Below are 288,358 nucleotides of genomic sequence, written 5' to 3'. Positions count from 1 at the left end.
GCTGCTGCCGTTACCAAGATATCCCTCTTCAAAGAACCTACGTATATGTACAGGAGGCAGTCCATAAGTGGTTAAATGGCGGTGATCAGCGATTTTTATCATGACTGCGACACATCGGACATTTTTTACACATTTTTGGGACCATTGTCATTTATACAGCAATCAGTGCTATACAAATGCACTGATTCCTGTGTAAATGACACTGGCAGTGTAGGGGTTAACCACTAGGTGTCAGTGCAGGGGTTAAGTGTGTCCTAGGGATGTGTTTCTAACTGTGGAGGGGCGTGGCTACGTGTGACATGTCACTGAACTTTGCTCCAAACACAGGGAGGAGAGATCAGTGACACTGTCCCTCGGCAGAATGAGGAGATGCTTGTTTACATTAGCATTTCCCCGTTCTTCCTCCCTGTGAAGCGATCGTGGGTATCCCCGTGGCGATTGAGTCTGCGGGACCCGCGACCCGACTCACGGAGTTTGCCGCGGGTGCACGCCCGCTGGCTGCCTCTTAAAGGGCAACGTACAGGCACGCGATTCTGCCTGTACGAGCCCTTCTGCCAGTGTATATCGGCGTGAGGCGGTCGAGCAAGCGGTTAAGAACGTTCATTAGATTTTGTAATTGTTAGTGGGATCAAATTGACGTTTTTTTTGTTTTTTTAACCACAACGATCAGAAAATTAGAAGGAGCAGAATTGAATTTTTTCTCGAATGAAAGAATTTCTAACAGTATTGGTAGTTTTTATTTGGAAAAGTCTATTCATTCCAAAATCGAATGTTAAAAGCAAACAAGATTTTTAAGAACTTTAACGGAATTCAGCAAGTCATCAAATGCACTAAGAATTTTTGTGTGAATTTTCACACTAATGTTTGCAGGAATGTTCATTTGAAAATCTAGTAGTGTATGGCCAGCTTAATAGACAGGAATTTGGCTATTTTAGCTCACTTCTAGATCAACAGAGCTCACACTGACAAGATCTATTTATCACCATCTGTGAAAGGTCGGCTGGTGAACCAGACGTTAGTTTGGCTTAATGGTCCAAGCATTACCTTATAGTCCAAGTGGTTTGTTGACTTTCCATCTCATGTACAAATACCATTCTTCAAGACTAAAGCGATCCCACGCTTTGCCCATGCAGGAATGACCATTCTCTGTGACTCATGCCTTATCACACAACTCAAGCTGGCCATAGACAGGTAGAATTTCATTTTCAAAACGTTCAATTTTCTCATAGTTAATAGGGGTTACATTTACAATTATTTTCTACTGTAGTGATGAAGAACATTGAGGGAGCAGTAAGGAAACTTCTCAAGCCTCGTACACATGATCGGATTTTCCAATGGGAAATGTGTGATGACAGGCCGTTTGGCGGACAATCCAACCTTGCGTACGCTCCATAGGACAATTGTTGTCGGATTTTGCGCGGACAAATGTTGGATAGCAGGTTTTAAAATTTTCCACAGATAAATGTGTGTTGTCGGATTTTACAAGCGTGTGTACACAAGTCTGTCGGACAAAAGTACAAACAAGTATCGAAAGCAAGGACGAGCTAGAAGCGGTCGGTTTTGTAAACTAGCGTTCGTAATGGAGAATTAACATTCGTGAAATGGCAAATTATGAAATCTCAAAATGCAGCACACAATTCTCTTCTTCTTTAATGGGATAATAATGAAGCTGCTTTGCTGGTGACACTGATGGAGTTATTGCAAACAGATTTTCAAAGGATTTTTTTTTCTAGTGATATCAAGAATTATATATATATATATATATATATATATATATATATATATATATATATATACAGTGGTGTGAAAAAGGGTTTGCCCCCTTCCTCATTTCCTGTTCCTTTGCATGTTTGTCACACTTAAGTGTTTCGGAACATCAAACCAATTTAAACAATAGTCAAGGACAACACAAGTAAACACAAAATGCAATTTGTAAATGAAGGTGTTTATTATTAAAGGTGAAAAAAATCCAAACCATCATGGCCCTGTGTGAAAAAGTGATTGCCCCCCTTGTTAAAACATACTATAACTGTGGTTGTCCACACCTGAGTTAAATTTCTCTAGCCACACCCAGGCCTGATTATTGCCACACCTGTTCACAATCAAGGCATCACTTAAATAGGAGCTGCTTGACACAGTAAGGTCCACCAGAAGATCCTTAAAAGCTACACATCATGCCGAGACCCAAAGAAATTCAGGAACAATTGAGAAAGAAAGTAATTGAGATCTATCAGTCTGGAAAGGGTTATAAAGCCATTTCCAAAGCTTTGGGAATCCAGCGAACCACAGTGAGAGCCATTATCCACAAATGGCGAAGACATGGAACAGTGGTGAACCTTCCCAGGAGTGGCCGCCGCCCAAAATTACCCCAAGAGCGCAGCAACGACTCATTCAAGAGGTCACAAAAGACCCCACAACAACGTCCAAGGAACTGCAGGCCTCACTTGCCTCAGTTAAGGTCAGCGTTCATGCCTCCACCATCAGGAAAAGACTGGGCAAAAATGGCCTGCATGGCAGAGTTCCAAGGAGAAAACCACTGCTGAGCAAAAAGAACATCAAAGCTCCTCTCAATTTCTCCACAACACATCTTGATGATCCCCAAGACTTTTGGGACAACATTCTGTGGACCGATGAGACAAAAGTGGAACTCTTTGGAAGGTGTGTGTCCAAGTATATCTGGCGTAGAAGGAACACTGCATTTCATAAAAAGAACATTATACCAACAGTAAAATATGGTGGTGGTAGTGTGATGGTCTGGGGCTGTTTTGCTGCTTCAGGACCTGGAAGACTTGCCGTGATAAAAGGAACTATGAATTCTGCTGTCTACCAAGAGATCCTGAAGGAGAATGTCCGACCATCTGTTCGTGTACTCAAGCTGAAACGAACTTGGGTTCTGCAGCAGGACAATGATTCTAAACACACCAGCAAGTCCACCACCGAATGGCTGAAGAAAAACAAAATGAAGACTTTGGAGTGGCCTAGCCAAAGTCCTGACCTGAATCCTATTGAGATGTTGTGGTATGACCTTAAAAAGGCCGTTCATGCTCGAAAACCCTCTAATGTAACTGAATTAGGACAATTCTGCAAAGATGAGTGGGCCAAAATTCCTCCAGGACGCTGTAAAAGCCTCATTGCACGTTATCGCAAACGCTTGGTTGCAGTTGTTGCTGCTAAGGGTGGCCCAACCAGTTATTAGGTTTAGGGGGCAATCACTTTTTCACACAGGGCCATGATGGTTTGGATTTTTTTTCACCTTTAATAATAAACACCTTCATTTACAAATTGCATTTTGTGTTTACTTGTGTTGTCCTTGACTATTGTTTAAATTGGTTTGATGTTCCGAAACACTTAAGTGTGACAAACATGCAAAGGAACAGGAAATGAGGAAGGGGGCAAACACTTTTTCACACCACTGTATATATATATATATATATATATAATATTTATTTTTTATTTATTTTTTGGGCAAGTTACCACAACACCATTATCCTGTAGTTTTTAAGATTAAAGATACAACTATATTGGTGTCTCTTGTCAATTTTACATTGTATTTTTTTAAATGTAACTGCCTACTCCCAAAAAAGTAAACACATAGCCAAGTATTATTCTACACAATTTTTTTTGTGCATTAAAAAAGAAAACAAATAAAATTAGACATACTATCTGCCAATAGAACTTAACCAAAAAGTCCATTCTATGCATCCAAAAATAGAGAAAATATACCAAATCTAATTATTATTCAACCAAAAATAAAAATAAAAAATAATGCCAAAGCAATAACTCCAAGGCCAATAATAAATAACACGTTATCTCCTCCGATTCTGCAACATGTCGGGTTGACGAACAGCCATTCAGAAATGAACTGAAAAGCATGAAATGAAAAGAGCAAAATAGAAAGTGTGGATCAACACTCAAACTTCTACTAACACAAAATTAGCACAAGAAGCCGAAAGGGTGGCACTAAACAGCTGAAAAACTACATAGTACGTCACTAAGTTTGTGTTTGTTGGCCGACAATTGTATGTCGTGTGCATGCAAGACAAGTTTGGGCCAATGTCCTTTGGACATAAGTCTGCGGTCTTGTTGGCCAACAATCCGATCATGCGTACGAGGCTTAACACTGTATTTGGTCTTCGTTCAGGAAATTCCATTTATTGCAAAATCAAATGTTAAACATAATTTTACTTTTGAATGACATTTGTTAAGTCTCTGATGGCATTATCAAATGCACTGATAAGATTTTCTGTATAAACATTAGTATGAAATTCTACCAGTCTATGGTAGGCTTCAGTCTAAAGTTTCAGACAAATGTGTCTGTTGAATGGGCAAGAAATAACATATTTGTCAGGTTTTTATTTCCCTTATGTCATGACCCTGTGAAAAATATGCAAGAAATTAGACTACAATTGTCACCAGGACAGGAAAGCACGAACAAAAAAAAAAAAAAAAAGTAAAAAAAAATGACTTTGCTAAAAGAACTATCCATTTCCTACTATTTCCTACTGAAAATGTTTTTTTTTTTTGTGTCCCCAAGAAAGAGATCACATCACTTCTTGTCCTGACAGGAAGTGAAGAGAAAGTTAATCAATGAACACCATATAGAAAGTCTAACCTTCTATGCTCCATCCAAAATTAAATAAAGCATTTGGCTGGAGTTGGCGTTATAACAAAATGTGCCTACTACTGTATGCTGTCTCTTTAAAGTGATATTAAAGGCAATTTTTGTTTAAATAACAAACATGTTATACTTACCTGCTCTGTGCAGTAGTTTTGCAGAGAGGAGCCCCGATCCGCCTCTTTTTAGGTCCCCCACTGTCGCTCTTGACCCCACCCTCCTGCCGAGTGCCCCCAGAGCAAGCTGCTTGCTCTGGGGGCACCCACGTAGGCTTGGTCCTGAGCCGCTGCTCTGAGTCTCCATTCACACACAGAGCCATGGCTCGGCCCTGCCTCCTCCCTCCTCTTATTAGCTTACTAGCTGTGATTGACAGCAGCAGGAGCCAATGAGGAGGGAGAGTCCCCGGTGACCAGAGGCTCTCATGCACATAGCTGGATCAGGGCTCAGGTAAGTATTTATTTTTAGTCTGCTGCACAGAGAAGACTTTTTACCTTCATTCATAGAATGTATGAAGGCATAAAACTTTGAGCCGTTATAACCACTTTAAACCACAATATTAAAAATAGATATAAAATAACAAAACAATTAATTCAAAATTCTGAATTTCCAAGCCTGAAATCCCACTGAAGTTAATAAGAATTTAAAGCAAGTTTTAAACAAGTGCATATAGTATATTACACAGACCAGAAAATGCCGCAGGATTGGGTACAATGGTTTTGGAAGCTCCTGGCAGCCCCATAAAATGAGATGATGGGGTCAAAAATACAGTTGTGCTCATAAGTTTACATACCCTGGCAGAATTTATGATTTCTTGGCCATTTTTCATAGAATACAAATGATAACACAAAAACATTTCTTTCACTCGTGGTTAGTGTTTGGCTGAAACCATTTATTTTCAACCAACTGTGTTTACTCTTTAAATCATAATTGCAACAGAAACTACCCAAATGACCCTGATCAAGTTTACATACCCTCGTGATTTTGGCCTGATAACATGCACACAAGTTGAAATAAAGGGGTTTGAATGGCTATTAACCGCTTCCTGACCAACAGTTATACTGTGGCAGGTTGGCGAGAAGTAGCTGTACGTCGGCTCTTTAAAACGCTGTAGCAGGTGCGCGCACGCCACCGGAGGCACGTGTGTGCAGCATGTCCCCGGAGCCGATGCATGTGCCTGGCGGGCACGATGACCACTGCACACCCGCGATCACTCGTGACAGGGCAAGAACTGGGATCTATGTGTGTAAACACACAAATCTTGGTTCTGTTAGGGGAGAGGAGACAGATTGTGTGTTCCTACCAAGTAAGGTACTAAGGTAACGATCGGTCTCCTCTAGTCAGCCACATTCCCCCCCACAGTTAGAAACACACATAGGGAACAGACTTAACCCCTTGATCACCCCTAGTTTTAAAACCTTCCCTGCCAGTGACATTTATACAGTAATCAGTGGCTATTCTTAGCTCTGAACGCTGTATAAATGTCACTGGTCCCAAAAAAAGTCTCAAAAGTGTCCAATGTATCCGTCGCAATGTTGCAGTCCCGATAAAAATTGCAGACCACCAACATTACTAGTAAAAATTAAAATAAAATAAAAAATGATAAAAATACCATAAATCTATCCCCTCTTTTGTACATGCTATAACTTTTGCACAAACCAATCAATATACACTTATTGCAATTTTGTTTACCAAAAATATGTAGAAGACTACATATCGGCCTAAACTGATGAAGAAATTAGCTTTTTTTAAACAAAAAATGGGGATATTTATTATAGCAAAAAGTACAAAATATTGTGTTTTTTTCGAAATTGTCACTTTTTTTTGTTTATAGCGCAAAAAATAACGCAGAGGTGATCAAATACAACCAAAAGAAAGCTCTATTTGTGGGGAAAAGGGACATACATTTTGTTTGGGTACAACATCGCATGACCGCGCAATTGTCAGTTAAAGTGACGCAGTGCCATATCGCAAAAAATGGCCTGGTCAGGAAGACGGCAAATCCTTCCAGGGCTAAAGTGGTTAAAGGTAACCCTCCTCACCGGTGATCTGTTTGCTTGTAATTAGTGTGTGTGTATAAAAAGTCAATGCCTTTCTGGACTCCTGATAGACCCTTGTATCTTTCATCCAGTGCTGCACTGATGTTTCTTGATTCTGAGTCATGGGGAATGCGAAAGAATTGTCAAAGGATCTGTGGGAAAAGGTAGTTGAACTGTATAAAAACAGGAAAGGTATATAAAAAGATATCCAAGGAATTGAGAATGCCAATCAGCAAAAGATATCCAAGGAATTGAGAATGCCAATCAGCAGTGTTCACTAATCAAGAAATGAAAAATGAGGGGTTCTGTTGAATCCAAACCACGGTCAGGTAGACCAACTAAAATTCCAGCCACAACTGCCAGAAAAATTGTTCAGGATGCAAAGAAAAACCCACAAATAACTTCAGGTGAAATACATGCCTCTCTGAAAACATGTGGTGTGGCTGTTTCAAGATGCACAATAAGGAGGTACTTGAAGAAAGATGGGCTGCATGGTTGAGTCGCCAGGAGAAAGCCATTACTATGCCACAAAAATCCCACTTACAATACACCAAAGAGCACACAGACAAGCTTCAAACCTTCTGGCACAAAGTAATTTGGAGTGATGAGACCAAAATGTAGCTTTTTGGCCACAACCATAAACACTACATTTGGAGAGGAGTCAACCAAGGGAAAAAATGATAAGAGCTACTCATGAACCTTGCTACTCATTGATATCTGAGGGCCCCCTTATAATAAAGCACTTATTGTGTACATGCTTCTGGTGGTGTCAGTATAGTACTTGTATATCTGTAAATATGTTCTTGATGTGTCAATATGGTACTTATTGTATATGTGTGGACATGTTTCTGCGGTGTCAGTATGGTACTTATTGTATATGTGTGGACATGTTTCTGCGGTGTCAGTATGGTACTTATTGTATATGTGTGGACATGTTTCTGCGGTGTCAGTATGGTACTTATTGTATATGTGTGGACATGTTTCTGCGGTGTCAGTATGGTACTTATTGTATATGTGTGGACATGTTTCTGCGGTGTCAGTATGGTACTTATTGTATAAGTGTGGACATGTTTCTGCGGTGTCAGTATAGTACTTATTGTATATGTGTGGACATGTTTCTGCGGTGTCAGTATGGTACTTATTGTATATGTGTGGACATGTTTCTGCGGGGTCAGTATAGTACTTATTGTATATGTGTGGACATGTTTCTGCGGTGTCAGTATGGTACTTATTGTATATGTGTGGACATGTTTCTGCGGTGTCAGTATAGTACTTATTGTATATGTGTGGACATGTTTCTGCGGTGTCAGTATAGTACTTATTGTATATGTGTGGACATGTTTCTGCGGTGTCAGTATGGTACTTATTGTATATGTGTGGACATGTTTCTGCGGTGTCAGTATGGTACTTATTGTATATGTGTGGACATGTTTCTGCGGTGTCAGTATGGTACTTATTGTATATGTGTGGACATGTTTCTGCGGTGTCAGTATGGTACTTATTGTATATGTGTGGACATGTTTCTGCGGTGTCAGTATGGTACTTATTGTATATGTGTGGACATGTTTCTGCGGTGTCAGTATGGTACTTATTGTATAAGTGTGGACATGTTTCTGCGGTGTCAGTATAGTACTTATTGTATATGTGTGGACATGTTTCTGCGGTGTCAGTATGGTACTTATTGTATATGTGTGGACATGTTTCTGCGGGGTCAGTATAGTACTTATTGTATATGTGTGGACATGTTTCTGCGGTGTCAGTATGGTACTTATTGTATATGTGTGGACATGTTTCTGCGGTGTCAGTATAGTACTTATTGTATATGTGTGGACATGTTTCTGCGGTGTCAGTATAGTACTTATTGTATATGTGTGGACATGTTTCTGCGGTGTCAGTATGGTACTTATTGTATATGTGTGGACATGTTTCTGCGGTGTCAGTATGGTACTTATTGTATATGTGTGGACATGTTTCTGCGGTGTCAGTATGGTACTTATTGTATAAGTGTGGACATGTTTCTGCGGTGTCAGTATAGTACTTATTGTATATGTGTGGACATGTTTCTGCGGTGTCAGTATGGTACTTATTGTATATGTGTGGACATGTTTCTGCGGTGTCAGTATGGTACTTATTGTATATTTGTGGATATGTGTCTGTGGTGTCAGTATAGTAGTTATCCTGTGTGACTCATGGTGCTGCTGTTGGTGTGATTGGCTCCTCTGTATCCAGGCAGCCTTGGAAGGCTCTGGAAGAACATGAGTGACCCAAGCAGATCAGCACCATAAATATGAATGCCTTCCTAGGCAATTACACAGAGTGGTGCCTCTGTGCATGCTGGGTGATGGTATTTATATTTAGTGAGCACATGGGATCTGGGTCTTCCTCCTGAGAGGGAAGGTCCAGCTGGGAAGGGGGTTCTCCCCAGCAGAGCTCAGGTGGGCGACCTGAGGGCCTGAACACCGAATGCTGAAACCCAGGGTTCTCCTGAGCTTAGTGAGGGAGCATGTTCATGGATCCTGTCTGGTATCACTGAGGAAGGTGACCTGCGACCATGGCCTTGTGAGAACAGACCCCCTAAAGGAATCCTAGAGACTGGTGTTGCTAAAACCCCATCTGGGGCTGGTCAGTTGCTGGTGTAGGCTAAAGGGGACACTGGCTGGTCTCTTGAAGGGCAGGGTCCATTCAACTCCTTCTACTAAGAAAGGGACTTTGCTCCATTCTGTACAGTCTGATACGCAGTTCTACCGATAAAGTGGTCCTCAAGTGTGAATATTTTAATTGAAGTACCCCACAATGTCCCCTTCTCCTATCGAAGTTCCTATACTAAAATAAAACAAACAAAAAAAAAAAACACTACAACCCCTAGACTGATCATTGGAGTAGCAAGCGAAAGTTGTGCACCTGGTTGTGGGAAATACTGTGTGCCTGGCTGCGGGGCTTAAACCCTGGAATATTCCAGCAGCCCCTACTGGGGTAGCACTGCATATGCATGCTGTTATTATAGCCATATTTGTCTGCTGTAGTGATATTCACACATTATTTGCTTTTTCCCCCCCCCCAACATGATTTTCTATAAAACATTTGGATAAAGAAAAACCCTCACTGTCTCCATTTTATTCTGCCCATTTATTAGTATTCATTTAATTTCATGATTACTACTGATTTTTTTTATATATGTAGAGGAGTATAGGGTGTGTGTAAATAAAGAATCCATCCCGGGTGTCAACTATGCTAGGGACGCTGCTGCTGAATAATTAAATTATATATTTCATGGGGTTACATAATAGAAATCTGTGTGAAATCTACATGAAAAGAGAATCAACACATCATGAAAAATGCATATGATGCCTGCTCTTTACATGTATGAGAACATATCACAGATGAAAGGTATTACTTATTCATTTGCATATTTCAGTGACTGCACTTCTCTCTGAGTTTTTAGGACTTTGTGGCAGTCACTCACAGATAATTTCGGCAGTTAGAAAAAAAAAAGGCTTATGGAAGGGTCTGAGAAAACCTTTACGTTGTATGTATATGACATAGCTGCGTGACCGTTGGGACGGTATACTGTACATGTATAGACATGTCCTGAGCAATGTGCCATGTACAATCTAGCTTTCACCAAGCAGTAAGGAATAACACATACTACTACATTCAGACTAGGAACCATATACGTATGACCAGCTTTAAAGTGGTATTAAACCCAAAAGAAAAATGTTATATACTGGGCCTAGCTAACCCTTAAAGTGAAATTCAAGGCTATACCTAACTAATCTTAAAAATGCTCCCTCCCCTCTCCTCACACCTATGTTAACTCACCTACATAAGAGATGTATATATGTATATATATATATATATATATATATATAGATATATATATATATAGATATACATATACATACATACATACATACATACATACATACACAATATCTCACAAAGGTGTATACACCCCTAAGTGAAAATGTCCAGATTGGGCCCAAAATGTTCATATTTTGTGTGACCACCATTATTTTCCAGCACTGACTTAACCCTCTTGGGCATGGAGTTCACCAGAGCTTCACAGGTTGCCCCTGCTGTCCTCTTCCACTCCTCCATGATGACATCACAGAGCTGGTGGATGTTAGAGATCTTGCGCTTCTGTTTGAGGATGCCCCACAGATGCTCAGTAGGGTTTACGTCTGGAGACATGCTTGGCCGGTCCATCACCTTTACCCTCAGCTTCTTTAGGAAGGCAGTGGTCGTCTTGGAGGGGTGTTTGGGGTCGTTATCATGTTGCCCAACAGTGCATACTTACCTATTTTCAGGCTGCTCCAGTTCAATCATGTGATCTGGCTACCCTGTGTCAGCCAGAGGTGGGAGCACCAAAAATGGATGGGTCATAGTAAGCTTATGGGTGAAGTCACCGCTTCTAGGCATTACCAACTGTTCTTGGTGCACTCTCTCCTCTCCCCTGCAGCTACTCCTGGCTGAAACAGGGGAGGTCACTTGCCCAAAGCAGAGCAGCCTGAAAATACCCTGTTTCCCCTAAAATAAGACCTAGTGTGATTGTCGGTGATAGCTGCAATAAAAGCCCTACCCCCCAAATAAGCCCTAGTTAAAGTCCTTGTAGGTCTTCTTTTCAGGGTAGGGCTTATTTTTGAGGAAATAGAGTAGGGCTTATTTGGGTGGTAGGGCTTATATTGCAGCCAACACCGACAATCACGCTAGGGGAAATAGGGTAGGTGTAAATACAGTACATCTTTCTTACACAGGTTAGTGAACATACAGTCAAAAATATTGGCACCCCTGCATTCCTGATAATGCACCACTTTGCCCAGAAAAATAGTAGCAATTATAAATGTTTAGGCATTCTCATGCTCATTTCTTTTGTTTGTATTGGTATGACACAAAAGAGTGGAGAAACAAAAAGCCAAATCTCACAAATTCCATGCAAAATGCCAAAAATAGACTGGCCAAAATTATTGGCACCTTCTCAAAAATTGTAAGAAATAATTGCATTCCAAGTTTGTGATGCTCCTGTAATTTGTAATTAAACTCATCTGTATCAATTAACAGGTGCTGACAATATAGAAATCACACCGGCAACCAGTTAAAAGGGTGAGAAATGGACTCAACCTTTCTGTTGTGTGTCTCTGTGTGCCGCACGGAGCATAGAGAAGAGAAAGAGCAGCAAAGAATTATCTGAGGATTTGAGAACAAAAATTTGGGAAAGGAATGGACAATCTCAAGGTCCATCTTCAGAGATCTTAACGTTTCTGTGTCCACTGTGCACAACATTGTCAAGACGTTTACAGCCCAAGATACTGTAGCTAATCTCATTGTACATGGACTAAAGAGAAAAATTGATAAAAGATTGCACCGAAGGATTGTTCAAATGGTGGATAGAGAACCTTGTTCAACTTCCGGACAAATTCAAGCTGACATTCAGCCACAGGGTACAACTGTCAGCTCACACTATACCCCACCATCTAAATGAAAAGGGACCCTATGGTAAGAGACCCAGGAGGACCCCACTGCTGACACAGAAACATAAGGCAGATTGGAGTTTGCCAAAACTCACCTGAGGAAGCCAAGGTCCTTTTGGGAGAATGTGCTGTGGACAGACGAAACAAAATTACAGATTTTGGTAAAGCCCATCATTCTACTTGTTTCAGAAAAACAAATGAGGCCTTTAAAGAAAAAAATACAATCCCTACAGTCAAACATGGTGGAGGTTCACAGATGTTTTGGGGTTCCTTTACTGCTTTAGGCACTGGATGCCTTGACCATGTGCATGGCATTATGAAATCTGAAGGCTACCAAAGAATTCTGGGGTGCAATGTAGGGCCCAGTGTCAGAAAGTTGGGTCTCCGTCAGAGGTCATGGGTCTTACAGAAGGACAATGCCCTAAAGCACATGTCAAAAAACACCCAGAAATGGTTTAAGACAAAGCGCTGGAGAGTACTGAACTGGCCAGCATTGAGTCCACATCTAAATCCCATAGAGCACCTGTGGAGAGGTCTCAGAACAGCAGTTGGGAAAAGGAACCCTTTCAATCTGAGAAACCTGGAGCAGTTGGTGAAAGAGTGGTCCAAAATTCCAAAGGAGTGTGCTACTAATTGAGGGTGCCAATAATTTTGTCCAGTCCATTCTTGAAGTTTTGCATGGAATGTGTCAGATTTGACTTTTTGTTTCTCCACTTTTTTGTGTCATAAAAATACAAACAAAAGAAATAAAATGAGAATGCCTAATTTTTTGTAACTGCAACAGTATTCTGGGTGAAGTGGTGCATTATCTGACAGAAATTCAGGGGTGCCAATACTTTTGGCCATGACCGTAGGTGTTAGGAAGGGCGTTTTAAAGATTATTAGTATGGCCTGGTATTCCACTTTAAGTGTGGTGGCTGCATTTGTTTTCCACCTGGTGATCAGGCCATTACACCCTTCCTTTATTAGGGTGTCTCTACTTTGGGTGGAGAAGCAACAGAGACACCTTTGGACAGCAGCATTGTCAGTCTGGGGAGAGGGGAATGTTAGGTATACTAACAAAATTACATGGATTTGACTAACACTACCCTCTACCCAGATTCAAGTGTATGTTAACCCCACTTATTCATATTCTTGATATGGGCATGGTATACCATGTACTTGTGTTAAAAATTCTCTTTGTATTGCTTCCTATGTGTAAAACATCTGGTAAACCTGCCAGTCCCTCTGCGTTCCTATTAAAAACTGACCACACTAGGCATTAGAGCACATCCATCCCATCCTGGTCATTTTCTGTCTGTGCTGGGAACACAGCCTGACTGTCCTCCTTTGGTCAGACTTGTGCTGACACACCCCCCTGCACAGCCATTCACTCAGAATATTGGTGCACTGCTCTTTCGCCTCCTGCTGACATGGCACCTAAATTCTTGCCTTCAACTCTGCCATACAACCCAACTGGTGACACCACTTTCTCTGTTAAAGTTTGGAAATACATTGGTGTCACTCCCCCAATCGTGCAACAAATCTACATGCACACGGGCAGAAAAAAACAAACAAAAATTGCACTTTTAGAAGAACTATTTCATCTTTTTTTTTCTAAACCCAGCTCAGTATTAGCCAATGTGTCCATGTACATTTTAGCATTTATATTCATATTTTAGAGCAGCATTTAGGGGCATAAAAAATGCCCCAAACATGCATTCAGAGAAGTGCACAAGCGTAATTTATACAAATGCACACATAAACCGGCATGTACAGTCTGCACGTAATCTCATCCTAATGGCTAGAACAAATTCATGTTCTAGCCAATAGAATTACATACATATGCCTTGCACGCATTAATGCACATAAATGTGCCACATCATTTTTTACTCTGGAGTTTTCTGCCAACACCTGACAAAAAAATAAACATAAATGGGCATATTTTTTGGTGCATTTTTTGAGTGACATATCCATGTTTCACAGGTGCATGGTGGGAGTCAGGCACCCAGAAAACGCACTGGAAATGCATCAAAATTGTTTATGCATTTTTTCAATGGAGCAGTGTAAAAAGCAGCCCAATGCCTGGTACACATAAGATTATCGGAGAAATGATCGTTCGTTTTTTTTATTTTTTTTAGCATGATAGTATCCACATTGAAAATGAAGAGTTTACTAAGGTTACAAAAATTCTTATAAAACAGAATAAAATTTTGGAAGTGATGTATTCTATTGTATTGTATTGTAGTGTATTTGTATTGTATTTTAGAACGACAACTGTACTGATTAACTACTTTAATACAGGGCACTTCCCCCCTTCTTACCCAGGACAATTTTCAGCTTTCAGCGCTGTCACACTTTGAATGGCAATTGCGCGGTCATACAACACTGTACCCAAACTAATTTTGATCATTTTCTTCCCACAAATAGAGCTTTCTTTTGGTTGTATTTGATCACCACTGGGGTTTTTTATTTTTGCTAAATAAACTAAAAAAGACCAAATTTTGGGGAAAAAAAGTGCCGCCCATCAATGCCTCCTCATCAGTGCCCATTGATGGGCACTGATATGCAGCACTGACAGGCACTGATAGGCGGCACTGATGGGCACTGACAGGCGGCACTGATGGGCAGCACTGATGATGAGGTACTGATTGGCATCTGACATGGGCACTGGCAGGCGTTACCGAGGGGCACTGATTGGCATTTTGATAGGCACTGACTGTCAGCTGATGGGCACTTATTAGCAGCTGTGGCGGCACCTCTGATTTGGGGCTGAGCTGATAATCAATTCTCTGATCTTCAGCTCAGACCCCCCCCCCCCCGACAGGAGAGCCGCTGACTGGCTCTCCCTGTCAGCATGAACCGAGGAAAGCTGTTTACCAGCACTTCCTGGTTACACACTGTGATCAGCTGTGATTGGTCACAGCTGATCACGTGGTAAAGAGTGACACACCACAACACCGATTGTCGCACTGCGTGCCCCCGTAGTCGTGCCAAACAAAATTGACGTCTTTTTTTCCGCACAAATAGAGCTTTCTTTTGGTGGTATTTGATCACCCCTGTGGTTTTTATTTTTTGCGCTATAAACAAAAAAGAGCGACAATTTAGAAAAAAACAAAAAGTATAAAAAAAACATTTTTTTTTGTTTTGCGCAAAAGTTATAGCGTTTACAAAATAGGGGTTCATTTTATGGCATTTTTATTCATTTTTTTCTTTTTTAATATTAATGGCGGCGATCTGCAACTTTTATTGTGACTGCGACATTATGGCAGGCACATCGGACATTTTTGACACATTTTTGGGACCATTGTCATTTATACAGCAATCAGTGCTATACAAATGCACTGATTCCTGTGTAAATGACACTGGCAGTGAAGGGGTTAACCACTAGGGGGCATGGTAAGGATTAAGTGTGTCCTGGGGTGTGTTTCTAACTGTGGGGGGAGTGGCTACATGTGACACGTCACTGATCTCTGCTCCTGCTCACAGGAAGCAGAGATCAGTGACACTGTCACTAGGCAGAATGGGAAGATGCACATTTACATTAGCATCTCCCCATTCTTCCTCACCATGAGACGATTACGGGTATCCCCACGGCGATCGAGTCCACGGGACCCGCGACCCGACTCACAGAGGTCCTGGCCGGCAGGCATGTGATGGCACGGCAGCAAATTTAAAGGGATGTACCTGTACGACCATTTGCCTGTCCGTGCCATTCTGCCGACGTACATCGGGAACCGGTTAAAGGGGCTGTAAAGGTAGTGTTTTTTCACCTTTAGGCATTAAGGTGAACCCCCCCCCCCCATTTTACTTACCTGAACCCTCAAACTCGCCCCTTCTCTCTGCTAGGGGTTTCTCGGCTGTTGATTGGATAGATTGATAGCAGTGCAGTCATTGGCTCCCGTTGCTGTCAATCAAATCCAATGACGCAGCCGCCGGGGGGGGGGGGGTGAGTCCTGCATTTGGTATCTATGGACGCTGAATGCTGAACTTGGGAGCATGCCTGCAAGGTAACCCCCTTGGGAGAGCGCTTCTCCTAGGGGGTTATCTGATGCAGGGAGGAGCCGTGATAGCTGCCGGGGGACCCCAGAAGACCAGGATCAGGGCCACTGTGTGCAAAACAAGCTGCACAGTGGAGGTAAGTATGATATTTTGTTATTTCGAAAAAAATAATATATATATATATATATTTATATTTATCTTTAGTATCACTTTAATAGATGGAAAGATGAAAAAAATTATTGAAGGATCTTATCAATATAAAATCTGCTCACTCTGATCTCTCCTCCTGTCTGCATGGCAATCAGCAGGCAGAGCCCGATTGGCCCCTAGTGCTGCCCCTCCCTTTCCCGGTCTTATACAGGAGATGGCAGGAGGCTAATATAAGGAGAAATTCAGTTACTTATGCTAGTTCTGCTTAAAAATGTAATTTAATTTGTTTTAAAAGGAATAAAGGACTGCATTAAATTGTGTTGTTCTACCTTCCTGGAGTTCAGCTTTCAGTTGAATATAAGGAAAAAATATGATTGAAATGATAAAACAAGGCTATATTATTTGCAAACACATTCTTGCCATTAAAGAAATGTAATACCCCTAAGGAGACGGCACGTTTATTAGCAACATACATGCTGCAAACACACCTTTCATAAACATATACAATCGTATCATTGGAGGGTTTTAATGTGCAGTGCCAGAACACCAGAATGTAATATGTTTCTGCAGTGTACCTTAAACCCAAGCAGACTTCTTGGCTCCAGTATAACCTTCCTTATTCTCCTTGTTACACATGGCAGAACTTTGCAAAAAAAAAAAAGTTTGTACTGCTTACAAAATGTACACTTCACCGACCCTGAAATAAAAAAATAAAAAAAGTGATCTTTTGGTTTGCAGAATTCGTTTTTTATTTCAGGGATATAAATCACGAGGCCTTTTTTTTTTTTTTTTTTGAGGCCGGACAGAAAAGGCAGCTTGTTTGGAGTGTGCTTTTAACTCAGGGAATAACATTATAAAGTATTCCAGGGAACCATGCGTCTGGCTAAATTATGACAATTTATAGCCTGGTGCCTGGGCTAGAGTATGTGGCGAGGTGGGTGAAACATTTGTAGACGGCTTGGCTAAGTGTTAGCAGGACTGATTAATGTCAAGTAATACACAATCCTCCAGCGCTGGGCAGTGACAGAGTGCTTTTAATGTCCATGTCAAGTCAAAAGCACCAAAATCTATTTTTATTTTTTTTATTAAAGGAATTGAAATGAGTTTTTAAAGCCCGTCTCCAGGAAGAAAAAAAAAATCAACTAATTTGTTCAGCATTAGTGCAAAATAGAAAAGCAGTTCTTGCTGTAGTACTCACCCTCTTTCCAGCGCTGTCCCCTTGTAGATTTACCAATCTGAAGTCCAATGCTAATCCTTTTATACAGTAACTACCAAGGCCAGAAAAAGGTGGGGGGGGGGGGGGGGCAAGAGGGGCAGCCATCCGGGAATTATTATACAGGATTTATATAGTGCCAACAGTTTGTGCAGCGATTTACAATGTAGAGGGGGGGCAATACAGTTCAATACAGTAGAAATGGGAGGGCCCTGCTCATGGAGCTTACAGTCTAAAGGGAGGTGGAGGTGGTACAAAAGGTAATAGCTGTGGGGGATGATTTGATGGAGGTGACTCGAGTACAGTTCTTAGGTAGAGGTGGGGTAGGCTTCCCTAAATAAGTGAGTTTCCAGAGACCGCCTAAAAGGTGGACCCTGCAAGGGGGTGGGGGGTGCAAGGGGGCAGCGACCCCAGGGCATACAAGGTGGGGGGGCAGGAGAGGCAGCCCCCCTGGGTTTACAAGGTGGGGGGCAGGAAGGGCAGCCAACCCTGGGTGTACAAAGTGGGGGGTCAAGAGGGGCAGCCATCCCTGGGCATGCAAATTGAGGGGGCAAGAGAAGCAGTCACCCTCGCCGTACAGGGTGGGAGGGCAAGAGAGGTGGGGGGTGCAAGGGGGCAGCGACCCCAGGGCATACAAGGTGGGGGGTGCAAGAGGGGAAGCCACCCCTGGGTGTACAAAGTGGGGGGTCAAGAGGGGAAGCCACCCCTGGGCGTACAAAGTGGGGGTCAAGAGGGGCAGGCACCCCTGGGCATACAAAGTGGGGGGTCAAAAAAGGCAGCCACCCCTGAGCGTACAAGGTGGGGGAGCAAGAGGGGAAGCCACCCCTGAGCGTACAAGGTGGGGGAGCAAGAGGGGAAGCCACCCCTGATCGTACAAGGTGGGGGGGCAAGAGGGGAGGCCATCCCTGGGTGTACAAATTGGGGGGCAAGAGGGGAAGCCATCCCTGGGCATACACGGTGGAGGGGCAGCCATCCCTGGGTGTGCAAGGTGGGGGGGCAAGAAGGGAAGTCACCCCTGGGCATACAAAGTGGGGGGGCAGCCATCCCGGGCATACAAGGTGGAGGACATGATTTGTGGTGTATTATATTTATTATCACAGTGGCTAAGTGGTTATCACATCTGCCTAGCAGCATTAGGGTCGTCGGTTCGAACCCCGACACTACCTGCTTGGAGTTTGCATGTTCATCCTGTGCCAGCGTGAGTTTCCTCCGGGGTACTCTGGTTTCCTCCCACACTCCAAAGATATGCTGTTAGGTTAATTGGTCCTAGTATGAATGTGAGAACTTAGATTGTAAGTACTATGAGGGCAGGGACTGATGTGAATGTACAATACTGTACATATGTAAAGCGCTGAGTAAACTGACAGTGCCATACAAGTACCTGTAATAAAAATGCATTTATTGAGTGACCATAAGGTGGAGGACAGAGTGATTTGCTGTGAATTTTACATATCATCAAGGAAGAATGTTTATTTTCCAGCACAAAATAATTTTTTTCTGCTTGGTAGTATTTATATGCATGTAAAGGGAGCAGAAGGATGGATGGACATTTGAGAACGTGGTCATTTGCACAGTGAGATACTTGAAGTTATTTCAGTATTGGCAGGAAGTGTTGGATTTGTTAAGTTCTGTATATGATACTGTACTGACTCTGGATCCCGTTCCACGCCTTCTAGGATATTGTAAATTCGAATAGCCTGGATTATGATCAAGTGGTGGCTATTATGAGATCTCTTTTTATAGTACGTAAACTGATAGCCTTCCGTTGGGATTCACCCAACCCTCCTACCCCCGGGGACTGGATTCGGGAAATGGATAAACATGTAATGTTTGAAAAATATACTTATGTTCAACGTAATGCTGAAAATGGATAGATACCTTCTAATTTTAATTTCAATCCATAATAAAGGTTGGGTATGTTTTTACATATACTATCTGCGTCACAATATTCCAGAATACTTTAGAATATCTGTGAATATGTTTGGAAAACTAGATGATAATATCAGCATCAATACATTTGATGCATTCTTTAGAGTAGCAACTTGACCTTGGACTGAATGGGTTTTTTGGGGTTGTTTATTTGTTATAAAAACTTTAAGGATAAAATCAGAATTGAAAGAAAAGTTGCACAGCACGATTATTTTAGCACAAAAGAATTATATTTATCTTATCTTTGGTATTTTTATAAGATTTTGTTTGTAGCGCTGCACTTATTGATCTAATACCCCAGGCACAGCATTGTCACATGGGAGGGGGCACCACAGGGCAAGTCTCCCTCCCCTCACCATATGTATGCTCCACGTCAGTAGAACCATGGCCTTATGTCTGCTTTGACAACTACGGCTGTCATCATTCTCCACACACTCACTCTCTGCCCCAGCCACCTACTGCCGACATGATATTACCAAAAGTTTTGGGGCACCTGCCTTTACACACGCACATGGCATCCCAGTATTAGTCTGTATGGTTCAATATTGAGTCGGCCCGCCCTTCGCAGCTATAACAGCTTCAACTCTTCTGGGAAGGCTGTCCACAAGGTTTAGGAGTGCATCTATGGGAATGTGGGGCCGATCATGTGATCACTTTGACAGTCACTCACAGTGATCACATGGTTGTAAAGCCTGGGAAACACCTCTGGCCTTATGCCCCGTACATACGATCGGACTTTCTGACAACAAAACCATGTTTTTTTGGTTGGAGGGTGTTGGCTCCAACTTGTCTTGCATACACATGGTCACACAAATGTTGGCCAACAATTACGAAGAAGACGTACGTGATATCTCCATTGCGAACGCTAGTTATATCTCCAGCTCGTACTTGATTCCAAACATGCGTGGACTTTTGTACACACGATGGGAAAGTCCGACAACAAAACATTTGTTGGCAGAAAATTTAAAGAATTTGCTATCCAACATTTGTTGGTGGAAAGTCTGACAACAACTGTCCGATGGAGCATACACACAGTCGGACTTTCCGCCGACAAGCTCACATCCAACATTTGCTGTCAGAAAATCTGATCGTGTGTATGGGGCATTAGAGTGAAACTAAAGTCCCCAATACTTATTTCTTCAAAGTAAGTATTCTTCTGCTTCAAAGGTTTGACTCCTGCAGGGTCCCTCACTGGCATCTTCTCCCTGGCTTCTTCTGGGTGCCGGTCTTCAACTATCTCGATTGGCCAGATTGCAGCCGATCTGGTCCGGTCCCAGTATTAGCTGTCAGCAGCGGCTTCAGTGTGTAGGTGTATGCAGGAAAGGCAGCCAACCACAGAAGCCCCGTAGTAAGTCTATGGGTGATGTCACTTCCCAGCCATTGTCAGTCCTCTACTTCACACAGCTTCCGCCGCTGGAATCTGGCCCGGATCAGCTGCAGAATAGGTAAGCACAGCGATTTTTGCTTTAAAGGGTTAGATAGATTAGGTTTTGAATGTGGCAGAGAACAGATTTAGTGTTAGTTTTTGCCTGGATTTCCACTTTAATGGGCCATTGAGAGATAGCAATTAGGGGGCATTATCCATTTAAAACGACTCGTCCATCTAGTGCCGTGTACACACGACTGGACTTTCTGACAGACTAGGTCCAACGGAATCAGTCTGTCGGACAATCTGATCATGTGTGGGATAATCCAATCCTATCAGGAAAACCATTTGTCTGAATGCTAGTCTGATGGACCAAATACGACGCAAGGAAAGCTATTGGCTACTGGCTTTTGAACTTCCTTTTTTAAACCCATCGTACGTCATCACGTTAAAAACAAACAGACTTTCAAACGGACTTAGTCTGTTCGTGTGTGGGCAAGTCCATTCGTTCGAAACTCTGAACGTCCGTCTGGAAGACCATTGGCCCTAGTCTGCCGGAAAGTCCGGTCGTGTGTACGCGGCATAGGACTACCCTGTATAGGAAGACAATGGTGTTGTGTGATTTCACTGCAGAACAAACAGTGTTGTCAGCCTATTACAAAAAAGCACAAAAATAACAGGTCTACTGGCAGGATCAACAGCTGATCTTTATTAGAGTGAAGTCTGAAAAAACAAAACTGTGCTGTAAATGCTAATGACAGACTGCAGCATATATATCACATCTTATTTTTTCCCATAGACCCCACTGTACATGGAAATGGTAAGCGCAGAACTTATATAAGCCACCCAATATACAAAGCTGACCATCTGTGCTCCTATACCGTCCTCTGATCAGGAGACCTCTAGCCACTGGTGGGAATCAGAGCACAGAAGATGAAAGTGGATGCAGAGGGGAGTAAGAGGAATGAACTAGGCAGGGACCCTTTGACTCCACCACATTATGGAAGCCACATGGGGATCAGTGTAAAGTGAGAGGACTGGCTGGGCGGAGCTTTTGGAAACAAATTAAAGGCAAACACAATCTGTTTTTTGAGTCAACATTCTTCCTAACATGAAAAAAAAAAAAAAAAAAATCTTGTAAGTAGCCAATGTTGATAAACACAAACAATGTTACTTGTGGTTACATTGTAAAAGCCTAGAAAAATGTGTTATGGAAAAATAAGAGAAATGAACAATTAAAAATGCTGGATTCTCCTAAGACTTGCCTTTTTTAAATGGTTTACTTATTTCTTAACACTTATCTAAAACCTTTTTTTGTACCAGAAATCACCCCTCTACTACCATATCAATCTGATTCCAATGCTGGTAGGTTAATTGGCTCCTATCTAAATTGGTCCTAGTATGCATATCTATGAATGTCAATTGTGAGGAACCAAGCTAGGAGGTTCAACAGGAACCGCCTGAGATTTTAACCTTTAATGGGCAGGCTGAATTTACCAAGTTGATCAATTGAATCTCTTGCGATTATCATTACAATCACTGTCTTCTCATGGCAGGGATGGCTACCCCCCACCGGAAGAAGACAACTGCTCGGCAGGAGAGTCCCCCCTGCAGTACTGTCTGTGTTGCTGGGGGAATCGTTCAATCACACCATGTTTGGCCTACATTAGATTGTAATGTCCTTGGCAGTGACTGATTTGAATGTTCAATATATACTGTATGTGAGTTAAAACCCTGGGCCCTTAACTGTATCCAAAAGTTCACTTTGCATTGTACCATTGCTAGATAACTGGGAATAGGAACCTTTTTAAAGGACAATTTCCATTTTACTTAATTTGTCCTTTAGGAAAATCTCCTACCTACCTCAGTGAAGCCTGCATTTTGAAATATTTACCTGCCTCCTTCTTGATCTTTGCTATCCATCCCAGTAAGTATGTACCCAGTAGGGATGATCTCAGCCATGGTTATACACAAATCTGAACCCACCTGAACTGGAAGCTGTCAAAGACAATCATAGGTGGCAGATGCATTGCCTGCCCTGTAGCTTCACGTATTTATATATGCGGTTGTAGGGCAGGGAATGCCTACATCACCTATGACTGGCTATTGGCTTTGACAGCTTCCCGGCAGGATAGCTCAGGTGGGTTTGGACTCGTGTCTGAACACAACTGAGCTCAAAGCCACTGGGCAGGGTTGCATAGGGAAAAACTGGGAGCTGGGAAGGAGGTATTTCAACATGCAGGCTTCACTGAAGGGGTCAGGGTTTACTTACCCATTGGGCACTTAAACCCCCTTCCTAACCAGACCAATTATCAGCTTTCGGTGCTCTCACATTTTGAATGACAATTACTCAACAACACTGTACCTACAGTATATGACATTTTTGTAATTTTTTCCTCAAAAATATAGCTTTCTTTTGGTGGTATTTAAACACTGCTGGGTTTCTTTTATTTTTTTGTGCTATAAAAGAAAAAAAGACTGAAAAGCCTGTAAAAAAATGCATTTTCTTTGTTACTGTTAAAAAAATTGAAAATTAGTAATTTTTCTTCATAAATGTTGCCCAAATTTATACTGATACATATATTTGGTAAACAATAACCTGAATTTGTGTATATTGTTTGGTCTTTGTGAAAGTTATAGAGTCCACAAGCTATGGTGCCAATATCTGAAAACTGATCACACCTGAAGTACTGATGGCCTATCTCATTTCTTGAGACCCTAACATGCCAGGAAAGTACAAATAACCCCCAAATGTCCCCTTTTTGGAAAGTAGACATTCCAAGGTATTTAGAAAGAGGCACGGTGAGTGTTTTGAAGTTGTAATTTTTTCTCACAATTCTTTGCAAAATCAAGATTTTTTTTTTCTTTTTTCACAAAATTGTCATATCAGCAGGTTATTTCTCACACACAACATATGCATACCACAAATTACAACCCAAAACACATTCTACTATTCCTCCTGAGTATGGCGATACCACATGTGTGAGACTTTTACACAGCGTGGCCACATAGAGGCCCAATATGCAGGGAGCACCAACAGGGGTTCTAGGAGCATAAATTACACATCTAATTTCCTGACTACCTCTTGCAATTTTGAAGGCCCTGGAGCACCAGAACAATGGAAACACCCCAAAAATTACCCCATTTTGGAAAGTAAATACTCCAACGTATAATCTATGAAGCATAATGAGTCTTTTGAACATGTCATTTTATTCTACAAATTTTTGGAAAATGTGGAAAGAAAATGAAAACACATTTTTTTAACACAAAGTTGTCCATTTATACAATATTTCTAACACATACAGTAGCATGTACATACCAAAAATGATATACGAGTATGGCAGAGTATGCCTGGGGGTGATGGGATGGCTGAGCATGGATGGATGTGTATTGCTGAGCATGAACGGCTGGATAAGTATGACAGAGGGATGGCTGAGCATGGATGGATGAGTATGGATGGCTGAGCTTGGATGGCGGGATAGCTGAGCATAGATGGCGGGATGGCTGATTGTGGATGGCGGGATGGATGAGTGTGGATGGCGGGATGGCTTAGTGTAGATGGCGGGATGGCTGATTGTGGATGGCAGGATGGATGAGTGTGGATGGCGGGATGGATGAGCGTGGATGGCGGGATGGATGAGCGTGGATGGCGGGATGGATGAGTGTGGATGGCGGGATGGATGAGCGTGGATGGCTGTTACAGAGTAATGGATGGCAGAGGCTGCAGTGTGGATGGCCATTACAGAGGGGTGAATGGATGGCAGAGGCTGCAGTGTGGATGGCCATTACAGAGGGGTGAATGGATGGCAGAGGCTGCAGTGTGGATGGCTAATACAGAGGGATGGATGGCTGTTATGCTATTTGTTGCCATTCGATTCAACAAAAATGGTCCATCCTTGTCCTTCAACTTTTTTTTCTTGTCGAATTGCCCCCTTTAACTCTTATGCCGCGTACACACGATCGGAATTCTCCTCGGAAAAAGCTCTGATGGTTTTCCTGACGGAATTTAGACGGAATTCGGCTCAAGCTGTCTTGCCTACACACGGTCACATCAAATTTCGATCGTTTATAACACGGTGACGTACAACATGACTAGAAAAAGGAAATTCAATAGCCAGTAGCCAATAGCTTCTGTCTCGTAGCTGAATCTGAGCATGTGTGATTTTTGGCGTGTCGGAATTGCATACACACGATCGGAATTACCGATAGAAAGTTTCTCCGTCTGGAAAATTGATAACATGCTATGAATTTTTGGTTGGCGGAAATTCGGACAGCTAAATTCCGATGGAGTATACACACGGTCACATTTTCTGATGAAAAGCTCTCATCGGTCTTTTTCTGGCCGGAATTCCGATCGTGTGTACGCGGCATTAGATAATTGAACGGACGTTCTAAAAATTAAAATTGTTCGAACAAAATTCTACAGGTGAAGAGCTAGCATTAGAGACTTCTCCTTACTTCTCACTATGTCTGATTTTTGTCAGATGGACAGACAGTGACAGCAACAAAATCCTGAAAGAAGACACAAAGTTTACTCACTATATAGCAAAAAAAAAAAATATATATAATTATAATAATGTAATGAATTTACATATCTGCAAAATTTTGTAAAAGCAGAAGCTCATTAGCTAATTTTTCTGTCACTCTGCTCTCTCCTCCCATCAGCATACCCATGTACTGCAGCACAACTAAATGGCACCTTGTGCTGACTCTCCCTCCCTCTCTTTGAGCCATGCTGTAGAAGGACTACAAGAGGCTGATACCAAGTCAAATTCACTTAAATATGTACATTGCTTGCATCTAAAAATGTATGCTTTAATGATGTATGAATGATTACAGAGCTGCCTTAAAGGAGAAGTATAGCCAAAGCTATTTTGGATATACTTCTATGGATCACAGGACTGCAGTTTGTTCTGCTGTCACTCAGCCAGTCCAGGCACGAGAAAGATTCCAACTTTACAGTTGGGATCCACCTAAATTTCTGGACCGGCAGCTGGCTCAGGCTCTCAGCAAATGCTGCTGAGAGAACTGAGCCAGCCCCCCCCCCCCTGCCCCCTGCAGGGCTCAGCGCTCTAGTGAGTATTGGAGGGGCAGAGCAGAGAGCCGCTGACTGACAGTCACCTGCTCTCTGCAGGCTGACGACTGAGTGATCAGCAGTGTTTGATCGCTCAGTTCTGCGGGGTTAGAGCTGGTGGGAGACAGCTGCAGCCATCTAGGTAAGTATGATTTTTTTTTTTTTTTGCTTTTCCCGAACTTCTCCTTTAATTTTTGCCTTTTATATTGGCCTGGAGTTCAGCTTTAAATTTTGTTTCATTTCTGTCATTACCAGGAACCAAATTTCCTCATTTCTGATGTTTCTTGTTGTAACATGCTATTTCAACCAATGTAAAATAAAAGCCTAAGGCTACAGTCACATGACCGTGATAGTTTGCAGAGGCCACTAAGTACCTCTGGACGGAGCAACATTCCATGCTATGGCCACATACAAACTGCCCATTAGCTGCAGCCAGTTTGTGTGCGGCCAAAAAGTCTGCAGAAATCCCAGCCCTGGACACACACTGGCTGCCTCCAGGGTCGGTCAGAGAGAGGCTCTATTCTCATGAAGCCTCTCAGATAATAAATGTGAAGAGCGGTGACAATGGCCATTGATTTGTACAGTTTACAAATCTGACAGCCACTGCTGGTAGCACACAGTGTGTGCGGGCAGCGCTTAACCCTTTCGCTGCCAGAGCCATTCTTGTGCTTTTTGCACACACGTTTAAAAATAATTTTAGGCCTGAAGATCACACAAAATCCCCAAACATTATATATTTTCTGAAAGCAGACACCCTAGAAAATAAAATAGTGGCAGATCTATTTTTTTTATGTCTCATGTTTTTACTACAAAGGTCTAAGAAATGCAAAATTTCAGTAGAAAACAGACTAAAGTTAATTCTAGGGCAAACAAACGCAATAAACTTCCCAAATTTTTGGTGAAATATAAAAGTCAGGCCCCCTATAGGTATCAGTTTAGTGTTGAGGAGGAGATCTTGTATTAGAATTATTGCTCTCACTCCGGCGATATGTAACGTGTATCGCAATCAGCGTTTTCATGGTTAGGCGCCCAAACGCATGCATTTACGTTCATACGTGCGCATGGGTAGGGGTGGGGGGGCCTCAAAAACAAGAAAAAGCTGACCCGGAAATGTGACCTCATAGGGCGTCACTTTCCGGGTAAAGACAAGAATGGGAGGAGAGTGAACATGTCGCTCCTGGGCCTGCAGATGGGCAAGCTGATCGCAGAAAGCATGGTGGAGCACGGTGGGGCACATGGGGGGGCACTAGTACCAGGCATGTGTATGAGCAATCGGGGTGGCAGTGCCGCAGCCACCGGATTGTATATGAAACCCCCTGCTGTCAGGTCCATACGACATATGGGCCTGGTAGGGTTAAAACTGCTAGCAAGAATCTGCTGATTCTCCCCAGCGACCACCCCTAGCCACTGCTGTGCAACAGTGTGAATGTAGCCTAAGGCAACACAATGCTAAATACAGCCCTGAGAGGCAGTAAGTGACTCCAGCAGGGCCTGACATAGATATTTCCCGGCATTCTGAAAAATCTTGGTGACTAAGCATTCAGTTTTTCCCTTTTTTTCTAAGATTTAAAGGAACATTTTCCTCAACATTCATATTGTCAGCAAATGTTGCAGCTACATGATGGTATTATATGTTATATAACACTTTTCTCCCTGGGAACTCAAAGCAGTTTATAAGCTCTTTGGGCAGATGGTGAGGCAGCCATCTTGGACATGCTCAGTAGAATACTGTATATAGACATAAAGGTACATTGGAACCAACAGGTGATGTGGGTGGCGTGCATATCCCAAAACAGTCCAGGGAGGTGTCCCCACTGAATACTTAATTATAATATGTGTAGCTGGGTGCTCTTCAAGCTGTTTTCAGCTCCCCCCCCCCCCCAACTGTGACTGGAACTTCTGTGTGTTATGCAACAAGCTGTGTTCCTCTCACCCCTCACTTCCCTGCTGCTGCACTGAGACAGAGGGGTTGTAGGTGTGAAATCCCCACCCACTTGATGATGCTGCAGGGAGGAGGATCATGGGACATATAGTCCACAAAGGGCACAGTACAATGTAAATGGACAAGGCTGTGGAATTTACTACCCAGACTGCCATACACACATGCATGGAGAGCTGTTAGTGCAGTGGCCCATCCCCTCCCTCTGACTGATGCAACAGCGCATGGGACACTAGGATGTGTAGTCCTGAAAGGAATACTGCACAGTACCATGGATGGAGCTGTGGACTTCAATATTCACAATTCCCTGCCCACAGAGGAGGAGAAGACAGGACTTTTCTGAACCACTCTGAGACTGAATTGGGTCTTTTGCCAGAGGGAAGCAGAACGTGCAGACCTGTTGTCGGACCTGCCAGTGCCTTTTGAGAGACCACTAGAGAGGAAATAAAGCAGCAAATGAACCAGAGTGTGCAGACCTGCTGCTGTGTTCTGAGCATCCAGGGAGCTGAGCCACAGAGAGTGGATGTGTCTTGGGACCAGAGCTGGGGAGACCCATTGCTTTGTGGGCCTACTGCCAGTGAGGTTCTGATCGTGAGGACTGAGACTTCTGGGAGCGGACTTGTTGTATACCAGTAACAATGAAAAAACTGAGCTGAAACCCTTATCACCCAGAGTGAATACAATAGAGACTGCTCTTCACTTAGCAGCCATCAGCCATCCATTACACACTCTTAAAGACACAACTTCATATGCACCACATTACAGAAGGGCCCCAATGTCAGTTGGCTTAACAATTCACAATAGTTGCCAGGTATAACTACAGTGTGCACACAAGGACATTTATTTCTTTGGGTTAGTTAATTCCTATACCTTTACAGTTCAGCTGATTGCCATCTTATGGGTCAGCCTTCACATCCTCTAGTACAGCATCCTTAAACTTGTTCAATTTCATGTTTGTTGATTCATGCATTGTTTAACTGCACTGCTATAATACATCCTTTCAGTCTACCATCCAGTTGCTTTTGGCCTATTTTCTGTGCATTATTATAGAGTGATAGCATAGTATTGTTTAAGCTGCACCGGTCTGTCAGTGGGGAGCAAGCAGCTTAAAGAGTTGTGGCAGAACAGAGAACCATCATATCCAGTGGCTCCTGCAGGAGTAAGCACTTCTGCCTTTGTTTTGCTGGAGTCCTTCTTTCAAGTCCTGGTAAGGACACTATCTGCAGGGTGTAGATAAAAGATAAAAGAAAGCCAGCAGCCCAATCTTCCGCAATGAATACATTTATTAATCTAGATGTGGTACAGAATAATACAGAATAATACAGGGCTTACGCATTTCGGTGTGTAGTCTTAGCCATAGGCATGTCTATCCATGACTATCTGCAGGGGGGTTGCATGTTCAACCTGTGCTTGCATACTCTAGTTTCCTCCCAGACACCAAGGACATGCTGGCAGGTTTATTGGCTCCTGTCTAAAACCAATATGAGTAGGATATTCTACTGAGCATTATAAATTCTACAGAGTATTATATACATTAGAAGGAATTGTGGATGCGGACACCCCACAGAGCAACACACCTTACCCATAATTTGAAACATTAAAATTTTTAGATCCAAAAATGTAAACCATTACATGATTATATATATATATATATATATATATATATATATATATATATATATATATATATATATATATATATATATACACAAATAAACACAACTGCCCCCACTCCTTTAAAAATCAAAAGTTACAACGGAGAACATTGTTCAAATGGTAATGGGTTGGGGGATGAGTATGCTTTTTGTATATATATATAGGTTGCATGAAACTGGTTAATATTTTTTGGATATTTTTGTACCTAATAAATGTTGATGCTATAAATTTTGTGTAAGTTGTGTTTCTCTGTGTGATGTTCAAATTTATGATTCCTTCAGTTGTGTATATTTCTCAGTAGAATTTTGTATTCGGGCCAGTTTTAGATAGGAACCAATTAACCTGCCAGCATGTCTTTGGCATCTGGGAGGAAGCTGGAGTATACAAGCACAGAAGAAACATGCAAACCCCATGCAGCTAGTGCCCTTGTCCATGTAGGAATTGAATCAAGGATTCCGGTGCTGCAAGGCAGAAGTGCAAACTACTAAGCCACTGAGAACATGCAAACCTTTTAAATGTCTATGAAATCTAAAGCTCAATTCACCAAGCTATAATGATCGTTATATGTCATAACAACTGCCATTTTCACTAATGACAGCCAACGAGAGCTGAAACAGTGACACGGCTGAAAACAATGATCATTGTGGCAAATAGCACATGCATTGTAGCTTAGTCAACGGAGCCCCCAAGCTTTCTACAGATGCCAACCTTACCTAGAAAGACCTGATTTTAAACAAGCACATTCGATTTGTGTATGCAAATCGGGTAACAATGTTTCAGTGTGCATGGAAGGAGAATTTTATTATCTAACCGCAGCTGCATTGAGAACTGAAATATTTTCCTAACGTCTGAAGGATCAGAGGCAGAAAACCTGTTTGGGTGGATCTTATTTTGGATTTAATAAAACGGCACGGTGGTTTCTATTACCTATTTATAAAAGTGAATTGGTTTTCTGGCGGAGAAACAGGAGGGGGGGAGGGCAGTAAAACCGAATTAGAGAACACTATCATAAATTCCCCAGAGGTGGCCTAGAGGTTTTCAAGTCATGTTGTGGCTTTTGGATTGAAACCTGGAGATTCAGTCACCTCTCTCCTCGTCTTGGGGACAGGCTGCGGATTCCAACAACTCAGCATGACACCCAGTGGCTAGAAAAGGACACTTCAAAGAGATTCATGCATAGAAATAGGGCTCACATCAAGCGCGTCAATTGTCTCAAGTGTGTCTTAACGATTTGGCGGAATTATTTTATATGTGGCTATACTTCCATTTACATTAGGACTAATGTGGGCGCACAGATAAAGGAAATGTGATGTGTACTTAGTACAGATATGGATTTTATTTTTTAAACACATGCTTTACCCATATTCAAGTCAGAGTGATAGGAATCAAATCACACTCTGCTTAATTAAACACACACACACACACACATCTAAATCTTTTCAATAAAAGTTGTGTGTTGAATATACAATTAATATTATTATTATTATTAATATTATTATTATTATTATTATTATTAATATTATTCAAAGTCATCACACAACATTGCAAAAATCACCCTGCTACTCTGATCAAAAAATGACTGTATATAAAGCATTTTAAAGCTGATCATGAATGCATATCAATGTATTTTATTTTTATTATTATTATTTATTATTATTCAGGATTTATATAGTGCCAACAGTTTGCGCAGCGCTTTACAATATGAGGGCAGACAGTACACTTACAATACAAATCAATACAGGAGGGATCAGGTATTTATATAGGACCAATAATTTTACATATCATTGATTCACGTTAGTTCCTGTCCTCAAGGAGCTAATGATCTAAGGTCCTCATTTTACATGCATACACATACTAGGGCCGATTTAGACAGGAGTCAACTAAGTCACTGCACTGCCCCAGTTCTCCTAACCCATCTCAGGGTCCAGGGTACCCATGCATATGTGTGGCCAAACCTGTAAAATCTGTTCTTTACCCCGATGAACATCTGGACATGCCTGGCAATAGCCATAAACATAGTACCCAACTGGACATGTCTATGAGATCCTACATAGAGATTTTCTGGTCAGCCACATTGGACAGTCATGGTTTCCCCATGATAATTAAAGTGTGTCTTATCAATGCACAGATAGAAGAGGGGGTGCAAAACGGGTGGGAGTCTCAGTGTAAAGAGGAGAGGGTCTCTGCCCAGTACACAGATAGAAGACGGGTGCAAAAATGGGTGGGGGTCTAAGTGCACAGAGAAGGGGGTCTCTGCCCAATAAACAGACAGAGGAGAGGGTGTAAAAAATGAGTGGTGGTCTCAGTGCACAAAGTTGGGGGTCTCTGTCCAGTAATCAGACAGAGGAGGGAGTTCAAAAATGGGTGGGGGTCTCAAAGGAGTGCCTGCTCAGTGCACAGAAGGGGGTGGTGGTCAGGCGCTCGATTGGATTGAGATCTGAAGAATTTGGAGGCCAAGTCAACACCTCAAACTCACTGCTGTGCTCCTCAAACCTTTCTTGAACTATTTTTTCAGTGTGACAGGATGCACTATCCTCTTGCTGAAAGAGGCCACTGCCATCAGGGAATACTGTTTCAATGGAGGAGTGTACTTGGTCAACAATGTTTAGGTGCATCTCACGGTAACATAGACATGAATGGCAGGAGCCAAGATTTCCCAACAGAGCCTTTTCTCAAAAGAATCATATTGCCTCTGCCAGCTTGCCTTCTTCCCAAACTTCATCCTCATATCATCTCATCCCTTAGGTAAGCAACGCACATACATCCGGCCATCCACATGATGTTAAAGAAAACATGATTCATCAGACCAAGCAACCTTCCTTTGCTCTGTGGTCCAGTTCCGATGCTCACATGCCCATTGTAGGTGCTTTTGGCTGTGGACACGAGTCAACGTGGGCACCCTGACTGGCCTACAGCAACCCAGCCCCATACATAACAAACCACAATGCCAATTTTTTCTGCTCTCAACACATCAACTACAGGGACAACATGTCCATTTGCCGCCTAATATATTCTACCGAACTTAAGATGCCATTTAAGATGCCTAATATATTCTCCCGAATTTAAGATGCCATTGTAACAAGATAAACAATGTCATTCATTTAACCTGTCAGTGGTCACAAAGTTAAGGCTGATCAGTGTACAGCGCCAACCTCAACACTTTAATAAAAAAATTAAGCGAGTCAGTAAAAATATAACACAATTCAATCCAGGAGGGCTAGGAGGGCCCTGCTCATGAAAGCTTACAGAATTTGTTATAGGCAATATTTGCATAATAGAAGGTGTTCAAGCAAGCAACCGGAGATGCCTGCTCTATGGACCTAGGACCAACTTGCAAGCTACGGTTTACTTTAAGCTGTCCAAAAAATAGGAACATATAGAGGTATTGCAAGATTATTGCTTACATAGTGTACTTTCCCAAACGATCAGTGAGACCTGTTTTGAAATATTCAATAACAATACACATGTTGTTGTTCAAATTGCATCTTAGATGTCCAGTGGGATATCTGCACAATTCAACCCCAAGTATAACGATATGTACAACCTGAATATCCCATCCATGTTACATATTACCCTTAGACCCCTATTACCCTTAAACAAACACATTGTCAGATTTTAACTTTTCACCAGCTAAGATAATTTAGGACCATAAAAGATAATTACTGATTGGTTGCCTTGGGTGATGCACTTTAGTAAACACAGACATATGTTTAGATTTTTCTTAATTAAAAATAAAAAAAACAAAAAAAAGACAAGATTTCAGTTTACAATAATCTTCAATAAAGCCAATGTTTGAATCAATGACTTTCGTCAAATTGTTTTTGGTACATTTCACAAAATAATATCTTTTTTTTTCTAAGCCCTCCCCAATTTGTACCTTAGCCGGTCAACTTTTAAAAGGGAAAGAGGAAAAAAAAAGAAAAAGCTGCATCTCCTTAAATTACTAGCAGAGTGAATGGTAATCGTAAGCAGATGGCCCTTTATTTGTGGGTTAAGAATAATTACCCTTAGGACTGGCCTAAGCCTGCATCAGTCAGTTGCCTTTAACAGATGACTAGCCAGAGATTTTTTTTAGCAGACACTACATCAACCTTGGTTTCTTACAACATCCTGATTTAAGAGTCAAGAAAAAAACATGACTCTTAATAAGACTTTATTTTTATTTGCTGTTTACTTTTTTTTCCTTATTAAGAGAATCCCCTTAGGTTTTTTTTTTTTTTCCCCAAGTGCTTCTTCAATCATCTTTAACACATTTCAACTGATCCATAAGTAATTGTATAATTGCACAGTATTTCAGGCATACTTCGGCTTAATGTAGGCCTGATAAGATGTGTGATAGGAACTGTCAATTATTGGCCTCCGTTTTGGGAGAGGCTGGCCTAGCCTCTATATGTAAGGGAATATAGGGATGTATTGTATTTATATGTAATACATGAAAATCCCTAATTATGTCTTAAATCAGTTAATTAGGAACGTTCGGATTATGATACACACCTGGACGGCACATGTCCTGCAAGCTACCCGCAAGAATCAAAACAGAGGGGTTGATTTGCTAAGACTGGAAAGTGCGAAATCTGGTGCAGCTGTGCATGGTAGCCAATCAGCTTCTAACGTTAGCTTGTTCAATTAACCACTTCAGCCTCGGAAACTTTTACCCCCTTCCTGACCAGGCAATTTTTTGCGGTATGGCACTGCGTTGCTTTAACTGACAATTGCATGGTCGTGCACTTTATTTTTCCCCACAAAAAGAGTGCTATTTGATCACCTCTGTGGGGTTTTTTTTCGGGTTTTTTTTTGCATTATAAACAAAAAAAATTTCTGCCATAAAACACATCCAATAAAAATCTTTAAAAAAATCAAATCTGTTCATCAATTTAGGCCAATATGTATTCTGCTGCATGTTTTTGGTAAAGAAATATTTTTTTACTTTCTGTTTTTTGTTACATCCAATAAAAATCTGTAAAAAAAATTAATTTGTTCATCAATTTAGGCCAATATGCATTCTGCTGCATGTTTTTGGTAAAGAAAACATTTTTTTTACTTTCTGCTATAAAACACATCCAATAAAATATTTTTTACTTTCTGCTATAAAACACATCCAATAAAAATCTTTAAAAAATTACATTTGTTCATCAATTTAGGCCAATATGTATTCTGCTGCATGTTTTTGGTAAAGAAAATATTTTTTACTTTCTGCTATAAAACACATCCAATGAAAATCTTTAAAAAATCAAATCTGTTCATCAATTTAGGCCAATATGTATTCTGCTGCATGTTTTTGGTAAAGAAAATATTTTTTACATTCTGCTATAAAACACATCCAATAAAAATCTTTAAAAAAATCAAATCTGTTCATCAATTTAGTCCAATATGTATTCTGCTGCATGTTTTTGGTAAAGAAAATATTTTTTTTTACTTTCTGCTTTTTATTACATCCAAAAAAATCTGTAAAAAATCTAATTTGTTCATCAGTTTAGGCCAATGTGTATTCTGCTGCATGTTTTGGGTAAAGAAAAAATCCCAATAAGCGTATAGTGATTGCTTTGTGTAAAAGTTATAGCGTCTACAAACTATGGGATATTTTTTATTTACTTTTTATAGTATTTACTAGTAATGGCAGCGATCAGTGATTTTTAGCAGGACTGCGACATTGCGGCGGACAATTCTGACCACTAAGTGACACTTTTTTCAGGACTGGTGACACCAATTTAGTGATCAGTGCTAAAAAAAAATTGCACTGTGACTGTATAAATGACACTGGCAGGGAAGGGGTTAACATCATGGGCGATCAAAGGGTTGTGTGTGCTCCTAGGGCAGTGATGGCGAACCTTGGCACCCCAGATGTTTTGGAACTACATTTCCCATGATGCTCCACTACACTGCATAGTGCATAAGCACCATGGAAAATGTAGTTCCAAAACATCTGGGGTGCCAAGGTTCGCCATCACTGTCCTAGGGAGTGATTTCTAAAGCTGGCCATACACGGGTCGAATTTCGAAAGAACTTTCTTTCGAAAATCTTATCTAAGAATTTTCGTACGAATTTCGCACCATTAGTGGGCTGCAGTAATGGCCGATTTTCGTGCGGCCATCGAATTTTAATAATCGGACATGCTGGAAATTTTTTGAAAAAACAAACGATTTTCTAATCAATGATGGGAGAATCGTGCGAGAAATGGAGTCGAAAATGAAATGCGCTTGTGCAAGAAAAGAATATTCCCGGAAAGAAAAGAAGATTCCCAGACAGGAAAATTCTTTTCTGTAGGAACATGAGGTGAAATTGAAGGTTTGGTTGGTCGAATTTCGAAATCAATGGTGGCACCATCGAATCACAAAACAAACAAATTTTCTGATTTTCAAAAGAAAGTTCTTTCGAAATTCAACCCGTGTATGGCCAGCATCCCTCTGTTTAGCAGAAACACAAGATATCCATTTCCTCCTTCACAGAACGGCGGTCTGCCTTGTTTACAACCTCTGAACAATCATGGGTGGCTGACGGCCATCGAGGCTGATTGGCTCCCGCTGTGTCCATTTACTGGGTAAGCAGTTTGCCGTCGGCACGCGCACGTGCCTCAGGCCTCGTGCACAAAATCAAGTACTCGTACGTGATTTCATGCAGCCAGGCCACCCTTTATATATGCAGTTTGCAGTCTGACAAAAAAAAAAAAGCCTGGAAGCTGATTGGTTTTCTGCGCAGAGCTGCACCAGATTTTGCACTCTGCAGTTTTAGCAAATCAACCGCAGTGTTAGCTTATTATAATGTGAGAAGCAGTGAGCAGTAGATAATTATTAAAACGTTTCTAACCTGCATGACGAAAAAAGTTTTTGAGGCTCATATAGGGCCCAAACAAACAAAGATTTGGGGGGGGGGGGGACACCCTAAAAAATGCATAAAAGCTGGTGCAGCCATAAGACCATACAGGCAGAAAAAAAGATTACAGCGCACACATACAAAAATGCCATTCATCATATAAGGCCCATTCGCACTTGTGCGCTAAAAAACATGCATTTCTGCAAACCTTTTGTTGTGGTCCACGGTGTTGCCAAAAAATGATTATATGTATTTTTTTCATCTATTGTGGTGCTTTGTTAGACATTAAAACAACCCAGGTTAACGCGTGCCATCGCGCACGTGTGTTAACGCACCACAACAGACTGCTTAAGTGTGAATGGGCCCTTTGGGATTTCGTTCACCCCCATGTGTTATGGCAACACAAGTGTGTTTAAAGTGCGGTATCAAGCTTATTATTTTGTCATTTATTTTAAACGGGGCTGCCAAAGCTCTGCAGTCTACTCAAATCGGACTTCCAGCTTTTTTTGTTTTTCCCAACACAGTGAACCACAATGCACAGATGGATAACATCTGTGCATTGTGGTGCACTACAACACAAGTGCATTGCAATGTCTTTTGTAGATGCATTGGGATGATATTCAAAATAAATAGCACCACGCTTCCGTGCATGGCAGTAATGCATTTTGATGATGCACATTTTATCGCAAGCCACTGCAGTGCACTGGTGTGATGGCTGAACTATCCCAATTATTTGTTGTCCTTACACTAATCTATACATAATTCTGGGACCTTTGCTGTTTTCATTTGACCCAGTTTTTAGGAACTGGGGATGAGTGGATTGATTTATGAGAAATTGATTTTGCCACAAAATTAGAAAATTTTACATTTAGCGGAATTTCACTTAAACAGAAAACACTCAGTCCCACTCATCAAGCTGATTAGGCAAAACTAGCTTAAATATTATTATTATTATACAATAAATTAAAAATCGACCCCTTTTCTACCCTTTTATTTTTTATTAAAAAAAGGGGGCTGAGGGGTATATTTGCAGCATTGTATTTTTTTTTTTTTTTTCATTTAGTCTTTTTGTACATGTGTTATCTTCCTTTCTTTTTTGTGCATTTAATTATTTGTGTACTGTTGCTGTGGATGTTTAATTTCAATGTTTTTATTTAAGTATATTGCTTTCGTTCTGTGAAAATAATGTGAAATAAGAAGGCTAACAATGAGAAATGTTTGGCAAAAGTCCAGAATATGTGATAGGCACTTCTATAACCCTAGGAGCCCCCACTTACCACCAAAGCCCACCCTACTTATTACTACTTTTGCCTTCCCCATTGACTTCAATTCATTTTGTCAAAATGGCAAAATTTGAATTACACCTTATGATTTTTGCTGAGATTTCAGAGAAATATTTTTTTTTTTTATCACCCCTAGTAGAAAATGTTTGCCAAAATTGGGGAATATCTTTTCAAGAATTTAGCAAAAATATAGCCCATACATGATCTCCTATTTTCTTTGGTTCATCCTATGGGCTGAACAAGAGAAAATCATTTGATTCCCTCATAAACAGGGCAACTGCAGCTGTCTGAATCAGTGGAAATGCCCAAGAGTGACTAACTAAGATAGGATACAGTGATTGCATGGCCCATAATTTTCCGCCCAGCTCAATCAATTTTTAAAGTAACATTTGGGGAGCCAGGTGGTGCTTGCAGGACCACCCATGGCTCAAATGTTTGCTGATTCAGCAGGAATCAACCACAATGTCAGCCCTTTATGAGGGCCTTAACCCCCAGCTTGTTCTTTAAAGCTAACAAATCTGTGAGAATGTAAAAGATTAAAATAAAAAGACTTTTTTCATTCATTTCTTTTTTTTTTATTTCCAGCATTTACATAGCACCAACACATCATGCAGCACTTTACAGAGTACATAGATTTATTCACATCAGTTCCTGTCCTCAGAAGGAGCTTCAACTCTAATCTATTCCTTATATATCATATTTTATTCCCTGTAGAATACCATTTGGAGCCTAAAATACAAACAAAAAAAAAAAAATTGCTCTGGCCCCATGATTGCTGTCTCTACCACACACCCTCCTGCAATTTACCATTGATCCATCACTGTGATGGACAGCCTTTTTAACCAATAGTAAAGAGCAAGAGATTGGATGTGGGCAGAGCTGCCAGCCATGAAATTCGGTCATTATCTGCACATCGGTGTACATTGCATCCTTGACTTGTGGCCAAATCTATAGAGAATTACATACAATGCACAGGTACGTCAAGGTTCAGTTCAGAAATGATCTAGAACCACCTACAGAATCGCTAGAGGAAGCAAAATCCATTACTACAGTAACAAGACTTAAAATACTTGGCCTTCAAAATGGACGCTCCCAATTTATTCTGGAGCACCTCCTTCCTACTTGTACAACTAAGTGCTTCCTAAAAGGTGTTTAAGGCTGGAATCATACCCCATTTCTATCACGAGACACATGTGAACACCTGTTATAACATATGTGATGAGTATAAATGCACGTGATGGTGCAATAATGCAAAAAAATGCAGATGGGCTATTGTACCCCGACAGCGGTTGTCAGAATACCTAAAAAGAGGTTGCATCTGATTGGAGGCAGCCCTTGTTCAGCCAAACAAATTTCTGCCTGGCTTCTTCAATTTATGAAGGATGTTGGGCAGGAGGGGCCAAAGGAGCGCAGTATGGGGCCAGCTTAACCACTACTCTGGTTGGTGGGCAGTCCCTTGGCATCATCACATACTAAAAAAAGAGGAGACAGAAGTGCGGCCACTGCCAGGAGCATTTAGAGAAGAGGCTGTGGGTACTGCTGGAGTGAGGAATAAAAGTATTACTCCTTGTCCCACTATCCCTAGGCACAAACACACATTTACACCCTTGCAGTTTGCACCCTTTGCTCCACTGCAAAGGTAGGCTTTTCTTATGCCTGGAGTTGGGCTATAGTACATCTATTGGAAGGGACTCCAAACTTTCTACACAAAGGCCCAGTTTACTGATCTTCAGACTTTAGGGAGGCCGGAGTGTGGCAAGTGGGAGTAGAAAATATCTTGGCATCAGTGTACCCACTTTAATATTAGGGGGAGGAATAGTTCCCCATTAGTGTCAGGAGGAGGAATAGTGCCCCGTTGTTAGTGCCAGTGAGAGGAATCCTGCCACAGGGGCCGGATAAAGGCAAGCAAAGAGCGCATCCAGCACCCAGTTTGGAGACCCTTGATCAATCGCATTAAGCTGCATGTTTAAATAATTAGCTAGATATATTTTCAGTTCCTGTATCTTGTGATTGATACTGTATTACCAGAAGTGTTACCTGCCTGGTGAAGGCTGAAATGGTAGCCTTCTGGAAAACTTTGCAATTCGGACTATGTTACAATAAATACTGCAAACCTTTGATGTATCTAAATATCCTGGGCTTTTTGGGTCAGTACAGTGGTTCTCAACATCTGTCCTCAGGACCCAATAACAGGCCAGATTTTAAGTATTACCTTGGGGAGATGCAGACTAGAATACTGCAATCACTGAGCAGCAAATGATATCACCTGTGATGTATTTCAGTTATCTTGCAAACCTGACCTGTTAGTGGGCCCTGAGGATAGGAGTTGAGAACCACTGACCTAGTGTAATATATATATATATATATATATATATATATATATACATACACATATACACACACACACACACACACATACATACATACACACACACACATAGGGGTTGATTTACTAAATCTGGAGGGTGCAAAATCTGAAAGCTGTGCATGGTAGCCAATCAGCTTCTTACTTTTGCTTGTTCAATAAGCTTTTTTTTTAAATATATATGTATATAAATAATTGATAGCTGGTTGGTTGGTTTCTATGCAGATGTGCACCAGATTTTGCACTCTCCAGTTTTTAGTAAACCAACCCCACAGTCTCCCAGATGTTCCTCCTCTACCTGGCTGCAGACAGCCTTTCAGACTGAGACCGCCTGCGAGCCAATGTTGCAGAAAACAATTAAAGAATTCAAACCCTGAGGCTGCTTTCATTTCCAGATATGAAAGCTACAAAACGAGATGAGTTGATTTTCTGCACCCCCCACCCAGTAGCTCCCTGAGACTGCAAGCAGCCTCCCTACTGCCTCCATTAAAGTGTGACTTGTTTGCAAGCTATGTGAGGCCAGGGCTGATGAAGAATGTGCAGTGTTTCATAGATCCATCCTCTGAGTGCTGTGTGTAGGAAGCAGACACAGAGCTGTCTGGAGGGGGGAGGGGAGGGCTATTGATGGATGTTGTCTAACCACCTCCTGCGCCTGCTATAGGCACCACAAGCGGAAAGCCCCGAGGGTGCAGGCATTTGCTAAGGATTCCCCCCCACCCTCCCTCTCCAAGCAGATCTTCATTTGGTTTCTTTACAGACAGATGCTGTGTTTTATTGTAGCTGTCCAATAACGTTCTTTCGACCATCTGACCAACGCAGGGGCCATCCATCCTGCTGTTGGTTGACACAAGCCTTGGCCAGGAACTCTATTCATGAACAGATGCACTGTAATCCTTTTAAAAACCATGAATAGATTTATCGTTGAAAAAAAAAAAAAGTGTTAAATATAGCCTTGATTTCCCTAAAGCTTTTTTTTTTTTTTTTTTACATCTTTAAAAAAAAAACAAAGAAATTGTGTAAAGTTCCAGCAATGGGAGAATCTCTAGGAAAAGATATGAAAGATTTTTACAAAGAATAAAAAAAAAAAAAAAAGCCTTGACATATGGCACAGCCTTAATCTATTTTCTTACATCTTTGAAATGTTACAAAATAATGATACAAAGAGAGGAATCAATAAAAGATGTTGATGTTGCAAAGAAAAATAAACGTGCACACTGCAGCTCACATGTGTAGTGATAGAAGTAAGCAATGACATACTGTTAAGGGATTAGATGGTGATCCTTGGTTATATTATTCCATGCCAGTACACAATGATGTCATCTGAGCAGTCATATAGTCTTTACATGGAACAGCACCGCCGCTGCTTCTGCTGCCGCTCAGCGCCTTTGATATTCAAAGCTTCAAAGGGAACAGCAGCATTCCGATTAAGGAAGGTTCTTTTTTTTTTTTTGGCATTGAGAGGCGTGTATGGCCTTGGGGGTCACCTGGCTCAGGAGATCACCTTGGCAGTGTCATCTTTAAATATAAAACGTGGGAAGGGGATTTGATGAAATTAAGCTCACCACACACATTACAATCTGATTGTCCCATCTCCTAACAAGCACATGGAATATAGTGGGCGGGTTGATTTACTAAAACTGGAGAGCGCAAAATCTGGTGCTGCTCTGCATGGTAGCCTCTAACTTCAGCTTTTGATAAAAAATTTCCTTTTTTTGTTTTACATAGAGCTGCACCAGATTTAGTAAATCAACCCCAGTAGGTAGTTCTTCATAGAGGTTTACTGCACACATATCCTCTCATTTAGATCCACCAAAATAACGTAGTACAAAGGCCTGCCTCATTGATTAAATAAGGTAAGTGCTCATATTAAATCTAACATTGGTTGTACAAAGACTGTATGGTCAGATTGTAATGCGTATGGTGACCCTAAAGGTGTCCATACATTATAAAATTTTCTTAATCAATTTCCTTTAGATTTACCTTCGACTACGTAGTGCAAGGGCCTGCCTGCTTGCATACAATTGTAAAGAGTTTAGGTTTGACCTCATATAATACGGTTTTGGTAAATCTAAAGGAACGTTGTACAAAAGGATTGCATGTTTGGCCAGCCTAAAACAGTTTTGATAAATCTGAGCTCACCAACACATTACAATCTGATTGTCCAATCTCCTTTAGCTCTACCAACCCTTGTGTTGCAAGTGCCTTCCTGATTTGGTACAAGTTGATTGGATACAATAAGTAGATCCTCCCCTTACATATGTTTTGGTAAATGTTGATTGTACAAATATTGCACAGTCAGATTGTTAACGTGTGGGTGACTCTCAGATCTACCAACTATGTAGTGCAAGGGCCTGCCCAATTGGATAGATTAGGTAGGTTCTCAGATTACATTTAATACAGTTTTGGTAAGTCACCACGCTATAATCTGATTGTTCAAACTCCTTTAGATCTACCCACAATGAAGGGCAAGGGCCTGCTCAATTGGATAGATTAGGTAGGTCCTCATAATACAGTTTTGGTAAATGTAATGCTCACCACGTTACAATCCGATTATACAAGATCCTTTAGATCTACCACCAACTATATAGTGGCATTGAGCTCATTAGTTCCACTGTACTTCTGATACTATGTATCTTTATGCAAAACAAATAAACACCTTAAAAGTGTGTATAATATATATATATATATATATATATATATATATATATATATATATGCGCATGGGCTGAACTGGACATAGATAAATTGGATAGGTCCTCATATCTAACATGTATGGTAACCCTAATTGGCTTTGGTAACTAAAGCTCACCATGCATATTACAAAACGATTGTACAATTCTCTTTCGATCTACCAACATCTATGTGGAGCAAGGGTCTTCTTGATTGTATACATTAGGTGGGTCTTCATACTTTTGTAAAATCTAAAGCTCACCACATGCTAGTCTGATTGTATAATCTCCTTTAGATCCATCAACTATCTAGTGGCCTGAATGGACATAGGTTGGGTAGGTCCTGGTCTTACACACTTATGGTAAATCTAAAGATAAAATTGTACAAAGACTAGGTCAGATTTTAACATAAAAGAGATTAGGTAGGTCCTCATATAAAACACAGTTTTGGGAAATCTAAAAATTAATTGTAAAAAGACTGGATGGTCAGATTGCAACAAACATAGTGACCCTAAAAAGATTAGGTAGGTTTTTTGTAAATCTAAAATTAATTGTATAGGGATTGTAACATACATGGTAACCCTAAAGAGATTAGATAGGCACAAATTTTGGTAACTCTAAAATGAACTGTACGGTCAGATTGTAACATACATGGTGACCCTAAAGTGGATTATACATTTCCATTGTAACATGTATGGTGACCATGAAAGCCCAGGCACACAATGCATTTTCTACAAGGCACCAGCCCATCGCGTTCCTCCCCAACGTATGTAAATAATTAAAACCCTCCACTAAATATTAAAGCAGCTCCAATCTCCCTGCTTTTGTGTGTTTCAGCCATGGCAGATTTATAGGAGGACAGGTCTAGCAGTTTGATGGGGCCAGACAGCTTCATATAAGTGAAATGATGCAGATGTGTAGAGAGGAGGGAAAGGTGGAAGGAGGGAGGGAGGGGGAGTGTAGTACAAGACAGGATACCTACACTGGCTGCATACAAAGCACTAACCCCGGTGTCATGTTACTGGAGCACAAACCTACAAGTCATGCTTTGCACAGACTGGAGACTCAGCTCTTATCACTTAGACACGCCCAAAGCTCCCCCCCACCTTCTATCTACAGGGGTTGTACAGAACATGTCTGCATGGAGTCTGGCTGGCATGAACTGACGATGAACCAGCATGCTTGCAGATCATAAAAGCACCAGAACATACATTTTTCTCCTGATTATGCAACTGTATGTTCATATAGACATATAATATACATATGATGCAAGCATGTGTCTGCATATTTAATATTAGCATGTATTGTAGAATCAGCAGAAAAATATATGTACATGTATGATACACACAATCCTATCATGTGGCTACAGAATACATGCATGTCCTCAGTTCATCCAATGATCTGGATATAAGCCAGCATGCATCTATGTAAAGGATCATTATGCAGTAAGGTATATATGCTATACACACCCCCCTTACTATATATATATATATATATATATATATATATAATTTTTTTTTTTTAACATGCGATTGAATATTTCAGTGCACGCTGCACTCCCTGAGTATATTCAATAACAGTTTGGACTGATCTGTTGCACTGGATGAATAAGAAACCATGAAATAAAGGTGAAGAGGTGGTTAAATATGCACCCCTCTTATTGGAGAAGGTCTGCCATGTAAAGAGATGCGTGTATGTCACCAGTATCTAATTTGTAGACATGACAGGTCTGCACTGATTGAACAATGCATTCATTCACATTGAGGATCACAATGCAAGAAGCCACATGGACTTGAAGTATATACACATACATACACCATCTAAGTCTATTATAGAGCATGCATTTACTCAATATTACACAATTTAGATCCTAATAAGCATTTTGGAGAAGTGCAAAGAGCAACGATAGCATGCAAACCCATTAGTAGACAGCAGCCAGGACAAGATGATCTGTACCTGGTTGTCATGAGTTTCTGCACTTCTCTACTCTTTGTACTGCAAAGAGCCCTGTCTGCATCTCACATACATGCAAGAATTACATGTTTCATGTCACACCCCCCCTCCCTCCTGCCAAAAATCTGGTTAGCTGCAAGAACACAGGAGCCCAGCCCCACCCCCTTCCCATTCTAAGAGACACACTGACACCAATACCAGTTTCTATCAGTTCCAGCTGATTTATTAAAATCATCAAGATACAGCCTTTCAGCATTAGGAAAAAACAGGCAATGATGTAGACAGTGCACAAGTCTGTTATTCCATCATTTGCTACAAAATATGCAGATGGCCTGTAATCACTTTTTTTTTTGTCCTTTTTTTCAGATTATATTGCACATTTTTTTTTTTTACTTTAAGAAATCTTTTATTATGTGCCTTTTTTTTTTTTCCTTTTTTTGCTAAAAATCCAGCATCCAGTTTCATACTTGATCAGGCCCCATCCACATAATACAGCATATGATATACATAGAGTCCTACTATATTACAGTACATATACAATCTTTAAGCTACAGCTCCTCTGAGGTCTAGGTCACCAATTCAATAAATCTTTACCTACAAATATTGGACAAATCTGAACTATAGCTGTACAAAAAAAAAAAAAAAAAAATGTTTTTAAAACCACAAGGCCTTGAATTATCATTTTTTTTATGTTTTATTTTTAAGATGCAAGGATACCCTTCCCTCCCCCCTTTTTAAATTCCCAAATCAGGACAATTTTTTCCCTCCCCAACATACTTGCATGCTAAAAACAGAAATTAAAACAGAAGTGCCTAAACGTCTCACTGAAAACAGCAAAAACAAATGACAGCAGGAATGTTCCCTTTCAACTGTACAAAAATACGCCTGAAAATATTTTAATTTTTAAAAAAGACTGAGGTCTGTCATGTATCAAAAATGGTTCAATACCTTTTTTTTTTCTTTTTTTTTTTTTTTTGTACTGAGGTCTGGGTTGTTCTGAAATTCAAGGAGGTATAAGGGAACGAGTTTTACAAAAAAAGTTGGCAATTAAAATCACATTTTTTTTTTGTGAAACCATACATTTAAAGAGTTTTGATCTGTAAAAGTAAAAACTCTGATTACAATCAGTTCACAGTTAAGTGTAGCGGTTTTGTCCTGTCTTGCTTCAGCTCCCTGCAGCTTTTAAGAGATGCATAGAAGAGAATTGAATTTCTCCCTCCAAAAAACAGAAAATAAAAAGGGTTATAGTCCTTTTTTTCCAAGAAATTGCAAGTGTGTGTGTAGAAAAAGAAAAACACAAAATAAAAAATAAACAAACAAAACAAGGATGTCCTAGTCCTCTTTCCATGAGATTGCAAGTGGATGTAGAAAACAAAAACATAAGAAGAAACAAAAATAGAATAAATGTTGTCCTAGTTCTTTTTCCAAGAGACTGCAGGAAAAAAAAATAAAAATAAATAAAAATAAAAAGAAAGAAGAAGAAGAATACAGTAAGGCTGTCCATTCCCCCCCCAACAGATTGCAATAGTGTAGGAAAAAAACAAAAATATAAAATAGGAAAAACAGAAATATAAAAGAATAGGGTTGTCTCGTCTTAGTTTGTTTTCCAAGAATAGGTTGTCCTGGTCATTTTTGTTCGCCCCCAACAGATTGCAGGTGTGTATAGGGTAAGAAAAATAAAAAAGAAGAACACAATGACCCCCTTGAGAATCAGCTCAGCTGACAAGAAATAAAACATTTCTATTCAACATTTTCCAGACCGTTGATCAATCAGATTTTTTTTTTTTGAGAGTCCTTCTTCCTCCACATGTTCACTAATCTTTACAGTGAAATGCCAGAGATCACAGGCAGTGAAATCAAGCCCCCCCAAAAAAAACATTTCTGGATGAACTTAAAAAAAAAAAAAAAAAAAAAAAAAAAAAAAAAAAAAGGGATCCTTTGACCCATCTTTTACCCCGAACCCCACTTTGTTCAAATCCTGCCCTCCCCACCCGCCCCCTCCCCAAAAATACAAAAATTACAAAAAGAAAAGTCTGAGAAAAAAAATTGAGATCTTTTTTTTTTTTCTAGTAGGTGAAGACCAAGTCTGAAAAGTTGGCTTCTAGCCAGTCCCCTGCAATCATTTCGCTGAGCTCTGGGGTACAGTAATCTGGGAAGTCGAAGTGGGAGCCCAGGCTCCCCTCGCTGCAAGAGTCCAAGTCCTTGTCCACCAAGGAGAGGGAAAGGCTTCCTGAGTTGGAGTTGCCAAGCTCGGGTGCTGCCTGAGGGTTGTGTGTGAAGTTCAAGCTGAGATCAAAGAGGAGATCATCTTTGTCGGTGGAGGAGGATGAGGTAGAAGAAGAGGAGATGGAGGTGCGGGATGGGGCTAGGGTGATGGTGGGTTGTGCTGTGCTGGGTTTGGTGATGTTCTTGAAGTTGTAGTAGAGTCTGCTGTTGGCGCTGATGCTGGTGCTGTTGGTCCCACCACCGCCACCACCTACCTCCTCATACATGCTGGCCCCTTCTGTGGACTCCGCCGAGGAGCTCAAGGTGGGACTGGCCGGCACTTTGGCCACATTGTACTGCCCGAGCTGCTCCTCCTCATCCTCCTGCTTGATCCTCATCTGCAGCTCATCCTCCTCGTCGTCGTCCTCGTCCTCCTCTTCGTCCATGAAGACGCATTTAACCGCCTTGGTCACCTTGAGGCTCCCCAGCAGGCAGTCGTCCATGCCGGAGTAGCCCTGGGGAGATTTGGCTCCGCTCTTGGCGGCGGGCTTGAGTTTGGGGCACTTTTTGGCCGGGGTTTTGCTGCTTTTGCCCGCCCCCGCGGGGCTCTTCTCCGGGGATTGCCCGCCCCCCGCGGAAGCCGCCTGTTTGCTGCCATTGGCCTCCAGCTTGGGCTTTTTCCGGGGCCGGTACTTGTAGTCGGGGTAGTCCGCCATGTGTTTGAGCCGGAGGCGCTCGGCTTCCCGGATGAACGGGATCTTCTCGCTGTCATTCAGCATCTTCCATCGCTTTCCCAGGCGCTTGGAGATCTCGGCGTTGTGCATGTCCGGGGATTGCTCCATGATCTTCCGCCGCTCGATCTTGGACCACACCATGAAGGCGTTCATCGGGCGCTTGATGTGGCCGCTGGCGGTCTTGCACCAGTCCGGGTCGCTCTCGTCCAGCGGCGCCGGGCTGCCGGCCATGAAGTCGCCCTCCTCCTCGGTGGGGTGTCCGCCGTCCAGCTCCAGGCTGTCTATGTGCTGCACCATGGTGGTGGTGAGCTGTACTGTGTACGAGTGCCGGGGGTGAGAGTCGTGTGAGCCGCCAGCCCCGCACCTCCTCAGCTCCTTACTGAAAACTTCCAAACCCCCACAAGTCTACTAGTTATCATGGCCAGGGCTGGCATTACATCACTCCTGAGGGGGCCAATCGCCGAGCGACCGACACGCCCACCACAGCCAAGCCATGAGCCCCGGACACGCCCCTCACAGAGACCCAATTCCAGCGATGGGCGGGGCCGAAGAGCTAAAAAAAATATCAACCGCTGGAGATGGAGTGAGGGAGCAGCGGGCAGTGTGAGCGTACCATTAGATGGAGAAGGATGGGGGAACGGACTAGACACAGACTGTACCATGGAGGAGAGGGATGGGGGGACCAGACACTGACCCTACCATGGAGGAGAGGGATGGGGGGGACCAGACACTGACCCTACCATGGAGGAGAGGGATGGGGGGGACCAGACACTGACCCTACCATGGAGGAGAGGGATGGGGGGACCAGACACTGACCCTACCATGGAGGAGAGGGATGGGGGGGACCAGACACTGACCCTACCATGGAGGAGAGGGATGGGGGGACCAGACACTGACCCTACCATGGAGGAGAGGGATGGGGGGACCAGACACTGACCCTACCATGGAGGAGAGGGATGGGGGGACCAGACACTGACCCTACCATGGAGGAGAGGGATGGGGGGGACCAGACACTGACCCTACCATGGAGGAGAGGGATGGGGGGACCAGACACTGACCCTACCATGGAGGAGAGGGATGGGGGGGACCAGACACTGACCCTACCATGGAGGAGAGGGATGGGGGGGACCAGACACTGACCCTACCATGGAGGAGAGGGATGGGGGGGACCAGACATTGACCCTACCATGGAGGAGAGGGATGGGGGGGACCAGACACTGACCCTACCATGGAGGAGAGGGATGGGGGGGACCAGACACTGACCCTACCATGGAGGAGAGGGATGGGGGGGACCAGACACTGACCCTACCATGGAGGAGAGGGATGGGGGGGACCAGACACTGACCCTACCATGGAGGAGAGGGATGGGGGGACCAGACACTGACTATACCATGGAGGAGAGGGATGGGGGGGACCAGACACTGACTGTACCATGGAGGAGAGGGATGGGGGGACCAGACACTGACTATACCATGGAGGAGAGGGATGGGGGGGACCAGACACTGACTGTACCATGGAGGAGAGGGATGGGGGGACCAGACACTGACCGCACCATGGAGGAGAGGGATGGGGGGGACCAGACACTGACCCTACCATGGAGGGGACGGATGGGGGAACCAGACACTGACCGTACCATGGAGGAGAGGGATGGGGGGGACCAGACACTGACCTTACCATGGAGGAGAGGGATGGGGGGACCAGACACTGACTGTACCATGGAGGAGAGGGATGGGGGGACCAGACACCGACTGTACCATGGAGGAGAGGGATGGGGGGGACCAGACACTGACCGCACCATGGAGGAGAGGGATGGGGGGGACCAGACACTGACCCTACCATGGAGGGGACGGATGGGGGAACCAGACACTGACCGTACCATGGAGGAGAGGGATGGGGGGGACCAGACACTGACCTTACCATGGAGGAGAGGGATGGGGGGGGACCAGACACTGACTGTACCATGGAGGAGAGGGATGGGGGGACCAGACACTGATTGTACCATGGAGGAGAGGGATGGGGGGACCAGACACTGACTGTATCATGGAGGAGAGGGATGGGGGGACCAGACACTGACCGTACCATGAAGGAGAGGGATGGGGGGACCAGACACTGACCGTACCATGGAGGAGAGGGATGGGGGGGACCAGACACTGACCCGACCATGGAGGAGAGGGATGGGGGGGACCAGACACTGACCCTACCATGGAGGAGAGGGATGGGGGGGACCAGACACTGACCCTACCATGGAGGAGAGGGATGGGGGGGACCAGACACTGACCCTACCATGGAGGAGAGGGATGGGGGGGACCAGACACTGACCCTACCATGGAGGAGAGGGATGGCGGGGACCAGACACTGACCCTACCATGGAGGAGAGGGATGGGGGGGACCAGACACTGACCCTACCATGGAGGAGAGGGATGGGGGGACCAGACACTGACTATACCATGGAGGAGAGGGATGGGGGGGACCAGACACTGACCCTACCATGGAGGGGACGGATGGGGGAACCAGACACTGACCGTACCATGGAGGAGAGGGATGGGGGGGACCAGACACTGACCTTACCATGGAGGAGAGGGATGGGGGGGGGACCAGACACTGACTGTACCATGGAGGAGAGGGATGGGGGGACCAGACACTGACTGTACCATGGAGGAGAGGGATGGGGGGACCAGACACTGTACCATGGAGGAGAGGGATGGGGGGACCAGACACTGACCGTACCATGAAGGAGAGGGATGGGGGGACCAGACACTGACCGTACCATGGAGGAGAGGGATGGGGGGACCAGACACTGACCGTACCATGGAGGAGAGGGATGGGGGGACCAGACACTGACCCTACCATGGAGGAGAGGGATGGGGGGACCAGACACTGACCCTACCATGGAGGAGAGGGATGGGGGGACCAGACACTGACCCTACCATGGAGGAGGGGGATGGGGGGACCAGACACTGACCCTACCATGGAGGTGAGGGATGGGGGGACCAGACACTGACCCTACCATGGAGGAGAGGGATGGGGGGACCAGACACTGACCGTACCATGGAGGAGAGGGATGGGGGGACCAGACACTGACCTTACCATAGAGGACAGGGATGGGGGGACCAGACACTGACCCTACCATGGAGGGGACGGATGGGGGAACCAGACACTGACTGTACCATGGAGGAGAGGGATGGGCGGGACCAGACACTGTACCAATGAGGAGAGGGATGGGGGGACCAGACACTGACTGTACCATGGAGGAGAGGGATGGGCAGGACCAGACACTGTACCAATGAGTAGAGGAATGGTCGGACCAGACACTGACTATACCATGGAGGAGAGGGATGGGGGGACCAGACACTGACCTTACCATGGAGGAGAGGGATGGGGGGGGGGACCAGACACTGACTGTACCATGGAGCAGAGGGATGGGGGGACCAGACACTGACTGTACCATGGGGGAGAGGGATGGGGGGACCAGACACTGACTGTACCAATGAGGAGAGGGATGGGGGGACCAGACACTGACTGTACCATGGAGGAGAGGGATGGGCGGGACCAGACACTATACCAATGAGGAGAGGGATGGGGGGACCAGACACTGACTGTACCATGGAGGAGAGGGATGGGCAGGACCAGACACTATACCAATGAGGAGAGGGATGGGGGGACCAGACACTGACTGTACCATGGAGGAGAGGGATGAGGGGACCAGACACTGCCTGTACCAATGAGGAGAGGGATGGGGGGACCAGACACTGACTGTACCATGGAGGAGAGGGATGGGCAGGACCAGACACTATACCAATGAGGAGAGGGATGGCGGGACCAGACACTGCCTGTACCAATGAGGAGAGGGATGGGGGGACCAGACACTGACCGTACCATGGAGGAGAGGGATGGGGGGACCAGACACTGACCGTACCATGGAGGAGAGGGATGGGGGGGACCACGCACTGACCCTACCATGGAGGAGAGGGATGGGGGGACCAGACACTGACCCTACCATGGAGGAGAGGGATGGGGGGACCAGACACTGACCCTACCATGGAGGAGAGGGATGGGGGGACCAGACACTGACCCTACCATGGAGGAGAGGGATGGGGGGACCAGACACTGACCGTACCATGGAGGAGAGGGATGGGGGGACCAGACACTGACCGTACCATGGAGGAGAGGGATGGGGGGACCACGCACTGACCGTACCATGGAGGAGAGGGATGGGGGGACCAGACACTGACCCTACCATGGAGGAGAGGGATGGGGGGACCAGACACTGACCGTACCATGGAGGAGAGGGATGGGGGGGACCAGACACTGACTGTACCATGGAGGAGAGGGATGGGGGGGGACCAGGCACTGACCGTACCATGGAGGAGAGGGATGGGGGGAACCACGCACTGACCGTACCATGGAGGAGAGGGATGGGGGGGGACCCAGACACTGACCCTACCATGAAGTAGAGGGATGGGGGGACCAGACACTGACCGTACCATGGAGGAGAGGGATGGGGGGGACCAGACACTGACCCTACCATGGAGGAGAGGGATGGGGGGACCAGACACTGATCGTACCATGGAGGAGAGAGATGGGGGGGGGGGAGGGGACCAGAATCAGGCACTGACAGCAAGTGATGTGATCATATCATGGAGGAGGGGATCAGGCACTGACAGCAAGTGATGTGATCATATCATGGAGGAGGGGATCAGGCACTGACAGTAGGTCTACACCACGGAGGAGAGAGAGGGGGGGGGGACAAGACCAGGCACTAACAGTGTGATCGTACCATGGAAGAAAGGGGTATGGGAACCAGAACAGACACTGACGGCAAGTGATGTGATTATACCATGGAGGAGGGGGGGGGGGGGAGACCAGTGACAGCTCCAGGTCTTGTCATGCAGAAGTCCCAGGCTTCCTTATCAGGATGGGATCTGGTGCAGGAGGATGGGAAGTGCTGAGCTCCTAACAAAGATCAGCACAGGGAGGATCATCTACTGAAGCGGAACTCCAGGAGACTTAAAAATCCTCCCTGCACTGCAAGGGTTAAAGATGACTTTCAGGTATGGATGTTTTATACATAGTTACAATGGTCCATCCTGGAAACAATGTAACTATTTGTACATTGATCAGCCATAACATTATGACAGCTAAAGCGAATATTCATTATCTTGTTACAGTGGCACTTGAAAGTGGGTGGGATATATTGGGCAGCAAGTGAACATGTTGTCCCTGAAGTGAATACATTAAAAGCAGAAACAAATGGGCAAGCGTAAGGATGTGAGCGACTATGACAAGGTCCAAATTATAATGGCTAGATGACCGGGTCAGAGCAAGTCCAAAACTACAGCTTTTGTGGGATGTTCTCAGTCTACAGTGGTCAGGACCGACCCAAAGTGGACCAAGGGAGGAAAACCAGTGACAGGTTCATGGGTGGCCAAGGATCGTTGATTGATGCATGTGCAGCGTGAGCCCTGATCTGATCCAATAGGAGAGCTACTGTAGCTCAAATTGACTAGATGCCGGTTCCGACAGAAAGGTGTCAGAACACAAAGTACATTGCAAGTTGTTGTGTATGGGGTTGCATAGCTGAACACCAGTCAGGCTGACCATGTTGACCCGTGTCCACAGCCAGTAGTGCCTACAGCTGGACTACGGAGTAATGGAAGAAGGGGTGACCTGATCTGATGAATTCGCAACATGTTTATGGTGCTGACTTGGCCTCCAAATTCTCCTCGCAAGTCACAGGACATAAACTTCATTTTTTTTTACCCCCCCCCCCCCCCAATTCTCCTCTTTTTGTGTGCCGCCGCCAGCGCTCCTGGCTCCCCCTCTTCAGCCAGTGCCCCCCCAATAGCAAGCTGCTTGCTCTGGGGGCACTGGTGCCTGCTCGCTCCTGAGCCCCACTCTATGCATCTATAAGCCATACATGCCCAAACCCCTGCTCTGTCCTCATTGGCTCACTAGCTGCGAATGACTCCCACTGCTGGCTCAGTCAATGTGGAATGAGAGACCTGGGAGAAGCTCAGCTCCCATCATACACATCGCTGGATCGAGATGGGGCTCAGGTGAGTATTGGGGGGGGGGGGGGGCTGCTGCACACAGAAGTTTATTTTTTTTACCTTTATACATTAAATGAATAGAGCTAGAAAAAAACCTTCAGCTGTTAAAACCACTTGAAAGGATCTTCTAATGACATCTTATTGCCAGATACCACAACATACCTTCAGATCTAATGGAGTCCATGCCTGGACGGGTTATGATGGGGGGTCATAATGTTATGGCTGATTGGTGTATACCATGCCTGGCCGATGCCCCCGGAAGCTGGAAATCACTGAAGTAGACACCACTACTCCAGTGTCCATCAAAGACACCCGGGTTCCATGCTGAGTAGCCGGATGCATCCCGGACACAGGAGGTCAGCCGCTCAGCACAGGTGTCAAAAAATGCAAAGCATTCTGATTGGTCGAGGCAAAGAGGCAGGGTGGTGACATCGCACTCTCAACCTCATCCAATCAAAGAACTTACCATACATGTTACAATCTAATTGTCCAATCTCCTTTTAGATCTACAAATTATGTACCACAAGGGCCTGCCTGATTGGATTCACATGGATTGCAAGGTTTAGGTAGGTGCTTGCATTACGTTGTTTTGGTTACTCTAAGGTTGATTGTATAAAGATTGTACAGTCAGATCCTTATATGTATGGTGACCGTTACACTTGCAGTTGGGGAGCTTGAAAACGAGGTGGTTGAACTGCAGTTTTACTGCCTCCTATTTGCTGCCCTTAAAGCCCAACTCAAGGAAACATAAAAATGATTCCTGCACTGCAAGGGTTAACTGCTAGAGATTTACTTACCCGATTCTCCGGCCCTCCACACAGCAGCATCCCCCCACCACTCCAGCAGTCCTCCTCCAGACCAGGGTCTATAGATCTACATTGAACAGGATGACGCCAACTGGATCGTGGAGGAGCGCCATCTGCTGGGGTAGAGGAGAATCTTGTGAGTTAAAGTGCTTCTCTCCCCTAGACTAAATGTGCAGTTAACCCTTGCAGTGCTGGAGCATCCCCACTGTAAGGGGTCATTTTTTTTACATTTTTCACGAGTTGGGCTTCAAGCAGTGAATACAGCCAGAAGGGGCTGTACAAATCACCTCTGTCACATGCAATAGGCATTACCGCCACTGAATGTCATCCAATGCGAAAACAAAAAAGACATTCACCCCAGGTATGTGTGTTTGTTTTTTTTTTTGTTTTTTTGCAGAAACTCACTACAGTCCATTTAACATTGTTTCCTATGGATGTAGTTCACATCTGTGCATTTTGTGGCTCTGAGTTTTTTGGAAAGGGTCAGGAACTTTTTTTTTTTTTTTTTTCCCCCGCAGCAGATTGCGTTTTGCGTGTAATAGGCTTCAATGGCACCACACCAAAAAAGGCGATTGCTTTTTTTTATTTTTTGTTTTTTTTAATGTGTTTTTTTTTCTCTTTAACACACTGTGTATAGCTGGTTGCTAAGGAGCTGCGTCACTGCATCCTTAACAACCAATGAGTCATCAGCTGTCAGCAGGAGTCCCCCGCTGACAGCTGAATATATATATATAAAAAAAAGCGTTGCCGGCAAAAAAAGAAAAATAATGGGATTAAAAAATGATGTGGGGGTCCGTCGGGTCGGGTCTGGTATGGATTTGGAGGGGAACCCCCACCAATTTTTTTTTTTTTTTTAATGGCATGGGCCCCCCCCCCCCCAAATCCATACCAGACCCTTATCCGAGCATGCAGCCTGGCATGTCAAGGAAGGGACGAGCGAGTGCCCCCCGTTCCCCCCCCCCCTCCACTCTCCTGAACCATACCAAGCTCCATGCCCTCAACATGAGGGGGGCGCTCTGCCTAACCCACCCCAAAGCACCTTGTCCCCATGCAGTTGGGGACAAGGTCCTTTACCCCACAACCCTGGGCGGTGGTTTCGGTGGTCTGCAGGCAGGGGGGCTTATAGGAATTTGGAAGCCCCCTTTAAGCCCCCTTTAACAAGGGAGCCCTCTAGATCCTGCCCCCCCTCCCCCTCCGTGTGAATGAGTAGTAGCAAAAAAAGTGTCAAAAAAATAAATAAAACACAATCCCTTTATTAAAATAATGACGTGTTTTTTTACTATGCACTGGTCGGCAAGTGGTTAATGGTTCGTTCTACCTAAAAAATCCCCTTCCCCCAGTCCTTTCAACCTGGACCCTCCCCCACATTCCTTAGCATTATACAGTGAACCAAAGGAGGCTTACTGACAAGTCCCCAGGGGGTCTATCACTGACGCCTTGGGCTCACAGGAAGTGGGCTGAATGATGCAGGGTGTCAGTTAACCCACAAGAGGACAGGACTGGATTGTAGAGCAGTGAGTCTGGGGGGGGGGCACCACCGGAAAGGAGGTGAGTATTGCCGCATGAGAGTAATTTTATTATATTTATTTAGGGCTTGGTTCACTATTGTGCCTCTGCATTATCATGCATTTTTGGTTTGTTTTTGCTTTTTTATGCACTCCTTTGTGGTGCGTTTTTGTGCGTTCTGTATGTGCGACAACACTCAGCATTAAGACTCCCATTGTCTTCTGTTGTGGCTGATCTCTGCACTCGGGTCAATTAATTAGTCAATTAAATGATAAAAACACAGTAAAGTCGCACTTAATGAAGCACGGGCACTTTTTCCCATTAAGTGTGTTGCGTAGGTGTGAACAAGACAAGAATGGGTTTCCTCTTGTGGTTCATTCAGTCAATCTGGCTGTGCAACCTCGGTACACCCAACTTTAGATTTCTATCAGAACTATATTTAATACGTATGAAGAATATATGTAAAAAAATAAAATAAAATCATTGTGCTACTAATTTACGGTAACCCTTACTGTTAACACCACTACCACTTCTAACACAACTACCACAAACTGTGTCTTCACTAAATTCCAGAAGCAGCTACCACTCCTATGTGTAACCACAACGCATTGCAAGTATCTACTAAAAAAAAAAAATATGGTAAAACACTTCTCAAAAGGTTAAAAAAAAATAAAAAAGTAAGAAAACAGAAAACTTCTGTAATCTTTTGTTCAGTGCCAATATATGGAAACGGGCTACAAATCTGCAGTGTGAGTGTTGTGTAGAAGCCAAAGTTTGCATGTTTTATTAAAGTTTTTGTCTTGTTTGCTTTTAAAAAAGAAAAAAAAAAATAGGAAAAACCTAATAAATAAAAACTCATATCTATGAGCCCCAGTGCAATTTGTCATGCAGTTTGGCAGTTCCAAATCGCATGACAAGTCGCACCCTATTGTGAGCAATGGAACTATTCAAATCAATGCGACTCCAACTTTGCAGTGCCGCACTGATTTGGGGGGGGGGGGGGAGAAGGTTCCTGCAGCATTTTTTCCAGTCTGCTGCATTTTACTTGCAATCATCGCTAGCAGCTGCTATAGCTGCTACCGATGATCACTGTCTTCTCCTTGCAGGAAATGACATAAACTACAGAAAAAAATTCGGAAATGATGTTGTGGTGTATTTGTATTGTATTTTCTGATGACAAGTGTACTGACTAAACGAAAATCCATATAACCTGGTATCATACGAGGAAAATTGTTGTGCTTGTCCGATCGGATTATATTGCATGATCGGCTATTAAAAGCTTTGTACTAACGATCCGATTATCATACGATCGCTTTGAAAGTGTTATTTTTATGAACGATTTAAGGAGCGTGCGTACGGGCCTTTATGCTCCTTTCACACTTGTGCGACCTAAAAGTTGTGCGATTTTTTTTTTTTTTTTTTTTTTTTTTTTTTTTTTTTTTTTTTTTTTTTTTTTTTTTTTTTGCCACAATTTTGGCTGACTTGAAGGAATGCCTGTGTAATCTTGAGTGCCGGGTTCACACTGGGGCGACCTGTCAGGCGAGTTAGCCACCTGCTTGCATTGACTTCTATTAAAGAAGTTGTTTGCAAGCCATGCTGAAGTGGCACTGTGCGGGGCGACTTCATAGTCGGACGAACTTGAAGCCGCCCCAGTGTGAATCGGCATTATAGTCTATGGACCTCAAGTGGCATCAAAGTAGGACTACTTTAAAGGTGCTGCGATTTGAAGTCGCACAGATCTCAATGGTACTCATTGGAAATAATGGGGTATGACTTGTCATGCTACTTTGCAGCCCCAAATCGCAGAGACAAGTCACACAAGTGTGAAAGGGACCTTAGGCTGGCCATACATTATACAATTTTCTTGTCCATTTTTTCCTTTAGATTTACCAAAACCATAGAATATGAGGTCAAACCTAAACACTTTCAATTTGTATTCAATCAATCCTTTCACTACATAGTTGAGGGTAAATCTAAAGAAAATTGAACAAAACCATTGTATAATGTATGGCCAGCTTTAATGACCCCTAAAGCTGTCCATACACTATACAATCTACTTGTACAATCTCCTTTAGGCCCCTTTCACACGTGTGCGATTTGTCATGCGACTTGCGACAGCAAAGTTGCATGACAAGTCGAACCCCATGATTTCCAATGAGTACCGTTGAAAATCTGTGCGACTTCAAGTAGCACCTGTACTTCTTTGGTCCAACTTTGATACGAGTTACAAAGACATTCCCTGAAATCGCATGACTTTGAAGTCACGGTAGTGTGAAAGGAGCCTTAGACCACGTTCACATTGGGCCGTTTTGATATGTCAAATTGCATGCCAAATTGGAGCCTATTGCCGGCAGTGGCACCGCCCAAATCAAGTACGACGCCGACTTTGCAGAGCCGCAATAGACATCTGTGTATGAACCCGCACAGATGTCTCTCAAATCGCCCCCCAGAAGTCGGACTGAAATGGTGGTTTAAAATAATGCAAGTTCAGCCGAACTCTCACAATTCCAAACCCGCATTCAGTATGAAGGAGGGCTAAGGGTGAATTCACACATCCAGTCAGCGAATTGCCGCTCTGTCAGTTGCTGGCTGTGGTTGGGGGGCAATGTGGCGCATCACGTGTGTGTGTGTGTGTGTATGCATATGTGTGTGTATATAATATCATTTTTGTACAAACTTTATGTGAAGTGTACAAAACAAACACGTCATTTGTGGCAATGATGCGCTGCGATGCTGTACAGTGCCATGCGATTCGGTATGGTGCACTGCTAAAAAATGCAGCACGTTTGCATTTTTTTTCGCAGTAGTTTTCGCATTGTAGTGTAAATAAGACACATAGGTAAAAATAGTTTCCTGTGTGTCCTTGCGGTGGCAGGTGTTTTACAATACAGTAAAATGTCTGTCACCACAGTATATGTGAATCCAGCCTTAGATTTACAGACACTGTTATTTGAACTGGATGGACTTGTGTCTTTTTTCATCCAGATTAACTATGTAACTATATGTAACATGAGAACAGACCTAAACAACTCATGTAATTTGTATCCAATTGGACAGGCCCTTGCACTATATAGTCAATGTTAGATCTAAAGCAGGGGTAGGCAACCTCGGCCCTCCAGCTGTTTTGAAACTACAAGTCCCATGAGACATTGCAAGACCCTGACGATCACAAGCATGACTCTTAGAGGCATGATGGGTTTTGTAGTTTCACCACAGCTGGAGGGCCGATGTTTCGTCAAATTAGGCGACTCATCAGAATTTGTAACGGAAGCGACGTTTCGTCGCTGCCGTCTTCCAGCACCCCGCACTCCATCACAGTAAGGATACACTGAGAAGGGGGCAAGCGGTCATCTTGTTACACCCACCGGAGTTTTGCGTTTTACACTTTTTTTTTTTTCTTTTACTGTAACCTGAGCTTATATAGTGAAATACGGTACTTACAACTCCATGTGAATGTTTACATATTGAATTTTAAAAGCAGCGAACTTCTGTCCGATTAGCAAACCTGTGAGATCCGCACACTTGCTGCAACTTTCAAAATTCAACATGTAAACATTCAGACAGAGTTGTAAGGACTGTATTTCACAAAAAAAAAAGTGTAAAATGCAAAACTCCGGTGGGTGTAACAAGCTGTCCGCTTGCCCCCTTCTCAGTGTATCCTTGTCAGGTCACATTCGGCTACCCATCACATTTTGCTACCCGCTGGAGTGCGCAATGCGTGATGCCGCCATATGCGTTCCAAAGCTGTTGTAAGACACCACTTTGCCACAGGGCCCCTCACTGGCACGCTTCACTCGCCACACTTCGGGCACGGCCTCGATTCGCTTGCCATAATTATAATCTAACTCTATGTCCAATCGGATGGTGGGAATTGAACCTGGACTTGGGGGGGCACAAAATTCTGCGCAAGCGCAGATCACCACAGTGTTGGAATGCATATGGCGGCTTTGCTCATGCACTGTCCAGCGGGTAGCCAAATGTAATGGGTCGCCATATGTGAGGAAACATCCTAATGCCCCATACACACGGTCGGACATTCCGACCACAAAATCCGTCTGATTTTTTTCTGACGGATTTTGCCTGAAACTTGTGTTGCATACACGCGTCGCACAAAGTTGTCGGAAAATCCAATAGTTCGGAACGAGGTGACATACAAAACGTACAACGGGACTACGCAGAGGCCAGTAGCCAATAGTTTTCGTCTCCAAATATTTTGTGAGCATGCGTGGCACTTTGTGTGTCAGAATTCTCTACACACGATTGGAAAAAGTCTGATCGTATTTTGTTGTCGGAAAAGGTTTGAGAGCAGGATCTAAAATTTTCCGACGGAAAAAAGTCCGATAGAGCCCACACACAATCAGATTTTCCGACAACATAATCCGATTTTTTTCAGTCGGAATTTCCGACCGTGTGTATTGGGCATTACTGCGGAGGAGTGTGGGGTGTAGCAAGATTTCAGCGATGGAATGTCACTTCCATTACATGTTCTGATGGGTCGCCTAATCTGAGGTTGCCTACCCCTGTTCTAAAGGAAATATACAACCAGATTGTAAGGTGTGTGTGTGTGTGTGTGTGCCAGGCATTAGTCCTAGAAACAATTGGAATTGGGCTTTGACTGAACAAGTGATTGTCAGCTTCTGAGGAGAAATGGTATCAGCTGCAGCCCTTTTCTGAACGCAGTTAGTGGACTTTAATCATTCCATCCTTCTGGCCTCCCCAACCCCTCCGTCCCTCTCATATCTTCGCCTTGGAATATCCTAGACCTATAAACAATCCTGCTTTTGTTTGGTAGATTAATAGTACAATGCACACAACAGAAAAGTCGTTTATTGCCGAATAATATGCATTGTGTGATTGGATGCGTTGAGGGACGCCATCGCCGGACCTGGAGGCCTAAAGTAGATTTTCTGGGCACAGAACTGATGGCTTTCCTCCAAATGTTTGACACAGAGAGGTTCTTGAAATTCTGTCTACATGCCCTTTGTGACCTGCCTGATAACAATACATTGTGTGAGTAATTCACCTCCACTGAGGAGGGAGGGCGGCCCGGGCCACAATGCAGCTGAGCACCACAGAGGCCAGGGAAGGTTGCCCCACAAGCAGATTTGTCTAAAGCATCTGCCAATCAGAATCCCCGGCTTTGAAAAAGGAGCAGCTGGAGAGGGAAGGTGTGATAAAACCAAGCCGCACAACCATCCATCAATACATTCATAGGCCAGGCCTATTTAGCTGGGTGAATATATTACAGCGGGCTATGTCGCCTAAAGCAGCACAGCTTGTCACAGGCCCATAAAAATAGAAAAGTCATAAAAAATGGGGAGAATCCACTATTTAGTAATGTGTAGGAACACTTGAAATGTACAATGCTGCAGCACACGTAGGTGTAAATGGGCTCTTGTCATATAACGGAGACAACCAGAAGCATTATCTCTGTGGTTGGCTCTGGTCTATCTGAAGGGCCCATTTACACCTTTTGTGTGTGCGTTGCAGCAGGAATGGTAAGGTAGACACGTAGGTGTCAACAGACCCCTGTCATTTCCCTTTAAAACCACACTAAACTGCAGTGTATAGATACGAACCAGACACATGGGATTATGACTTAAAGCAGTGTTTCAGACTTTTTTTTTCTTTTAAAGTCAGCAACTACAAACACTGTAGCTGCTGACTTTTAATAAGGACACTTACCTGTCCAGCGAGCCAGCAATGTCGCCCCCCCGAGGCTGATCCGTCCATCAGATCGGGTGCCAGCACCGCCATCCTAACTAAGGAAACAGGCAGTGGAGCCTTGCAGCTTCACTGCCTGTTTCCTACTGTGCATGCGCGAGTCGCGCAGCGCTTTGTGAGTGGCCCTGTTGGTTTCTGGGACATGCACATGTCTCAGAAGACATCGGGGTAGCCCACCGAAGAGGAGGAAGCGACAGAACAGCGCAGCGGAATAGGAAGAGGCAGATTAGGAAGACTGCCTAGCAACAGGGGTTTCTGGTAAGTAAAAAATGTTTTATTTTATTTTTTTTATATATATTTTGGAGAATGTTAATGTCATTTTTATTTTATTTTAGTGTGAACCTCCGCTTTAAAGTGATTTTAAAGTCTTGTTTTTTTTTTTCCTATAAAAATAACAAACATGTCATACTTACCTGCTCCTGTTGCAGTGGATTTGCACTGAGCAGCCCGGATTCTCCACTTCTTGGGTCCCTCATCTGTACTCCTGGTCCCTCCTTCCTGTAGAGTGCCCCCACAGCAAGCAGCTTGCTATGGGGGCACCCGAGCCAAGCTGCAGCTCGGTGTATCTATTCAGACACAAAGCTGCGGTTTGGCACTGTCCCCTCTTTCCTTCCTGATTGTCTAACTGAGTTTGACAGCGGGAGCCAACAGTGCTGAAAGCTGAAAATAGGTCTGAGCAGAAAGGGGGTAAAAGTGCCTAGTAGGCAAGTGGTTAACTACTAGAGAGATATACACCACCACTCAAAGGCAGGTCCTGGGAACTCAAAGATAATTGCTCCAGGTGAAGGGATCCGGGTGCAAGCCACAGCATGGAGATAATGTGGATAATGACAGAACTCTGGACAGTGACACTCCAATGCTAAAACAATGCTTTATTCAAATAATATTTAGGACACAGCAAATGACATCACAGCGAAAGATGCTAACAGCTGACGCGCTTCGCACTAAGGCTAGTGCTTACTCATAGCTGGACCAGCTATGAGTAAGCACTAGCCTTAGTGCGAAACGTGTCAGTTGTTAGCATCTTTCGCTGTGATGTCATTTGCTGTGTCCTAAATATTATTTGAATAAAGCATTGTTTTAGCATTAGAGTGCGGCCGTCCAGAGTTCTGTCATTATCCACATTAAGTGGTTAACTACTGTTTTAGGCTGTGTCCACACTTATGTGAATTGGATGTAGGTCTCCCCGCATCCAATTTGCATCACAGGAGAATGTGCCCGGCTTGCAATGGGACCAGTCCACAGACCTCCAGGGCGGCCGCCGTCCGCATTTGGTTTGTGCGTCTTTGGTTAAAATTGCAAATTCAGGCAAAAATTTTGACCTGATTCGCACCTGAATTCACCCCCTGCGGTGAGCCGCGGCCGCAGCATGTGTAAACTCAGCCTCAAAGGGTCCGTGGGTGACAATGGCAAAGCACGAAACTGCACATTACAGAAGCATGTGAAGACATTTGATAAGATACTTTAAAATACATCCGTGCACAAAAAAGGTGTGACTACAGCATATTACCATACAAGAGCAATGGCCCTTTCTGCTTCTAGATTGTAAGCTCTTCTTCTGCAATCTCTTTATTCCTAACATTGTATTTACATCTTTTGTACCCAATGATAATGGGCTGTATGTTTTTATGCCATTATATTCTCTCCTACACCCAAAATGATTGTAGGTACATCCTCGCCCTGTTAACAGATCGGATCTCTAAAAACAGATCGGTGGTTATTTTTAATATTTATATAAATGATTTTTTTTTCTGTTGAGAATGAATGCAGTCTATTTTACTACCTGCTGTGTTTCTGCTGCTGGCAGATTCAGGCTCATTACGTCACTCTCTATGCTGCTGTTTCTTCACTGGCCACCAGCAGAGCAACATCAGAATTCAAGCCGGCTGGCGGAGGTAATGGCTTCAGGAGTGTCAGAGGGGAGAAAAAGACAGCGAGGAGCAAGTTTGTCAGGTGTCAGTTCTAGCAGTAGTGCATTGATAGTTCAAAACTAGGTAAAAATAGAGAAACAAAGCCAATGACAAAGCGTAAGTATAAAAATAGGAGATATATGGATTAAAGTGTTGGGCGACAAAATACTGAGCCGGGCACTGTCCGTGGTGTTGTCGTCCAGGGGGGTTTATACAGCTCTGAAGTGTACGTGGCAGGCCCCAGGCACACTGGGCATGTAGCTCTGGTTCATGGGGCTCTGGTATTTAGGTATGGGCAGAGGGCAGAAGTGCCTCATCCAGCCCAACTACCAGCAGTCTGTCAACTCTATGACCCCTTTCACACCACACCGCCCATTGCGTCGGCGGTAAAACACAGCTATTTTTAGCGGCGTTTTACCGCTGGATTTGGGGTGCATTTCGGGTATTTTCGGGTAAAAGCGCCCCGCTAGCGGCCGCGAAAGGGTTAAAACCGCCGGCAATACGCAGCAATAGCAGAATTTTGCCAGCGGTGATACAGCGCTGCGCCATTGATTTCAATGGGGAGCAGCGGTGGAGGAGCGGTAAACACACCGCTCCTTCACCGCTCCAAAGAAGCTGCTGGCAGGACTTTTTTCTGACGTCCTGCCAGCACACCGGTGTAGTGTGAAAGCCCTCGGGGCTTTCACACTACATATAATGGTGCAGCTTCTTTAGGGCGGATTGCAGTCTCTATTTCTAACGCTATAGCGCCTGCAAAACGCCCTGGTGTGAAAGGGGTGTATGAGCGGATGGAAGCTGCTGCAGGCCTAGTGGGTTCACCTAGCAGTGCAAGCGTTCCAGGCAGTTATCTCTGGGCGCAGATTGCCATAAACATTTGTACCGCTAGATGCACCATCCAGCCCTATCCAGCCACAGCATCTGTCAGCCTCTCATAGAAATTTTAAGGCTGCCACCAGTGGGGCTACAACTAAATGCCAGAACACCATGCACCAGGGCTAAACGCCCAGTGTGCAGGGGGCCTAAAAGTTCTGAAAATGATATACAGTAACTAGCATTAAAGGAACATAAGAAGGTCTTGTATCTCAGAAGCACTGTAAGGGCCAACTCACACTATAAGCAGGGCCGTCTTTAGCGCAGGGCAAACAGGGGACCTGCCCTGGGCCCAATGTTTGTAGGGGGGCCCGCACTGCTACCCGCGAAATGGGGCCCCAATGAAGGTTTTGCAGAGTGCGCAGAGGACACGGGACGGGAGGCTGTATTCCCGTGCTAGCCAGCTGAGAGGGGGCGGGGTTGGGAGCTCCACTGACGCTCTGACCCTGCCCCCGTACAGCCTGTATGCTCAGAACAGAGCGGCTGTAGTGAGAGCCAGTGATCGGAGTGGGAGCGTCAGTGGAGCTCCCGGCCCCGCCCCTGCCCCCGGACCTCTGTATTCCCCAGCCAGTATAGAGGGGGCGGGGCCGGGAGCTCCACTGATGCTCCCACTCCGATCACTGGCTCTCTCTACATCCGTTCTGTTCCGAACATACAGGCTGCACGGGGGCGGGGTCAGAGCGTCAGTGGAGCTCCTGGCCCCGCCCCTTCTCAGCTGACTAGCGCGGGAATACAGCCTCCCGTGTCCTCTGTGCACTCTGCAAAACCTTAATTTGGGGCCCCAATTCACGGGTAACGGGGCCCCCTACAAAGCATCAGTGGAGCTCCCGGCTGTTGTAGTGAGATCAGAGAATGGAAGCCCCGCCCACATACCTCTAAATGTATGTAGTGAGTTTGGCTGCCCAGGTATGTCCTTGCACCCATAAAATGCCTGACTGCTTAAACCCTGAGCTGTGTTATTCAACTGTCAAAGTGTGCGTTGCTGATAGTTCTCTGACCATCACCTGTAGCATGTCTGCAGTCTCTGATTGTCTCCTGCAGTATGTCTGCAGTCTCTGATTGTCTCCTGCGGTATGTCTGCAGTCTCTGATTGTCTCCTGCGGTATGTCTGCAGTCTCTGATTGTCTCCTGCGGTATGTCCGCAGTCTCTGATTGTCTCCTGCGGTATGTCCGCAGTCTCTGATTGTCTCCTGCGGTATGTCCGCAGTCTCTGAACCTCTCCTGTAGTATGTATGTTAATGTGCCCCTTTACTTGCTCAATTATTTAGGATTGCTCCACTGCTCAGTGAGAGGTAATGATGTTTATTAGCCTGTAGCAACCAATCAGTGAACAGTAGTGATCTGCTTTAATCTCTAGCAGCCAATCAGTAAGTGGTAATGATGTGCATTAACATTTAGCAACCAATCGGCAAGCAGGAATGATGTGTTGTAACCTCTAGCAACCACCCAGCGATCAGTAAGGATAGGCTGTAACCTCTGGCAAACAATTGCAATCACTGCGTGATCTGCTGCAGTAAACTGATTTTGAGTCTACCTGCTATTTTTTGTATGTCTCAGAATGGAGGGGGGCCCCAAGAAAATGTTTGCCCAGGGCCCAATCAAAATTAAAGAAGGCCCTGACTATAAGGCTTTATAACTTGCGTCATAACCTGCCTCATAACATGTCACCACAACACTTGGTAACAACTGTATTGTGCAATACATTATGTTACAGTGCAAAGTTGAAGTGGATGTCCGGCCAAAACTTTTTTATTTTGTTAGCTTTAGATCAGGGGTAGGCAACCTGGGGCCCTCCAGCTCTTGTGGAACGACATTTCCCATGAGGCATTGCAAGGCTGGCAGTTACAATTACTCCCAGAGGCATGATGGAACTTGTAGTTCTGCAGCAGCTGGAGAGCCCCAGGTTGTCTACCCCTGCTTTAGATAGTATGGGGAGGATTAAACCCCTGTATAGTTTAAAGTGGTCTCTGAGGCTCCATTAGAGGGATTTCTCTCAGTTCCTGTCCTTCTGACAGGCAACTGCTTACCAGATAGGAAGTAGGGGAGACTGGTCCAATAGCAACCCTGATAGAATAGTTTTTTGTTTTTTTAGAACAGGGAACAATTATTATTTCTTGAGTAGGTGTGCAAGAAGGAATGCAGCAAACGCATAACTCCAGGTTCGTTTTCTATAATTCTATGATTATTTATTTAAGGTACTTATGACTCTATAATAAAAATCCATGGGGTTTCGGGGGTTCATTGGGTCCTCTGTCATCAGAGCTACCAATACCACATACAAGATTATGATCAGTTATACCGTATTGATTGGTGTGCAAGTAGTATAGGATATTGATTGTAAATACCATACTCATAGCCATATATGTAGCCCTGATGAAGGATACCCCAAAAACATGTTGGCTTTTATGTAATAAGAGTCTGAATGCAATTGAATCTGGACTTTATTCATTTTGCTTTTGGGCCTTCCCTCCTTGCACACCCAGTCCCTACTGGATCTTAGAGATGACTTTCGACCACCACTTCTTGGAAAGCTGTCTAAAGAGAATAAATCCCTCTACACTGCTTAAGGCTTAACTAAGAACACCTACTGTTTTAAGAAATCCAGTGCCCCATGGCCTTTCTGCTTCCCAAGTTTCTTTCTGTCTCTCTTATGCAGATTTTCCTTCAGTTCCTGAGTTCTTTTTAAGCTTTATGCATTGGCATACCTCCATAGACCTAGTCTAGCCAGACAGTATAGTCACCTAATGACCTGGCACCAACCACAGGCTGCTTAAGTGGTTCTAAAGGCTTTAAGGTTTTTTTACCTTCATACATACTATGTATGAAGGTAAACCCCCCCCCCCCAATACTCATCTGAGCCCCATCTCAATCCAGCAATGTGCATGAGAGTCTCAGCTCTCCCGGCGGGACTCTCCCTCATTGTCTGAGACAGCAGCAGAACCTCGGAAGAGATCCTGCTCGGGTGCCCCCATAGCAAGCTGTTTGCTGTGTGGGCACTCGGCAGGAGGGAAGGGCCAGAAGCACCAGTGTGAGACCTGAGAAAGGAGGATTGGGGCTTCTCTTTGCAAAACCACTGCACAGAGCAAGTAAGTATAAGTTATTGAAAAAAAACAAAAAAAAAACAACTCAACTTTAAAGAGGAGCTACAATGTTTTTGTGTTTATTAAAAGTCAGCAGCTACAAAAACTTTAGCTGCTGACTTTTAATAAACAGCCACTCACCTGTCGCAGGATCCAGCGATGTGCTCACCTGAGCCGTCCCTTTTCTCCCTCTGCTTTTCCCAGCACCGGCATCTCAACTGTGGGCACCCAGCTGTGTCAACTCGCAATGGGCCTCCAGAATGGTCTGAGACCTGTGATGTGTCCCAAAAGACTGCATGGAAGGAGGGGGAGAGGAGAACTTCCGCTTGGATCACCTAGGCAAAACTAGGTACCCGCTCCCCCCCCCCCCCCCCAAAAAAAATAAATTGCATGCCAAATGTGACGGGGGGGGGGGGGGGTACTTAAAGTGGAACATCACCTTTTGGGTGGAGTTCCACTATAACATCACTATCTTTTCAATAAGACACAGATGTTGAATCCAAGACAATTTTACTTCATATAATTGGACCACCTTAACCACTGGACTGCTGACCACCTTAAAGAATAAGTTCACTTTAAACATGTGCATATTTTTTTTTTTTTTTGAGCCTGTAAAGCATTGCACCCACGATTAACAGATCGCTGATGTCATGCAGGTCTCCAGCAGATCTGTTAGTATATCTGTGCGCCCGTACATCCCGTAAGGGCAAGCAGGTACACTGAAGGGAAGAATCAGTAAACTACCATGGCGCTCCACAGCTCTGTGGTAGTTCCTTGAGAACTACATGGCAAAGGATGTTGGGGCTTGTAGTTTATTTATACACAGAGCTGTGTGAATGAATGATGGGGCCATGTGGGCGGAACACCACACAGCCGCGCTGCTTTCAGAAAGTGACAGCTATTATGGGGAACTTCTTCCTGTACTGCTGTCACAGGAAGAGGGGGTGATCGGGCAGAGGCTGAAGCTTTCCACCCTAAAGCTCCATACACACTATCAGATTTTCTACTGACTTTTATTTTTTTTTCTTTCCTTCAGATTTACCAAAACCATATAATATGTCAAACCTTAGGCGTTTCAATTTGTATGCAATCAGGCAGGCTCTTGCACTACATGGTTTTGTTAAATCTGAAGACAAAAATCAGCAGAGAATCTGATAGTGTGTATGGGGCTTAAGGCTCTACTTACACCTATGCATGTTGATTTTGAGCGTTTCTGCAGTGCTTTTTGCTGTGCTTTCTGCATTTTTAGACGCACGTTATTGATGTGCGTTTTTATCCTTTTTTTTTTTTTTTTTTTTTTTTTACTTGGCCAATTTGTTATTGGGCAGATTAAATAGTACAAAAAGGCGTAAAAAATAAATAAAAAAAAAAAAAAAAAAAGTCCCTAACCCTTTCCAAAAACGCAGAGGCACAAAAATACATCGATATGAGCGTGTTCCATAGGAACCTATGTTAAAAAACACGTTCTGTGTTTCTGCAAAAAGCATGGGGGAAAAAAAAAAGCATAAGTGTGAATGGGGCCCAGAAAACGGGTGGAACATGTAACATGTTCCCAAGGGTGCACTTATCCTTTAAAATGCATATAAGTTCCTGTCCTTTCTGACACCTTGTAATTTGGACAGAAAATTTGAGGAAATCTACCCAATGGGAATGCGCAAAAAAAAAAAAACCCTCAACAATAGACCCAAATAAAGAAGTAAAACCACATCAGAATATGATTTTTTTTATTTTTTTTGTAGCTAATAAACGTAATATTGTGAGCTCTACAAGTTTAAAATGCTAAACAGGTTCAGTTTATTGGTCATGGAACACTAGAAATTTTGCAGCAGCTACAAATCTCTCCTGATTTATTTTTTCTAGTGATTTGTAGCTGAATAGAAAGTTTCTGCCACATTACTATGAAGTTACACATCCCTGGCGTGCCTGATCCCTTTATCTTGCAGCTGCATCTGAGGAAAACATGCAGAAAAGAAAACTACTAACTGCCTTCAAATGCTACAAAAAACGAAACCATTCAGTGATACAAACAAAAATCACTGGAAATTCTGTGACCCAGACCTTGCATTGACCGTGATTCAGTTTTGCTATGCATGGATTCACACCTATGCGTCTTCCCCTGATGTAGTCTCCATTGAAATCAATGGAAATGCATCAACACACTTGTCCACACGTTAAGGTGCGTTGTCATGCATTTTTAATGTACATTGCAATACATAATATATTGAATGTCAAGATGCATCATAACGCACATTGTGTGAATTGAGCGTCATCCTAAGGCATACGTGTGTCATGACATGGGTTGAAGCATGCCCTGCATCATGCATTGAGTTGTGTTTTTAACATATTTCTATTTAATTGGCTCTAAAGCAGTGTTTCTCAAATCCAGTCCTCAGGCCCCCCCCCAACAGGTCATGTTTTCAGGTTTTCCATTATTTTTCACAGGTGATTTGATCAGTTTCACTGCCTTAGCAATTACCACAGCCGTTTCATCTGAGGGAAATCCTGAAAACATGACCTGTTGGGGGGGGGGGGGGGGCTAAGGACTGGATTTGAGAAACACTGCTCTAAAGGCAGAAGTTTTTTATTTATATTTTTTTTTTTCCTTTTTTTATGCATTAAGGTAAAATAACCTTTCCACTGTCTGTGCCTCACCTCCCCTTTCCCTGAACACTTACCTGACACCACTCTCAATCCAGTGCTGTTCCCGTCAGCAGCCCCACTCTCCTCTCTTTCTGCATTCACTACTAAGAGCAGCGGGGGCCATCGGCTCCTGCTGGTGTCAGTCAAATCCAGTGAGGAGGAAGTGGAGAGCAGAGCCAAGCCACTCTGTGTGTCTATGGACACACACAGCCCAGCTCAGGAGTGCACGTGCATGAGTGCCCTCGTAGTTAGCCGCTAGAGTACATGCACTCACAGCCCACCCAGGTGTGTTACAACAGCAAATTAATATTCACTATTGTAACAGTGATCCTCCTCCTGGCCAAACATCAAGCGGGTTATGACACCCGTTGTCCGATTAGCTGAAAGGACAGGTGATCCTTTAAGCTGCCTAGAAGAAGAGGAGGAGCCGCATGCTGAAAGCCGCCATGGATGGGAGGACATGAGCCGCTGCACACTGCCCCCTACAGGCCTATATGGGGTAAGTGGCAGATCAACCGGCAAACAGCAGGGGGGGAAGGTGCCGCCAGCCTCTTGGGGGGGCATGTTTGCCACCGCCCCCACCCAAAAAAAAAAAACTCAAGCCGCAGCTGCCTGAGAAATGCCATGCAACCATCGCTGGAGTACATATATGTATACAGGAGATGGATGTAAAAGGTTAAATGCCCTGAGAAATGTCATGCAATCATCGCTAGAGTACATGTATGTATACAGGAGATGGATACAAAGGGTTAAAAGTCCTGAAAAATGTCATGCAACCATTGCTGGAATACATGCATGTAGACAGGTAGTAGCTGTAAAGGGTTAAAAGTCCTGAGAAATGTCATGCAACCATTGCTAGGGTATATGTATGTATACAGGAAGATGCAAAGGGTTAAATGCCCTGAGAAATGTAATGTAGCCATCGCTGGAATACATGCATGTATACGGGAGATAGATGCAAAGGGTTAAAAGTCCTGAGAAATACCATGCAACCATCGCTGGAATACATGCATGTAGACAGGAAGTAGCTGAAAATGGTTAAAAGCCCTGCGAAATGCCATGCAACCATTGCTGGAGTACATGCACGTGTACAGGAGATGGATGCAAAGGGTTAAAAGTCCTGAGAAATGTCATGCAATCACTGCTGGAATATATGCATGTGTAGCACCGGCTCCTGAAGAGCACACGCTATATGTGTTTTTTTTTTTTTTTTTTTTTTCAATTTTAGTTTCACCTTTTAAACAGCAGTTTGGTTTGGGTTTAATTGTTCTAAATTTTGACCTCGACATCAGTCTGGCTGGACTGCAGGGTGTTCTGCCTGGCAATGGGTGGCGCTGTCACTTTTGGCAGGTATCGAACCACTGTCTAGTTGGGTGGATTAAGGTTACTTTTTCTCAGAACCAGCCCAGTGGGAGTGTCGCTCTTGCTGTGCCTGCTGGGAGAGGGTACTTAAAGTGGGGTACCCCCTAAAAAAAAAAAAAAAAAAAATTAAAAGTCAGCAGCTACAAATACTGCAGCTGCTGGCTTTTAATAATCGGACACTTACCTGCCCCAGGGTCCAGCGATGCGGGGGAACGAAGCCTCCCCCCTCGTTCCCTGCTCCGCTCACGGCGCCGTCATGCATACTGTGGGCATCCGGCTGTGGCTTCACAGCCGGGCACCCACTGCGCATGCGCGAGCGGTGCAGGGCGCCGTGATACGCCGTACAGTCACCTGGGACACGTGACAGGTCCCAGGTAAATGTGCGGCGCGAGGGGAAGTGATGTCACCAGCCCGGACAATGAAGAAGACAGACTACGAGGGACCCCCTAGCAACCGGTATTTAGAGGTGAGTAAAAAAAATGTGTTTTGCCAATTTTTTTTTTTTTTTTTTTTTTTATTTTTTTTTTACGAATTTTAAGCAGCTTTTAATTTTTTGGTGGCAACACCACTTTAAGGTAGGGATGTCATGTGTTTTGGGGTTCCGGTCCAGAAGTATGTTCTGACTGCATGGTCCTGGTCCTCCTGACCAGCCTCCAGGACTTCCATGGCCTGGGGTGCGGATCCACCCAAGTTTACGCCTCGGGGCTGGCTAGCCCGTGGCGAGGAAACTGAAGGAAGGATTTGGAGGTGGTCCGGTGCTGTCTCGGTTGGTGGAGAGGCCCAGTAACTGTAAAGGTATCCAGAAGAGGACTCTTTGGGAGAAGGCCACGCAAAGGTTGGCTTCTCAACAAGAGCCTGGACAAGCTGAAGGACCTAAGCGAATCCAATCTCGTGCGGTATCGCCGGACCGGCTGCAAGATACTGGTACCACACGAGTGTTCTACAACCTCCCAAGTTTCTCTCACATGTTCTATAGCAAAGTCGGTGGCAGAGATTTGTTCCTGACTCGAGCACCCTGTTGGCTGCTAGGCCTGGTGAGAGAAGGACTATCCAATTAGAGTGAGGATCCAGTTGTGAATGGCTATTCTCTGGATTTACTGAAGTGAGAGATTTTGTTTCATACTGAGTTTGACAATAAGAGTACCTGGACTTTCCACCTAAACCCTCTAATCCTATGCTGAAAGACTGTGTTGTTAACTACTTTTCGCAAAAAAAAATCCTTTAAGTGGATCTGGCTTCAGTCTCTGCAGTTCTTGGGCCAACTACCTCGGGAAACCCCTAGACGCATACGAGGTGAAGAAGGTAACGGTAAGCCCAACAAATTCAGCCGCTCCTTCGGGGGTCAGTGCTACATATGTATACAGGAGATGGATGCAAAGGGTTAAAAGTCCTGAGAAATGTCATGCAGCCATTGCTGGAATACATGCATGTGTACAGGAGATAGCTGTAAAGGATTAAAAGTCCTGAGAAATGCCACGCAACCATTGCTGGCGTACATGCATGTGTACAGGAGATAGCTGTAAAGGGTTAAATGCCCTGAGAAATGTCATGCAACCATCGCTGGCGTACATGCATGTGTACAGGAGATAGCTGTAAAGGGTTAAAAGTCCTGAAAAATGTCATGCAACCATCGCTGGCATACATGCATGTGTACAGGAGATAGCTGTAAAGGGTTAAAAGTCCTGAGAAATGTCATGCAACCATCACTAGGGTATATGTATGTATACAGGAAGGTGCAAAGGGTTAAATGCCCTGAGAAATGTCATGTAACCATTGCTGGAATACATGCATGTGTACAGGAGATAGATACAAAGGGGCTCCTGGACTTCAGCAGCATAGAGATGTAAAAAAATGATTAAAAAAAGAAGGTGAAAACAGAATGTTATTAAAAAAATGTAAATTCTGATCATAATGCTTTATCACAGCAAACATCATCCAGATTTACTAGAGATTTTAGTAGAAGGATCGTACCACCATAAATGTGCTGTGTGATAAGTGAAGGGGAGCTGAGAGCCGCATGAAACTCCTGAGCCACTGGCTGGTGACCCATAACCTGGAGCAATAGTAATGATTTCCTTTGTGCCTATGAAAATATGATAAATCGCACAGTAAAATGAAGAGGACGGAGTTTAATGCGACCTATCTGTTTCCCACTGATAATATTTAAAAGTGAAATAATGGCTAATTGCAGGAAGTCCGCGTCCCCACAGATACACAATGCATGGATGGCAGTTCTATTTCTTACATCTCATACCTGGAAACTCTCTTTAATTTACAGCGAGCCAGAGGTCTGATGAGGTAACACATGGAACGGCTGCAGATGCCTTAATGATATTCCTTTCTAATGATAACAACAAGTTTCCTACCACATCAGTACTTATGTCATTACTATCCCATTTACCACCCACACTTGGCTTTCTGTTACTGCTGCACTTGGGGCTTTGCTTTGTAGGCCATTTATTTTAGATTTTTTATTTTTTTTGCAGGCATCAGATTACTGCTCATTTCAAGACGATGCTTGGATTGCTTTATCCAGGCCTTCTCCAACGCCAGTGCCCCATGGATTTAATCCATATTCACAGTAACTAGAACACACTCTAGGCTTGTCAGACTTAATATGGCTCTGGTGACCACAATGGAAAATGTCAAGTTTCTCTCTGCAAAACATTATACTTGAATCATTCGGCGGCAGGCTGAAGCAATATCTATTTCTGGAGATAACGTCGTTTATTTACAGGTTGGCGTTCTAAAGTGAATCAGGGGGAAAATTCCCATGGATAGCTGTGACCTTAGTAGCGCTCGAGAAGAAACAATTAGGCTGGTTCTGGCGAGAATTTTCTTACCGTTTCCGAGTGTTGTCATCGGGATGAAATGCAAAGTGAACGCACATTGCCCTGTTAAGTGTGCAGGATTTATTGATTGCACTAACTAAAGCACTTAAAGTGGCTTCATCACTTTGCCTATTCAGCGAAAAATGACAGAGTCTCTTTAGAGGCCACACCATGACCCACATATATACCTATGCTGCACCCCCCTCCTCATCTCGTCGCTTCATGCTTCCAATGTTAAAGGGGAACTAAAGTCCTGCTGTAAAAAAAACGCTTTTATTACAATGTCTCTTCTGGCCCTACCTGACAAGTTTTCAGCAGGGCTGGCCCGATACGAAAACCCTCACAAATGCTCTTGCTAATGTCCTGGGAACACAGCACGGGGGTCGCGGTCATGCGGAGATCAGCATTAAAGTGGAAGTAAACCCTCCTATCGTTTTCAGGCAAGGAAGCTGCCATCTTGGCCTCTAATATTTCTTCAACTGCCAAAATGCTGTACATGTGATCAGTTATGACACCAGCCATTGGATGGTTTGAAAGTTTGGTTGAGAGCACAACCAATGTGAAAGTTAGCATTTCTAGCATGCCAGAAATTTAAGTGTTTTTTGAAACTGGGTTTACTCCCGCTTTAAGGCTGTACCCCAGCTCAGAAGCTAGCCATTTGCCTTTGCAAAGTTCCACTTGCTAGAATCAAACACTTACACCCTGTTGACACTTGTGTGACTTTTCCTGCGATTTTGGACATCAAAGTCACATGACAAGCTGTACCCTATGTTTTCCAATGATAACCATTCATATATGTGTGACTTCAAAGTAGTTTATGTGCTACTTTGGTCTGACTTTCATGCAAGCTGAGGGCCATAGACTTCAATGTTAACCCTCAAGTTGCATGGAAACCATACCTGAACGTTTTACATGCAACATTGGTGCAACAGTGGGTCCAATTTTGCGGAGAGAAAACAAGTCACATCCAAGTCTCACCCATCCAAAGTTGCATCTAAGTTGCACTCCAAAGTCGGGTGATTTTTGGAGTCGTACAAGGCACCTCTCCTCTGTCACTGTATACTTCCTCTTACAAATGGAGGAGTTCTGAGGGGACATTGTGGAGCCTGAATCCACTCGCCAGCACACCCATAGCTTGTCACCTCACTCTCAGTGACAATGAGAGCTCCTGCCAGACTTCACACAGAACTCTGTTGCTAGAGAGCCTTCCACTTGACTTGGATCCAATTCTTTGCTGTCTCTTAGGCTAGGACCCTCATGCCATAATGTCAGTCCCATGTATGGGGCACCGATTGCTAGGGAGGGGGAAAAAGTCGCCAACTCCCTCACTACCAGGGTGACCGTGTCGGATGTCAGGTACCGATCTCTTGCTGGCTGGTTGCTATAGCATTCTGCACCACTGTGCTGGTTCCCTGTGGCAATGCCAAAATAGCCGCATCTCCCACCAACTTAAAAAGGAGATCAACTCCAGTGATAAGGTGATAATTCTCCCACTCTACAAGACTTTGGTCCGGCCTCACTTGGAGTATGCTGCCTAGTTCTGAACACCAGTCCTCGGGAAGGATGTACTGGAAATGGAGCGAGTACAAAGAAGGGCAACAAAGCTAATAAAGGGTCTGGAGGATATTAGTTATGAGAGCACTGAACTTATTCTCTCTGGAGAAGAGACGCTTGAGAGCGGATATGATTTCAATTCACAAATAGTGATGGCCGAACGGTTCGCCCGGCGGTCGTTTCGCGGCGAATTTCCGACTTTCGCCGTCCGCGGGTTCGAACGCCTTTTTCCGTCGTTCGCCCCGGCGGACTTACGTGTTTAATGTATACAAGAACTTTAACCTTTCGTGACACGTTTATCATGTGTTACAGGACAACCAATTGAGACATGACAGCTCATGGACACTTGGACATTCCCCCTAACCTATAAATACACCCGATCCGGTGGCCATTTTACATTCTTTCTTCTGTCACTGTAGGGAAAGGATCCTGTGTGGAGTAGGGACAGAGAAAACGCTAGCTATTTGGTACACAAAAGTTCTTTTCAGGACTGGTATAGGTGTTAGGTCAGCAGCCTGAGTTTCTTTTGTCAGTTTAGATAAAGGGACAGAGCGCTGTATGCTGCTATTTTAGGGACAGCTCAGCCAGATTAGTCTTTCTTCATCATCATCATCATCATCATCATTAGCTGTTACTATCAGGTCCACAAAAGAGCTGTTCCAGCTAATCGTTCCAGCCTACTCTTTTTTGCCAATTTGTATAGGGACAGGCAGGAAGCAGTGTGTCAGGCAGTGAGGATAATTTTAAAGACTTGCTGTTACTATTAGTTCCACAAAGGTTCTTTTCAGGACTGGTATCAGTGGTACGGTAATAGGCTTGTACACGTATAATATTCTTTCTTCCAAATATAGAAAGAATATTATACTTGACTGCTGCCCTTCTGCTGCAGTCTGCTAATCATTCACAACTCACTTGTTCCACAAAAGTTCTTATAAGGACTGGTAACTTGGTCTGTCTAGGGTGCTACGGTACATAGGCTTGGGTGCGGTACAGTCTGCTGTTCTGTAAGGACCGCTATCGGTCCACAATAGATAGGGTTGCCGTGCACTACTGCTGACCGCTGCCCTATACTGCAGCAGTCCTTCAGCGGTATAGGGACTGACGCACAGTCTGCTAAACACTAATACACAACCTGCTTGGTCCACAAAAGTTCTTATAAGGACTGGTAACTTGGTATAGGGTGCTACGGTACATAGGCCTGAGTGCGTTACAGTCTGCTGTTCTGTAAGGACCGCTATCGGTCCACAATACATAGGGTTGACGTGCACTACTGCTGACCGCTGCCCTATACTGCAGCAGTCCTTCAGCGGTATAGGGACTGACGCACAGTCTGCTAAACACTAACACACAACCTGCTTGGTCCACAAAAGTTCTTATAAGGACTGGTAACTTGGTATAGGGTGCTACGGTACATAGGCCTGAGTGCGTTACAGTCTGCTGTTCTGTAAGGACCGCTATCGGTCCACAATACATAGGGTTGCCGTGCACTACTGCTGACCGCTGCCCTATACTGCAGCAGTCCTTCATTGGTATAGGGACTGACGTACAGTCTGCTAATCACTAACACACAACCTGCTTGGTCCACAAAAGTTCTTATAAGGACTGGTAACTTGGTATAGGGTGCTACGGTACATAGGCCTGAGTGCGTTACAGTCTGCTGTTCTGTAAGGACCGCTATCGGTCCACAATACATAGGGTTGCCGTGCACTACTGCTGACCGCTGCCCTATACTGCAGCAGTCCTTCAGCGGTATAGGGACTGACGCACAGTCTGCTAAACACTAACACACAACCTGCTTGGTCCACAAAAGTTCTTATAAGGACTGGTAACTTGGTATAGGGTGCTACGGTACATAGGCCTGAGTGCAGTACAGTCTGCTGTTCTGTAAGGACCGCTATCGGTCCACAATACATAGGGTTGCCGTGCACTACTGCTGACCGCTGCCCTATACTGCAGCAGTCCTTCAGCGGTATAGGGACTGACGCACAGTCTGCTAAACACTAACACACAACCTGCTTGGTCCACAAAAGTTCTTATAAGGACTGGTAACTTGGTATAGGGTGCTACGGTACATAGGCCTGAGTGCGTTACAGTCTGCTGTTCTGTAAGGACCGCTATCGGTCCACAATACATAGGGTTGACGTGCACTACTGCTGACCGCTGCCCTATACTGCAGCAGTCCTTCATTGGTATAGGGACTGACGTACAGTCTGCTAATCACTAACACACAACCTGCTTGGTCCACAAAAGTTCTTATAAGGACTGGTAACTTGGTATAGGGTGCTACGGTACATAGGCCTGAGTGCGTTACAGTCTGCTGTTCTGTAAGGACCGCTATCGGTCCACAATACATAGGGTTGCCGTGCACTACTGCTGACCGCTGCCCTATACTGCAGCAGTCCTTCATTGGTATAGGGACTGACGTACAGTCTGCTAATCACTAACACACAACCTGCTTGGTCCACAAAAGTTCTTATAAGGACTGGTAACTTGGTATAGGGTGCTACGGTACATAGGCCTGAGTGCGTTACAGTCTGCTGTTCTGTAAGGACCGCTATCGGTCCACAATACATAGGGTTGCCGTGCACTACTGCTGACCGCTGCCCTATACTGCAGCAGTCCTTCATTGGTATAGGGACTGACGTACAGTCTGCTAATCACTAACACACAACCTGCTTGGTCCACAAAAGTTCTTATAAGGACTGGTAACTTGGTATAGGGTGCTACGGTACATAGGCCTGAGTGCAGTACAGTCTGCTGTTCTGTAAGGACCGCTATCGGTCCACAATACATAGGGTTGCCGTGCACTACTGCTGACCGCTGCCCTATACTGCAGCAGTCCTTCATTGGTATAGGGACTGACGTACAGTCTGCTAATCACTAACACACAACCTGCTTGGTCCACAAAAGTTTTTATAAGGACTGGTAACTTGGTATAGGGTGCTACGGTACATAGGCCTGAGTGCAGTACAGTCTGCTGTTCTGTAAGGACCGCTATCGGTCCACAATACATAGGGTTGACGTGCACTACTGCTGACCGCTGCCCTATACTGCAGCAGTCCTTCATTGGTATAGGGACTGACGTACAGTCTGCTAATCACTAACACACAACCTGCTTGGTCCACAAAAGTTCTTATAAGGACTGGTAACTTGGTATAGGGTGCTACGGTACATAGGCCTGAGTGCAGTACAGTCTGCTGTTCTGTAAGGACCGCTATCGGTCCACAATACATAGGGTTGCTGTGCACTACTGCTGACCGCTGCCCTATACTGCAGCAGTCCTTCATTGGTATAGGGACTGACGTACAGTCTGCTAATCACTAACACACAACCTGCTTGGTCCACAAAAGTTTTTATAAGGACTGGTAACTTGGTATAGGGTGCTACGGTACATAGGCCTGAGTGCAGTACAGTCTGCTGTTCTGTAAGGACCGCTATCGGTCCACAATACATAGGGTTGACGTGCACTACTGCTGACCGCTGCCCTATACTGCAGCAGTCCTTCATTGGTATAGGGACTGACGTACAGTCTGCTAATCACTAACACACAACCTGCTTGGTCCACAAAAGTTCTTATAAGGACTGGTAACTTGGTATAGGGTGCTACGGTACATAGGCCTGAGTGCAGTACAGTCTGCTGTTCTGTAAGGACCGCTATCGGTCCACAATACATAGGGTTGCCGTGCACTACTGCTGACCGCTGCCCTATACTGCAGCAGTCCTTCATTGGTATAGGGACTGACGTACAGTCTGCTAATCACTAACACACAACCTGCTTGGTCCACAAAAGTTTTTATAAGGACTGGTAACTTGGTATAGGGTGCTACGGTACATAGGCCTGAGTGCAGTACAGTCTGCTGTTCTGTAAGGACCGCTATCGGTCCACAATACATAGGGTTGACGTGCACTACTGCTGACCGCTGCCCTATACTGCAGCAGTCCTTCATTGGTATAGGGACTGACGTACAGTCTGCTAATCACTAACACACAACCTGCTTGGTCCACAAAAGTTCTTATAAGGACTGGTAACTTGGTATAGGGTGCTACGGTACATAGGCCTGAGTGCAGTACAGTCTGCTGTTCTGTAAGGACCGCTATCGGTCCACAATACATAGGGTTGCCGTGCACTACTGCTGACCGCTGCCCTATACTGCAGCAGTCCTTCATTGGTATAGGGACTGACGTACAGTCTGCTAATCACTAACACACAACCTGCTTGGTCCACAAAAGTTTTTATAAGGACTGGTAACTTGGTATAGGGTGCTACGGTACATAGGCCTGAGTGCAGTACAGTCTGCTGTTCTGTAAGGACCGCTATCGGTCCACAATACATAGGGTTGACGTGCACTACTGCTGACCGCTGCCCTATACTGCAGCAGTCCTTCATTGGTATAGGGACTGACGTACAGTCTGCTAATCACTAACACACAACCTGCTTGGTCCACAAAAGTTCTTATAAGGACTGGTAACTTGGTATAGGGTGCTACGGTACATAGGCCTGAGTGCAGTACAGTCTGCTGTTCTGTAAGGACCGCTATCGGTCCACAATACATAGGGTTGCCGTGCACTACTGCTGACCGCTGCCCTATACTGCAGCAGTCCTTCATTGGTATAGGGACTGACGTACAGTCTGCTAATCACTAACACACAACCTGCTTGGTCCACAAAAGTTTTTATAAGGACTGGTAACTTGGTATAGGGTGCTACGGTACATAGGCCTGAGTGCAGTACAGTCTGCTGTTCTGTAAGGACCGCTATCGGTCCACAATACATAGGGTTGACGTGCACTACTGCTGACCGCTGCCCTATACTGCAGCAGTCCTTCAGCGGTATAGGGACTAAGAGTTTTGTCACAGGGTGATTTAAAAAATGACAGGCAGAGGAAGAGGCAGGCCCTTCCGCAGGGGTGGTAGGGGTAGGGCAGGAGCAACAGCCTTGAGCCAAAGTGGGAAGTTGCAGAAGGTGCGTTCAATTACTTTAAAGGACGCACCAGACTTGGTTGAGTGGCTCACTCAGCCTTATTCTTCTGCACCCTCCTCATCCTCTCGATCTGCACCCTCTTCTTCACTCTCTGCTATGTGCACCCCCAAAGACACTACCACCAACAACACCACCACCACCACATACCTTCCGCTTGAGTGCAAATGGGGGCCTTCATGCTCCAGTGTTTTAATAGGGACCCCCGTATAAAAAGCATGAGGGTCAAGGACCAGTACTGGGTGGCAACGTACTTAGATCCCCGGTACAAACACAAAATGGCGGAAATGTTACCGCCGTCGCAGAGGGCTGTCAGAATGCAGCACTTCCAGGCCTTGCTTCGAGAAATGCTGCATTCTGCTTTTGCGTGCGCTGGCAGAGGAGCAATTCCCACTCCCAGAGAAGGATTTGCGGGTACCAATCCAACAGCGCCTGCAAGAAGAGGCCGGTTTGAAGATGTGTTGGTGACTTCGGATATGAGGTCATTCTTTCAGCCGACCCATCGACAGGTGTCATCCGGATCCAGCATCAGGGAACGCCTAGACCGTCAGGTGTCCGACTACATTGGGTTAACGGCCGATGTGGACGCTCTGAGGAGTGATGAACCCCTAGACTACTGGGTGGGCAGGCTTGACCTCTGGCCAGAGCTTGCCCAATTTGCAATCGAACTGTTGGCTTGCCCCTCATCCAGTGTCCTGTCCGAAAGGACGTTCAGCGCAGCAGGGGGGATTGTGACCGATAAGCGTACTCGCCTAGCTCACGACAGTGTTAACTACCTCACATTTCTAAAAATGAATGAGGCATGGATCTCGGAGGAATTCAACACATGTGATCAGTAGACCATGTATATGTCTATAAACAATTTTTGGAATCAAGCACACAGACCTTCTTAATTCATTTGGCTCACTTCCCTGACCCAAAAAAGCACACCGTACTATATGCCCCTACCCTCCTCTTTGAAGAGGTTGAGCGGTGTCATATTTCTACTGGGGCTGCTTATTATGAGGGGTTCCCACCATCCCTGTGCTGTGCTGACTTCCTCCTGGGTGTTCTTATTATGAGGGGCTCCCACCATCCCTGTGCTGTGCTGACTTCCTCCTGGGGGTTCTTATTATGAGGGGCTCCCACCATCCCTGTGCTGTGCTGACTTCCTCCTGGGGGTTCTTATTATGAGGGGATCACACCATCCCTGTGCTGTGCTGACTTCCTCCTGGGGCTGCTTACGGTGCTGCTGTCAGCGCTGTATGTCACGGAGCTGCTGTCAGCGCTGTATGTCACGGAGCTGCTGTCAGCGCTGTATGTCACGGAGCTGCTGTCAGCGCTGTATGTCACGGAGCTGCTGTCAGCGCTGTATGTCACGGAGCTGCTGTCAGCGCTGTATGTCACGGAGCTGCTGTCAGCGCTGTATGTCACGGAGCTGCTGTCAGCGCTGTATGTCACGGTGCTGCTGTCAGCGCTGTATGTCACGGAGCTGCTGTCAGCGCTGTATGTCACGGAGCTGCTGTCAGCGCTGTATGTCACGGAGCTGCTGTCAGCGCTGTATGTCACGGAGCTGCTGTCAGCGCTGTATGTCACGGAGCTGCTGTCAGCGCTGTATGTCACGGTGCTGCTGTCAGCGCTGTATGTCACGGAGCTGCTGTCAGCGCTGTATGTCACGGAGCTGCTGTCAGTGCTGTATGTCACGGAGCTGCTGTCAGCGCTGTATGTCACGGAGCTGCTGTCAGCGCTGTATGTCACGGAGCTGCTGTCAGCGCTGTATGTCACGGTGCTGCTGTCAGCGCTGTATGTCACGGAGCTGCTGTCAGCGCTGTATGTCACGGAGCTGCTGTCAGCGCTGTATGTCACGGAGCTGCTGTCAGCGCTGTATGTCACGGAGCTGCTGTCAGCGCTGTATGTCACGGAGCTGCTGTCAGCGCTGTATGTCACGGTGCTGATGTCAGTGCTCTGTATTACGGTGCTGCTGTCAGTGCTCTGTATCTCCTGCACCCTCTTGTTTGCCTACCCTGGTCCCTGACCTTCCCTCTCCTCCATTGCCTTCATTAGCTCCATAGTCCTGAATTGTCAGAACAATTTCCCAAATAAAAAAAAAATGCTTGTAGTTATCGATCCCAAATTCACCTCATACATGTATTATGCTATTGTCCAGGTGGTGGGACTACGTGCTACCCCCTAATAATTACCCCGTGGCCGCAAATTCGACCTAAAGGTTTGCGAAATTCGCCTCCCATTGAAGTCAATGGAGCCCGCGGCGAACGGTCGTTTTCGCGAACGTTTGTGCCCGTTCGCGTTTCGCGTTCGCGAAACGTCCCGTCGGAAGTTCGTCCATCACTATTCACAAATGCCATACTGGTGACCCCACAATAGGGACAAAACTTTTTTGCGAAAGGGAGTTTAATAAGACACTCACTAAAATTAGAAGAAAAGAGGTTTAACCTTAAACTGCATAGAGGGTTCTTTACTGTAAGTGCGGCAAGGATGTGGAATTCCTTTCCACAGGCGGTGGTTTCAACGGGGGGCATTGATGGTGTCAAAAAACTATTAGATAAGCACCTGACGACCACAACATACAGGGAGATACAATGTAATACTGACGTATAATCACACACATAGGTTGGACTTGTGTCTTTTTTTTCAACCTCGCCTACTATGTAACCTCCACTCTTAAAAATCTCCCTCAATGGGCCCATATTTGCCTGGTAGCGCGTAGGACCATAATGCAAGCATGGATCAACCCTTCCCCACTAAAATTGTTGGCAGTAAAGCAAGCGCTTCGGACTTTGTTTTTTATGGAGAAGCTGGATGCTATCACCCAAAACTACAAACCCATGACTCGCTTCATCACCAGGTGGTGCCGCAACATGGAACGCTCCTTTTCTATTGAGGAGATTTCCACTCATATGAAGCCTCTCCGCTACACTGACTGGTATCTGCAAGCGGATCTGGGTAACTCACTGGGCATACTTAAAATACGAGACCCCCCCCCCCCCCCCCCCCGAGTCTCAGGCCCCCACTCATAGCCCCTCTTAGACATTCCAAACCTTCATATTGTGTTTATTAACTGTTTGTTTCATTTATCTGGTTGCCAACTTATCCGCTTTCACTCCTCGGGTCCTATTGGTAGATCCTGTTTCTTTGTATTTATCCTAGGATAGTTATTATTCTGTTGTGTGACATATTTTGGCCTAGGGTATGAAAATGTTTTCTTCTGCCTTTGTTTATTTTGTACGGCAAAGGCGTTATGCCTCACTCAGAAACCTTCGCTCAATCATTGTACTGTTGTCTTTTCTCATAAAAAAAATAAACATATTTAAAAACAAAAAAAAAGGTTACAGCCTGAGTCCTAAATCCCTCCTTTGGCAGCTCTAGAGTAGCACTTGCAAACCTGACCCTTACCACTCCTTAGTTCTATACCTGCTTGAAACCTGTTGTAGAGACTTTGCTGAAGGAGCTGCAGCCTACCACTGTTTGCATCGCTAAGTTGCTTTATAAATGTCCCCCTTGTGCAAAGAAGTCTCTACAATAAAACAAACAGAGAAAGGACCAAGTATTTCTGTAACTGTACCCTAGATCGGTGTGTCTTATCTAAACATTGTACTAGAAGCTTAATGGTCCTTGAGTCTCTCCAAAACCCTTCCCACTAGTCAGTGTGGTAAAAAAAAAAATGTTGGGGCCCAGGCTTCTGTTTTGGACCACTCAGGTATATTTCTAGCCCTCTGTAAAGGGCATTAGTCCACAGTTAAGCCCCATACACACTATCAGATTATCTGCTGACTTTTTCCTTCAGATTTACCAAAACCATATAATATGAGGACAAACCTTAGGAGTTTCAATGTGTATGCAATCAAGCAGGCCGTTCTACTACATGGTTTTGGTAAATCTGAAGGAAAAACTCAGCAGATAATCTGATAGTGTGTATGGGGCTTAAGAGTGCCACTGTCTGTTTGAGAGGAGGGTAATAGGATTGTGACCAGTGGCTTCTCACCACTAGGCAGCCTCGTTTGAAGCCTCCTCCTGCTCTCTGATAACTGTGACCTGTGGTGTTGGTGGTATCTTTGGACTCTGTAGAGGTGATCTGTTACAAAACCAGTGATGCCCCCTTTTTTCCAGCCCACTAGATCTCTCAGACAGCTTCAGCCTCCATGCAAATGCGGCAGCACAGTCCTCACTTTGACACCGCAGCCAACTTGCACAATAGCGGCATCTGCGATTTAGCGGCACCCTCTAACAGTTACCTCTCATTTCCTATTCCTCGATCCCTGGCTTCTCCTTCCGTTTCTACCTCTCTGTGCACACCATCCTCCTGGGACTTGTAGTCCCATACATTTCTCCACTTCATAAAAGATGTCATCCCCTCCAGTTCCAAGAGGCTTCCAGTAGTTTTTACCCTCTCCATGGATGGACTCTTCCTCTCCTCTGCAGTCAATCACTTTTGTCCTCTCATTGGTGGTGGGCAGGGCTATCCTCTGGTGGCCTGTGTCCTGTCTCTCCCCATTCTTCCTGTATGACCACATCTGTGCTGAGGGGTGGGCGGTTAGAGGTGACATCTTCTGTGTGAGGGAAGCATTGAGATCTGTCACAGCCTGGTCCAGGTGGCTGCAGCCCTGGCAGCGCTATGTACTGGGCTACATATTTAAAACCCTTAGCCCCTAAACAAGCCCAAGCTGAACCATTCCTTCTGTAGGTCCTTACCTTTTCTAAGGGCATCCAAGATTAATTACATTCCAGATGGTAAAATTCTTGTGCTGCCCATCCCTGCACTACTACCTCCCATAGACTTGTACAGGACAACATTTATTTTAGGCCTTTGACCCTTAATACAGATTACAACCAAAAACACACTGACTCCCTTACTAAGTCTAGACTAGGGTCTCTGGCACCCGTGTAGTCCCGTCTGGTTATATGTCACCGTATATTCATGTTGCAACTCCTATAAAAAGCAGCATGGAATGTTATTGCGACCTAAATTTGATCATAAACTTGGAATGGTGCTCTTTAAATAGTTTGTAAATTACAGATTAACAGTGATAATCTCCAACGTGCTAAGAATAAAGCAGATAAGAAATGAATCTCAGGAATATATTTACACAGCGTCTGCCTTTCTCTAGTCTTGGAAATGTAAAACTGCCAAGGAGATCTTGTCAAAACATAAAATGTTCTTCTCCGGGGAATATAATGAGAATGCAGAAGTTGCAAAAACAATTTTCAAACATGTTGGTCCTGACGGGGTATGGACTGCTTTTCAATATCTTATGTGTTTGATTCTCTGCTTTGGAAAAATAAACATTTTTTGATGAATGTTCGGTGCTGTTATTCTGTGTTTGTGACCTCAGATCACTTATTGCACGTTGTTTAGAATTAAACCAGAGTCTAGCGTGGGGAACGGCGAACATGATATTGCATAACCCTGTGAAAAGGACAACCTACCAAAATTAGACGCTTAAAAAAAAAAAAAATTTAAATGTTTAAAAAGACCCTGTCACCACACAATTAATTTCAACAATATTTCCCTATAAAATGATATGTGCATTGAATTTATTTTATGCATGTTATTTACCTGTAAAAAAGCCCTCCTTATGTAGACATCCAAAAGCCTTGATTCTGTTGCTGGGTACAGTCATCTTGGATGTGATGGCCACAGCCCCATTACACTCAATATGGTCAAGTGACCATATTCCTCTTTACTCCTCCAATGGCAACTAAATAAAAGCATATATAGGAAGGTAAGGGGATAGGCCGAGGAGCTGAACCAGCCCAAACAGTGATAAGACACACCCAATAGGGAAGGAAGCTCTACTAGGGAAGTGACTTTTCTTGGAGTGGTCAAATTCCTTAGCAAGTTTAGACTACGTACACATGGGCTTAAACGTTTTACTGATTTTATTACACTTTTTGTACTAGTACAAAAGTAATGATCAGTAAACATTTGTGTAAAATTGCCAATAGACACAGATCTTTGGATTCTGTGTTACTGATCTGAACGCAGCGCATGTTTATGCACTTGTGTGAATGTCTCCTTTTGAAAAAAATGAAGTTGCATTCAGATCCATAATTAAAAAAGGCTTGTAAATGCATTTTTTTTTAGCCCGTGTAATTGCGGCTTTAAAAGCATATTTCAAGTGAATCAAAAATTAGTTATGGATAAAATTTCTACGAGTAAGTGTTAAAAATACTTGATCTGTCCTTTTCATCTGCAATTGTTTAGGTTGGTGACAAGTTCTCTTTAGCAAGGTTTAGAAAGAGCACTAGAGCGTACATCAATTTAAATGAAACCAATGCTTGCCCATGTATTCACTTAGCTGACCTCCCCCACTCATCCTTCTTACTTTACCTGCGAAGAGAAGTACCCAATACTTCCCGGTATGGGGAAATATGTACATCTCTTCTTTCCATGATGCAGCATTGGGTTCCTATGTTGGATCTCCAGAATACAGTTCTGTTGCTTGGGGGGCATTCTTAGCCCTGTGTATTGTCCGGTTGTAATGACTTACTGATCTTTGCAGTATTACACTGATATCACAGGCTGAGTGATGATGCTAGGAGACTTTCAACACAACCAAGAAGCAGTGGTTAGCACTGTTGGCCACCGTAAGGTTAATCTGTGCTTTGCCCATGAAGATAAAATACTAGTTTTTTTATTCAACTGCTACCCTTTGCAGTTGCACATACTTACCAAAGCAGTGGTTAAGCAACCACTTCTGTGCTTTGTCTAGCACAGAAAAAGAATAGGTTCACTTTAAGGGCAAAGTAAAATAAGCAGTATCCCCAGACCCCAACAAAGGCCAGACCTACATATTTTTATATCATTGCTCTTTGACTAGAAGCTTGAAAATGTTAGTGTCGCCTGGCTGTAGTTTTAATGGCAATCACAAGACATCACATTCTCTGCAATCTTTAATCGGCACTGGATTTGGTTTCTTGAACAGCCATGATACATCATTAAGTTGAGGGCTTAGCAGCTATCTTTACACATTGTATTTAGGCTCCACATACAATATTTGCTTTAGGCTGCATTTTTTTTTTTTTTGATGGTCTCATTTTAAATAATAACCACTCCAAGTACAGAACAATCTTTAAATTTTTTCGCACATATGTTAAAATAGCCATTTTTTTCTAGAAAGTTACTTAAAATCCCCAAACAAATATATTTTACAGCAGAGACCCTGTAGAATAAAATGGCATCAGCTGTAATGTTTTAAGTTGCACAATATTTGCGCAACTGTATATTTTCAGGACAATATACACTAAAATAAATATTAATGCATGCAAATACAGTGTAATACTCAATTTTTAGGTAAAATAGAAAAGTTAGTGTTGCATCAAGAAAGTAAAATACCAAACACGCCAAGCCTTAAAAATACAAATGATTAAAAACAACAATTGCCCAAACAATCCATAGGCAACTCTTTTACAGCTCAATAATTAGAAATTAACTGTGAATTATAGCCCTAGACTTATTGCTTTTACTCTGATGTTCGCAGCGATGAATCACATTTGTGGCACAATTGCTATTTATATATGTAGTGCTACTCCCGTAGGAGCCACAGGGTTACTGTCCAGGTCTTCCTTACAGGCTTTGCCCTGCAGCCTGGCACACAGGCTCATTCACACGTTTCTTCAATAACCAGTTTAGGGGATATTTTTTTTATTCCAAAAAACGAGAACTATGTACAACTGAGGACTTAGGTATTCTTCAGGGCAAGCTATATTGAAGTCCAGGCAAGAAACAAACTGTAGCCTTCAGGTTAATAGTAGTAGTTAGAACAGAGTCCCTGTAAGTAGGAGATTAGGAAGACAAAGCTCTTCAGGACACCAGCTGGTGTGCCCTTTAAATAGGTCCATGAATGACTATATATTACAAGAGGGGTTGCAAAAGCACAAAGTCCCCAAGATCTCTCAAGTATCTGTACTCACAAGGCCCAAGGACAGCTGGTAGCCTCCATCCAACTTCAAAGCGAAACCTTCCTGACAGCCCCTCTCAGTAGCTCTCTTTAGCTCCCGAGTCTCAGCATTCAGACCGCTCAGGTCGCCCATCTGAGATCTCACCAACAGCAGCTTCAACCTGGAAGGGCAGTGTTCCCCCCTGGTTGGACTAATCCACTCTAGGAAAAGACCCAGAGCTCAGTGTGTTCACAGCATATATACAGTTCCCCAGCATGCTATCAGAGCCTGTCTCTCTGGGATAGGCCAGGGCTGTATTAATATTCATGTTGACATCTGCATAGCTCCACACCTATCATCCAGAAACTTCTCCAGTTCCCTGGATACACAGCAAGATATAAGACTGACAGTCACCTGCTCTCTGCTCAGAAAGGAGGGGGGGGGGGTAACTGAGCAATCAATGGTGTTTGAGACGGCGAGGGACAGTTGTAGATGGGATCAGTGCTGAAGCTATCTAGGTGAGTATGTTGTTTTTTTTTGTTTTTTTTTAAAGCCATACTTCTCTTTTAAGTATTTTGGATGTTAATGTGTAGATTTTTACTTTCTGGGACATAGTCAATGCATAAGCTTTCTGCTGTCAAAGAAGGTAAGTAAGCACCTGAAAGGCAATGCCTCAGATTAGCGTAGTTTGGGAGCTACTGCAGGAAGGGAGGCTGGGGGGCTTTACATACAGTATCTCACAAAAGTGAGTACACACCTCACATTTTTGTAAATATTTTATTATACCTACCAGTGTAAATTTGCTGTCCCCTCAAAATAACTTAACACACAGCCATTAATGTCTAAACCGCTTGCAACAAAAGTGAGTACACCCCTAAGTTAAAATGTCCAAATTGGGCCCAAAGTGTAAATATTTTGTGTGGCCACCACTATTTTCCAGCACTGCCTTAACCCTCTTGGGTATGGAGTTCACCAGAGCTTCACTGTTTGCCACTGGAGTCCTCTTCCACTCCTCCATGACAACATCCCAGAGCTGGTGGATGTTAGAGACCTTGCGCTCCTCCACTTTCCATTTGAGGATGCTCAATAGGGTTTAGGTCTGGAGACATACTTGGCCAGTCCATCACCTTTACCCTCAGCTTCTTTAGCAAGGCAGTGGTCATCTTGGAAGTTTGTTTGGGGTTGTTATCATGTTGGAATACTGTACTGTTGCCCAGTCTCTGAAGGGAGGGGATCATGCTCTGCTTCAGTATGTCACAGTATATTCATGGTTCCCTCAATGAACTGTAGCTCCTCAGTCCCGGCAGCACTCATGCTTGACTATAGGCAAGACACACTTGTCTTCGTACTCCATTGAGTTATTTTATGTTTCAATAATTTTTATTGAAGTTAGAGGTAATACAGGAAACAAAAAACAAAAATAAGTAAAACAAAAGAGAAATACAGCGCTGATATTGCATGTAGTAGCCTTATAGTCCACAGTAGATGCATTCAATAAGCAACAAATTGTAGGATTGAATATAATACTAAGACATAACAATAGATATAGGAAATATCAGGCCTCAGGGACTAACCTCATTCCAGACACCCCAAATGGGATCTCACTGTGTCTAGGGTTGAGGACAATCTCCTATCAACATGTATGTAGGAAAATAGTAGTAAGAATTATCCCTGAGGTTGTAACTAAACCGGTCAAATCACTTAAAACTGACTTTAAGAAGAAACAAATAATATATCCAATCGTCCAGACTGAAGCAAACATAACATCACATACCAATTAACATAAGTACGCCCGGATGCAGGTAAGCATAAAGCATAGGAAGCTATGAGCTTTGTACTGAAGAAGAATGCAAAGGTAAGTAAAGAAAAGGTAAAACAAAACACACAAAAGGGGGGGAAAAGAAAAGAAAAAGGGGGGGGGACTTGTCTTCCCTCCACACTCCCCGTCCCTCTCCCCCTCCCCCCTTCGTCGAGGGGGGGGGAGAGGTCCAGGAAGATGGTAGAGCAAGGGCAGAAAGAACGGGTAGGGAAGCCTTATCATGTTATAGTTTTCAGATAAGTAAGGGTTGGGAATTGTTGAACCACTCCGTCCACGCCCCCCAAAGTGTTGCTGTTTTGGGTAAATGTCCCTCTGCAGTGGCATACATACATTCATACATCCCATGCAGATGGGTGGTTCGTATAACGTCAGCACAGGAAAGTAGGGCCGAGGATTTCCAATTTCGGGTCACTGTTAATCTAGCGGCTAGGCAAATATGCGTTACTATGCATCTTAGCCTGTAAGGGTATTGTTCAATGCCAATGGTGAGTAAAGCCAGAGCAGGGTTTGGAGGGGTAGCAATGTGTGAGACTTCTGATATGAGATTAAATACATCTGTCCAGAAAGGGACCAATTTGGGACAGGACCAGAGGGTATGGTAAAGGGTTCCTGGGAGACCACAGTTTCTCCAACAGGTTGGGTCTGTATTTTTATAGTGGGTGTGAAGATGGGTTGGGGTGAGGTACCACCTGAGATTAATTTTATATGTGAGTTCCCAGAGGTTAGCAGATTTAGTCGCTGAATTAACAGCTTTTATGGCAAGTGACCATTGTTGCGATGAATATGTGGTGTCCATATCTTGTTCCCATTGTATCATGGGGGGCAGTTTGGCAAAGGACGTTTTTTCATTAAGTGTGGCGTAGAACAAAGAGATACCTTTGGTTGATGAATTATCATCTGTGAGATATTGCCAGGATGGTCGTGGAATATGTACGTGGAGATGGGGATTCCGTATTAGGCAATGAGTTATTTGGAAATATTTGAAATAGTCGCGGGGAGGTAGATTAAATTCCTGTTTCAAGGAGGAAAAGGATTTTAGGAGGCCATCTTTATAGAGAGCCGCTATGTGTGTGATCCCATTGGCTTTCCAAGAGTGCATATGCATGTCAGAGATCAGTAGACCAATGATATCTATCGGGAGAGGAACAGTGCAGTTGTTGGTATTCGTGCGTGTGTGTTTGACCAGATAGGCGAACGCCTTTACTGATGCTCTTACGGGGGGAGAGAGGAGTGTATCCCTCGCCCTCAATTTTGGTGCAGAGAGGAGCCACGTTTGTAAATTTTTACCAGGTATTTGGGAGGCTTCTATGGAGATCCAGTGATTGTTGAGGTCAGGAGTAAACCATTCTTTGAGTTGTGCCAGTATGGCTGTGTGGTAGTAGTCCCTAATATTGATATAACCCATACCTCCCACCGTTTTGTGCTTCAGTAGGGTAGTGTATGCTATTCTAGATTTTTTCCCTTGCCATACAAATTTCCTGAGTAACGTTTGGGTTTGTGTGAAGAAGGGTGCAGGTATGGGGATTGGTATTGCCCTAAACAGGTACAGTAACCGTGGAAGATGGATCATTTTGAATGTTGCTAGTCTACCTGAGCTTGTGAGCATCAATTTAGATAATTTGTTGAGTTCCAATGGGAGTTGGGTGAGAAAGGGGGTGAAATTGGCCTTGAACAAGTCGTTAGGATGAGAGGTGAGGGTGATACCTAGGTAGGTCAAAGAATCAGCGGCCTACGCGTAGTGGTAATAGTCTTTCAGGGACAGACATTGTTGTTCTGGTAGGACTAAGGGAAGTGCATAAGATTTAGAAACATTCACTTTGTAATATGAGACGAGACTAAATTCATCAAGTACTTGTTGTACCGAAGCCAGGGAAGAGGTGGGACGAGTCAGGGAAAAGATGACATCGTCGGCAAAAAGGCTGATCTTATGGTTTGTATTGCCAATGTTAATACCATAAATGGTGGGATGGGATCTGATTTTAGCTGCCAGGGGTTCGATCATTAGGTCAAATATCAAAGGCGAGAGGGGGCATCCTTGTCGGGTGCCGTTTGTGATATGAAATGAAGTCGATAACATTGAGGAACAGTAAACTTGGGCCGAACGGTTGGAGTAAAGGGCTAAAATAGATGAGAGGATGTGGTTTTGAAATCCAAATTTCTCTAAGGTTAACTTTAAGTAATGCCAGTGAACCCTATCAAATGCCTTCTCCGCATCCAATGAAAGAAGCAGAGAAGGCACTCGATGGGTCACTGCATGGTGGACAAGATTAATCATGCGCCGGGTGGCATCTGAGGTCTGACGACCTTTGACAAAGCCCGATTGGTCAGGGTGTATCAACAGTGGCAATATGTCATCTAATCTCTTTGCAATAACTTTAGCGTACAATTTTATATCATGGTTCAGTAGTGAGATGGGACGAAAATTTTGAGTGAGATTAGGTTCCTTCCCTGGCTTTGGTATTGTTACAATTAACGCTTTTAACATCTCTTGTGGAAAGGAAGCAGAGGAGGCAGCAGAATTAAACAGGGGTGTCATATGTGGAGTGAGGATTGTACTAAATTGTTTGTAGTACTCTCCTACAAAACCATCTGGACCAGGCGCTTTGCCATTAGGTAGAGTTTGGATAGCGGATTGAATTTCTAGTTGTGTGAAAGGGGCATTGAGTACCTCCAGTTGTTGTGTAGTCAGATGGGGGAGATTCACTGAGTCTAAGAAATCCTGTATCTGCGTGTGAGTGGGTTGGGTTTGGTTGGGATCAGCATTTAGATTATATAGTTTGCCATAATAAACGCTGAAGGCATTAGCGATGTCTTGTGGATTAGTCAGTTTGGAGTTGGAGTCAGGGTGATGAATATAAGGTATGGGAGATCTAGTAATATGGCCTTTAATTTGGTGGGAGAGTAGCTTACCAGATTTGTTACCTGCAGCGTAAAATGTCATTTTATGTCGCCTTTGGATTTTGTCATGGTTCTGTAGTAAAAGGGCCCTAAGCTCCAGTCTCAGTGATAATAATTCAGATTTAAGTGTCTGGGTAGGCTGGGCTTTGTTAAGCAGGTCAACTGTTTGTATACGTGTAAGAAGGGTGTTCATCCGCTGCCTCCTTTGCTTAGCATCTCTAGCCCCAAGTTGAATAAAAATTCCCCGCATAAATGCTTTATGCGAGGCCCATAAAATATGCGGGTCTGCAACAGAGTCTTTGTTACGAATGAAATATTCCTCCAATTCGTTTTTCAATATTTGAGCATAGGGTTCCGCTTGTAAAATTCTGGAATTCATTCTCCAAAGATACGCTGGTGAATGCTTGATTTTGTCTTCCAAGGTTATACTCACAGGGGAGTGGTCTGACCATGTAGTTAGATGTATAGTAGAAGAGGATACATTTTGAAGAGTCCAGGGGTCTGTTAAAAAAAGGTCAATTCGGGAGTAAGAATTATGGCCTGGGGAAAAGTATGTGTAGTCTCTCTCTTCTGCATGCTGACATCTCCAGATGTCTAGAAGGTGTAGATTGTTCAACAAAGGGTTGAGCGCTAGTCTGCGTCTCTTGGGCTGAAAGGTCGAATCTAGTTCCGGATCAGGAGTGCAGTTGAAATCTCCACACCAGATTGTAGCTCCTTGCTTCTGGGCTTCAACTTTCTTATGTAGCTTACGTAAAAAGCGAGATTGGTGTGTATTAGGCGCATACACGGTGACGAAAGTATAGGGAGCACCATTGATGGTGCAAGACAATATTATATAGCGACCATCAGGGTCTGTTGTGCACTGGACAAGATGAAATGCTAAAGTGTTTTTGAAGGCTATAAGTACCCCTTTCCATTTCTTTTCCACGTTAGCGGTGAAAATATTGCTGAATTCCCTGTTAGTGCATACCAGTGGGTTGCATGCTTGGAAGTGCGTTTCTTGTACGCATAGAACGTCACACTTAGTGTGTTTAGTTAACGACCACAAAGAACGTCTCTTGGCAGGGTGGTTAAGCCTCTTTGCATTGATTGTGACAATGGTGATTGGCATGTGGAGTACTTAATTGCCGAAAAAGAACAAAAAGGAACTGATAAGGTTGTTACCTTGGAGGGCGGTGGTCTAGAGGGGTCCAAAAGTTCAGTTAGCTGTGTTGGAAACCGGAGTAGATCAAGAATAGGCACGTCCAATCCAATGGGTGGAGGCTTCCGGGGTGCTGTGTAGGGTGGAGAGACAAGTAGGGAAGGAAGAGAGGTGGGAGAGGGGAGAGACACACAAACAAAACAAAACAAAAAGATAAAAAAAAAGGCACACAATTGTATCTAGGTAGACCAAAAAGCAATGAGATGTGCGGGTAGTTGTAGCTTAGAAAGCTTTAAGGTATTGAGAACCGTGAACTGTAAAAGGTGTTTCTGTTGAGGATACGCCTCAGCGCTACAGCGCCTAGAAACACAAAAACTGGGGTAACTAGTCTTAAGACCTGGCGTGAGCAGATGGCATCACCAAACGGTAAATAGAACGTATGGGCCCGTTCCTGAGTGTTAAAGGGAAGCGTTGTTTTGGCTCCTGGGAGGCAGAGGTTGGGCTGTTATGGAGCCTGTGTTGCTTTGATCCATAGGCGCCTCGCCAGGGGAGGCAGGGACGATGCCCCATTTCTGTAAAAGATGCAAACCTTGCTGCAGAGACGTTACAACATATTTCCTCCCGTCTCGGAGGACAGACAACTTGGCTGGTGCTATCCACTGGTATTGGAGCTGGTGGTTGCGGAGGGCTTTGGTGATCGTGTTAAGCTGCCTCCTTCTGCTCAGAGTATGCTGTGAGAGGTCAGCATAGATTTGGAGACGATTGTATGGTTCTGGTAAATTTTCTGACCCCCTCATCTTGTGCATGAACTGCTCCTTAATGTGGTAGAAATGCACTCTAAGGATGACATCTCTAGGTACAGCGTCAGGTAAAAACGCGTGTTTTGGCAGCCTGTGAATGCGGTCAATGACAAGTTCAATATTTTTTGCCTCAGGAAGCACAGCTTTAATAAGGCCTTTTGCATAGGCAGGCAATTCAGTGTTTTGGACAGATTCCGGGACTCCTCTGATTTTAAAGTTGTTACGTCTGGCTCTGTCCTCTAAATCCGCCATTTTGTCCTTTATCCATGTAATATCCTGAGTTTGCGCCTCCTGAGTATCAATAATGTCATTTACTGTGCCTGTAATGTCCCCTACAGTGACTTCCATTTGTGTGATCCTGTCATCCATTGCTCCTATTTTACTACCAAAACTGTGCATGAGAGAGAACATATCTGACTGCAGCGAGCTCCTTAGAGACATGAGCATGTCCTTTAAGGTGGTGTCTATGACAGCCTGACCGATGGTAGGAAAAGCTGCTATAGCGTCAGGTTGCTGGCTCTGCTGAGGGAAGGCCTGAGGCGTCCCATTAGTGGGGTCCCTGCATTGTGCTGTGCCTGTGTTGTCCACGCGCATCTTAGCTTTGGCTGGGCTTTGGGCTGTGGGTGTCCCTGGAGGTGAGAGGGAAGGGTCTCCCCTGCTTACCGGAGGATGTGTCGATACGTATGTTTCTCCCCCTCCGTTCGCGAGAGTTGCGGCCTCTGCCTGTATGCTCTGTAGGTCCGCGCCGGGGCCATTTTGGATCTTCCGCGCGGACGGCTGGTACATGAACGCCGTTAATTTTCGGGAAAGCCGATCGTCTTTTCGCTTCAGCGACATCGCTGTGAGGTGGAGCGGGAGTTCTCCCGGGATGTCAGAGGCTTGAAAGGCGGAATGGGTTCGCCTAGAGTCGCTTCGGATGCCGTCGGTGTGGAGAGCTCTCTCCTCAAGCTGCCATCTTAGTCACGCGCCGGCCACGCCCCCTCCCTCCATTGAGTTATTTTGAGGGGACAGAACATTTACACTGTTATACAAGCTGTACACTCACTAATTTACATTGTAGCAAAGTGTAATTTCTTCAGTGTTGTCACATGAAAAGATATAATAAAATATGTACAAAAATTTGAGGGGTGTACTCACTTTTGCGAGACACTGTAAATCCTGTATAATAATGATAAGTAATAAATATATGGGAACGTTTATTATTCTGTATTTACTTTATTTTAACCTTTTTTTAACATTTATTCAGCTACTTCCTGGTTTCCATGCCTAGGCAAATTATGTCATTCATCCCGGGAGCCTTCAGGAGGGGAGGAGAGGTTTTGTCAGCTAAGCACACTCCTGCCTGCCTGAACTAAGGGTGGATGGATTCCAGGAAGGAAATGCTACATTAATTATCTACCTTTACTCAAGAAATCCTAAAGGGGGGGGGGGGAATTCAAACTGACTACTCAGTAAAAATAAGCATGGAAACATGGATGGATGGGTAATTTTGCTTTAAATATTATAAACGAATTAAATAGCGTTTTTTAAAGTATCCTTTTTATTAAACGTACTGCATTAGGAAGTAGGAATGCATAGAGATATGCTTTCTACCTCTTGTTATGTATTTTTATTTTGTGAGTATTATCACAGATGCACTTAGTGGGCTAGAAGAAGTTAAAAATTATGTAAGGGGGACGAAGCGATGTGCTGCTTGAAGCATTCAGTTAGGTAAGTGAGAACGACGTGACAAGCCACACATCTATACTGGCAGACATTTATACCCAAGTGGGAAAATATGTTACACATCTAAATAAAGACTGATCTTGATTTTTCCAGCCAGTGGACAGTACATTTGGTACATGTGTGTGCAGAAAAGCAGAGGCAAATTTATCAGAAGTTCAGGATGGTGTATGTGCGCACAAGGATTCTCCAAATGTTCCATCTAGCTAGGAATTATATTTTATTATTTAAAGGACCAAGATAAGTAACAATATAGTTTGCAGCAACTCTTGAGAGGGTATCAGGTTTAATTGGGATAACTGGTTAACCCGCACATTCCCCATGTGATGTCTTTATCCACAGCTGGCTATATACACTATGCTATATTTGCAAGAAGAAAGGCTTTGGCATTTTTGGGGAATTTTACAGAGGTCATAGTGCACAGCTTAGGCTAGCCATACACACATAAAAGAATCTTGTTCAGCCTACAAGCTGAACAAGAAAAATATAATACATATCCCAATCTACACTAAACAGTGAGTATGAAGGAATCTGCTGCTGGCTGTTGCATTCAAGCAACTGTGACACCCGTGGCTGTCTAAATACTTGAACAGTAGCCACATCTGATAGGATGCAGCCACTGTTTGATCAACAGTTTTCCATTTTTATTGGAAACTTGCTGAGTCCCCCTTGCCTTACTCACCAGGAACCATTGGGAATTTGAGCACAAGATGGGTGTCCAACGTGCTGAACAATTTCTCTTAGCCCTTGTACACACGGTCGGAGAATCTGTCGGAATGTGTCCTATCGGACCGTGTTGTCGGATAATCCGACTGTGTGTGGTATGCATCGGACTGTTTCCGTCGGAATATCCGTCGGACCAAATTTTCAAACTTGCTGGAAATATTTTCCGACAAACTGGTCCGATGGGACATACTCCGATCATGTATAGAGAATTCCGATCGGACAAAGTGCCACGCATGCTCAGATCAAATTCCTACATCAAAGCTATTGGCTACTAGCCTGAACGTAGTCCCATCGTAACGAAATTACGGCATCACGTTCTGAATGATCGGATTTTTCGACAACTTTGTCCGACCGTGTTTATGCAACAGTTTCGGACAAGATCCGACGGATTTGGTTGTCGGAATCTAGGACCGTGTGTACAAGGGCTTAGAGCTGCCATAACCTAATGTAATTCTGTATAGCCAGTCATTTGATTCAGATGCCCCTGTCAGACAACATAACCAGTCCCCTGACCTCTACATTTAAGGTGTTGTCCAGGCATTACCCAACTGTACCCTCAAACCTTACCTCTCTAGAACATGCTCTAGCTATTTTTTTTTTCTTTTGCCTTCCTCCCTCAAGAACCAGCTTTTTATTACCCCCTTTGACATCATCACCAGGCTCCTTAAATTCTTGTAGGGTCATCTGCTGAGAAATCAGTTTCTATTAATGAAGGCATGCCCCCAGATCTACTTTTCCAAAAAGCCTTTGCCCTACAACACAGCGGGTGGGCATGTTTTTGTAAGTCAAGGCAGCAGTATTATTTCATTAGGAAAGAAATCTATTTATGGACTGGGACGGAGAGAAGTGGGTAGATAGGTAGAGCCCCATAATCCTGCAGGCAGGGCTAATAGCACTGGTATGTATTTCAGCCCAAACATAAAGTTAGGAGCAATTTAAAAATGGCAGCGCTAGAGTAGGAAATTTTAACAACATTCACCAGGCTGACCAAGTAAACACAATGCACTGTGAAAATAACCAAAATTATGCATTATCAGTCCCAAATGTGAAATCATTCAGAATGAATAGTCCACATGTAAGTACCCCAAATAATTGATTGTAGATAAGACCCTATTAAGGACATAAACAATCTTCAGCGTGTATCAGTGCGGAATGAAGAGCCCAGTAGAAACCTCACCAGAGTGCACCTTCACCAATTGATCCAAAATATGCTTACCAAAACTTTTTGACTCCTTAAGCCGCGTACACACGGGCGGACTGTCTGGCCAACTAAGTCCGTCAGACAATCCGACAGACAGTCCGTCCTACTTTCGAATGAACGGACTTGACCACACACGATGAACAGACAGTCCGCTGAAAGCTTGCGCGATGACGTGTACAGCACGTACGACGGGACTAGAAATACGACGTCCAATACACTGCAATGCAACCTTTCGCCGTGTAAATCCTTTCTGAGCATGCGCCATACTTAGTCCGTCGAACTAGCCTACTCACGAGCGGACTGTCCGCTGAAACCAAAGTTGGACGGACTGTATTACGGAAATTCCGAAAGACTTAGTCCGCCAGACTGTCCGCTGAAAAAGTCCGCTGAAGCCCACACACGAGCGGACTGTCCGCTGAAATGTGTTTCAGCGGACTAAGTTGGACAGACAGTCCGCCCGTGTGTACGCGGCCTTAAAGTTTAAAAAAAACACTTACATCTGAGAGATACAGCCTAATTAATACGTGGTTGTCATCATCCGGTTTGGGCTCCCGTCATTCAAGGATCACAGACTCTACCATAAAAGAAAACCAGGAGACCACATAATGTAAAACCATAAACTCCAAAATGTATTTAAATGGTAAAATACTCACAAGAATAAAAACAATAGTGCACATATAAATAAACACTTGGTCCTGGGATTTAGACGAGCCACTTCCGGGTTTGAGAATGCGTGATGACGTCACAATTGTTGGCTCATTCCTACGTGTTTTGTCACATTTTGCATAAAGCTTATATATTTGCCCGATCCACTGAAAACCAGCACTCCCCCACAGTCCAGTATTCAAGCCCACTGAACTGGTCTTGTGCTGGGAGGATTGGAGGATTAGGTAAGCATATCTCTACTCTCCTCTCCCCTAGAAAAAGAAAACAGGCAGTTAACCTGTGCAGTGCAAGCACAGTTGGGAAAGAAAATTTCCCAGAGATGGGGTTCAAAAATCACACCCAAATCTCACCCAGCTTGCTGATTATGAAAGAACAAACAGGACATTGAGGAGGTTATCCCTGTTCTTTCCCCTACTGCCAGGTTTAATTTAATTCAATTAAATTCAATAAGTTCAATTTCTGTGACTTTGGCCTAGTTAAGAATATTTGTCCTGTTGACAAATTAGTACATGATACTGAAAGAGTGGTGAGACACAGCATGCAATAAAAAGCTAATAGAGGTACTAGGGTTCTCCAACTCTACCAAACATGTATTTTTGTTGCTGTTGTGTCCCGTTAGCTTTCCTCTTGCTTCGTATTCTGATGATATTATCACTGGGACAGTAAGTGAGTATATCTCACCCAATGGGACTTCAGACAGCAATAAACATATGCAAGAGGTTCTGAGTCTTCCTAAATCTCTCCAAAATGAGAAACATTTCATTGTTGGTAATATTAATATTTGAATAATCGTAGAGTACATAACTATTTTTTTTTTTATCAACCTCCCTTTATTTCAGCTTTGGCCGGTCTTCAACAAAAAAAAGTTAACAATCCTATTGATGCCCACATGTAAAGTCACCACGAATAAACAGGTGTCATGATGACACTGAGGAGACAAACTGAAAAAGCTATTTAATTTATTTTTTATTATTCAAAGCAAACTCACTCTTCTATCCATGTCTCTATGCTTTATTTTGTTGAGAAATCATTTTGAAAAACACCCCCTAGCATTTCTAGCTGCAGCCATCTTGAGTAAGGGCAGATGATTCATGTAGCATTTATTTCCCGCAATCCATCTGCCCTTAGCTCAGGCATACAGGCAGAAAACTGTGCTTAGCTGAGGAAACCTCTCCTCCTCTCCTGTAGACTCCTGGGATGTATGACATCATTTGCCTAGAATCCAGAAAATAATTGAAGAAATTAAAAAAATAAGAAAAGATTGAAACAAGTAAATGTAAGATACCTTCCTATCTACCAATGCTGGCATGATAAGGATTAAAACAAGTTAATGCTGATTGAGAGAGTTTAGTTCCGCTTTAAGTTCTTTTCATATATGATGGCCATTATATTACTGGGTTCCAGTTGTCCTTTCTTTACATAAAGTATATGCTATTAATATATGTTTGCACCAACAACCAAAGCCTTTACCAGAATCAGGAATGTGTTGACATTACTCATGCTAGACTACATACATTTCTATGGCTAATGTCTAGCATTTCAGCTACACTGGTAATTCTGACCTATAATTGCTCACATATGATGCTGGGTCAAAAATGCATCTGGCCAGTTAGAAATATTGTCAGAGCCAACCACCACTGAAGGTCTTGCATATGTTGTCTCATCAGTCTGCTGGAAATATATGTGCATGAAGCAGGGATAACAAATATGTGCTCTTCTCTATCTCTGTTATCATTATAGAGTATAATATAAATAAATCATACCTCATTAAAATTCACATAAAAAATGATATTCTTGGCAAAAAATGTAATTTCTTACCACTACTTATTGTTTGTCACATCTGATAAGATGATCTAAGGTTGGCTACTAGGGATGAGCTGAACATCCCCCGATTCGGTTCTCACTGAAACATCTGAACATGCAAAAAAGTTTGAACATGCGAGCACCATTAAAGTCTATGGGACATGAATGTGAAAAATCAAAAGTGCTAATTTTAAAGGCTTATATGCAAGTTTTTGCCCTAAAGTGTTTGGGGACCTGGGTCCTGCCCCAGGAAACATGTGTCAATGCAAAAAAAAAGTTTTGAAAACGTCAGTTTTTTTGGGAGCAGTGATTATAAGAATGCTTAAAGTGAAACAATAAAAATTAAATTTCAAAAAGAAAAAACGTAATTTTAAAACTGCTTGCGGCTGTAATGTATTGTTGGGTCCCGGCAATATAGATGAAATTCATTTAGAAAAACGGCATGGGTCCCCCCCCCCCAGCCCATTACCAGGCTCTTTGAGTCTGGTATGGATATTAAGGGGAACCCCACGTCAAAATTAAAAAAAAATGTAGTGGGGGGGGGGGCAGGCACTATATACTCTGAACAGAAGTATATATACTATACGGCCTGCCCTATATACTCTGAAGAAAATTGGGCCTTAGTTGTTGGTGGTGTACTGTAACCCCTCACAATTACTCTTGTTGGGCGCAGGAACGGGCCCTGCTGTTAAATATTATTTCAAAAATTGTAATTGCATGCTCCTGTTAAACGGGCAGAAAAATTGGGACTTAGGCAGTGGTGGTGGTTTTGCCACAACACTGTAACCCCTCACAGATACTCTTGTTAGGCACAGGAACGGGCCCTGCTTTTAAATATTATATCAAAAATTTTAATTACATGCCCCTGTTAAACAGAGGCAGAAACATTGGGCCTTTGGTGGTGCCACAACACTGATATTGCCCTGTACACACGACCGGCCATTCTGACAACAAAATCCATCGGATTTTTTTCCGAGGGATGTTGGCTCAAACTTGTCTTGCATTAACATGGTTGCACAAAGTTGACGGAAATTCCGATCGTCACGAACGCGGTGATGTACCACACGTACAACGAGACTATAAAGAGGAAGTTCAGTAGCCAGTAGCCAATAGCTTCCATCTGGTAATTTATTCTCAGCATGGGTGGCACTTGGAATTGTCTGCACACGATCAGAATTTACGCAATTGGATTTTGTTGTCGGAAAATTTTAGATCCAGCTCTCAAACTTTGTGTGTTGGAAATTCTGATGGGAAAAGTCCGATGGAGCCTACACACGCTTGGAATTTCTGACAAAATGCTCCAATCGCACATTTTCCATCGGAAAATCCGACAGTGTGTACAGGGCATTAGCCCTCACAGTTACACTTGTTGTGCGCAAGAACAGGCTGTTAGGGTCCAGGTGTGGAAGCCGACTTGTAGGAGGAGACCTCTCTTACAACGCTGGTTCAGGAGCCGCTGGAATGGAGACAGCGGTCTCGAGAGCACAGTGGGTAGGAGTGCCTGCTGGATAGGACCGCTGGAGCTGGAAGTAGAGCGGAGGATCCTCGGAAAAGGCTGAGCGACTGGAGGTTGCTGGAAGGCTGAGAAATGCAGACAGTAACTTCAGAAGCCGATCACTGAACAGGCAGAGGGCTGGAGCAGAGTCAGACGGTCCGGGTCAAGGTAAGTAGGCAGGTGGCAACAGGAGGCAAGAAGTGTCGGTAAAACTGGCAGAGGTCGGCAACGGAATCGTAGGCAGGAGAGGTAGCGAGGTCAGGCAAGCCGGGTCGGGTTCGGAGAAGGCAGAGAAGTCAAACGGGCCGGGTCGGTAACGGTAGCAGGTAATCAGGTTCAGAATCAGGTATTCAGGCACACAGGAGCTGAGACGAAACAGCGCCGCACCAGCGCGCTTGAGGAACCTTTAAACGTTCAGTGGCGGGAAGTAGCGCACGAACGCCACTCACGACCACGCGAACGAGCGCGCGCACGAACGGCACACACGACGATACATACTAACGTGTAAACGAACGCGAACGCGAACGCGCAGGGAACACGCGTCGACGCCTGTGTGAACGCAGCTGTGCCTGTCTATTGCTGGTAAGTTCCTGACACAGGCCCTGCTATGAAATATTATATCAAGAATTGTAATTACATGTCCCTGTTAAACAGGGGCAGAAAAATTGGGTCTTTGGTGGTGCCACAGCACTGTAACCCCTCACAGATACTCTTGAAATGGCCCTGCTGTGAAATATTTGATCAAAAATTGTAATTACATGCCCCTGTTAGACAAGGGTAGAAAAATTGGGCCTTAGGCAATGGTGGTGGTGCCCTAAACCAAAAATATTGTTGGAAGCTAACATCATCAAGATTGAGGAGGAATAGGATAGTCACTCAGCATAGGCAGTCTTCAAGGGATCCCACATCCATAGAAAAATCAATCAGTTACATCAGCATCAGGTTCTTGATAACTGCTGCTGATCCAAGACTGATTAATTTTTATGAATGTGAGCCTATCAACGGAGTCTTTGGACCAGCACACTCTATGATCTGTTACAAACCCTCCAGCAGCACTGAATGTGCGTTCAGAATGCTGGATGCAGGACAGGCCAGTAGCTCAGTTGCATATTGAGCAAGTTCTGGGTAGTGGTCCATCCTCAAGACCCAGTAACCCAGTGGATGGTCTGTTGGAAAGGTCTCCAAGTCTGCGTTTGTCCCAAGATATTCATGAACCATGTAATGCAGACACTGGCGATGGTTGCTTAAACTGATCAGACCTTGGCTCTGAGGACTGAAAAATTGTCTAAAGGCATCGGTCAGCTGGCCGCCTTCTCCATCGCTCTTCCTCTGATTGAACAAAGTCTCAGCAACACATTGTCCAGCACCAGGAAATTGTAACCTCCCAGGATCTGGAAACGCATTGCACAAACCTTTCTTCATGACCTTCTGAAGATGTTTCATCCTCTGCTCCCTCCTATGAAGGCAGGATGAGTTCTGCAACCTTACCCGTGTAACGTGGATCAAGAAGTGCTGCCAGTCAGTAATGATTCCTCTCCTTGATACCACAAATCCTAGGGTCCTTTCGCAGGCTTTGCAGAATCAGGGAGGCCATGCAGTGTAAGTTTGCAGACACATTCAATTGTGAGTCCTCTGGGTCACTGAGGATGACGTTGTCAGGAACTACCTCCTCCTAACCACATACAACTCCTTGGGTTTCTGGGGACTTAAAATGATCCCTTGAAGACTGCTGCTGAGTGTTATCCTCTACATCCATGCTGACACAATCCTCCTCCTTCTCTTCTTCCTGTGTGTTTGGTGGGCCCACAGGAATGCTATCTGGATAAAGGGGGCCTTGAAAGGTAAGGAACTCCTCTTCCACCCACTGTTCTGCCTCAAGTGCCTTGTCCATTATTTTACGAAGAGTGCTTCAACAGGAAGACAAGAGGGACAGTATTGCTGATGCATGCATTGTTGCTGCTCACCATCCTTCTGGCCTCCTCAAATGGTGATAGGACAGTGCATGCATCCTTGATCAGTAGCCACTGGCATGGTGAAAAAAAGCCAAGCTCCCCTGACCCTGTCCTGGCTCCATACTCACACAGGTACTCATTGATGGCCCTCTGCTGTGAGTGCAGCTGCTGCAGCATTGCCAACGTTGAGTTCCACCTGGTGGGCAGAGTGCACGGGCATTGTATGAAAGGCGGAAATGACCATAGACTTTTCTCACCTACCTCAGGAGATCCTGCAAGTCTGGTTACCTGCTCAAGAACTGCTGCACCACCAAATTAAGTAAGTGTGCCAAACATGGGACATCGGTCAAGTGTCCCTGTCAGAGGGCGGAGAGAAGGTTGGTGCTATTGTCGCATACAACCATTCCTGGCTGAAGCTGACTCCTGTCACCTAAGCGAACCAACTCAAGAACCACATGGCATCTTTTTGCCTGAGTGCTTGCGTAGGCCCTTGAACGCTTACAGAGCACTGCTGGTTCAGAGGAGAAATCTGCAGAAGAGGCCATAGAGGAAGAAGAGGGGGTGGAGGAGAGAGCTGTGGCAGAATCACCATCAGCATTTTGGAGGCGTGGTGGCGGAACAAGCTCCAACAATACTGAACTCTGTCCTGAATCCTTCCCAGCTGCCAGCAGAGTTACCCAGTGCACCGGGAAGGAAAGGTAACATCCCTGCTCATGCCTGCTAGCCCATGAGTCAGCGGTAATATGCACCTTACTGCTGACCGCCCTGTCCAAGGAGACCAAAACATTGCTTTCCACATGCCGAAATAGAATTCCGTGAAAAAAATGGCATTTTGGAACCTGCCACTGAGGTACAGCACACTCCACAAATTCATGAGGGGGCAGAGTCTACCAGCTGAAAAGGCAGCAGTTTCAGTGCTAGCATTCAGACGCTGAGCATGTGGATGGCTGGGACCAAATTTCTTTTCATGGCTTAGCAACTCGAGTAGGGAAACTTGCCTGCTAAAATCAGATTATGGTGTACTGATAGCAGATTAGCTGCAAGTACTTGGGACACCTATTGCTATACCTTCATTCCTCTCAGTGCAGGTTTTTGAGAGGACTGGAGGTATAGTGGGGTTGGAGATCCCAGTTGAGGAGCAAGTAGAAGTCCGCCTTTTTCTTTGATGTGGGTCTTTCAAGGGCTGTTGCCAATAGACTGCATGGCAGGTCGTCATATGTCTGGTCAAGCATGTGGTGCCCAAGTGGCTGCTGTTCTGGCCATGCTTGATCCGCTTCAGACATAGGTTGCAAACAACAATGGTGCGATCTGCTGCACACATGTCAAAAAAAGGCCCACGGCAAGGGACTTTTCAAAATCAGCAGAGAGTCAGCAGCGCCCTGCACCGTTACTCCCTTCCTCAACATGGGAAGCAACATCGGAGCCTTCTAATAACTGCGCATTCTCCATCAGCATGTACCCGACACTGTGGTCGAATAGTTCGGGGGACCCCTCCATCCATGTGATGGTGGGGGTATGGAAGGAGTGACTGTGGACAAGGAGCCGGTTGAATAGGCCGCTTTGGCATTGGAAGGCAGACTATTCTCAGCCTGGGTGACAGAGGATGAGGAGGATGAGGACGGCTTTGTTATCCACTCCACCAACTCTCCTGCATGTTCTGGCTCAATAACACAGCCAGCAGCAGAAAAAAAGGACAAGCATGCCCCACGGCCACCTGCAGAGGATGCACCACGACCAGCACTGTTGACTGTAGACACAGAGCCTGCTTGTCCTCTTTTAGTGGCCTGTGATCGCCTGCCTCTCCTTGGTGGCCTTCCAGACATGATGTATATTTTGTTATGCAACACCACACTACACTGTATTGTGTGCTGTGTACATCACCAGAAAAGTAGTAGCAACTGCACTATGGTTGCGCTGTAGTGTATACTGTGTACACTACCACAAAAGAAGTAGTAGCAACTGTACTACGGTTGCACTGTATTGTGTAATGTGTACACCAGCTGAAAAGTGGTAGCAACTGCACTACAGTTGCACTGTATTGTGTACTGTGTACACCACCAGAAAAGTAGTAGCAACTGCACTACAGTTGCACTGTATTGTGTACACCACCAGAAAAGTAGTAGCAATTGTACTATGGCTGCACTGTATTGTGTAATGTGTATGCCACCAGAAAAGTAGTAGCAACTGCACTACGGTTGCACTGTATTGTGTAATGTGTACGCCACCAGAAAAGTAGTAGCAACTGCACTACGGCTGCACTGTATTGTGTGCTGTGTACACCACCAGAAAAGTAGTGGTAACAGCACACCACAGAATGCACTGTAGATATAGGCTACACTGGAAGCTGCAGAGTGTGTGTGTGTGTATATGTGTATGTGTGTATGTGTGTGTATGTGTGTATATATATATATATATATATATATATATATATATATATATATATATATATATATATATATATATATATATATATATATAATAGACTGTCTGTATATACAGTATCTTACAAATGTGAGTACACCCCTCACATTTTTGTAAATATTTTATAATATCTTTTTATGTGACAACACTGAAGAAATTACACTTTGCTACAATGTAAAGTAGTGAGTGCACAGCTTGAATAACAGTGTAAATTTGCTGTCCCCTCAACACACAGCCATTAATGTCTAAACCACTGGCAACAAAAGTGAGTACAACACTAAGTGAAAATGTCGAAATTGGGCCCAATTAGCCGTTTTCCCTCCCCAGTATCATGTGACTCAGTGTTACAAGGTCTCAGGTGTGAATGGGGAGCAGGTGTGTTAAATTTGGTGTTATCACTCTCACTCTCTCATACTGGTCACTGGAAGTTCAACATGGCACCTCATGGCAAAGAGCTGAGGAACTGAAAAAAATAATTGTTGCTCTACATAAAGATGGCCCAGGCGATAAGAAGATTGCCAAGACCCTGAAATTGAGCTACAACATGGTGGCCAAGACCATACAGTGGTTTAACAGGACAGGTTCCACTCAGAACAGGCCTTGCCATGGTCGACCAAGGAAGTTGTGTGCACATGTTCCGCTTCATATCCAGAGGTTGTCTTTGGGATAGATACGTATGAGTGTTGCCAGCATTGCTGCAGAGGTTGGAGGGGTGGGGGGGGGGGGGGTCACCCTGTCAGTGCTCAGACCATATGCCGTACACTGCATCAAATTGGTCTGCATGGTTGTTATCCCAGAAGGAAGCCTCTTCTAAAGATGATGCACAAGAAATCCCGCAAACTGTTTGCTGACGACAAGCAGACAAGGGACATGGATTACTGGAACCATGTTCTGCAGTCTGATGAGACCAGGATAAACCTATTCGGTTCAGATGGTGTCAAGTGCATGTATCAGCAACCAGGTGAGGAGTACAAAGACAAGTTTATCTTGCCTACAGTCAAGCATGGTGGTGGGAGTGTCATGGTCTGGGGCTGCATGAGTGCTGCCGGCAATGGGGTGCTACAGTTCATTGAGGAAACCATGAATGCCAACATATACTGTGACATACTGAAGCCAAGCATGATCCTCTCACCTCAGGGACTGGGCCGTAAGGCAGTATTCCAAAATGATAACGACCCCAAACACACCTCCCAAGACGACAACTGCCTTGCTAAAGAAGCTGAGGGTAAAGGTGATGGACTGGCGAAGCATGTCTCCAGACCTAAACCCTATTGAGCATCTGTGGGACATCCTCAAATGGAAGGTGGAGGCGCGCAAGGTCTCTAACATCCACCAGCTCTGGGATGTCATCATGGAGGAGTGGAAGAGGACTCCAGTGGCAACCTGTGAAGTCTGGTGAACTCCATACCCAAGAGTTAAGGCAGTGCTGAAAAATAATGGCACTTTGACCCAATTTCAACATTTTCACTTAGGGGTGTACTCACTTTTGTTGCCAGTGGTTTAGACATTAATGGCTGTGTGTTGAGTTATTTTGAGGGGACAACAAATTTACACTGTTATACAAGCTGTACACTCACTACTTTACATTGTAGCAAAGTGTAATTTCTTCAGTGTTGTCACATGAAAAGATATAATAAAATATTTACAAAAATGTGAGGGGTGTACTCACTTTTGTGAGATACTGTGTGTGTGTGTATAAATATAATTTTTTTTATATATCTATACAAAACTCTTGCTTTTCATTTATATTTTAAACAGAATAGGTCTGTTTTACAAGGTGATCATTTTCAATCATTTTAATAAAGTAAATAATAGTAAGATATATATCTCAAATACACTGCCACTAACTGAATAACCTGACTGCTTAATCTAAATCAAGCTATCTCTCCGTCCACACCAACAACACTTCACAGGGCCACCATGTAGGCAGCCTTATATAGTGTGGGGTATGGACTTAGTCCCCATGAACCATGATTGGCCAAAGGCTTCCAATTATGGCTCTCACAGCAGAGTGTGCTGGGATTGGCCATAGCATGCAGGTCAGGTGCATGTTTTGGCCAATCATCATACAGAAATGCACTACGATCTCACAGTGCATTATGGGGCGTTCCGTGGGCGTTTGAATTTCCCACGAATGTCCCATAATGTTCATTCTTTGGCGAATGGGCGAACACCCAATGTTCAAGTCAAACTCATGTTCACCCCAAACGTCAAGGTCATACCTATTGGCTACCAGAAGAATTGTGAAAAGGGCACCAACCTGGAGAAAGGGTAAGTGTTTGCATGTGTAATCTTTACACCTCTTTTCTATGCAATTCGCTTGATTATCCCAGGTATCCAGAAGTGACAACGTAAGGGCAACGTTAAAACTGAATTCCAAGAATTCAGCCATTTTGTAAAAAGTGAAGGCACGCTATGTGTTAAGTCCAAGGAGATGCATGACATCTCATGGGCTTATATCTATTATTTACAACTGGCAGGTGTATTGTTCTGGCTTCTGTGATTGGGCAGGAGGAGGGGAGGGGCAGACATAGCAGATGCAGCGACTCTCCCATTATAGCTCAGAAGGATCAACTTCGCTCTTCCAGAACTAAAGCATTAGCTGTCTTCTGGGAGTACTATAAATCTGTCAGATATAAATAATAGAGCTAAGACCAGGTGGTGTCATGCACCTCACTGGACTTAACTCAAAGTGTGCCTTAATTTTTTTTTACAAAGGAGCTACATTCCTGGAAAGAAACATTGTAAACAAAAGCTGTATATTTTGTGGACTGGTTCTACCTCCTGAAGCCATATTGTGATAGACCAACACAAAATGGTACATAATTGTAAAGTGGAAAGAAAATGATAAATGGTTTTTACATTTTTTACAAATAAATATCTGAAAAGTGTGGCGTGCATTTGTATTCAGCCCACTTTACTCTGCTACCCCTAACTAAAATCTAGTGGAACCACTTGTCTTCAGAAGTCACCCATTTAGTAAATAGAGTCCACCTGTGTGTAATTTAATCGCAGTATAAATACAGCTGATCTGTGAAGAATCACGGGCAGGCAGTCATATGACGTGCAAAAGGATAACATGCCGTTGCGCGCCCCTGGGGGCACGCAGCGAGGCGATCAATGGTGCTGTCTGTCACTCTGACACACCGCATCTCCAATCGTGGTAAGGAGCCTCTGACTGAGGCTCCTTACTATGTGATCAGCTGTGACCAATCACAGCTGATCACAGCGTGAACTAGGAAGTGCTGGTAAACGGCTTTCCTTGGTACGCGCTGACTGGGATAGCCGATCAGCGGCTCTCCCTGTCAGAGGGGGGAGTCTGCTCTGATAATCAGCACATTGATTATCAGCGCAGCCCCCATGAGAGGTGCGGCACCAATCTGTGCCCATCAGCTGCCAGCCAGTGCCCATCAGGAACACCTGTCAGTGCTCACCACAGTGCCAATCAGTACCCATCATGGTGCCAATTAGTGCCCATCAGTAACACCTGTCAATACCCCATCAGTGCCATCTATTAGTGTCCATCAGTGCCACCCGTCAGTGCCGCCTATCAGTGCCCATCAATTCTGCATATCAGTGCCACCTTATCAGTACTAACTCATTAGTGCCACCTCATTAGTGCCCATCAGTGAAAGAGAAAACAAAATTTTGTAACAGAAACAAAGAAAACTTTTTTTTTTTTTTTAAAGTTTGGAAATACACCTGTGCTGAGAGTGCACACGCTGCATGCTCCCGCCACAGTTATTTTTGCCTAACCCAAAGTTTTCAGACAAAATAACTGCCATGACAGCCAATCACGATGGTTACATGATCTTAATCTGCGCCCCCCCCCCCCCCCCCCCACTGGCATCATAAACCTCTTAAAGAGCCGGAAGGCCCCCAGCGCCAAGAGGTCAAGAACTATCATCAATAAAAAGAAGAACAAGGAGTCCTGGAAATGATGGTTTGGCCCCCACAAATCCCTGATTAACATCACTGAGTCTGTCTGGAATTACATGAAGATGCAGAAGGATTTGAGGCAGCCTACATCCACAGAATATCTGTGGTTCTCCAAGATGTTTGGAAAGACCTACCTGCCGATTTCCTTCAAAAGTTGTGTGCAATGTTCCCTAGAAGAAATTATGTTTTGAAGGCAAAGGCCCAGATAGCATGCGATGCACGTTTGAAAATGACTTGCTAAGCTATTGCTAGACTTGTCGGGCTTCACAAGTTTCTTGCACAATTGCAGCAAATCTGCTTCATGACTCTAGATCAACTTTCTTTGCAAATATTCTGCAAGTCTGCTGCAAGTTCAGTTATGTTGTGCAATAGTCATCCCACCACAGGGATCACTGTGACTGAATTTTCATGCTGCAGACTTGCAGAGCTCTTGCTGTAGACTCACCATTGCAACATTGCTCTAGAGCAGCCTTTCTCCACCTTTTCAGCACAGAGGAACCCTTTAAATAGTTCTCCGGTCTCGAGGAACCCCTGCTAAAAATGAGAAATCTACAACTCATGATACATTAGTGTGATAGTCAGTGGGAGGAATGGTCCTTACACTTATGGTCATTGGGAAGAAATACCTCCTTACAGATAGCTAAAAAAGATTAATGGTGTCAGTGGGAACTTATCTGAGAGGCAGAAATTGTCAATGCTGAAGGAACCCCTAGCAACCTTTGGTTGCTAGGGGTCGCTGCTCTAGAGTCTTGAAACACAAATTTGCTACAAATTGGAAAAGTGTCAACTAGAACTTCAAGTGCTCTGCAAGTGAACAACCTGCCAGTGAAAATGTGCAGCAAGTTAACAAACGTACAATTCAACACTGCCACAAATGTGTAGCAAGTTATCCTTGCCATCTGGGAGTGGTCAGTGTCTGCGTTTGTGGCTAGTTAATACACTAGATAACATAGCGTATTCACTCATTTGTATAGAAAAGAATAGAGAGTTACTGGAGTGCAAATTTCTTTATAGAGAACGCTAGCTATGAACAGCAAAATGTTATTGAATCTCTAAGATAATGTTGGCAATAATCAATTTAAGGCATACGGGTCCATATTCAAGCTGTGCTAGATGCACCATGATTGACTGGAAACGTAAACACTTTGATCCTGGATAAAATGAAGGCACTGCTGTATAGTGATTAGAGGAACCTGGCAGACAGTGTGCTGTGTGTGGATCTCATGTGTCAGACTCGGCTTTTCAGCTGCAGGGATGTTCTGACAGAGAAGTGGCTTAAGAGGGCGTTGTGAACGTACATATAGCGCAGTCATTTGTATCAGGAGGAGGAAGCTGAAAGGGAATGTTTTTTCTCCTCAGACACGTGGGGAGTCTACACAGACTGAACATAGACTTAACCGATTCCTGCCCTGTGCCCCGGCGATGGCCTATTATAATAATGGCCTCTATACAATAAAGAGAGGCTTTTTTTTTCACTGCCTTTGCAACTTTTTAAACAAGTTCTTATGGAAATCAATTGGCCAATACATTTACTAAACAATTGCTGGTCATTTTTTAAACTGTAGTATGTATAATCTTTGTTAAAGAGCCCCTGCACACCAATGACAAATGTAAAAACAGAAGCGTAAAAAAAAAAAAGAAAACTTAAAAAAAAAGTAGAGTAACAGCGGAAAAAAGACCAAGTGGTCCATAGAATCTGTGATGCATATATTATTATTATTATTATTATTATTATATAGGATTTACATCAGCACAGGTGTATTGGGGGCAATTCACACAAATATGCGGCCCCTTGGCGCTGAAGACCAGGTGCCGAGAGGCTGCATATTTTCACCAAGGGGTTAATGACATTGGCTGTAGGTTTGGGGTTGTTGCCCTGCTGCAGAAAAAATTTGGGGCCAATCACACTCCTCCTTGATGGTATGGTATGATGTATAAGGCCCCTTTCACACTGGGGCAGTTTTCAGGCACTACAGCGCTAAAAATAGCGCCTGTGTAGCGCCTGAAAAAAACGGCCCCTTTCACTCCAGTGTGAAAGCCCTCCGGTGCGCTGGCAGGACGGTGAAAAAAGTCCTGCTAGCCGCATCTTTGGAGTGGTGTATTCACCGCTCCTAAACCGCTCCTACCCATTGAAATCAATGGGGCAGCACGGCTATACCGCCGGCAAAGCGCCGCTGTAGCGGCACTTTGCGGGCAGTTTTAACCCCTTTTTGGCCGTTAGCGGGGGTTAAAACTGCCCCGCTAGTGGCACCATACTGCCGCTAAAACGACAGTAAAGCTTTACCGCCGACGCCCGCAATGCCCCAGTGTGAAAGGGGCCTAAGTGTCTGCCTGTATTTACTTTTATTCCCAATTTGATCGTAAGCACTAACAAGCAGGGCCATTTGATTCCTCCTGTATTCAATTGTATTGTAACGGTACTGTTTGCCCTAACTATTGTGCCCCTCTCCAGCCCTTTGCATACAAGCTGCCTCCTGCTACATCCAAATAATTCAAATTTTGACTAATCAGCCCAGAGCACCTGCTGCCATTTTTCTGCACTCCAGTTCCTATGTTTTCATGCATAGTTGAGTTGCTTAGCCTTGTTACCACATCGGAGGTATGGCTTTTTTTGGCTGAAATTCTTTTATGAAGACCATATTAGGTCAGACTTCTTTAGACAGTAGATGGGTGTACCTGGGCTGTCCCACTGATTTCTGCCAGTTTTGTGCCGATGGCACCGCTGGACATCTTTTGATGTCGACGGAAAGTAAGCAAGATGCGTCTTTCATTTACTGCATTAAGTTTCCTTGGCCAAACACTGCGTCTACAGTCCTCTACGTTGTCTGCTTCTTTGTGCGTCTTAAAAAGAACTTGAACAGCACATCTTGAAACCCCAGTCTGCTTTGAAATTTTGGCCTGGGAGAGATATTGCTGATGCAGTATAACTACTTTTGTGTCTTGTTGCTGTCCTCGGACTTGCCAATGGTTTGTCCTGTGACATGAAACTCTTCCACAACCCCAGCTTAGTAGCAGAGTTTGGCTGTTCCTAACCCAATTTTCAGTCTCCTACACAACTGTTTCAGTTAATGACTGTGTTTCAGCCTACATATGAAATTTATGATCATTATTGTCAGCTTTGTATAATTGGTTAATCATACACCTGACCCTAATCCTACAAATTCCCTGACTTTGTGCAAGTGTACAAATTGTACAAAGAGTAAGAACTGATGCTGGTTTGAAACCAAAGGATAGTCACATCAAATAATGATTTTGATTTAGATTTTTCTTCTGTTCACTGACTTTGCATATTGTAAATGGATAAAAATAAACAATTAAAATAAAGTAAGCATTCTTATTTTACAGAATTTTTTTCACACCTGCCAAAAACTTTTAGACATTACTATAGATAGATATATAGATAGATACAGGGGCGGACTGACCAATTCAGGCACTCGGGCACTGCCCGAGGGCCCCATGCCACCAGGGGGCCCCATCAGGGTTGCCAGCCTCAATAAAACCAGGGACAGTATGTAAAAATCTGTGTTTTTTTAAAAAATCCCAAGATTATAGCTGCTCCGCCTCTCCAGTACCTTTTCAGTGTGTATTTTTATTCTGTGTATGTATACTGTGTGTGTACTGTATGTGTGTGTGTGTGTATACTGTGTGGTCCCATAATCTATTGCCTGGGGGCCCCATAATCTCATATTGCCCGAGGGCCCCATCATTTTCTCCTATTGCCCGGGGGGGCCCATAATCTCCTATTGCCCGGGGGGCCCCATGAGTTGTCAGTCTGCCCCTGGATACTGTAGATAGATTTTTAAAAAAATGTGTATTTTTTTTTTTTTTTTTTACATTTTGTATGTGTCTGAATTAGCATGTTTGCAGCAGACTTTTTTTTTATAGTATGTGTTACTTTCCATTAGCTCCATTCATAAAAGACTTATTCACACCTTCACTTTCCACTGCATTGCTTTAACCCACAAGTGTTAAGCCGCAATTTACTGTGTGCTGCTTTAAGGCAACCAGTTCATTTGTCAATGCATGAGAAAAAAAAACCCCACAAATGCCCCCTTATTTTCTGACACAGCGTACTACAATGCAGGGTAATGGCTTACTGTGTTTTGTGATGCACTGCAACACAGATTGTGTAAGTAGTGCAAGTTGACACATTGCATGGTGTGAATGGGCCCTAAGCCTATGGACTCGCTTATGTATGTTTAATAGCTTTTGAAGAATATATTTCTGACCTGTCACAATGTACAGCAGTCTTTATTTTTACATCAAATTTCAACTTAAGCCGCGTACACACGGGCGGACTGTCTGTCCAACTTAGTCCGCTGAAACACATTTCAGCGGACAGTCCGCTCGTGTGTGGGCTTCAGCTGACTTTTTCAGCGGACAGTCTGGCGGACTTAGGCCGCGTACACACGGGCGGATTGTCTGGCCAACTAAGTTCGTCAGACAATCCGACAGACAGTCCGTTCAAAATTTGCATGAACGGACTTGACCACACACGATGAGCAGACAGTCCGCTGAAAGCTTGCGCGATGACGTGTACGGCACGTACGACGGGACGAAAAATTTGACGTCCAATACACTGTAATGCAACCTTCGCCGTGTAAATCCTTTCTGAGCATGCGCCAAACTTAGTCTGTCGAACTAGCCTACTCACGAGCGGACTGTCCGCTGAAACCAAGTTTGGACGGACTGTCTTACGGAAATTCCGTAAGACTTTGTTCGTCAGACAATCCGCTGAAAAAGTCAGCTGAAGCCCACACACGAGCGGATTGTCCGCTGAAACACTGTTCAGCGGACTAAGTTGGGCAGACAATCCGCCCGTGTGTACGCGGCCTAAGTCTTTCGGAATTTCCGTAATACAGTCCGTCCAACTTTGGTTTCAGCGGACAGTCCGCTCGTGAGTAGGCTAGTTGGATGGACTAAGTATGGCGCATGCTCAGAAAGGATTTACACGGCGGAAGGTTGCATTGCTGAGTATTGGACGTCCTATTTCTAGTCCCGTCGTACGTGCTGTACACGTCATCGCGCAAGCTTTCAACGGACTGTCTGTTCATCGTGTGTGGTCAAGTCCGTTCATTCAAAAGTAGGACGGACTGTCCGTCGGATTGTCTGACGGACTTAGTTGGCCAGACAGTCCGCCCGTGTGTACGCGGCTTTAGTTTTAGTCATAGTCTTTTGACTAAAATGCCATTTTAGTTTTAATCGTATAGTCATCTGAATTGTTTTAGTCATATTTCAGTCGACTAAAAACTCCTGTACATTTTAGTCCTTTAAAATCAAATGGGTTTAGTTAAATTTTACTGCATTGTTTAAGCATTTCTTTAGAATTGCCAAACTCATTATATACTCATGGAGTAAAAAACGAACAACATGTTATTTATGGTATTAAGGTTTGAACATGCACTACAGACACAGATTTAGCCGTTGCGATATATAACGTCTTTAGAAATAAAACCAAGTTTCATAAACAAACAAATATATTGCTTTTGACAAGCAGAAGTACAACTTGAAAATATAAAAAAAATATAAAAAAAAACAAAAAACTGTAAACTCTATTGGCTGTAATGCTATTGCATACTGTATATTACCTGACTATATTGCCAACATTAAATATTAAGAAAAAAAATAAGAAGAGCCTTTTTCTTTTAGCAGCTTAGTAGATGCCCCCTACATATTCTTATGTTGTAGTGCAGTGTTAACTTTGTCATCAAATTTCAGTTTAGTTTTACTTGTAGTCATCTTTTGACTAAAATACCATTTTACTTTTAGTCGTATTTTAGTCTTTTGACTAAAATGCCATTTTAGTTCTAGTCATTTTAGTCATCTGAATTGTTTTAGTCATATTTTAGTTGACTAAAATAGTATTAATTTAGGCAACAAAAATATTTTAGTCTACAAAATTAACACTGGTATACAGCAACCAGGGCCTTGCCACTCTTGAGGCTGATGGAGGCACAGTAGACGGGGCACTGAGGCCACTCTGTGTTTGGGGCAACTCAGAAACATGGATTCTGGTAAAACCACAGTCTCAGCATTAGTAATCTGCTTGCCAGTGGCTGAGCCTTTTCAGCAACACAAAGCCTGTTAAAAGTGCAGGTTCAGTATGCAAAAAGCTTGACCTTTTATGCTTAAAAAAGCAGTCCTTGAGCTCCAGATAAGTGACCATGCCTAGGCTGAGAGCCGCTATCTAGGAAATGAATGAAATAAGGATGCTGCAGGCAGAAGGAACCATTTTCTTGATTCTCATCTCCCACAGTGATCAGTGAGATTTTGGAGTGTACCCTTTGTGCCAAGTCAAAAGATGTGATAAACATAAAGGTGTCCTAAATATAAAGGCTACCACTATAAACCTAGGGACCAGCATCCCAGTCCTGGAAGTACATGCTGACCATGTATAATGCCTAAATAATTATGGCTCCTTCCTCTATGGGAAAAGAAGATGAAAGCATTGGCTAGAGAAGTATTATGAGGACTTTGAGATGTAATAAACACTTAGTACATGTACTTATGTTAGGGCTAACCTCCCCTCCAAAAAAACAAACAAAACAAATGCAGATCATCTCTGTAATACATACACATTTCCATAAACCTTATCCCTTTAACCAATACTGGGCACATTCACCCCCTTCCTGCCCAGGCCAAATGTTCAGATTTCAGCACTGTTGCAGTTTGAATGAAAATTTCTTGGACATGCAACAATGTACCCAAATTAAATAGTTATCTTTTTTGAGACAGAGCTTTTTTTTTTTTTTTTTTTTTTTTTTTTTTTAACGGTTTTTATTGTAGTTTTACAGAATAACAATAAGTATTGAACGGTGTCATACATCAGTAGATTGAAAATCGGTTACCGATACATACTTGTTATCAGAATACAAACAGTTGCGAACTGTTTCAACAGTGAAGCACAGTATAATTGCTGGGAGGAAGGCTGAAAACGGTGTCATGCCACTCCAGACACCCCATCTGGGAACTAACTGTGTCTGGAGGCGGCAGACAACCCCTTCCCGAGTGTGCAGTATAAGTCGATGCAGGAAAAACCTAGAACTTAACTGAAAGAAGGGGAGAAATAATAAAAAAAAAAAAAAACAGTTACCAACATAGGTCCCTAGTTTATAGTGTCGACAGTACATCACAGTTGATTACATAAGACTTAGAACCCGATGTTGGGTGCTTCCGCACAGTTGTGTGCAGGTAATTTGAAATACAATTCTGTCAATACAGGGGGGTGCAATGGGTTACAGTAGGAGGTAGGAATCCTACGTATTATGTGACCGAGAAGTCATTCCACCTCTATGCTTCTGGGATCCTTGACCCAGGACTCCCAGCTTTTGTAAAATGTTCCTGTAGTCATGTGAGCCTTGGCGAAGCTGTATTCCAATTTAAAATTATCATTTAGAATTGTGATCACTTCCTGAATGGAGGGGGGAGATGGTTTCTTCCACTTTCTAGCAAGTGCCAATCTTGCGGCTATGAGTATATGGGTGGCTACGGTTTGGGTTTTTCTGGGCCATGTAGGGACCATCAGGCCCAGGAGGAGATCCAGAGCAGATAGGTTCCTTGTCGCAGGGAAGCTGACTTGGAGCAGTTTTGTTATCTGTTCCCAATAATACGTGATGGAGGGGCATTCCCACCAAGTGTGAAGAAGAGTTCCTGGCAATCCGCAATTCCTCCAGCAAAGGTTAGATTCCGAGGGGTAAATTTTGGCAAGTCTGCTTGGAGTGAAGTACCAGTGCTGGAACAGTTTTTGTAGAGACTCCCAGTGCAATGTGCAGCGACAGAGTTTTGAAGGCAACGACAGTGCCTGATACCATTGAGATGTTGGTGAAGCGGTTGGGGAGAGTTTGTCCCACTGTAGAATTTGAGCTTGTGTGTGTTTCTCCGCTTCCCGTGATAGTAGGCCATAAAAGAATGAAATGGCCTTGGAGTTGTTGTTCTTGACGAGCTTTTTTTTTTTTTTGGTGGTATTTAGTCACTATTGATTTTTATTTTTGCAAAACAAATGAAAAACAGAAATTATTTTTTTTTTATATAGTTTGGCAAATAAGTAATTTTTCTTCTTCACTAATGGGCACTGACAAGGCTGCTCTGATGGGCACTGATGAGGCTGCTCTGATGGGCACTGATGAGGCTGCTCTGATGGGCACTGATGAGGCTGCTCTGATGGGCACTGATGAGGCTGCTCACTGATGAGGCTGCACTGATGGGCAGTGATGAGGCTGCTCTGATGGGCACTAACGAGGCTGCTCTGATGGGCACTGATGAGGCTGCGCACTGATGAGGCTGCTCTGATGGGCGCTGATGAGGCTGCACTGATGGGCACTGATGAGGCTGCTCACTGATGAGGCTGCTCTGATGGGCACTGATGAGGCTGCTCTGATGGGCACTGATGAGGCTGCTCGCTGATGAGGCTGCACTGATGGGCAGTGATGAGGCTGCTCTGATTGATGGGCACTGATGAGGCTGCGCACTGATGAGGCTGCTCTGATGGGTGCTGATGAGGCTGCACTGATGGGCACTGGTGAGGCTGCTCACTGATGAGGCTGCTCACTGATGAGGCTGCACTGATGAGGCTGCTCTGATGGGCACTGATGAGGCTGCACTGATGAGGCTGCACTGATAGGCACTGATGAGGCTGCTCTGATAGGGACTGATGAGGCTGCTCTGATGGGCACTAATGAGGCTGCTCTGATGGGCTGCTTTGATGGGCGCTGATGAGGCTGCTCGCTGATGAGGCTGCACTGATGGGCACTGATGAGACTACACTGATGGGCACTGATGAGGCTGCTCTGATGGCCACTGATGAGGCTGCTCTGATGGGCACTGACAAGCTGCCCTGATGGGCACTGATACCTGGCACTGATGGGGCTGCACTAATAATCAGTACCCTGATTATCAGTGTAAACAATGTACATGCTGTGCCCTGTCAGACTTTTTGGTTATCAGCTCTTGTTTCCTCACACAGAGACATTGTGTGAGTAAACCAATGCTGACAATCAGCAAGCCTATTTATTTGTGACCAGCTGTGATTGGAAACAGCTGATGACATGGTAAAGAGGTGCTATGATTGGCCCTTTCCTATGATTAGCTGTGTACAAATGACACAGCAGTACCGGAGCATGCCACAGGGGGCACATGGGAGCTGCACGTTTGAAGACATCCAAGGATACCCTCTTAGAATTGGAGAGCCACGCTGTAACCTTTCAGCTATAGCAGAGTCAGAAAGCGGTTAAAGACCTGCAAGTACAGAAAAATACCGACTGATCTGCTAGAAATGTACTCAGCTCCTAATTACCCATAAGGGCTTACAACACACAGCATTTTTATAGACTGAATGGTTTCAGCCCTGCCCAGTTGTCTTTTGTTAAACTGCAGAATCCATCCCCTGTCCTCATTTACACTACATAAGAAGCAATTGTTTTGTAGTTCAAGCTAAGAAATAGAAGGACTATTAAGATTTTAAAAGATGTTTGCACAGGACAACTCTATATTTCTGACAGTATAACAAGTATTTTATGACCTTATTGAACAGATATAACAACAATCGTTCATTGATATATTTAAAGTCATATGAAACCCAAAAGCAAACTTTTTTTAATTTATTTTGCAGCTTATCATTTCTTTGATGAGATGTCTGCGTTCATTTTTGTTTTTAGGTGTTCTTTCCCTTGTTTTTATCTGGTGATCTGGCCAGTAAGTCTTTTGAAAGAACAAGCTCTCTAGAAGGATTTATCAGTTACAGAGATGAGACAAACCATTTAACACTGGCAGGGGTGCTCCAAAAGGAAAAACAACTGTTTGCTGTAACTGATTATAAAAATGTTAGTGTATCTAAATCTGTTAGTATATCTAACCCCCCTCCCCCCCAAACTGACAGTGCTGTTGTCCAAAGGTGTCCCTGTGCTCATTCATCCAGAGTGAGAGTACTCTAATACAGGAGGTGAGTTACTGGGCAGATCACCAGGTGAAAACGAATGCAGCCATCACATCTATGAATGGTAAGCTGCAATATATTACATTTTAATTTGGGTTTTTATCCCGGTTTAAGAGGTAAAAAGGGAGCGAATAAGAGAGGCTCATTGTTAGCATGACATGCACTTTAGCATGAAAAATATACAGACACTTACATTTGCCTAAAAGGCATTTTACATACGTGGAAATATTACTTTTTTTCCAGTACATTTGAATGGATTTTCATTTAATGTCTTTCTAAGTTGAGTTTATTGCTCACATGTGTTTGAAATGAGAAAACACGGTTTGGATAACTACATGCAATATATTTCCCACAGTGCATTTGTCAAACATATCACAAGGACATTTACATGTGTCTTGGGTGCATTCATTGCAATCAAATAGCTGGTGACAGATGGCAGATTTAGAAACATCTAACATATCACACTACATAGCACTGGAGTTGACACTATTAAGGGGATTTACTAAAACCGGTGCACACAGATTCTGATGCAGCTGTGCATAGTAACCAACAGGGGTGGACTGACAACTCATGGGGCCCCCTGTACAATAGGAGATTATGGGCCCCCAGGCAATCTGAGATTTTGGGGCCACACAGTATACACACACATACAGTATACAATCACACAGTATACACATACATGTACACAGTATACACAGACATGTTTCTATTAGCTGAGAAGGTACTGGAGAGGTGGGGCAGCTATAATCTCTGGATTTTTAGACCAAAAGGATGTCAGTAAGGGACATTTCAGAGACAGATGTAAAAAAAAAACACAGATTTTTACATACTGTCCCTGGTTTTACTGAGGCTGGCAACCCTGATGGGGCCCCCTAGTGGCTCGGGGCCCTCGGGCAGTGCCCGAGTGGCCCAATGGTCCATCCGCCCCTGGTAACCAATCACCTTCTAGGTTTTAATTCTCAAATCCTAATTGAACAAGCTGAAGTTAGAAGCTGATTGGTTACTATGCACAGCTGCACCAGATTCTGGGTGCTCTAGTCTAAGGCTGGATTCACACCTATGCAGTTTTAGTGCTTTTTTGCATTTTGCAGATTTGCACTAGAGTCCATTTATCATGGTTTCCTATGGAACACATTCTGTAGAGCAAATCTGCAAAATGCAAAAAGCACAAAAGATGCATAGGTGTATGGCCAGTCTAAGGCTGGATTCACGCCTATGCATTTTTATTTATATTGAACTGCATTGTGGCACTTTTATTTTAACATCACCATGAAAATCAAAATGGGGGTGGGGGTTACGAAGGCTGGATTCTCACCTATGCATTTTTAGTGCTTTTTGCATTTTACAGATTTGCACTACAGAACGTGTTCCATAGGAAACCATGTTAAATGGACTGTAGTGCAAATCTGCAAAATTCAAAAAGCACTAAAAATGTATAGGTGGGAATCCAGCCTTAGACTGGTCATACACCTATAGATTATCTTTACCATGGTTTCCTATGGAACACGTTCTGTAGTGCAAATATGCAAAATGCAAAAAGCACTAAAAATGCATAGGTGTGAATCCAGCCGTTGTAGCCCCCACCCCATTTGATTTTCATGGTGATGTTAAAATAAAAGTGCCACAATGCAGTTAGATATAAACATTTCCTACAGAAACCAAATTAGTGTATTGGCAAAAGCATGTTAGTGTGAATACGACCTAATAACCACTTGCTTACTGGGCACTTAAACCCCCCTCCTGTCCAGACCAATTTTCAGCTTTCAGCGCTGATGCACTTTGAATGATAATTGCGCGGTCATACAACACTGTACCCAAATGAAATTTTTATAATTTTTTCCCCACAAATAGAGATTTGTTCTGCTCTATCTAATACCATAATCTCTTCTTTAGATAAGGTAACATTGCTAAGATTATGGCCCCATTCACACCTGAGTGTTTTGTAGCTTGAAGCTTGAAGCCTGAAGCTACAAAATGCTGGAGGGGAAAAAATCTATTATTCTCAATGGAGATGGTTCACATCTCCACTCCAAGTCGCTTGAAGCTCAAACAAGTTCTGGACCCTTTTTTGTCACCTCGAATCTGGCAGATTTGGGCGTTTTTCTTCTTTTTGCATTGATGACCTTTTGCCCTGCACAAAATCGTGGCAAATCGTGGTAAAAAACACTGCAAAATCGCTGTAAAAAATGGCCACAAAAATCCTAAAATCGCAGGATTTTCTGCCTGAAAACGCTATGCTCAGGTGTGAATGGGACCTAAAGATTCCCTCTTCTAATAGTCTCCCCTTTGTTTATTTAGAGGTGGGCTCCCAGCCCCAAAGCACTCCCCCATGTTGTGGGCATGTGGCCTGGTATGATTGGGAGAGGGAGCGAGCAAGCGCTGCATGCTTGAATAAGGGTCTGGTATGGATTTTGGGGACAAATCCATGCCATAAAAAAAAAAAAAATCATTGGAGTTCCCGTCAAAATAATTTTCATTGCTGGCATTTCTTTTTTTTTTTTTTACATTCTCATTATTCTCAATCGATGACCGTGCCTTCTTATAGCTCTTTTACAGGCGGTGGCCCGGTCTTCTGTCGCTGTCGCCGTCATCGCTGCCGCCTTCCGTTCTGCTTCTTCTTCTCCTGGAGATGTTGACTCGACGTTCTCTCCGCAATGCCAGGGGCGCGCTGCGCGGCGACTTATATAGGGACAAGGGGCGGGGTCATCGGTTGATGTCACATGGGTTGATGTCACATGGTGACCCCGCCCCCTTACGATGTCACAGTCCCGGAGGATGCTGGGACTGTCGCCATGTGACATCAACCCATGTGACATCAACCCATGTGACATCAACCGATGACCCCGCCCCTTGTCCTTATATAAGTCGCAGCGCAGCGCGTCCCTGGCATTGCGGCCGGAGAGAGCGTCGAGTCAACATCTCCAGGAGAAGAAGGAGGAGGAGAAGAAGAAGAAGAACGTAAGGCGGCGGCGGCGACAGAAGACCGGGCCACCGCCTGTAAAAGAGCTATAAGAAGGCGCGGTGGCCCGGCAGAAGAGCCGAAGAGGGGGAAAAGACCCCCGAAGTCGGAAGAAGAGGGCGGCGGCGAGGAAGAAAGCCGGGCTCCTCCACTAGCAAAAGAGCTAGAAGAAGATAGCGGAGGAGTCCGGCGAGAAGACCCCCGAAGACGGAAGACCCCCGGAGCTGTGCAATAAACTATTTTATCTTGTGTGTTGTGGTTTTTTTTGGTACTTTATTTTACAGGTGAATGGGTAGGGGTACATTGTACCCCATACTCATTCACATAGGGTGGGGGGCCGGTATCCGGGGGCCCCCTTATTAAAGGGGGCTCCCGGATTACGATAAGCCCCCCGCCTGCAGACCCCGACAACCAACGGCCAGGGTTGTCGGGAAGAGGCCCTTGTCCTCATCAACATGGGGACAAGGTGCTTTGTGGTGGGGGGGCTGCAGGCCCCCCTCCCCCAAGGCACCTCCCCATGTTGAGGGCACGCGCCCTGGTACGGCTCAGGAGGGGGGGCGCCCGCTCGTCCCCACCCTCTTTCCTGGCCGGCCGGGTAGCGTGCTTGGATAAGGGTCTGGTATGGATCTGGGGGGGACCCCCATGCCGTTTTTTCAGCGTAGGGGGTTCCCCTTGGAATCCATACCAGACCTGAGGGCCTGGTATGCTCTCGGAGGGGGAACCCACGCCAAATTTTTTTCATAAATTTGGCGTGGAGTTCCCCCTTCAGAGCTCATTCTCTGATTGGCCACGACAAAAGTCACCTGGCCTGGGGCGACTTGTAAGTTGCCCCAGGTCACGTCTAAAAGTCGTGTTCAAGTCGTCTCCAAGTTGCCTCACAAAGTCGTCCTGAAGTCGTGTCGCCCCTGTGTGAACCGAGCCTTAGGACTCAAGGTATCCCTGAAAGATACTGGTGGCATCTAGGAAGCCTTTACAATGCCTAAGAAGACCATGAAATGGGAACTTAAAGCGTTTTTTACCCCAAAACTTCATATTCCTGATATGTGCCTACTGCACCATGTACTTGTATGGCAAAGTATCCTGTTCTTTGTATTGCTTCCTTTGTGTGAAATCCCTGGTGTTCCTGCTAGTCCCTTTGCTTTCCTATTAAAAACTGACCACAGTAAGCAGGAGAGCACACAGTGGTCAATTCTCTAGCTGCGCCGGGAACTCTGCCTGCTCTCCAATGATCAGACTTGTCCTGACACGCCTCCCCTGCGCAGCCATCACTGGGAAGCTCAGTGTGCTGTTGCTTCTCCTCCCCCAGCTCTCATGCAGCTGAGAACAGATGGAATGTGATCATTTATAAAAATAAAAAAAAGCAAAAAAAGGTATTTTTTTATCTATCTATCTATCTATCTATCTATCTATCTATCTATCTATCTATCTATCTATCTATCTATCTATATATATATATATATATCTATATATATATATATATATAATTTGTTTTTGTTTTTTATATCTATACAAAACTTTTTTTTGCTTTTCATTTTTATTTTAAACAGAATGGGTTTGTTTTACAAGGTGATAATTTTCAATCATTTTAATAAAGGTATTTAATAGAAAAAATTTGATGCTTTCACATCATCATGGAGAGTTGCATGCTGATGTGATTATTTTTTTGTAAAAGGAGATAAAAGTCCACTTTAAGGCTGACAATGTGAGTTCTTGTATTGGACACTGAGACTGGAAAGAAAGATAAGGTGATAGAGACAAAATCATATCATAGCCTCTCTTATATGCACTATGAGACGCATCACGTGCCCTGTTGTTTGGTGGGGCAGGTGTTTAGACGACAAACAAAAGGCTCTGCAGAGTTTAGATGTGTCTCAAGAAGCAGAGTTGAGATTCTCTAGAGAATAAAATGTAGCCGCAGAGACTGGGAGTCTTCAGGGGGAAGCAACCATATTGCTCAGGATATTGAACCAATGACTATTTGCATAGTAAAAGATTTTTATTGACAGCAGCCATTATAACCGACTTAAAAGAAATGTCATTTTTTTGACTGGAATGTCTCTAAGTATATATTAGATCTGTGGATCTTTAGTAATATTTTTAGCATAACAGAAAAGTTAAGCTGTTAGCATGCAGTGCAGTCCGAAAATGAATATTAAAGTATGTGTGTCTGCAGTGCCCAGGCACAAAACTGCTGCTTCAATGTAAGATTCTGCAAATGTTTTAGAGATTTAAATGAAAGGCACAAGACTGCTGATATGCCACATTTCTAAATGCAGCAATAGCAATGTATTTTTCAAAGATACTGTGAATTTGGCAGTATGTACAGCTAGCCTTCTACATTTCCATCTGAAGATACAATCTCCTGCAGATTTATCAATAGCTGTGTAGGTATGCATCTATCTAAACAACTAATTTGATTATATCCAATCAAGAATGCCTTTGCACTACATACATTTTAAAAAGACGTACAATAAGATTGTGGTCACTTTTTGTCTGTTCTAAAACAATAAGATCTGGCCTTGAGCGTTTGCAGTCCAACCTAAAATATTTTTGTTTTTAGCAGATTCCGTAGAGGTAAAGAAGAACTCCAGGGATCAACACCCTAATAAAAAGGTGCTAACTTACAATAAAGCGCCAATAGATTATGCAAGTTTCTTTTGTGCCACCACGGGTCACTGTCCACAGTCAGCATTGATGGAGGAATCCCTACTGGAAGGCTCCCCACCTGCAGAAAACAATGATTATTGTTAGTTGCTATAGCTGCCAGCAGTAATCGCATGTAAAAAATCTGACAGGCTAGTTGTAGGCAAATAGGTCGATGAATCAACTTGGGTGCAACCAGCCTGCCCATAAATGGATCAAATCTTGGCCTGTTCAGCAGGGATTCGATCCATCTATGGCTGGCTTAAAGTTGTTAACCCACATTTCATAGTTTATACAATCCTCCTTGTCTCCTAAGGATAAGTCCCCTTGTGTGTTTGTTTTATTAAAATAAGGCATCCTTTACCTTATGTCATAGTGCCGATTGCCACTCACGTGACCCGCTGGCTCTCTCCTCTCCCCACCTGACAGATGCAGCGGGCAGGGCCGAGATTTCCCCACTGATGTCAGTCTGGAGGGGAGAAGTAGAGAGACGGCAGTTCACATGAGTGCTGATTGGGGAGCTCTGAGATAAGGTAAAGGATGGCTTATTTTAATAAAACGCACACGCAGGGGCACATATCCTTAGGAGACCAGGAGGATTGTATAAACTATAAAATGTTATTTCAGCAGCTGGAGATGGGGGGGGGGGGGGCGAGTGTTTGTCCCTGACACAGGAGCCAACATACAGGGAGGGAGGGGAGAGAAGAGGACAGCAGAGCTGTGGATGATGGAGGCATGTAAATTGACCATGGTGTCAGGGCTCAGCAGCCATGATACACCCTGGTCAGCTTACAGAGGGAAGGGTAGAAACTCGATCGCCGCGGGCATACCCATGATCGTCTCACAGGGCGGCTGAACGGAGAGATGCCATTGTAAACAGCATCTCCCCGTTCTGCCTAGCAACTAGTGACGCTGATCTCTGCTCCATGTGATTGGAGCAGAGATCAGTGTTCACTAAATTAAAGCCCAGCCCCCAACAGTTAGTAACACACCCCTAGGAACACTTAACCCCTACACTGCCACCCACTGGTTAACCCCTTCACTGCCAGTGTCATTTACACAGGAATCACTGAATTTATATAGCAGTGATTGCTGTATAAATGACAATGGTCCCAAAAATGTGTCAAAAATGTCCGATGTGTCCGCCATAATGTCGCAGTCACAATAAAAATCGCTGATCGCCGCCATTACTAGTAAAAAATAATTATTAATAAAAATGCCATAAAACTATCCCCTATTTTGTAAACGCTATAACTTTTGCGCAAACTAATCAATAATCGCTTATTGCGATTTTTTTTTTTACCAAAAATATGTAGAAGAATACGTACCGGCCTAAACTGAGGGAAAAAAAGTTTTTTTATAAATTTTTGGGGGAGATTTATTATAACAAAAAGTAGAAAATAATGTGTTTTTTTCAAAATTGTCGCTCTATTTTTGTTTATAGCACAAAAAATAAAAACCGCAGGGGTGATCAAATACCACCAAAAGAAAGCTCTATTTGTGGGAAATAAAGGACGTCAATTTTGTTTGGGAGCCACGTCGCATGACCGTGCAAATGTCAGTTAAAGTGACGCAGTGCCGAATCGCAAAAAGTGATCTGGTCTTTGGCCAGCAAAATGGTCCGGGGCTGAAATGGTTAATTTTATCTCCTAGACTTTTGTATGTTTTTTTTATGTTGCTGTGGGAAATTTTGACACTTTGTAATTCAATAAAAATAAAAGAAGATCCTGAGATATAAATCTGTCCTTTCTTGGGACAAATGCTGACCTGAGTGGTGGAGAGACCATGAATTAAAAGGCAGCTGAGATGAATAGCTTCCGAGACCTAACTGCAGAATTCAGAATAGATATGAGGACTTGGACCCTGGGAAGGGGGAAGCCAATTAGTAGCGTGTTGCCGCGTGTTATCTCACATGTTGTGAGATAATAGGGGGGTGGATTAGGATCTTTGTAGCCTCAGGTATAAAAAAACAAGCAAGAAGCTGTGAATACCGCCTAACAGTCAACTCTGCAGGTCTAATGGATTTCTTTTAATGCCAGCCCGACTCTACACCAACATTACCCTGAAAAAACAAAGCAGATGAACTGAACTTCATCTCATCCCAATGACGATTATTAATGATATTAATTATGCAACCCTCCCATCTGATCTCCTGCATCACTCCTAGCTATGACTTATTGCATATAGGGCTCAGGTTCTGGTTTGCCGCTACTATTGGTTAAAGGAAAATCCTGCAGGTTCGAGGAAACACAGTCCCAGTGAATTATGTGCATATTCACCCAGAATAATTTTTATGAATTAAAATGTATTGAACTATAGGCAACGGGATATTGTTTTTTTCTGCCATGAATTACCATTAAAAAAAGTGGGCCTTTGTTTCAGGGGTGGAATTTTGGGGTTTTCACTCCTCTTTTGTTTTGTTTTTTTGTTTTGTTTTTGTTTTTATACTTTTTGCTGACCTTTTTAAAGTGTGAGGTGCTGAAAGCCAAGCTTATTGAACATCTGTTCTTGGAGCTGCCTTTTGTTCACAGCAAGCTGCTAAATTGTTTAAAAGAGAAAAAACTCACCTTCAGTCTCCCAGTACTCTTGAGCGCTTTGGTATTGTCCCCCTTTGGGGTGCCAAACAGCTACCTATGTTACTTACTTGGGCAGGACTGGGAGCCCTACATAAAGCTCATACTCCCTTCTTATCTCCCCTGCCCTCCCCCCCCCCCCCCCCCGGTTTTTCTTTTTTCCAGATCATTCATATACTGTTTCTGCCTAGAATTTCAACCTATCCATGTATAGCATTATGGAGGATTATCCTCCCTTTGATATTTTCTATTTACCTTTGTTTTGACCCACCATGGTCTTTTCCATGCTTTAGCTCCTCTTACATTGTCCTTATTACATGACTGTAATTACATGACCCTTACACTCTTAATTCTACCCTTTTGTACTTAAACACTTGTTACCTTCAATAAAATATTTTAACAAGTAAAGAGAAAAAACTCAAGTGCACCTAAACCAAACCACTTCACATTATATCACTTACAATTGTGCTCAAAAATTTGCATACCCTGGCAGAAATTGTGAAATTTTGACATTGATATTGAATATATGACTAATCATGTTAAAAAAAACTGTCTTTTATTTAAGGATAGTGATCATGTAATGTATTTTTTTTTTCCACATAATTGTTTGGCTCCTTTTTAAATCATAATGATAACATTTTTCCAAATGGCCCTGATCAAAAGTTTCCATAAAGAGAAAGATACAACGCCCAGATGAATTCCCCCAGATATGGTCTGACAGTGCTCCTGCTTAATGTCTTCACAACACTAATGTAACATGAGTTTGTAGAATGGAGAGTCGGCAACTTGTTCTTCTGAATATATCACTTTATTTTATCCAGTGGAGTGTACAAATAGTGTCTTACACGTTTCGGCAATAAGCCTTATTCATAGCCATGAATGAGGCTATAAATAAGGCTTATTGCCGAAAAGCGTAAAACACTGTAATATGTACACTCCACCCAATGAAATAGTGATTTATTCAAAAGGACGAGTTTCCGGCTCTCCTTTCTATGCTCTCAAAGTTCACAAACCATGTTTGGCATTGATACAGACTCACAAGGTGAAACATGAAGGTTAAAATGTCAATTAAATGGTAATTTCTCATATCTGTGGCTGCAGTGAGCAGCCTAGATACTGATCCATGGGGAAGAGAAACGAACTGTCAAAAGACTGGCGTAGCAAGGTAATGGTACTTTATAAAGATGGAAAAGGATATAAAAACATATCCAAACGTTGAAAATTCCAGTAAATACTGTATAAGGAAATACCCACAGGTAAACTCAGGAGAAATACAGGCTTCTCTGGAAAAAGTGTGGTTGTTTCAAGGACAACAAATACGACAATACTTGAACAAAAATTAGCTGCATGGGTCGAGTTGCCAGAAAGAAGCCTTTACTGCACCAATGCCACAAAAAAGCCCATCTACAATATGCCAGATAACACCTTGACATGCCTCACAGCTTATGGCATTCTGTAATCTGGAGTTATGAGACCAAAATAGAGATTTATGGTCACAACCTATAGCACGGCCTATAGCAACAAGAATACCATGCCCGCTGTGAAGCATGGCAGTGGTTCACTGATGTTTTTTTGTTGGGGGGGTGGGGTGGGGTGTGAGAAATGGGGTGGGAATCTTCAGAAAATTGATGGCAAGGTGAGTGCCGCATGTTATAAAATACTGGCAGACTATTTGCATTCTACTGCATGAAAGCTGTGCATGGGACACTCTTGGATTCTCCAGCACAGCAATGACCCAAAGCACAAAGTCAAGTTGACCCTCCAGTTAATGTAAGATGACCAAAGACTTTGCATGACCTGGAGGCATTTTGCCAAGTCAAATATGCAACTTTTACAAAAGACTGCACACTGTCATTGATGCTAAAGGGAGCAATACACAGTATTAAGAGGGCAAGCAGATTTTTTAAACAGGGGTCATTTCATTTGATTACTTGTTGCCATGTTTTGTTTTATGATTGTGCCATCCTGTTATGACCTACAGTTACAGAATATGAATCCCATAGGAAATAAAAGAAATGTGTTTTGCTTGCTCACTCATGTTGTCTTTAAAAATCGTACATACATTACCAATTCACTAAGGGAATTAAAACTTTTGAGCACAACTGTATTTTCACCATAACCCCATCCACATAGATAAAATAGGTTTTCACTATTTAGCCCCACTATCCCTTGCTTGCTGCTTGTCTCCAGCCTTTATCAATAGTAAATTTGGACTTATTTATTTGCTATTTAAAATTGTCCTGGTGCTAACTATTTCTAAACTGCTGTGTCATCTGCAGTCTCTTCATACTTGTAGTATAGTACCTGACTGTACTATTCTTCTCGTATATATTTCAGCCAATTATCTATTATTAAGAATGTCTTCCTGCTGGTCCAGTATGCTATGCATACTAGCTTATTATGCATTTGTCTTTGCAGGTTTTTATTTTTTTGTGGGTTTACAACCACTTTAAAAAAAAAAAAAAATGTAACGGTCAAATATACTGTATGTTGCAATTGTATGCTGTCGCTGAGACTGCTCATGATTTGTGTATTATCAATGTTACCCTCAAAGCTTCATCTTGCTGTACGGTATTTTTTATATTTTTTTATGTCCCATATGGCAGTGGCCAGTTTTCCATGTTTTTTTTGTTTTTTTAACAGCGGTTTACTTTTAGACCTAAAATTGGCCAGAATTTAACAACAGCGTTCACTTGCAATACACTTCAATGAGTATGCCTTCTAAGTTTGGGTTTGTAGAATTTCTAAAAAGATTTGTTGAACCCTTGGTGGTTCGGCATTAATAGCATATAGTCTTAAATATTTAAAAAGTGCCCCCTACCTTAATGCGTAATCAATATTAATCCTGTGCTCCCGTACATTGGTATTTTATTTATATTTTTATGTTTTGTGATAAATTGACAATCCCAGTTGACCAAAATAAAGTGAAATTAATTACAAAGATGTATGAGTTGCATTATGAATTGTATTAGAACGGACAGTTAGTGTTTTGCATTAAAAAGGAAATGTATAAAGGAAAAAGTAAAAATGTGTCAGCTTGCATAATATAATATCCTGTGAAAGAGGGAAGGACTGGAAAGTTTTGGCCTGGGAAGCAAACACAACCAGCTGGCCTATTAGGGCCCATTCACACCTCACTGCACTGTGATGCAACACAATCATTTTTGTGCATTGAGGCACATTGCAGCACGCTGTATTAGCCAGTCTATTAAAATTAATGTACAAATAAGAACATTTGATTGAGACACTTAGGACTTTCATGGTATGGTATGAACTACTCAATACTTAGGTATAAAATTACAAATATTTATTACATAAAATGTATTAAAATTCACCCATAAAAAGGGGGAAAAAAGGAAACAAAACAAATGGACAGATTATTGGTACATAAAGGACACAACACAATTCTAGCAAGACACCATTTCCTCTAATGCAGATTGGGCAATAGGTGAGGTGTCCTCCATTGCATGAGGGACCTCAAACAACATAATTCCAATCTCACACTCTACATGTTTCGTGGAGTACTCGCTTCTTCAGGAGTTGCATTCATGAGGAATGTAATCTAAAAGAGAAATATACAAAAGACACAATAATAAACTAGAAGCAAATAGAAACATCTTTAGCATTGTATATAGGGGCTAAACGCACATACATATGCTATTTAATGGATTACTGAAAAACAGCGATAGATACAAAGACAATAAACAGACCATAAAAATCCCCAAACCGCGCCAAAAAGCCATATAGACACGGTAAAGCCATACACACCAAGGGAGCCACATCAATGACATATGGAACATTAACGCCAATTGGTAGTCTCCTGGGTGAGTGCGGGCATCAGGTGGAAGGTAAGTAGTAAGGATTAACACTAGTAGAACTAAGTGGTAAATAGTATTGTATTATGAAAGAGACTCAAAACAGGTCTACATCATTTGGGGGGTACAGTTAACGTACCACCCCCTCAAAAAACGACCCTGATATAATACCAGATCATACGCACCTAATAGATTTTTATAATAAACTAACATTGGACAGTCAAATGGCGGTGGGATATAAACCAGAAAAAGGTTTTTGCAGATGATGTATGAGATAAATGAAACCTAAAAAATATAAGGATAATGATAATTAGAAAAAACAAAGCTTTAAACAGTTGGGTGTGTTGACAAGAAGGATTTCTGGATTACAAAGAAGGCCTCACCTTGCAAGGGTTACATGTTGCTCATAAAAGCTTGTATATAGTGGGAAGATATTAATCCACATAGATCACATCTAGAATAAATCGCAGCATACAAGAAGTCTTGTCTACAAGGGGGAAAAAAAATAGACCCAAGAGTAACATGAAAGCATATAAGCAAAAAATTCCAAATGCAGGGATGTAAATAATTTTCTAATACACTTAGGAGAGTAAAGAACCTCACCTTATAGAACCCAAACACCCAATAGGCCGTTAATGGGCTGAAATGTACCTAAATGCAAAAAAAAAATTAAAAATTGTGTAGACTGCATTTTGTTGCAATGTATCACACAGGATATTGTGCATATGTTAAAAAAAGGGGGACTTATTGGATTAATTAAGAATGAATAAGTAGTTTCTTGTTTTAACAAGATAGCTACTGTTCTGTGAAAATGATACAAACTCATTAAAATAAAATACTAAAAAAATACCATGCCATCATCACAAGTAATCCTTATTGTTCAGCTTTCTTTATCAAATGAACAAGACATGTTTTGCAGTATTGCAATCTTTCAGTATTGACTACTTTGGCAGGTCTTTGCATTTAGTTACATTACATCCCATAGCATCAATGCTAGATGGCTTCCCTCTGCCAGATGTTGTGATCAGAGGTCTGAACAGGGAGCAGGGTCCATCTTGTGTACTAGCCTTTAGGCTGAGGTCTGAATAGGTGGATTACCTTAACTCAGAGACATCAGCCTTACATATATTATTTAAATTGGCCTGGGGGTAGGGCTGTACTTAGAGATCATGCTGTCCTAGGAACGCTTGAATGACGATACCCTTTCATAAAAGCCCCTCCTCCCCTTGTGTGATTATTGTAGAAGAACTTCTGCTAGAATGTGCTCTATGTGCTCTTGCAGGTAACTATGCGGGCCAACCAACAAGAGAATAAGGAGAGAGCTTTAGGTTTCCTGAACTCACTATAAAGAGTCTCTAAACTCCTTTTTCATTTATCGAAAGTTTGCTTGATGTATCTGGCCCCAAATGTCTGTATATATATATATATATATATATATATATATATGTATATATATATATATATATATATATATATATATATATATATATATATATATCATTCTTATTAGCTGCTTCCTAAAAGGAGTCTGATAACTGTTTATTTTTGCCACATATGGCCAGGTATTACCCAAAACAAAAATGTATATTCTACAATCCTGCAATGTTCTTGCTTGCTATTGCTATTTACCAAATTTGCTGATGTACTTTTGCATTTGGGTAAATGCAGCCCACAACAGAACTAGTACAGCATTTGCATAGTTTTTCTTTGTTATTTTGTTTTGTTTATATTTCCTGACAGCTCCATGTCAGCCACCTCCGCCCACCCCTATGCTATCAGGACCTAACTCAAGGATTCGGTCATCCATCCAGTATGGGTCCTCCTGGATTTAGACCCCGTTATGCCCGCTAAACTCCTTGGCTGTGTAGGGTCCCTGTTGCTGGTTTTCAGGGCATTAAGAAGCGGACTAAAGGTCTGCAGTCCGGGTGGCTATATCTCTCATCTCCCAAACGTAAAACAGCCTGTGGAGCCCGAGGGATCTCAGCGTTCACCTACAAACAAGCCAGCCCTAGCAAGATGGTGGTGTGTTCCACACTGAATACAGGAAGTCGGGAGCAGACAGAGCATGTACAAAGTCAATAACCAATTGTAGATCATGGAGGCGGGGCCAGTTGGCTTGCTACAAGATTTAAGCTGGAGGAGGTCTCAGTGCAATGCTGCCTGCCAGAAACAGTGTGTTGTACCAGTGCAAAGGCTGCCGTAATCTGCAAGCAAGGAGAGTTAGGTAGGCGGGAAAGCCTGCTGCTGAGACTGTGTGGACTGTGCGAACTGCAGAATACCCATCTTTCCTGTGTTTCCTTACCAGTCTGTATCTTCCATTGCTGCATATGTGACAATGCCAACCCCAAAAGACCAGCGTATACCGAGAAGGTAGGAGGCTCACCCACCGCCACATGGGATTGTTGTTTCCCGGTTTGACACTTAATGTTTAACCCTCTCTTTGCCAGTTCATTAAGACACAGTTCATCTCTACGGTTAACAGAAAATCATCTAAATAAAATATCAAGAGCTGTATTATTCGGAAGATATCAACAGCATAGAAACAAACTATACATTTCTGGCTATATGGTATATAAGCCCTGACAAAGCACATAAATACCAAGTAGGACAATCCCCAATGTGTTGGAGAGGTTGCAACTCACAGGGCATCATGACACACATTTGGCGGGAATGCCCAAAGTTATGGGAATATTGGCAGGAGGTTTGGCAATACTTAGGGATTATCGAAGAGAAGGTTATACATCATTCGTGGAGCTGCTTTTTTCATAATACAAACAAAACAATAAAACAGTATAAAAATGCATTAGTACCATACCTATTAAATGCAGCCAAGGGAGTAATACCAAAAAAATGGCTGGACCCAGAAAGACCCACAGTACGGGAATGGTTTAAAAGAATTGATTACATATATAACATGGAAGATGGAAACAGAGAAGAAGATCAGACAGAAAGGTTTCTGAGAACTTGGAAAATGTGGATGGTTTTTAAAAGAATAAATAAATATATGGAGTACTATGTAGAAGTATAGAATCCTGGAGGAGGAGAGAGGGAATGGGTGTGGGGGTTCCTGGCATGGGGAGGGAAAGGGGGAAAGACAAAATGTTTTATGATGAAAATTGTGAAATAATTTGTCTGTTTTAACTATTTGTATACTGAAACCTAATAAAATGTATAAAAAAAAAAAACACTTATCTCCCCACTCAGAGAGATGCCATTCAGGACAAGAATACTGCTGTAGATCCAGGGGTAGCCAGCCCCCTCGGTACCTGATTGTTGTTGGAGATGTGGCAAAGAGACAAGCACACTTCTACATATTTGGTGGGAGTGCCCAATAATCCAATCTTATTGGATAAGGTTCATGATACAATATTGGCTGTTTCATCAATTCCACTGGAGTTTTCTCCAGCCCAGTACCTTCTACATCACTCCAAGATATCTAAAAAGCGCTACTACAAATCGGTTGCTATGCATATGATCAGTGCTGCAAGGCACATAGCTGAGATGGAGGAGCTGATCCATATCACTCTTGTTAAAATTTCCAAATACTCTGATATATGGACGCCCTGGACAACCTTTCGAGGTTCGGGGCCAACATCAGGAGCTACACCAGTCTGCCAATTAATATCCGTTTACACCAACACGACTGAAAATTGTGATAGGCATCCTTGCATGCCATCATTGATGTTGCATCCATACACTTGGCTATGATAGATGGAGAGGGCAGTTGGTGGTGTCCCCACCCCCTCCCCATCCTTTACATTCTATTTCTCACTTTCCCTCTCCCTTCTTTCTCTCCCCCCCTTTTTTTGTTTTTTTTTCTTTTCTCCCATATCCCCCCCCCCCCCCGTGCCTCGACTCTGGTGAGCGAGAATGGCAGAGTTGAGAAGACTACTTATTTCATATACATATGCAGTGGTCTTATCTGGCTACCTCGAGTACTGCACTCAGGAACAAGGGTCAAATGTTCATTAGAATTTGTCTATGATTCCCATACTCTTACTGTGGGGTCTTCAAGGCATGAGACCCTATTCTTACCCATTGGCAGATATTGCTAATAACTTTTCTCTTCTGATATATCGTTCTCCATTTACGTGACTGTACAATGTATGTGGCATTTCTCTCTTGTGTTCATTGTACTGTTTTCAAAAACATTCAATAAAATGTTTATGCAAAAAAAAAAGTGTAAGGCCGCGTACACACGCGGGGACTGTTCGCTCAACTTTGTCCGCTGAACAGTGTTTCGACGGACAGTCCGCTCGTGTGTGGGCTTCAGCGGACAGTTTCAGCGAACAGTCTGCTGAACAAAGTTTTTCGGAATTTCCAAAAAACTGTCCGCTGAAACTTTGTTTCAGCGGACAGTCCCCTCGTGTGTAGGCTTGTTCGTCAAACTAAGTTCCGCGCATGCTCAGAAAGGATTTACACGCCGAAGGTTGTATTGCAGTGTATAGGACGTCGTATTTTTCGTCCCGTCGTACGTGCCGTTCACGTCATCGCGCAAGTTTCAGCGGACTGTTCGTTCGTCGTGTGTGGCCAAGTCCGTCCATGCTAATTTTGAGCGGACTGTCCGCTGAAACTGTTTGACGAACAAAGTTGAGCGAACAGTCCCCGCGTGTGTACGCGGCCTCAGGGGTTTGAACCTCCAGAGAGAATAATGTCTCACTCCACGAGGAGCATTTTAACGTCATGGGCAGCCACATGTGAGATATCGCCAGAAATCTAATGCAGGCGGCAACCTGGTCATCCATGCACACATTTGTCTCTCAATACTGTTTCACGGTGTGGATGGTGTGTTCAGGTTATGTGCAGTGTTAGTTTTCCCCCACACATAACGTTTTGTTTTTTGGCCCAATAGTGAAATTTTGGTCTCATCCAACCAGAGCACTTTCTCCCACATTTGCTGTGTCCTCCACCTGGCTTCTCACAGACTGCAAATGGGACTTCTTATGTCTTTCTTTCAACAATGGCTTTCTTCTTACCACTCTTCCATAAAGGCCAGATTTGTAGATGGCATGACTAATAGTTGTCATGTGGACAGATTCTCCCACCTGAGCTGTGGATCTCTGCAGCTACTCCAGAGTTACCATGGGCCTCATGGCTGCTTCTCTGATTAATACTATTCTTGCCCGGCCTGTCAGTGTAGGTGGATGGCCATGTCTTGGTAGGTTTGCAGTTGTGCCACACTCTTTTCATTTTCGGGGTGATGGATTGAACAGTGCTCTGTGAGATGTTCAAAGCTTGGGATATTTTTTTATAAGCTAACCCTGCCCTAAACTTCTCCACAACATTATCCCTCTGGTGTGTTTCTTGGCCTTCATGGTGCTGTTTGTTCACTAAGATTCTCTAACAAACTTCTGAGGGCTTCACAGAACAGCTGTATTAATACTGAGATTAAATTACACACAAGTGGACTCTATTTACTAATTAGGTGACTTCAGAAGGTAATTGGTTTCATTAGATTTTAGTTAGGACTATCAGAGTAAAGGGGGCTGAATAGAAATGCACGCCACACTTTTCAGATATTTATTTGTAAAAAAAAAATGTAAATCATTCATAATTTTCCTTCCATATCACAATTATGTGCCACTTTGTGCTGGTCTAGCAAATAAAATCCCAATAAAATGCATTTTTTTTTTTGGTTGTAACATGACAAAATGTGGAAAATTTCAAGGGGGTATGAATACTTTTTCAAGGCACTGTATACCACAAAAGATCATCAAATTTATAATAAATTAATAAAAAATTAAAAAAACAAAGTTCATAAAGTTTGTGTTGTAATGCAAGAAATATTGTGCAAAATCCAAAAATATTGTACGAAAAATATAAAATCCCAACGCCAATGATGATGTTAAAATGGTGCCCCACATATGCACTTCCTTTTTCATTAGTGCTCCAGGTGATCACACAATCGTGCTCCACGCCTAACATTATTACAAGGTCTTACCTTGCTTCAGTGAGAACACCCCTCACTGTGGGTGTGGACTGTAACTCCCCTCAGAAAGGTACATGCATTGATTGGTCCCTTAGTAAGGATCTCTAGATCCCTCCGCAAATGAATTGTCACACTAAACCATATAGAGCAAGGCAAACGTGAAGAGAGGAAGAAAAATGCTCATTGCGCAACGCCCAGAAAAGAATATACTTTATTAAAAATAGTGCATTTACTCACAAGTCTGATAAAACAGGCATTTAGTACATAATGTCATCCATTGCCCCAGCCGACGTGCTGAAGTTACGGCTATATCCTCCGCCCAATGCACGTTTCGTCATAAGAGATATCATCACTGGTGCAACGGAGATCTATTCTCTGAATGGTGCCCATGCCGATTGCCCAAGCTCCTGTGTTCAGAATGCAGCAGGGCAGCCGCTCGACATGGGACCTGGAATCAAGTAGAGATCACTGGGGTAGTGGTATCTACTACAATGATGATCATCACACAGGAATCCCACAGGTATTGTATACAAGTAGTATAAGTAGTAAAAAAGGCCATACCTTGAAAACTTCTTTAAATAAAAACAAGCAAAGGTAAATTAAAAAGAAATACATATAACACTATGAAGGTATTCTTGAAAGTTACACTAAAATATAGCCACCAATAACACATTTACATTGCAATTTGGTACATACAGAAAATTTTCAGTGCACAATATTATGAAACAGAACACTGGTATAAAATAAATCTTATATTACAATGTAAATGATTCCATGCACACCAGTAAGAGGCCTACAGCTATACAGGTGCATCTCATAAAATTAGAATATCATCAAAAAGTTTATTTATTTCAGTAATTCAATTCAAAAAGTAAAACTCATATATTTTATATAGATGCATTACACACGGAGTGATGTATTTCAAGCATTCCTTTCTTTTCATTTTGATGATTATGGCTTACAGCTAGTGAAAACTCAAAATTCAGTATCTCAGAAAATTTGAAAATTACATAAGACCTATAAAAAAAGGATTTTTAATGCAGAAATGTTGGCTTACTGAAAAGTATGTCCATGTGCAGTTACATAGTTACATAGTTACATAGTTAGTCAGGTTGAAAAAAGACACAAGTCCATCCAGTTCAACCTTAAAAACAAATAAATAAAATAAAAAATAATCGTACAATCCAAATACCCAATTTTATGCCCACAATTGATCCAGAGGAAGGCGAAAAAAAACCCCAGCAGAGCATGCTCCAATTTGCTACAGCAGGGGAAAAAAATTCCTTCCTGATCCCCCAAGAGGCAATTGGATTTTCCCTGGATCAACTTTACCTATGTTAGTACCCAGTTATATTATGTACATTCAGGAAAGTATCCAGGCCTTTCTTAAAGCAATCTACTGAGCTGGCCAGAACCACCTCTGGCGGGAGTCTATTCCACATTTTCACAGCTCTAACTGTGAAGAAACCTTTCCGTACTTGAAGATGAAATCTCTTTTCCTCTAGACGTAAAGAGTGCCCCCTTGTCCTCTGGGTTGACCATACAGAGAACAACTCAACACCAAGTTCACTATATGGACCCCTAATATATTTGAACATGTTGATCATATCCCCCCTTATTCTCCTCTTCTCAAGAGTGAATAAATTCAGTTCCTCTAATCTTTCCTCAAAGCTGAGTTCCTTCATGCCTCTTATCAGTTTGGTTTCCCTTCTCTGCACTTTCTCCAGTTCCCCGATATCCTTTTTGAGAACTGGTGCCCAAAACTGAACTGCATATTCCAGGTAAGGTCTTACTAATGGTTTGAACAGGGGCAAAATTATATCTCTCTCTCTGGAGTCCATACCTCTTTTAATACAAGAAAGGACTTTGCTCGCTTTGGAAACAGCAGCTTGGCATTGCATGTTGTTATTGAACTTATGGTCTACCAAAACCCCCAGATCCTTTTCCACTATGGATCCCCCCAGTTGTACTCCCCCTAGCATGTATGATGCATGCATATTCTTAGCCCCCAAGTGCATAACTTTACATTTATCAACATTAAACCTCATCTGCCACAGTCGCCCAATTAGACAGTGTATTGAGGTCGGCTTGTAAATTGGAGACATCCTGTAAGGACGTTATTCCACTGCATATCTTGGTGTCATCTGCAAAGACAGAAATGTTACTTTTGATCCCAGACCCAATATAATTTATAAAGATGTTAAAAAGTAAGGGTCCCAGCACTGAACCTTGGGGTACACCACTGATAACCTTAGACCATTCAGAGTAAGAATCATTAATCACTACTCTCTGAATTCTGTCTTTTAGACAATTTTCTATCCATTTACAAATTGATAATTCCAAACCTGTAGACTTTACCTTACACATGAGCCGTGTGTGCGGAACTGTATCGAACGCTTTTGCAAAATCCAAGTATACCACGTCCACCGCCACCCCTCTGTCCAAGGTTTTACTTACCTCCTCATAAAAAGAAATCAGATTTGTCTGACAACTTCTGTCTTTCATGAATCCATGTTGTCTGTTGCTTAAAGTGTTTTTGTTCAGCAAGAACTCGTCGATGTGTTCTTTTATTAAACGCTCCAGTATCTTCCCAGCTATAGAAGTTAAGCTAACAGGTCTATAGTTACTTGGTAAAGACTTTGATCCCTTTTTAAATATAGGCACCACGTTCGCCCTGGGCCAATCCAGTGGGACTATTCCCGTCATTAATGAGTCCCTAAAAATTAGATACAATGGCTCTGAAATTACAGAGCTCAATTCTTTTAGGATCCGTGGGTGGATGCTATCAGGGCCAGGTGCTTTATCCACCTTTATTCTGTCTAAATATTTCTGGACCATATCACTTTTGAGCCATTGTGGATCATTTGGGGCTGTGTCACTATCACCCACATTATGGACATGCGCTCCCCCATGATCTTTTGTGTACACAGAGCTGAAGAAAGTATTTAATAAATTAGCCTTCTCTTTGTCCCCAGTCACCCACTCCAGATTATTTTGTAAAGGGCCTACATGCTCAGACTTGACCTTTTTACTATTAATATATTTGAAGAATATTTTGGGGTTTGTCCTACTATCTTTTGCAATCTGTAGTTCGTTTTGAATTTTTGCATCCTTGATTTCCTTTTTACATATTCTGTTAAATTCTTTGTAACATTTAAATGACACTAGTGATCCTTCATTTTTATATTTTTTAAAAGCTCTTCTCTTATAGTTTATAGCTTTTTTTAACTTTGGCTGTGAGCCACATAGGTTTTGTTTTTAGCCTTTTAAACTTATTGCCCATGGGAATATACTTTGCAGTGAGGTCCCAAACAGTCTTTTTGAAGAATTCCCATTTCTGTTCTGTGCCCATTGAAGCAAATATTCTCTCCCAGTCTAAGTCCTGGAGAGTAGCCCTCATCCTTGGAAAATTTGCTCTCTTGAAGTTAAGTGTTTTTATCTTACCCGTATGTATTTCTTGTTTAGCGCTAACATCAAAGGAAATCATGTTATGATCACTGCTACCCAGGTGTTCCTTTATCTGGACATTAGTAATACGCTCTGCATGGTTTGAGATTACCAGGTCCAACAGAGCTTCATTCCTAGTGTGGGCCTCAATAAACTGGACCATAAAATTATCCTGTAATAGGTTTATCATTTTTTGCCCTTTAACTGTCCCAGCAGTGCCATTACTCCAGTCAATTTCTGGGTAGTTAAATCCCCCATTATTATCACTGTCCCAGCCCTTGCAGCCCTTTCCATCTGTGCAAGGAGCTGAGTCTCCACCTCCTCATTAACATTGGGTGGTCTATAACAAACTCCAACGATTAACTTTGAACTACACCCATCTAAATGCAGTTCCACCCATAATGCTTCAGACTCATCACACTCTCCATCCACCAGGTCCTCTTTCACACTTGCTTTGAGATCACTTCTCACATAGAGACAGACCCTGCCACCTTTTCTTTTTACCCTGTCTCTCCGAAAGAGTGCATAGCCAGGAATTTTAATAGCCCAGTCATGTGAGGATTGAAGCCAAGTTTCAGCAATACCGATTACATCATAGCTCTCCTCATGCACCACATCTTCCAACTCACCTATTTTGCTTGGCAGACTTCTGGCATTGGTGTACAAACACTTTAATGCATTATTACATTTTGTTCTGGTATTTTTCATATTATTTTTAGTAGTACAAATTGCCCTATAGTTTTCAATGGCTGTTTGCAACATGGGAAATTTCTTGTCACCTGCCATATCCCACCCCCATCTATCCACATTTCACCCTCCATTAATGTCTGACCCCTAACTGACCTGTCTGCCCAATGTAATTCTGGTTCACCCTCCCCCTCAAACCCAGTTTAAATACTCCTCCAACCTTCCCATAAACCTCTCCCCCAGCACAGCAGACCCCCTTCCATTCAAGTGCAAACCATTGTTAGCATATAGGTTGCACCCCAATGAAAAGTCAGCCCAGTGCTCTAGAAACCCAAATCCCTCCTCCCTACACCAGGTCTTAAGCCATGCATTCAGCTCTCTAATCACCCCCTGCCTTTCCTGTGTTGCGCATGGCACAGGCAATATTTCAGAGAATATCACCTTGGAGGTCATTCAACTTGCAGCCTAGTTCTCTAAATTGATTCTTAAGGAGCCTCCACCTTCCATGTATACGGTCATTGGTTCCAACGTGGACCAAGACTGCTGGGTCATACCCAGCCCCTCCCAGTAATTTATCCCCCCGGTCCACCACATGCCGAACCCTAGCACCAGGGAGACAGCAAACTATTCGGTTGAGGCGATCCTGGCGACAAATTATTCTATCAGTCCTTCTGATTATAGAATCCCCTATGACCACCAACTGTCTAGGCCTATCTGCACTCCCCTCACCTCCTCTACTAGATGGGCTGCTCTCCCGGCTGTTAGAGGGAGCAGTGACATCTAGGGCTGCTACCTCTGTGTTTGCCACCTCCACATTTTCACCCAACTCTGCAAATTTGTTTTGATGCACAAACACAGGACTGGCCTTCCTTTTCTGCAAGCCCCTTCCACTCCCTCTAACTACATTAACCCATCTTCCTATGTGATAATCCTGACTTGCCCCTCCACCCTCCACATCAACCCTACTGACCACCTGCTCAGCGAGCAGAGGACCCCTTTCAAGGTTGTCCTTTCCGCCCAGTGTTGCAACTTGCTCCTCCAGATCTCTAATGTGAGCTTCCAGAAGGGCAACCTGCTCACATCTGTCACAGCGGTATGCATCCTGGAGCTCTTGCACCAGTTTTGCATACATGTGGCACACTGTGCACTGAGCAAAACCTTCAACCCTGCTAGCACTCATTTCCCAGTTACAATACAATTACTTAAAGGAAGTTTAAGATGCTACTTACAGGTTAGAGACTCCTGTCTTAACTCCTGTTTTCAACTCCTGGTTATTAACTCTCCACTTTAGTTCAAAATTCCACTTGTGTTCACAAAATCCACATGCAAACCACCATCAGGGAGCAAGCTCCTTGAGGAGTTTGTATAACTACCTTTCTACACCTGTGAACAATTAACCCCTCCCCTAAATTAGCAGGAAGAAAGAGAGGAAAAAAAAATGCTGTTTAAAAAGTGTCAGAAAAAAGGACTTTTAAAAACTGCTAGCAAACGTATCAGCAGTATACAGTGGGAAAAAATAATTATTTGATCCCATGCAGATTTTTTATAAGTTTGCCCACTTACAAAGAAGTGCTCTAGAATTTCCAGATAGAGGGCTACGCTGACTTTGGCTTCCTCAAATCATCGCTGACTGTAAAAACTTCCCACTGGACCTCAAGCAACTTGGATTCTGTGTCTTTCCACTCTTCCTCCAGACTCTGGGACCTTCATTTCCAAATTAAATTTTCCACAGTCCGTGATGATTCGGGAAGCAATGTCATCTGCTGGTGTTGGTCCACTGTGTTTTATCGAATCCAAAGTCAGCACAGGCCTCTACCAGGAAATTATAAAGCACTTCATGCTTCCCACTGCTGACCAGCTTTATGGAGATGCTGATTTCATTTTCCGGCAGGGCTTGGCACCCGCCCACAATGCCAAAAGTACCAATACCTGGTTTAATGATCACAGTATCACTCTTCTCGATTGGACAGCAAACTCACCTGACCTAAACCCCATAGAGAATCTGTGGGGTATTGTCAAGAGAAAGATGAGAGACACCAGATCCAACAATGCAGATGAGCTGAAAGCCACTATCAAAGAAACCTGGGCTTCCATAACACCTCAGCCACGCCACAGGCTGATCGCTTCCATACCATGCCGAATTAATGCAGCAATTCATGCAAAAGGAGCAACGACCAAGTATTGAGTGTATACTATACTGTAGATGGACATACTTTTCTGTAAGCCAACATTTCTGTATTAAAAATCCTTTTTTTATTGGTCTTATGTAATATTCAAATTTTCTGAGATACTGAATTTTCACTAGCTGTAAGCTATAATCATTAAAATTAAAAGTCAAGTGGAACTGGACTAAGTGGTGAGTTAAAAAACCAGAGTTGAAAACAAGAGGTTGTAACAGGGGTCAAGTACCTGTGTAGGGTGGGTGTGTACCTGTGTATTGTAAATACATGAGTGCTGCGAGTGCACGTGGGCTGTATTGAGTATTAGTGTCAGGTAGTACCTGTGTATTGTGAGTACATGGGTGCTGTCTGAGTAGTGTGTGTGGATCTTTAGTACTTGTGTATTGTGTGTGTGTGTGCACGTGGATCTGCGAGCGCACGTTGGTCAACGGGTGCATGTTGGTCAGCGGGTGTGCGTTGGTCTGTGAGTGCGCGTTAGTCAGCAGGTGCACGTTGGTCAGCGAGTACCTGTGTATTGCCTTGTTGATTACCTATGTATTGTCTTGTTGAGTATTAGTGTCAGGAAGCTAGTTGTTAGGTCATTTGGACAGGGTATAATACCCAATCCTCATTAAATTAGTAGGTACAATGCCGGTGGGTGTGGAGATGCACATGTACATCTTGCAGCATGTTTTCGTTCCTTGATCATCCGATTGGGGGCAAATACTGCTGTTCAAAATGAAAGCAATGTTTCCCTGAAAGCCTAGGTTCTGAATCTGGAGAAGGAACTGTCAGCACTGAGAAGTCCCTCCATCCTAAAGGAGAGCCAGGAATGTACACGGCAAGTGCCAGCACAGAGACAAAGACAGGCACTAGGAAAGAGTAGATGGGTGACAGTCAGGAAGGCTAGAGGGGGAAGTGCCAGGGAAGCCAATTCAGGACTGGAGTATCCCAATAAGTACACTCCTTTGAGTCACATTGGTGAAACCAGTCAGGGACCAGCACTGCTGGATCTGAGGGACTCTCCTAGCTGCCGGGGCAAGAACTCCTCCAGTTAGAGTGGGGGGGGGGGAGCGAAGGGAAAGGAAAGATTCTGGTGGTAGGGGACTCAATTATTAGAAGGACAGAGAGGGCAATCTGTAACAAAGACCCGAAGCGCCGAACTGTATGTTGCCTATCGGGCACGCGGGTTTTGGCACATCACGGATCTGGTGGACATATTACTGGGAGGGGCTGGGGAAGATCCGGCTGTCATGCTGCACGTTGGCACCAATGACAAAGTCAGAGGCAGATGGAGTGTTCTAAAGAATGATTTTAGGGACTTGGGAGCTAAATTGAGGAAAAGGACCTCCAAGGTAGTATTCTCAGGAATACTACCGGTACATCGAGCCACACCAGAAAGGCAGAGGGAGATTAGGGAAGTAAACAAGTGGCTGAAGAGCTGGTATAGTAAGGAGGGGTTTGGGTTCCTGGAGGACAGGGCCGACTTCTCAGTCGATCACCAGTGCTATAGAAAGGACGGACTGCACCTTAATGAGGAGGGGGCAGATCAGCTGGGAGTAAAGATGGGCAAAAAGTTAGAGGGGTTTTTAAACTAGGTGACGGGGGGAGGGCCCAGAGGTAGAGATAGTCAGCGTGGAACATATTCCAGAGGGTAGTATTGGGTGCATTAGTGGTAGGTTGACTAAAGAACATAAACCCAAGGTAAGTAGTCCTAGTTGCAATCTTGGAACACCCAATAAGAGGATAGTATGCGACCAGTCTAAACTACAGGACATGTTCACCGATGCCAGGACCCTGGCGGACAAGATGGGTAAACTAGAGATTATATTGTACAAGGAGAATTTGGATTTTGTGTCAATTTCCTGGTTTAACAGCTCTCGTGATTGGCTGGCAACCATCCAAGGGTATATCCTTTCTCGCAGGAATAGAGAGGGTAAAAAAGAGGGAGGGGTATGCCTATATATCAAGAATAAAGTACAAGTGGATGTGAGAGATGACATCACTAAGGGAGCTAGAGAGGAGGTGGAATCCTTATGGATAGAGCTCCAAAGGGATGAAGCTAAGGGGAAAATATTACTGGGAGTATGCTATAGGTCCCCCTAACCTGAGGGAGGGGGGGGGGGGGGGTGGATCTCCTATCACAAGTTGGATTAGCAGCAAAGATGGGAAGTGTTATCATAATGGGGGATTTTAATTATCCAGACATAGACTGGGCGGAGGGAACCACGCATTAATCTATGGCTTGCCAGTTGCTAAATGTCTTGCAGGACAATTTCATTGTTCAGATGGTAGACACACCAACTAGAAATAAAGCGTTACTGGATCTACTGATTACCAACAATACAGACCTGATCATGGATGTGGAAATAGGGGGCAATTTAGGAAACCGCGATCACAGGTCAATTGGGTTCAGTATAAATCACACAAATAGGAAACATAAGGGAAATAAAAAGACAATTTCAAAAGAGCCAACTTCCCTAAACTACAAACCTTGTTAGAAGGCATGAATTGGGATAAAATCTTAGGAACAAAGAACACGGAGGAGAGATGGGTTTGCTTTAAGAGCATATTAAATAAGGGCATTATCCAATGCATGCCATTGGGTAATAAATTTAAAAGAGCGAACAAAAGTCCTGGATGGCTTAACTCCAATGTAAAAATGCATATATAAGCAAAGGAGGAGGCCTTCAAAAAATACAAGGTTGAAGGATCATCATCAGCATTTAGATTTTATAAAGAATGCAAAAAGAAATGTAAGGGTGCAATTAGGGTGGCTAAGATAGAACACGAAAGACACATAGCGGAGGAGAGCAAAAAAAAAAACCTCAAGCAATTATTTAAGTATGTAAACCATATTAGCCCCATAAAAAATGAGGAAGGACATTTTTTTTTTTTTCAAATATAATTTTTATTAGATTTTAACAAGTATTACAAATGACAGTGCGTTACAGTAGTATCAGAATACATACATTCGTTAACTTGACGATATCGGAATTAACCCAGAGTGAATCAGAAACAAGGGTAAGTGTACAATAATGTAGAATACAGGCAGTTACTAGTAATAGAGATGTTATCTTGTTGCTAATTTGTCTAAGGGGACAGTGGAGCTTCCCCCCTGGACACCCCTCACGGGAACAATGCTGTGGCCAGGAGGAAAGTCCACCCCTCTGGGGGTAAGTAGAATACTAACCGTTTAGTACAGCAGGTACAGCTATAAGCAAAGTATCATAATACGTATGGTTGACAACATGACTATGGTGCATAGGGTAACGACATTAACATTCCTGTATTCAGAGATCTGCGTGCGGATTAATGATAGTACTCTCTTGCGACAATGGAAGGATAGTTTGGTGCTTGATCCATGTTGACCATGGGAGCCATACCTGGGAGTTGTGTTGTAGGGTACCTTGGCAGCGTGCTATCGTTCGTTCGTAGGTGAAATGCAGGTGGGTCATTTTCACCACATCTCCCACCGTGGGCGGTAAAGGATTTTTCCACATTCTAGTAATACACAGCCTGGCTGAGAGTAAGACATGTAGAATCACATGTCTGAGATGTTTGTGGTACATATCTAGGTTTTCGGAGAGAAGTGCCAGACCGGGTTGAGAGGTTACTGGTACCTGGGCTATATCAGAGAGTAGTTGAAAAATTGACTCCCAAAAGGATGTCAGCTTGGGGCAGCTCCAAAATGTGTGGAGCATGTCCCCTTTGCCGCCACATTGTCTCCAACATCGGTCATTTTGGGGTGTGCAGAATTTCGATACTCTCGTAGGAGTTAGGTACCAACGCTGTATTATTTTGATAGCTAGTTCCCAAAGATTAGAGCATTTGGTAACCTTAAATGTGGAATTATACGCTGTAGCCCATTGTTCCGAGGTGTATGTATGGCCTAAATCTGATTCCCATGCAAGCAGTGAATTGTTTTTGGTGAAAATGTTTTTCTGTTGAAGTATGTTGTAGAAAAGGGAGATGCCATTTCTGATATTAGGTTGGGACTTAAAGAATTTCCATGCGGGGTGAGGGAGTGTGCAGGTCCACTTTGGGGTTGTGAGTAGGTAGTGTCTCACCCGGAGATAGAGGTAGAAGTCAGTGTCAGGAATATGAAATTCCTCTTGTAGGATGGGAAAGGTTTTAAGTTTGTGGTTGGAGAAGAGATCATTAATATAAAGGATACCGCTGTGTTGCCATTGGTTAAAAGAAATTAGGTCAATCTTGTAGTGGAGAACTTGTAAGGGGATTTGTATAGCAGTTTTAGTAGGGTATGATTGGCCGAGGCAAACAAATTTTTTCCAAACTTGGGCCGTAGCAATCATTGTAGGGGGAATGTGTGAGTACGGCGGTAGGGGTCTAGGGTTAGATAGGAGCCATGCGGAGAGATTCTTCCCTGGGATATGAGATGCTTCAATTTGTCCCCACTCCGTAGACGGAAAGGGTGAGAACCAGTCTTTAGTTTGGGTCAGTATTGATGCCATGTAGTAGTCCTGAAAGTCAACATATCCAGCACCCCCAGCCCTACGGTGTTTGATCAATTTTGTGTGTGCGCTTCTACTTTTTTTTACCTTGCCACATGTAGGAGGAGAGAAGGGACTGTAGGGATCCGAAGTATTTGGCAGGAATGATTATAGGTAATGTTCAGAACAGGTACAGGATTTGGGGGAGATGCATCATTTTAAAGGACAATTCAAGAGACGCCAGCCTGCGCAGATCCTCCTGCAGTTTGGTTTTAAAGGGAATGAAGTTATGTGAAAATAGTTCTGCTGTTGTTCTGGTTAGTTGGACACCAAGATAAGATATACTTTTATCTGCCCAAGTGAATGGCGTTTGTTGCTGTAGGATCAGACTAGTAGTGGAATCCACTCCTAGGTTCAATATGCAGGATTTGGTGTCGTTGACTTTGTAGTAGGAAACTTTGCTGAAGGAGGCTAGCGTCTCTCGGACCGCCGGGAGGGAGGTGAGAGGGTCAGATAACATGAGGATTACATCGTTCGCAAATAAACTGATTTTATGTGCTCGATCTCCTACGGTAATATCTTTAATTAGAGGGTTTGTGCGAATCGATTGTGCCAGTGGTTCCATTATTAGATTAAATATTAGGGGGGATAAGGGGCATCCTTGCATAGTGCCATTGGATATAGCGAATGGGGAGGATAGTGCTGCAGCAGAGTACACTTGGGCTGAGGGGGAAGAGTAAAGTGCCATAATAGCGTTGAATATTGAACCAGTAAATCCACATTTTTGTAGAGTAGAAGACAGGTACCCTCAGTGTACCCTGTCAAACGCTTTTTCAGCGTCAAGGGACAAGAGTACAGAGGGGGTACCCGAGCTCCCTGCGTGGTGGATAATGTCAATCATCCTTCTAGTGGCATCGGAGGATTGGCGGCCTTTTGTGAAGCCGGATTGGTCCTTGTGTATAAGATTGGGGATGATGTCTATCATTCGGTTGGCTAACAATTTGGCATAAATCTTGACATCCACGTTTAATAAGGATATAGGGCGAAAGCTTTGGGGGACATTTGGTTCTTTACCAGGTTTTGGAAGTGTAACTACTATTGCGTTTAGCATCTCTGATGGGAAGGAGGAGGAAGATACAGCGGAGTTGTGACCTCGCAAAGTGTAGGAGCTAAAATATGTTGAAAGGATTTGTAGTATTCCCCATTAAGTCCATCTGGTCCCGGGGATTTATGGTTTGGGAGCCTATTTATAGCATTTAATATTTCAGGGACCGTAAAAGGGGCATTAAGGGTAGCTAGCTGTTCCTGTGAAATGGAAGGTAGTTTAATCTGCTCTAGGAATGCATTTATTTCCTCCTGCGATGGTTGTACTGTATGCTTATCGTCCCTCAGATTATATAGATCTGTATAGTAGGACCCGAACGCGTTAGCGATCTCATGGGGTTTCAGAAGTTTTTGTTTGGAGTGAGGGTGAATCAGGAATGGAATTTTGGATTTGATTCTGTACCCTTTTATTGGCAAGGCCAGTAGTTTTCCCGCTTTATTACCCGTTGAATATGTAGTCGCTCTAAGTTTGGTGAGAGTTTTCCCATAGGTTTCTAGGAGGAGCGAACGTAGCTCGTGACGTAATTTAAAAATTTGCGTTTGGAGTGCAGGGGAGGGATTCTGTTTATTTTGGGATTCAGTGCATTCAATGGCGGCTGTGATTTGGTCAAATTTCACTGATCTCTGCTTCTTTTCCCTAGCTCCCAATTGGAGAAAGACACCCCTAATAACAGCTTTGTGGGTTCTCCACACCAGCACCGGGTCAGACACTGATTGGGAGTTAATAGAAAAAAATTCTTCTAGTTGTTGTTTGAGAGAATTTGCAGCATGTGGGTTATGGAGAAGGTAATTGTTTGTTCTCCAAAGATATGAGTTAGGCAAAGGCAATTTAGCATTGATAGTAATACTAATAGGGGCATGGTCTGACCAGGTGGTGGTGTGAATCTCCGCAGCCGACACTTGTTGTAACAGACATTTATCAGCAATAAACAGGTCTATGCGTGAGTAGGTGTTGTAACGCGGCGATAGGTACGTATAGTCTCGTTCAGTCGCGTGACAACACCTCCACACGTCGAACATTGTGTTTGAATACAGGAATTTGCTTAGTGGTGAGGCAGTTCTCTTAAGCCCAGCAGTGGAATCGATGCCATAATCTGGTACGAGATTAAAGTCTCCACACCATAATAGATTACCCTTCCTGTGAGAATTGACCTTCTCCGATAGGTCCCTTAGAAAGGACATCTGGCGATTGTTCGGTGCATACAATGAGACTAATGTGTATTGGACGTTGTTGATTTTGCAAACCAGGATGATGTAGCTGCCTTCTGTGTCAGTAATGCAGTTCTGTAGTTGAAAGAGGACAGTGTCCCGAACAGCGATCATTACTCCTCGTTGTTTTTTGGAATAGGAGGATTGAAAGATGTGAGGAAATGCTTTGTGTTGGCACCGGGGCGAGGATTCTTGTATAAAATGCGTTTCCTGGACGCATATTAGGTCGCTTTTGAGCAATAAGGCCGTTTTCCACAACGATATGCGTTTGGCCGGGTGATTTAAGCCTTTCGCATTAAGGGAGACTACAGTAATTGACATTGTGGTACTAGTGGTTGGAACAAATTGATTGTTAGACTTACAGTTGGGAAAAGTAGGGCAGCTGTCATCAAGGAGATCCTTTCTTCAAAGGTTGAGAGCAGAGTCCAGGTAGGCTGGTAAGTAAAGGTTCCGCGGCGACGGTCAGAAGTTTGATGTATGAGGCGAGATTGATACTATGACTCTAGGTAATGCTCTGCGAATACAATTCAAAGTGAGAAAGCAAAGTAACGGGATAACTCGGTGCGAGGCAAATGAAAACAACAAAAAGAGAAAAGAAAAAAAAAAAGAACAGAATAGCATAAGATGCTGGAACAAGTACTGTGAAGAACAAGTCAGCAGTGTTCATCCCTAATGGGCGCTGACGTAACCAGGGGGAAAGTTCGGGCTCTAAGGTCAATGGAGGAGACGGTCAGCCGGACCAGATTCTTTAGGTAGCTCCGTACAGAACACGGAGAAAAATAGGTAACAGTATATCAGTTCATCTGTGGGTGGTAGCTCCTGCGGAGAGATCCTTGAGGTGGGGAGTTATGTCTCCTGGATGTTGTAGAGTTACCACTCGGCGCCTCTGGACTAATGCCCCATGAATGTAAAAGCTTCATGCCTCCCTCCACCATAGAGATGGTATGAGGTATGCCATTGTGCAGGACCAGGACAGTGGCAGGGTGGTGCCATTTGTAGACGATTTTATGGTTTGTAAGAGCTTTAGTGATGGATTTCAACTGTCTGCGCAGTTGGAGGGTGTGCTGCGATAGGTCAGCGAAAAGTTGAATGTCTGCATAAGGGGCAGGTAAAGTAGTGAGGGTTCTAGCTCTAGAGAGGATTTGTTCTTTCGCTTGGTAAAAGTGGATCCTTAACCAGTTGCCGACCGCCGCACGCCGATGTAAGTCGGCAGAATGGCACGGGCAGGCATAAGGACTTACATGTACGTCCCTTGCCTCCCGCGGGTCGGGGGCCCGATCGGGCCCCCGCGCGGTGCCTGCGGCGGTCGGTTTTCGTCCGGGAGCGATCCGGGACGAGGGAGCGGCCATTCATTCATGGCCACCCCCTCACGATCGCTCCCGACGAATAGAAATCCCCGGTGACATCACTTCCTCTCCTGTAATGTAAACACAGGAGAGGAAGTGATGTATTCTCTCCTCCGTGTCGGTATTTTTCGTTCCGACACGGAGGAGAGCGGATCGGTGAGTTGCACCAACACTCTACACACACAGTAGAACATGCCAGGCACACTCACACCCCCCCTTTACCCCCCGATCACCCCCCCAATTACCCCTGCCCCCCAGTCACAGTGACACCAATGTCATTTTTTATTTTTTTTTGCATTGGTGTCATTTGTGACTGTAATAACTGTTAGGGCAGTTAGAGTTAGCCCCCTTTAGTTCTAATGTACCCCCCTAACCCCCCCAATAAAGGTTTAACCCCGTGATCACCCCCCGTCGCCAGTGTCACTAAGGCTGGGTTCACATTGCAGCGGTTTATGAGAACGAATGTGATTCGCACCGCACTGCAGTGCAAATCACATCCGATCTCTGTGCGATTCGAGTTCAGCCATTCGCCGCACCCGCCGCACCCGCCACACCCGCCGCACCCGCCGCAAATTCGCACGGGACCCTTTTTTTGGCCCGCAGCAGAATCGGATCGCATGGGTGTTCACACCATGCGATCCGAGTTTGCAGATCGCACTGCGATATGCGAACTGATCTGGGGGTGTCAGTACCATTTCACTGACACTCCCAGCAGTTCGCATAGGGCAGTGTGAACTGCCGCCGGGAGGCATGCGATGCGGGAACCCGCCGCGGATTCGCGGCGTTTCCGCATCGCTCCAGTGTGAACCCAGCCTAATAAGCGATCATTTTTCTGATCGCCGTATTAGTGTCACAGGTGACGCTAGTTAGGCAGGTAGGTATTTAGGTTCGCCGCAGCTTTTTATAGCGCCAGGGACCCCCATATACTACCGCATAAAGCCCCCTGATTGCCCCCTAGTTAACCCTTTCACCAGTGATCACCATATAACTGTTACAGGTGACGCTGGTTGGTTAGTTATTTTTTTATAGTTTCAGGGCACCCGCCATTTATTACCTAATAAAGGTTTAACCCCCTGATCACCCGGCGGGTGTCATTTGTGACTAATAACTGTTAGGGCAGTTAGGGTTAGCCCCCTTTAGTTCTAAGGTACCCCCCTAACCCCCCCAATAAAGGTTTAACCCCGTGATCACCCCCCGTCGCCAGTGTCACTAAGGCTGGGTTTACATTGCAGCGGTTTATGAGAACGGATGTGATTCGCACCGCACTGCAGTGCAAATCACATCCGATCTCTGTGCGATTCGAGTTCAGCCATTCGCCGCACCCGCCGCACCCGCCGCAAATTCGCACGGGACCCTTTTTTTGGCCCGCAGCAGAATCGGATCGCATGGGTGTTCACACCATGCGATCCGAGTTTGCAGATCGCACTGCGATATGCGAACTGATCTGGGGGTGTCAGTAACATTTCACTGACACTCCCAGCAGTTCGCATAGGGCAGTGTGAACTGCCGCCGGGAGGCATGCGATGCGGGAAACACGCCGCGCATTTGTGGCGTTCCCGCATCGCTCCAGTGTGAACCCAGCCTAATAAGCGATCGTTTTTCTGATCGCTGTATTAGTGTCACAGGTGACGCTAGTTAGGCAGGTAGGTATTTAGGTTCGCTGCAGCTTTTTATAGCGCCAGGGACCCCCATATACTACCGCATAAAGCCCCCTGATTGCCCCCTAGTTAACCCTTTCACCAGTGATCACCATATAACTGTTACAGGTGACGCTGGTTGGTTAGTTATTTTTTTATAGTTTCAGGGCACCCGCCATTTATTACCTAGTCTCACTAGTGTACCCCTAAATTTAGGGGTGTCTACTTTCCAAAATGGGGTCATTTGGGGGGGGTTTGTGCCATCTTGGCATTTTATGGCCTTCAAAACTGTAACGCCCTTAGAAAGCCTGAAGGCGGTGCTTGGTTTTCGGGGCCCCGTACGCGGCTAGGCTCCCAAAAAGTCCCACATATGTGGTATCCCCGTACTCAGGAGAAGCAGCAGAATTTATTTTGGGGTGTCATTTCACATATGCCCATGGCATGCGTGAGCAATATATCATTTAGTGACAACTTTGTGAAAAAAAAATAAAAATAAAAAAAGTTTGTAATTTTCCCGCAACTTGTGGCAAAATATAAAATATTCCATGGACTCAACATGCCTCTCAGCAAATAGCTTGGGGTGTCTACTTTCTAAAATGGGGTCATTTGTGGGGGTTTTGTGCCATCTTGGCATTTTATGGCCTTCAAAACTGTAATAGGTAGTGAGAAGTGAACTCAAAAATTTACGCCCTTAGAAAGCCTGAAGGCGGTGCTTGGTTTTCGGGGCCCCGTACGCGGCTAGGCTCCCAAAAAGTCCCACATATGTGGTATCCCCGTACTCAGGAGAAGCAGCAGAATTTATTTTGGGGTGTCATTTCACATATGCCCATGGCATGCATGAGCAATATATCATTTAGTGACAACTTTGTTAAAAAAAAAAAAAAAAAAAAAAAGTTTGTAATTTTCCCGCAACTTGTGGCAAAATATAAAATATTCCATGAACTCAACATGCCTCTCAGCAAATAGCTTGGGGTGTCTACTTTCTAAAATGGGGTCATTTGTGGGGGTTTTGTGCCATCTTGGCATTTTATGGCCTTCAAAACTGTAATAGGTAGTGAGTAGTGAACTCAAAAATTTACGCCCTTAGAAAGCCTGAAGGCGGTGCTTGGTTTTCGGGGCCCCGTACGCGGCTAGGCTCCCAAAAAGTCCCACATATGTGGTATCCCCGTACTCAGGAGAAGCAGCAGAATTTATTTTGGGGTGTCATTTCACATACGCCCATAGCATGTGTGAGCAATATATCATTTAGTGACAACTTTGTGTAAAAAAAAAAAAAAAATTTTTTTTTTGTCATTATTCAATCGCTTGAGGCAAAAAAATAAAATATTCAATGGGCTCAACATGCCTCTTATCAATTTCCTTAGGGGGTCTACTTTCCAAAATGGGGTCATTTGGGGGGGTTTTGTACTGCCCTGCCATTTTAGCACCTCAAGAAATGTGATAGGCAGTCGTAAACTAAAAGCTGCGTAAATTCCAGAAAACGTACCTTAGTTTGTAGATGTGACAACTTTTGCGCAAACCAATAAATATACAATTATTGACTTTTTTTTTACCAAAGACATGTGGCTGAATACATTTTGGCCTAAATGTATGACTAAAATTGAGTTTATTGGATTTTTCTAATAACAAAAAGTAGAAAATATCATTTTTTTTCAAAATTTGCGGTCTTTTTACGTTTATATCGCAAAAAATAAAAATCGCAGAGGCAATCAAATACCATCAAAAGAAAGCTCTATTTGTGGGAAGAAAAGGACGCAAATTTTGTTTGGGTACAACATTGCATGACCGCGCAATTACCAGTTAAAGCAGCGCAGTGCCAAAGTGTAAAAAGACCTCTGGTCATTTACCAGCAAAATGGTCCGGTCTGAAAGTGGTTAATAGGACATCTCTGGGAACCGTGTCCGCCAAGTGGCCTCGTTTAGGGATCCGGTGAATGCGGTCTATAGTGAGTTCAATGGGTGTCAATTCAGGCAGCATAGTAGAGAACAGGGTGGTCGCATATTTATGCAGGTCCATGGGAGGAACCGTTTCCGGTATAGCGCGTATCTTGATATTATTGCGGCGGGAGCGGTACTCAAGGTCTGCGATTTTAGTTTTGATCCAGTCAGTATCGTCCTTCTGGGCCATACATGTGTCAACCAAGTCGTTAACAGTGACCGCACATTCCTCCATTTTATCCTCCATATACTGCACCCTGTCCCCCATCGGTCGCATATCTGTAGTAAATTTGTGGATCAGTGATGACAGGTTGGTCATGAGGGATGATTGTAATGAAAGGAGCATGTCCTTCATGGTGGTGTCAAGGACCGGCTGGCCTGAGGTAGGGAAGGCCGCTATGGAGGATTGCAGGGAAGATATGGCGTGTGAGTTGTGCAGCTCAGTACTCACTGTGGTCTGGGCCTTGTCCGCTGTATCCAAGCGCATCCGCACTTTAACGGGGCTCCTGGAGGACGGAGAGGTTGGCGGTGAGTTGTTGAAGGAGGATGGAAGTGATTCCCCCTCTCCATCTCCAGGATCACTGCTTGGCAGATCTGTGTATGCTGAGGATGGGTGCACGGCGGTCCCACCGGCGCCATCTTGGCCGTGCCTCTCGCGCTGGAAGGAGAGCGCCGTGAGCTTCTGGAGGTTTTTCTCCTCTTTTTGTTTGCGGGACATCGTAGCGGATCGTTCCGGGACCTCTCCGGGAGTGAATGCTGACTCGCTGGGTGCCGCTGGGGTCCGTATCGCTCTGGATGTCCGGCCGGCTGACAAGAGCTCCAGGCTTAGGCTGCCATTCCGCTTGCGCTCGTGACGTAATTTAAAAATTTGCGTTTGGAGTGCAGGGGAGGGATTCTGTTTATTTTGGGATTCAGTGCATTCAATGGCGGCTGTGATTTGGTCAAATTTCACTGATCTCTGCTTCTTTTCCCTAGCTCCCAGTTGGAGAAAGACACCCCTAATAACAGCTTTGTGGGTTCTCCACACCAGCACCGGGTCAGACACTGATTGGGAGTTAATAGAAAAAAATTCTTCTAGTTGTTGTTTGAGAGAATTTGCAGCATGTGGGTTATGGAGAAGGTAATTGTTTGTTCTCCAAAGATATGAGTTAGGCAAAGGCAATTTAGCATTGATAGTAATACTAATAGGGGCATGGTCTGACCAGGTGGTGGTGTGAATCTCCGCAGCCGACACTTGTTGTAACAGACATTTATCAGCAATAAACAGGTCTATGCGTGAGTAGGTGTTGTAACGCGGCGATAGGTACGTATAGTCTCGTTCAGTCGCGTGACAACACCTCCACACGTCGAACATTGTGTTTGAATACAGGAATTTGCTTAGTGGTGAGGCAGTTCTCTTAAGCCCAGCAGTGGAATCGATGCCATAATCTGGTACGAGATTAAAGTCTCCACACCATAATAGATTACCCTTCCTGTGAGAATTGACCTTCTCCGATAGGTCCCTTAGAAAGGACATCTGGCGATTGTTCGGTGCATACAATGAGACTAATGTGTATTGGACGTTGTTGATTTTGCAAACCAGGATGATGTAGCGACCTTCTGTGTCAGTAATGCAGTTCTGTAGTTGAAAGAGGACAGTGTCCCGAACAGCGATCATTACTCCTCGTTGTTTTTTGGAATAGGAGGATTGAAAGATGTGAGGAAATGCTTTGTGTTGGCACCGGGGCGAGGATTCTTGTATAAAATGCGTTTCCTGGACGCATATTAGGTCGCTTTTGAGCAATAAGGCCGTTTTCCACAACGATATGCGTTTGGCCGGGTGATTTAAGCCTTTCGCATTAAGGGAGACTACAGTAATTGACATTGTGGTACTAGTGGTTGGAACAAATTGATTGTTAGACTTACAGTTGGGAAAAGTAGGGCAGCTGTCATCAAGGAGATCCTTTCTTCAAAGGTTGAGAGCAGAGTCCAGGTAGGCTGGTAAGTAAAGGTTCCGCGGCGACGGTCAGAAGTTTGATGTATGAGGCGAGATTGATACTATGACTCTAGGTAATGCTCTGCGAATACAATTCAAAGTGAGAAAGCAAAGTAACGGGATAACTCGGTGCGAGGCAAATGAAAACAACAAAAAGAGAAAAGAAAAAAAAAAAGAACAGAATAGCATAAGATGCTGGAACAAGTACTGTGAAGAACAAGTCAGCAGTGTTCATCCCTAATGGGCGCTGACGTAACCAGGGGGAAAGTTCGGGCTCTAAGGTCAATGGAGGAGACGGTCAGCCGGACCAGATTCTTTAGGTAGCTCCGTACGGAACACGGAGAAAAATAGGTAACAGTATATCAGTTCATCTGTGGGTGGTAGCTCCTGCGGAGAGATCCTTGAGGTGGGGAGTTATGTCTCCTGGATGTTGTAGAGTTACCACTCGGCGCCTCTGGACTAATGCCCCATGAATGTAAAAGCTTCATGCCTCCCTCCACCATAGAGATGGTATGAGGTATGCCATTGTGCAGGACCAGGACAGTGGCAGGGTGGTGCCATTTGTAGACGATTTTATGGTTTGTAAGAGCTTTAGTGATGGATTTCAACTGTCTGCGCAGTTGGAGGGTGTGCTGCGATAGGTCAGCGAAAAGTTGAATGTCTGCATAAGGGGCAGGTAAAGTAGTGAGGGTTCTAGCTCTAGAGAGGATTTGTTCTTTCGCTTGGTAAAAGTGGATCCTTAACCAGTTGCCGACCGCCGCACGCCGATGTACGTCGGCAGAATGGCACGGGCAGGCATAAGGACTTACATGTACGTCCCTTGCCTCCCGCGGGTCGGGGGCCCGATCGGGCCCCCGCGCGGTGCCTGCGGCGGTCGGTTTTCGTCCGGGAGCGATCCGGGACGAGGGGGCGGCCATTCATTCATGGCCACCCCCTCGCGATCGCTCCCGACGAATAGAAATCCCCGGTGACATCACTTCCTCTCCTGTAATGTAAACACAGGAGAGGAAGTGATGTATTCTCTCCTCCGTGTCGGTATTTTTCGTTCCGACACGGAGGAGAGCGGATCGGTGAGTTGCACCAACACTCTACACACACAGTAGAACATGCCAGGCACACTCACACCCCCCCTTTACCCCCCGATCACCCCCCCAATTACCCCTGCCCCCCAGTCACAGTGACACCAATGTCATTTTTTTTTTTGCATTGGTGTCATTTGTGACTGTAATAACTGTTAGGGCAGTTAGAGTTAGCCCCCTTTAGTTCTAATGTACCCCCCTAACCCCCCCAATAAAGGTTTAACCCCGTGATCACCCCCCGTCGCCAGTGTCACTAAGGCTGGGTTCACATTGCAGCGGTTTATGAGAACGAATGTGATTCGCACCGCACTGCAGTGCAAATCCCATCCGATCTCTGTGCGATTCGAGTTCAGCCATTCGCCGCACCCGCCGCACCCGCCACACCCGCCGCACCCGCCGCAAATTCGCACGGGACCCTTTTTTTGGCCCGCAACAGAATCTGATCGCATGGGTGTTCACACCATGCGATCCGAGTTTGCAGATCGCACTGCGATATGCGAACTGATCTGGGGGTGTCAGTAACATTTCACTGACACTCCCAGCAGTTCGCATAGGGCAGTGTGAACTGCCGCCGGGAGGCATGCGATGCGGGAACCCGCCGCGGATTCGCGGCGTTTCCGCATCGCTCCAGTGTGAACCCAGCCTAATAAGCGATCATTTTTCTGATCGCCGTATTAGTGTCACAGGTGACGCTAGTTAGGCAGGTAGGTATTTAGGTTCGCCGCAGCTTTTTATAGCGCCAGGGACCCCCATATACTACCGCATAAAGCCCCCTGATTGCCCCCTAGTTAACCCTTTCACCAGTGATCACCATATAACTGTTACAGGTGACGCTGGTTGGTTAGTTATTTTTTTATAGTTTCAGGGCACCCGCCATTTATTACCTAATAAAGGTTTAACCCCCTGATCACCCGGCGGGTGTCATTTGTGACTAATAACTGTTAGGGCAGTTAGGGTTAGCCCCCTTTAGTTCTAAGGTACCCCCCTAACCCCCCCCAATAAAGGTTTAACCCCGTGATCACCCCCCGTCGCCAGTGTCACTAAGGCTGGGTTCACATTGCAGTGGTTTATGAGAACGGATGTGATTCGCACCGCACTGCAGTGCAAATCACATCCGATCTCTGTGCGATTCGAGTTCAGCCATTCACCGCACCCGCCGCAAATTCGCACGGGACCCTTTTTTTGGCCCGCAGCAAAATCGGATCGCATGGGTGTTCACACCATGCGATCCGAGTTTGCAGATCGCACTGCGATATGCGAACTGATCTGGGGGTGTCAGTAACATTTCACTGACACTCCCAGCAGTTCGCATAGGGCAGTGTGAACTGCCGCCGGGAGGCATGCGATGCGGGAACCCGCCGCGCATTCGTGGCGTTCCCGCATCGCTCCAGTGTGAACCCAGCCTAATAAGCGATCGTTTTTCTGATCGCTGTATTAGTGTCACAGGTGACGCTAGTTAGGCAGGTAGGTATTTAGGTTCGCTGCAGCTTTTTATAGCGCCAGGGACCCCCATATACTACCGCATAAAGCCCCCTGATTGCCCCCTAGTTAACCCTTTCACCAGTGATCACCATATAACTGTTACAGGTGACGCTGGTTGGTTAGTTATTTTTTTATAGTTTCAGGGCACCCGCCATTTATTACCTAGTCTCACTAGTGTACCCCTAAATTTAGGGGTGTCTACTTTCCAAAATGGGGTCATTTGGGGGGGGTTTGTGCCATCTTGGCATTTTATGGCCTTCAAAACTGTAACGCCCTTAGAAAGCCTGAAGGCGGTGCTTGGTTTTCGGGGCCCCGTACGCGGCTAGGCTCCCAAAAAGTCCCACATATGTGGTATCCCCGTACTCAGGAGAAGCAGCAGAATTTATTTTGGGGTGTCATTTCACATATGCCCATGGCATGCATGAGCAATATATCATTTAGTGACAACTTTGTTAAAAAAAAAAAAAAAAAAAAAAAAGTTTGTAATTTTCCCGCAACTTGTGGCAAAATATAAAATATTCCATGAACTCAACATGCCTCTCAGCAAATAGCTTGGGGTGTCTACTTTCTAAAATGGGGTCATTTGTGAGGGTTTTGTGCCATCTTGGCATTTTATGGCCTTCAAAACTGTAATAGGTAGTGAGTAGTGAACTCAAAAATTTACGCCCTTAGAAAGCCTGAAGGCGGTGCTTGGTTTTCGGGGCCCCGTACGCGGCTAGGCTCCCAAAAAGTCCCACATATGTGGTATCCCCGTACTCAGGAGAAGCAGCAGAATTTATTTTGGGGTGTCATTTCACATATGCCCATAGCATGTGTGAGCAATATATCATTTAGTGACAACTTTGTGTAAAAAAAAAAAAAAAATTTTTTTTTGTCATTATTCAATCGCTTGAGGCAAAAAAATAAAATATTCAATGGGCTCAACATGCCTCTTATCAATTTCCTTAGGGGGTCTACTTTCCAAAATGGGGTCATTTGGGGGGGTTTTGTACTGCCCTGCCATTTTAGCACCTCAAGAAATGAGATAGGCAGTCGTAAACTAAAAGCTGCGTAAATTCCAGAAAACGTACCTTAGTTTGTAGATGTGACAACTTTTGCGCAAACCAATAAATATACAATTATTGACTTTTTTTTTACCAAAGACATGTGGCTGAATACATTTTGGCCTAAATGTATGACTAAAATTGAGTTTATTGGATTTTTCTAATAACAAAAAGTAGAAAATATCATTTTTTTTCAAAATTTGCGGTCTTTTTACGTTTATATCGCAAAAAATAAAAATCGCAGAGGCAATCAAATACCATCAAAAGAAAGCTCTATTTGTGGGAAGAAAAGGACGCAAATTTTGTTTGGGTACAACATTGCATGACCGCGCAATTACCAGTTAAAGCAGCGCAGTGCCAAAGTGTAAAAAGACCTCTGGTCATTTACCAGCAAAATGGTCCGGTCTGAAAGTGGTTAATAGGACATCTCTGGGAACCGTGTCCGCCAAGTGGCCTCGTTTAGGGATCCGGTGAATGCGGTCTATAGTGAGTTCAATGGGTGTCAATTCAGGCAGCATAGTAGAGAACAGGGTGGTCGCATATTTATGCAGGTCCATGGGAGGAACCGTTTCCGGTATAGCGCGTATCTTGATATTATTGCGGCGGGAGCGGTACTCAAGGTCTGCGATTTTAGTTTTGATCCAGTCAGTATCGTCCTTCTGGGCCATACATGTGTCAACCAAGTCGTTAACAGTGACCGCACATTCCTCCATTTTATCCTCCATATACTGCACCCTGTCCCCCATCGGTCGCATATCTGTAGTAAATTTGTGGATCAGTGATGACAGGTTGGTCATGAGGGATGATTGTAATGAAAGGAGCATGTCCTTCATGGTGGTGTCAAGGACCGGCTGGCCTGAGGTAGGGAAGGCCGCTATGGAGGATTGCAGGGAAGATATGGCGTGTGAGTTGTGCAGCTCAGTACTCACTGTGGTCTGGGCCTTGTCCGCTGTATCCAAGCGCATCCGCACTTTAACGGGGCTCCTGGAGGACGGAGAGATTGGCGGTGAGTTGTTGAAGGAGGATGGAAGTGATTCCCCCTCTCCATCTCCAGGATCACTGCTTGGCAGATCTGTGTATGCTGAGGATGGGCGCACGGCGGTCCCGCCGGCGCCATCTTGGCTGTGCCTCTCGCGCTGGAAGGAGAGCGCCGTGAGCTTCTGGAGGTTTTTCTCCTCTTTTTGTTTGCGGGACATCGTAGCGGATCGTTCCGGGACCTCTCCGGGAGTGAATGCTGACTCGCTGGGTGCCGCTGGGGTTCGTATCGCTCTGGATGTCCGGCCGGCTGACAAGAGCTCCAGGCTTAGGCTGCCATTCCGCTTGCGCGCAAGCCACGCCCCCGAGGAAGGACATTTGATTACAAAGGATGGGGAGATGGTGAAGGTATGGAATTTATTCTTCTTCTCAACCTCCACGTGGGAATCGGAGGTCTTTTTTTAAATAAATTCTTTATTTTTTTCACAAAGATAATAATACAGCGTTACATGTGAGTAAATCGGTACAACATATCCTCTATTTTACAACTATCTTCCTCTCAGGAACATTAATTACTATTGTGAGGTTATGTTATCTTTAGCCTAATTCATCACTTATTCTCATGTCCATAATACTCAATATAAAACCACTTAATTTCTACCCTTGTTCTGCTTTCCTTCATCAGGGACACCCCAATTATCTTCCACCTAAGAGAAAAAAAAAAGAAAAAAAAAAAAAAAGGAAAAAAGAAAAGAGAGACCAACTGTAGTTAGGTAGATCAAATAATAAAAAAGAAAAAAAAGAAAAATCAAGTATACTCTGCCCCTCCATACTGTCCACCCTCCTCCATCTCCCCGCCACAGCCATCACTGATTATCCTGAACGAACACCCATGCGTTATTTGCTACTACCCAATTTTAACGATTTTATTCAGGGATTTTGTTCCCTATATTTAATATAGGAAGTCCAGACTTTCCAATACTTATCCTCCTGCTCTCACAACATCATAGTAAGATTTTCCATTTGCTGGATTTCTGATATGCTCCCAAGCCATTGTGATATAGTTGGAGATGCAGTGCTTTTCCAAAGAACTGGAATAGAGGCTTTTGCTGCCGTCAGCAGATGCCTCAGTAGGGATTTTTTGTATTTTTCAGTGGATACCGGGCAATCATATAGTAAAAAAGCTGCTGGATTTTCTCCAAGAGACACCTCCGTAATTTCCTTAATTGTTTCAGAGACCATCTTCCAAAATTCTTTCTATCTTGAACACGGCCAAAATATACGTACCATAGTGCCCTCTGTCCCCAGGCAACGCCAACAAAGGTTGGATACCTGTGGGAATATCCGATTCAATACTGTTGGGGTTCTGTACCACCTAGCCAAAATTTTATACCCATCTTCTTGATATCAGGAATTGGAGGTCTCCAGTAACCAAAACTGCAGTGTTTATCCTTATGACACATCACAGGAAGATGACAGAATTAAAATTAGATTTGGGTAACTTAACATTAATAAATCACCCGGACCAGATGGCTTTCATCCGAGTGTACTTAGGGAACTCAGTCAAGTAATTGCCAGACCATTGTTCCTAATTTTTACAGACAGTCTACTGACTGGAATGGTACTAGGTGATTCGAGAAAAACCAATGTAGCACCAATATTTAAAAAGGGCCCAAAATACATCCCTGGGAATTACAGACCAGTTAGCCTAACATCAATGGTATGCAAGCTCTTAGAGGGGATGATAAGGGACTATATATAGAAGATTTTAGTAACGAGAATGGTATCATTAGCAGTAATCAGCATGAATCGTTCTTGCCAAACCAATCTATTAACCCTCTATGAGGAGGTAAGTTGCCATCTAGATAAAGGAAGGCCCGCCGTAGATGTGGTGTATCTGGATTTTGCAAAAGCATTTGACACCGTTCCCCATAAACATTTATTGTATAAAGTAAGGTCCATTGGCATGGACCATAGGGTGAGTACATGGATTGAAAACTGTCTACAAGGGCGAGTTCAGAGGGTGGTGATAAATGGGGAGTACTCTGAATGGTCAGAGGTGGGTGGTGGGGTCCCCCAGGGTCCTGTGCTGGGACCAATCCTATTTATTTTGTTCATAAATGACCTGGAGGATGGGGTAAACAGTATTTGCGGACAATATTAAGCTAAGCAGGGCAATTACTTTCTCGCAGGATGTGGAAACCTTACAAAAAGATCTGAACAAATTAATGGGTTGGGCAACTACATGGCAAATGTTTAATGTAGAAAAATGTAAAATAATGCATTTGGGTGGCAAAAATATGAATGCAATCTATATACTGGGGGGAGAACCTCTGGGAGAATCTAGAATGGAGAAGGACCTGGAGATCCTAGTAGATGATAACCTCAGCAATGCCATGCAATGCCAAACTGCTGCTAACAAAGCAAACCGAATATTGGCATGCATTAAAAAGGGGATCAACTCCAGAGATAAAATGATAATTCTCCCATTCTACAACACTCTGGTCCGGCCGCACCTAGAGAATGCTGTCCAGTTCTGGACACCAGTCCTCGGGAAGGATGTACTGGAAATGGAGCGAGTACAAAGAAGGGAAACTAAGCTAATAAAGGGTCTGGAGGATATTAGTTATGAGTAAAGGTTGTGAGCACTGAACTTATTCTCTCTGGAGAAGAGACGCTTGAGAGGGGATATGATTTCAATTTATAAATACCTTACTGGTGACCCCACAATAGGGATAAAACTTTTTTGCGGAAGGGAGTTTAACCGGACATGTGGCAACTCATTAAAATTAGAAGAAAAAAGGTTTAACCTTAAACTACGCACGTAGAGGGTTCTTAACTGTAAGAGTGGCAAGGATGTGGTATTCCCTTCCACAGGCGGTGGTCATCGGCGGGGAGCATCGATAGTTTTAAAAAACTATTAGATAAGCACCTGAACAACCGCAACATACAGGGATATACAATGTAATACTGACATATAATCACACACATAGGTTGGACATGATGAATTTATGTCTATTTTCAACCTCACCTTCTATGTAACTATGTTATATAAAATATATGAGTTTCACTTTTTGAATTGAATTACTGAAACAAATTAACTTTTTGATGATATTCTAATTTTCTGAGATGCACCTGTATACATTATAGCCATTCTTGTATTGTGCATTTAGTACTGGAAACTACTTTCCAGCATAGGGAAGGGATTATGGAATTATGTTTACAGTTTATTGCTGTTTGTCCTAGCAGGGAAGATTCAACCTCTCTATTTGTCCCATTGACCATTGTTAGCAAGACTGAGACAGAGAAAAGCCCAAATGTTGAGTTGCTACTGGAACGGGAATAGAACACAAATCTTTCAATGAGGAAATATTTCAGTGTAAACTATCTAATGCCGCGTACACACAATCGGAATTCCGGACAGAAAAAGATCAATGAGAGCTTTTCATTGGAAAATGCGACCGTGTGTATGCTCCATCAGAATTTAGCTGTCTGAATTTCCGCCAGCCAAAAATTAATAGTATGTTCTCAATTTTCCCGACGGAAAATTCCAATCGTGTGTATGCAATTCCGACACGCCAAAAATCACACATGCTCAGATATAAGACGGAAGCTATTGGCTACTGGCTATTGAACTTCCTTTTTCTAGTCCCGTCGTACGCGTTATACGTCACAGTGTTCTAAACAATCAGAATTTGGTGTGACCATGTGTAGGCAAGACAGTTTGAGCAGAATTTCGTTGGAATTCTGTCGAGGGAAACCATCAGAGCTTTTTCCGACGAGAATTCCGATCGTGTGTACGCAGCATAAGTGAGGTTTTTCCTTCCTTTAGTGATATATTCTCTTACCTCCTGTTGTGTATTGAAACAGAGAATGATGGAAAATCTCCCCAAAGTGAAGCAGACAGCAGATGAAGTCCTGACAGGGGTTTAAACTATTCTCCACTTTACTCAAAATAGAAAAAAATCTGTGACTTTCGATATACTCAAATTCTTCTGTACTAGTAGCCTGGATGAGTCCATAAATGATAACACAAAAACCTAAAACAGTGAATTGTCTTCTCATATGAAATAATTTGACATTTAATACTTCCCTCCATTACATTTCATTAACGATCATTTTTTGGAGTGATGATTGATTTGCCTAATTGAGCACTGCAGTCACCTTTGACTTGTCATGCGGCTTGTCATTTTATTTAGCCTCAAGGAACCCTTCACGTATGGAGATCGCATTTGTTTCTGGTATTAACAATACACACGTAAACATAAAAATAATGCACAGGGTAGGCCTTTCTAATGTGTAAACTGCAACATTCGTCGTTTTAATGGTGGAGACTGTAATTGGTTCCTAATAAGGGGGCAGTAGTCTATGGATACAAATTCACATATCACGAATATGAATCGACAACAATAATCAAAATCAATAAGTTTGAATGTCTGTTTGCTAAGGAGCACCACTAATGACACTGTGACTTTGAAGTCCTTATCCAAAGCCCATCTGGGTTTGTTTGTGCACTATGTAGACATCATGTATATATTGATCTCTGGTGGCAGTTAGTTATGGTAGGCAGCACACATGTTCTTCTGTTTGACAGTAGAAAGGACATCCAAAAATGAATGATGACATTATTATTGGTTAATGACCAATTCTAAAATACATTGTCCATTTATGTGTTGAAAGAAAGTGAGCTGTGTGTAATGGATTTAGCGGTCACGCTCTTTTCTAGATGTTGAAATTCTTATTGCCCCAAGGATAGATATATGGATATATAGATAAATAAAAAAAAGGAAAATAACTTCAGTTATGAAATAGTAAGCAATCAATGGTCAGTTAATCATACAAAGCAGGAGGGAGAGTGTGTGGGGGGGGGGGGGGTCAAGAAGGAGAGGGTAGGGACAGAGAAGGAGAGAGAGGAGAAAGAGTGGAAAGAGAAAGGAGAGGATAGAGTGGTGAAAGATGGATATGAGAGAGAGAAAAAAAATAAGCAAGTGAAAGGGGGGGGGGATAGAAAATAGAGAAAAAAATAAGCAAGAGAGAGAAGGGGGGGGGGGTAGAAAAGAGAGAAAAAAGGGTAGAGAGAAGGAGAGAGAGGGGAGAATGTGAGATAGGAAAGAGAGAGAGAAGGAAATAGGGATATGAAAAAGAGAGAGGAGAGAGGGAGAGAGGAAAGAGAAAGAGGGAGAGAGTGGTGAAAGAGGGATAGGAAAGAGAGAGAAAAGAAGAGAGAGAGATAGAGAGAGGGAGGGGGAGAAAGAGGGATACAAAAGAGAGAGAGAGAAGGAGAGAGAGAGAGAAGGGGAGAGAGGGATAGGAAAGAGAGAGAAGGAGAGAGAGGGATAGGAAAGAGAGAGAAGGAGAGAGAGGGGAGAAAGGGGGATAGGAAAGAGAAAAAAAGAAGAGAGGGGGGGGGAGAGGCATATGAAAGAGAGAGAGAAAAGAAGAGAGAGAAGGAGAGAGGGGAGAAAGAGAGAGAAGGAGAGAGAGAGAGAAAGAGAGAGGGGAGAAAGAGGGATAGGAAGGAGAGAGAGAAGGAGAGAGAGAGAAAGAGAGAGGGGAGAAAGAGGAATAGGAAGGAGAGAGAGAAGGAGAGAGAGGGGAGAAAGATGGAGAAATGAAAGAGAAAGGGGGGGAAAGAGCTCCCATTATTACAATGGTGGTGATTAATTGATTAGGGTTTCACACAATTTGCCCGCACCCTGAGGTGTGATTTATTTGTGTATTCATACATTTAATGATTCGGTTATAGGATCAGTGATTTTGCATAATGACGGTCTTATATTTGACCGTGTGCTTATGAGAAGGATTTTGTTTTTAAAAAATGTCACCAAGCAGCCAGCCAGTTTTTCAGCCAGCCTATGTTAATTTAGGAGCTGACGGTTCAGGCGCTGCTGTTATTTTAATTTCAGGCTTGTTTGCAATACTTAAGCCTTGTTTAGCATTTCTTTAAACTCACCTTGAATTACTTAATTTTCTTTGCAGCAGTTCTCTACACTTGTTCAGCATTTGTTTACACATGTTTTGCATTACTGCGGTGCTGTGCTCCCAGCACGTCAGATTGTTTTACATTTCTTTTACATTACTGTAGACTCCTTCAGATTTATTATAAAATTAAAATATGCACTTTAAAAGTAAGGGGACATTGGTTTACTATACCTTTTCACACATATCAAGGGTGGTCATGACTTGAGCACTGCCCAGAACATCAAGCCAATGCCAACCCTACCAACACTATCTTTAAACAATCAATAGTCAATAGATGTTGGTTGGTCTTGAACAAAATATGTGACACACAAGATCTTTTCCCCACCAAGCAATAAGCATGTATTTTACAAATATCTACTTATATAAACAGCTTAAACCAACACTTGGTAGGCAGTAGGGATGAGTGGAGTAATTCAGGCTAAAGTGGTTTCACTGCACAATTTGCCATTAATGATATTACATCCAAGTTGAAACTTTCAATTTCGTGTTCAAACAAAAGTTACTCCTTTTTCATTATTGTGAGTTTGGGATCTTTTGGGTATGGTTTAGTATTTTTAGGTTCTTTTTTATTAATGTTTTTTATTTTTTTGGGGATTGATTTGATTTGATACTTTATTTATGTAATGATGAATTTTACAACTTAAAAATAAAAGTTAATGCAATGCCAATTTTTGGCACAGCAACAGGTTCAGGATAGTTGAAAGGAGCTTCCCTATCCTTCAAGAACCATCCATCTTTTATTTCTTCCCCTTAAAACCAAGGCATTGCCAAAATCTTTCAGTTTTTCCAAAAATCTCAGTTTCCCTCATCAATGCGGGGAAGCAAAAGGATTCTAGTACTTACAATTCCAGCTTGGTTGATTTACAGTAGGTTCCATTATCCTGAATTGTCACTGTTAAAAAAATTTGCTGCATATCCTGCTTCCCATGCAATGCATATGTGTGGAAGCAGAGGGCACAGACTTTAATGCCCACGCACTGCATATATGTATCACAGCTTTCTGTGCTGAACGTGCACTCACTGCACGCTCCCAGCACAGCAACCTAGCTGTCAAAGACAGCTTTCAGTCTGTACTAATGATCAGGAGTGAGCAGAACAGTCCAAATCATGTGACCACTGTAACAGCCAATCACAATGGTCACATGACCAGCAAAGACTTCCTGTTCCCTGGTCGTACAGACCCTATCAAAGGGATGCTGATGCTGGATGGGAAGAGACTATAGAGAATATAGCTTACCAGATGAGCAGTTTATTTATTTTTTATCCAGGCTTTCCTGTATTGTACCGGTCTATTCTGTTCTTGTTTGTCTTTAATCTGGGAGTCTTAGAGCCATTTAAAGAGCAAAATTTTGGCACATAAAGTATCCCATAGACAGCTTGATATTCGGGCCAATTCCAGCTGAATCGGGCATAATTTGAGCCATGGGTGACCCTGTTGGCACCATCTGGCCAGGTGGAAAATCATTGGCTGAACAATGACTGCATCCAATCAGATGCAGTAGTTCTTCAGGTATTCTCACAGCTGATGGTGCCTACTGTCAGAATACAACAGCTGAATTCCTTCATCCACACTATTTAGCATGAATGGAGAAATATATACATGTAAGACTCGTTGTATTTGTACTCCCATTTCTATTAGTCAGTGAGGCAGGCTATCATTATGATGTGTTAATGGAATGTATGGGAGATGAGAGGGAATGGGCAAGCTTTGATATTGGCAGGGAGTGCCAGAGCTTTGGCAGTCAGCATAGCCCAGCATTCAGTTGTGATGGCAGGGCTTAGAGGCTTCTGTGGGTATTTTCAGGCAGCAAGGTGTGGACATTAATTAATTTTATCTTCTATGGTAGTTCCCCATCATCTCCCCAGTACATACACTGAGCTTTGTGGTTGGAATTTGACTTGTACTGAGCACAAACTGCAGAGGCCCTGGGCATGTCATGCAGCAAAAAAAACTGAAATTTAAAAGCATTGAAAGCTTGGGGAAGGGTGTGTGTGGGAATCTTTCTTAAAGTGCACTTATCCTTTAAGGTACTCATTACATACTTGCACAGATTACCAATGACTATTTTCAAGGGAGAAATTCAAATTTTGCTTTTGGAAAACAGTAGGTGGAATGCTTTGTGAATGCAACCACTCCAGAGGCAGCTATCATTATTAATAAATAGGCTTCCTTGTCAATAAAAGAAAACAAAAACACCTTTTGGAAATCCACCGCTCTAGCACCCATCAGACTTCCTTTATCCAGCTTGCAACTACTAATTCAGGAAGTAAACCTCACATTATGGCCTTGCCATCCTCACATCCTTCTATGAATTACTCCTAAGAGGCCAATTAAAAACATTCCAACAACTACAGTCAGATTTTAAACTGCCCTCCGCAACCCACTACCAATATATACAAATTACCCATTGTCTGCATCACAACCCTCACCTCATGCCTATTCCAAACCAAACCCTTAGCCCTTATACACACGATTGGACATTCCGACAACAAAATCCGTCAAATTCTTTCAGACAGATTTTGTCTGAAACTGGTCTTGCATACACACGGTCGGACAAAGTTGTTGGAAATTTTGATCGTTCGGAATGTGATGACGTTAGTTCATTACGACGGGACTACGTTCAGGTTAGTAGCCAATAGCTTTGGTCTCATAATTTGATCTGAGCATGCGTGGCACTTTGTCCGATTGGAATTCTCTAAAAACGATCGTTGGTCGGACATTCCGACGGAAAAAGTCAGATGGAGCCCACACATGGTCGGATTATCCGACATTTTCCTTTGGAATTTCCGACCGTGTGTACAAGGGCTCACATTCTATGCTCCCGATTCCAAGACCACTAAAGGTATCTCACTGTTCTACAATTTGCTCCAAGAAAAACTAGCCTTTCAACACTCCGCCCATTCCTTCTTTGGGAACTAGACTTGGAACACACCTACTCCTCTCACCAATGGAAACGGCCATCCAATCTATCTACAAAGTGCACTTCACTATGGTAACTAACACAAAGTATAATACAACCCATGTACTTAGTCTTGGTCAGAATTGCCACCTTTGCTCCCCACATATCTCTGCTGTGTTGGAGGAACTGTGAAAACCAGGGCTCATTATAACATATACTATGGAGTTGCCTACACCTGACCATATTCTGAATAGAAGTACATTTCTTGATCTCCCTTGTCACCCAAATCACCAAACCCTCCTCACCCGACCTAGCACTATTAAACTTAAATATCAAATCTCTCCCGTACCAAGTCCACAAAGTAGTAACCTATATTCTACTTGCTGCCAGACAAAATATCACTAAACGCTGGAAGACGCCCAATATTCCCTCAATCCTATGTGTAATAAAACAGGTCCAAGACCAGTTTTCATATGAAACTACTCTATTGGCTGATAGATGCACAGTTATCAAATTGATCCAGGCATGGAAACCTTTTTCATTATGGTATGAATCTCATGTTAGAATCTAAATAAGATGGTGTTAATTCTTTAAGGCACACGGTGCACATCCCTGTTCCCCTCCCAGTTACTACCTCTACCCCCTTTGATCTCAACCCCTCTTTCCTTCCCCTCAGGCTCCACATTCTCATTTCCCTCTTTAGAGTATCACTCAACTTCTAAGCGAATTTACCCACAGTGGTTATGTCTGCTTTTGTTATATTTTGATTTCTGTTCATATAGTGGTAGATAGGAAACATGTTGCATGTATTTGTTATATTTCTACATCTCACTGCGATTTATTCGGTACTTACAGTTGTTAAACTCAAATTAAGGACAATATTGTCAGGTTATGATGTGATCTCCCCACAAGAGGGGCACTATTTGGTTATGCCTTATCACCAATGTACAGTAATATGAGCCTTCCCCCCTTTTTTTTATTGTATCTCTTTGTCTTCTAAATTCCCCAAAAAATGTACTGAGAAAAGAAAAACTTAACACTGAGCATTGGGGATAATAGTTCATAGGGATGGTAGAACTAAATAGGTAATTAATAGTGTTTGCAAAGTTCAACCTCCCACAGTTCAGCCTTAGAGAGAGCTAAAACAACTCTATCGCTAGAAGAAAATTTTAAAAGAATCGGTCAGTAAAGGTGCATTTCTAATACTCTCCCGTCCCTTTGCTGATGAATTAAACTTTCCCTTCTCTTGCAGAGCTGCACATGGAATTTTTAGCATCTAACACTTCCAGGTGTGTAGGATAACTACATCTTCCACTACATTCTGTCATTCCATCTTAACCATTTATATAGGTATTTAGGAATGTAATAATGGTGTACTGCCAGATGCATAGAACCAAAGCATATTAGATCTAAACTCTTGGAAGTGTTGGACGTAAAAGATTCCAGCAGTAAGTGTAGCTCTTCAGGAGATCTGAGTTTCACTGGCAGCTGAACTGGTACATTTTTTAATGTACTTTTACTGGCTGTTTCTTTTATTTATTTTGTTTTAGCATTGGGTGTGCAGCATGTTGAAGGCGAGTAATAAGGAGAAGACAGCCAAATGTGTCTATGTGTGAATTACAGATTCACTTTAAAATCCTAAAAGGTACCAGAAAAAGGAGGCTGGAGGAAATTAATCATTAAACTAATATATGACTATAGATGAGGAGCCCAGTCAGAATGACTGCTTTATAATTTTTATTTTATTTAATATTACACAGTTGGGAGGAGTTTGCAGAGTGAGGAAGCAAGTATTACTCAAGTAACATTAGGGGTCACTATTTAAAGTGTGTTTGCAATTCTGCTGGTTAGTCTTCACCCGTGGGGAATCAGCTTATATGGCAGCATAGGCCCTGGAGAGTTGAGTGGACCAACTGGATATGGGAGGCAGTAGACAATGGGGGGGAAGAAGACTGCACAGCATACCTTTCTGGTGAGTGATGACTTGTGTGTACAATATATGCCCATGGGATTATGCTGCAGACCAAAGATAAGTTAAAAGTCTACAAAAACGCCACAATAAATGGATATGGGCTCAACCCTTCCTTTATTTGTCTTAATCACTATCTCTATATATTGGATAAAATTAGGCTTATTTAATAAAAATTTAATCTATACATATATATGTAGATGCATGACAACTCCCAACTCCCAACAACTCCAAAAACTCCCAACTGCATTAAAATAATTATCTTCTATTCCATATAATAAAATACATAAATGGAACACATTTTGCAGGACTATGCTAAACAATATATCCTACTGTTTCAGCTCCAACCATTTTTCTCATTAATATTTACCAAACGACTTAAAAAGTGAAATACCTATTGATGCGTAGAATTTTCCCGTCCAGAGGAGGTTTTAAAGTTGTGAAGAATTAGTGTCACTCACAATGGCACGCACTCCCTGTCTTGCAAGAGTGACCACTCAACAGGTGTAGCAATAATATCCATTCACCTTCTCAATAGTGTAGGTGTCACAGTCATTGACATTTAGCTCCAGCATGGCAGCATATTTAAATATATAATGTCCCATATACAATGAAATAAAGCATTGTAAGCATGTAGGATCTTATATGTTGAAGTAAAGCATGTTGCAAGTATCTAGGAAACTCATTGGGCAAGTGATATACATCCAGATTTTTACTCTCTCAGTGAAGGCAGGCACTTATGCACTGTGCCACTTCCACATATGTGACAATATAGGCATATAAAGTCTTGTACATTATGACAAAACACATTCAGAGTGTCTTAAGTATTTGAAAAGCAGACTGTTCACATCCAACTTCCTTAGCTCTCACAGTACCAGCAGATACTTAACCAAAACCAGTATACTTAACAGATACTTAACCAAAACAGTCCTTGATAGACAAGCAGTACTTATTATGTAAATACAAGTAGATTCATGCTGGGTATAGCATCAAAGGGTGGAGGTGAGCAGCAGGGCTGGAGCCTGACTGGTTTCACCAGTAATCCCGGCTGCTTCAGAGGCTTATGACACTGTAAAAGTCCCATCTCTGCTATATGCAAATGTGCACCTAGGCATGCCTCTAAGCCCCCCCACTGACCTGATGGGGCCCAGTATGGGAGGGCTGCCTGTACCCCAATATCAGAAGCCCCTGGCTTACAATAGAGTAACATAGGCGTGCCCACAGGGTGTGCCAGGTGTACCCTAATCCCTTTGTGTGGAGCAGTTTCCCCTTGTTCAGACCCCTGATATTTTGCCAAAGTCCCCTAACGGAGCTCCTAAAAAATTATAAAAAAATAATAAAAAGAAAAAACTACTGACACCGTCCACTGCCCTACTGACATTAATCTCTGCCCTACTGACACAAATTCATTGCTCTGTTGACACCGTCAGTATATATGCACATACACACACAAATATGTTAGAGCTTTGGGGTGCACACCCTAATGTAATAGGCTGTGCACACCTATGATAGCCCAGAGCACAGACATGGTATGATGCAACAAAATTCACTCATTACTGTCTATATAATAAACATTTAAATTCCAGGAAAATAAAATCCTTGTAATCAAATTGTTATGTTATTCCTCTCATTAAAATATGCAACACAGAAGAGAACGTGCATTGGCGGCGATGTATCATTTCTTTGTAATGAACTGTTTTCTCCTAATTATAAGTAAAAAGATGTGGGAGAGAACTGCTGATGTAACCAAAGTCTGACTCTTCACACAACTGAACTATACCTTCTTGTACAGATACACAGCTCCATCTGTGCGGACTTCTTGTCTGTTCCTGCTCACAATGTTACAAATTGACCATTATCTTCACTCTTAAGAATTTATAATCTAGCTTTTAACAGGAGAGATAAGCCCTTGTGTAGTAAACAGTGGTAAATCTTTGCATCTCTGAGTGGCTACCCTGTTTGAGTGGCTGTGTGGGACTTTTGCACAGCTTAATGAAGCTAGGCCTTAAATCTTTCTGAAGAAGGCTTAAATTACTTACCAACCTAGGGCTATTAAGTAAATCTGGATAAAGATACTAAGTCAGAGCTTGTTAGGGATATACTGACTTTCCAAGTCAGTCAGCCAAAGATCTCCTAGGGTCTACATCAGGATTTGAGAACTCGTAATGCCCTCATCTGGAACCATGTGATATATGAGCGAGGGGTTAATGATACAATTGTACTAATACTTATGCTTTTGGATATAAAAGATTCATATCATGCAGTTCTACATTCGCTAACAAATCATTCAATTTATTTTTAATACAACTTGTGTAGTTACGTGAATTTGATTTGGTATTAGCCTCTTATTATCTTCAAAACAGAAACACACAGACTGGAAAAGGGAAAGGCACCGGGTGAGCTGCATGCAAACGCACTACCAAAAAGAAGGTGCTGATAGAAGGACAGAGAAGAGTAAGCAGAGAGGTTACCTCATTAGTTTGATGGTTCTTATTTACATCTCCAGCAGCAGGCTGATGATAGGGAAATGCCACCAATGTATTCCTTAGCCACTTAAAGTGGTTGTAAACCCTTACAAACCACTTTGACCTACAGGTAAGCCTAGATTAAGGCTTACCTGTAGGTCCAAAAAATATCTTCTAAACCTATACGGTTCAGGACATATTTACTAAAAGACAGTCACAACTGTCTACAACGCATGCCCCGTAGACAGCGGCGTGCAGGCGCACTATCGCCGATATGCCGTTAGTAGCGGCTCCCCGTGCGTCATCGCTGCTCCGGTGCTGTGAGTGGCCAGAGCAGCAATACCCAGAAGAAGATGGACGCTCCGTGCTACAGGGGACAGCAGTTTACCCCCTTAATGACCAGGCCATTTTTTGCAATATGGCACTGCATTACTTTAGCTGACAATTGCGCAGTCGTGTGATGTTGTACGCAAATAAAATGTATCTCCTTTTTTCCCTCAAATACGCTTTTTTTTTTGTGCTATAAAAACAAAAGACCATCAATTTTGGAAAAAAAATAAAACAAACATTTTTATTTTCTGCTATAAAACACACCCAATAAAAACAATAAAAAAAAAAATTTCTTTATCAATTTAGGCCAATATTTATTCTGCTACATATTTTTTGTAAAAAGAAACCCAATAAGCATATATTGATTGGTTTGCGCAAAAGTTATATTGTCTATAAAATAGAGGATAGATGTATGGCATTTTTATTATTATTTTTTACTAGTAATGGCGGTGATTAACGATATTTAGTGGGATTGCGTCATTGCGGCAGACAGATCAGACACCTTACTGACATTTTTGACACTTTTTTGGGAACCAGTGACATTATTACAGTGATCAGTGCTAAAAATATGCACTGACATTGTACTAGTGACACTGGCAGGGAAGGGGTTTACATCAGGGGCTATCAAGGGGTTAACTGTGTTCCCTGGGTGTGTTTACTAACTGTGTGGGGGATGGGCTGCCTGGGATAAGGCTGGATTCACCCTATGCATTTTAATGCTTTTGGAAGATTTGCACTACAGAACGTGTTCCATAGGAAACCATGTTAAATGGACTGTAGTGCAAATCTGCAAAATGCAAAAAGCACTACAAATGCCTAGGTGTGAATCCAGCCTAACACAGAGATCAGTTTTCCTGCATAGCAGAAAGACAAGATCCTGTGTCACCCCCTGTCAGAATGGAGCCTTCTTTATTTTGGCAGATCCCTGTTCTGTTTCTGCGGGGAACGATCACGGGCGGTCGGTGGACATCGAGTCTGCCGGGCCTGCTAAGTGGCTCCCCCGCTGGCCACTTGGCGTGGGCGCGTGATCACAAAAAGACGTGCGTGAATCAACATACAGCTAGAGCGATTTGTGCAGCTGAGCCAGCTTGCCACAGTATAACTGCGCCGGCTGGTCGGCAAGCAGTTAAAGGAGTTGTAAAGGCAGACGTTTTTTTTTATCTTCACGCATTCTTTGCATTAAGATAAAAAGACTTTGTGCAGCAACCTCCCCAGCACCCCCTAATACTTACCTGAGCCCCCTCTCTGTCCAGCGATGTCCATAAGTTCAGGACTATCTTTCCTGATTGGCCAAATGGCAGCTCTGTGTCTGAATGGACACATGGAGCTGCAGCTCGGCTCGAGTACCCCCGTAGCAAGCTGCTTGCACTCGGCAGGAGGGCGTGCCAGGAGCACTGAAGAGGGACCCGAAAAGAGGAGGATCTGGGCTGTACTATGCCCTATGTAAAACCAACTGCTCAGAGGAGGAAACTATAACATGTTTTTGTTTTTTTGTTTTTTTAAACGAGATGCTACAATCACTTTTACCACTTCAGCCCCGGAAGGATTTACCCCCTTCCTGACTGGGCCATTTTTTGCGATACAGCACTGCGTCATTTTAACTGACAATTGTGCAGTCATGCGATGCTGTGCCCAAACAAAATTAACCTCCCTGGCGGTACGATTATTTCAGATTTTAGGTGCTGAAAGCGGTACAATTATTTTGCATGGAAATTTGGCGTTTTATATTGTAGGCCTGCAATTCTTAGGAATAACTCTCTTAAATCTGTCCAAACCAGTCTAGCAGACATCCCGGGTATGATAAAGTTTGAAAAATGAAATATTGAAAAGTAATGACAGTGACAATTCTGCAACTGAGCAAATTTCAGTGTTTTTGATTTGATTACATTATTGAATATTTTTTATTATTGTTATATTATTATTTGGTATAATTATTTATAGTTATTTATTATATTATAATTTACCTCTTCCCTGATCTTCCCTGATCTAAACAGCAAGTTTGTTATTTTTTAGCTTCCTGTAACAGACCAGGCTGTCTAGAAAATGTGGCAGCTAAAAATCATTTAACACTGACGGGGCGTTTACAATGGTCAGCTTTCATTGCTGATGACATGATTGTAAAGCTTCAAATTTTAATTTTTTTAAAATTAAGACGCATGTCATACTTAACGTTCTCTGTGCAATGGCTTTGCTAAGAGCAACCCCAAACTTCCTGTTCTCAGGTCCCCCGCCGTCGCTGAATCACACACCACACTGCCCCCTACAGCTGCTGGGAACAGACAGCTGCCAGAGATAAAGTTCTCTGGTAGCTGTTTGTTCCATTGTGCCCTAAAGTAACACATGTATCTTGCAGGCAACTATATCTGCTTGAAATCAGCCTCTGCCATCTGTGCTTTTGCACAGCAATATGCAGATTGGAGGAGGGACGGGCAGCCCCAAGAGCTAATTGGTGTCTGCTGCATACACATACGCTGATAGGGAGCACGCTAGCAGCAGGAGAGGGCAGAGTAAGCAGAGCTAATAATCATTGTCCAATCAGCAGGATGCAGGCAGAGAGGGAATACCACTATATTTCTTAAAAGGGGAACTATACTCAGTTCACCTCATGCAATATATAGTTTCATAGATATTCTGGTTAAAAAAAGACACTAGTCTATCCAGTTCAATCCACAGAAAAAAAAACAACAACACACGCAGATCGAAAACCTCCATATACATAATCATATACCCACAGTTGATCGTTTTGAACTATAAACCATAATCTCATTTGCTCCAGAGGGACCTTTACTTATAACTCGTAATATCCAGTTATATGATGTGCATTTAAATAATGCAGGTCTTTTTTTAACCACCTCAATACAGTGCACTTACACCCCCTTCCTGCCCAGGCTCTCACAGTTTGAATGGCAATTACTCAGTCATGCAACACTGTACCCATATGAAACTTGCTTCCTTTTTTTCACACAAATAGAGCTTTCTTTTTGGTGGGATTTAAAGAGGGATTCCACAAAAAAAAAAAATATTAAAAGCCGGCAGCTATAAATACTACAGCTGCTGACTTTTAATAAATGGACACTCACCTGTCCCGGGTTCCAGCGATGCCGGCAGCCGAGGCCGATCGATTGCTCGGCTCTCGGCTGCTGCCGTCACCATTCTAGGTGAGGGAATCAGGAAGTGAAGCGAATCGGCTTCACTTCCCGGTTCCCTACTGCGCATGCGTGAGTCGCGCAGCGCAATAGGAATTCTTCACGCTGTCTCTGAGACCCGTGTGTGTCCCAGCAGACAGCGCGGCAGGGCAGGAAATGACATAGACTCCCACGGGAGTCTATGCCCGGAAGTGGGTGTAAATACCTGTCTTTGACAGGTATCTCCATCCCCCTCCCCCCTGAAAGGTGCCAATTGTGACACCGGAGGGGGGAGGGTTCCGATCAGTGGAGGTTCCACTTTAGGGTGGAACCCCGCTTTAATCACTTGTTTTTTTTTTATTTTTTGTGCTATAAATAAAAAAAGACTGTACATTTTGTAAAAAAATGCCTTTTTCTTTGTTTCTGTTATAACATTTTGCTAATTAGTAATTTTTCTTCATACATTTTGGCCAAAATTTATACTGCTACATATCAAATTACCCCATTTTGGAAAGCAAACACCCCAACGTATCATCTTTGAGGCATAATGAGTCTTTTGAACAGTTCATTTTTTTCCCGAAGTTTTGGAAAATGTGGGAAAAAAATTAAGAGGTCCAATATTGAAGTAGTACCTTCAGGTGTTCTAGGAGCATAAATTACACATCTCTTTTCATTCCTACCTATCACACTTTTGAAGGTCCTTGAGCACCAGCCCAGTGAAATTACCCACAAAATGACCCCATTTTGGAAAGCAAACACCCCAAGGTATATTCTAAGAGGCATGGGCTGCAAATAGGTACTCGGGTACTCTGATGGTCTGAAGATAGGTTATCGGGTACTCTGATGGGCTGGAGACAGGTACTCCAGTAACTTCATGAGCTGCAGATAGGTACTCGGGTACTCTGATGGGCTGCTGACAGGTACTCGGTTACTCTGATGGGCTGGTACTCAGTTAATCTGATGGGCTGGTACTCGGGAACTCTGATGGCTTGGTGACAGGTACTCGGTACTCTGATGGCCTGGTGACAGGTACTTGGGTAATTTGATGGGATACAGATAGGTACTCGGGTACTCTGATGGGCTGGTGACTGGTATTCGGGGAAACTCTGAAGGGCGGTGACAGGTACTCAGGTACTTGGTACTCATATGGACTGTGACAGGTACTCAGGTACTCGTATGGACTGTGACAGGTACTTGGGTACTCATATGGACTGTGACAGGTACTCAGGTACTCATATGGACTGTGACAGGTACTTGGGTACTCAGATGAACTGTGACATGTACTTGGGTACTCGTGTGCTCAGATAGACTGTGACAGGTACTCGGGTACTCAGATGGACTGTGACAGGTACTCGGGTACTCTGATGGACTGTGACAGGTACTGGGTACTATGATGGATGGTGACAGGTACTTTGATGAGTGGTGACAGGTCCTCTTTATTGGGGGGAAAATCAGTGGGATTGGTGTACACCGTAAGCAGTAATGAAATGTTACCGCAATCTCCTTCTCACACACGATCAGTGTGTGAGAAGAAGAACCCGGTAACATCTCGTTACAGTGGTTTGTTGACATTTAGTGATCGGCTGTGAAAGGTTTACAGCTGATCACGTGGTAAACAGCCATGCCCAATGGCTGTTCACCCCCCTCGGTGGTGAGCAGTGTCTCCGCGAACGCCGCCACCGAAGGAACAGCGATGCGCGCACATGATCGCACACATTCCCTGTTTAAATGGAGGGACGTCATATGACACCCACCCAGAACGAGAGACACGCCATGCTGGCCATCATATGATGGCTGGTGGGTGGCAAGCGGTTAAACAATTAGAGCTGGACAGAACCAGTTCTTGAAGTACCCTTTCCATATTTGGAGGTTAAATCTTATTTTCTCCAGATGTAAAGATTGCCCCTTTGTCCTCGGTGATGGGTGAATAACTCAACACCAAGCTCACTATATGGACCACTTATGTATTTGTACATGTTGGTCATATCCCCCCTAATCTCTTCTCAAAAGAAAATAAATTCAGTTCCTCTAATCTTTCCTCATAGCTGAGCTCCTTAATGCCTCTTATCAGTTTGGTTACCCTTCTCTGCACTTTCTCCAGTTCCCAAATATTATTTTTGTGAACTGGTGCTCAAAACTGAACTGCATATTCTAGATGAGGTCCTACTAATGGGGCAAAATGATATCTCTCTGCAGTCCATACCTCACGTAATACAAGAAAGGACTTTGCTTGCTTTGAAAACCACAGCTTGGCATTGCATGTTATTGTTGAGCTTATGATCTACTGTTGTACTCCCCCTAGAATGTATGTTGCATGTATATTCTTAGCCCCCAATAGGGATGAGCCGAACACCCCCCTGTTCGGTTCACACCAGAACCTGCGAACAGACCTAAACTTCGTGTGAACTTTAGAACCCTATTAAAGTCTATGGGACTCGAACGTTCACAATCTAAAGTGCTCATTTTAAAGGGTAATATGAAAGTTACTGTCCTAAAAAGTGTTTGGGGACCTGGGTCCTGCCCCAGGGGACATGGATCAATGCAAAAAAAAGTTTTAAAAACGGCCGTTTTTTCAGGAGCAGTGATTTTAATAATGATTAAAGTGAAACAATAAAAGTGTAATATTCCTTTAAATTTCGTAGCTGGGGGGTATCTATAGTATGCCTGTGAAGGGGCGCATGTTTCTGGTGCTTAGAACTGTCGCTGCACAAAGTGTCATTTGTGCAGGAAAAAAAGTCTTTTAAAATCACTTGCGGCTAAATTGTCGGGTCTCCGTAATACAGAGAACACTCAATGAGTGTTCTCTGTATTAGCCGACAATTCATTCATTCATTGATTAAAAAAAAAAAAAAAAAAAAAAAAAAAAGCGTGGGGGTTCCCCTAAATTCAATCAAAAGGCCCTTCAGGTCTGACATGGATATTAAGGGGAACCCCGTGTCAAATTAAAAAAAAAAATTGAAGTGGGGGTCCCCCCAAATATCCATACCAGACCCTTCAGGTCTGATATGGATATTAAGGGGAACCCCGCATCAAATTAAAAAAAAAAATTGACGTGGGGGTCCCCCTAAATATCCATACCAGACCCTTTATCCGAGCACGCAACCTGGCAGGCCGCAGGAAAAGAGGGGGGGACGAGAGAGCGGCCCCCCCTCCCTCCTGAACCGTACCAGGCCACATACCCTCAACATTGGGAGGATGCTTTGGGGGTCTGTGACCCCTCAAAGCACCTTGTCCCCATGTTGATAAGGACAAGGGCCTCATCCTCACAACCCTGGCCGTTGGTTGTGAGGGTCTGCGGGCGGGGGGCTTATCAGAATCTAGAAGCCCCCTTTAACAAGGGGACCCCCAGATCCCGCCCCCCCCCTGTTTGAAATGGTAAGGGGGTACAAAAGTACCCCTACCATTTCACAAAGAAAGTGTCAAAATGGTTAAATAAGACAAACACACTTTTGAAAAATTCCTTTATTAAAAATAAAAAAAATAAAAAAAAAATTCCAGCGGTGCTAATCCACTCTTGCTATCCAGCGACGGATCTCCGGGGTCCAGCGATGGATGATCATATCCAGCGACGGGGGATCTCTCAGTCCAGCGCTGTCCATACCTCCTTCTTCTGTCTCCACTGCGGAGACACTGCAGAGAGCCGAGTGCTGACATTTCTTATATTGGGAGGGCGGGGCCACCCGTCACCTGACCCCGCCCCTCTGACGCAGAAGAGGGAAGCCAGGGGTTCCCCAGTGACGTGTGGGTGACCCCGCCCCCTCTGATGTAACGGAAACCTGCGTTACATCAGAGGGGGCGGGGTCACCCACACGTCACTGGGGAACCCCTGGCTTCCCTCTCCTGCGTCAGAGGGGCGGGGTCAGGTGACGGGTGGCCCCGCCCTCCCAATATAAGAAATGTCAGCGCTCGGCTCTCTGCAGTGTCTCCGCAGTGGAGACAGAAGAAGGAGGTATGGACAGCGCTGGACTGAGAGATCCCCCGTCGCTGGATATGATCATCCATCGCTGGACCCCGGAGACCCGTCGCTGGATAGCAAGAGTGGATTAGCACCGCTGGAATTTTTTTTTTATTTTTTTTTATTTTTAATAAAGGAATTTTTCAAAAGTGTGTTTGTCTTATTTAACCATTTTGACACTTTCTTTGTGAAATGGTAGGGGTACTTTTGTACCCCCTTACCATTTCAAACAGGGGGGGGGCCTGGATCTGGGGGTCCCCTTGTTAAAGGGGGCTTCCAGATTCTGATAAGCCCCCCGCCCGCAGACCCTCACAACCAACGGCCAGGGTTGTGAGGATGAGGCCCTTGTCCTTATCAACATGGGGACAAGGTGCTTTGAGGGGTCACAGACCCCCAAAGCATCCTCCCAATGTTGAGGGTATGTGGCCTGGTACGGTTCAGGAGGGAGGGGGGGCCGCTCTCTCGTCCCCCCCTCTTTTCCTGCGGCCTGCCAGGTTGTGTGCTCGGATAAAGGGTCTGGTATGGATATTTAGGGGGGCCCCCACGTCAATTTTTTTTTTAAATTTGACACGGGGTTCCCCTTAATATCCATGTCAGACCTGAAGGGCCTTTTGATTGAATTTAGGGGAACCCCCACGCTTTTTTTTTTTTTTTTTTAATCAATGAATGAATGAATTGTCGGCTAATACAGAGAACACTCATTGAGTGTTCTCTGTATTACGGAGACCCGACAATTTAGCCGCAAGTGATTTTAAAAGACTTTTTTTCCTGCACAAATGACACTTTGTGCAGCGACAGTTCTAAGCACCAGAAACATGCGCCCCTTCACAGGCATACTATAGATACCCCCCAGCTACGAAATTTAAAGGAATATTACACTTTTATTGTTTCACTTTAATCATTATTAAAATCACTGCTCCTGAAAAAACGGCCGTTTTTAAAACTTTTTTTTGCATTGATCCATGTCCCCTGGGGCAGGACCCAGGTCCCCAAACACTTTTTAGGACAGTAACCTGCATATTACCCTTTAAAATGAGCACTTTAGATTTCTCCCATAGACTTGTATAGGGTGTTCCGGCTTTTCGAATTTGCTGCGAACAGCCCAAATTGTTCACTGTTCGCTGAACAGGCGAACAGGCAATGTTCGAGTAGAACATGAGTTCGACTCGAACTCGAAGCTCATCCCTAGCCCCCAAGTGCATAACTTTACATTTATCAACATTAAACCTCATTTGCCACAATGTTGCCAATTAAACAGTGCATTGAGGTTGGCCTGTAAATTGGAGACATCCTGTAAGGACGTTATTCCACTGCATAGCTTGGTGTCATCTGCAAACACTGAAATGGTACTTTCATCCCAGACCCTATATCATTTATAAACATATTAACAAGTAAGGGTCCCAACACTGAACCTTGGGGGACACCACTGATAACCTTAGACCATTCAGAGTAAGACTCATTAAGTATTACTTTCTGAATTCGATCTTTTAGCCAGTTATCTATCCATTTACAAACAGGTTTTTTTCCAAGCCTGTAGACCAGGGGTGTCAAGCTCAATTTCATCGTGGCCCACATCAGCATTATGGTTGCCCTCAGAGGGCTAGATGTATCTGTAAGACTAGATGTCCAGAGCACCTTACCCCCCGTCACATCACCATAAGAAGTCAGGAATTCCCCTCCCTCCCTTACATCACAGCACAACCTAATTACCATGTGCTGCTGCTGGGAAGAAGCTGGGGTCAGAGCTGGGATGCAGAAAGTGCTGGGTTTGGAGGAGGACCAGAGGAGGGCTGAATGTAACTGCCAGAGTCTGCTGAATGCTGAGACCAGGGGAGACAAAGACAAGGGGGTGCCACAGCTGCTGGATCTGTGGGAGTATTTCTGTCTTCCTCTCTGCTGCCGACTGCCGAGACCTAGGGCGGGTGGGTTGCAGAGAAGAGCCTCTCAGTGGCTGCATGGAGAAGTGCAGGAGAGGTGCAAGAGCCATATGAAATGGCCTGGCTGGCCGGATTAGGCCCACTGGCCTTGGTTTGATGTAGATTTTACCTTACACATTAGCTGTGTGTAGGGAACTTTGTCAAACACTTTTGCAAGTATACCACGTCCACAGCCACCCCTCTAAGGTTTTACTTACCTCTTCATAAAAAGAAATCAGGTTTGTTTGGCAACTTCTGTCTTTCATGAATCCATGCTGTCTGTCACTGAAAATATTTTTTTCCAGCAAGAACTCATCTATGTGATCTTTTATTAAACTCTCTTTGATCCCTTTTTAAATATAGGCAGCACATTGGCCTTACGCCAATCCAGTGGTACCATTCCAGTCATTATAGAGTCTCTAAAAATTAGAAGCAATGGCTTTGAAATGACAGAGCTCAATTATTTTAGGACACTTGGTGTGTGGATGCCATCTGGTCCAGGTGCTTTATCTACCTTTATTCTGTCTAAATGTTTCTGGACCATATCAATTTTGAGCCATTGTGGTTCATTTGGGGTTATGTCAATACCATCCCTATTATGGGCTTTAGCTCCCCCATGATTCTTTGTGTACACAGAGCTGAAGAAGCTATTTAATACAATTGCCTTCTTTGTCCCCAATGTTCACAAACTCGCTAGCAGGTCCCTCTGGAATAAAAAAAAACTGTCCATTCGCACATTTTTCATTTTTATGTAAAGTTTAACTTTAAAAGATAAAGTGGTGTCACCCTTCTGGCTGTGCTGTCTGGCAGATTTGTTTGAGTTACAAAAGTGGTTTGACCAAATTACATATCATTTTGCAGATAAGACAGATCACATATGTGTATTTTAACTGTGTATTCAGCTAAACTCCCTGAGCTTTAACCACTTCAGTACCGGACACTTTTATGACCTACCCACCCAGGCCAATTTTCAGCTTTCAGCGCAGTCACACTTTGACATTTGCGAAGTAATACAATTTTTTTAAAAAATTTTCATACAAATCGAGCTTTCTTTTGGTGGTATTTAATCACGAACAGGGGTGTTAATTTTTTGCTAAATAAACAAAAAAAGTTGAAAATAACCCATATCAGTGTATATTATTTAGTCTGTAGGAAAATTATAGGGTCCACAAACTATTTTATATATATATATATATATATATATATATATATATATATATATGTGTGTGTGTATATATATATATATATATATATATATATATATATGTATATATATATATATATATATATATATATATATATTAAAATTGATCAATCCTGCTGTACTTATTTCTTGGGGAACATGCTAGGACAGTGTAAATATCCCCCAAATTACCCCTTTTTGGAAATTTGACAGTCCAAGGTATTCAGTAACAGGCATGGCACATTTTTTTAAGTTGTCATTTTTTGTCACACGTTTTTGGAAGATTAAAAAAATAACAATATACTACTCTGGGGAGATGGTTACTACTACTATGATTGCTTATGGTAGTGAATTTAAGCAAGCCTTTTTACTAAATGAAATAGATTTATTCAGTGTGTATTGTTATTACCTGTGATTGGCCACAGCTAATCACATGGTCCAGATTGGCTTAAACAATCACAGCTAGCAACACAACTGTACACAGTGAATGGCATAAATCAAAGTTATTAATTAGTCACAGTGATCACATGGTACCTGCAGTGTGAAAGTACACTGATCCGTCATGTGCTGATTTCAGTGGACACAGTGGGTGACAGATCGTGCTGGAGAGCTGCCCATTGGGTGCATTCTGGGAAGGACATCATATGATGTCAATTCAGAACAATAGGCCTCCCGTTCACGCGTCATTTTACAATGGCCCGGGCAGGAAGTAGCAGGAAGTGGTAGTAAGGGTAAAATAAAAAACAACATAAATGACGCAGTCTGTAAATAGCATTAACAAAACAGTTTTTGTTTTTGTCAGTCACCCCCCATAATTTTGTTCTACCTGTAGATCCTGCTGTTTCTTCTTCATTCTAACAAACTAAGAAGGTAAATGGAAAACCTTAAATGGATTCCAAAAAGGGGCTTTCCTGTGTGCATGTATGTAGGGAAGCAAATTACTGCACTAAGAGAGTTTTTTTTAGTATAAACCAATAAATTATTATGGACTCTATTTATTAATTTAGTCTGGTGCTCCTTCTATTGGTGCATCTAAATCTAGCAGTCCATCTAACACTACCATTTGCAGACAGCGTTGCTGTCCAAGGGTATCTTGATTGCTCCTCCATAGATAGGAGCCATCATAAAACAGGGGTGTATTACTATCTGAATTCCCAGGTGAAAATAAAGAAAAAAACAAAAACAAATGTAGTCAGAACATCTAAGGATTGGTAAACTGTAAATATTATATTTTTGTGGGTTTAGAAACAATTTAAAGTAAAACTTATACAATATTTTAAAAATATTTTATTTTGCATTCTAAAACTTTTTGGAGTGACCTTTATGAACGGTTGGCTAGTTCTATCATCAACAAAATTGTATAAGATGACTAAACCACCTTTTCACTGATCATTTTTACACAAACAGATTGATTTCCAGTCTTGCAGCTCTGTCTTCTATAGGGTCTAGTCAAGCTGATACATGAAGGTTCTGGATTCCCTGATGGCCAAGGAAATGAAATGAGTGTGCTAGAAACACATTGTATACTTAACGAATAGAAATGAATGGCAAAATAATACAAAAAGTGTAAAATAATATATGGAAGTAATATTTCAAAGTAAACAATGTTTAATAAAATCGCTATTGATCCTTTGCATTTTTTTTCCTGTGACTTTAAACAACTAGAGAAGGGTCACTGCATACCGGTTACATTTTGAATAACTTGAATCAGAAGATTAGATTGCTTGTATAATTCAGGATAGATGGAGGTAGACCCCATGCTTGAATATATAATAGTAAATCACAGAATTGAATTGGATCATTGCACAGTCTACCCTCTGCCATATTGAACACAATCCCCTTAGGACTTAACACAACCTTCCTGGGTTATTGTAGCCATATCACAAGTTTCCATAATTAAATCAAAAAAGCCTGATCTTTGGCTCAAAAGAAAAACAACCTATATTACATTGTATAATGTGGGATGTATACAATGTGTAATTTTATTCTCCATGGTTATATGCCATACATATATAATAAACAGTATTATTAGAGGCTCTAGAAAATAAGGATACCTTGTGTTATATTGTTATTGTTGTCATTGTTAGAAAAAAAGCTGGAAATTTTAAATATACATTTAAAAAATCGCAATCTTTAGGCAGACTTTGCATAAAGGTGCAAGGTCAGCTTATTTCCTAGCACCCTCACCCCCTGAACAAAATAGCAAAAAATAAATAAAAAATAAGAAAAATATTTAAAAAATATAAAATATACAAGGTCCACATTAACTAATGGTATAAGGCTGGGTTCACACCGCTGCGGCTGGGAGACCCGGATGTGATTCGCACCACACTGCAGTGCAAATCACATCCGATCTCTGTGCGATGCGAGTTCAGCCATACAGATAGTATGGCTGAATTCACATCGCACCCGCCGCAAACTCGCACAGGACCCTTTTTTTGGTCCGCAGCAGAATCGGATTGCATGGGTGTTCACACCATGCGATCCGATTCCTGTCCGAGTTTGCAGATCGCACTGCGATATGCGAACTGATCTGGGGGTGTCATTAAGGTTTCACTGACACTCCCAGCAGTCCGCATAGGGCAGTGTGAACTGCCGGCGGGAGGCATGCAATGTGGGAACCCGCCGCGGATTTGCGGCGTTCCCGCATCGCTTCAGTGTGAACCCAGCCTTAGACAGCCAATATGTGTAGGATACCAACCGGAGTACATAATAAATATAATTTTTAATTTCTGTTTATACCACAAAATAAACACAGGTATGTAGCCACATTTTAGCTTGCAAATCTCCCAGGTCATTAGGAGATTTTTAATTATTTTGCGACAAGGGTAACATTATATTTGCAGTGAAAATTTAAGATTGGGTAGTATACATTTTTTGGGTTAGAATTTAACATTTTAGATATGCCAAGGTCATAATGCTAGGGGTTCTAATGCTATTAAAGCATTAGAACCCCTAGCATTATGACCTTGGCATATCTAAAATATGACTTTAGCATTAGAACCCCTAACATTATGACCTCTTTCCTCATGGACTGCTTTCCAGGATTGAAATGGATTCAATGCTGGGGTTTTACAATCCTGGAAAAACAGCCTAGTGCCATGGAAAGATCCTATTGCTGGGGAGAGGGGTTCAATGATGGGGAATGGGTCTGAAGTTTGGGCGGTCCAATGCTAAGAGAGTGGAGTTCAGCGTTGATAGGGTAATTCTAGCCCCAGCTGAACAGCAATGCTGGGTGGGGGATCCTAGTCTCCACTGAGCAACAAATTTGTAGGGTCAAGAAGAAACTTTTTTCCTCCCACTGACACCAATGATTGGAAGTAAATTCCACAGACATTGACTATGGGGTTTTTTTTCTACAAGTGACCAACAACACAGGGCAGCTTCCTCCTATTAAAGCTTGGACATTGTCCTCCCACTGATCACCTATGCTAGAATATTTTTGCCTCCTGAAGTTGTAGCATTTTTTTTATCCTACTGATTCCACGGCATTTACCACAATGTATTCAGAAAGGCTTTGTACAGTTGAAATGTGGCCCTACTCCTCAGGACAAACATGAATTGATGCAGATGTGATCATTGTAGTGATAGAGGAAGGAAATCAAGCTTACAGGGTCAACCTTTTTTCACCAGGATTGGCACATCTTCATCTTCCCCTCTCTCTCTATCTATCTATCTATCTATCTATCTATCTATCTCTCTCTCTCTCTCTCTATATATATATATATATATATATACATAGATAGATAGATAGAAAGATAGATAGATATATGTATAAATAAAATTCTGTATACATATATAAAGAGAGCTACAAAATATAACAGCATTGACAGCATTTTAAACATGGTACTTTCTCTGTCGGTCTAAATGTATTAATTATCTATTGAGGAAAAAGCCTTGAGAGGCTAGATTATAGTGAAGGGTAGAAGGCAGGCATGAATAGAGATAGAGAAATTAATGGGACTGAGTTAATGGTTTCCCTGGTGGGGCCCAGCTGTACCAAGAGGGTCTATTTTATTTATCTTGATACAGGTTTAATTTTGTTTTCTATGAGGCTTCATCGGCAATGTACTGACATATTAAACACTTCGAAAACAGGAATGTCACAGAACTTCAATAATCAGAACTATTAATCACTTTAAATGTTCTAACCTTCAAAGAGTGAGGTAATGTGATCTGTTTTGTATGGTTTTGTGAGTCACTGTGTTATATTTTATTCCTGGCAAGATATACACACTGATTAGAACATCTTAGCATTATGACTAACCTTATCACATCATGTTTTATCTCTGCTGTATAAAGTTATCAAAACAGATACACAAAAAAATATATTTTTTAAATATATTTTTTTTAATATTAGTAATAAAATGGATAAAGCTTGAATCAGACACAAAAATCCTGTCTGTAGGCACACTGCACGTTCACTAATTATTTATGCAATTCTACAGAGACCCAGCCTTATTTGAAATTTCTGAACCATTGAATAGAGAACATTAAGTCAGCCCAAGCAATGGATGGCAGGTGTTCATTAAAGCAGGGATGATATTTTCATTTGAGCAAATTGTCAGATTGCTAGCACATCACAAAATTGAAAAGAATTCTGCTTACCATAACCAAGAATACATTTTTGGCTAAAATACTCTAGATGATTTGGCAGTTTATAAAATAATCCTTATGTTCTAAAATGTGGAGTTATAATATTATATAGAATATATAGCAAAAATATAAGCATCAGCCTTTACCCATTTCATTTTATAATTTTAAAAGCCACATATTGAACATTAGAGGGCAATAGACTTCTTGCCAAACAGCTAATTGTCTTTTTTTTCTCTCTAAAAGGAATATATACCCAAATATTTAAACCAAGTATGTTGCACATACTATAATGTCAATAATGATGTTTTTAAACAGTATTTCCTGCTTTCAGTCAAATCATTCCTTATGATTCTACCAGCAAAGTGAATCCACAGGCACTTCTTTTCATTGGGTGACAATACTTACCTAAGCTGCGGTCTTTCCACTCATTCATATGTGCTCTAAAATTGAACACAAGCATGTGTGCAAACACAGTGGGGTTGATTGGCTAAAAATGGTGTAGCTAAAAATGGTAGCCAGTCAGCTTCTAACTTCAGCTTGTTCCATTACACATTGACAAAAAAACCTGGAAGCTGATTGGTTTCTATGCAGAGCTGCACCCAATCCAGCCTTGAACAAGGTTACGACCATATGGTTGGGATTCGCACACATGCCTGGACCGACACCCAGCTCAGCCTCTCAGAAAACCACTGAGAGCCTGAGCCGGCCACTCCTACCCTCTTCACAGCCCAGCTGCAGCTCTCTGCTCAGGGAGCTCTGAGAACCGAGCGATCGGTGGTGTTTAATCGCTCAGTTCCCAGTGTTAGAGCTGGCATGGGACAGATCCACCTAAGTAAATATGAATCTGACAAAAAAACTAACCCCATACTTCTCTTTTAATGTTATTTGCGACAAATCCAAAATTTTAATTAGACCAAAGCTTAGCAAGTTTATATTTACTCAAAATCTGCTTTGTATCATGGCTGGTAGGGGCTGTTTACCACGGGATCGCTCTGTCAAATGACGGAGTGATCACTTGCAAACAAACCGGCGTCATGTCATGACGTCAGTTCCTCCCTACCCTCTCTGTAGCGATCTGTACAGTATGAGGGGAAAGGGGGAGAGGGGGAGAGATCATTTGCAGCAGTGCTGTGGGCTGTAGTCCCCACAGCGCTGCTCAGTGCCCATACTCTGCAATACTCTGCAGTACTCTGTCCATACTCTGCAATACTCTGCAGTACTCTGCCCATACTGTGCAATACTCCACCAATACTCTGCCAATACTCTGTCAATATTCGCCAATGCTCTGCCAATACTCCCCAATACGCTGCAATAAATTTTAACAGAAACAAATATTTTTTGATTTATAGCGCAAAAAATAAAAAACCCAGCGGTGATTAAATACCACCAAAAGAAAGCTCTATTTGTGTGAAAAAGGACAACAATTTCAAATGGATACAGTGTTGCATGACTGAGTCATTCAATGTGTGAGAGCACCGAAAGCTGAAAATTGGTCTGGTTAGGAAAGGATTTTAAGTGCCCAGTGGTCAAGTGGTTAACCCATCTCAACTCATTAAGATCTGCTAGAAAATATGTTGAATTTACTGAACAATTTAGAATTTAGAAAAGAAAGTAATAATGCTAGTTTTGTTTTTTTGTTTTTTTAATATAATATTCACATAAAAGCTTAAACACATTGTAATGGTTATTCTTAAACATATAATTTTGCCATTGTTATGACTGGCCATATAGTAAGAGTCAATAGCCATTACTGGTAGACCAGGTCAATGAGCAGAGTATGTATAATGTACTGCAAAGGGTCTATATAGTGCAGAGCAAGGTATGACTTCACATTTTTAAAATCAATCCACTTGCAATCAAACCAGTGCGCAGGTATACAAATTGAGGAGATACAGATGTTTAGCAAAACAGATTCATGTATCTTTTATATTTGTTGGATTTTATAATAAGAGCTTCATCTTCCAGAAATAAATAACATTCTCCAAATGCTTTTCATATTTCCAAATGAAACATTTGGGTTCTGTAGTTTTTTCAGAAATGTATATTTTTCGTTCAATTTTACAAAGGTTATGCAGACCATTTCTAAGGGGTATATTTATAATTCACAGGCATTCTCCAAACATTCACTGCAGGTGAATTTTCCTTGTGCAAATGTTTGGTGAACCTAATGCCGTGTACACAAGAGCGGAATGTTCGACAGAAAAAGTCAGACGGGATATTTTCATCATATATTCCGATCATGTGTATGCCCCATTGGACTTTTTACGTTGAAAATTCTGACGGACTTAGAAAGAGAACATGTTCTAAATTTTTCCAATGGAACCAATTCCTAACGTGAAAACCGAATCTCTGTATGCTGTTACGACATACCAAAAACTACACATGCTCTGAAGCAAGTACGAGATGGAAGCTATTGGCTACTGGCTTTTGAACTTCCTTTTTCTAGTCCTGTCCTATGTGTTGTACTTCACTGCGTTCTTGACGGTCAGACTTTGGTGTGATCATGTTGTACGCAAGACAGTTTCAGCAGAATTCCGTCGGAAATCCGTCGGAAAAACCTTCAGAGTTTATTCCGATGGGAAAACCGGTCGTGTGTACACGGCATTAATGTTTGGTGAGAGCTCATTCACTGCTTTATAAATATGCTCTTGGAACGCTATTAGAAAAATGGGTAGATCATTGTTAGAATATTCCTAAAACAGACCTTTCAGGAAAGATGGAAACCTAACCCTACCTATTAACCTCTTCCCCTCTTGTAAAAGTGAAACCTAAAAGATGGAAAAACATTCAAACAAAAAGGCTTCCAGTCGCTTTGCCTAGGCATTGGTGTCATCATTTACCCCTACCCCCCCTCCCCCCCCCCCCCATGGCCTCCTAGGAAAGCTGAGGATCATAATTATTGTGAGAACTAGCTCCTGCATTTGGGATCCTTCGTTTATCCAGGATCCCATGGGAAGGCTGGGTGATGATTTCACTGCCTACGTGAGCAGATGGGGAAGCTAGACTGATAAATATTTTCACATTTTCCTCTAGTGTTTTTCATATTTTTAGGTCCCACGTGCAATTTTGAATGGGAAGTAGGGAGACTAATAGATAGGAGTTAAGACTTTTTTTTTTAAGGTCCGCTTTAACATAAAAGGTTTCATAAAATAAAATATAATTAACATTGATTCTATATAACATATAAACTGATTCACCAAATAATGCATGGAGAGAGACAAATAGTGCCTATAGATGGAAACATAACATATCTCCATAGAAAGATATGTCTTCAACTAGATTGCTCAAACACGAGGACCAGCTACATTTCACAGCTGGTTGAGATAGAAATACTCTGCTGATTTCATCATTTGCATAGATACAAGAACATGTTCACTAGAAGGTTCCTATTTCATTTGTGCCAAAAAGTATTCTTCCAATAAAAAGCAATTAAAGTGATCCTTTTGCAATAAATAAATACTCACATGGACCTGGGTAATGCCAGAAAAACTGAACTTTGGAATTCTGGTAGAATTCACTTCTGTGATATCCTGGATTGAGATCAGTGTGCAGGCAGGTGCCTACTGTATGCTGTTGCCTTATTATATTTGTCTATGTTACTTTGGTGTAATATGCCTTTAAATATTCTGGCTGATTTCTGCAGGGGTGGGGGTTGTGTATGACTTCTTCCTCTGTAGGTGTGTCATATTCTGAGGACCAAGCTCTGAGAGGGGTGTCCCAACATGGGAGGATTTCAGTGGGGAACAAGTGCTTTGATACAGTTTCCTGTAGTTTCCCCTCCAATTGGCCTGTTCTCAGGGATCCACTGTGTCAGGGAAGTGTAGTGGGCAGGACAAGGGACAGAAAAACAAACATTTTTGATCAAGCTGGTGTGGGGCTTTCAACATTGTCATGTGTTAAATTGTTTTAATGGCAGATGTTGCATTCTACCACTGCTACTTCTACTACTTTCAGTAATAATAATCATAATGATAAATAATTATAATAAGGGGTATGCTGTGCTTCAGTGGTGTAACTAAAACCTTCAGGGCCCTAGTGCAAGAAACCATGAAGGGCCTCCCTGACTCCACCCTTTCCATTTATCCCAGGGCCTTTCCCTTCAAGCTCGGGGCCCTTTCCAGTGATCCCGTGGCTCTTCATTATGGTGCTGCAATCGGACCCTTTAACATGTTCTTCCTGCCATCTTGACTCCCCTCCACGGTGGTGGAATTCCAGGGCCTGGTCGCAAGTACGGCCTTTGCGACCCTGGTAGTTTTGCTACTGACCTTGCTATTACTAGGGAGGCATTTTGCAGGATGTAAGGGAGCACCCCGGAAGATGTAAGGGGGCACGCTGAATGTACTATTTTACCCTTACATCCTCCTCCAGAGTGCCCCCCCCAGTGCCCCCTTGGTGTCTACAGAGTGCTCCTTACATCCTCCAGAGTGCCCCATTATATCCTCCTCCAGAGCTCAAAAAGAGAATCTGCAATTGTTCTGTCAGTATGAGCAATGTTAGTGACCAAAAGTCCAGGCACTCACAAGTCACCTCCGTTTACTCATTGTGGGCTTTGGCTTTCAGGGAGGCAAGCAAGGGGAGAGATTGTGTACGGTGGGCCGCACACGACTCGCAAGTGTCCAGGCTGAAGGTAAAACACTTTAAAAAAAATGTCCTTGCCAGAGGATTAGAGTACTGCCATACTTGGTCTCTACTCCTGCAGTGGGGGGGTTATAAGCCACGCACCGCTGCCCAATCTGAGGCCGAGCCTGGTAGTTCTCTAATCAGCTTCTCTCAGAACAGTGCATGCACAGTTCAAAGCCGCTGGCATGGGTGTATTTACAGGCACTTTTCCCCTGTCTAAAGACAGGAGAGAAGCATCTGTTAACACTGCCCCAGACACACGGCTGTCTTGGGGCCCTGTACCCATGGTGGCGGAATGCCAGGGCCCAGGCGCAAGTGTGACCTTTGAGACCCTGGTAGTTCAACCACTTCTGTGCTTTATACTTGCAGTACCTCCTTGTTATCTTACATATATACTTGTTTATTTTAAAAAAATGCAAATATCACTAGCATTAAGGTTTTTTTGGAGGAGTTAATGATTTTGTATATATGTACACAACAATAAGTATGTAATAGTTTTGCATTTATACAGTACCTTTCTTTAATAATATAAAATAAAGACTACATTAAGCAGAATGAATCATATCAGGTGTATCTCAATATGTCCTCTGTTGGACTGGTAGGTACATTATTTGAAGTGTGTACATTTTCAGCGTACATCAGACTACTAAGCTCTTGTTTTTTCACTCTGCACATGAGCAACCTAAATTGTCCCACTGTGTGTCATGTTTCTGATGCAACCTAATGATATTCTGGCCTAAGAGAAAAAGATCAGATGCCCTTCAGGTTGTGCAGAAAAAATGCTCCCAGGAGCTCAGCAGGGCCTCACATACGTTTAATCCAGTGAAGCAAATTTAATCATTTGGCCCTGTTTAAACACAGAATGAAGAAAATGAAATTAGAAAAAAAAAGCACCAATTTTTTTTTGGGTTATATATATATTTATATAATTTATTTTTATTAACACTACACCCTTTTTACATTTCATTTGTTCATGTTTGTTAATTTTTATGTCTCTATTTCCAAATAAAATAATTTGAATTGAAGAAAAACAATTTGTTAAACATGTTCTACAAAATAAAGAAAGGAATGGAAGAGGAAAAGCCCTTTCTGTTCTTGCCAGGGTGTGTAATCTTTAACCTAATTATAAGCAGTTCCATTTCATTACATATGAATATGTTATGGATTTTCAATTTATGTAGGGCTTTCTTCTACAGACAATCGCCTACAAATGCAAGCAGCAGCCAACCTGCCAAGCCAGAAACCTCTTTACTACCCATTATTGTGTTAGTGCATAAGATTCATGGTTATCTTTCAAAATCACCATCAAAATTTACTACCAGTTTTATGAGCAGAGTCTGTCATAAATCACAAATGTTGGTCCATTCTTATTAATATGTGTTATTTGAGTCCATAAAATGGACTGAATATAATAAGGTAGACATGTTAAAAAAAATAGAAGAAATAAGCTGAATTATTTTTTTATCCTTTGGACCAAGCATTATTTTTTAAGTCATAAATAAACATTACAAACTGTCCATTTTTAATGAATATTACCCTTGAATAGTATTTTTTTCACCTAATGCTGTCATGCAGTTTGTAGCACATTTTCATAAAACTATCTTGTCTTGATGAAGCATGGTGGCTGAGTGCTTTGTATTATTTGCCTTGTATGTAAACCCTATTAATGAACATTTTTTTGCTCCCTTTTAATCAGTTAAATTTAGCATTGGAAGCAGTTTGTTATCTCTATTCAATAAGTAAAAAAAATACCCAATTGATCCTGACAGAAATCTGGCCCTATATCATTAGAATTTTTTCAACTTTTACTCAAAGTGTTAAAAAACTTGTCATCATATCATTCAGTTTTGCCATCATTGAGGTCATGAATATCACTCAAAATCCCTAAAAAATGTGTTCTAATGGAATCTTATAGGTAATAAAAAGTTTCTGTCTGGCACATGTGCATTACAAAACAGAGGGGTTGATTTACTAAAACTGGAGAGTGCAAAATCTGGTGCAGTCCTGCACAGAAACCAATCAGCTTTCAGTTTTTTTTTTGTCAAAGCTTAATTAAACAAGCTAAAGTTAGAAGCTGATTGGCTACAACACACATCTGCACTAGATTTTGCACTCTCCAGTTTTAGTAAATCAACCCCTGAGTACAATGGAGACAAGTGTATAAGCTGGCATAGGAGCCCCTATTATGGTGTGTATGGCCTGCATGCCCTTTATCATGGAGTTATGCTGCACTATTGTGCCCCAGATGGTGATATGGGAATCAGATAAGAGTTCTTATAGCCCATGATTCGGTAAGCTACAATACCGACCCTAGTGAAATGAGAAAATGCGCTTTTGGACTCTCCTATCTGTTCACTGCAATGCTAGTAGAAATAAAAATATGTCAGTGTATTTTTTGTTCAAACTCCATGTACTCAGGTTTCTTAAAATATGGGTTAAAGTAAAACTTTAGATTAAAAACCATCAGCTTACATTTGCTTGACCATTGCATAAATATGTTCGCATATATTTTGGTGCCCAGGTCCTCAGTAGGCAGAGAAGGACATTTGCACCCAAAATCTATAACAAAAAACTGAGTATACAGCAGTAGTGGCTGGGGCTCAATATTTTGGGGACAGCAGCAAACAAACCTGCCCCCCTCACACGCACTAACGACACCCCCCACGCGGGAGATGGATGGGAAGCCAGCTATCCCCCTCTGAGGTGGACAGGAAGGCAGTGATTGGCCTTACCTTAGGAGGCAGATGATGAGGATCCGGGGTAATGCTGCAGGGCTGCTGCTCCTCACTTCAGCTTGCCAAGGGAAGAGCCAGAGCCATTGCTTCTCCTCCTGGCCAAACTGGAAGTGGGTCCTAAGACTCGATTGACTCGATAAGACTCCCTGGCCAATCGGGTCTCAGGACGCGCTTCCTGAATGACTGGGAGGAGAATAAGGTAGACAATAGAAAATATTAATTCGCTATTGTCACAAAACAGTGCTCTGTGGCCCAAGCCCACTCTTTTTTGAAGCCAATTAAAGCCTCCGGCTCTAATCATGTGCTTAAAAAAAAAACGAATTGAAGCCAATGCGTCTGGTGCCCTGCATGTAGATTAGGGGCCTGGCCCATGGATTAGGGGGCAGTGCCCCTGCACTTCTTATGGATAGGCCGCCACTGGTATACAGCCAAATATATAGATGTCACTGCAAACCTAGTGACTACACATTCTGCAATAGTGACTAGTTTGGAGAATTAAGCATGGCACACCCCAGCAATTTTATTCATTCAACCCAGCAGGCTGAAAAAAAAGTAAAAGAGTCCGGGAGGAGCTGCTGTACTAACTGTACTAACTCCCCCCCCTGCTGAGCTATTGTGTTCTGGTAGGGGATGGCCATTGGCGGAGAGCGCTAATAGGATGCCGATTGGCAGACCTCTTTCGGTCATGCCCCTTGGATACTAGCTGGATGTTCGGCCAGCTTCTGTCGGACCATCTGGCGTACACACGGCCATAATGTCAGCCAGTTCCTATTGAAATGCCCAATACTGCCTGATATTTGGCCTGTATGTACGGGGCTTAAGGTTGGAGGCAGCTCGCTGTTCCAGTTTATTAATCAACCCCATGTATTTTTGCTGAACAGAGATCGCATTCAAATTGAATTTGCTCACATAAGAAGAAAAAGTCTACATCCTGCACCAATGCATTTTCTCACCACTATGGTTGAAAATGATTATCATTTTGACCCCACTACCCATTCAAAAATCAAACAAAACTTCAGAAAATTACATTTTTAAAATTCAATTCTACTGGTGTATGCCAACTTAAAGTAGATCTCTCATTAAAAATGATAAAATTGTATTTAATTTCCCAGAGGACCAAATGCATATGGCAGGTCCTGTTCTGATTGGTGGTCCCGCTGTTCTCTAAGTGTACCTCTATATGCTGGCTTTAGCTCCACCCCATGTTTAAACCCAAATTATGGTTATAGCTGTGGGTAGGGAGTAGGGATGAGCTGAACACCCCCCCTGTTCGGTTCGCACCAGAACCTGCGAACAGACCTAAACTTCGTGTGAACTTTAGAACCCTATTAAAGTCTATGGGACTCGAACGTTCACAATCTAAAGTGCTCATTTTAAAGGGTAATATGCAAGTTACTGTCCTAAAAAGTGTTTGGGGACCTGGGTCCTGCACCAGGGGACATGTATCAATGCAAAAAAAAGTTTAAAAAACTCCCGTTTTTTCAGGAGCAGTGATTTTAATAATGATTAAAGTGAAACAATAAAAGTGTAATATTCCTTTAAATTTCGTAGCTGGGGGGTATCTATAGTATGCCTGTGAAGGGGCGCATGTTTCTGGTGCTTAGAACTGTCCCTGCACAAAGTGTCATTTGTGCAGGAAAAAAAGTCTTTTAAAATCACTTGCGGCTAAATTGTCGGCTCCCGTAATACAGAGAACACTCAATGAGTGTTCTCTGTATTAGCCGACAATTCATTCATTTATTGATAAAAAAAAAAGCGTGGGGGTTCCCCTAAATTCAATTACCAGGCCCTTCAGGTCTGACATGGATATTAAGGGGAACCCCGTGTCAAATTTAAAAAAAATTACGTGGGGGTCCCCCTAAATATCCATACCAGACCCTTCAGGTCTGATATGGATATTAAGGGGAACCCCGCATCAAATTAAAAAAAAAATTGACGTGGGTGTCCCCCTAAAAATCCATACCAGACCCTTTATCCGAGCATGCAACCTGGCAGGCCGCAGGAAAAGATCGGGGGAAGAGAGAGCGGCCCCCTCCCTCCTGAACCGTACCAGGCCACATACCCTCAACATTGGGAAGATGCTTTTGGGGTCTGTGACCCCTCAAAGCACCTTGTCCCCATGTTGATGACTTTTGTACCCCCTTACCATTTCAAGCAGGGGGGGGCCGGGATCTGGGGGTCCCCTTGTTAAAGGGGGCTTCCAGATTCTGATAAGCCCCCCGTCCGCAGACCCTCACAACCACCGGCCATGGTTGTGAGGATGAGGCCCTTGTCCTCATCAACATGGGGACAAGGTGCTTTGAGGGGTCACAGACCCCCAAAGCATCCTCCCAATGTTGAGGGTATGTGGCCTGGTACGGTTCAGGAGGGAGGGGGGCCGCTCTCTCGTCCCCCCTCTTTTCCTGCGGCCTGCCAGGTTGCGTGCTCGGATAAAGGGTCTGGTATGGATTTGTAGGGGGTCCCCACGTCAATTTTTTTTTTTAATTTGATGCGGGGTTCCCCTTAATATCCATATCAGACCTGAAGGGTCTGGTATGGATATTTAGGGGGACCCCACGTCAATTTTTTTTTTTATTTGACACGGGGTTCCCCTTAATATCCATGTCAGACCTGAAGGGCCTGGTAATTAAATTTAGGGGAACCCCCACACTTTTTTTTTAATCAATGAATGAATGAATTGTCGGCTAATACAGAGAACACTCATTGAGTGTTCTCTGTATTACGGGGAGCCGACAATTTAGCGCAAGTGATTTTAAAAGACTTTTTTTCCTGCACAAATGACACTTTGTGCAGGGACAGTTCTAAGCACCAGAAACATGCGCCCCTTCACAGGCATACTATAGATACCCCCCAGCTACGAAATTTAAAGGAATATTACACTTTTATTGTTTCACTTTAATCATTATTAAAATCACTGCTCCTGAAAAAACGGCAGTTTTTTAAACTTTTTTTTGCATTGATACATGTCCCCTGGGGCAGGACCCAGGTCCCCAAACACTTTTTAGGACAGTAACTTGCATATTACCCTTTAAAATGAGCACTTTAGATTTCTCCCATAGACTTGTATAGGGTGTTACGGCTTTTCGAATTTGCTGCGAACAGCCCAAATTGTTCACTGTTCGCTGAACAGGCGAACAGGCAATGTTCGACTCGAACTCGAAGCTCATTCCTAGTAGGGAGATACAGGCAGCACAGAGCCCTGCCTCTTCCCTAGGCTGAGTGATTTGTCACTTTATATGAATAAGCAATCAGCATTGCTTGTCCACTCATAATCGTAAAAGATCACATTTAGAGATGCTACTCTGTGTAAAGTATCTGCCAGGATCCTGTGTGTGTAAGACCAGCTGCAAAAATATTACACAGCATAATCTCAGCTCTAAATTTGATTTTACTCTTACAAATGAACAGGTAGTTCTGATTGTTCATTTATAATAGTGACATTTCACTCATTACTGCAGCTGTGTGTCTATCAGTGGCTTCTTTTACGCATACACATCCCTGGCCAAAGGATTATACAGCTCTGCACCACTGTGTGATACTTTGCTTTGAAAAATAAGCGATGTTGGGCTAGTCTTTATATGATACAGTCCTGCAGTGCTGATTGTTCATTGGCCCTTGGTGCCAGACACCAGTATTGTCAATCACAAATCCATCTCCTTTCTAACAGTGTTTAGATGGAAAGGAAGATTGTGGAGGGATATATTCGACCACGCTGCTTAGCAAGATGAGATATAGATTTTAACAAGACCAAATGCACCTATATGAACTTGGTCCCCCTGGGGGAGTAAATAAAAGATTTTTTTTTTTTTAAATGAGACTTCTTGAGGTTACCTGTGTGAACTATAGAATACTTTATTTCTACGTTATAGAGGTAAAAAGAAGGTATTCTCCTATTCTGACTCTAATTGTTGTGAAGCAATTTGTCCCTTGTGAGACCTCTATGCCTGGCTTGTAAAAGATATAATCACTGAGGACAATCCTCATCAGATAGTTTGAACTCACTAAATTCTGATTCCATCCACAAAGGTGCTTTTATTCTGAACATCAGGTTACAGCAGATGACAGGATACAAACAGATGAATATGCTGTAGTATTTATGCCGTCCAAAGATGATATTGTCTAATGTCTATAGCTTACAATGCAGAATACATGTGCCCTGCTACACATGGCTTGTAGCTACATCAATGACACAGGAAGTACAATCACAGGAAGAAGGGTGGAACATTACATACAAAGGAAGTGTTTCATAACTAAGGGAAAAAGAACACAAGAAACAAGTGCATTGCCACAAAAGGTCACTAGATGGCAGCATGTGAATCAAATATAAACGTCCATAGAAAATGGTTAGGAAAACAATCTATATAAATTCTATGCCCCTTTGGGCAGCAAATCTCCAGTTCTAACACACTCCCTGACCTAGGGTATCAAAATTTATTTTCCATAGATACAGTAAAGTGAATTAGTGTTATCACCACAGGAAATATGTTTGTGGCAGAATAACTAGGTTAAAAAAATAAGGAAAAAGCCTAAAAATAGAATGCAATATTTTTCTTTCCACAATTGTGACAGGGGCGTCACATTTACATTTTTTTACAGCAAGGGCAATTCTTGCTTTCATCAAGAGTACCTCTAGTAGGTTACAGGGTGAAGGCACCAACAACACCCTAAGACCAATTTTTCCACACCTATTTGACAGGGGCATCAAATTTCATTATTTTTTTTCAGCAAGACCAATTCCTGCTTTCATCAAGATTACCTCTAGAACGTTACAGCGTGAAGGCACCAAGAACACCTGAAGACCAATTTTTCCTCACCTGTCTGACAGGGGCATCAAATTTAAATTTTTTGCAGCAAGGCCAATTCCTACTTTCATTAAGAGTACCTCTAGAAGGTTACGGAGTGAAGGCACTAACAACACCCAAAGACCAATTTTTCCGCATCTGCATGACAGGGGCATTCAATTTAAATTTTTTAAAGCAAAGCCAGTTCTTGCTTTTATCAAAAGCACCTCTAGAAGGTTACTGGGTGAAGGCACCAACAACACCCAAAGACCAATTTTTCGGCACCTGTTTGACAGGGGTGTCTAATTTCAATTTTTGCAGCAAGGCCAATTCCTACTTTCCTCAAGAGTACTGCTAGAAAGTTACTAGGTGAAGGCACCAACAACACCCAAAGACCATTTTTTCTTGCGCCTGTCTGACAGGGGCATCAAATTTACATTTTTTACAGCAAAGTAATTTCTTGCTTTTATCTGGAGTACCTCTAGAAGGTTACTGGGTGAAGGCACCAAAAACACCCAAAGACCAATTTTTCCTCACCTGTTTGACAGGGGCGTCTAATTTAAAAAAAAAAATCAGAAAAGCAAATTCTTGCTTTCATAAAGAATACCTCTAGAAGGTTACAGAGTAACTTCCACACCTGTCTGACAGGGGCATCAAATTGAACATTTTCTACAGCAAAGCCAATGCCTGCTTTCATCAAGAGCCCCTCTAGAACAGGGATATGCAATTAGCAGACCTCCAGTTTTTGTGGAACTACAAGTCCCATGAGGAATGGCAAGACTCTGACAGTCACAAGCATGACACCCAGAGGCAGAGGCATGATGGGACTTGTAGTTTTGCAACAGCTGGAGGTCCGCTAATTTCATATCCCTGCTCTAGAAGGTTATAGGCTGAAGGCACCAGCAACACCCAAAGTTCAATTTTTCCACACCTCTTTGACAGAAGCATCTACATTAAAATATTTTTTAGCAAGGGCAATTCCTGCTTTCATCAAGAATACCTATAGAAGGTTACAGGGTGAAGGCACCAACAACACCCAGAGATCAATTTTTCCTCACCTGTTTGACAGGGACATCAAATTTCATTTTTTTACAGCAAGGCCAACTCTTGTTTTCATCAAGAGTACCTCTATAGGATTACGGGTGAAGGCACCAACAACACCCAAATACCAATTTTTCTGCAACAATGTAACAGGGGCATCATATTTCAGTTTTTTACAGCAAGGCCAATTCTTACTTTCATCAAGAGTACCTCTATAGGGTTATGGTGTGAAGGCACAGCCCACACCAAAAGCTAGATTTTTCCACAACTGTCACCTCTATCCAAAGTCTACGAAAGACACACTATGGGGGACATTTAATAAAATGGGTGCCCTCAGAATTTGGTACAACTGTGTATGGTAGCCAATCAGCTTCTAACTTCAGCTTGTTCAGTTAAATGTTGACAATAAAACCTGGAAGTTGATTGGTTTCTATGCAGAGCTGCACCAGATTTTGCACTCTTTACTTTTCGTAAATAACCCCCGATGTGTACTATAATTTGGCCTCTTCACATAAGGCTTGCTCACTGTGGTGCAAAACTGTCATTTCCATCTAAAGTCTGCCAAAGAGACACCAGAATGTACCCAAAAAATCTACAATCTTTTTCCGAGTGCACTAAATTGTGGTCTCATCATATAAACTGGCTCCCCAAGCTGTTGTTTGCTAAATAAAGAAAGCTTGCAGGGAAAATCTATTTAAGTGTATTTTTTTTTTCTTTATAAATGTCAATGTGTTTTGCTGCAGCATGGTACAGATGCGTCACTTTACAGGCAGGCTAAGGTGACCCCCCAGACACAGGAATTTTTCATTTTTATTGTTTCACTTTAAGCATTATTAAAATCACTGCTCATTTAAAAATAATCTTTTTTAAAGTTTTTTTTGCATTGGTACAGGGCAGTATCCGGGCCCCCATACCCCTTTTATGGCCAATAACTTGCATATAATTCTTAAAAATAGGGACTTTGATACTGTCCTGGTGTTTCAATGTCTGTGCTCGCATTTGATCTAAACAAATCACCCTGACATGAAGTACCTGGTTGTGGAGTGGATAGAATAGTGGGGGTATGCTGTAATGCTCTTGTATTGCTGCCAGGGGACTGAGTGTGATGGTGTCTACTATGTGAAGTATTTTTCTGCCCAACAGTGTGTGGGGAAGACTAATCTTCCAAGTCAGAGGTGTTATCATTGGATAACCTTGGGGCCTCCAATCAAACAAAAACAAAATGTGAATAACTGTCGAAAAAAATATTTAAATGGTCTAAATGACATTGAGTTTTTAGATTAAATGTGAGCACAGACATTGAAACACCAGGACAGTATTAAAAAAACACACCCACAAGACACACAAAACACACCCATCCAAACTAAATATCATTAATTTCTCATCTCATCGCTTACACAGGAGGAAATGCTGGTCCTTGGGAAAGGGCTCACCTTTTGCCCTGTGACACCAATTAACAAATTTGAAGTCATCCAAGATGTACGTCTTTTTATATGAAACTTGTTGCTAAAAAGTTTATTTTCCAAGTATTCTGCACAATCTATTCATATATTCTATCCCATATTGTTTTTACTTTATGTTTTTCATTTAAAATCATTTTTTTCATTCATTATTTTTCCCTTTTGGTGCTGTATGCCGTTTGTACTGGTCAGATTGGCAATTCTATGGGATATACAGTTTGCTGTCCTATGTTCATTACCAATCTGTACAGTGTACATACGTAAAGAAATTTAGTGTGTATAAATGTAATACCTGTTACCACCACTAGGGGTCAACCCTCTGCATATGCTATGCAATGTCTATGAGTAATAGATGATTCCAGGTCCCTGGACTGTGCATGCTCAGACACCCCTTTTTTTTGTTGGATAGCGCTGGAGGATTGGAGGGATTGGGCTCTTTCTGCACTGCCCGGCGAGTATGAGTCCATCTCACGCACCCCCCCATTTTGGGCATGGATGGACTTCCTTTCTGGGCTTCGGGAATTGCGAGGTTCACTTCCATTTTCCATTTCCCTATTCCTGCTTGTGTTCCACCCTGAAGCGTGTCAGGGCGGTCGAGGGATCCATGATGGAAACTGGATGCTTAGACTTAGGCACCAGCATTTCCATCTTGTCTTATCAGATGTCTCCTAATATTCAATTGCCCTCCAGCTGGGTATATCTAATCCTTCCTGTGCTGTCATTTCTTCAGCATGCAACTGGGAGTAGGTTGCACTGGAACTAACTGTGGAGACCAAGGTATGCTGAACTATGTGGCAGATCGTTTTGATTTTAATCGTGAGATATATAACTAGATACTAGCCAGATTTAATCTCTAAGTACTTTGCTTATGACTATATTACAATTTAAATGTCCCTAAGTCCCTGCATACCTGTACATCATATTAACAACTCTCTATATCTGCTTATCTATACAGATGAATATCATAATAAACTCTCCAATGACCGATTACTAAATAGCTGTTTGGCAATACATGGTGGGAGCTTTTGCTCTGTTACCTGGGGTCCCTGTATGTGCAGGTTTTGGCTAATTTCCTTGCGGTCCTCGTGGTTTCATCTGGTGCATGTCTGTGCTGCCCTCTCTGGGAAACAACTAATCACTTACTCATCAGTTATATACAATATTTGGTTTTTGTAATTTTGTAAGTATGACATATGATCTGTTTATGCCATATATAGATACATGAATGCACCTTTCTTTGCTTTATATACATTTCTATGTTACTACTGTATATTACTAATATGATATATTTATATTGTAGAACTACTACTACCCACATAAAACCTCTGAAGAAGGACTATAATTAGTCTGAAACATGTAAGGTGTCTATGCCAGTACGTGCGACAGCTAGCCCACCAGTATCTGTGGGCATTATGTGCCAAACATACAGAATGCGCTATTTTGGGTATCATGTACCATGGTCTTATAGTCACACTCACATTAATGCTACAACCAAATAAGTTAATCTGGGTCACATCAGACCACAGGACTTGGTTCCAGTAATACATGTCCTAAGTCTGCGTGTCTTCAGGAAACTGTTTGCAGTCTTTCTTGTGCATCATCTTTAGAAGAGGCTTCCTTCTAGTACAACAGCCATACAGACCAATTTAATGCATTGTGTGGTGTATGGTCTGAGCACTGACAGGCTGACCCACCACCCCTCCAACCTTTGCAGCAATGCTGGCAGCACTAATATATCTATTTCCCAAAGACAACCTCTAGATATGACTCTGAGCATGTGCATTCTACTTCTTTGGTCGACCATGGCAAGGCCTGTTCTAAGTGGAACCTGTCCTGTATTGTCTTGGTCACTGTGCTGCAACGCAGTTTCAGGGTGTTGGCAATCTTCTTATAGCCTAGGCCATCTTTATGTAGAGCAACAATTCTTTTTTTCAGATCCTCACAGAGTTCTTTGCCATGTGGTGCTATGTTGAACTTCTAGTGACCAGTATGAGAGAGTGAGAGTGATAACACCAAATTTAACACACCTGCTCCTCATTCACACTTGAGACCTTGTAACACTAACGAGTCACATGACACCGGGGAGGGAAAATGGCTAATTAGCCCAATTTGGACATTTTCACTTAAGGGTGTACTCACCTTTGTTGCCAGCGGTTTAGACATTAATGACTGTGTGTTGAGTTATTTTGAGGGGACGGCAATTTTACACTGTTATACAAGCTGTACACTCACTACTTTACATTGTAGCAAAGTGTAATTTCTTCAGTGTTGTCACATGAAAAGATATAATAAAATATTTACAAAAATGTGAGGGGTGTACTCACTTTTGTGAGATACTGTATGTTAATTGGGGATGCGGTTCAAGTGATACCTAACTACACCTTTGTCATTTTATAAAAAAAAAAGACCATCTGCAGTTTAAACATTGTATTAACTCACTGGTTTGAAGAGTCATTTCATTAAACTACTTATACTAATAAAAGAACATTGAAAGTGTACTACAACCAGAGGATACTCTAAAATTGCCTTTAGTCTAAGTTCTATAAAATCCCTTGTAGCAAGGTTTAGCCATTTTCATGTTGTTTGCAAATATAATCCTCTTGTCATATAATTCTGTGTTTTGCCGCTTCCACCTCTAAAAACTGCAAAGGGCTCTGCATGAAACACAGAACATCTGGAGAATATTTTTGCAGGTTTGGCAGTATGACCATTCAAACATTTCAGGGACCAACCTGTTATTTAGCCAACTAGACAAGATGTCAAGAAGAAAATTAGATGTACCAAATAGATATGCATTTTGAATGGTTTGAGTATGTCTTTGATGGGTGAAAAAGGGCTTTCTAAATATCTGATCTTTCAGAAAAAATTATATAGATGCATGCTCTGAGCAGACAACTTTACATCATATAATTTATAGTAACAGTTTTTTTTTCCAACACATACAAAGGCAGTGAAGTTCCAGAAATGTGTCCTAGTGTTCATGTACTTTATCTTTTATTTTAAGACTAAGTAGCACAGGTGCTAAGTGGTTAGCACTTCTGCCTGGCAGCACTGGGATCATTGGTTTGAATCCCAACCACAGCATACCTGCAAGGAGTTTGCATGTCCTCCCTGTATCTACGTGAGTTTCAACCCACACTCAAAAGACATGCTGGTAGGGTAATTGGCCCTTTCTTAATTGGCCCTAGTATGCATGAATGGGATTTAGGGACCTTAGATTGTAAGCTCTTTGAGGGCAAAGACTAATGTAAATGTTTAGTATACAGTATATGTAAATTGACAGCACTATATAAGTACCTATCATGAGAGCCATGTACCTGATGTGAAACCGAAGTAGTGGGAGGCTTCCCTTAAATCTCGGTTCCTTGAAGCCTCTGGATATGGAGACAGAGATTTGGTGGACACCGAGTGGCACTGGTGCCAGGGGTGCGGAGCATGGTGCAAGCCTTAGTCCGAGATCCGAGCCGAGGTCAAGTCCAGTTGGGCAACGAAGTATAAACGGGTCAATCAGAAGAAGAATGGTCGAGAAGTTTTTTTTAAAAGCCAGCAGCTACAAATACTGCAGCTGCTGACTTTTAATAAATGGACACTCACCTGTCCCGGGGTCCAGCGATGCCGGAAGCAGAGGCCGATCGATCGCTCGGCTCTCGGCTGCTGCCGTCACCATTCTAGGTGAGGGAATCAGCAAGTAAAGCGTTGCGGCTTCACTTCCCGGTTCCCTACTGCGCATGCGCGAGTCGCGCAGCGCAATATCAATTGTCCGCGCTGTCTCTGGGACCCGTGTGTGTCCCAGCAGACAGCGTGCAAGGACAGGAAGAGGCATAGACTCCCGTGGGAGTCTATGCCCAGAAGTCGGTGTAAATACCTGTCTTTGACAGGTATCTGCACCCCCCTCCCCCCTGAAAGGTGCCAATTGTGACACCAGAGGGGGGAGGGTTCTGATCAGCGCAAGTTCCACTTTAGGGTGGAACCCCGCTTTAAGGTACAAAACCGAAATCAATGGCAAGAGATTAGCAAAATAGCTTTCCAGGTCACAACAAGTTCAGACAGATCACACACTAGCACAGGAACAAGGGGGGACTGAAGATAATCCAGAAATTTGGCAGTGTCTGGGCTGGGCTTATATAGTGAAGTTTGAGGTCACTTCCTGTGCACCACCTGGGCATTTTCCTGCCTTTTTCCATCAAATCTTCTGTGTACGTGTGGGTTAGCGCACTGAGGAGTCTTTGGCGCATGCTCAGTTGGCACGGATTTCCTCCCGCGACAACACACCATTGGTGCATGGGTAGTAAACCCTGGACTCTTACAGAGCCCCCCCCCGAAGTGGTCCGGGCCTCCACCTCGTACTCCTCAATCCCTTTAATCATAGAGGCAGGCAGAGGACGGGCCCCACGTTCCCCAAAGAGATTCGGCCACGGGCTTCAGGAGGGAGGTATGGAAGACAGGGTGGATCCGGTAAGTTGAGGGCAGTTTGAGTTTGTAGACAACAGGGTTGAACGGGACAGGACAGGGGAGGGCCCAATGAACTTAGAGCGCTATTTCCTGGAAGGACAGGCATACTTCAAGACAGCCAAACCTTGTCTCCCAGTTGAAGATCTAGGTCCCCCCGCCGCCTTCGATCATAGATGGTCTTGTAATCCAGCTGTGCCTTGGCCATGGTATGCTTTAGGAGCTCTAAATTGTTGTGTAGAAACTCCACTTTGTTCCAGACAGCCAGGACCAAAGCAAAAGCAGGTAGGACAGGGGAAAAGAAGGGTGGTACCCCAGGTTGGCATAGAACGGTGATTGCTTAGTGGTAGAATGTATTGCTTTGTTGTATGCAAATTCTGCTCAAGGAAGTAGGGACAATTGTCTTGGACAAAGGCAGAGAAACAACGAAGGTACTGTTCAAGAGTTTGGGTTGTGCGTTCAGTTTTATTTATTGGTTCTCGATGTCTAGAGCAAGACAGAGCTCCTTCCAGAATTTAGAGGTGAATTGGACCCCACGATCCGATACAATATTGCTGGGGTCCCCATGGAAGCGTATGATCTCCTTGATAAAAGCCTGAGCTGTTTCTGGGGTGGAAGGAGTGCCAATCATAGGAATAAAATGAGCCATTTTTGTAAGCCGGTCCACAACAACAAATATGGATGTAAACCCATCATGCTGATCTGTACCCAGGGTCTAGTGAGAACAGGCAGAGGGCGTAGGAGACCCCATGATTTATTTTTTTCCGTTTTGCTGTGATTGCATACCAGGCAGGAATTTACATAAGTGTGGCAGTCTGCCTTGAGGGTAGGCCACCAGAAGGTCGGTGGTTTTGGTCACCCCGAGATGCCCTGCTAACTTGTTGTCATGGCAGAATTTGAGCACAGGAACTCTCAGTTGAAGGGGCACAAACACAGCATGGTCATGGAAGAAAAGCCCATCCCGAACATAAGTTTGGGCTGAACTTTGGTTGTTCGGATGTTCCGCAGAACACCGAACAATATGCGTTGTTCAGGGCAAATTCGAAAGCTGCCGGAACTCCGTTAAAGTCTATAGGACATTAACATGAAAAACTATTTTAAAGGCTTATATGCAAGTTATTGTCATAAAAAGTGTTTGGGGTCACGGGTCCTGCCCCAGGAGACATGTATCAATCCAAAAAAAAAGTTTTAAAACCGGATGTTTTTTCGGGAGCTGTGATTTTAATAATGCTTAAAGTGAAACAAAAAAAGTGAAATATTCCTTTAAATTTCGTACCTGGGGGGTGTCTATAGTATGCCTTTAAAATGGCACATTTTTCCCATGTTTAGAACAGCCCCTGCACAAAATGACATTTCTAAAGGAAAAAAAGTAACTTAAAAGTACTTGCGGCTATAATGAATTGTCGGTCCAGGCAATACAGATAAAAGTCATTGAAAAAAACAGCATGGTATTCCCCCAGTCCATTACCAGGCCCTTTGGGTCTGGTATGAATATTAAGGGGAACCCCGAACCAAAATAAAAAAATAAAAAATTGCGTGGGGGTCAGCCCAAATTCCATACCAGGCCCTTCAGGTCTGGTATGGATATTAAGGGGAACCCTGCACAAAAATATGGTGTAGGGGTCCCCCTCAAAATCCATGCCAAACCATTCAGATCTGGTATGGATTTTAAGGGGAACCCCGCACCAAAGAAAAATGGCCCATACCAGACCCTTATCCAAGCTCGCAACCTGGCAGGCCACAGGAAAAGACATGGGGACAAGAGAGCACCCCACTCCTGGCATGCCCTTGCTGACATGAAGAGGTAACATGTCTTCTTTGGTAGCCATCTTGGGTGCTGGCATGCCCTTCCTGACACAGCCCCAGAGAGTCAATAATGGCTGATACTCAGATTATCCTTCCCAGTATCTGCCGGTAACTACAAAGAAAGGCAGAGAGTGAGATGTCAGGATTTAGCAACGTGTGTTTCAGGGGTTCTCAGGTGTGGAGCCATGGGTACTCGTGGGAGCATCCATGTGGGATGGGCCATACCGGATCATTCTCTGTGACATTCTCTGAGTCTGAGTTGATAGCCAACTAAATTGTAGGTTACAATGTATCAGAGAGCCCCACTCTTGCTAATTCATCTTTGAGGGGCTCGAATAGGCCCAAGCGAAACTGATGGCGCAAGGCATTGTCATTGCATGCAGTGCCTGCAGCTCACTTGCGGAATTCCATCCCCAACCGGGGCATTTCCCCTGTTGTAGAGAGGTCAACACTGTTTCAGCCATGGTGATTCATTGTGAGTCATCATAGATCATTGCCATGGTATCGAAGAAAGAAGACAGTGAGTGCACTATAGGACTCTCCCTTTCCAATAGCTGATGAGCCCATGCTTGAGGTTCTTCTGTAAGTAAGGCTACTATGAATCCGACCTTTGTATCCTTTCTTCTTTAGCTTTGGGGCATGCGCATGCAGCCGGAGCCCCACTCCCACTTCGATTGGCCAATCAGCAGGATTCTGCCAGAGGGGAAAATGGGGATCTTGTGTTTCTGCTAAGCAGAAACACGGATCTCTATTTTCCCCCAGTCAAAGCACATCGCCCACAGTTAGAAAGCACCCCCTAGGAACACACTTAACTCTTTGATCATCCCTGATGTTAACCCCTTCCCTGCCAGTGCCATTAGTACTGTATAGTAACAGTGCATTGTTTTAGCACTTGTCACTGTAATAATGTCACTGGTCCCCAAAAAGTATCAGTTAGGTGTCCGATTTGTCCCACTAAAAATTGCTGATTGCCACCATTACTAGTAAAAAAATAAACAAAATATTTGTAGGTGCTATAACTTTTGCGCAAACCAATCAGTATACACTTATTGTGATTTTTGATACCAAAAATATGTAGCAGACTACATATTGGCCTAAATTGATAAAGAAATTAGATTTTTGGCATTTTTATATTGGGTATGTTTTATAGCAGAAAGTAAAAAATATAGTTTTTTTTTAAATTGTTTTTGTTTCAAAACAATCTCTTTTTGTTTATAGAGCTAAAAATAAGAACTGCAGAGGTGATCAAATAACACAAAAAAAAAGCTTTATTTGTGGGGAAAAAAAAGGACATAAATTTTATTTGGGTACAGTGTACCAGTGTAACGCAGTGTAGTATCGCAAAAAATGGCTTGGTCAGGAAGGGGGTAAAACCTTACGATGGTTAATCTTTCCAGTGGAGAGTAGAGTGGACAAAAGTTCCTGAGCTTAACTGACCCAAGCCTGTATCCATCTATATGTAGGAATTCCCATAGCCACCACCCTGCTCGATATATGGGAACTGATATTTTACAGGGCAGAAGTTCCTACCCGCTCCAAATTGAACTGAAGTGACGTCTGTGCTTCAACAGTAGAGTGCAGACATCAAAGGATTAGGCAGAAAAAAAATGGCCTAAAATACTCTGCCTACATTACTTTTATTGGGGTATCATTTCATCCTGCTTTCTAGGGGTACTAACTGATATATTCAATTTGATTCATCATTACCATCTGTTTTATCACTTTTATATTGGACACCTCCATGGGTTAGTTTGCCTGTTTCGATATCGTGTGTTTGGAGTTTGTCCATAACCGTGTTTATTCCAATACTTCTTTTTCATCTGTGAGTGATCTCCTTATGGCTGTGTTGGACAGGCTTTGGTTGCAAATACGACCATCTGCTTGTAAACTAATGGACATAAATTATGCATTTTTTTCTGGGATGACAATTGGGTATTATGTGTCTCTATAGTTGGCCACGGATGGTTAATTTAGTGGGCTGAATGAAAAAAATAACAGATTCCTCCATTTACACAAATGAGGTGTGTGAACATTCTCCTTTGACAGAAGTCAATCAAATGATCAACCACACACTGATCAAAATTATGCCCATCCTTGTTGAACTGGCCGAATTTAAATCCATCTATGGCCAGCTTAACAATATTTGTCTATTACAGATACAGTAGGTCAACAGATTTCTACATGTGTACCCAGTCCCAAATAAATGGTAACAGACTGCAAAATTGAGAAATGGGTGTTGATACATACAGTTGGGGGGATTTACTAAAACTGGTGCACACATAATCTGTTGCAGCTTTGCATAGTAACCAATCAGCTTCTATGTTTCATTGTCAAAGCTTAATTAAATAAGCTGAAGTTAGCTGATTGGCTACTATGCTCAGCTGCACCAGATTCTGTGTGTGCTAGTTTTAGTAAATCACCTGCAGAGTCTGCTGGCTCAAGTACAAGCCAGAAGGAGAAACCATGGCAAGTAGTGGGGAAGCAGGTTATTCACACACCTGAAAGTATATAAATCCTTGCAGAGGACAGTGAGCAAGAAAGGGGGCAATCTATGCAGTTTTCTTTTTGCAATATGTGTTACATCTGTGCCAACAGGGTCACTTTAAAGGTACAGCACTTTGCTAGCTGGAAACAGATCTGAGCGGCAGCAATTGTTGATTGGTTGGACTAAATGACAGTTCCTTTGGCAAATAAGACTTCATGTATTGTATTTTATTCATTTGTGTCTTTTGCCTGCAGTTTAGCTTGAAAGACATGTAGATTATTTTGCATTTTCTATCATGCACCATCCTAACAATTATAAAAAAAAAATGCTAAATGACTGCAAAGATAACCCCACTGATTATCAGGGAGCATGTGTGCGTGCCACCACTTAAATAACCTCGAATAAGCATAAATGAGTGTTACACCAATTACTGTCACTAGTAGCACTGGATGAGTGGTCAATAGAGCTGCTGTCTGGCCATTATTGGGAGAGATCTGTAATGTCAGACTTGGCTGGAGGGTTTTTTGTGCAGTTTGCTTCACTTCTTTATTCCCTTTTTCTGCTTAGAACAAAGTGAACTCATAACCTTACTTCACTGCACCGTTCCATTTCAGATGTTTGGATCTAGTGACATAATTGGTTTACAGAGCTTATATTACAAGGTATGTCTGAGCAAAATAAAAAGGAAAACATATTGAGTATATCTATGTAGTACATGCAATTTCCCTTGTTTTGTCCCTTTAATAATAATGCAAAATACCTGCCAGAAGTGAACTCCTAACTTCATGTAGTGAGCAGAAAATGCTACCTCTGGTACATTGAAATTGCAAACAGTGCTGTCAGCCCAACTTAAAGGGGTTGTAAAGGTTTGTTTTTTATTTTCTAAATGGGTACCTTTAAGCTAGTGCATTGTTGGTTCACTTACCTTTTCCTTCGGTTTCCCTTCTAAATGTTTTTTTTCCTGTGTTTTCTTTGTCTGAATTTCTCACTTCCTGTTCCTCCTCAGTAAGCTGTTCAGTAAGCTGTTCTGGCTGACTAAACACCGCTCGGATGATGGTGTGAAGTTTACTGAGGAGAAACAGCAAGTGAGAAATTCAGACAAAGAAAAAAAACATTTAGAAGGGAAATCGAAGAACCTCAAAAGCACGTTATTTCTGAAATGTATTCTTTTTTTTTTCTCTAATGTAGACTCCAAGTCCAATGTTGCCAGCCAACGCTGGGAAAAGGATCTTTCTCTCGATCTTTCGAATGAGGAATGGAGTAAGATTCATTCCTATCTACATAAAGGTTCCATTAATGTTTCTACTCAGGAAAATGGATTTAAGATTTTTTCTAGGTGGTACAAAACCCCACTTTACTTACATAAGGTTTATCCTTCAATACCTCCTCATTGTTGGAGATGTATGGATTTAGATGGCTTTTTACTTCATATCTTTTGGTCTTGCCCCCATAGTCAACCTTTTTGGAAGGAAGTTTACCATATTATTTCACGTGTCTCCTCATTCCCGATTGATTTCTCACCAGCACAGATGCTTTTACATCACTCTCATATCCCTAGGAAAATTTATTATAAATCTCTTGCTCTGCACTTAATTAACACAGTAAAAATGTGTATTCCAGCTCTCTGGAAAACTGCTACTCCCCCATCTATTCTTGATTGGTTTAATCGTATAGAAAAAATGCATGGAAGCATTGATTCATCAAGCAAATTATACTACTGATAACTTTAGGAAGATTTGGGATTGTTGGAATTGCTTTTGTAAATCCTCTGACTATGCGCAATTATCCTTACAATAATTTTACAGATTTTTATTATCAAATACTGCATTTAGATATTTATAATTTATAATTCTTTTTCTTGAATACATGTCTAATTTATTCTTGCTCATTGTACGTTTGTACTATTATATTGCTGTTCCATTGTTATTACTCTTATGTGACACAATAAACTTTATTGCAAAAAAAAAAAAAAAGAAGGAAAATCGAAGGAAAAGGTAAGTGAACCAACAATGCACTAGCTTAAAGAAAATAAAAAATTAAGCTTTACAACCCCTTTAAGTTCTCTTCTAATGTACTACAGAACACCCCCTCAAAAGCATTGGTTGCTCATGGCAATTATCATTATAAAATAGCTTTTTATTTCATGCATGTTAAAATATAAAAGGAGAAAACAGAGACACATTAATGGTTTGACACAAGCTACCATGCAGTATGTGTGCTGAAAACCACAAACCAGCAACCAGCGAGATTTCATTACAGAAACCTAAGTCTGTGAGTTGCATCTCTGCACTCTTGTGATATAATTTTAGAAACCTATATCCTGATAAAATAAAAAGTTCCTGAAAAAAAAACAACACTAATATCACCTAATATCACTTAGCAATGAAAAGCAAAAAATATAAATAGTTACATAATTACTTAATATGCGAATGTTATCTGTCCCACGCAGCGCCTCTTCTGCTGAACCTTGACCCAGCCAAGCATTACTTTTATTCCTGTTATCAGAGGTCAGCATCTTCTTTCCAGCTCCAGATCCCCCCTGATGGCGAGCTTTCTCCCAGCTTGGCCTTTTTTTTTTCTTGGGTCACGTGAAAGAGCACAGATTTCAGCAGCTGTCTTCTGGAAAGAGATGGCATTATGCTTCCCACAGTGCCATGTGCCTTAGAGAATCCATGTCTTAAGCCATGTCATAGGTCATTTAACTGTATGATAATTTTCTTATTCTGGATTAGGGATGAGCTTCGAGTTCGAGTCGAACTCATGTTCTACTCGAACATTGCCTGTTCGCCTGTTCAGCGAACAGTGAACAATTTGGGCTGTTCGCAGCAAATTCGAAAAGCCGGAACACCCTATACAAGTCTATGGGAGAAATCTAAAGTGCTCATTTTAAAGGGTAATATGCAGGTTACTGTCCTAAAAAGTGTTTGGGGACCCGGGTCCTGCCCCAGGGCACGTGTATCAATGCAAAAAAAAGTTTTAAAAACGGCCGTTTTTTCAGGAGCAGTGATTTTAATAATGATTAAAGTGAAACAATAAAAGTGTAATATTCCTTTAAATTTCGTAGCTGGGGGGTATCTATAGTATGCCTGTGAAGGGGCGCATGTTTTTGGTGCTTAGAACTGTCCCTGCACAAAGTGTCATTTGTGCAGGAAAAAAAGTCTTTTAAAATCACTTGCTGCTAAATTGTCGGCTCCCCGTAATACAGAGAACACTCAATGAGTGTTCTCTGTATTAGCCGACAATTCATTCATTCATTGATTAAAAAAAAAAAAAAAAAGCGTGGGGGTTCCCCTAAGTTCAATTACCAGGCCCTTCAGGTCTGACATGGATATTAAGGTGAACCCCGTGTCAAATTAAAAAAAAAATTGACGTGGGGTCCCCCTAAAAATCCATACCAGACCCTTTATCCGAGCACGCAACCTGGCAGGCCGCAGGAAAAGAGGGGGGGACGAGAGATACCCTCAACATTGGGAGGATGCTTTGGGGGTCTGTGACCCCTCAAAGCACCTTGTCCCCATGTTGATGAGGACAAGGGCCTCATCCTCACAACCCTGGCCGGTGGTTGTGAGGGTCTGCGGGCGGGGGGCTTATCAGAATCTGGAAGCCCCCTTTAACAAGGGGACCCCCAGATCCAGCCCCCCCTGTTTGAAATGGTAAGGGGGTCCCCTTGTTAAAGGGGGCTTCCAGATTCTGATAAGCCCCCCGCCCGCAGACCCTCACAGGGTTGTGAGGATGAGGTGAGGATGAGGCCCTTGTCCTCATCAACATGGGGACAAGGTGCTTTGAGGGGTCACCCAATGTTGAGGGTATGTGGCCTGGTACGGTTCAGGAGGGAGGGGGGCCGCTCTCTTGTCCCCCCTCTTTTCCTGCGGCCTGCCAGGTTGCGTGCTCGGATAAAGGGTCTGGTATGGATTTTTAGGGGGACCCCCACGTCAATTTTTTTTTATTTGATGCGGGGTTCCCCTTAATATCCATATCAGACCTGAAGGGTCTGGTATGGATATTTAGGGGGACCCCCACGTCAATTTTTTTTTTAATTTGACATGGGGTTCCCCTTAATATCCATACCAGAAGGGCCTGGTAATTGAATTTAGGGGAACCCCCACGCTTTATTTTTTTATTTTTTTATCAATGAATGAATGAATTGTCTGCTAATACAGAGAACACTCATTGAGTGTTCTCTGTATTACGGGGAGCCGACAATTTAGCAGCAAGTGATTTTAAAAGACTTTTTTTCCTGCACAAATGACACTTTGTGCAGGGACAGTTCTAAGCAGCAGAAACATGCGCCCCTTCACAGGCATACTATAGATACCCCCCAGCTACGAAATTTAAAGGAATATTACACTTTTATTGTTTCACTTTAATCATTATTAAAATCACTGCTCCTGAAAAAACTGCAGTTTTTAAAACTTTTTTTTGCATTGATCCATGTCCCCTGGGGCAGGACCCGGGTCCCCAAACACTTTTTAGGACAGTAACTTGCATATTACCCTTTAAAATGAGCACTTTAGATTGTGAACGTTCGAGTCCCATAGACTTTAATAGGATTCTAAAGTTCACACGAAGTTTAGGTCTGTTTGCAGGTTCTGGTGCGAACCGAACAGGGGGGTGTTCGGCTCATCCCTATTCTGGATACAGGATTATGCACAAACTAGATGGACAATATACCATCATTGAGACATATATTAGGACACTGATAGGAATGTTTTATTCTGCAAATAACACTGCTCTCAATGTATTTTATATCTGTATACATTCCTAAATCAGTGCTTTAATTAATAAAAATAGATGCACATAACAGAAGTACTTAGACACACTGCATGGCTTTTGCATATATTCAAATGTTACCTTTGACATTGGGACACATTCACACAAAACAATAACAAAATTGCCAAGCGGTTGCCAGCTACCAACTTGAGTTCCAGAAGAAAAAATAAGCTCTGAAGAGACAGCCAAGGAAAAAGTCATAGAGTAGATGGACCTTGGGGTCCCTGGAAAGCGTTCTAATGGTGTGCCAAGAAGTCTCAAAAAAACTTTTAAAGCAGGTAAAGTCGCAACAAATAACTCCCATGCCTTAAAAGTAGCCTCAATTGTAAGCCATCTCCAGTCCATTTGGAAGATGAACATCAATTTATCCAAGAAAAGGTTTACTTAAGGTGGTTTGGGATAAATCCATTTATGTATGGTTGCTTTTTTGCCACTAACAATATAATAACTAATAGCTTTCTACAACCTACTGTGATTTTTGCTCCCTGCAGTTCCAAGATACCAAGAATTGCTGATGCCGGAATTAAAGAGAGGTAATTCACCAATAGGTTAGTAGCAGATCTGGCAACAGTTTTCCAAAAATGTTTTATCTTAAGACAAGCCTGGTATAGGTCTACAGAAACATGACCACATTTCCAGTTAAGGGATTGAGATAGAATCTTTACAGGGAGACATATGTTCCATGATAAAACTAAGCATCATTTTTGAGACTTTTATAGTACCTAGAAAAATATGTGAAAAACACTTTTGCATTGTGCACAGCTGTAGGGCGATTGCAGTGTAACCCCATCCATTTGAATAGGTCACATTTGGCAGGTTCTGCCTGCCACAGCCGCAAAGCATTGTGGGCACAGCATATGCACACATTCGGCCACTACCTTTGAAGCTAAAGTGGGAGCAGTCACAATGCGATAAAAAATCTATTTATTTAGAGGAAATGGTTTGGCTCAATTTTGTTTCTTTTTTTTATCTGTTTTATAATTTTTCTTACATTTATTTTTCATACAGTTTTACAATTTAAAACATGATAAAAGATTCCCAGGGCACTCAGGGTTATCTAAAGAGAGAGCGCATCAGAAACTTCCTGCCTTTTGGCTTCCTTTGCATGACTGAAACCTCAAACAAGGCCAAATAAGAAGGTAGGAATCTCTCAACTGTGCAAGTGTACATTTTAGCTTTAACTATTGAGCTCTGTAAACAAAAGACTTTTGTCTGAAGAAGACAGAAGATAACATGTAAAAGGAAACCTAAAACTCCATCTAATGGCTGAATAAAAGATTTGCTAATATTCATATTCAATATGTCTTATCTACCTGACTATAAACAGTTTTAAAATGTTATTTTTTTTAGTTCTGACCTTAAAAATAAAATATAAATACTTATATACCAAACCGGGTCTGCCAGCTTATAAAATAATTTCTGAAGATGCTAATTATGACACATGAGCAATTTTTTTTTTTTTTTTTTTATAATTTGAATACTCCTGCCAGCCATTTGCCAGCTCATGGCCAAATCATTACATATGCAAACTTTCAAACCTTCAGGCTGTGGACACTTCCTTTAAGAGCGTTCAACTGAAAAGGAAATTAAGAGCAAGTGACAGAATAGACAACTGATAAAATCAGTTAAGATTTTTTTCCTCCCAAAAGATAAGGTAACATAATTAAGTATCCCACAACAAATATGGTCTGATGTGTTCTCTGTCTCACTCCCTAGAGAAGACCCCAGCTTTATCTCCAGATGAAGAAGCTTGAGGCTTTGCAGAGATTTAATTTAAATTCAAATTTCCCCATAAATAGACAACTGCCCAGTGTGTGCTATGTGTAAACATATAATTACGATTACAACTTTTGCATTTTATTTTGCAGCTTCTCCTTTGATAGATTGTGTGCTTATTTTAATTATCTTATGGGCATTATGAAATTTGTGACTTGGATTGTATAATTCTAGACTACTAAATAAATTTAGAGTAATTGAAATTTAGAGTAATGAAAATGTAAGCTGTATTTTTCTTTTTGAGTATAATCAATTGTAACAGTTAAATGCTACAAAAACCCCCCCCAAAAAATTGATTAAGGTTAGGACATTCAACACTTCTTTACCTTGGCTGCGGTTGATTTACCACAGATATGGACATTTTGGATGGGAAATTTGCCTGTCAAAGTTGGTGGACAATTTCCAGCATAAGACCTCGCATATTACATGCCTCTGGGCTCATGCTCTGTGGAACATCCCAATGCTTCAACAGGGCGATGTGTCTTAAAGTGGAATTAAACCCACCTAAACCACCTATGGGTCTGCCATAAAATCTTCCTCCTGCCTGTCTGTCTTGTTCCTTGAGATGCGCATGTGCAACTCAGTGTACACGCACTGTACCCGATCTGTTCCACAGTCATGTGACTCCTGTGTGCATGCTCAGGAGTAATGTCATTGTGGCCCTGCTATTCAAGAAGCTGAACAGACAGAGCCCAGAAGGATGACTAGGGGAGGTGAAAGTGTCTAACCTCTAACACTGCAACATTGGAAGGCTTCATGGACGAGTAAGTCTATCGTAATGTGCTAGTATGTGGTGCATACTAGCACATTGTAGCTTAAACCAGCCGTCGTCCCAATTTTTTTTTTTTAAGCAGAGTGGAATACAGGAGTAAGCTGTTCTTTTGCTCCTTTGTTATATGAAAGACATCAGCCTCTTGCATTCAGTTGGCTGGTATCATTTTGAAATAGTGCCTGAATATTAGCTTGCATTCTAACGATACAGATACCAGCTGTTATGCAAAAAGGCAAGGTCTAAAATGTTATTAGGGAGGTGGCAAATCAGTTAAAAAAGAAAAACTCCTGTAATAGACCATTGTTGGACTCACTAACCACAGTTTCCAGGCCTTTTACTGCAGGAGAATTTTTTTTTATCTTACTTACACACATTATACGTTTGAAGTGTTTGAAGTTTACCCCAGTGTTTCTGAACTCCAGTCCTCAAGGCGCCCCAACAGGTCATGTTTTCAGGCTTTCCATTACTTTGCACAGGTGATTTGATCAGTTTCACCGCCTTAGTAATTACCACGGGCCTTTCATTTGAGGGAAATCCTCAAAACATGACCTGTTGGGGCGCCTTGAGGACTGGGGTTGAGAAACACTGGTCTACCCTAACGTATTATACAATGTTTTTTGGCGCAGGAGAACAAGCGTTTTACCTGTAATTTTTTTCAGAGCATAATGTACTGTATACTTAATTTGTGCAATCTCCATATATTTACCCCCATCATAAATTCTGCTGATTAAAATAATATCAAATTACTGCAACTTTTATGTAATGTAGCAAGATGGTATTGCTCAAAGTGTTTTTTACTTTAGGAGAGCTTTATTCTCCTTTCCCAACTGGATAAGAAGAAAGGATGGAAGTGCACACCAAAAGCTGCTCAGTTTCAAGCATGACAGAAGGGCCTCAGCTTTGTCCTTTCCCAAGCCACACCTCTTGAATTAATTTTATCTGTCATCCAAAATGAAATCCATGATGGGGGAAATGCATTAGCCCTTGTACACATGGTCAGACATTCTGACAACCAAAGCCGTTGGATTTTGTCCGACGGATTTTGTCCGAAACTGTTGCATACACACGGTTGGACAAAGTTGGAAACGTTATTTCGTTACGACGGGACTACGTTCAGGCTAGTAGCCAAAAGCTTTGGTCTAGGAATTTGATCTGAGCATGCATGGCACTTTTTCCGTCGGAGTAGGCTACACATGATCGGAGTATGTCCGATCGGAGCATTTTGTCGGAAAATTTTACGGACAAGTTGGAAAACTTGTTGCGTCGGATACTCCGACGGAAACAGTCCGATGGAGACCACACACAGTCGGATTATCCGACAAAGCGGTCCGATAGGACACATTCAGTCAGAATCTCTGACCGTGTGTACAAGGGCTTAGAGGGCAGTGGCTTGGGAGAAGACAAAGCAGAAGTGTCAGAGAACAGTCTGCAGAAGGACTAGCACATCTGCAAATACCCAACAGAATCGCAGATTGGCTCATAGAAATTTGCCAATGCTAATGCGCATGCGTTCACTGAAATGGACAGGCAAACTTATTCATGTGCCAGTGCACATGCGCCAAGGAGCATGTAAAGCGTGAGGGATTCTGGTGCCTGGTGGCCTATTTGAAGCCAGTATCATCAGCCACTGGATGATTTTCAGCTTCCACCTGTGTTCCCAAAAGAGACAAAATGGAAGGTGTGCACACCTAGTGCATTAGCATTGACAATTTAATTAATAAAAATCCATAAAAAAGGGTACTCACAAATCTCAATTGAGTGATAAAAACACACAGTGTGTAGACATGTGCAGGAACACAGCACAGGGTATACTGGCGCGTTTCAGGGGTGCACCCCCGTTCTCAGAGCTAGGCTAAAATTCTAGTTCCTGCTAATATTGGATTTTCTGTTACCGATCCAGCTTGCCTTTGACCTGTCTTATCTCCATTCCTGGCTTTGACCCTTGGCTTGTTCCAGTGAATCCGCTTCTGCCTGCTATACATGACCTCTGGCTTGCTCTTCTGAGTCCGCTGCTGCCTGATTACCAGTGTATGACCCCTGACTCCTGACTCTGCTTGCTGCCTTACTTCTGGCTGATCTTCTGTGCATGATCTTCTGGCCTGGCTCCTGACTCTGCTCCTAGCTCTCCCTTCTGCCAAGTTGCACCTGGTACTCCTGAGGGTCCCAGCAATGCATCCTGCTCATTACCCGCCATGCAGCGGAAATCTCCTCCACACCTCAGCCTGCCGCAGATGGCAACCCCTGCTTCGCTGAGCATAGCACTCCCTGTTACCACCTTCAGGGGCGCTCTGCACTTAACCTTCTCAGCACTTTTGGCCTCCTCCCAGGTACATAACAGGAATGAATTTTGTCATAGTTGAAACGGAGTGGCTTTTGGTGTGTTACTCCATTCTTTCTTATTTTCCAGGTGATGATCAGACAAACTGAGCCCTTGGGGAGCTGCACTCAGTATAGAGTGAATCACTGGGCTAAGCTGACAGTGGAGATGATTTGTTTTAAAGTTCTTCTAGGCCTCATTAACAGGTGTGGACAAGGGGCAGAACAAACAGGTGGTTAATTTGCATTTTTGGTTTCCCGAGAGCACTGAACAGCAAGTTAACATTGCTGCAGTTTCAGTGCAGAAAAATGTATTTGATTTCATACAGTATGGCCATTCCACGTGATAAACTGGTCTATTTAAGTGTTGTGTGGTGGACTTCCAATGGTTAAACCATGTGTTCAGGAGGTAACCTTATGCCTCCAAGATCCCTGTAATTTGACTGTAAAATGGTATCCATCATGGATTGTTTCTCAGAGGGGTGGTAAGCTCTGCCTCACGTGTAAATGAGGCCTAACTGCTTGTTAAGAATATGTAAATAGTTTAACATGCATAGTTTGGGCACAAGTACAATTTAAACCTGTTTAAACAGGGCTAATGGGCCATTTAAAGGGTTAAGAAGGCCCAGACGTGTAGCAATGATATGTAATCATATGACTTTTCCTGTAGACACCCAGCTTGGCTTTTCTTCAGGTTGCCTATTTGTAAATTAATGTGATGGTTTGATTCACTGAGTAATAGGAAAACTTGAAAGGTTGTAAGGGGGAGGCCAAACTCAGCCTTTACACAAAATCAAGATTTGCACAAGTTTGAAGTTTTCTTTAATATTATCCTCTACTTATGCTTAACTTTGTCAAATGCTCAATTCAAATTGCCCATGTTTATGGGTGTTTTGTTTTAAACATCAGTTTTAAGATTAATTATGCACTTCTAGTAGACATTTTGTGTTGGAACCTGGTTTATATACTGCTCACTGATTCGTTTTATCACAACCTATCCTAACCAATCCTCTAGTATTTGTTTTATTTGATTATTAAAATGTGACATGGCTGTGAGAACACTTCCCTGATGAGAAAACTTTCTCAGTATGCCATGCACTGTTACAAAATGTCATCATTTATATTCCTATCAGCATGAATACAAGCACCTCTGCTGGTTGGTATTGTTCAGAAAGAACCTGTTTTTCATGTTCATTAGTCTTGGTGGAGGGACCCCTGGTGAACTGACAGAGTATACAGTCTTTTTACTTTTTTTTATTGGGAAGCCATTGTATTTTGTTAATTTGCTCTTTTTTTTTTTCTAAATATATTTTGTTGGCAAAGGGAAAGAAAACATACATAAAATGTAGAAACATACATTGTAGCCCCCAAAGAAGGGGAATATATCCAAATGTCCAGAAAGGCAACCTTTAACTGACTGGGTCGCAGCCCAAATAGTTAAATAATGAGAAACCAAGGTAGAACATTTACGTATGTAAGGACTGCATTGTACTATGGTATTAGAGGTTAAAGGATGCCATACGCGTATACTGAGTGTCAGAAAGGGAGAACCTTCGGAGAGGTAGTAGCAGTGGCTGGTAATGCGAATCCCAGTGTACAAGGGGCATCTAATGGTATAGGAATCAGTGTTAATTTAGTCAACTAAAATGACTAAAACATTTTAGTCAACTAAAATGACTAAAAGAATACTATTTTAGTCGACTAAAATATGACTAAAACAAAAACAATTGAGATGACTAAAATACGATTAAAACTAAAAGCCATTTTAGTCAAAAGACTAAAATGAGACTAAAACTCAAATGCCATTGTAGTCAAAAGACTAAAATGAGACTAAAACTAAAATGCCATTTTAGTCAAAAGACTATGAATACAACTAAATTGCAATTACTGAAATGTACTGGAGATTTTAGATGTCTAAAATGTACTGGAGATTTTGTCGATTAAATACGACTAAAACTAAAACAATTGCAAAAGACTAAAATGGGACTAAAACTAAAATGCCATTTTAGTCCGAAGACTAAAATTAACACTGATAGGAATTTAAAAAAGGGAAGATAGTAAACCATAGGATAGAGGACGGTGATGAGAGGGGATATTATAGTTAACCAAAATATCTGATTCCGGAAACATCTACATTAGTTAAGGTCAGGACAGGTCATCATTCTTATGCCCCGTACACACGAGCGGACTTAAGTCCGACAGACTTCCAAAGGAGTTCCGTCGGAGTTCTGCTGGAATTCCGACGGAGTTCTGACAGACTTTTCGGCCGAACGGACTTGGCCACACACAATCACACTAAACTCCGACGGATTCGAACGTGATGACGTACGACTGGACTCGAATAAGGAAGTTCATAGCCAGTAGCCAATAGCTGCCCTAGCGTCGGTTTTAGTCCGTCGGAGTAGCATACACACGAGCGGAGTTTTCGAAGGGGACCGGGTCCGGCGGAGTTCCGTCGGGAAAATTTGAAGCATGCTTCATTTCTAAAGTCCGTCAGACTTTGGCGAATCAAAAGTCCGTTGCAGCCCACACACGATCGGATAGTCTGACGGACTCGGTCCTTCGGACTTTGGATGTTGAAAAGTCCGCTCGTGTGTACGGGGCATTAGAGTGGGTTATTCCAAATCTGGGGAGCTAGTGCGTATGGATTCTGACAGGGGGAAAGAGGGGTTATAGGAGGGGAAAAATGTAGGGAGAAAAGAAATAGGAAGGAGAGAAGAAGGGGATCCCGGGGGTGGTTTGTTAGGGTGAAGTTAAAGATCTATATCAGAGTGACTCTGATATCACATTTTCATAAGGTTCAAAGGGACAATAGCATTTCATCAAAATCTGAGGGGATGAAGTGATGAATTTACGGCTGTCATAAGCGTTTATATTTGAGAGTTTTGTCCAGGAGGACTGCTTTTATTTTGGCATGGATCATGTTCCTGGTGATTCTGTTTTTGATCTTTACAATGTTGAGATGAGGGGTTTTCCATGCCTTGGCAATTGTTTGTTTAGCTGCAGTGGTAACCTACAGGATGATTTTAAATTGGAGGCGAGTCACATCCAGAGGTTTTTTATTGAGTAAGGCTGTAACTGGATTTGGGTCAAATGAGCTGTTAAACAGTGTGGAAAGGACGTGGAAAATTCCAGTTCAAAAGGTTTTAACCAGTGAACAGGTCCACCAAATGTGGTGGTGAGTGTCTGCTTCTGTGCGCCGCAAAAGCAGAGACAAGGTACCAGCGCATGAGGACTTTGTAGTTTGTCTTCAATGCTGCAATATTTTGAGAGACCGATTTAGTGGCTTTCCATATATCTGACCATTCTTTGGCATCTAGTTGAAGTCCTAGGTCCCTCTCCTATTTAACTGCATATTGAATTGAAGTATGGGATGGGGGGACTAGTAGCTGAACATAGAGGTGGTTGCAAAATTCTTATGAAATATGCATTACCAATTGGCCTTCTTCAGTTACCATACTAATATTTGTTTTTCCTTCTTTTAAGCCTAGATATCTAACAGAAATAAATATTAAATAATACAGTGTAAATTCCTGCCAAGTGGTGTGCAAGTCTACATTATAAACAGTACAATAAAGGCAAACGATGTTCAATGCAAAGAAACATATTTTATTGTGACTCCACCTCACCAACAACCATCATCCTTGTAACAGACCTAAGAGTTTAAATATATCTGAGACAAGCAAGCAAAGTCTTTGAACATACATAGTGGTCCTAAATTCTGGCACTCTGTAGTGTGGAAAATGTTTTATTATATATATACATATATTAGGGAAAACAGAGGAGATTAAAACAAGAGCAATTTTTATCTTTTCTTTACTGGGTGGTTAGGTCATGAAAGAACAATTCTACCCAGGCTTTGATAAATCACTTGAAATGGTGACCTAATGCTAGCTGACACATTAGCTAGTAACATATCACTATGACACATAATCTGTGAGTGTAGTGTAATAGGAAAGAGTAGGTCTGAGTATCACCTGTCTTGACAGGCCCTGATAAATCACCTCCTAGCTGTAGCAACAATTGAGACATCACCACTTTTCTTTAGTAACACTTGGGACTGATTCATGCAAGTGTTCAATAGGGATGAGGTTTGGATTTGACAGTGATGACAAATTTTCTGGTCTCCAATTCTCCTCAAATATGCACATTTTGGGCAGCTTTATGGTGGGTGAATTATGACGCCCACCCATAATGTTCTGTGAACCCTTTAACCCTGCCCAAATGACTTACAACAGCCAAGGGGAAACTGGATAACCCAGTCCCAACTATAAAGGGGGGGGGGGGAATGGGACTGCAAGCCATATTGTTAATTACTGATTAGTAAAACAAATTAATTAATAATGATGTAAGCATGTGGTAGCGTATCAGCCACAGTGAGACAATAGGGCAAAATCACCAATTACAGGCAGAGATTAAGTTGGCCATACATTAGTCAAATCTTGGCCAGTTCAGCAAGGACCAGATTAATTTTGATAGATGTGTGGGCTGACTGGTTATAGAGATGTCAATCTACAAATCACCTTCTGTACAATCACCCTATTGAGTTTTTCCCTGATTGTTTAGTGCTGCTGGCTATAGTTGGCAGAACTGATCAGTGAATTCTGATGGCGAGGAAGTCTCCTCGCTGTCAGAATACAATAACTCATGAGAGTGATTACCCCATCGATGCATTTGAGTTTTCATTCCCCATCCATCGAGTCTTTTTTTTTTAGTTCAACCTACTGGTTGATTAATGTATGGGGTGCTTAGGATCAATTAGAAACCTGTTCCTTACCTTTGTGGATTGCCGTGATATTGTCTTGACCCCTACTTCCACCTCTGTGTTCTCAGGTCTTAACTTCACCAAAAAATCCTTATTAGGACTGCTGCCATATCTTTCAAAGCCCTAAAGCACCTAAAACAGCTTTTACAGTCCCTCCATTTGGTGGATGGATGGCGTGCACCACATAATGAAACAAGGGACTATAGTTATTACTCTAGAATACATAACATGTACTCCCGTATATATCTCTTCCTGGTGGACCAGTTCTACCTGGAAAGGATCCGACAATGTACGATAGAGCCAATAACAATTTCAGACCATGCTCCCATAACTTTGACTATATATCCAGTTTCAAAAGGCCACTTAGAGCGAACATGGAGGTTAAATGAGACCCTGTTAGACGATAATTATACAGTGGAGGTATTAACATGTAAAATGAAAACATATTTTGAATTGAACGTGCCTGGAGAAACCTCTGAACAGGCTGTGTGGGAAGCCCACAAATCTGTGATTAGGAGAGATCTGATTGCTCTCGGATCCAGGATTAAAAGAGAAAAACAAAAAGAAATCACAGAAAATAAGAAATTAATGACTTAGAGATAAAACATAAAAGATCTCTAGGACCAGCGGACCAGAGATTGCTAATTCTGCGAGGCAGATTGACACAATATATGGATTGTAAAATCCAGAATAAGTTCAGATTTTATGCCCACCGGTTCTACGAACAGGGTAATTAATGTGGACATCTTTTAGCCAGACAGCTTAAAAAACAGCAGGATTCCAGGCACGTCCATAATTTGACAAAATAGTACAAAATAGGAAAATTATGGAAACCCAAGCTATAGCGGCAGAGTTTCATAGATTCTAAGAATCTCTTTATAATATTCAGCCAAGTTCACCGAGTGTTACTGAAGAACATCAATCGGTAGAGATTAGAGATTATATTACGACCTCGGGAATGCCTTCCCTGTCGATTGAAGCAATTGAGGAAATAAACAGGCTGGCCAATTACGGTCAAAGAAGTGAATCGTGTAATAGCGAATCTGGCAATGGGGAAGAGACCAGGGCCAGATGGCTTTACAAATTTATATTATAAGAAGTTTGCATCAATTTTGGGAGTTCCAATGTGTAAATACTTTAATTCAATTAATACATCGTTCTTGTACCTCCTGAAGCCTTATTGGCCTATATTACAGTGCTCCCAAAGCCAGGAAAGGAACCCACAATATTGTTCCAACTACAGACCAATTTCTTTGCTAAACTCGGATATTAAAGTCTTAGCAAAGATTTTGCACAGAGGTTACAAGATCACGTTGTAAAGCTAGTTCACCCTGATCAAACAGGCTTCATGAAGGGCCGGGAGGCCAGAGACAATACCATAAGGGCCCTAAATATCTTCTCATGGATGGAAAACGGATCGGACAAGACACCTAAAGTAATAATATCAATGGATGCCGAAAAGGTATTTGACAGGGTGAGCTGAAGTTTTATGACTGAAGCCTTAAGACTAATGAACATGGGCGATCGTATCATGGGATGGATACTGGCACTTTATGTAGCACTGAGAGCTAGAGTAAAAGTAAATGGTACTTTATCGAAATATTTTCAGATATATAATGGTACGAGTCAGGGATGTCCTCTGTCCCCATTACTGTTTGATATTATATTAGAACCCTTCTTATGTAAAATTAGAAGAAATATAGACATACAAGGGACATTCATTGGGGCACAAGAGCATAAGGTATCAGCATATGCGGATGACTTATTGTTCTACCTGTCCTCACGACAGTCCTCTTTGCCAGTATTGATGGAAGAAGTAACCAAATTTGGAGCTTTGTCTAATTTTAAGATTAATTTTGAGAAGTCAGTAATCCTGCCAAATCATGTGCCCAGTGACATGACTAGGACCTTGCAGAAATCCTATCCTTTTGTATGGAATAAAAAGTCTTTAGTGTTTCTGGAAATGCATATGTCAGCGGATCTTAAACTCTTATATGATTTGAGCTATAGTACTTTAATGGAAGGGGTAAAAGAGGAATTGAATAGATGGAAAGGACAGTTACTAACCTGGTTCGGAAGGGTGAATGCAATAAAAATGAATAAATTGCCCAAAATAATATACATCTTATATACAGTACCAATCCCACTCACAGAGTTTTTAAAAAAATATAAGGAGGGCTTTTGTCTCCTTTGTATGGAATAACAAACGACCAAGACTGGCGTATCATATTCTATGCAAAGGGAGGTTGGAAGGTGGTATAGGATTACCCGTTATTAGGACATATTATAGGGCAATGGCCTTAGTACGTATCTTAAACTGGCATCATGACCAACCCAATAAAATTTGGATAACGCTAGAACAAACAATGGCAGGATGGAAACTGAGAGGATTACCCTGGATTTGAAGCTAAATAGGGGGCTCTCAAAATGAACGTCTCCACTAACTCAAAATACATTAAAAATTTGGGACAAACTTAATCAATCAAGAGATTATGTCCCCTAGGTATCTCCCCTGGCCCCTTTGGAGGGTTCCCATGGTTCCTTCCCGGGGAAAGAGAGAGATCAATGGGAACATGGGGGAAAGATGGAGATACGTCCTGGGGCAAATTTGCCCTGCATGGAATGTTACTGCCTCTTATCAGTTGGTATGTTTTTTTAATAAGATTAAAAACATGATAAGACCCTTGAATATGCTTACCATATTTGAATCTAGATGTGTGAAGATAATCAGGGCTGGCCACCTATTATCACAAATGCACATATTGGTGCTTGGAACTAAGAAAAATACAAAATTATATTATATTAGAAAAAGGGAAAGGGAATTAAATCACGCTTTACATCTACCCAAATTAAAAATCTTGTTGAAGCTACATACCATACATCTACAAGTTCACAAATCCAGGAAACTCAAACGAAATTGGCACAGATTTATCCAACAGCAGATGCCAAGTGTTGGAGAGGGTGTGGGCAGAGGGGTACCCCTCTCCACATATGGTGGCTGTGTCCCCTGATTAAGGGCTTCTGGCAGGAAATTGCCCCTTGGGTAGAAAGGCTATCCCCTGGAGTAATAGAACTAACGCCCCTAAACTTCTTATTCCACGGGACAATGACATCAGCTAGAACATACAAGGATAGTATAAGACCATATTTATTAAACGCGGCAAAACTACTAATACCCAGATTATGGAGACAAACCACATGACCAACTTTAATAGAATGGAAGAAAGAAGTGGAAAGGATAATGGAGGCAAAGAGATGGATACACATAGTTAAAAACAGAAAGGAGGAATTTAGGGGAAAATTGAGAAAATGGGAGCTCTACTCAATAGAGATTGAATAATGTGATCTCGTGGGGGTGGTGGAGAGGGTGGGAGGAAGTGCGAGGAGGGGGCGATGGGAAGGGAGGGAGGAGAGGACTGCCTTTTTTTGGGGGGGGGGTGGGGTGGGGGTGGAGAGATATGGTATATGTAAATAAGAAGTTGGAAATGCTATACTATGTGGAACTGATTTTTTTTTAAAACTAATAAAATTTGATAATAAAAAAAGGACTGTTGTCTATTCCATAAACAAGTTGAATTGCTAGTTCTTGGTCCACCACACCCTTCGTTGCCCTTTTTTGTTTTGTATTTACTATTAGGGGCTACTGACCTGTTCAAAACCATGCCTTCTTTTGCTGCAAGGCTTTTCTTGGGAAAAAATATTTGTACGTTTCTTTTGGGTGGGGTTTAGGGTGTTCATAATTTTTTTTTTGAGGGGTTTCTTCTTTTTTATTTGGCATTGACTGGAACTTTTCTAAAGATGGGGTGCTCAAAGTTCAGCATTCACTTGTTGCTGACCATAAATTCCTGGAGTTACCTTTTGTTTTCAGTACACCCCTGAATCACTTAAAAGAAATAAAAATAAAAAAGAATGTGTACCAAAATCACTTCATATTATAACTTACATTCATTGCATCCCCTTAGTCCAATTGTGCAAATAGAAATTAAGCATAGACCTGGTAGGTAATATATCTGGCAGGCAGGCCTAAAAGCATAAGCAACAGAGCTGCACATGCAGGCAGTAAGAGGCGATCAACTCTACAAGCAGGTTCTGCACAGCAAAAAAGTGGTAGTTCTACACAGAGCAGAGGGAAGTCAGACACTGAGAAAAGGTAATTGACTGGCTTAGGATGTCCTTCTTCCTCCTCCCAAGCACATAGGCAGTCAGTATTTTTCCTCCTTCTTTTTCTATTTACCCGTACCCCGGTAGCTCTAATTTATTTTAACATTTTTAACTTGTGACTTTAACTTGTGACTTGTATCTCCACTGTTGAGCACCCAGAGCTATCACATAAGTACCAGGAGAATTACATAGACAAATTATTATCTATGTATTCTCAATTTTTTTTTTTTTTTTTTTTTTGAGGGGCGAGGGTCTTTTTATACATTTATTTAACCACCTTCAGACCGGACCATTTTGCTGGTAAATGACCAGAGGTCTTTTTACAATTTGGCACTGCGCTGCTTTAACTGGTAATTGCGCGGTCATGCAATGTTGTACCCAAACAAAATTTGCGTCCTTTTCTTCCCACAAATAGAGCTTTGTTTTGATGGTATTTGATTGCCTCTGCGATTTTTATTTTTTGCGATATAAACGTAAAAAGACTGCAAATTTTGAAAAAAAATGATATTTTCTACTTTTTGTTATTAGAAAAATCCAATAAACTCAATTTTAGTCATACATTTAGGCCAAAATGTATTCAGCCACATGTCTTTGGTAAAAAAAAAGTCAATAATTGTATATTTATTGGTTTGCGCAAAAGTTGTCACATCTACAAACTAAGGTACGTTTTCTGGAATTTACGCAGCTTTTAGTTTACGACTGCCTATCTCATTTCTTGAGGTGCTAAAATGGCAGGGCAGTACAAAACCCCCCCAAATGACCCGTTTTTGGAAAGTAGACACCCTAAGGAAATTGATAAGTGGCATGTTGAGCCCATTGAATATTTAATTTTTTTGCCTCAAGCGATTGAATAATGACAAAAAATAATTTTTTTTTTTTTTTTACACAAAGTTGTCACTAAATGATATATTGCTCACACATGCTATGGGCATATGTGAAATGACACCCCAAAATAAATTCTGCTGCTTCTCCTGAGTACGGGGATACCACATATGTGGGACTTTTTGGGAGCCTAGCCGCGTACGGGACCCCGAAAACCAAGCACCGCCTTCAGGCTTTCTAAGGGCGTAAATTTTTGATTTCACTTCTCACTACCTATTACAGTTTTGAAGGCCATAAAATGCCAAGATGGCACAAAACCCCCACAAATGACCCCATTTTAGAAAGTAGACACCCCAAGCTATTTGCTGAGAGGCATTTTGAGTCCATGGAATATTTTATATTTTGCCACAAGTTGCGGGAAAATTACAAACTTTAATTTTTTTTTATTTTTTTTTCACAAAGTTGTCACTAAATGATATATTGCTCACACATGCTATGGGCATATGTGAAATGACACCCCAAAATAAATTCTGCTGCTTCTCCTGAGTACGGGGATACCACATATGTGGGACTTTTTGGGAGCCTAGCCACATACGGGGCCCCGAAAACCAAGAACCGCCTTCAGGTTTTCTAAGGGCGTAAATATTTGACTTCACTCCTCACTACCTATTACAGTTTTGAAGGCCATAAAATGCCAAGATGGCACAAAACCCCCACAAATGACCCCATTTTAGAAAGTAGACACCCCAAGCTATTTGCTGAGAGGCATGTTGAGTCCATGGAATATTTTATATTTTGCCACAAGTTGCGGGAAAATTACAAACTTTTTTTTTTTTTTTCACAAAGTTGTCACTAAATGATATATTGCTCACGCATGCCATGGGCATATGTGAAATGACACCCCAAAATAAATTCTGCTGCTTCTCCTGAGTACGGGGATACCACATATGTGGGACTTTTTGGGAGCCTAGCCGCGTACGGGGCCCCGAAAACCAAGCACTGCCTTCAGGCTTTCTAAGGGCGTTACAGTTTTGAAGGCCATAAAATGCCAAGATTGCACAAACCCCCCCCAAATGACCCCATTTTGGAAAGTAGACACCCCTAAATTTAGGGGTACACTAGTGAGACTAGGTAATAAATGGCGGGTGCCCTGAAACTATAAAAAAAATAACTAACCAACCAGCGTCACCTGTAACAGTTATATGGTGATCACTGGTGAAAGGGTTAAGTAGGGGGCAATCAGGGGGCTTTATGCGGTAGTATATGGGGATCCCTGGCGCTATAAAAAGCTGCGGCGAACCTAAATACCTACCTGCCTAACTAGCGTCACCTGTGACACTAATACAGTGATCAGAAAAACGATCGCTTATTAGGCTGGGTTCACACTGGAGCGATGTGGGAACGCCACGAATGCGCGGCGGGTTCCCGCATCACATGCCTCCCGGCGGCAGTTCACACTGCCCTATGCGAACTGCTGGGAGTGTCAGTGAAATGTTAATGACACCCTGCTGCAAAGCATTGCATCAAAAATTGTATTTAAACGCCCCTGTTAAACAGGGGCAGAAAAATTGGGCTGATGGCATCACCCAGAACCAGAAATGTTCTTCCAACATATCAGCGGAGGAGGAAGAGGATAGACAATCAACATAACAGGACAGTCACTCAGCATCAGCATAGGCAATCTTGAAGGGATGTGATATTTCAAAAAAAATTATTCGGTTACATCAGCTTCAGGTGCTTGGTAGCTGTGGGTGATCCAAGACTGATTCATCTTGATGAAGGTCAGTCGATCAACTGATTCGGTGGACAGGCGCACCCTGTGATCGGTAACAAAGCCACCAGCAGCACTGAAGGTGCGTTCCGAAAGAACGCTGGATGCAGGACAGGCCAGTAGCTCAATTGCATACTGTGCAAGCTCTGGCCAGTGATCCATCCTCAAGACCCAGTAAGCCAGAGGATTTTCGGTGGGAAAGGTGTCCAAGTCTGACCTTGCCCCTAGGTATTCCTGCACCATGTAAATCAGACGCTGGCGATGGTTGCTGGAACCGATCATACCTTGGGGCTGCGGACTAAAAAATTGTCTGAAAACATCAGTCAAACGGCCACCTTCTCCACCGCTCCTTCTGACCGATGCCTCAGCAACACGTTGTCCAGGACCAGGAGTTTGTAACCTCCCAGTCTCTGGGAACGCGTTGCACAGACCTTTCTGCAAGGCCTCCCGGAGATGTCTCATCCTCTGCTCCCTCTGCGATGGCAAGATAAGGTCGGCAACCTTACCCTTGTACTGTGGATCAAGGAGAGTGGCCAGCCAGTAATGGTCCCTCTCCTTGATCCGAAGAATACGAGGATCCTTCCGCAGGCTTTGCAGGATCAGGGAGGCCATGCAGCGTAGGTTAGCTGAGGCATTCGGTCCGGAGTCCTCTGGGTCACTAAGGGCAACATGATCCGCAGCTACCTCCTCCCAGCCACGTACAAGTCCACGTGTTTCTTGGGACTGTAAATATTCCCTACAAGACTGCTGCTGATGCTGAGTGCCAGCCTCCACCTCCATGCTGACACAATCATCCTCCTCCTCCTCTTCCTCCTCCTCATCCTCTTCCTGTGTGATGGGTGGCACAGCAGGAACACTGTCTGGATAAAGGGGGCCTTGAGAGGCAAGGAAGTCCTCCTCTTCCTGCCTCTGTTCTGCCTCAAGTGCCCTGTCCATTATTCCACGCAGTGTATGCTCCAAGAGGTGCACAAGAGGTACAGTGTCACTGATGCATCCTTGTGGCCTCCTCAAACGGTGACAGGACAGTGCATGCATCCCTGATCATGCCCCACTGGCGTGGTGAGAAAAAACTGAGCTCCCCTGACCCTGTCCTGGTGCAGTAGTCGTACAGGTACTCATTGATGGCCCTCTGCTGCGTGTGCAGCCGCTGCAGCATGGCCAACGTTGAGTTCCACCTGGTGGGCATGTCACATATAAGGCGGTTCTTGGGCAGGTTCAACTCCTTTTGGAGCTCAGCCGAGCACAGGCATTAAATGATCGGCGGAAATGCACACAGACTTTCCTGGCCTGCTTCAGGACATCCTGTAAGCCGGGGTAGCTGCCCAAGAACCGCTGCACCATCAGGTTAAGGACGTGAGCTACACAGGGCACATGGGTCAGTTGTCCCTGCCGGAGGGCAGAGAGGAGGTTGGTGCCATTGTCACAAACCACACAAACCACCATTCCTGGCTTAAGCTGGCATGGCGTCAACCACCTCTCGGCCTGCCCCTGCAGAGCTGACAAAACATCCGCCCCAGTGTGGCTCCTGTCCCCCAAACAAACCAGTGCAAGCACGGCATGGCATAGTTTTGCCTGCATACTTGCGTAGCCCCTGGAACGCCTACGGAGCACCGCTGGTTCTGAGGACAGAGCACTGGAAGAGGCCATGGAGGAAGAAGAAGAGGAGGGGGTGGAGGAGAGAGGTGTGTCACAACCAATAGTAGCATTTTGGAGGCGTGGTGACGGAACAACATCCAACACTACTGCACCTTGTCCTGCATCCTTCCCAGCTGCCAGAAGAGTGACCCAATGGGCCGTGAAAGACAGGTAACGTCCCTGTCCATGCCTGCTGGACCATGAGTCAGCGGTAATATGCACCTTACCGCTGACCGCCCTGTCCAGCGAGGCAAGGACATTGCCTTCCACATGCCGGTAGAGAGCCGGAATCGCCTTCCATGAGAAAAAGTGGCGTTTGGGGACCTGCCACTGAGGAAATGCACATTGTACAAACTCACGGAAGGGGACCGAGTCTACCAACTGAAAAGGCAGCAGTTGAAGTGCTAGCAATTTAGCCAAGCTAGCATTCAACCGCTGGGCATGTGGATGACTGGGAGTGAACTTCTTTCGCCGGTCCAGCAGCTGGGGCAGGGACATTTGCCTGCTATAATCGGACGTGGGTGTACTGCTAGCAGAGTGCCCGGAAGCACTTGGCTGTGACACACCTAATTCTACACCTTCATTCCTCTCAGAGCAGGTTTCAGAGAGGACTGAAGGTCTAGTGGGGTTGGAGATGCCAGCTGATGAGGAGCAAGGAGAGGTCCGCTTTGTTCTTTGGTGTGGGTCTTTGAGGTACGCTTGCCACCGAGCTGCATGGCAGGTCAACATATGTCTGGTCAAGCATGTGGTGCCCAATCAGCTGATGTTTTGGCCACGCGAGATACGCTTGAGACATATGTTGCAAATAGCAGCGGTGCGATCTGATGCACTCGTCTCAAAAAAGGCCCACACCAAAGAACTTTTAGAATAACGCGCAGAGGCAGCGCCCTGCCCAGGCGGAGCTCTGCGGTGTGATTCAGTCGGTGTGCTGCCCCTAAGCTGGCCCCCGGAGGGCATCCTGCCTCGTTGGACATGTGCCTCCTCCTCCTCCTCCTCTCTCCTTCCAGGCACCCACGTGGAGTCAGTGCCCTCATCATCCCCTCCCTCTTCATCGCTGTAGCAAACCTGGCAGTATGCTGCAGCTTGTGGAACATGACTGCCAGATTGCTGTCCTTCTTGAGCATCCCCTCTCTCTGCGCTCATGCTACTGCCTTCCTCTAGCTGAGTGTCATCATCAGAGCCTACAAAACACTGGGCATCCTCCTGGAGCATGTACCCAACACTGTGCTCAAAGAGTTCAGGAGACTCCTCAGGAGGACGTGGTGGATCTAAGGAAGGAGTCACTGATGATGACATTGAGAGGAGGGAAGACGATGCGTTGGCAGCTGCTTTGCTAATACCCTGAGACTGGGTGAGAGAGGATGAGGACGATGAAGAGGGCTTGGTCATCCACTCTACCAAGTCATTGGCATGTTGCGGTTCAACATGTCCAGCTGCCGAAAAGAAGGACAAGTGTGTCCCATGGCCATGTGCTGATGACAATGCACCGCGTCCACGACCAGCACTGTTGTCTCTAGACACAGAGCCTGCTTGCCCTCTTTTATCGGCTCGCGCCTGTCTGCCTCTCCTTGCTGGCCTTCCAGACATGGTAATTGGGTTGGGTAAAACAGGGTTGGGTAAAACAGCAGTGTAATGGAGTCACACAACACCCACTAAGCCCTGCAGATGGCTCTATTAGAGAACAGCAATAAACGGTAGATACAGGTGTATATTGTGCTGGAGTCACACAACACCCACTAACTCCTGCAGATGCCTTTATTATAGAACACCAGAGATAAAGGGGTATACTGTAATTGAGTCACACAACACCCACTAAGCCCTGCAGATGGCTCTATTAGAGAACAGCAATAAAGGGTAGATACAGGTGTATATTGTGCTGGAGGCACAAAAAACCCACTAACTCCTGCAGATGCCTTTATTATAGAACACCAGAGATAAAGGGGTATATACAGATGTATACTGTGCTGTGCTGGAGGCACACACAACTTCCAATAACTCCTGCAGATGGCAAGTGGGCTCAAATAGAGAAGAACTATGTAGGTGGATATAGCAGTGTGTACTGGGTACAGAGCACGCAGACAGCACGCACAAGCTCCTAACACTACTGACTGCAAGCTCTATTATAAAAGATAGATCACTAGCTATATAGGTGAGGTGAATATAGCGGTGTATACTGCGGTCAGGGCAAGCAGACAACAACCACTACAGAAGAGCAAGATCGAAAATCGGCCAATAACGATCGGTGTGTACTGTGTTGAAGGTACACAGAACACCCACTAACTGCTTCAGACGCCAACACCCTACACGCGGCCTTATATAGTGTGGGGCGTGTACTACACAGCCTGAGCCATGATTTGCCACAGGCATCCTGCCTGTGGCCAATCATGGCTCTCCTCGCTGCTGGCACTGTGATTGGCCAAGCATACGGGGTCACAGTGCATGCTTGGCCAATCATGAGCCAGCAATGCACTGCGATGACGCAGTGCATTGTGGGCCGTGAGCGCCACACGAATTTGGCGCGAACGGCCCATAATGTTCGGAATTCGCCGAACGGGCGAACAGCCGATGTTCGAGTCGAAGGTATGTTCGACTCGAACACAAAGCTCATCCCTACTGCTAATGATACTGTTTTCATTACTAAAATCATGTAGATAGTTCCTTATCATCCCCTCCAAGAACTTACATATTATTGATAAGGGATGAGCCGAACACCCCCCGGTTCGTTTTGCGGCAGAACATGCAAACAGACCAAAGATTTGTGCGAACACACAAACCCTGTTAAAGTATTTGGGATTGATTTGAAAAATCAAAAGTGCTAATTTTAAATGCTAATATGCAAGTTATTGTCATAAAAAGTGTTTGGGGGACCCGGGTCCTGCCCCAGGGCACACGAATCAATGCAAAAAAAAAGTTTTAAAAACAGCCGTTTTTTCAGGAGCAGTGATTTTAATATTGCTTAAGGTGAAACAATAAAAGTGAAATATTCCTTTAAATATTGTGCCTGGGGGGTATCTATAGTATGCCTGTAAAGTGGCACATTTTTCCCATGTTTAGAACAGTCCCTGCACAAAATGACATTTCTAAAGGAATTAAAGTAATTTAAAACTGCTTTTAAAACTGTAATTTAAAACTGTAATGTAATGTTGACCCCCGCCCAGCCCATTACCAGGTCCTATGGGTCTGGTATGGATATTAAGGTGAACCCCACCCAAATTAAAAAAAGTCCCTATATACTCTAAACAGAAGCAGTATGCAGGCGGTCCCCAGGTTACAAACAAGATAGGAACAGTAGGTTAGTTCTTAAGTTGAATCTGTTTGTAATTTGAAACAGGTACATTTTGTAAGTGTAGCTCCAGCCAAAAGATCTATTTTTAAGCTTTTTGGATAAGGGTTATCATCACCCTTGTAACATTTGTTTTGTTGTCTGTGCCCCTGTTCAGAAGATTTCACCTCACTTTCTGTCCCAATGAGAATTGGATTTTGAAAATTTTGTGTTGTTGTAGAAACAAGGATTGGTGATAAAGCATCAGTGGAGAAAACTTTTTCCGATATTAACTCTTACAGGAGAGAATTTCCCTTCCTAGGGGTTGATTTCCTCTCACTTCCTATTGTTTCTCTCCGTTTGCAAGTACGAGTCTTTTGTAAGTCAGATGTTTCAAAATAGGGGACCGCCTGTATATACTATACAGCCTCCCCTATACACAAATTGGGCCTTAGGTGTTGGTGGTACCAGAACGCTGTAAGCCTTCACAGTTACTCTTGGTTGGTGCTGGAATGTGCCCTGCTGTGAAATATTAGATCAAAAATTTTAATTACGCACCCCTGTTAAACAGGGGCATAAAAATTGGGCCTTAGACGGTGGTGGTTCTAGTGGTGGAACAACACTGTAAAGCCTCACAGATACTTTTGTTGAGCACAGGAACAGGCTCTGCTGTGAAATATTAGATCAAAAATTGTAATTATGTGCCCCTGTTAAACAGGGGCAGAAAAACTGGGCCTTAGGCGGTGGTGCCCTGAACCGAAAATATTCCTAGAAGCTATCATCATTAAGATTGAGGAGGAATAGGATAGTCACTCAGCATAATAGGATAGTCACTCACATATCCAGTCTTCAAGGGATCCCACATCCATAGAAAAATCAATCTGTTACATCAGCATCAGGTGCTTGGTAGCTGGTGATCCAAGACTGATTCATTTTTATGAATGTGAGCCGATCAACAGAGTCTGTGGACAGGCACACTCTGTGATCGGTTACAAAGCCCCTAGCAGCACTGAATGTGAGTTTAGAAAGAACGCTGAATGCAAGACAGGCCAGTAGCTCAATTGCATATTAAGCAAGCTCTGACCAGTGGTCCATCCTCAAGACCCAGTAACACAGTGGATTCTCTGTTGGAAAAGTCTCCAAGTCTGATCTTGCCCCTATATATTTCTGCACCATGTAATTAAGACGCTGGCAATGGTTGCTGGAACCGATCAGACCTGGGCGCTGATTACTGAAGAATTGTCTGAAGGCATCAGTCAGCTGGCCACCTTCTCCACCGCTCTTTCTGTGACTAAACAAAGCCTCAGCAACGCGTTGTCCAGCACCAGGAAATGATAACCTCCCAGCATTGCACAAACCTTTCTTCAAGGCCTCCCATAGATGTTTCATCCTGCAATGCAGGAATATAATGGTGGCCACACAAAATATTGACACTTTGCGTCCAATTTGGACATTTTCACTTAGGGGTTTACTCACTTGTGTTGCCAGCAGTTTAGACATTAATGGCTGTGTGTTGAGTTATTTTGAGGGGACAGCAAATTTACACTGTTATAAGAGCTGTACACTTACTACTTTACATTGTAGCAAAGTGTAATTTTTTTCAGTGTTGTCACATGAAAAGAATAAAATATTTACAAAAATGTGAGGGGTGTACTCACTTTTGTGAGCTATTGTATGTTGCAAACAGCAACGGTGTGATCTGCTGCACATGTGTCAAAATATGTGGGGAGTCAGCAGCGTCCTCCACCTGCTTAGCTCTGCGATGTGATGCAATAGGGTGGCTGCCATTAAGCTTCCCACTGGAGGGCATCCTGCCTCATTGGAGATGTGCCTCCTCCTCCTCCTATCTTCTATCAGGCACCCAAGTAGCGTCAGTGACCTCATACTCCCCTCCCTCCTCGTCACTGGAACAAACTTGGCAATATGCTGCAGCTCAGGGAACATGACTGCCAGACAATTTCTTGACCTTTTTGGGCATCCCCTCTCTCTAGGCTCACGTTACTCCCTTCCTCAACCTGGATACCATCATCGGAGCCTTCAAATTGCTGTGCATCCTCCTGCAGCATGTACCCAACACTGTGGTCGAATCGTTCGGGGGACACCTCCGTGCATGATGGTGCGGCTAGGGAAGGAGTAACTGTTGACATGAAGCCGATGGAATAGTCTGCTTTGGCAGCTCCATAAGCAGACAAATTACTCTGTGCCTGGGTGACGGAGCATGAGGAGGATGAGGGGGGCTTTGTTATCCATTCCATCAACTCTTCTGCATGTTGTGGCTCAATAACATGGCCAGCTGCAGAAAAAAAGGACAAGCGTGCCCCACGGCCACGTGCTGAGGATGCACAGTGTCCATGACAAGCACTGTCGACTGTAGACACAGAGCCCGCTTGCCCTCTTTTAGTGGCCTGTGAGCGTCTGCCTCTCCTTGGTAGCCTTCCAGACATGCTGTCAATTTTGTTTAGCAAAACCACACTACACTGTATTATGTACTGTGTGCACCACCAGGAAAGTAGTAGCAACTGCACTAGGGGTGCACGGTACTGTGTACACCAACAGAAGTGTAATAGCAACTATGGATGCACTGTATGTATTGTGTACACCACCAGGAAAACAGTAGCAACTGCACTAGGGGTGCACGGTACTGTGTACGCCAACAGAAGTTTAATAACAACTATGGGTACACTGTATGTATTGTGTACACCACCATGAAAGTAGTAGCAACTGCACTAGGGGTGCACAGTACTGTATGCTGAATATTAGAGTATATTAGTATACTCTAAGTATATTAGATACAGTACACCAGGAACGGCCTGCAATGAGATATGGCTAAACTGTTTGCAGTGGATATATATATATATATATATATATATATATATATATATATATATATATATATATATATATATATATATATATATATATAAATATGTAGCGCTGACACATTTTCGCCTATTAATGTGATGTAAATGTTCTACAATGTAAGCCTATGGACAATTCTATGGCTTAGTATTTGGCACCGTCTAGCGGTCAAATACAGGAAGTAGACTGTGATCACTTTGTTTTTTCTTAAGTGTTGAACACAATACAGGAAGTGACTGTTGTTTTGTTTAGAAGGTTGACCCTTTTTACCCAGGAGGCTTGATAACCTACACATGAACACTTTCTCCAGCAGTGCATACTGAGTAGGACATAAAAGGAACCCGAGCGGCCATTTTAGCTCTCTTGGTATCGCGTGGACAGCCTGTGAGGATCTGTGCTGAGGCCCCCCTGTTACAAGTGGCCCACAGCCATCACAGATCGCAACTTCTACAGCTTATGTGAGTGACCTGACGGTGCAGGAGACACAGTGACCAGATTGGAGACATCCAGAGACACTCGTTTGAGCATCGGAAGATCGGGTTCACCCAGCCAGTTGATGGAAGAGCAAGCTACAGTCACCGGACCGAAGCTACTTCATGGAGTTCTGATCCAGTTGGTGAGCGGGTCACAACCCACAGGTTATTAACTTTTACACACAGATAGACTCATACACAGGTCTCACTTGGGATTTATAGTTCCACAAAGGAGGAGCCGAGTAACTGACACTGAACAGGTTTGAGGCATATCTATTCTGATGTTTCTACATTTTGTAACATAGTTACTGAAGCTACACCAGGAGCACCTCTACCTCAACTTAACTTACTTTAATCTGTGGATTACAAAGAGTTACTTTAGCTAGCGAAGACAAGGAGATCAAAGACGAGGTACTTTAAGTGAGATCTCACGCATACCTTTAAAAGTAGGGGGAGCTCCCAAGTATAATATATATCTATTGTTTGCAATTGTCTATATTGAAATTCATTGTACTGTCATCCTATGTTGGGGTGACAGCACAATTACTATAATCACCTTTGAAATATATTTGCAGTAAAATATATCTGGTTAAGTATCCAGTTGTGTGGAGTGTTGTTTTCTCCCAGCAGGTGGAGCCAGCGAAACCTGAGGTTACAATACAGGTATATTGCATTACATTATATTGTACTGTATTGTGTTGCACCACAGCTGTGTCAAGGGGACTGAGTCAATTCAGGGGGGTTCATTAGCAGAGTGCAGGCCCGAATCAAATTCAGCTGCTCCTTCGGGGGTAAGTGCTACACACACACACACACACACACATATATATATATATATATGTATACGGTGGGACTATCTGTATATATATATATATATATATATATATATATATATATATATAAAATACACTGCAGCTAACTGAATCACCTGCCTACCTAAAGTATATTACAAACAGTACACCAGAAACGGACTGCAGTCAGATCTAGCTAAACTGTACACAGTGGATATATATATATATATATATATATATATATATATATATAAAGTACACTGCAGCTAACTGAATAATCTGCCTCCTGCTCAATCTAAATAAGACTCTCTCTCCATCCATGCCAACAACACACTACATGAGACCGACATGCAGACAGCCTTATATAGTGTGGGGCATGGACTTAGTCCCCCTGAGCCATGATTAGTGAAAGGCACCCTGCCTTTGGCCAATTATGGTTCTCTTAGCTTAGAGGGCGCTGTGATTGGCCAAAGCATGCAGGTCATGGTGCATGCTCTGGCCAATCATCATACAGCAATGCACTGTGCTCCTGCAGTGCATTATGGGCCGTTACGCGTCGCTCCAATTTGGCACGAGCGGCCCATAATGTTTGGTTTCCAATGAACGGTGAACAGCCAATGTTCGAGTCGATTGATGTTAGGCTAACTGGTCTGTAATTCCCAGGGATGTATATTGGGCCCTTTTTAAATATTGGTGCTACATTGGCTTTTCTTTAGTTATTATTATTATTATTATTATTATTATTTTTATGCAGGATTTATATAGCCCCAACAGTTTGCGAAGCACTTTACAACATGAAAGCAGACAGTGCATGTAAGGGAAGTTTGGTTAACACAAGCACGGGCACACCAGTTTGTATTGGCGCATACATATACGCACGCAGCAACGCGTGTGCACAGATGTGTGCCAATGCACACACAGATGTGCGCCAATGCGCACACACGGACATGCGCGCACACGTGCACACGCATGCACATGCATGCACACGTCTGGGAGCCAAGTAGTGTATTTAAACAGAAAGCTGACACATGAGCCCTGAGTGGTCTTTCAGCTAGTACATGTTACCTGTATCCGTTCCAGCGTTCCTGTGTTTGACCAGGCTTGTACCTGAACCTTCCCGTTGACTTCTGCCTGCCTTCCTGTAACCCCGGCTTGTATGTGACCTTGTTCCTGCTTCATGCTCCTGTACTACGCTGCCCGACTGTGTATCGAACCCGGCCTGTATCCTCTCTTTGATGCCGTCTCACGTTTCGGTACCTGCTCTGCTCGGCTGTTGATGACCTCCTGGCTTATGTTCCGACCATGACTCTGCCTGCTGCCTCTGTGTCTTTCACTCCCTGTCATCTCTACCAGGGGTGCTAAACAGGAGGTTCAAGAGAAGCCCTCTCTACAGCTCAGTCTCCACCAGGTATGTGACACTACGCTTACAATACAAATCAATATATTAGGGATCAGAGGGCCCTGCTCGTTAAAGCTTACAATCTAGAAGGGAGGATCAAGTGGAAACAAAAGGTAATAACTCTGGGGGATGAGCTGATGGAGAAAATGAAAATACAGTTGTTAAGTGTGGGTAGGGTAGGCTTCTCTGAAGAGAAGGGTTTTCAGGGGTCGTATAAAAGCTAATAAAGTAGGAAATAAGTGGACAGATTGGGGCAGGGAATTCCATAGGATTGAAGAGGCTTTGGTCCTGAAGCCAAGCATGGGAAGAGGTGACAAGGAAGCTAGAGAGCAGGAGGTCTTGAGAGGAACAAAGAGAACAAGTAGGTTGGTATTTAGAGACTAGATTAGTGATGTAGCTGGGGTCAAAATTGTGGATGGCTTTGTATGTAGTTGTTAGTATTTTGAATATAATTCTTTGGCTGAGTGGAATCCAGTGGAAGGATTGACAGAGAGGAGTAGCAGATACAGAGTGATTGGTAAGGTGGATGAGTCTGGCAGCAGCATTCATGATGGATTGAAGAGGTGATAGGCTATGTAGAGGTAACCCATTGAGAAATTAGTTGCAGTAGTCAAAGTGAGAGAAATTAGGAACAATGGTCTGGCAATTACTTGACTGAGTTCCCTAAATACCCTTGGATGCAAGCCATCTGGTCCCAGTGATTTATTAAGGTTAAGTTTCCTAAGTCTAATTTTAATTCTGTCCTCTGTTAACCATGGAGGTGCTTCCTGTGATGTGTCATAAGGATAAACACTGCAGTTTTGGTTACTGAAGCCCCCCGATTCCCTCGTGAAAACTGAGGAGAAGAATAAATTCATTATCTTCACCATCTCCCTATCCTTTGTAACCAGATGTCCTTCCTCATTCTTTATGGTCTGTGCACCTTTTTTACTGTTTACAGAAGAATTTCTTGGGATTCTTTTTGCTTTTTTTCTCTATGTGTCATTTGTATTCTATCTTAACTGCCCTAATTGCACCCTTACATTTCTTGTTATGTTCTTTATAAAGTCTGAATGCTGATGATGATCCCTCAACCCTGTATTTTTTGAAGGCCTTCTTCTTTGCTTTTATATGCATTTTTATATTGAAGTTAAGCCATCCGGGACTTTTATTTGCTCTTTTAAATTTATTACCCAATGGGATGCCTTGGATAATGCCCTTATTTAATATGCTCTTAAAGCAAACCCATCTCTCCTCCATGTTCTTTGTTCCTAAGATTTTATCCCAATTCATGCCTTCTAACAAGGTTCATAGTTTAGGGAAGTTGGCTCTTTTGAAATTCAGTTTCTTTGTATTCCCCTTATGTTTCCTATTTGTGTGATCTATACTGAAGTCAATAGATCTGTGATCGCTGTTTCCTAAATTGCCCCATATTTCCACATCTGTGATCAGGTCTGTATTGTGAGTAATCAGTAGATCCAGTAAAGCTTTATTTCTAGTTGGTGCGTCTAATATTTGAACCATGAAATTGTCCTGCAAGACATTTAGGAACTGTCGCGTCTTAGATGAATGCGTGGTTCTCGATGCTCGGTCTATGTCGGGATAATAAAAATCCCCCATTATGATAACACTTCCCATCCTTGCTGCTAATTCAGCTTGTGATAGGAGATCCGTCTCCCCCTCCTCCCTTAGGTTGGGGGGCCTATAGCATACTCCCAGTAACATTTTCCCCTTAGCTTCATCATTGTTCATCGTTCCTGTGCCGATTCTCTGTTGCCGACCTCATCTGTACCTGACTCTACCTGAATACTGGCTGTACCGACTTCGGGCTTGCCTCTGCACTATTCTTCTGCCTGCACCATGTGTGAGTTGCCTTGCTGTTACTGACCCTGGCTTAATTCCTGACTACTCTGCTGCCTGCTGTCTGTACCTTGATCTGCCTGAACGTTGCTGACCTGGATTGTCTGACCTTGCCTTGACTCTCATACCTGCATCTGCATAAGCTGACCTTTGCCTGCCTCCAGCTCTGGTCCTTCTGCCTGTGTGCATCCAGCCAGTCATCTCTGCACACCCTAATGCACATCAGCACCTGCCAGAAGAAGAATTTACAGGCACTCATGTCACTCTGTGCTTTAGCATTCCCTGTTACCTTACCAGGGCTCCTGAGCTAGAGCTGTAAGAGAGGCTGACCTCTGCACTTCAGATTCCATCACCAAGTAAATTACAGTATTCCAGTGATATGCAATGGCGACATCATGGCACAGGGTACTTTAAGGCCATAAAGTGTACTGCATCATTAATATATTAAGAGTGAATGCCAGCTGGCCCATTCTCGTTTCAACTGAACCAGTGTTACAGAATGAGGGATAAAGACATGATTTGAAAACTTTACCTTTCACATTCTAGCTGCCAGTTGGAAGGAAATAATCCACCCAGCAGAAGATTCATAGAAGTGTATCTGCCAGAACCTCAGCAGTGAAAATCCTTATTTGATTTGCTCATTGCTACACAACATCGTGTAATGCCACACCTCCATCATCAAAAGATCTAGGTGGACAAAAACATAGGCTTGGACATTGACATTACATTATATTTTTATCACACTGCTGCCCTAAATCTTAACAAGTTTAAAGTTGGCACAGATTATGTGCTTGTTTTCGAATTTGTCGCTTGTCATTGAAAGTTATGAAATGCAATTTAAAATGTTTTCGATATGCGATGAAATAAAACGACTAGCATCCTTTTGAGAAATTACAAACACAAGCTTATAAATTGAACTGAGACAAAATATTACAGCTGCCCAAATGTTTTCAAGCAAAGCCAATTGACCGTTATACTACTTACTTCATTCTGTTAGCTTGGCTCTCTGGATGTATAAATCACCAGTGCAGATTTCAGGAAGTCAGCATGATTTATTCTCCATAATATATTACAAACATTTGTAAAGCGTTTTCCTTTAACTATACATGGTGGCTGAATGTTACAAGGAAAAAAAATCTATTTTATAGAAATTCCATGATGTATCATAAACTGAGATGCTAAATTTCACTTTTACTATTCAGTTTTTTTATTTATTTTTTCATTTTACGCAGTTAAAATCTATAGGGAGACATTTTAGATAAAGTCAATGGCGCATAAGAAAGTACAGGAAATGACTCCAAATTTTTAACGTTTCACATACATTTATACATGAGTGCCAAGTTCCATCTTCAAAGTGTTTGACACCTGCTTTGGCTCAAATCCAACAGCTTACTTCTGTATAGATGCAATGGCCATATAAACCTTGTGTTTTGGTGGATATTAGTATTTAAAATCATGATATTTTGGTTAGCAGGTGAGAGTGATACAGAGAGTTAGAGAGGTACAGAAAACAGGGATGCAAAGAGAGTACCATATATACTTGAGTATAAACCAACCTGAATATAAGCAGAGGCAACTAATTTTACCACAAAAAACTAGGAAAAGGTATTGACTCAAGTATAAACCTAGGGTGGGAAATGCAGCAGCTACTGGTAAACAATGCCCATCTGCAGCCTCACTGTGCCCATCTGCAGCCTCACTGTGCCCATCTACAGCCTCACTGTGCCCATTTGCAGGGTCACTGTGCCCAGCTGCAGCCTCACTGTGCCCAGCTGCAGCCTCACTGTGCACACCTGCCGCCTCACTATGCCCATTTGCAGCCTCGCTGTGCCCATCCGCAGCCTCATTGTGCTCATCTGCAGCCTCACTGTGCCCATCTACAGCCTCACTGTGCCCATCTACAGCCTCACTGTGCCCATTTGCAGGGTCACTGTGCCCAGCTGCAACCTCACTGTGCCCAGCTGCAGCCTCACTGTGCACACCTGCCGCCTCACTATGCCCATTTGCAGCCTCGCTGTGCCCATCCGCAGCCTCATTGTGCTCATCTGCAGCCTCACTGTGCCCATCTACAGCCTCACTGTGCCCATCTGCAGCCTCACTGTGCTCATTTGCAGCCTCACTGTGCCCATCTGCAGCCACACTGTGCCCACCTGTATCATCAATGCCCAGCTGCAGCCTCACTGTGCCCACCTGCAGCCTCACTGTGCCCGCCTGTATCAGTGCCCATCTGCGGCCTCACTGTGCCCATATGCAGCCTCATTGTGCTCATCTGCAGCCTCACTGTGCCCATATTCAGCCTCACTGTGCCCATTTTCAGCCTCACTGTGCCCATCTGCGGCGTCACTGTGCCCACCTTTACTTTTGATTACAAACAGTGGGTGTCTCCCACTGTGTCATGCAGGGGCAGTCTTAACTGTTTGGTGGCCGTCCACTGTAACAAAGCCCCACCTCCTCCTCATCCGTGATAGATGGAACACTGATTCAGTTTCCCAGCATTGTATCAGTGGTCAGTGTTCCATCTATCATGGACGAGGAGGAGGCGGGGCTTTGTTACAGTGGATGGCTGCTGAACAGTTAAGACTGCATGACACAGCAGGAGACCCTCACTCGAGTATAAGCTGAGGGGGGCTTTTTCAGCATAAAACATGTGCTGAAAAAGTTGGCTTATACTCGAGTATATATGGTATGTAAATGCCTTTATCCTGCAGGTTTTTTTTTTTTAGAAGTGGGTTTACTTCCTCTTTAAGCTAGGTGGACGTTGGTGAGGACATGGCAGTAGAAGCATACTGCAGCTAGTAGATAATTCAACATGAAAGTACACCTATGTCCAGACAATGGGAATTAAAGGATTTATATATTTAACAAGCAGTAAAAGAGCTCTAAAATAAGCAATTCCCAACCTCTGCAGCTTCTTGTACCATGAGGCAATTCATTCTCAACGATCCTCAAGGACCAACGAGTCTAGCGTCAGGTTTAAGTTGGTTTCAAACACTTTAGAAACACATTTTGACTGTTTAATTAGAGGTCTAGCAGGGTGCCAAGTTTCTAGTGAAAAAAACAAAGATTTCAGTGCCTCTCTTGTAAACTTTGAAAAGGAATTTCCCCACAATGTCTATAGCTACATTAATGAGCAATGACTTGTTAGAGCTTGATTTTATTGGCTGTTTGAAATATGCAAATATTTTAGTGTGCATAGTCTGGACACAGGTTTACTTCACACAATAGTAGGAGTGCATGAGTTAGTATCAGCAACATAGTTAACAGTGGACATTTGACATTTATGTGCTTATAATGCCACATACACACGATCGGACTATCCGGCAGACTTAATCTGGCAGAGAAACCGCCAGACTTTGCAGCTGAGGTCCACCAGTCTTTCTGAACGAGTGGACCTGCCCACACGCGACTGGACTTTTACGGCGGGCTAGGTCCAGCAGACAGTCCCAGCATCCTCTGCGACTGTGACATCATAAGAGGTGGGGTCACCATGTGACATCACCCGGTGACCCCGCCCCTTGTCCCTATATAAGTCGCTGCACAACGCATCCCTGCCATTGCGGCCAGAGAGAGCGTTGTGTCAACATCACATGGAAGAAGAGAAGAAGGCGGAGGCGACAGAAGACCGGGCCAATGCTAGTAAAAGAGCTATAAGAAGAAAGCGAAGGCCCGGCAAGAAGAACCGAAGAGCGGGACAAGACCTCCGAAGAGCGGGACAAGACACCGAAGTCGGAAGAAGACCCCGGATGGCGGCCGCGTCGACGAAGAAGAAAGCCGGGCTCCTCTGCTAGTAAAAGAGCTAGCAAAAAAACAGAAGATAGCGGAGGAGTTCGCGAGAAGACCCCCAAGATGGAAGAAGAGAAGACCGCCGGAACTGTCTAATAAATTATTTTAAAAACTTGTGTTGTATTTTTTTACTTACACTTTTTTCACCAGGTGAATGGGTAGGGGTACATTGTACCTCATACTCATACACATAGGGTGGGGGGCCGGTATCTGGAGGCCCCCTTATTAAAGGGGGCTCCCAGATTCCGATAAGGCCCCCGCCCGCAGACCCCGACAACCAATGGCCGGGGTTGTCGGGAAGAGGTCCTTGTCCTCATCAACATGGGGACAAGGTGCTTTGGGGTGGGGGGCCTCAGTGGGGCGCCTGCACACTGAGTCCAGGTTCAAGCCCCACCATCCAAGTGGAGACATAGAGTTCAAATAAAAAATTGCGAGCGAAGCGAGGCCATGCCTGAAGCATGGCGAGCGAAGCAAACCCACGAGGGGCCCTTTTACTAAGTGCTACCGTATGTCCACTTGAATGGTGGGGCTTGAACCTGGACTCAGTGCGCATGTGGCATTCATCTTAGGAGACTTTCGGAATCTCCTTGTCCTCCATATTGCGCAAGCGCTGCACCTGCGCAGTGCGGGGCGGACACTATTCGATGGGGGGGACAGTTTTTGGCAGAACACCGGCAGAACACCGGCACTAAGTCTGTCCAGCATTCACAGTAATGGGCTGCAATGGCCGCTCTACATACAAGGAGTTGGCGTGCAGTCCAAGCCTTGATCTAAGTGTAGCTAGTGGGCAGGATGTGATGCCAGCATGGCAGGGAATCCCTGTCGATATCACATCCTGCTGGACGGATTTAGTGCCGGTCTGAGGCACATTTACATGTGAGTGAGCAATTTTTAATTGTTAGAATAAAAGGTTTATTTAAGGAGTTTGCACAGTGATGACCATTGCCAAGGTTAAGTAGTAATTCAATTACTGGAGGAACCATCCTCCCTGCGACATCAACTCCCAGTCATGTCACAGCTTCTGACTAGGTCCAGAGCGCTCATGTACCTGGTGAGATATTGTTGCATGTAGCCAACTGATTAGTAAACCTCTACAACACAGGTTTGGTAGGTTATTGAGAAGATAAGTTTTGCAGATCACAGCAGAAATCCTCTCCGGTCCGTGGGAAGGCGAAAGGGAAGGGTAAGATGGCGCCCGAACCGCCGGAACCTGATGACACCACACAGCACTCTGACGATAGCCTGTCACAGCTTCCCTCTAACCTAGCCAGCCCTGTGGACACTAACTCTGATGCTTTGCTACAGAAATTCCGCACCATAGTAAGGGACGAGATCACCTCGGCCTCTCGTAAACTGTCTGCTGAACTGGTGAAGGGCCTTAAGGAGCTAGGCCACCGCACTAATCAGTTGGAGGAACGGATGGACCTAACAACCACGGTACTGGAGGGTCATGAGGAAGAGGTGGAGAAACTGAATGCGGAACTTGTAACACTCCAGGACAAACTTGAGGACTCAGAAAATAGGGCCCGCAGAGGAAATTTGCGTATTCGCGGCCTCCCAGAGACCAATACGGATCTCCAGGGTACAGCTACAGCGTTCTTTCAGGAGCTTGCACCTGATATTCCCACGGAACGCCTGGAATTCGACCGGATCCATAGGTCCCTCGCTCCCAAACCAACTGAGGGCCCCCCTAGAGATGTGATTATAAAATTTCACTTCTACAGAACCAAGGAACGGCTTCTCCAGGCGGCCAGGGAATTACCGGACATTACATTCCAGGGAAACTCCCTCCAATTGTTCGCAGATCTTTCCCCGGTCACTATCGCTAAACGGTGGAATATGAAGCCCCATCTGCACATCCTGCAAGCTAGAAACATCCGCTACCGGTGGGGGTTCCCCTTTAAACTCTTTTTTTATCATTTGGGACGTCAGTTTCATGCCTCATCTTTGCCGGATCTGCTGCGGCAATTCCAGGAGCTACAGTTTGACCTCCCTCCTTCTCAACCCGAAGCAGCAGTGGCCCGACCGGGTCCCTCTCGGGCCCCACCGAGATCCTCACAATCCTCACAGCACGGATCCCAAGCCCTCCGCACTCTCAAGGCTCAGAGGTTTCATGAAGCCTCTACGGACGGACATCGCTAGAAAAATGTTGTCCCTACCTTTTGCAAGTTTGTGCTTTGTTTTTGTTCTTTTTCCCTGCCTTTGTACAGCAGAGAGACCTCAGCCTCTTGAACAAGCTGCGACTAACGCCACCAGGAGACTGGAGCGAGACACCTCCGACCCACAACACTGAGGAGTGGTAAGCTGGTCGGTATTTGATTACAGTCAGACTGTGCTGGTTTTCAACTTTGGACGGTAAAGATCCACCTTGCCAGCTGCTGATGACTGGCAGGGAACCTGTTTTGGTCCTTTTATTTTTTATTTTTTTATTTTTTGGACAAATGATGCACTTTTGGTATTGACTGCCGCCCCCCCCAATCGCATAGGCTTTTTCAAATCCCCATTCCCTTTTATACCTCCTTCTTTTATTTTTTTATTTTTTTTTTTTTTTCTCTTTCCCCCCCCTCGCCCCTCATGGCCCTGATCTCTGTATACTGAGGCATTGTTTGGGTTCCACTTAGCTGACACCGGGTTCATGTTGATTATTTATGGACAGGGGGTCACCACATGTATTGACCTGTTTTTTTGGGGGGGGGGGGGGCGGATGGTGAAATTTTTCTCTTTTTGTCTTAAGTTATTGTTTTCAGTTTTTTACTAGTTCTTGGGGTTTACACCTATATGCCATTGTTGACATGTTCTTTATATTCATGGTTATGGTTTCAGTTAAGCCAAGTGGTCTCCGACGGACCACTGCACCCTTATGATGTGGTACTTGATCCGAACTAACGTTCGAATCAACACCCGACCAGGTAGTGGGATGGTTAACCCACGACTCATAGCAACCTTAATGTTACAGAGTTATTTGTTCACAGCATTGCATGACTCTACTACCTTTCCTGATGTGATACATTACTTCTTTTTCTGAGACCTCTCATCCTAAGTACTTCGATGCTCAGTTCCCTCAGGTATTTTTTGCAAATGCTCCCACTAAACAAAGGGGGGTTCTCGTGGCTTTTCGAAAATCTGTTCCATTTAGTTGCACTAAACAGATTGCAGACCCTAACGGACGGTACCTTTTGCTCCAAGGCACCATTCATGACACGGAGGTTACCATACTTACGTACTATGCCCCGAATGTAAATCCGGGGCCCTTCTTGACCCATGTCTGCGCCCTGCTTATGTCCCACTGCAGGGGCACCCTCCTTCTTTCAGGTGACTCTAATCTTATATTAAATCCCAAACTAGATAAGCATCCGCCTGAGAGAAATGGACAATGGGCAGGGGCTAAGAAATTTGCGTCCTCCCTACTGGCGCTGGACTTGGTCGACCTGTGGAGGGAGTGTCATCCACAGGGCAGGGACTACACCCATTACTCTCACCCCCATCAGGTTCACTCACGGATAGACCATATGTTTATGCTCAGACGTCATCTTCCATTGGTGGTATCGGCTTCAATTTTGGCTGTCCCTTGGTCGGATCATGATCCAGTGTTAGTAGTCTGTCGCTCTATCCTAGATAGACCTCGGTTTTCTCCCTGGGTGATGAATGATTCCCTTCTTTCACATGCGGGGGTGACAGCAGATATTGTTAAGGCTTCGGAGGACTACTTTCGTGAAAATTTGGGCTCGGTGCAGTCTCCGGTGGTCCTTTGGGAGGCTTATAAAGCGGTGTTGCGGGGTCGGATAATTGGTCTGGCTTCGGCCCGTAAGAGGGCTAGAGAAGCAAAGCAAAAAGAGCTTGAGTCCCGATTGGTGTCTCTATCAGAGAACTTTAAACAATCCCCCACTCCGGGCAACCGTAAGTTGCTGGAATTAGCTAGATCGGAGCTTGATCTGTGTCTCACGGAGGGCGCTGAGCGTGTACTGCGCTGGTCCCGCCAGAGGTGGTATGTGAGAGCAAATAGGCCAAACCGTATGTTAGCTAACAGACTCCGAACCTTTGCTCCTAGATTGACCCCGATAACCCTACGGGATCGACACAATGTCCTATCGGGAAACCCAAAGCATGTCCTGGAGGAATTCGCGTTTCGCCTTGCGAAGCTATACGAGGCACCAGGGGGGAGTGTGGCTCGGGGCACGGCGGACTTTCTGGAAAGCCTTTCGCTCCCATCCTTAACGGAGGCTCACGTTACCCTCATGGACAGAGATATTCAGCTCTCCGAAGTTCTACAAGCAATAAAAGAACTCAAGGTGGGCAAACGTCCTGGGCCTGACGGGTATACCGCGCTTTTTTATAGGAAGCTGGCATCGGTGATAGCTCCCCACCTGGTGGCAATGTACAATTCGGTGAAAAACGGCTATCCTCTCACCCCTGATCTTCTGACAGCAAACGTGGTGATGATTCCTAAACCGGACCGTGACCACTCATCTTGGGCCAATTTCAGGCCTATCTCACTCATTAATGTAGACATGAAACTCTTGACAAAAATCCTGGCGAATCGAATAAACTCTTTTCTTCCCCGGTTTATAAAAAAAGATCAGGTGGGCTTTGTACCTCAGAGACAGGCGGGAGATGCAATACGACGTATAGTTCAACTCCAACATATAGCCCAGACTCGCTCTCTGGAAACCATTCTTCTCTCCCTTGATATAAATAAGGCCTTTGACTCCTTATCCTGGCCCTATCTCATGTCTGTCCTACGGCGTTATGGATTCGGGACTTCCTTTATGGCTTGGATGTCTGCCCTATATGATTCCCCTCGAGCAAAAGTTAAATATTATGGATTTGAATCCCCCATGTTTAATGTCAGCAGGGGAACCCGCCAGGGGTGTCCACTGTCTCCCCTTCTTTTTGTGTTGGCACTGGAACCTCTGGCGGAGGCAATAAGAGCTCATCCAGATATCAAGGGCATTGAAATAGCAGGTTGCCCCCACAAGATTTCCTTATTTGCTGACGACATTCTTCTTTCTGTCACCTCTCCTAGAACTTCCCTGCCAAATTTACACGCATTGTTTCAAACCTTTGCGTCTCTCTCAGGACTCCAGATTAACTCATCTAAGTCGAAGGCATTGTCGACTAACCTCTCTGCGGAGTTACTGAGGGACTTGCAATCGGCCTTTCCTTACCAGTGGGTCTCCTCCTTGCCTTATTTGGGAATCCGTCTCACATCGACATATCAGGCTTTATATCAGGCGAATTATCCACCATTATTCACGAAATTAACGGATATGTTGTCGGCGTGGTCCTCTTTGCCTCTTTCGTGGTTTGGGAGAATAACGGCCGTCAGAATGGCGTACCTTCCGAAACTACTTTACTACTTTAGGGTTCTCCCCGTCCCGATTCCCTCCCACGTCCTCAATACCCATCAGCGTAGGATCCTGCAATATATCTGGGGATCGTCTCGCCCCCGTATTAATAAACAAATCCTGTTCGCCAGCAGACGTGATGGGGGCCTCTCGGTCCCGAATATAAGAGACTACTATGTAGCTGCCACCATTGCTCCGCTCTCTCACCTCCATGAGACGTATCAACTCCCGCTATGGGCGGCTATTGATCTGCTTGAGACTGACCCCATCCCAATCTCTTCATTACCATGGCTCCCACCTGTACATCGCCCTAAGATAACGGGGCCTTGTATGATTCATACGCTGCGAGTTTGGGACTCGGTGAAATACTCGGCGGGGCTGGCTTCTCCCCATCTCCCACTGTTGCGGCTTTTGCGGTGCCCGCTTTTCCCTCCGGGTCTTGATCACCCAGCGCAATTCAAGTGGTGGACCATTAATGGATTTGGCGACGTACATTCCTTGCTTACTCCCACTAGGATCTTAACATATGATGTTCTGCGCTCGTCGCATGACCTACCGCTACGAGAATATTACAGATATCTGCAGATCCGTCATTTCCTCCAGAGTCTCCTTAAATCGCAGGACGCCCCTTACAGGTTGACACCGTTTGAGAGCATCTGCAGATCCAGGCCCCATTCTCCTGGTCTGATATCTATGATTTACTCAGCTCTGATCTCTAAGAGGAGACCTCCAGTGCGGACTTATCATTTGCAATGGGAGAGGGAGTTTGGGAGGAAGCTGGATCCGGAGGACTGGCGGGCAATGACCCTAACCATATCCAACTGCTCACGCAACGTAGTAATTCTGGAAAATGCATATAAGGTGTTATACCGGTGGTATTATACCCCGGTGCGCCTGGCTCGCTTTGCCCCATCCTATTCCCCTCTTTGTTTCAGGGAATGTGCACAAGAGGGCACTATGGCCCATATTTGGTGGACGTGCCCGCGGATGTGCAGACTATGGGTCAGGGTGTATGCATTGCTCCGTAGCCTGCTTCGAGTAAATCTTAAAAGGGATCCGTTTGAGGCGCTCCTTGGCAAACCAATCAATGCGCTATTGCGCCCAGAGCGCCAATTGGCGCAACATCTTTTTACTGCAGCTAAATTGACAATAGCCAGAGCATGGAGAACCCCAGCCCTGAGCTTCGAGGCAGTTAAGAATCGGCTAAATGATGTTATGGTCAACGAAAAATTGTCTTCTGTTCTTTCTGACACTCATGCCAAGTTTCTACGTGTCTGGCAGCCCTGGATCGCGTATCATTATTCTCCTAGATTCGATGTCGCTATATTGTCATTGTAAGGATCGGCCGTGCATACCCTGTGAGCCCAATCTCTTCCCCCCTTCCCCTCTCTCTTCCTCGACCCCCCCTTTTTCTTCTCTTTCTTTCTCTGCTCTTTCCAATTTACAGTAGATGGTTACTATGGGCTGTCAAAGTATTGAACGACAAGCTTCTGTTGGAGTCATGTGAACACCCGGGTCCACCCGGACACAGAAAATGTTGGCACCGTTTGGGCAACAGCCTGCTTTACTTAATATTATACTGTGAAACACCTGAACTGTGATTTGTATGAAAGCCTATTGTATTCGAATGCGCTTAATAATAATAAAAACTTTTGTAAAAGAGAAGATAAGTTTTGATTGGGAAACTAGGGGACATCTTATTACTTCTGTCTTTTTTCCAATAAGGTGGAATACCCATGGTACGTTACCAATACAGTACAGCATACCTACCTAATAATCTCTACCTTTTTGTTGTGGGCCGACTTTACCTTAACTACCTAGTCCCATCACTTGAAGCTATTTTTGCTTGACCTAGAATAACTGCAGTGAGAGTGCAATAAATTGTTTTTGTTAACTACAAAAAATAACACCTAACTTCTTCAACATAAGTAAACAACTCTAACATAATAACCATTATTAGACCATAGCATAATAGACATTACAACTTTTACCAGCTTTTAGAGTCCTTGGCAAAACGTTATCGACTTAAATTCCAGCTAGGGCAAACAGGTCTTGTATGAATACAGAAAAAAAGAGAAAAATGTTGTGCTACAAAGTAAAAAAAAACTGAAAAATCAAATCCCGTCAGTGCTGCAGTTCTATTATATACCAAAAATATACATATACAAAAAGAATTAACATAGAAGAACCGCGCTCTCTTCAAAAGTGCTTAATTCATATACCCCTATACCCCCCCCCCCCCCGGAGGCCACTGTCCCAACCGGGAAGCTGTATATGGAAAATGAAATAAATTAAATCAAGCGCACTGCAATATCCCAACCGGGAGGCTGTATATGGAAAATTAAATAAGATAAATAAAGTGCACTATGATTACAATCACAATGAATTTAACTGTCAATAACCCATAATGCAAAAATTCAATTGTGAATTGAATATAGAAATGTGTATATATAAGTAAGCAAAATTATGAAAAAAAAACTTTAAAAACCATATATGAATAAACGATCAAATGTGTCCTTATGACAGTCAAATGTATCCTTATATAACAGAGCTTGCTCCCTGATGTGGCTTGCATGTGGATTTTGTGAACACAAGTGGATTTTTGGAACTAAAGTGGAGAGTTAATAACCAGGATTTGTGCTTTGACTGCTTCTGCTTGACTGCTTCTGCTTGCCAGTGTTGTTTTTGGGGGTGTTTTATTTATTTTTCTCCCCTCCTTTATTTGATACATTTGCTAGCAGTTTTTAAAACACCTTTTTTCTGACACTTTTTAAACAGCATTTTTTTTCCCTCTTTGTTCCTGCCAATTTAGGGGAGGGGTTAATTGTTCACAGGTGTATAAAAGGTAGTTATACAAACTCCTCCAGGAGCTTGCTTCCTGATGGTGGCTTGCATGTGGATTTTGTGAACACAAGTGGATTTTTTGAACTAAAGTGGAGAGTTAATAACCAGGAATTGAAAACAGGAGTTAAGACAGGAGTCTCTAACCTCTATCCTACCTCCATCCTTCCCTCCATTTTAAAAATCCCACTGCAAGGGGCAACCAGACAGCTCTCCGGAAACGTCAGGCTGACAGCAAGCCAGATTCACCAGAACCAGAGTGTTTAAAGGGGACCACCGCTGCCAGGTAAGATCGCACCTCCACTCCCCCCCCCCCAGTGATTGTTCCAGGGACTCCGTCCGACCGCCTACGGGGTCAGGAAGGAATTTTTGCCCCACTGGTGCGTTTGGCTGCTACTGTCAGGGGGTTCTTCGCCTTCCTCTGGAACAATCAGGAACAACCGTAGGTTAGCATACCCCTACCTCCGGCCTCCATTCCATTTTTCACGCTATCCTAGGACGACTATTCCAGATCACAGCCAGACTTTTTTTCTGAGCGGAGACCTTCACCTTAAGTAAAGGTAGCCGGAAAAGCCAGCAACCGAATACAACAACTCCTTCCGCATCCATATAAGCATCCCCTGATCAACTTGCACGCTAATAGCCTCAAGCAAGGCAGCAAGTCTGATACCTAGCCCCTCCTCAGGATTAATACCCTGATCAGGATCATCATCTTAGGCCCATAGTACCATCAACAGCATCCACAAACCATGTGCTACTTCAAATACTCAGCTGAAGTTCTGCACAGACTAAGGAACATCAACACCACATTGCCATCTTCCATACAAAAAATACTTCAAAGAGAACAACTATTAAAAACCGGACGACAAGCAGCTCCCAACCACAGGAAGACATCTACTCAACCACTACAATTAGATTGCGCCTTGATTAACGCCAGGTCTGCAGTCAAACATAGACTGGAAGTACACGACTTCATCATCGAGAACAATGTAGACTGCCTCTTCATCACCGAAGGCTGGTTAACCTCTGACTGCAACACCATCCTCACCGAATTGGTGCCGGAAAACTACAGGGTCCTAACCGAACACCAGATAGGGAAAAAAGGAGGAGGCCTAGCAGTGATCTTTAAAGGTCACCTGGATCTTACTAAACCATCATCTCAGAACCCAGTGCCTTTTATGGAAACCCTGACGCTACATCTTCAACCAACACCCCACGACACCACTCATATTCTACTGTGCTACAGACCACCGGGACCAAAGTCCAATCTTCTTTCACCCCTCACGGAATCCTTTGCAATGCACACCCTAAAATTCAAAAATTTCCTGGCACTCGGAGATTTCAACCTTTGGGCAAACGAGCCTAAAGACCCCATTGCCTGCATCAATCAACTAGAAGAACTGGGTCTCCAGCAACTGATAAAGACTCCCACGCATGGGTCAGGACACACCCTGGACCTCATTTTCAAACAGAACGTTGACATCAACATACTCGACAACATAACTCTGCCATGGACAGATCACCACGCCATCAAATTCAAAATAGCTACCAACATCACCAACGAAAAACGGAAACCTGTAACAACAACACACTGGACCAGATCGCATAAAAAACTGTACTCCGAATCCTTCAAATCCACTCTGTCCAACAAGATAACTACAATAACCTTAAACCACTCTACGGAGGAAACACTCAACTCCCTGAACAGGGCATTGCTGCAATCAGCAGACTCGTTAGCACCAAAACGCAGGACTCTCATCAGGAAGAAAAACTCTGGATGGTTTAATAGCTCCCTCGCCGTACTAAAGCAAGAACGCAGAAGAGCGGAAAGAACATGGAGAAGAAATACCACAGAGGAAAACCACTTTAACTACAAAGGTCTCACAGAGAATTATCAGAAAGCAATCTTCAAAGCCAAAAAGGACCACTTCTCATATACAATCTCAACGGCCGCAAACCAACCATGGGAACTGTTTAAACTGGTTAATCAATCAATGAATCTGTTGTGCCTAGAACCCCCAGAAAGCGAATCCCAGGATTACTGTGACAAACTGTCGGATTTTTTCATCGATAAAGTCAAAACCATCAGGGAAACAATTTGTCAGAAGAAAACATCCAACCTCAGCCAGCAAATACATAAAGAGGATGTCTGCACCAACATACCGCAACCGCCGAAATTTTCACTATCCCCAATTACCAAAGACACCGCAAAAAACATCATTAATAAACTGCGTGACAGTACCTCACCTATTGACATCATCCCCACAAAACTACTGAAAGAATGCTCTGACATCGTGGCTCCAACCATAACCCACCTCATAAACCGATCATTCCACAAAGGGATTGTTCCCAGCATCCTCAAACAAGGCACCGTCAAACCTCTACTAAAGAAACCAAACCTGGACCCTCAGGTTCCAAACAACCGTAGGCCAATTACAAGCCTCAACACCATTTCTAAGATCATGGAGAAAGCTGTAGTACATCAGCTACAACTTCACCTGGATACTCACAAACTCCTGGACCCGCTGCAATCAGGCTTCCGCCTCGTGTCATGGAACAGAAACAGCTCTCCTCAAGATTTGGGATGACGCCCTCAAAGCAGAAGATGACGGAGAGCCGTGTCTCCTCGTACTGCTAGACCTAAGTGCAGCGTTTGATACAGTAGATCACAATACTCTACTCGTCCGACTCACAGAAGTAGCCGGAGTTCAAGACATAGATCTCCAATGGTTTGCGTCCTTCCTAGGAAATCAGTCACAGACAGTGAAACTAGGAAAATTACTCTCCGAAACTCGGGCAGTCACCTGCGGAGTCCCTCAAGGCTCTCCTTTATCACCTGTTCTCTTCAACATTTACATTTGCCCACTCCTCCAAATCATCAGATGCTCAGATCTCTGCTTCCACTCTTACGCTGACGACACACAACTTTATTTCCGGATCAATGGAAAAAAAGATCACCTACAACAACTTGAAAACTGCCTCAAATCAATAGAGGACTGGATGACCACTAACTCCCTCCAGCTGAACGAATCAAAGACAGAGCTTCTTATCTTACACCCAAATCATAAGCCCGCAACCAAAACCTCCTGGTCTCCACCAACCGTCTTTGGGCAGACTATCTCCCCAAAGACCAAAGCGAAGAGTCTCGGGGTTATTTTAGACGCACAAATGTCAATGGATGCGCAAATAGGATCTGTAGTCAGTGGATCTCACCATCTGCTATGCATGCTTCGCAGACTCATCCCTTTTATCCCAAAGAATGACAAAGCAGTGGTAGTTGGAACAATCATTAATTCACGACTGGACTACGCAAACTCGCTTTACATAAGATTACCACAATATCAACTTGCGCGATTACAACTGATCCAAAACACGGCTGCAAGGCTGATAACAGGAAAAAAACCCTGGGAATCCAGCTCTCCTTCGCTGAGGAGCTTACATTGGCTAACCGTAAAAAATCAGATCACGTTCAAGACCCTTTGCCTCACCCACAAATGCGTGCATAGAGAAGCTCCGCAATACCTAATGGAGAAAATAAATCATTACACACCAAAACGCAGTCTTCGATCAGCCAACAAAAACCTCCTCCTCGTGCCCAAAGCCCGGTATAAATCCAAGGGGGATCGGAGATTCGCTGTCCAAGGGCCTCGGCTATGGAATGCTCTACCAATCAACATCCGCCTGGAAGAAAATCACCTGGCTTTTAGGAAAAAACTCAAGACCTTCCTCTTTTAGCAGATGATCAAAGCTCGCCACAGCGCCTAGAGGCGATTCAGTTCGCATTGTGCGCTATACAAGTATTTCATTCATTCATTCATTCAGTCCTCAAGATGGATCCATCTGTAAAGTCAATTATTCATAAATGCAAAAAACCACGTGTTCCTATTAGTGTTCAGAAAGGGTAATTCTTTGCTTCATTCGCCAAACCGTGAAACATGCCACTGTGCACCACCACCAAAAGTCAGGATTGGCTCCTTACCAGATGTTGCAAGATAATTTGCTTATCAAAGGGTCAAACCAGGCTGAATACATTCCTCAATCCTCCAAACTCCACCCTCCATCGGAGTTACAGTTCAATATCATAAAACTCCAGTTTGTATATGATGTATGATCCACCATAAGAGAGGGAAGAAAAAGGCACTCCAATAGTGTAAAATCGCTTATTTAAAAAAAATTAAAAAGACACTTACAAACATGCAGTAAGGTAGTAGGTGGGAAGCGTCGGCCGCACGCAAATCTCCACAAATCTGTCCTTCTCCAGCTGGTACAATTCCTGAGGCAATAAACAGCGTGTTACGGCCCCCTACACGTTTTGTGATACTTCACGTCGTCTCGGGGCGACTTGGTGCCCCCCGAGACGACGTGAAGTATCATGAAACGCGTAGGGAGGCGTGACACACTGTTTATTGCCTCAGGAATTGTACCAGCTGGAGAAGGACAGATTTGTGGAGATTTGCATGCGGCCGACGCTTCCCACCTACTATGCCTTACCTTACTGCATGTTTGTAAGTGTCTTTGTAATTTTAAATTTTTATTAAATAAGCGATTTTACACTATTGGAGTGCCTTTTTCTTCCATCTCTTATGGTGGATCATACATCATATACAAACTGGAGTTTTATGATATTGAACTGTAACTCTGATGAAAGGTAGAGTTTGGAGGATTGAGGAATGTATTCAGCCTGGTTTGACCCTTTGATAAGCGAATTATCTTGCGACACCTGGTAAGGAGCCAATCCTGACTTTTGGTGGTGGTGCACAGTGTCATGTTTCACGGTTTGGCGAATGAAGCAAATAATCACCCTTTCTGAACACTAATAGGAACACGTGGTGTTAGCATTTATGAATAATTGACTTTACAGATGGATCCATCTTGAGGACTGTTATATAAGGATACATTTGACTGTCATAAGGACACATTTGATCGTTTATTCATATATGGTGTATGAATACAGTCTATGACCTGAACAGCTACATTTCTGTCAACACTACTGGGTTGACCCAAAGTGTCATAAGTCAGAACCTTTGGTTGTCTCCTGCTCCTGCTGGGCTGGATCCTGTGAAGAGGAAGGGCATCTGAAGCATCCTCATGCTCGCCTTCGTCACTGTCAACTGTCTCTGTTGGCTTTCCTGGTGAAGGATTTTCTTCTTCTATATCCCCTGGTGAACATGCAGTTTGTTCAGGTTGACCCACAGGCACGTCCTCTGTAGTTTCCACTGTATCTTCCTCTGTATCTTCTGTTGTAGCTTCTTCTGTACTTTCCTCTGTAACTCCCTCTGTATCTTCCTCACGCGTTTCAAGCTGACAAGGGTAGAACTCTGCTGCTTCTGGATTTAATTCTGTGTCTTCCCTTGTGTGGTCTCTCTGAGTTACAGGGATGAAAAATCTCCATTGCTCTTGTTCATGGGATTTATCTTCTGATACTCCCTCAGATATCTGTGTAGATGGTTGAGTAGTCTTTGGAGCTTTGCCTTTTTTTCTGGCACTGGATCTGTCAGGTATCTTCTGAACTCAGTCGACAGGTAGGTAATCGCATGGCAATAACAAGTTGCTGTGTAGAATCCTTGTTCGGCCTTTTCCAATTTCTGGCTTGACCTTGTACATTGGACTATCTTCACACTTTTTCCTAAGGACATGTACGGCATATTCCCAGAAAGATCTCAGTTTTTGCAAATGTATGCATGTACTACCCATGCAAGTGAACTTTTCCAGTCTTTCTTGGAATATGGTGACAGGGTCTGAAGCATAGATAACAGGGTATGATTAAATCTTTCACATTGTCCGTCCTTCTGGATGATATGGACTTTTATGAGAGTTCTGGATGTGGCAGTGTTTCCCTAATCCCAAGAACAATTGGTTTTCAAATTCTTTACCCATGTCATGGTGAATTCTGGTAGCAAATCCAAACTTCCACACAAAGTCACTGAATATCTTGTCGGCAACAGTCTTTGCTGACTTTTTTTTGGTTGTGTAGGCCTAAACAAACCTGGTGAAATGGTCAATTACTGCTAATATGTACTCATAACCTCCTTTACAAGTCTTGAGGCGGAGAAAGTCGATGGAGACCAGCTCAAAAGTATAAGTGGTTGCAATATTGCTCAATAGAGCTGTAGTAGGCTTATGTGGGTGTTTGTCTTTCAGACAAGTGCACTAGGGGTTGATGTACTGCTCAGCGTCTCTCTGCATATGTGGCCAAAAGAATCTTTCTCTGATCAGGTTTACAGTCCTTTCAACTCCTAAGTGTCCCATTTCTTCATGTAATTCTTTCAACACCAATTGATGATACAATTTAGGCAACACTAGTTGAGAACCTGATGATGTTTTCTGTTTCAAGATTCCATCTTTGTTGAGGTATAGTTTGGTCCATTTTGCAATTAGTAAAGCAGTCAACCTTTTCATTCCTGTTTTGAAGGGAACCTGTTTTGGCTCGTGTACTTCCACACTGGGCAAATCAAAGAGTCTTCTTTTTGAGCTGTCTATATGGTTCCTTTGGGTATTTGAGCTACCTCCTTTTGGGTACCATCTATTGTTTACGTTGTATGGGCAATGGTTATTGGACACAGCCAAGGCATTTCTTCTTTCTGACATACTTGAAGTGCTTGGGTTATGCACCTGATGATTTTGGGGTCCATTTCTTGCGAACACTGTTGCATGTATTGTTTAGGACTTAATGGCATACGCAAAAGTACATCTACATCCACATTTCTCTTTCCTGGACGATACTTGATGGTGAAATTAAAGTTAGCTAATTCTGCAACCCATTGATGGCCTGTTGCATTTAGTTTAGCCGTAGTGAGGACATAAATTAGGGGGTTATTGTCAACCTCTTAGCTTTGGTGATGGCTTCTTCTTCTTCCTGGATTGGCTAGGCTGTGCTGATGTTGTGGCAGGTATTGTATCCCCTGACAATAATTCATAGAGAGTTCTGACTGTAAGGGTGATAGAAGGAAATGAGTAGTAGTTTCCTGAGTTTTCCATTAGCCTTTGGCTGGTTGTTCTTCAAGACCAGCACAGACGCAGTGTCTGCTGGATCCATGGAATGTCCATCTTTTGACACGATCTTGCCCAAGAATCTGACTTTGTTTCAGAAAAGTTCACACTTCCTAGCTGTTAGCTTGACTTCATGTTGCTGATACCATTGCAGTACGAACCGGACATGCTCCATATGTTCTTGGAATGATCTGCTAGGAACCAGGTTGTCATCTAGGTATGGCAGACAGCTCTCATCCCTCAGTCCATGTTGCGTTGAAATTCAGCTGGTGCAGAGCTAAGGCCAATGGGTTTACTGATCCACTCCTACAGACCCAAAGGTGTGATGAAGGCAGTCAATGATTGACTGGATTCTTCCACAAATCCTTGATGGTAGGCTTTTCCTTTGGTCTAGCACCAAAAACTCCTAAGCTGTCTAGCATGTCTTGGATCCTAGGAATTGGATGGCAGTCAGGTATGGACTTCTGGTTCAATTCACTGTAGTCGCAACACAGTCTTAAACTACCATCCTTCTTTCTTACGCAAACAATGGGTGATGCGTTTGAATATTTTGACTCTGCAATCCATCTGCGGTTCAGCAGATCCTGCAGGTACTTTTCCACTTCTTGGTGCAGTGGTTTCGTTACAGACATGTATGTTTTTCTGACAGGTGTGTTGTTTATGAGGCAAAGTCGCAATTGTAGTGAAGGAATACATGCTGCATCAGAGTCATCTTTGGCAAAAACATTGCATTCCTCCCTTAACATTGCCTTGACTACCTGTTGATCCTCCTCTGAAAGGTGTTCAATAGGCACTGATGGGTCCCAGTGCTCCCAATTTGCATTGCTTTCCGGGGACTGACTTTTCTTTAGGTATTTCACTCGACCTTCCTGTTCTGGTCTGGAAGTCTGTGGCCAATGTGTTACTGAGTGTGGCCACAATCATTGACTGTTTCAATTTCACCTGAGCTGCGTATGTTGCCTTTATGGGCTCGAGGCACCCCATCCTAGTCTGACCTGGTAAAATAATGTCCCGCTTAGTTGTGTTCCAAACCGGAATTGGATAGTTTGGAAAATTGTCCCTTTTGGAGTGATACTAATGTCTCACTGATATGCAGTCCATCAGGCAAATGATGGGCCTCATCAGGTGTAAATAAAACTGTCTGATCTTAGTACCAGTCTTTAGTGTAGTACCACCAGTTTCCCTGTGATTGGCTTGTAGTAGATTTACAAGGATCTCTGTTTTGGTGGTCGACAGTTCCAATGCTGTCCCTAGTATGTACCCAAAACCTGAAATGGCTTCCTTTTCCTTGACAGGTGTCTCCTTGAAGAGTTCTTCAATGACATTATAACCGATGATGGGCTTTTCAGCTACTTTCTCATCCTCCAATACCACAAGGGGCACAATTAGCTATTGGCTGAAAAAGTACCTCGATCCACCCAGAGAAGGGAATCTCAGTCTCATTAGCTGATTTTCCTAGGAAGACTCCTGGTCCAAGCAATTCTTCAAAAGATTGGAGTACTGTATAAGGCAGAACCCGCTGTCTCCAGCTCTCTTTGATGATGCTAACCTGAGTGCTAGTATCCCATAGGGCCTGGACAGGAGTATCGTCTATTTCACAGTTCACAGGGCACCTTTTTTCCAAGGAGACTCAGTAACTTGCTGTTTTGTCTCATGGTAACTCCATCCACGTGAGTCTGCACTTCCTCAGCCACCAGGTAGGATCTTTGGTTATGCCAGGTGGGTACCCTTTGAAAGGGATCTGGGTTTACCCTTCCAGCCGTGGCACTGATGATGGTTTGAGAGCTTTTTTGATTTGCTATCGACAAGAGTTGCACTTTGGGAAGCAGGGTTGGTTCTAGCACAGGTTATTCTCGGTCCCTTGACAGCAACCCTCTCCCGTTTAACTGGTTGGGTCTGGTCGTTTTGCAGTATCTTGCTAAATGTCCCGATTGACCACAGTTGAAGCAATGGTCACAGTTAGTTCTCTGACCAGTTCTTTTAGAAGATTAGCCCCTCTGAATTCACAATCTCGTTGAGTTCTCGAACCTTGGAGGAGTGTTTTCATCTCTATTATCTCTTTTTGCATCTGGAGCATCAGCTTTTCCAGTTCAGAGTTGCTCTTTGACAACTGTTGGATGGTTGGGCTACTTGTTTGTGGTGGGGACCAAGAAATTGTGTCAACGATTGTTGTTATGACATCTGGTTCCTGAGCACACTGTAAAACATTGGACTGACATTCCTTCCCTTTCATTGAATTGCTGGGCTGAGCTTTCTTTTGCTTCTGTTCCCTTTCCATCTCCATATTAGTGGCTTCATTTGTTTCCTCTATGAGCACCTCATCTGGAATGGAAGGATCATCTAAATACTGCTTTAATTGGAATTTGGTGTGGTCACTTCTCAGTCCAGTACCCACTGACCTTAGGAATTTCTTTTGTATCAGCTCAGTCCCGAAGTGTGCATCCAAGCCTTCCTCTTGTGAGACAAACAAGCAGTCTTTCAACTCAATAGCTCTGAACAGGAAATTCTGAGGAGTTTCCTTACTATTCTGTGAGATGTTTACCAGTTGTTGGTACAGATCTGAAGCATTTTCCTCCTAGTAATGGCTTTTTAGGATTCTCCTAAGTTGCACTAGGGTCAGTCAATTCTTCATTTCCAGTATACCTCTGAGACTTAGGCCAGGACTATTGGCTTTTACCACAGCTTCCACAATCTCGGACTCGGGATACCCTTTTTGCAGTCCCATGTCGATCTGGTGCATACGATTTGTATAGGAAAGCTTGTTTTTCTGTTCCTTTTCACCTATCTAACCAGCAATCTTAAAGTCCTTCCTGATTGTCACCTCTGGCACATTACCATGGTGAAGTCTCTGAGTAACTGGAATAGGTTCTTGTTTTGAATGACTGCCACTCGAGTTTTGCTTTAAGGCACTTAGCTCTTTTATCTGTTCCTCAATCATTCTGGAGGTTTTCTGGAACTTCTCCTGCATAGTGTGGTATTGTCATTTCAAATCAACTAACTTCTGTTCTGGTTGGAGGTCTTTCTCACTGATGTTTGGTGCTTTAGCATTGTCCATCTTCTTCTCTAGCTCACCAATGAATCTCTTAGTTGCTTAGAGAAATTGTGTCACCGCCTCTTAATTTTCAGTCTCCACCAGTTCACCTATCACCTCATTGTCTAGCCACATGTAGTGGACGCCGGGTTTTTCCTTTCACCATACTTTCTTCTGAGGCCTTGATAAACTGGCAAGTCTCAGTGAGATCACCGACTGTCAGGTGAATCAGGTGCCCACTGATTTCATCTTGCAACTTTTCTATATCCATCTGTGTACGGTTCCCGTGCAGCAACAGTTAATACCTTAATCTTCTCTCAGCTTCGCCATGGACAGCGTAACCTCTCTTTTCCACTTCCATTACCTTTTTGCATCTCATTCACTCAGTCCCACGTTGGGCGCCAATTTTGTTGCACATATGCTGAAAGTATGGTCAATAATTCCAATGTGCGAAGGGAGCCGGCCGGGTGAAACCAGAAGTGTTTTTATTGAAAAGTTTCTGCAATGACACAAACACATGACCTTAAGACTGATAGACTGGGTAGCAACTAGAATGTGCTCTATGTTATTCAGGCTTTTCACTCTATTCTGCCATCTAATGGTGATTTAATAGTAATGTGTTTTACTTTCTCCATGACAGAACTATAATCCTTTTTTTTAAAAGGACAAGCAGGTTGGGACTTTAAATGAAGCACCTTGGGGCAAGAGGCGCCTCGATCCCTAATTTCAATATAAAGGAAAAGGCAGTAAGGGAATTTGAGTGAGGCACAAAGAGGAACTAGATGTAGAAACGATCATTTATTGAAGAACCATAAACATGACATCATAGAACCAAGAATGGATATTGCACTGGGGTTTGTATTAACAAAAGTTCAAATACAATAAAATCATAAAACATAAGTGATAGACAATATATGATAACCTTCCCATTATTGCTCCATGTACAAGTTCATATAAAACTTTAAAAAGGAATGAATGTTCTCACAGATAACGTCATTAGGGTGTGCATCTTTGTAAACTCTACGCATTTCGGGGGATAATAAAGCATCATCAGGAGTTGCATATAACAATTCTGTGAAAATAGTATATTGCATTGAACATATATTGACCCCAATAGCAAAACGAGATATGGGGGGAAAAGGGGCATGGATGGGAGAATGTCAATAATCACTACTCACTTGAGAACTCGACATGTCACTGCAGATTACCGAGAGGCCAGGGAGCATCACAAATTTCCCCACTGGGAGCTGAGGTAGGAGAGGCCCGCAGGACAGAACACGACTAAAAAATCCCCTCCAGGACAAGGAAATCCCCACTGCCGCGGCTGATTTACAAGCCCACTACAACGCTGACACACAAAAAATAGTTTTTAAATGATTATATTATATCTCACTGATAAGGAACAGGCAAGGACAAAATGTATATAAAGAGTATATATATTTTCTAAAAAGGGGAGAAGGGCTACCAATAATCATACAATATTCACTCTGTGTGTTAAATAGTCTTATAATAGACCCGTATATCACTTTGCAGAGTGATTCAAATAAACTGCCTGGCTAGCATCTAAAGTCAACCTATCCAATAAAGGACATAATGTATAGCAAAAAAATTAGTCTCTTTTTCATGGACAGGATCGACTGACATCCATGGAGTCGGATAACCCAATCAGCACAGCCCATGGAAACAAAAAAAAGACGGAAAGAAAATAGGGGATCATAACATCACCTCAAATAACAGGTGGCATCATATTATTGTACACCACTCCCACCATGTAAACCTTCAGCAAACATAGTGCCAGACTCAACATCAGGGGGGAAAAAGATGTCGGGGGGGGGGGAATCATTGGAATATTAATAAATTAACCCAACCCAGGACATCTAAGCAACACCTCGGTGCACTCACAAGTGTATAAAAACTGACAGCATATCAGCCAAAAATAACACCATAATATTTTACCATGTCTGCCGTGAAGCGCTCAGCATGCCTCAGCCAGGTTCCTCTTTGTCCCTAACTGCCCCTTCCTTTATAATCCTTTTTTATGGGGTACATGATTTTGACATCCCTTACATATACAAAAAGTATTTAGAACTTAGTACTTAAAAATAAATACAGAGCCATTATCTATATGCATAAAGAGAAGAGACTATGCAAATTTAATAGTGTGGGCTTAGTAACAATTTATGCAGGCTTTGGAGTGGAGGGAGCTAGTAGCAGAGACATACAGTGGGGATCGAAAGTTTGGGCACCCCAGGTAAAAATGTGCATTAATGTGCATAACGAAGCCAAGGAAAGATGGAAAGATCTCCAAATGGCATCAAATTACAGATTAGACATTCTTATAACATGTCAAAAAAAGTTAGATTTTATTTCCATCATTTACACTTTCAAAATTACAGAAAACAAAAAAATGGCGTCTGCAAAAGTTTGGGCACCATGCAGAATTTATAGCATGCACTGCCCCCTTTGCAAAGCTGAGACCTGCCAGTGTCATGGATTGTTCTCAATCATCGTCTGGGAAGACCAGGTGGGTGATGTCAATCTCAAAGGTTTTAAATGGCCAGACTCATCTGACCTTGCCCCAACATCAGCACCATGGGTTCTTCTAAGCAGTTGTCTAGAAAACTGAAACTGAAAATAGTTGACGCTCACAAAGCTGGAGAAGGCTATAAGAAGATAGCAAAGCATTTTGAGATGTCAATATCCTCTGTTCGGAATGTAATTAAGAAATGGCAGTCATCAGGAACAGTGGAAGTTAAAGCAAGATCTGGAAGACCAAGAAAAATATCAGACAGAACAGCTCGCAGGATTGTGAGAAAAGCAATTCAAAACCCACGTTTGACTGCACGATCCCTCCGGAAAGATCTGGCAGACACTGGAGTTGTGGCACACTATTCCACTATAAAGAGATACTTGTACGAATATGGTCTTCATGGAAGAGTCATCAGAAGAAAACCTCTTCTGTGTCCTCACCACAAAAATCAGCGTTTAAACTTTGCAAATGAACATATCGACAAGCCTGAGGCATTTTGGAAACAAGTTCTGTGGACAGATGAGGTTAAAATAGAACTTTTTGGCCGGAATGAGCAAAGGTACGTTTTGGAGAAGAAAGGGCACAGAATTTAATGAAAAGAACCTCTGTCCAACTGTTAAGCATGGGGGTGGATCAATCATGCTTTGGGGTTGTATTGCAGCCAGTGGCACAGGGAACATTTCACGAGTAGAAGACAAAATGGATTCAATAAAATTTCAGCAAATTTTGGATGGTAACTTGATGCCATCTGTGAAAAAGCTGAAGTTAAAGAGAGGATGGCTTCTACAAATGGATAATGATCCTAAACACACCTCAAAATCCATGAGGGATTACATGAGGGATTACATAAAGAGGCGTAAACTGAAGGTTTTGCCATGGCCTTCACAATCTCCTGACCTCAACATTATTGAAAATCTATTGATAGACCTTAAAAGACAGCCCAGAAATCTCAAAGAACTGAAACACTTTTGTATGGAAGAATGGGCAAAGATACCTCAAACAAGAATTAAAAGACTCTTGGCTGGCTACAAAAAGTGTTTACAAGCTGTGATACTTACCAAAGGGGGCAGTACAAGATATTAACTTTTGCAGACACCTTTTTTTTGTTTTCTGTAATTTTGAAAGTGTAAATGATGGAAATAAAATCTAACTTTTTTTGACATATTATAAGAATGTCTAATCTGTAATTTGATGCCATTTGGAGATTTTTCCATCTTTTCTTGGCTTCGTTATGCACATTAATACACATTTTTACCTGGGGTGCCCAAACTTTCGATCCCCACTGTAGTTAGTAGTTGACCTACCATTAGGCAGGGTTTGGAGTGGATAAGATGGTAGCAGAGACATAATTAGCAGTGAATCTGGCATTGAGCAATGACTGTAGTGGATCTGGCACTAGGCAGAAAAGGGGTGGGATGGTATTTTTCACCTGGCAACATGACATCCCTGAGAATGTGGATCCTTAGACAACATGGTAAGTTTAAAATCAATACTGGGCACTTTTACCCCCTTCCTGAACAAGGCCAATTTTCACACAAAAAAAAAAAATATACAAAATAAAATAAAAATGAAAGTCCTTTTATTTTATTTTGTATATTTTATTTTTTTATTTCTATACTTATTTGCGTTAATGCACATAGGTGTAAGTTTAATTGTATTTTCACTAGCAATTGGACTTTATTGTAATGGTCATTATTTACAATTTTGTTGTTCTTAGATGTCATTATTTATCTATAGCGTCCATCTAAGTTTGGATCTACTGCTTCATATGTATATGGGTTCATCACAGGTTGACTATTGTGATATTTGCCCTACTCCGGCCACTTGATGTGGCTTTTACAGTAGTGACTTTTTAATGTCACTACTGTAGCGCAGTTTATTTATTTTTCTTTATATTTACCTCCAGTAATATGACTGTTAAGTGGCTAAGGAGTAAACACAGTTAGAATGCCTTTATTTTTAACACTAAACCATAGCCCCCAATTGTCCCTGATTTCAAAGGAGCTATCCCTGATTTTGAAAAAATATCCCTCTGTCCCTCTTTCCTCCTCATTTGTCCCTCATTTTGGTCTGATCTATATTGTTGTATATAAAATGCACTATTTATCTTTCAAAAAGTGTTTCCCAGTGCTAAACCTTTCATCCAATTGTATTGTGCTGCATTTGTAAATGGCAAAAGCCAATATAAAGAAATAGTAGTGGTAAAAAAAAAAAAAACAGGTTTAACTAATCTTTTTTTGTTGTACAATTCTCCAGGGGGCATCACTGGGCGTGTGTCCTATGCCTACCTACTTTTGCTAATAGGTGTTCCTCGTTCAAATCTCAAAAAGTATGCTAAACACCTAACTCCAACCAAGACTTACAGCTGTATTTCTCTTCTTTTTTTTGTGGAAAGTCACAACTACTCGAAAGACTTTTATGGCTTTGTGTGTCTCTGTTGGGGAGATTTCACATCATTTTCTGTCCTGGTGAATATCCAGGAAGTGAGGAGATAACCTCAGCAGGGAAACAGACAACAATAAAAACCTGACAGAGGTTTTTACCTTTCCCTGTGCTTAAAAAAAAAGTATTAATATCTGTTCTTCTGGTGGCAATATTCTGTGCACTTCCTGTTGTTTGGAGGGGGTAATCTCTTTAACCACTTGACCACTGGGCACTTAAACCCCCTTCCTAATCAGACCAATTTTCAGCTTTTGGTGCTCTCACATTTTGAATGACAATTACTCAGTCATGCAACACTGTACCCATAGGAAATGTTTGTCATTTTTTTTCACACAAATAGAGCTTTCTTTTGGTGGTATTTAATCACTGCTGGGTTTTTTATTTTTTGCGCTATAAATCAAAAAAGACAGAAAATTTGGTAAAAAAAAAAAAAAAAAAATTGTTTCTGTTAAAATTTATTGCAGAGTATTGGCGAGTATTGGCAAGTATTGGCGAGTATTGGCAGAGTATTGGCGAGTATTGGCAAGTATTGGCGAGTATTAGTAGAGTATTGCAGTATTGCACAGTGTTGCAGTGTATTGGCAGAGTATTGTCACTGAACAGCGCTGTGGGCATTACACATCCAGTCCACAGCGCTGCTGCCATCTCTCTCCCTCTCCTCTCTCACTGTACCGATCAGCACAGAGAGGGGAGGGAGGAACTGGTGTCATGACGTTTCCAAGTGATCGCTCCGTCATTTGATGGATCGATCACGTGGTAAACGGCCGCTATCCGCTGGACCCAGCGGTCATTGATGTTCCTGGTTGCGTGCCCCAGGGGGCACGTGGGAGCAAGATTCTGTGAGGACGTCCCACGGGCGTCCACCCAGAATAAGCCGACCGCGCTTTCGGCTATGGCCCAGTCGACATGTGGTTAGTGGCTACACAGAGATTAATTAAAAATCGTCCAAAGTTTTAACCCTTTCCTACTCTATCCAAATGTAATGCATAGCCCCACAACACCACAACATAGTCATAGATGCAACAGATTATGGAAATAAGGCTTGGTTCACACCTATATGTGAAACCCTGTGTGTGCATATTTCACTTGCTTTCAGGCATTTCCACACGTCGGATGTCAGTATTCATTTCAAGGCTACCTTATGTGCGATTTACACAGAAAAATTCTTGTACTTTTTCCAAAAAAGTTCTGCACTAAACCACACACGGTACCATGCAGTTTGGCGTGTGTGAAAGCATCCATTTGCAGATGTGTGGGGATGCCAATTATTCAGGGCTTTTTTCTCAGAAAATAGGTGCAGGAAGTCCCCCTCTTCCAAGTCACCCCTTGTCTCCACCCCCTACCCACCTCTGAGCACCATCCCCTGGCTCCACCCCCTACCCACCTCCAAGTACCACCTCTTTTAGAGAATACAGAACCAAATATCAATCTGTGGTGCTAAGCAATTTGTATGGAATTTGTTAACAAAAGCAGTAAAATAGATCCCTCCAGCAACAACAGATCTCCCCCAACAACAACAGACTGCCACAGCAAAATACTCCTCCAGCAACAACAGATCCACCCCAGGAGCCAGAATCAATTGACTCCCCTTCAGTCAGCAACAATTGACCCCCTCCCTCAACAGTAAAGCTCTCCCATCTACAATTACCCCCCCCCCAGCAATAATAGATTCCCTTAGAAATAATAAATCCCACAGCAACAATAGACTCCCACAACAAAATACCCCCTAAGTAACAATAGATCAACCCCCAGCAATAATTGACCCCCACCAGCCGGCATCAATAGACCCCTCCCTCAACAATAGATCTCTCAGAGCAACAATAGAGGACCTCCCCTGCAACAACAGATCCCCCACAACAATAGAACCTCTAGCACACCCCACCACACCTTGCCATTACATACATTCAGTGTTGAAGGTGCAGGAACTGCGTTTTCCCTGAAAAAAAAGCCCTGCGACAATCATGGACTGCGCATCTGCTAAAGAGCAGGGTGTTTCTGTGCATATCAGGAAAGTGCACGATTTTGTACGTGTTCCTGACATGTGTGAGCCTAGTTTAAATCTTCCTGATCACAAAGTTTCAAGACAATTTCTCTGCCACCCAGATGCATCTTGGAAGATTACTGTTATCAGACTTCCTCCCCTTAATCCAACCCTTATCCTTCGCTTCACTGGAAGCAGTCTTTTAAAAATTCTGCATCCCCTGATCCCTCAGTTTTCTTTCTGATTGTTTGCAGGACTGAAATGCATAATTTAGCTGAAATCATTTTTTTTTTCACTAAAGCAATAGAAAGATATTTTCTGGTGAGAAAGGGACCATTTACAGGTTGCTTAATATGCCACAGATGAATTATGAAGCTTGTTTGTGCGGAATTTGTGCCATATTGGTGTAGAAAATGGAAACATGGGAACCCTGAGGGATGTGAGTTATGCTTAATTTTATATAACAGCAACAGTGGACAGGAACCCTCAAGCAATAAGGAGAAATTGGCTCATAATAGAATTACAATATGGAGCCCATTGGATTTGGAAGAGCCTGAGGGGTCTTGGTGGGTCTTGTTGTTGCAAGATTAGTGCATGGTGAAAATCTTATATCTTGGTATTACTATTATATTAATTGTGGTAGAGAAGCATAAGCCGCATGACTTTAGGTTTGCTTTATGTTCTGACATTTGAGAAATTTGCTTGGTTCGCTACTATTGTCATGAACAGTGGAACCTATAGTCAGTATCAAACACATAATACAATGTACAATACAATATATATATATATATATATATATATATATATATATATATATATATATATATATATATATATATATATATATATATATATATATATATATATATATATATATATATATATATATATATATATATATATATATATATATATATATTCCTTTCATACCATTACAAACATAACTCTCATAGTCAGAATGCACTTCCCAATGAGCTCAATAAATGAGCTGGATACATAAATAAAACAAGTTCATTGTACATTTGCAGAGTAAAGTACATTTAATTTGATCATCTATGCAATTGGCCCACAGCTGGCGAACCTGACATTACCGAGACAATGCGTGTAGTGGCTGGGGCAGATTATTTACTATTATTTTAATATTGTCCTTTATAGAATAGAATACTGTTTAGCAGTAATTAATTGATTAGGCCAGTGTTTTTTTTTATTGTTATTGGTTGAAGCAGCGCCTCCCTGGAACCTTTGCCACAGTGTGCAAGTATATAAAGTCTATTTGTATATTATGGCACACTTACCTTGTAATGTGCCCCCCTCCAGTGCAATATCTGCAATCACCTTTGTCACTTCAACATCAGGCCTTTTATCTTCATCCCATCTTATTTCATGCTCAGCAGTCTTTGTTTTGCTTGAATTCATTTTTTTGTTTATGTATGTAATTGTTTTCTATTGGTTTAACTATAATGACTTGTGTCTTTTTTTCAACGTAACTATATAACTATGTAACTGGCCAGGATGGGTTGACATAAATCCCAAGAATGTACATGGGAGTTAATTCATCCCGACACCCAATATCTGACATATAATCACACACATAGGTTGGACTTGAGGGACTTGTGTCTTTTTTTCAACCTCACCTGCTATGTAACCTCGTCCTGTGTGGGAATGTAAAAGTAATACTATATAACCTCAAACTTATTGCCAGCATTTGTAAAATGCACACTGAGCTGCATATGCATGGCTGTCAGTATAAAAATTGTAAAAAAACTGCTAGCAGGCAGGGGAAAAAAAGATATACATAGTCTCTCCTACTATAAATATTTATCCAGTAGCAATTTTTTACTTAGCAGATTTAGTTCTGCTTTAAAGAGTTGTCTGTTCATGGAAAAAATAGCTTGTGTTTAATGTTACTGGGTAAATTCCTTTAATAACGTGAGCTTAGTACATAAACTACATGTAGAAAAACATAGACACCGACATGTAGATCTCTATGCCAAAAGGTGTTGCGTAGAGATTATGGATATTGTGTGAGGTTGTGGGGTCAAATCACTATGTAGACTTTCTACCTTAGTTTTGTATAGAATTCCTGTGAGGTTTTTATTGCTGTCTGTGTTCCACCAGGGAAATTCATCTTTAACTCTTAAATAATTGAATCAGTGTTCTAAAAATGGCAGTTTGCTAATGAAGTTCTGCAGGTTAAATGTGTCATAACGATGAACCTAAAAATCAAAAATGTTATCAAACATTTATTTGAAAATCCTGTGTAATAAATAAATACAATTCATCAATGTAGTAAGTTCATCTATAAAGTATCCTGTGTAAGATAAAAATTGAAAAGTAAAACAGTGTCCCAAGTACACAATAAGGTGCCACTGTCTTTTGTGCAAAAGAGTTATCTTCTCCATGCCTCCTCCACACCATGGGAGTTATTTACGAAAGGAAAATCCACTTTGCACTACAAGTGCATTGAAAGTGCACTTGTAGGTGTAGTCGCTGTAGATCTAAGGGGAAGATCTGAAATGAGAGGAAGCTCTGCTGATTTTATCATCCAATCATGTGCAAGCTAAAATTCAGTTTTTTTATTTTCCTTGCATGTCCCCCTCAGATCTACAGCCACTGCACTTGAAAGTGCACTTGTAGTGCAAAGTGGATTTGCCTTTTCGTAAATAACCCCCATGTGTTCTTCACCTTTATACACGCTGAATACTCAACAACACTTCTTTCAGGCTCAAATCCAGACTGTAAGCGGGATGATGTCACTCAGGTTAGGCCCTGCCCTATGCATTTTAATGTAATGTCGTCATCAGGGATGGTATAATGAAAAGGGATGGACCTACTTATCAAATGTTTCTGTTGCTACCAAGGCTATAATCTGTTACAGGGCAAAAATCCTTTTGTGAACTACCACCTATGTTGAAATGGGAACGTGACATAGGCTACTCCTTCAGTAATGCTCAATGACTAACAGCTCTGAATTTTAGCTTCAAAGTAACCCACTCATTTAACCTATGGCAACTTACATTCAAATATAATCTCCGTTGGTATATTAACCCATTCCAAAACCATATTTATGTCCCATTCACTTCACCTACCTGCTGTTGAATCTGTGGGGAATCAGGGACATTACACCACATTTTATGGGAATGCAGCAATATATTATCCTTTTTGGAAGATGTATGCCAAATTATAACTGAAGTAATTGGAATCCGCATCCGCAGTCCCATCTCCAGAACTGGCTCTATTGAGTATTGGCCTTGACAATATCCCCTACCAACTTCGCTACCCAACCAGTCGCATTCTTCTCACAGCAAGGCTAGCTATTTTTTACCACTGGAAAACCCCTGACTACATTCCCAGAAGCAAAGTGATATCCTTAGTGCATGCTCAATTATCATATGAGTGCATGTTTGCTATATATGAAAGACGTATGCCCTCTGCAAAGGTAAAATGGTCACAATGGTTTGATTAAAATTAAGGAGCATTCTATAACCCAAATTGATCCAAATATAAGGGTTCGGTCACTTACTTACTCCCTATTCTTTCATTTCAAATGACATTGTTCTTCATATATGTACTAATATTGAGTTCTATGCATATGGCAATCATAGATGTTGGCCTTATAGCTCGAATCCATCTTTATTTTTTATTTTTATTTTTTTCTCTGTTTGTCTGTGATATAATGTTTAAATGAATTGCTATTTTTTTGTATATGTATATTAATGAAGTGTATTTATTTTAAAGCATAGCTCAGTCACAATTTTTTTTTGGAACTTAATGCTTTTAGTGACTGCAACTGTAGATAGAGTAGAGTTTGATTAGAGGGAATAATATGATTTGAAGCAGACTTCATTCATATAGGTCAAATTCTACAGGTCTAAGGGCTTCACTTTAGAGAGATTTCCTATCATTTCCAGTTGCAAGACAGTTGCAAGACAGGAAATTAAGGAAAATCTCCCCAATTGACACTTATTCGAGTTCCTAAAGATGCCCCAGGTTATGATTATAATTATTATTGTTATACAGGATTTATATAGCGCCAACAGTTTGTGCAGCACTTTACAACATGAGGACAGACAGTACACTTACAATACAAATCAATACAGGATGGATCAGAGGGCACTGCTCGTTAGAGCTTACAATCTAGAAGGGAGTGGAAACAAAAGGTAATAACTGTGGGGGATGAGCTGATGGAGACAATGAAAATACAGTTGTTAGGTGTGGGTAGGGTAGGCTTCTCTAAAGAGAAGGGTTTTCAGGGATCATCTAAAGGCTAATAGAGTAGGAAATAAGCGGACAGATTGGGGTAAGGCATTCCATAGGATTGGAGATGCTTTGGAAAAGTCCTGGAGGCGAGCATGGGAAGAGGTGAGGAGGGAGCTAGAGAACAGGAGGTCTTGAGAGGAACAAAGAGAAGGAGTAGGTTGGTATTTAGAGACTAGGCTAGTGATGTAGCTGGGGGCTAAATTGTGGATGGTTTTGCAAGTAGTTGTTAGTATTTTGAATTTAATTCTTTGGCCGAGTGAAAGCCAATGAAGGAATTTACAGAGAGGGGTAGCAGCCACAGATCGATTGGTAAGGTGGATGAGTCTGGCAGGTGATGATTCTAATGATACTACCTCTACAGTCCTATGTCTGCTATTTAAAACCATCAGAGGCTAAAAAAAAATAAGTATTGAGCAACTATGAGGTTGCTGCTTCTAAAATGTAGGTTGCCCAATTGTGTCTGACCTCTCTACTTTCTCAATCACATACCAGGGGCAAGCAATTAAATAGCAAAGTCAAAGTAAGCCATTATAGTTGCCAACAGTGAAAATATTAAAGCCTATTGGACCAACCTGACAACAAGGCTGCTATCATTTCTAAATGAAAAGGTTAACAATGACAACCTTCAAACTTGCTCAGTAAAGGTTCCCATTAATCTGTCATGAGAGAAAGATGTTGGATGCCATTGCTATCCTCAGCTTTAAAATATGCAAAGGGTCTGGCCTTATTGCTGACCCTTTTGTTTTAATACTCACTGACCTAGAACAGGTATGCAAATCATACATTGTGATCTTTCTTTGATTTTCCATATCTGCATACTTGTTCCAGGTTAATGACTCAAAAATATTGAAACCAGTGGGTCAGCAGAAGTTGGTCAGCAATGGCAGCTTCCATGCTTTTCTAAAGACAGATTCAGTTTAAAAGTTGCAGCTTGCCAATGCATCAAATGAACTGCTGGAAAGTTAGCTGATACTTTTACATTTTCACTTTATCCTCAGTGTAAATTACCTTGTCTCATTATAAAATGTTTTAATCCACTTGTAAAGAAGTGTGTACATAATTATCTTTCCTGCCGTCCACTAGACATGTGTGATTCATTTTGTTACAATTCGGACAAAATTTTCCTTATACAGAGATTCAGATTTATCCGAATGTCTGAATGACAATAGTAATTAATTTTAACGAATCTGAAATAACAAAACAACAAATTCATTTTTATTAATTTATATAATTTGGAAGACATGAAGCGATAGTTTAGGCCCTTTGGTAAAGTTTGAAGCATCTGTTTTAATGAAAAAACATTACAAATGATCCAAATTGATTTGGATCCATTTAGTTTTTATTTTGCATTAACATTTGTGATTATTATAAAAAAAATGCACTACATATAAAAAGGAAACATATTGCAATAAACACAGTAAGGTATAAAAGTGAAACAAGGTGATGATTCCTACTTATTATGTATGGGTTGGATGGAGTTGGATACATCAGAATCTGTGAATCATAACATAGTGAATGAATCCAAAATAAATGTTGTTCCATTTATTATTTTCAGGTGCATGCAACTCTAGTCGATATTGTCCAATCAGCTCATTCCATTTCTCTTTGTGGGTTGGACTAGCGGGGATGTCTCAGAGTGCATACGTAACCTTCCCAATATAACAAACTTGCATGTTAAAGCAAATATAGCCAATCTTCATAAATCTCTTCTGAAAATACAAATCGAAATATATGAGCAAATCTAAATATATGAAATAAAAGAAAGAAAGAAGATCTGGCACAGCAAGTAAAAGTCCAGTATGCATAAATCATCATAAAGAGGGGGGCACTCAGGATGCAAGGAGACCCATACAATTCAACCATATACTGTATATGATTAAAAACTGGCAATAGGCACCTACGGCTGTTGTCCTCAGAGTTTGACCAGATCTGTTTTAAACCAAGGAAGAAAAGAAGTGTAGTAGTGCCAAGAAGTTTAGTAAAGGTAGATTAAATACACTCACAAGAGACAATTAAAAGCATGCTCATCTGTAAACATGGTGGGGGTTATTTGCAAAAGGCAAATCCACTTTGCACTACAAGTGCACTGAAAGTGCATTTGGAAGTGCAGTCACTGAAAATCCGAGGGGTAAATCTGAAATGAGGGGAAGCTCTGCTGATTTTATCATCCAATCATGTGCAAGCTAAAATGCTAAAATCTATAGCGACTGCAATTCCAAGTGCACTTTCAGTGCATTTGTAGTGCAAAGTGGATTTTCCTTTAGTAAATAACCCTCCGGTGTGTCCCTCTTTTCTGTCCTGCAGGGCTGTTAGTGGGGGTTCCAGCTGCTGGAGATGTATTCAGCTGAGCTCCGGAGCCTTATAAAAACTCAGAAGTCCATGCCAACCAGAGTGGAATGCATGGGCGAAAATGACTCCACCAGAAGGGCAGAGTCAATAGCAGGCTATAGGCTTGGAGTATCTAGCTCCTTCTACAGGCCTGTTCCAGCAGCTGGGAACCCCCACTGCATGATGGAAAGGAGGGACACACACCATGTTTACAGATGAGCATGCTTTTAATTGTCTCTTGTGAGTGTTTTTATTCTACCTTTATTAAACTTCCTGGCATTATTACATTTAGTTGTGCTCGTTCTCCTATTCTTTTCTTCCTTGAATATATGAAATTAATCTGAATATACAAAACGAATTCTGAAAGTAGCATGTAGTAAGTATGTACAGTCTTCTTTACAGACACATGCTGGGAATAAAACACTTTATAACAAAACAGGATCTCTTTTGCTTTAACGCTTTGTAGTTGATGTTCAGCAGTTCTTAAGACTATGTACTGTACATGAATAGAAATTAGGACACAGTGATTTGTTTTGGACTATTCAACTCTCCCTTTCTTACAAGCAGTTAAAGTAAAACTGGATGAAAACTTTTCATCCATTCCTCAAGCATAGTGGACCTGACTTCATGCTAAAGCAATGGGAAAACTTAGCACAAAGAAAGTACAAAAGGAGGAGAAAGAAAAAAAAAACAATCAGAATGTTTCAATGCTCCAGTCTGTAAAGCACGGTAGGACCAAACTTTTTTTTTTTGCTAAAAGTCACAATAGCAGTAAGTTTTGGATTTCTCTAATACTTGATGCAGCACCTGCAGTGCTTGTGTTGGTGATGGATGGGGCATGGGAAACATAACAATGGAATTCCTTTATGCCTGTTTAGCATTTCTTTTGTTTAGAAGGCATCCCTTTATTTAGAAGGCACTTGTTGGCATGTGACTAGCTCATTTTTCTTCAAATCAATCAAAAAAGAAAAAAAAAGGTTGCAGTAACCAATCAAAGAGCAAAGAAATAACAGAAACCAGAAAGTCAAACAATTAATATCACTCAAAAATAAAGATGAAATGTATTTATTTGTTTTTATTTATATAGCACCAACAATATATTGTAACACTTTCCAGTGTATTTGTCCATATTTTCAGAGGAACTTTCATTCTTATGTTATTAACTCAGTCATGTGATCACACTCTTGGGCCAATCTGGGTGGAAGCCAACAAACCTGGCAGCATGCTTTTTGGTTTGTGGGTAGAATCTGGAACACCCAGAATAAACACATACAAACATACATGCATACCAACTCTAAGCAGACAGTTGCTCTGGTGGCATATGTACCACCTGCTAATATGGAGGGATAAACTGAGTGTAATAAATTCACCCTCTGCAAAATTTCCTCAAAACAAAATCTCAAAATTGTACTCATCAAGCTTTTTTTGCTTTTTTTAGAATGTGTGTGTGTTTTTTTTTTCATTCTAGTGCAGTTAAAATAATTGAGTTCATTTCATTTAGTGTTATTTATCATTTTATTTTTACCTTTTCTATGTATTTTTTTTTTGTGTACTGTCTATTGTTTTATGTCTGTGAAAAAAAATCCCATTAAATACTAAGGCTAGTGTTTGGCTCAATTTCCCATTGTACCTTTAAAAAAACATCAGAATTGGCATGCAAAATGATATTGCCAGCCCTTTCATTTCTGAATAGGTTAGTGCACAATTGCCCATCAAGTCCCTTTTGCACAGTCACATCTAGAAAGTTATAGTGGTAGGGGCGCTAGTGAGTTAATTAAACAACTATCAAATAACAAGTGGTACTTTTAAACCATATGCAACCTGATAGACTTAATAAAATGCCCTGTGCAAAATAATAACATATACAACAATGTACAGATCATAAATGAATACGGTGATTCAAAGTTCTTCTGTGATATTTTCAAAGCTCATCACCATTTGCAGACATTTGGCAGTTGCACCTGATGTGTGTGATTAAATTTCTTACCCATCAGTAGGGATGAGCCGAACCATCCCCTGGTTCGGTTTGCAGCAGACCATGCAAACAGGCAAAAAATGTTTTCGAACATGCAAACACCAATAAAGTCCATGAGACATGAACATGAATAATCAAAGGTGCTAATTTTAAAGGCCTATATGCAAGTTATTGTCATAAAAAATGTTTGGGGACCTGTGTCCTGCCCCAGGGGACATGTATCAAAGTAAATTTTATTTTTTTAAATGGCCGTTTTTTCGGGAGCAGTGATTTTAATAACGCTTAAAGTGAAGCAATAAAAGTGTAATATTCCTTTAAATTTCATACCTAGGGGGTATCTATAGTATGCCTGTAAAGTGGCACATGTTTCCCGTGTTTAGAACAGTACGAGAGCAAAATTACATTTCTAAAGAAAAAAAGTAATTTAAAAGTACTCGCGGCTATAATGAATTGTCAGCCCTGGCAATACACATAAAAGTCATTGAAAAAAACGGCATGGGATTCCCCCACAGTCCATTGGTATGAATAAGAAGGGGAACTCCGAACCAAAATAAAAAAATTGCGTGGGCGTTCCCCCCAAATTCCATACCAGGCTAGTCAGGTCTGGTATGGATATTAAGGGGAACCCCGCGCCAATTTAAAAAAAAAAATGGTGTGGAGGTCCCCCCAAAAATCCATACCAGACCCTTATCTGAGCACGCAACCTGGCAGACCGCAGGAAAAGAAGGGGGGTGAGTGAGTTCCCCCCTCCGGAACTGTACCAGGCCACATGTCCTCAACATGGGGTATATTTCAAACTACAACCTCCTCTCCACTGAGGTAACCCGTCAAAAATAAGATGGAGAACGTGCCATAGTGTAAAACTACTTATTAAAAATATCATGCCAATTGGCTGCTTACATTTAAAAGTGGCTTCTCCCAGGACATCGGGGCATTGTAAGATAAAACGTATGTCCAGGCGCATTCCGGTCACTTCACTTCCGAGTCCAGGGCAGTCTGCAATCCCAGGCAAAGTACTACACGCAAGTGTCCTCAGTGCCGGGAGAAGGTACTTTTAAATGTAAGCAGCCAATTGGCATTTGTTATGCATGTTTTTTTTTAAATAAATGGTTTTACACTATGGCACATTCTCCATCTTATTTTTGATGGGTTACCTCGGTGGAGAGGAGGTTGTAGTTTGAAATATACCTTGGTTCATCTCCAGCTACCACAGAAGTAAGTTTAAAGACCCACAAACAAAAGGCCATTGCGGCCTTCTTTTTAGTTAAAGAGGTCATGGTCATCATCAATGTATCTGTGCCAGGTAAGTATGTGGCTGTGGCTCTTTCTGTGCCTGGTGGATGATTATACTTGCTTATTCTGGAAGTTACAATCTGTTATTATTGTATGATGTCTTTGCTGTGCACTACTCATCATGATGTATGATATAGCATATCTGTTTGATGAAGTTATTTTACTTTTCTTTAGCGTGGTACTATCTTCCCAAATGAAGAATTTATTACAGTTACAATTCAAAATGCGTAGGGTGTTCCCAGTGGAAAGACTCATTGTGAAATTACATCTATTACAGCAGACCACAGAGTGTATCACAGAGTGTTAAGAAGATTGTTGCAATATATGTGTTTTAAATACTTTCATTGACATTTTATAATTATGTGTAAATAAAGATCTTGGCTTTTCTATTTAAAAAAAATATATTTTCTAACCCTTGTTTATTAATTATTTGGTTGCTGACAAAATCCCATTAGAAGTTCCAATATTTAATAGAAGGGATGGTGGGAACCACTACCCAAAATTTAAGTGGTATTATTTATGACATGTCCAAAATGTAAATTCTTAATTTCCATTATTTCTTGGCATGCTCAAAATGCTTTCCCTCTTATACTGTACACAATGTACATAACAATTGTCTGGTGACTCCAACCACATTTAATCAGCTTTCAAGACTAAAAATGAGGACAACCTGCTACCAATTGTATAGAGTTTGCATATGCATTTACATATATGTGGCAGGGAAAAGGGGTTCAATCACTTTTTGTAAT

The 288,358-nt window shown here is 43.0% G+C and overlaps 1 protein-coding gene across 1 annotated transcript; it reads right to left on the bottom strand.

Moving 5' to 3' along the window:
* Positions 1-44,704: 44,704 nt before the first annotated feature.
* SOX11 (SRY-box transcription factor 11) lies at positions 44,705-47,853 on the bottom strand. Its single transcript, XM_077488739.1, has one exon. It carries the CDS (start codon positions 47,741-47,743, stop codon positions 46,574-46,576), a length of 1,170 nt encoding a protein of 389 aa, XP_077344865.1. The 5' UTR covers positions 47,744-47,853; the 3' UTR covers positions 44,705-46,573.
* Positions 47,854-288,358: the final 240,505 nt, after the last annotated feature.

Source organism: Lithobates pipiens, unplaced genomic scaffold, assembly GCF_037356315.1.
Source record: "Lithobates pipiens isolate NorthernLeopardFrog02 unplaced genomic scaffold, aLitPip1_a1.2 Scaffold_18, whole genome shotgun sequence".
Taxonomy (NCBI): domain Eukaryota; kingdom Metazoa; phylum Chordata; class Amphibia; order Anura; family Ranidae; genus Lithobates; species Lithobates pipiens.
The sequence above is the reverse complement of the archived record's forward strand: the minus strand, read 5'-3'. Positions and strand labels throughout refer to the sequence as shown.

Excerpts from the sequence above, each read along its gene's own strand:
- SOX11 (XM_077488739.1), bottom strand. The coding sequence starts at position 47,743 with ATGGTGCAGCACATAGACAGCCTGGAGCTGGACGGCGGACACCCCACC.